Raw genomic sequence first — 256505 nt, forward strand, 5'->3', positions numbered from 1 at the left:
CCCTGCCCTCAGTCTCCAGGATGTAGTATGGTGGTCAACTACTGCTTGTTCTTTCTTCCAGTCAATAAAAGCCCATATCTCGCCTCATGTCTCAGGGAGTTATTGATGGTGCATCAATAACGTAAGTTCTCTCTTTTACATTCTGTGCCCCAGCTAATGAAAGTGATTATCTCACTTGCTGTCTTCACCACCTAGCCTACCTGTGCTGTCACTTTCAGGGGTACTTTGACACTGAAAATTCCCTAGGGCCCTACCATTCATTATGTACTGTATGTCCCAGTATTATTAGTCTCCCAATAGTGTGTCACCACATACTTATCAGGATCAAATTCCACCTTCCACAGCTCTGTCCATCTTACAAGTCGTCAATATTCTCCTCACTCTCAACAGCTCTATTGAGTTTAATGTCAACTGCAACCATCTTCCACATTTTTAGTTTGTATATCAGACACAAAGTGTTTTCTTTGGTAACACCATTGGTCCCAGGCTTCCACTCACAAAAACAACCAACACCAACATCCTCTGCATTAGGCTTTCAAGCCAAATTTGGATTCACTTTGGATTCCCTTGATCTCGTTGGCTCCAACTGTGGGAATTTTGACAAAGTCATCAACTACACTGCCCATACTGATACATTTTGGTAATCTCTTTGGAATGTTCAATTAAATTGGTCAGACTGGTTCACTCCCTAACAAAACCAGCTCTGATTAATTGTTGTCTTTTCAACTGCAGGTTAATTCAGTAGCTCAGAATTTTCTTTCAATAACTTCCTAGCACTGATGTTAGACTTCAAAGGTTCAGTTTAACGTCAAAGAAATGTACACAATATACATCCTGAAATGCTTTTTCTTCGCAAAGCATCCATGAAAACAGAGAAATGCTCCAAAGAATGAACGACAGTTAAACGTGAGAACCCCAAAGTCCTCCCCCAGCTCCCCCCTCCCGCACAGAAGTGGCGGTGAGCAACGATCCGCCCTCCCCCCCCACTGGCAAAACAAAAAGCACTACTGAGCACAAGTGTGAGCTAAGCGATAGCAAAGACACAGACCTTGCAGTTACCCCAAAGACTATCGCAACTTCCATTGGGAGCTGGGTTTTTTGGTGTTTAAAATCATTCCCTGTAATCTTTATTTCTGTAAAACCAGCCCTTGTACAAATGAGAGCTTCTGTGAACTGCAGTTCACAGATCGATTAATTTGTGATTCCATTAGAGGGGCTTTGGGCAGCCTACCTCCATAGGTGTGAAATCTCATGCATGAGGCTCATGTGCTCTTCCTGCCATAATTCCCCTCCATACCCCCCTTCTCTGTTTTTCTTGATTTCTCTCCCATGAAGGGGTCATTAACAGCTCTAATCCAGTTTCCATAGGATAGCATAAAGATGTAATCTCCCCTGTCTGCTCAGCAAGTGGCAGTGTCTATGACAAGTGTGAATTGCACTTTAAGGTCTCAAAGAGAGTAAATCACAATAATTTGAGTAATGACGTCTCTTTTTCAATATTTTTTGGTGACTTCTAATTTGTCATTAAGGCAAAAGTAGCATACCAAAAATAGGCCTAACCCGATTTCTAGGCAAATCTGCTATTGTTTTTGGAGAACAGCTATTCAAAGTTTCAACAATGAATATGAGAGGAAGGGGGAAGAGAAGTGCATAAACATATGGTGATGTTACAGAGCCTGAACATCTCAGCGTCTTCTTTACCCAAAGTAAGTACATGCAATGCATCTTTCAGCTCTTTAAAGTTCAAAGTGCATACACATCACCATTTACAACCCTGAGATACATTTTCTTGCGGGAATTCACAGTAAATACAAGAAACACAACAGAATTAATGAAAAACTGCACCCAACAAAACAGACAAATAACAAATGTGCAAAAGAAAACAATTACTAAAAATGAAAGTAATAAATAAATAATCAATAAATATCAAGAACATGGGATAAAGAGTCCTTGAAAGTGACTCCATAGGTTGTGGGAACAGTTCAGTGATCGCTGATCAGACAGCTTTGTAGTTCACTATTTTATTAGATTGGCTAGGAAAACTTTCCAGCAGGGAAATACATCTTTCAAGGAGGTGATTCTTTAAACTGCTCCATTCCTTCTCTGGGATCAGTTCCATCACCAGCTGGTAAATATCACACACACACAATCACAATACAACAATGGTAAATAAAGATTGAATAGACTTAAAGTAGACTTAATGATGTAATTTGTTTTTTTTAAACTTTACTTCCTTTGATCACTTGAAAAGTGGTTAAAGGACTGAGCAAAAAATTTAAAAAAGATGTATTTAGGCAATATCATCACATATACCAAGATGGAGTGAAAAACTTGTGTGTGAAAAAAAATAGTAAGAAAGTGTTCATGGGTTCAACATCCATTCAGAAATCAGATGGCGGAGAAGAAGCCGTCCCAGGAACATTAAGTGTGTGCCTTCAGGCTCCTATGCCACCTTCCTGGTAGTGGCAATGAGAAGAGGGCATGCATGTCCTGGGTGATTGGGTTCCTTAATGATGGATGCCACCTTTTTCAGGCGTTTCACCTTGAAAACGTCCTGGATGCTGGGGAGGCTGATGCTCTTGATGAGCTGACTGTATTTACAACTTCCTGTAGCTTATTTCAATCCTGTGTAGTACTCCTCCCCCCCCCTCCCCACCCCCAGTACCAGGCAGTGATGCAGCCAGTTAGAATGCTCTCCATGGTACATCTGGAGAACTTTTCAAGTTTCTTTGATGAAAGCATTGTAAGGCAATCCAAGGTAAAACAACAGCAGAGTGCAGACTAAAGTGCAACAGAGGAAGTGCAGTGCAGTAAGGTTAAAACGTTACAAGGTAGATTGTGAGATGAAGAGTCCATTTTATTGTACCAGAAAACCACTTTATAACAGTGGGATAGAAGTTGTCCTCGAATGTGGTGGTACATGCTTACAGGCTTATGTAAATTACGCCTGATAGGAGAGAATGTTTGCGGTAGATTGGGTCTTTGATTGTGCTGGTTGCTGTACTAAGGCAGCAAGAAGTGAACAGAGAGTCCATGGAGGGAACTTAATGTATGTTTGCTAGGAACTTCTTATGATGTCACCAGGAAAATAACATATTTCTTAAAATTTAGGAGAGAAAAAGAGACTAATGTCAAGGTGATGTTTTCACATACTCATTCAGTAAATCCTTTCCAGGTGGAATAATTCAGATTTGTTGATTTCATTTTCTTGGGTCAGTGGTATCGATTGCTCCAGAAATAGTTCTGACATCTTTTAGTTTGGGAGTTGATTTACATTGTAGTACATCTACTTATATGATAGTGTGATCTAGGGATCGAATCTTATCTATAAGTGTCTTTCACACTCTTTGTGCTTTGTGTTTGTGAGCTTCACAGTGATTTGCCCTGCTAATATGATATACCAAGACCGAGATGTCAGGCTGCTCCGGGGATTTGGAGCTAAGGGCTCAGTGTGTCTCGGAATGCTGTGCTCACTTCTGCTGGTTGCATGATTTGTGTTTTTTTCTCTTTCTCTGCCAATTAGGTGTTGGTCTTAATTTTTTGTTGATTGCATTATTTAAGGTTTCTCACTTTATGGCTGTAAGCAGACAAATCCCAAGGTTGTACAATTTGTACATTCTTTGATAATAAATGTACTTGAATCTTGAATCGTATCTTCAATTTTTGTAAACACAAAAGGAACATAAGTCACAGCACAATTCTGCTTCAGTTCTCAGTTACCTGTGATCAGTACCATGTAGTACAATCAGTGCAACAATTCTTTGGATAGTAATCATCTTTAATGGTTTCTTATTTTACTAAAAAACCTATAATTTAAATATCCTTCTGCATTTCCAATATTCACCTCAATGTTTCCTCTTTAAAAATCCCAAATACACTTCAAAACACCTCCCTGAGAAATTGCTTCATGCCATTTTGTTCACATTAAAGCAGCATTGTGCATCGTCCTGATACTACTTGCCAAAGTAGCTTAGAGTGTGAGAACTTCAACTGAGAACTTAGCCATGCAGCGTTGCTGGGCTTCCCTGTGTAACACTGTGCTGAAGATGGCATTCTTACTTGCAAAACTGCATTCCCTGTTGATCTGTCACAAATTCTCACACTTCTCACCCTGTAGAATATCTGGTTCTGTCTCTGAAAAGATATACAGAGCAGTGAGAATATGCCAGCACAGCACATTGGTGAGAAAGTGGCCAAAACAATCATTATAGATGGGTTAAATCTATAAGATTAATGATGAGACTGTGCTGGCATTTAGGCTTTCGTCATCTCAGGATATACCATAATGCAAGCTACACGGTTCCAGCTGCAGGGGAGTCTTGTTACTGGGTGAATGGATGTCACACTTGTAGGGTATGGAAATGGCAAGTCTTCCCAGTGGGTCAGAAATGCCTGGACAGACAGGTGAAAATGATTTTCCTTATAAGGCACGTGCTTTAAATAAGAGGGCAACAGAGATCACCACGGCTTTATTCAAAGTTCAAAGCAAATTTATTATCAAGGTATGTCTATGTCAGCAAATATTACCCTGAGATTCATCTACTTAGACCATAAGATATAGGAGCAGAATTAGGCCATTTGGCCCATCGAGTCTGCTCCTCAGGTTTTCACAGTAGAACAAAGAAGTAGAGTAAAATCAATGAAAAACATTGAAACTCCCTCCTATATTTGGGTGGTCCAGCCCCAAAGCTGCTAAGAAAGGCTCTCGAAGGACATGAGATTCAGAACGTGGAAGCCTGTATATAGGCAAATTTCCCTGTGGTTTAGGAAAAGTATATCAATCTTTTCTCGTTATTATGGAGTCTGGATAACTTCTCTACTGGCAGTGATGAATGCACAAATCTGAAATGTGATAGGCTGTCATTTACTAAAACACTTTATCTTCAAGGTGTATTCATCATCAGCTTAAGAATGAGCGTACATCCTGCATCTGAAGAGGTGGTTTGAAATTACATGCAGCACATAGCATACCCAGTCTTACAAAATCATTTCAAGAGGCAAAGCTCACCACTTGGATAGAGTCCATTCATTCCGTGGGTGGTTGTTTCAAAATCTCACCTGAACAACATTGTTTTCATAACTAAAAGTAATATATTGAAAGACTTTTCCACTCAATGTATATCCTTAATATTAGTGATAAGATTCACGAACAGTGGATGTTATATCCTTCGTAAAGTCAAATTACAATTGAAGATGATTTTATGATATGAAATAATGCAGAGGAGTAGATCCAGATTAAGAAATATTGACTTATTCTAGATCCTTAGATGTGAAAGGGAACTTGGAGTTAGGTGAGCAGGCAGAAGAAATAAGGCAAGTTTAGTTTAACATTAGGACTATGTTTAGAAAGGCACTTCACAAAAGTTATATCAAACAACACACACAGAGATGTTAGGGCAAGAAATTGACCAGGAAGCCATTTGGGCTTATGAACTTTTGACATCACACAATATCTGATGTTTTATTAAAGTGATACTGGAGAATTTCCTGCAATTGGTCCTGTGATAGCTATGATCAGATTTTGCCAGAAGAATTGGCTAATGGCTAAAGGTATTACATGCTGCAATGATTGTGGGCTCTGTTAATAGTCCTGTGATGGCACTGAAGACTTGTGCCCTTGAGCAAGCTGTTCCAGTAGCACTACAATATTGACATGTAGTCAACAATGTGGAAAATATCCTGAGATCAAGAGACAGGTCGTATCCAGCCCAGCTAATTACTCCATTCTCCATCATCGGCAAAGTGGTGGAAGGAGTAACTAATATTGCTGATAATTGTTTCTGCTTGGCAACAACCCGCTTACAGAAGCTCTACCTGCGTTCTGCCCAATATGCTCAGCTCTTGATCTCATGACAACCTTCACCCAAACATGTCAGAAGATCTGAACTCCAGAAGAAAATTAAGAGTAACTGCCCTTGATGTCAAGGCAAGACCCTGTCTAAACTAGAGTCAACGGAATCAAGGAAAAACCCTCTATTTGTTGAAATCATATCCATCGCAAAGGATGATGATTGAGCTGGTGGAGTTCAAACATCTCAACCATAAAGTATACAGTATCTCTGCAGGAATTCCTGGAGGAAATGTCCTAGGTCCAAATATCATCAGCTGCTTTACCAACCAGCTTCCTTCAATCATAAAGAATTCCTGGAGGAAATGTCCTAGGTCCAAATATCATCAGCTGCTTTACCAACCAGCTTCCTTCAATCATAAAGAATTCCTGAAGGAAATGTTCTAGGTCCAAATATCATCAGCTGCTTTATCAACCAGCTTCCTTCAATCATAAAGAATTCCTGGAGGAAATGTTCTAGGTCCAAATATCATCAGCTGCTTTATCAACCAGCTTCCTTCAATCATAAAGAATTCCTGGAGGAAATGTTCTAGGTCCAAATATCATCAGCTGCTTTACCAACCAGCTTCCTTCAATCATAAAGAATTCCTGAAGGAAATGTTCTAGGTCCAAATATCATCAGCTGCTTTACCAACCAGCTTCCTTCAATCATAAAGAATTCCTGGAGGAAATGTTCTAGGTCCAAATATCATCAGCTGCTTTACCAACCAGCTTCCTTCAATCATAAAGAATTCCTGGAGGAAATGTTCTAGGTCCAAATATCATCAGCTGCTTTACCAACCAGCTTCCTTCAATCATAAAGAATTCCTGGAGGAAATGTTCTAGGTCCAAATATCATCAGCTGCTTTACCAACCAGCTTCCTTCAATCATAAAGAATTCCTGGAGGAAATGTCCTAGGTCCAAATATCATCAGCTGCTTTACCAACCAGCTTCCTTCAATCATAAAGAATTCCTGGAGGAAATGTCCTAGGTCCAAATATCATCAGCTGCTTTATCAACCAGCTTCCTTCAATCATAAAGAATTCCTGAAGGAAATGTTCTAGGTCCAAATATCATCAGCTGCTTTATCAACCAGCTTCCTTCAATCATAAAGAATTCCTGGAGGAAATGTTCTAGGTCCAAATATCATCAGCTGCTTTATCAACCAGCTTCCTTCAATCATAAAGAATTCCTGAAGGAAATGTTCTAGGTCCAAATATCATCAGCTGCTTTACCAACCAGCTTCCTTCAATCATAAAGAATTCCTGGAGGAAATGTTCTAGGTCCAAATATCATCAGCTGCTTTACCAACCAGCTTCCTTCAATCATAAAGAATTCCTGGAGGAAATGTTCTAGGTCCAAATATCATCAGCTGCTTTACCAACCAGCTTCCTTCAATCATAAAGAATTCCTGGAGGAAATGTTCTAGGTCCAAATATCATCAGCTGCTTTACCAACCAGCTTCCTTCAATCATAAAGAATTCCTGGAGGAAATGTTCTAGGTCCAAATATCATCAGCTGCTTTACCAACCAGCTTCCTTCAATCATAAAGAATTCCTGGAGGAAATGTTCTAGGTCCAAATATCATCAGCTGCTTTACCAACCAGCTTCCTTCAATCATAAAGAATTCCTGGAGGAAATGTCCTAGGTCCAAATATCATCAGCTGCTTTACCAACCAGCTTCCTTCAATCATAAAGAATTCCTGGAGGAAATGTTCTAGGTCCAAATATCATCAGCTGCTTTACCAACCAGCTTCCTTCAATCATAAAGAATTCCTGGAGGAAATGTTCTAGGTCCAAATATCATCAGCTGCTTTACCAACCAGCTTCCTTCAATCATAAAGAATTCCTGGAGGAAATGTTCTAGGTCCAAATATCATCAGCTGCTTTACCAACCAGCTTCCTTCAATCATAAAGAATTCCTGGAGGAAATGTTCTAGGTCCAAATATCATCAGCTGCTTTACCAACCAGCTTCCTTCAATCATAAAGAATTCCTGGAGGAAATGTTCTAGGTCCAAATATCATCAGCTGCTTTACCAACCAGCTTCCTTCAATCATAAAGAATTCCTGGAGGAAATGTTCTAGGTCCAAATATCATCAGCTGCTTTACCAACCAGCTTCCTTCAATCATAAAGAATTCCTGAAGGAAATGTTCTAGGTCCAAATATCATCAGCTGCTTTACCAACCAGCTTCCTTCAATCATAAAGAATTCCTGGAGGAAATGTTCTAGGTCCAAATATCATCAGCTGCTTTATCAACCAGCTTCCTTCAATCATAAAGAATTCCTGGAGGAAATGTCCTAGGTCCAAATATCATCAGCTGCTTTACCAACCAGCTTCCTTCAATCATAAAGAATTCCTGGAGGAAATGTTCTAGGTCCAAATATCATCAGCTGCTTTATCAACCAGCTTCCTTCAATCATAAAGAATTCCTGGAGGAAATGTTCTAGGTCCAAATATCATCAGCTGCTTTACCAACCAGCTTCCTTCAATCATAAAGAATTCCTGGAGGAAATGTTCTAGGTCCAAATATCATCAGCTGCTTTACCAACCAGCTTCCTTCAATCATAAAGAATTCCTGGAGGAAATGTTCTAGGTCCAAATATCATCAGCTGCTTTACCAACCAGCTTCCTTCAATCATAAAGAATTCCTGGAGGAAATGTTCTAGGTCCAAATATCATCAGCTGCTTTACCAACCAGCTTCCTTCAATCATAAAGAATTCCTGGAGGAAATGTTCTAGGTCCAAATATCATCAGCTGCTTTACCAACCAGCTTCCTTCAATCATAAAGAATTCCTGGAGGAAATGTTCTAGGTCCAAATATCATCAGCTGCTTTACCAACCAGCTTCCTTCAATCATAAAGAATTCCTGGAGGAAATGTTCTAGGTCCAAATATCATCAGCTGCTTTACCAACCAGCTTCCTTCAATCATAAAGAATTCCTGGAGGAAAAGTTCTAGGTCCAAATATCATCAGCTGCTTTACCAACCAGCTTCCTTCAATCATAAAGAATTCCTGGAGGAAATGTTCTAGGTCCAAATATCATCAGCTGCTTTACCAACCAGCTTCCTTCAATCATAAAGAATTCCTGAAGGAAATGTTCTAGGTCCAAATATCATCAGCTGCTTTACCAACCAGCTTCCTTCAATCATAAAGAATTCCTGAAGGAAATGTTCTAGGTCCAAATATCATCAGCTGCTTTATCAACCAGCTTCCTTCAATCATAAAGAATTCCTGGAGGAAATGTCCTAGGTCCAAATATCATCAGCTGCTTTACCAACCAGCTTCCTTCAATCATAAAGAATTCCTGAAGGAAATGTTCTAGGTCCAAATATCATCAGCTGCTTTATCAACCAGCTTCCTTCAATCATAAAGAATTCCTGGAGGAAATGTTCTAGGTCCAAATATCATCAGCTGCTTTACCAACCAGCTTCCGTCAGAAGCAGGTGTGCGTGCTGATGATTACATTATGTTCAGCACCATCAAAGTCAAACGTAAAAGTTGAATTTCTTGTCAGATGGACATGTACACGTGTGCACAAGTGCAATTAAAAACTCAACTGCAGCAGCATCACAGGGACATAGCATCAATACATTTGCAAGAAAAACATAAATTATACACAAATTTACAAAAAAGAACGCAATTAGAACAAAATAAATCAACCTTCTTGAGGGCAATTAGGGATGGGCAATTAAATTTGTTGGCTCAGCTTGGGATAACCACATCCCTTTAATGAATAATAAAAAATATCTGTGAAGCATTTTCTAGCTCTGAAATGATAATTAAAGATGCTATAAATATTCAGTAGGTAAGGCAGCATTGGTAGACAGAGAATATGAGTTAATATTTCAGATAGATGAACTTTCTTTATAACAAGGAAAGGTATGTTGTAAGTTGCAGAGGTGGGGGAAGGGTGAAGCAAACAATGGGAAAATCAATGAAAAAATGGAGACAGAGAGATTGAATGACACAAATGGTGGGGGTGATGCATGAGAGGGTGGTGAAGGCATATTATCTGTGTGGAGGCAACGTAACTTGCAGGAGTTGAATGAAGACAGGAGCATTTTTTTTGTAATACCTTAAATGCTTGAATATCTGGTTTCTGATTGATGAGTTCAAGACAGAGTCTTATCAGAGCGCTGCACAGCTTGACCATGAGTTCCTTTCACCAATCAAGAGAACACCCTATTCATACCTCTTTCATTCCTATTCTCCACATTAGGACATAATGTTGTAATTTATAAATCTCTTCAGATCATTAAAGTTCAATGTTCAACTGCTTATTCACAAAATTTCAACATCCACTTTTCTGATGGAAAAAACAGTCAGTTTGAAACTTCAATCTACAAAAATGCAAATAATATTCTGAATAGAATGTCAATGAAGATAAAATGAGACAACTTAATTCCCAACGGTTACCATAGTAATTCAGTCTGCAGCACATCTGCTGCATTTTCATTGTAAAGCATATTTTATCATTAATCGACATACACAGATATGATGGTATTAATACTCGTGCTTGTTTAAGAAGTACTTCCTTTTTATTCAAACAGACATGTACTGTTGTGTTCAGTATAAATTATTTTATACTGGACATCTTCAGGGAGCGGTGTCTCAGAAAGGCAGTGTCCATTATTAAGGACCTCCAGCACCCACGGCATGTCCTTTTCTCACTGTTACCATCAGGTAGGAGGTACAGAAGCCTGAAGGCACACACTCAGCGATTCAGGAACAGCTTCTTCCCCTCTGTCATCTGATTTCTAAATGGACATTGAACCCTTGGACACTACCTCACTTTTTAAAATATACAGTATTTCTATTTTTTGAATGTTTTAAAAAATCTGCTCAACGTACGTATACTGTAACAGATTTACTTATTTATTATTGTTTTTTCACTTTTATATTATGTATTGCATTGAAGTGCTGCTAAGTATATAAATTTCATGACTCATGCTGGTGATAATAAACCTGATTCTGATTTATATTTCAAAATGAAATCTAACCGATATTACTCGCAAAAAGATTGATTTATAGATATGGCATAGGATGGGCCCTCCTTGCAACCCCTGATTCAACCCTAACCTAATCAACAATGACTGATGAACCTACAATCCTCTATACCTTTGGACTGTGGGGGTGGGAAGGGGGAATCAGAGCACCCAGAGAAATTCCACGTATTCCACAGGGAGGACGTACAGAGGACATTGGGATTGGACTCTGAACTCCGATGCCCCGAGCTGTAATAGCATTGTGCTACCCACTACACTACCATGGTGCCCAGAGTTATTATACTGCATAGTCACAGTTGTAGTACAGTACAAGTATTATAAAAAAAACAGCTAGATGCTGGAACAGCAGGACTGTAACTTGACACCAGTGCACTACTTCATTCATTGCTTCAACTACACGCTCCTGTTGAATTACCTGAAACTTTGAATCCGCTGTACACTAAACATCTACTTCAGACCATAAGTCCATATGACAGAGGAGCAGAATTAGGCCATTCAGCTCATTGAGCATACTCCGACATTCAGTCACGGTTGATTTCTTTCCCCTTTTAACCCCATTCTCCTGCCCTTTCTTCATAACCTTTGACAAACATGCTAAACATAACCTATCAACCTCTGCTTTAAATATATCCAATGACTTGGATACCACAGCTGTCTGTGGCAATGAATTCTACAAGCACACCACCCTCTGGCTAAAGAAAATCTTTCTCATCTCTGTTCTAAAGGGGAGTGTTTCATTCTGAGGCTATGCCCTCTAGTCCTAGACTCTCCCAATATTGACAACATCCTCTCCATGTTCTCTCTATTTAGGCCTTTCAATATTTGGTTGGCTTCAAGGAGAACCCCTGTCATTCTTCTAAACTGCAGTGAGTACAGGCCCTGAGCCATCAAACACCCCTCACATGTTAACCCTTTCATTCCCATGATCATTCTCACTTCCCTCACCAATGCCTCATCCCTCAAACCCTCAAACCCTCATCTTTTCTTAGATGTGGGGCCCAAAATGGCTCACAATATCCCAGATGGGGTATGAGCAATGCCTCATAAAGCCTTAGCATTCCATCCTTGTTTTTCTATTCTAGCCCTCTCAAAATGAATGCTAACACTGCATTCGCCTTCCATGGCACCAACTCAACCTGGAAATTAACCTTTAAGTATCCTGCACTAGGACACCCAAATCCCTTTCCCATCAGATTTCTGAATTTGCCCCCCATTTAGAAAATAGTCTATGCCTTATTCCTTCTAGCAAATATAATTAAAAAAATTTAAAAAGCTAAAAAATTTAGTAAGTGAAATGCATCTTGACTGGCTGTATCACTGCCTGGTATAGGGACTGTACTTCCTTCAATCATAGGACTCTGCAGAGAGTGGAACGGACAGCCCAGCGCATCTGTAATTGTGAACTTCCCACTATTCAGGACATTTACAAATCCAGGTGTGTAAAAAGGACCTGAAGGATCATAGGCCACCTGAGTCACCCCAGCCACAAACTGTTCCAGCTGCTACCATCTAGGAAACAGTACCACAGCATAAAAGCCAGGACCAACAAACTCCAGGACAGCTTCTTCCACCAGGCCATCAGACTGATTAACTCATGCTGACTCAACTATATTTCTATGTTATATTGACTGTCCTGTTGTACATAATATTTATTCTGAGCTACTATAAACTTCACATTGCACATTTAGATGGAGGTGTAACGTAAAGATTTTTACTCCCCGTGTATATGAAGGATGTAAGTAATAAAGTCAATTCAATTCACTGATTCTCCTTTGTCTGTTATTTTCTCAAAGTCCTGTACTGTATATATTTAATAATCATTTTGAGTTTTCCTGGGAAAAATTTCCAAGGAATTTCAAGACTTTGAGAAAAGAAATTCATCCCTAGGCCAATCTTCCAAAAGTGTGGGCTCCCGTATTCTGAAACTCTGCCTGCAGTTCCAGATTTTCCTGTTGAAGAATTATCCTAATAACATCTACTCTTCTAAGTTATTTTATATACTTAAATGCTTCAGTAAAATCACTACTTATTTTCATGTCATAGAAGTATAAACTCAACTTACACAAACTTGACTCTTAAGCCAAGCCATTTCACCTCAGGAATTACTCTAGAGAACCTTGTTACTGTCTCCATTCTTCTTTAAAAATGAGACACAAACTGCAAGAAATAGTTCAAATGTGTCTTCACCAAAGACCAGAAATGAGAAGAAATCCTTTCTTTCTATGTCTTTAAATTTTATATAGTATTTGAAAAATACTACATGTGTATATTGTGTTGATTCAGGAATATTCATAAAATTGTTTATGAAGTTAAATCTATTGAACATATCACTAAAGCTTGAACTTACAAAATGTAAAAACGTGCCAAGGTGCTTCTTAAATAAGATTAGGAAGGACATTAATAAGGATAATTAAAAGTTTGTTCAAAAAGATATTTTGAGGAAGTTTTCAGTTATATTACGTAAAACTTCAGTGGATTAAGGTTATATTTATTTTCCTGATTGATTTGTTTTCTATAGGCCTATGTGCATATTATCAGAAGAATGTAAATTGCAGAAGGCTTTATACTGAATTGCACTCACAAGTTCTAAATAGGTTTATGTTATGAATCTTGGATTTTATGGTTTGAAAATTTATTTTAAAAAAGATGCAGTTTTGAAGTTTATAATATCAGCAGCACATTGCAAAATGAAAGAATGGATACAAGTTGTACCTCTTCATTTAAGTCCATGAAGCTGACAATCACATTACCTTTCAGTTTTGCTTTTGTTTGTTGGTCTGTTTTGTTTTGTTTGTTTGTTGGTACAGGAGATTCAAAAATAAGAAAGATATATTCCCTATAAATAAATCTCAATTTTCCTAATTAGACAAACAAGATGGTGCCACTGACCAGTGCAACTAATGGCAACATCCTGCCGACAGTTCAAGAAACTACTTTTCTTCTTCTTCTTTTAAATGTACTCCAGTTACTAATCTGTGTGTGATTGGAGCCTGTATTTTTGGACTGACTGAGTGATCTGGCACTCATGCTGTCACCAAGGGAACTTGGCATGGTTGAGAACACAAAGGGTGTCCTAATGGCAGAACATAAAACCATGATCGGCTCTATCTCCCACCGATCTCACTGATTAAATCATCGAGCAAGTTTGCAATCAATGAGGAAGAGGGTGGAAGGCTCTGTTTCTGCGTTTGACCACTTTCTCTCTCACTCTCACTCACTAGCTCCGGGGACGGTGCGGGAGTCTTGGGTCTTGGGCAAAGTTTGATCGGTTTGGTTTGTGGATTAGACTTGTTTTTAGAGGATTCTGTAGTTCATGTTATGATCTGTTTTTGATTTCTGTTGCTCATTTTTTTTATCACTGTTTTCCATGGTTTTGATTGGGGTGGCCTGTCTCTGCAGCTGCAGTCAACGAACGACACAGCGCTAAATTGAACTGAACTGAATGAAAGTGACCATTCCTCAACCTTTTCAAGGTCTCTATGGTTTGATGTTCATTACTCGCTTGATTTTTGCCTTTTGTGTAATTTGTTCTTTTTTTGCATGTTGGGTGTTTGATGTTTTCTTTAAATAGGTTCCTTTGTGTTTCTTTTCTTCATGGCTGTCTGCGGGGAGACAAATCTCAGGGTTGCATGCTGCATACATACTTTGATAATAAATGTACTTTGACTTTGACTTTAGATGAGGCATTTGTACTGGTTAAAGATAGCATGGTCCATATAGTTTAACATAAGTTGCCAGATAGGTCATTGCACAAGATGAGGGCTGATGGAGGTCAGGGTCATGCATCAGCAGAGGAGGATGATGACAGGCAGAAAGCAAACTGTGAATAATGTAATGCCTCTGGGATCAATGTTGAGGTCTCGATTATTAATGGCTTTGAAGACGAGACTGAATGTAATGTATTCAGGTTTGCTTGTGATACAAACTGAATGCACAAGGAACAAATAAAATTAGCATGCAGATACAGCAAGTAATGAAGAAGGCAAATAAAACTTTGGCCTTTATTGTAAAGGGAACAATGAGCAAGATTATAAAGATGTCTTGTAGCAACTTGACTGGGCTTTAGTGAGACCATTTATGCAGCCTAAGTGGTGTTACTTGGAGTACAGTACTGTGTGCTGTTCTGCTTGTCATGCTGTTAAGAAAGATGTCTTTAAGTTGGAAAAGGTGCAGGAAAGACTTACAGGGATGTTATTGGGACAAGAGCTTGGAGTTCTTAGGAGAGAATGGACAGGCTGGGATTGTTTTCCCTGAAGCATAGCAGGCTGAGGGGCAATTTGATAGGAGATTATATAATTGTGAAAGGCATGAATGGGTAGATTGTAAAAGTTTTTCTGGATTAGAGGAGTCAAAATTAGGCAGCACAGGTTTAAAGTGAAAGGAGAGAGATTGAAAGGGGACCTGAGGAACAGGTTTACCCTATGCTGAGGGTGGTGGATGTATGGAATAGGAGGCAGAGGCAAAGTAAATCAAGGTACCACATATCACCATATAATCCATATAGTCATACATTACAATCCATGAAACACTACAGACATTGACACACAACCAATGTACAAAAGACAGAGATTGTAAATAAAAAATAAATAAGTAAATCAACAGATACTGAGAATTTGAGTTGCAGAGTCCTTGAAAGTGTGGCCATAGATTGCAGTGTTGAGGTGACTGAAGATATCCACACTGATTCTGGAGCCTGACGGTTAAGGGTAATAACTGTTACTGGACCTGGTGATGTGGGATTTAAGGCTCCTGTACCTCCTTGACCTCCTCAGCAGCAGTGAGAAGAGAGCATGACCTGGGTTGTGGGGGTCCTTGATGGATGCTGCTTTCTTTTGGTAGCGCTCCTTGTAGGCATACTCAGCAGTGGGGAGGGATTTCCTGTGATGGACTGGGCTGTTTCTCTTACTTTTGGTAGGCTTTTCTGTTCATAGGTATTGGTGCTTCAAAGTTCAAAGTACATTTAATATCAAAGTATGTATACCATACAACCTTGAGAGTCAACTCCTTACAAGCAGCCACAAAATGAAGAAATCCACATACCAGACCATGATGTAGCCACTCAGGGTGCTCTTTGTTGTGCATCTGTAGAAGTTGTCAAAATTTTGGATGACATGCCAAATCTGGGCAAACAAAGATGATGTTGTGTCTTCTGTGTGATGTCATTTATGTGCTGGTCCCAGAATAGATCCTTTGATATGATAATGCCAAGGAACTTAAAGTTACTGACTCTCTCCAGATCCAGTCTCATAAAGCCGACTGGCTGATGGACCTCTGAGACCTTTCTCCTGTAGTCAATAATCAGCTCTTCAGTTTTTGAGTGAGAGGTCGTTGCTGTGGCATCATTCAGCCAGATTTTCAATCTCCCTCCTATATGCCAGTTCATCGCCAACTTTGATTTGGCCAACAGCTGTGTGTCATCAGCAAACTTAAATATGGCATTGGAGCTGTATTTAGCCACACAGCCATAAGTATAAAGTGAGGAGAGCAGAGGGCTAAGCACACAGCCTCGTGGTGCACCTGAGGAGACCATGGAGGTGATTGTAGAGGAGATGTTGTTGCCAATCCATACTGACTGGGGTCTGCAAGTGAGAAAATCAAGGATTCAATTGCACAGGGAGGTATTGAGGCCAAGGTCTTGGAGCTTATTGATCAGTTTTGAGGGCATGTCAGCGTTGAATCCTGAGCTGTAGTCAATGAAGAGCATCCAGATGTATGCATCTTCTTTGTCCAGGTGTTCCAAAGCTAAATGAAGAGACATCTAGTTGACCTGTCAGGTTGGTAGGTTGATATACTTCAAGACCAACCACTCAAAGCACTTCATTTTAGTGGATGTAAGTGCTACTGGACAATAATCATTGAAGCAGGTCACCACATTCTTCTTGGACTCTGATTTGATTGAAGTCTGCTTGAAGCAGGTGGGTTTCTCAAACTTTTGAAGTGAGAGGTTAAAGATGTCAATAAACCTTCCGTCCAATTGATTAGCACGTCTTCAATCCTTAGCCAGGCACACGGTCTTGGCCAGATGCTTTTTGTGGATTCTGTCTTGTTGGTCTCAGAGTCTGAAATCGCAGTGTCATTGGAGGCCATGAGAGTTCATGAAGGTGCATCCATATTTTGTTGATCAAAAGACATTAAACCCATCTAGGAGTGAAACCTTTGTTGTCACATGTCATTTGGTTTTACTTTGTAGGATGTAATAGCATGCAAGCCCTTCCACAGCTGTTGAGCATCCTTCTGTGATTCAAGTTTGGTCTGGAATGCCACCTCGCATGTGAGATGGCTTTCTGGACGTCATACCTGGATTTCCTGTACTCTCCAGGGTTTCCAGCCCTGAGCACCACCGATCTAGCTCTCCACAGATTGCAGATCTTTTGTTTCATCCAGGGCCTCTGGCTGGGGAAGACTCTGGATGATTTTGTGGGGGCACACTCGTCTATGACTATTTTGATACAGTCCATGACAACTGAAGCATATTCATTCAGGTCCTCTGAGGGGTCCTTGAACATGGCCCAATCCACTGACTCGAGGCAATTTTGACACCACTCCTCAGCCTCCCATGACCACTACTTTTTTGTTCTTACTGCTGCTGTCTTGCTCTTCAGCCTCTGCCTGTACGTAGGCAGGAAGAATACAGCCAGGTGATCAGATTTCCTGAGGTGGGCAGTGGTTGAGTGTGTTGACTCTTTTGGTACTACAGGTGATGTTGTGATGGTGACTGGGCAGAGATGTCTTCAAGCTAGGCTAATCAACATCCCTGGATGTTAACGGCACGAGAGCAGGCTGCTTCTTCTTCCTTAATCCTGGCACATGTTTGCTTAATATTTTTATAATGCTTGGGCAGGAGTATAACAAGGAAAGGTCTAGAGCAGGGGTCAGCAACCTTTACCACTGAAAGAACCACTTGGACCAGTTTCCCACAGAAAAGAAAACACTGGGAGCCGCAAAACCCGTTTGACATTTAAAATGAAATAACACTGCATACAACGTTTTGTTTTGCCTTTATGCTATGTATAAACAAACTATAATGTGTTGCATTTATGAAATTGATGAACTCCTGCAGAGAAAACGAAATTACATTTCTGCATGCAACAAAACATTTTGAACTCCGAAAAAAAGACGTTGGGTTGAAGGTTACTTTTAAGTAAAATACTCAACGTCTATTTGAGTCCTTCTTGTATTTATGAAAAACGCCAAACTTAAATTTGCCGCCAGCAGCAAACCAAAAATAACGTCAGCCAGCTGTCAACCTGAAAAATAAAAGGACTATTTCACTGAACAATGAAAACATATGAATATACGTAAAATAATAGGCAATTAAAATATTTATCATACTTGTTCAGGTTGACTCACACCTGACAATGCAGTCGTATTCAGTAGGGATGGATCGATGCTTAGGGGAGTGACCGGGAAGGATAATGTGTTTTTTTCCTCTCTGAACTCACAGAAGCGTTTCCCAAATGATGTTTGCATTGCGATGATTGCAGAATGTAAATACTCCGAATTTATCATGTCGTGACCTTGTTTGAACTCTCTCAAATTGGGGAAGTGAGACAATGTGCCTTTCTGTAAATCTCTGGCAAGCAACGTCAACTTGCGCTCGAATGCCAAAACATCCTCCAACATGTGCAGGGCTGTACGTCCTTACCCCTGAAGAGCTGTGTTCAGCGTGTTCAGGTGCGCTGTCATGTCTACCATGAAGTGTAGCTTTTCCAGCCACTCTGGCTGTTCCAGCTCAGGAAAGGTGAGCCCTTTGCTGCCCAGGAAAGTTTTCACTTCTTCCAGACACGCAACAAAGCATTTTAGCACCTCCTCTCTGGACAGCCAGCGATAAAAACACGTTGTAGCGGTGTGCTACACACAGTCAGTAAACTGCAGTCAAAGATAGCTTTATTCGAACTAAACAGCCTTGCTTTTAAGCCTCCCTCAACCCGCCCCCCATGGGCGCGGATGCTGCAAAAGACACGTACTCACAAACCCCCGTAGGCTATCTCCCTTAGCCTGAACGCTGGCTAATTGTGAGCCGGTTCGGATGTGTCAGGAAATGGGTCGCCACAACGTCTTATTTAGATTGTACAAGATCACCATAATCTTCAAATTTAGATTTACATTTCAAAAACTAACAAACTAACATAAAATACATTTTAATTAAATACTGACCATGTAGCGGTGTGCTACACGCAGCGCTAAAATTACGACACGGAGTCGGTAACTGCAGTCGAAGGAAAAAACTTTATTCGAAATCTTCAGCCTCACTTTTAAGCCTCCCTCAACCTGCCCCCAATGGCGCAGAGGCTCCAAAGCTCTGTGCTCGCAAACCCCCGTAGGCTATCTAATTGTGAGTCGGTTCGGATGTGCCAGGAAAAGGGTCGCCACAACCAATTATTTCCCAAAGCAACAGGGAGCCGCAGCACAGACGTAAAAGAGCCACATGTGGCTCCGGAGCTGCGGGTTGCCGACCCCCGGTCTAGAGGGATATGGGGCAAGTGGAATTAGTGTAGTTACGCAGTTTGGTTAGCATGGATAAGTTGAGCTGACACACCAGATTACTTGCTATATAACTCTTTAAGAGTTGACTCTCCACTTGAAGTACTGCACCTCATTCTGGAAGGCTATACTTGCACGAGAGGTGCAGAAAAGGTTTACCTGTTTGAGTCAAGAGGATTGTTCTGTGAGGAAAGTTTCTGTAGAATGACCTATATATGGCAGTTTAGATGATTGATAAGTGATTTTATTTAAATATATAACATTCTGAGAGGGCTCAATAGGGAAGATGTCATGAAAATGTTTTCTCAATATGTGGAAATCTATAACCAGAGGGTATGGGTTCAGAATGGGGATCCACTACAAAAGATAGAGACGGGAGGGGATACACACAAAATGCTGGAGGATCTCAGTAGGTCAGGCCCCATCTGTGGAGAGGAATAAACAGTTGATGGTTTGGGCCAATATTCTTAAAGGAGGAAGAAAGAATTGACAAGGAGGAATTTGTTTATCCTGAAGGTTGTGAACTTTTAGAATTCTTTATCCCAGAGAACTGTGGAAATGGAGTTATTAACATGTTCAAGGATGTTAACAGAGGAATTAAGGTTACAGGATTTGGCAGGAAAATGTGGTTTTGCCTGAAGATCAGAATAGCCCTGCTAGATTTTATTGATGGATTGGGACAGGGTCAAAGGGCAATATGGTCTGCTTCTGCTCCTATTTCTGATCTGTGTTTTTTTAACCTGATAGAAATGACGCAAGAATATTGGAGTTGCTGGGTAATTATGACAATCAATCTCCATGCACTGACTAAACAAAACAGAGCAAATACAAGACAAGAAACCATTCTGCTGATGGAAAACAGGAGAACCATGGGTCCAGATCATCTGATCTTCCGAAGCATCATCCTCATGTTTCAAATGTTGCATATGCTGCATTCCAAAATATTATGTTCCAAATCATATTCATGATGGAATGCCCTTCTCTGCATCACTCATTTCATGTCAATGAATAAAAGCAGGTTTATGAGAGAAGAAATGGAGATACAATATCTACTTAGAGTATATAAAAGAGCGATCAAATCGACTAAAAAGAGAATAGCATGCTATTCATACCAGAAATGCAAAGATCAATCAACAATGACTCAAATTGAAAAGGAAATTGAAAACTGAGTGTACTATAGGCATCTTCCCTCAATACAAATAGAGATCTTCTCCTTGAACAAGTTTTATGTTGTCTCTTTGTTTCATGGCTGTTTGTGGAAAGATGAATTTCAGGATTGTATACTGCACACATAGTTTGCTAATAAATGTACTTTGACTTTGACACTGAAGAACAGTGGAAGGTGCAGCAATAACAGAAGTGTTCTCTTGGGTGACTTCACTCAAGTTGGAGGTGACATCGGATGTACGACAGCTCTGGCAGGGTTTGCATGACATTCAATCCAACAAAGCGAAACATGAATGGCAGTGATGCTTCACCACCAGATGATCTCGATGCCTTCTATGGCTACTTTGAAAAGGCAAATAAAACTACAGTTGTGAAGATCCTTGCTGCACCCGATGACTCTGTGATCTTTGTCTTGGAGGCCGATGTTAGGCAGTCTTTAAAGAGGGTGAACTCTTGCAAGCCAGCAGGCCCCGATGGAGTATGTGGTAAGGCTCTGAAAACCTGTGCCAACCAACTGGCGGGAATATCCAAGGACATTTTCAACCTCTCACTGCTATGGTCACAAGTGCCCACCTGCTTCAAAAAGGTAGCAATTATGCCAGTACCTAAGAAGAGTAGTGTGAGCTCTCCTAATAACTATCATCCATTAGCACTCACATTTACAGTGATGAAATACTTTGAGAGGTTGGTCATGGCTAGAATGAACTCCTGCCTCAGCAAGGACCTGGACCCATTGTAATTTGCATATCACCACAATAGGTCAACGACAGATGCAATCTCAATGGTTCTTCACACAGCTTTAGACCACCTGGACAATACAAACACCTACGTCAGGGTGCTGTTCATTGACTATAGCTCAGCATTTAATACCATCATTCCCACAATCCTGATTGCTAAGTTACAGAATCTGGGCCTCTGTACCTCCCTCTGCAATTGGATCCTTGACTTCCTAACTGGAAGACCACGATCTGTGTGGATTGGTGATAATATCTCTTCCTCATTGATGATCAACACTGATGCAGCTCAGGGGTGTGCGCTTAGCCCACTACTCTACTCTCTATATACTCATGACTGTGTGGCTAGGCACAGCTCAAATACCATCTATAAATTTGCTGATGATACAACCATTGTTGGCAGAATCTCAGATAGAGATGAGAGGCCATACAGGAGCTAGTTGAGTGATGTCACAGTAACAACCTTGCACTCAAAGTCAGTGAGACAAAAGAGCTGATTGTGGACTTCAGGGAGGGTAAGACAAGGAACACATACCAATCCTCATAGAGGGATCAGAAGTGGAGAGAGTAAGCAGCTACAAGTTCCTGGGTGTCTAGATCTCTGAAGATCTAACCTGGTCCCAACATATTGATGCAGCTATATAGAAGGCAAGACAGTGGCTATATTTCATTAGGAGTTTGAGGAGATTTGGTTTGTCAATTAAAACACTCAAACTTCTCTAGATGTACCACGAAGAGCATTCTGACAGGCTGTATCACTGTCTGATAAGGGGGCAGGGTGGGGGGAGGGGGCTACTGCACAGGACCGAAAGAAGCTACAGAAAGTCATAAAATTAGTCAGCTCCATCTTGGGTACCCATCTGTGTAGTATCCAAGACATCTTCAAGGAGCAGTGCTTTAGGAAGGCGGTGTCCATCATTAAGGACCCTCACCACACAGGACATGCCCTCTTCACACTGTTACTGTCAGGAAGGAGGTACAGAAGCCTGAAGACACACACTCAGTGATTCACGAACAGCTTCTTCCCCTCTGACATCTGATTTCTAAATGAACCCATGAACACTATCTCACTTTTTTATATACTGTATATTATTTCTGTTTTACACTAATTTTATTCTATTCAATACAATACACATTTATATAACTTACTGAAATTTATTTATATATTTATCCTTCTATATTATGTATTGTATTGAACTGCTGCGGCTAAGTTAACAAAGTTCACGACACATGCCGGTGATAATAAACCTGATTCTGAACTTCCCTAATATTGATGGTGGGAGAGTTGCTTGGCCTCAGTTGTTTCACTGACCAGGCCCTCAAGTTGAGGTGTTGCCTGTTACAACCAGGTGAGGAAGCACCAGACGCAGATCAAAGGTACAGTAAGTGTTCTGGAATCCATGCTGGGTTGGGGCTAGCCCCTCCCGTTGGTGCTGCTCTCCAGTGTTCGCTCCATGGAAGACAAGCTGGATTGCCTTCGGAGTGAAACAAGGTGGATTGTGTTCACCTACAGCTGACCAGCATGAGATGAGGAATTGCTACATACTTGTTCTTGCAAAAACATGGTTCAAGGACAACATCCCATGCACCATCTCTCTTCAAGCCATGCCACTCAGAGATCTGTAGTAATATTAGTGTTGTGACTGAATGTGCTATTGTAACTATATGCTGAATGCTGTGTCTGACTGCCTGTTTTGTCTTTTGCATCTGAGCCCCAGAGGAATGCTGTTTCATTTAAATGCATACTTGTGTACGGTTGAATGACAATTCAACTTAAACTTGACTTTGGTTGACAAATAATTTGGAAATATCTTGTCAAGAGGAAGAAAGAAGCTTACTTAAGGTTTTGGAAGCAAGGATCAGATAAAGTGGTAGAAAATTACAAGGTAGCCAAGAAGGCACTTAAAAAGTAGCTTAGGAGAGCTAGAAAGGGGCCTGAGAAGTCATGATTGCAGTCAACCAAATTGAAGGCACCCTAATGATAAAAACTTCAAGACCAGAAACATGTGCAGGTTATGTAGTTTGTGACGCCAGTAGATTAGCTGTTAAAAGCAATTATAAGATTGACAGGTTGCTATAAACATAAATCTAGTGAATTAGGAGCAGGAAAGGCCACCTGGCTCTTTGAACCTACTCCACCATTTGATTGCTAATTGTAACCTTAATTGCACATCACTTCCTACCCCTGGTAATGTTTCACCCTCTTGCTTGTCACAAAACTTCCACTGTGTTTTGATGAATAGAATTCAAGGATTCAAAACCCTTTGAGAAAAGAAAAAAATCCCCATACCCTTTTAAAATATAGTTTAAAATATTATTTTTGGACCTATTCTTCTTTATCTTAAACTAAATGGGAAGTTCAATGGCACTACTGTTGCTTTGTCGTTCAATACTACACAGTGACTAATTCAAACTAATTCATTGCACAATACTTGGTCCAGTGCAGTCTTCCCTCTGCTCAATTCCACAATCTGCTATTCTGAAAAATTATCACAAAAAAAACTCCTTGAACTCCTCACCTAAATAACCTTTGCTCATTTGATTTTTGCAGTCTATGAGCAGTGTAAGATTCCCCATGATAATTGTTATGTCCTTCTGACAAGCTCCCATTATTTGTCTTTTCAGACTCTGTTAGACTACATTATTTCTTACTTGGACCCTTCGCTCCCAGTCGAGCATAGGCCATCAATGACCTTCTGTCTCTCTTGTCCTCTGAAGTTGATGGTATGGTTGGAGCTTATCAACACTTCTACAATCCATTTCATCCACCGTACAGGGGAGCTTCATCAGGCCCTGTTGGCCAGCCTTGCCTGTTTCCAGTTCTGACGATGGGGATGTAGAGTTGGATGTTGAGAGGCTGCTATACTGGGTAATTTCTTTAAAAAGTCCAATACACCAGTTGCACAAAAAATTTCTTGTCATTATTATTTCTTACCTGCATATACACTGCTCATACATCCTGGTTTCCTAAACTTAAGTCATCCCTTTCTGTTGTACTAAGACCATCATTCATTAACAGAGCTACTTCCGCACCCTCTTTTACCTTCCTCAATGTCACATACATTTCAGTGTTCTCACACTTACTTATGGCCTTTAGTTTATCAGACCTATGCTGTCTCTCAGTGCCCACCCGTCTGTCCCATTCCTCTACCTGGAGTCACAGACTGGTAGAGTTATACAGCACTTTGGCCCTAGTCATCCATACTTACCAAGTTCACGACCTGAGCTAATCCCAGTTGTTTATGTTTGTAACTTCAAAACGTTGAACTAATTTTAAGGAAGACATGGGAACCTGAAATCTGGGTCTAACATTGTCTTTACTTGTAGCGAGGCATGCCTGTATCACACGGTAGCATGATAACGTATGCAATTAATGAATTATTTAAAGAAACAAGAATGCTTAATCAAAAAATACATATATACAAGATTACTCAAATATTATTGAAATCTTAAAAAACACGACACCATTTGCCTGCATTTAGCCCATATTTTTCTAAAGCGTTCCTATCCATGTACCTAAATGTATTTTTAAAGTTACCATTGTACCCACCTCCAACATTTCCTCTGGCAGGTTACTCTACATTCCCACACTATCTGTTTAAAAAATGTGCCTCTCATTTTCCCCCTACCACCTTAAATCTACACCTCCAGATTTGGATTACCTACCCAGCAAAATAGACATAGACAATAGACATCTTTTCTGCACATTCCATTTAGCTTCCTATAGCCGAGCCAGGCAACAGAACTGCACACAATACACTGGTTCTGGCAACATGGCTATGTGCATGACCATTCCAGGTCCCACCCAAGGTGTGATTGTTTGTCCTTTACCTCTTTTTACAATGGGAAGACACTGCTAGTTATCAAGAACATCAAGTGCTGTAATTCTACCCCACTTGCGAGTTGCTCAATAGCAGAGGAGCTGGTCCTGGTGCGTTGTTGCCAGCTGTCAGAGTCAGAGACAGAGGTGATGTGCAGACTAACTGTGTGAGTGTTTGTCTTGAACGTCTTTCTTGTGATTGTGAAACCCTGTTGGACATTGGTAATATAGAATACTACAAATCCGATTTGCTGCAGGGTCAAGTGTTGTAGCTGCCCGGGGAGAGGTGCCATACGCGGTGTGGGAGAGAGCAATGTCTCTGCAGGGTTGCTGGAATGCATGTTGGGTGGGGGCTGGCCTCTCCCTTAGGTGCTGCCCTCTGGTGTTCTCTTGGGGGAAGGCAATGCATTTGCTTGCGGCTGGATGAGCTTTTGAGGATCGGACTGCTGTGGGCTTGTCATCCATCACCATCAGTCTATACATAATGATAGTCGGTGACTTCGGCTATACTGTATTTTTTTGTGAGAATGTATGTTTACTGCTATCTTATATGTGCTACGTGTGCCTTGTGTTATGTTTGACTATTGGTACTATGTTTTGCACCTTGGACATGGAGGAATGCTGCTTCGTTTGGCTGTATCCATGGGTATTCATGTATGGTTGAATGACCATTAAACTTGAACTTGAACAATGTCTTCAACCACCATCTTCACCAATTTGTCTATTTGTTTCTTATCTCCCATTAGCCTATTTTCTCTCATACACCCAGCAAGTCCCCTGAACTCTTTGAGTCTGTACCTACAATTATGGACAATTTACCCACCAACATGTCCTGAATGGCATAGTAGTGCAGCTACTACAGAGATCAAGTGACTAAGGTTCAATCCTGACCTCTGATCTCTGGTATTGTCTGTGAAGAGTCCACGCATTCTCCCAGTGACAAAGAGGGATTTCTCCAGCTGTTCCAGTCTTTCCCCATATGCCAAAGAGATGCACGTTGGGAGGTTAAATGTCCTATGAACTCTCGAACTATTGAAACCTGCCTTTCGTTTGAAGGTGGGTAGAGTAGGTTGCAGGAAGGAATGATGGAGGAATCGGTTGTTCTATGAGCCAATACAGGCTCATGGAGAATGAGCTGGAAGGCCTCCTTCTCTATTATATGGACACATGGAAAACCAGAACATCCAGGAGGTACCAAAAGGGTAACACATACAAGACAGACAGCTCTTGAGGTCAGGATCAAATCCGTGTGGTTAGTGCTGCACCACAGTGCTAGTCATGTCATGTTCCTATGCTCACAATCAGATGATACTTCTTTATTTCTATATGCACAATTTGTTTTAATTGTTGCCCGTATTCAGTATTATTTTTGTAACCTCTCGCCATATCTGCCATGTTGAATTCTCTATGTTTCCTGCTACAGTCTACTTTTCACTTCCTCTGTTTCTTTCTAGCCTTGTATTTCCTCTTTAATCGATCACATCTTTTCCATTTTTTTCTTGTCTCCTCTATTTAGTCCATTATCCTTATTAATTATTTTTTATTTTTTTAAATTGATTTTTAATGCATTTTTTACAACACTACAAAAAAAACCCCGAATGAAATAGGAAATTAATACAGTGCAAGATAAACATACAATGGTAATATAATACAAAATATAATAATTGAAAAAGCACCCAAATTGTTGTGTGAAGTTAGTATCCACCCCCACCTCCATAAGAAAAAAAATCCAGACCAACCAGAGCAAAATGTAAGAAATATAAATCAGAACATTCAAACCCCCAAAACTGTAAATACAATTAAAAACAGAAGATAATAATGCCTACTACCAAAAAAAAGCTGAAAGCAAGGGACTGAAAAAGAAACTTAATCAAAAGGAAAGTTATGAAAATACTCAATAAAAGGTCCCCAGACCTTATGAAACTTTATGTCCGAATTAAGAATTGAGTAATGAATTTTTTCAAGATCTAAACAGGACATAATATCGTTAAGCCATTGAGCGTGTGTGGGTGGGGCAACATCTCTCTGTCTAAGAAGAATTAGACATCTAACCAGGAGAGAAGCAAAAGATAATATTCGACGTTTAGTCAAACTCAAACGTATATCTGTCTCAGCCAAGAAACCAAAAAGAGTAATTAAAGGGTTAGGTTCTAAGTGGCGATTCAGAATACAGGATAAAGTTAAGAAAACATCCCTCCAAAATTTCTCTAGACTAGGACAGGTCCAGTACATATGAATGAGAGAAGCCTTGCCACTTTTGCATTCATCACAAAGAGGAGTAATATTAGGATAAAATCGAGATAATTTAGATTTGGACATATGAGCCCTATGAACAATCTTAAACTGTAAAAGACAGTGGCGAGCAGAAAGAGAAATTAATTCTTTAGTTATTCAGCTGACTCGAACTTTGGATGCAGTGTGGCCATCTCAACAGTACCACTTCCAGTCACAGATTCCAGTGCCTCCTGATCCAGAATACACCTAATTTCTTGTTTAGAGATACAGTGACAGTCCCTTCCAGCACAACAATCCCACGTCACCCAATTATACCCACGTGACCAATTAACCTACTAACTCTGTATGTTTTTGGAATGTGGCTGCAATCTGAGTACCTGGGGAAAACTCAAATGGACATGTGGAGAATGTACAGGCAATGGCGGAAATGAACATAGCTCTCTGGGGCTGCCATAGCATTTAGATTAAATGCTATGCTAACGTGCCCTGTTCTGTCACTGCAGTCTTTGAGCTGGGCATTAATTTGTCTAATCTTACTTATCCTATGCTAATTTATGCTTCAGTTAATAATTCAGAGATGATTACCTCTGAGGTTGATTATACATAGAGAAATACTTCTCTGAGATTTGTCTTTCAATCCAGGATCAACCACCACCAATACTAATAATCCATTAATCTTAATTTTTACGAGGGGTGATTGATAAGTTTGTGGCCTAAGGTAGAAGGAGTCAATTTTTAGAAAACCTAGCATATTTATTTTTCAACATAGTCCCCTCCTACATTTACAAACTTAGTCCAGCGGTCGTGGAGCATACGATCCTTTCTTTGTAGAAGTCGGCATCTTGGACCTCCAGAAAGTGGTCCACAGCAGGGGTGATTGATAAGTTCGTGGCCTAAGGTAGAAGGAGATAAGTTATTAACTTCAAACTTTCTGCATAATCACTCAAAGAGTTGAACTGCATGTGTACGTAACAAGCGCTGTATAACTCATCTCCTTCTACCTTAGGCCACGATAAGTTCTTCTAGTGGCTCAGTCAATGTAATCCTCACCCTCTGTGAGAAAAAAAGGTGCCCAATGAAATCTTTTCCCTCTGACCCTAAATATGTCCCCTAATTTTGAATTGCCATGCTTTGGGGCAAGACTGTTACAATCCACCTCATTAATTCCTCTCATAATGTTAAACATTTCTATAAGGCTGTCCCTCATTCTCGCACACTCCAAGGGATAAAGACCCCAGCCTAGCCAACCTCTCCCTATAACTCAGGCTGTCTTGTCCTGGCAACATCCTCATAAATATTTTCTTCACTCTTTCCAGTTTAGCCATGCTTTTCCTGTAAAAAGTGACCAAAACTGTACACAGAACTGTACACGGTGCAGCTTCACCAACCTACAACTGCAATATAATGTCTCCTATACTCAATGCCCTCATGGATAATGGTTAGAATGCTAAACCCCGTTTTCGCCACCTTGTCCACCTACTTTCAACAAACAATGCACTTGTACTCCCAAGTCCTTCGGTTCCAATACCCTCCCCGGTGCCCAACCATTCATATTATACATCCTACACTAGCTTGACTTTCCAAACTTACACTTAACTATATTGAAATCCATTTGCAACATTTTGGCCCTGAATGATCAACACTGCCCAGTAATCTGATAACTTTCTTCACTAGCACCACTTCCTAATTTTATGTCATCTGCAAATTTATTGATTAAGCTTTGTGCATTCACACCCAAATTATTGATATAAGTAACGCATAACAAAAATCCTAACATTGACCCTTGTGGCATACCATCAGCCTCCATTTCAAGAAATAACTTTCAATCACCACCCTGCGCTTCTATAATGAGAGGATTACGGACAGACCTTTTTACTCAAAATGTTGTCAGTCCACAGCTCTACAATGATCAGGATGAGCAGGTATGTTAATCAGGAAGATAAAGTAAAACAAAATGTCTCGATTCATAGGGTCCTTATTAAGGCCTTGAAGCATGCGAGGCAAGATAATGTGAAATGACAAGGTCACTGGGTGAGACTGGTTCAGCTGACAATGTAAAATTCATTAAGAAGTAATTAGCTTTAGAATTGTAGTTGACTGGAAAGCGTAGATTAGAAAAGAAGCACATAAGTATGAATAGTCAACGAGCCTGTTGGAGTTCTCCTCGGACTGGAATTGTGATCGGTGCCAAGGATCTCTGAGATTCTTCAGACTAGTCATTGTAAATCGGAGTCCCTAATGGGCATGAACATTGATTTTCATCAGTCATTCTACAGTGTGTGTGTGTGTGTGTGTGTGTGTGTGTGTGTGTGTGTGTGTGTGTGTGTGTGTGTGTGTGTGTGTGTGTGTGTGTGTGTGTGTGTGTGTGTCTCTATATATATATATATATAAATAACCTCTTGCTATACTTTCAAAAAATGCTCTGTAGTAACCTTGAAGTGCACTTTCTCCCTCATTGATGTGAATTCTCAAAGCCTACTTATTTTCCATTGCAGTTTCCTACTTGTAAGCCAATGTGGAATCCAGCTAAAAACCTCTGCCTGGATTCCATGGGACCTAATCTTCCAGACCAGCCTACTATGTGGGACCTAGTTGCAGGCCTCGCTAAAGTCAAATTAACAACATCCATTGCCTTACCCTCACCTGCCATTTTGGTTTCTTCAAAAAACATTTAAAAGGTTCATCAAGCATGACCTCCCATCCCACAAAACCATGCTGACACCTAATCAGACTCTGTCTATCCAAATGCTGGTACATCCTGCCCCTCAGAGTTCCCTCCAATAACTTCCCCAGCATCAGTGTCAGGCTGACCATCCTGTAGTTCCCTTCAGTTAGCTTGTCCTTGCTACACTTCATAAACAATGGGATAACATTAGCCACCTTCCAGTCTTTGGGAACATTATCAGTGCTTTACAAATATCTCCACAAAGGCCTCTGCAGTTTCCTCTATAGCCGTCTACAAAGTCCAACTCCACCCTGGACAGTCCCAAGCCTAGCTGCAAAAAAGGAGGGTTTGGTATGGGGCTAGCAACCCATCCTTTTAAAAATACAGTGCTACAGAAATGGCAATGGAAGCTCCTAAGGTCTCATCCCTGGGAGGAGAAGAATCTTTGTCCGAATGTGAAAGACTGGCCCAGGACAGAGGGCTCCAGCGAGCTGCTATTGGCCTATGCCCCAGTAGGAGTGCTCCCACAAAGTCCAAGATGCACATAACAGGCCATGGGAATTTATTCACTTTAGAACTGCAAATGCCTCCTCCCATTAGGACCACATGTGTTTTTTCTTTCACGGAATCTCGGTGAATCCCTTTTATTCCAGATGCAGTGATTCACATTGACAGGTTCACAATACACCACCAAGATTGGACTGCTGAGTCTTCCAAAGCCAAACGTAGGAGGGGTTCACTTCATGATCAATTCCTCACACTGTAAAAATGTGGCAGTGCTGTCCCACTTCTGTTCACCAGATCTGGAAACCTTCCAATCAAGTGTCATCCATTTTACCTGCCAGGGGAGATTTCTGCAATCATCTTGGTAGCAGTGTACATTCCATCTCAGGCCAATGTCAAACAAGCTTTAGATGAACTGTGCGATGTGATCAACAGGCACCAAACAGCACACCCTGATGCCTTCCCCAGCATTCTGGGGGATTTCAACCAGGCCAGCTTGAAAAAGTCCCTAAGCAATTATTAGCAACAAATCACTTATAGTACCAGAGGAAGCAGCTCACTGGACCACTGCAGCAAGAGTGCCTACTGTGCTATTCCATGTCTGCACTTTGGAAGGTCTGATCTCCTGGCTGTGTCTCTGAGTATAGGCAGAGACTGAAAATGGCAGCACTAGTAGTGAGGACCAAGAAGGTAAGGAGAAGGGGTGCTCACAGGACTGCTTTGATTTGATGGACAGGACTGTATTCAGTGATTCATCTCCGAGTCTGAATGAGTATGCTATAGTTGTTACCTACCTCAATAAAACCTGTGTGGATGAGTGTGTGCCTATGAAAACTTACAGTACATTCCCTAACCAAAAGCTGTGGATGAACCAGGATGTTCATAGTCTGCTGAGGGCTAGATCTGTGGCATTTAATTCCATACAACAAAACCAGGTCTTGCAGAGGGCTATTTCAAGACCCAAGAAACAATTCCAGGAGAGGCTGGAGGCAACATCAGATGCATGTCAACTTTGGTAGGATTTGCAGGCCATTACTTCCTACAAAGCAAAACCCAACATCATGAATAGTTGTGATATTTCACTGCAAGACAAGCTTAATGCCTTATATGCTCAGTTTGAAAGGAGAATAAAATCATAGCTGTGAGGATCCTTGCTACATCTGGTGACCCTGTGAAGAAACATTTTGAGAGATTGGTCATGGCTAGAATCAACTCCTGTCTTAGCAAGGACCTGGACTCACTAACATTTGCCTATTGCCATAATAGGCGGATGTGATTTCAATGGTTCTTCATGTGTCCTTGGATCACATGGACAATATAAATCAGAATGCTGTTCATTGTCTATAGCTCTGCGTTTAACACTATCATTCCTACAGTGCTGATCAAAAAGCTATAGAACCTGGGCCTCTGTATCTCCCTCTGCAATTAGATCCTTGATATCCTAACTGGAAGACCTCGATCTGTGTGGATTGGTGATAATATTTCCAACTCACAGACAATTAACACTGGTGCACCTCAAGGATGTGTGCTTAGTCCACTGCTTTATGCTCTCTACACCACTGACTGTTGTGGCTGGGCATAGCTCAAATGCAATCTATACATTTGCTGATGGTACAACCATTGTTGGCCGAATCTCAGATGGTGATGAAAGGGTGTACAGGAGCAAGATATATCAACTAGTGGAGTGCTGTTGCGATAACAACCTTGCACTCAGTGTCAGTAAGCCGAAAGAGCTGATTGTGGAGTTCAGAAAGGGTAAGACAAGGGAACACGAACCAATCCTCATAGATGGATCAGAAGTGGAGAGAGTGAGCAGTTTCAAGTCCTTGTGTTTCAAGATCTCTGAGGACTAATCTGATCGCAACATATTGATTCAGCTATAAAGAAGACAAGATAGTGACTATGTTTCATTAGGAGTTTGAGGACATTTGGTTTGTCACCTAAGACACCTGAAAACTTTTACAGATGTACTGTGGAGAGCGTTCTGATTGGCAGCATCATCACTTGGAATACGGCAGGGGAGGGCGGGCGCTACTGAGCAAGATTGAAATAAGTTGGAGAAATTAGTAAAATTAGTCAATTCCATCATGGGCACTAACCTCTGTAGTATCCAAGACATCTTCAAGGAGCGATGCCTCAGAAAAGTGGTATCCATCATCAAGGACCCCCACCATCCAGGACATGCCCTTTTCTCACTGTTACCATCAGGTAGGAGGTACAGAAGCCTGAAGGTACACACTCAGTGATTCAGGAACAGCTTCTTCCCCTCTGCTCTCTGATCTCTGAATGGACATTGAATTCTACCTCGCTACTTCTTAAAAAAATTTTTTTTGAACTATTTATCTTAATTTCTTTCTTTTACATCAGTCACTGAAAGTAAGCATGCAGGTACAGCAGGCAGTGAAGGAAGCTAATGGCATGTTGGCCTTCATAACAAGGGGAGTTGAGTATAGGAGCAAAGAGGTCCTTCTACAGTTGTACAGGGCCCTGGTGAAACCCCACCTGGAGTATTGTGTGCAGTTTTGGTCTCCAAAAAAAAGGAAAAGACATTCTTGCTATTGAGGGAGTGCAGCGTAGGTTCACGAGGTTAATTCCTAGAATGGCGGTACTGTCATATGTTGAAAGATTGGAGCGACTGGGCTTGTATACACTGGAATTTAGAAGGATGAGAGGGGATCTGATTGAAACATATAAGATTATTAAGGGATTGGACATGCTAGAGGCAGGAAACATGTTCCTGATGTTGGGGGAGTCCAGAACCAGAGGCCACAGTTTAAGAATAAGGGGTAGGCCATTTAGAATGGAGTTCAGGAAAATCTTTCACCCAGAGAGTTGTGGATCTATGGAATGCTCTGCCTCAGAAGGCAGTGGAGGCCAATTCTCTGGATGCTTTCAAGAAAGAGTTAGATAGGGCTCTTAAAGACAGCAGAGTCAAGGGATATGTGGAGAAGGCAGGTACTGGGTACTGATTGTGGATGATCAGCCATGATCACATTGAATGGCAGTGCTGGCTCGAAGGGCTGAATGGCCTACTCCTGCACCTATTGTCTATTGTCTATTCATTTAACTATTTAATATATATATATATGTACTTACTGTAATTCATTCATGTACCGCTGCTGCAAAGTTAACACATTTCACAACCTATGCCGGTGATATTATGGTTCTGATTCCATACCAAGGTTTATCAGGAGCGCTAAGCTTTGTTAATGATCCCTCCCATCTGTCCAGCAATCCCTGTGACCCCCTATCATCAGGCAGGAAACAGAGTCATAGAAGAATACAGCACAGAAACATGCCCTTCAGCCCATATGGTCCATGCCGAACCATTTAAATTGCCTATTCCCATCGAACTGCACCCGGACCAGAGCCCTCCATACCCCTGCCATCCAAACTTCTCTTAAACATTGAAATCGAGCTCATGTACACCAGTTGTGTTGACAGCTGATTCCACTCTTTTTTGACCCTCTGAGTGAAGAAATTCACCTCACTTTCTCCTTAAACTTTTCACCGTTCACTCTTAACCCATGACTAGTTGTAGTCCCACTCAATCTCAGTGGAAAAAGCCTGTTTGCATTTACCCTATCTATACTTTTCATAATTTTGTATACCTCTATCAAATCTCTCCCTTCTACATTCCAAGGAATGAAGTGCTAACCTATTTTTTTTTATCTTTCCTTATACCTCAGGTCCTCCAGTCCTGGCAACATCCTCATAAATTTTCATCTGCAAATTTGCTGATCCAGTGAATGAAATCAAATTATCATTCAGGTTATTGATATCGATAACAAATGGCAACAAACAGAACACCGATATCTGTAGTACTCCAGTAGTCACAGGCCTCCAGAGAGAGATGTAACCATCTACTACCACTCTCTGGCTTCTCCCACAAAGCCAATGTCTGATACAATTTCCTACCTCATCTTGAATGCCGAGCGACTGAACCTTGTTGACCAGCCTCCCACATGGAACCTGGTCAAATGCCTGGCTGAAGTCAATGTAGACAACATCCACTGCACTGCCTTACCTTCAACTTTCCTGGTAACTTCCTCAAAGAAGATAGGCTAGACAGGACCGACCATGAACAAAACCATGTTGACTATCCCCACCCAGTTCTTGATTATCTAATAACTCATACATCCGGTCCCTCAGAATACCTTCCAATAATTTTTCCACTACTGTTGTCAGGCTCACTAGCCTTCAATTTCCTGGTACATTTTTACAGCCTTTCTTAAGCAGTGGAACAACATCAGCTGTCCTCCAATCCTACATTACCTCACCTGTCACTAAGAATGCTAGGGCCGCTGCAATCAGTGGCGTATCTAAGGTATGGCAGGTATGGCATGTGCCCTGGGCACCACTGAGCAGTTTCTATTAAAGTCAGACAAGCCATCCTCGGATAGTGAAAAAAGAATTTTCTTCAGATGTATGATCTGTCTTTGATTATCATGGGTGAGAAGCACTGGGATGCCCTTATTTCAGAGCATTGTGTAAAAAGACCATGAAACGTTTCTTTACGAAGAAGGAAAGTGGAGCTGAAGGACGGAAGAAACGAAAGTTGGAGACGGAGGAAGCCAAGAAGTCGAGCAAGTTCTTCATGCCCTTCTTTGAAAAGCCCAAAACAAGTAGCTCCACAGGTTCCATGGAGTCGCCTGCATCTGCTACCAGTTTGTTCGAATCCCAAGGTGGATCAAGTACAAATGTGTCACAAGCCAAGGAGGAAGTCAGGTCAGATAAATCCGAGTATGACGAGATTAAGCGTGAGGCTGCCACAGAGAACGTGGACATGACAGGAGGGGAAGACGATGGTGGTAATGTTGAGTTTATTGATGAGATTTTACCTGGCGAGATTGAACCTGACGACACTGAACCTAGTGAACTGGATGGTGTCAAGGAGCCTCGAACTGTCAAACCAGAAGTGATTGAACAGCATGACATTGGACTTCTGAAGTTCGACAAGGATACTGGAAAAGCAATTCTGCCTGACACGTTGAGAACAGAAATAATAAAGCTGGGTTCGAAGTATTTCCAGAATAGTGAGGGGCCTTTCCTACCAACAAATAACCATTCAATGAACAAAACTTTGACAGGAATGACATTATGATCATTAGAGGCAAATTGTTCCCTTTCTCACTCTCTAACAGAAGGTCAAGTATCACACACTCTCTTGTTGGGACTGATATGTATTGATGAAGGAAACTTTCCTGAACAGATTTGACAAACTTTCTCCCATCTAGTCCTTTTGCGGTCTGAGAGTCCCAATCAATATGTGGAAAGTTAAAATCACCTACTATTACAACCTTATGTTTTTTGCAACAGTCTGCGATCTATTTGTTCTTCTAAATCCTGTTGACTGTTGGGTGATCAGTAATATAGCCCTATTAACGTGGTCATGTCTTCCTTATTTCTCAGTTCCACCCATGAAGTCTCGCTAGATGAATTCTCCAGTCTGTACTAATGAATCTCTGCTGTGACATTTTCCTTGACTAGTAATACCACCCCTCCTCTTTAATCCCTTCCCTCTCTGTCGCACCACCAACTGGAATACTAAGCTACCAGTCCTGCTTCTCCTGCAACCAAATCTCACTAATGGATACAATATCATAATTCCATGTGTTGATCCATGCCCTGAGCCAATCTGTCTTTCCTACAATACTTGTTACATTGAAATATACACAGCTCAGACATTAGTTGTATCATGCTCAACCTTTTGATTCTTGGCTTTGACTGGGGTCTTAAGATCTGTCTCCCCAATTTCTCCACTGTCTGTTCTGGCAGTCTGCTTCCCATCTCCCTGCAAGTCTAGTTTAAGACCCCAGCCCGTGCAGCATTAGCGAATTTTCCTGCTAGGATATTAGTCCCTTTCTAGTTCAGGTGCTGATGCACCATCAATAACTCACACTGAGACGTAGGCGAGATATCGGCTTTTATTGACTGGAAGAAGGAACCAGGAGTGAGTGTCTATCATACAAGGTCCTGGAGACTGAGGCCGATCTTCAGGCCGCAGGTCTCCTTTATACAGGAGCCTGTGGGAGGAGCCACAGGAGCAGTCAGCAGGGGCGTGTCCCGACAGGCACATAGTTCACCACAGGTGCAAACAGTCCCTTCTGTACAGGTCCCACCTTCCCGAGAAGAGAACCTAATGATCCAAAATTCTGATGCCCTCCCTCTTACACCAACTCCTTAGCCAGGTGTTAAACAGTGTAGTTTTCCTGGTTCTGGCCTCACTAATACTTGATACAGGTAGCAATCCTAAGATCACAACCCTGGAGGTCTTGCCATTTAAATTAGCACCCAACTACTTGAACGCCCTTTGCAGAATCTCGTTATTGGCATCAACATGGACCACGATTTCTGGCCATTTAAGACTGCTGAGGACTCGATCCAAGATGTCCCAAGCCTGGGCACCTGATAGGGAAAATCCCATCCAGGAATCTCTTCCTCATCCACAGAACCTCCTTTCTGTTCCCCTAACTAATGAATCCCCTATCACCACAGCTCACCTCTTCTCCCCACTTCCCTTCTAAGTCACGGAGCTAGTTTCAGTGCCAGTGATTTTCCTCCACTAGGTCATCCCAGCCACCCCCACCCCCAACCAACAGTATTCAAAGTATACTTGTTGCTGAGAGGGATGGCCACAGGACTACTCTGCACTGGCAGTTTGATACGTTTCCCCTTCCTGTCTGTCTCCTGTGTCCTGCACCTGGGTTATGACTACCTCTCCATATGTCCTATCGATCACCCTTCAGCCTCCTGAATGAGGCTTGCAGGTGAAGTCGTCAAGGACACAGGAGATCTCCCTGCCATTCCACATCCTGCAGGAGCAGCATTCAGCTATCCTGTTTGGCATAGCTACTGTTCTAACTGTGCAAATATAAAGAAGGAAACAATAAATAAACTGGAAAAAATAACTGCAGCTTTTTCACCTTCTCTCACTCAAGCCTCTCCTCGCTGAACTCAGAAAGCACAAAAGCCTCAGATGACCACTCCAATACTACTCACTCCAACAATACAATCTCCACACATATGATGCACCAGTAGTGTTATGCTGTTTACTTTTTAACTTGTGTCATAAATGCACCTTATTAGTTGTTAATTTGATTGTGATAGTATTACTGACCTGTTACATTTGAGTTATATGTGCAGTGCACCTTGGTCTGGAGGAACGTTGTTTCAGTTGGCAGTGTACATCTGTGTGTCTGAATGAGAATAAACCTCAACCTGAACTTGAACATCCCCCAAAACATCTCCACGTTCCTTACCTCCTGAGCAACCATGACTTGCTCCTCAGTAATCACCCAAGGAGGAATATTCATTGAAAACCCATTCATGAGGTAACAAAAGAAATTGATGAGGGTAGGGCAGTGGATGTGGTCTATATGGACTTTAGCAAAGCATTTGACAAGGTTCCTCATGAGAGACTCATCCAGAAAGTCATGAGGCATGCGATAAGTGGAACCTTGGCTGTTTGGATTAAAAAATTGGCTTACAGGAAGAAAGCAGAGGGTAGTTGTGGAAGGAAAGTATTTTGCCTGGAGGTCGGTGACTAGTGGAGTGCTGCAGGGATCTGTCCTGGGACCCCTGCTATTTGTGATGTTTATAAATGACCTGGATGTAGAGGCAGAAGGATGGGTGAATAAGTTTGCGGATGACATGAAGATTGGAGGAGTTGTGGATGGAGCTGTAGGTTGTTGAAGGTTACAAGAGGATATAGACAGGCTGCAGAGTTGGGCAGAAAAATGGCAGATGGAGTTCAATCCGGACAAGTGTGAGGTGATGCATTTTGGAAGGACAAAGCAGAAGGCTGAGTACAGGATTAATGGTCAGTTACTTAAGAGTTTGGATGAATAAGGGGACCTTGGGGTTCAAATCCATACATCCCTCAAGGTCGCTGCGCAGGTTGATAGGGTAGTTAAGAAGGCCTATGGGACGCTAGGCTTCATTAACAGGGGGTTTAAGTTCAAGAGTAGAGAGGTCATGTTGCAACTCTACAAATCTCTGGTGAGACTGCACTTAGAGTATTGTGTTCAATTCTGGTCACCTCATTATAGGAAGGATATGGAAGCTATGGAGAGGGTGCAGAGGAGATTTACCAGGATGTTGCCTTGTTTGGAGAACAAGTCATGTGAAGCAAGGTTAGCAGAGCTGGGACTTTTCTCTTTGGAGCGTAGAAGAATGGGAGGGGACTTGGTAGAGGTCTACAAGATTATGAGAGACATAGATAGGGTGGGTAGTCAGTACCTGTTTCCCAGGATACCAATAGAAAACACCAGAGGGCATATGTACAAAATTAAGGGAGGGAAGTTTAGGGGAGACATCAGGGGTAAGTTTTTTACACAGAGGGTTGTGAGTGCCTGGAATGAATTGCCAGGGATGGTGGTGGAGGCTAAAACATTAGGAGTATTTAAGAGCCTCTTGGAGAGGCACATGGATGAAAGAAAAATAGAGGGTTATGGAGTAGTGTGGGTTTAGTACTTTTTTTTAAGGATTATATGGGTCGGCACAACATGGAGGGCTGAAGAGTCTGTACTGTGCTGTAGTGTTCTATGGTTCTATCTTCCGTGGCTTAAGACATAGGTGGTCCTGCTTATCACTAAGGGGCCTATCCGCTCTCTAGCCACCTTTCACTTTTAATATAGCTAAAGAACCTCTTGAGATTTCCATTAACTTCACCTGTCAGGTCCCTGTATCTGTCTTTCTGAATTTCCCCTTAAGAGTATGACTATTTTTATAGTCATCCAGTAGTTCACTTGCCCCCAACCTCCTAAACCTAATGTATGTTTCCTTCTTTTTCTCACCAGACTCTCAATATCTCTTGTCAGCCAGGACTCGCTATACTTGTCAGGTCACCCTGCACTCTAACATGCTGCCAGCACAATTGCTGTTATATTTTTAAAAGCCATTCATTTGAATTTGTTGCTTCTTTTTCAAACAGTCTCACTCAATCAACCTCTGCTAGATGCTGCCTAATTCCCCCAAAATTAGCCCAGGTCCAGTTTAGGACCCTAACCTGTGGGGCCGTCTTCTCCTTTTCCACACCACCTTAAAACAAATGGAGTTACGATTACTAGAGCTGAAGTTCTCCCTGGCTGCCACTTCATTTCCTTGTCCTACTTCACTCCCTGAGAGATGGTCCACTATTACATCTGCCCGAGTAGAGAGAGAGAGAGAGAGAGAGAGAGAGAGAGAGATCTATCTCTCTCTCTCTCTCTCTCTCTCTCTCTCTCTCTCTCTCTCTCTCTCTCTCTCTCTCTCTCTCTCTCTCTCTCTCTCTCTCTCTCTCTCTCTCTCTCTCTCTCTCTCTCTCTCTCTCTCTCTCTCTCTCTCTCTCTCTCTCTCTCTCTCTCTCTATATATATATATATATATATATATATATATATATATATATTGACTAAGGTAATTTTCCAGGGTGCAGCTCACAAATTCCACTCCATTCAAGCCCTTAACACTCTCTGTGGTCTAATCAATACCAGGGAAATTAAAGTCTCCTATTAACACACTTCTATTATTCTTACAACTATGAGCAGTTTCTCTACATTCTATCCCTGCTCCCCAAGCTCCTGGTGACTACTGGGGGTCGAGAATACAACCGCGGTAGAGAGACCCTTCTTGTTTCTAAATTACACCAATATGGCCACACCGTATGATTGTCCAAGAATGTTGTGTCTAGGTAACTGAAGGGTTAACATATGAGCAAACACGAGGAAATCTGCAGATGCTGGAAATTCAAACAACAACACACACAAAATGCTTGCAGAACACAGCAGGCTAGGTTAACATATGAAGTGTGTTTGATGGCTAGGGGACTGTGCTCATTGGAGTTTAGAAGAATGAAGAGGGATCTCATTGAAACCTGTCAAATATTGAATGGCCTAGATTGAGTGGATGTGGGGAGGATGTTTCCTGTCATGGAAGAATGTAGACCAGAGAACACAGCCTCAGTACAGAGGGACATTCATTTAGAACAGAGATGAGGAGGAATTTCTTTTACCAGAGGGTAGTGAATCTGTGGAATTCATTACCACAGACAGCTATGGAGGTCAAGTCATTGGGTATATTTAAAACAAAGGTTTACAGGTTCTTGATTATTCAAGGTAATAAAGGTTACGGGGAGAAGGCAGGAGAATGGAATTGAGAGGGGTAATAATTCAGCCATAATGGAATGGTGGAGCAGACTTGATGGGCCAAATGGCCTGATTCTGTTCCTAAGTCTTATGGTCTTACTGTTGTCAAATCCTCCTTTATGAAACCGCTTGTAGCTCCTCTTGCTTGCCCGTACCTCTTTCATGCCTGTAGCATCTGTTTTCCTGGAATATCGAGCTGCCCGTCCTCCCCTTCTCCAACCATGTTTCTGTTATGGCTACAATATCTATTCCTCAGAGCTAATCCTTGCTCTGAGTCCATTTGCCTTGCGTGTTTAAACCTCGTCCATTGAAATAAATGCAGTTTGACTTAGTTTTCTTTTCCCTTCCTTTACAATGCCCGTGACTACTCTGATGATTAAACTTGCTCTCACAGACTGCTGATTTATCCAATGACTTGCTCCTGTCCAGTGTCCCACTATCCTCTCATGTAGCATGAGCAAGGACATTGCTCCCCCTCTGGTTCAAGTGCGACCCAGCCCTCTCTTAGCCCAAGAGCAATCCCAATGGTCAAAGAACATGAATCCCTCCCCCTTGCACTAGATCCTCTTCACAAATCCATCTGGCCCATCCTTCCATTTCTGATCTCGCTAGCACTTGGTGTTATGAAAAATCTGGAGATAACTTTCCTCAAGATCCTACCACTAACCTGAATCTCATTCTGCAAGACCTCATCCCTTGTTCTATCTGTGATGTTTTTACCAATGTGTACTATACAATGGCCTCAGGCTGTTCACAATACCCCCCCACTCCCACAGAGATTTTTCAGGGACCTATCACTACTGCCCTGTCAAACTACACCCTCTGCCTGAGCCTCGGAGCCAAAGACTGGATTACTGCTTTGAGCTCCTGAAAGAACAGACCACTCAACAGTATCCTAGGGGGGACATGGCCACAGGGGAACCCTGCTTACTCCCCTGATTGTCCCCCAATGATTACCCATCTATTTGAAACCTGAGCCCTGCGTGTGAACCTCATTCACTTGTCTGGCTGGTCCTGAGTACCTCCAGCTCCAGCTCTTTGATCTGGGTTGACAGGAGTTGGGTGAACCTGCCACAGATGTAATCATCAGGAGATCCCGCCTTTTCACAGTTTGCAGGAGGGGCATTCCACTGCCCTAACTATCATCCCATCTACACTGAAATAAATACTAAGGATACTAAAAATAAAACCTTACCGATTCTTACCCGTGTCCTTTCACCAAGGCCTCAACTTCTCATTTTCACAATTTCGGCCGCAAAGGACACTCCGCTCAACCTTACCTTCCTTTAACTGGATAAAGTGCCTTCTAATTAACCAATCAAAGTTCCTACTCTTGCTCTGAGCACCTGGACCTCTTGGACCAAAGCCTCCCCACTCCTACATTGGCCCACAATCACAAGCACCATTTCTCAGCTCTTTTGAATTCAGCTGCTCTAGCTCTTGCTCCAAGTCCAGAGTCCCAAAGAGCGAAAAGACAAGCACTGACGAGATGACTAAATCCTCCCTCAACTAGTATTTTTCTATCCAGTTCTTATCAACTATCCTGAACCCTTGGCTTCCTGTCACTTGTTCTTTGCTACAGAAACTCCCCTCATTAAGCTGTCCTCTACCATCACTACATCCCCATTGCACCTACCATTTGAAAGCCTTCCTGTGTTACGCTCTTTAAGCTCTTCTACCCTGCCGTTTCCACTCTCATCTAAAACAGCTAATGGAACTCAAGCCCACTCGGCAGGTCCTCTTACATGCTTGCAGTCACATTCTGAAATCCCAAGTTTGTAAATTAAATGACATGGCAGCTACCTGGTACAAAGCAACCAGGTAATTTTCCCTTCCTAAGCAACACACACAAAATGCTGGAGGAACTCAGCAGGTCAGGCATCCATGGAAATTAATAAATACCAGTAGTCGATGTTTTGGGCCACGGCCCTTCTTCAGGATTGGAAAGGAACAGGTAAGATGCTAGAATAAAATGTTGGGGAGAGGGTAAAGAGGCTTGCTGGAAGGTGATAGGTAAAGCCAAATGAGTGGGTAAGGTCAAGGGCTAGAGAGGAAGGAGGAGAGTGAACCACGGGAGAAAGAGGAGGGGACACAAGGGAAAGTGAAAGGCAAATGAGAAGAGGTAGAAGTTAGAGTGGGGAATTGGGGGGGGGGGTGGAATTGTTTACTTGTAGGAGAAGCCAATGTTTATGCCATTGGGTTGGTCCCTACCCATACGGAATATAAGGGTTGCTCCTCTGCCCTGAAAGTTGTCTCATCTTTGTCCGTGGCCTCCTCCTGTGCCAACACATTAGAATGGGAATGGGAATCAGGATCAGGATGTTTGGCCGCTGGGAAGTCCTGCTTCTGGCAGATGGTGTGGAGGTGCTCGTGGAAGCAGTCCCCAGTTTATGACAGGTCTCCCCAGTGCAGCATGCTGGCCGGTGATGTAGTGGCAGAGAAAGACTGGGGATCATTACCAGGGAAGGCTTGGAATGTGGACTGTTCTATGTAGTTAGACTTAGCTGGGTCCATGTGGGTGCCCACGGCTACACCTTGAATCTGGAGAAGGTGGGAGGTGCTGAAGGACACATTTTTGAGGGTGAGGACCAGTTCTGCCAGACAGAGGAGTGTGGTGGTGGAGGGGAACTGACTGAGAAAAAAGTGAAGAGCAGAGGCCTTTTTGATGGAGGTGTATAGGGACTGGACATCCGTGGTGAAGTTGAGGTGGTCAGGGCCGGGGAATGAAAGTTACTGAGGAGATTGAAGGCATGAGAGATGTCATGGATGTAGGTGGGAAGAGACTGGACCAAGGGGAATGGAACGGAATCAAGACATGAGGACACGATTTCGGTGGGGCAGGAGCAGGCAGAAACAATGGGCCTACCCAGGTTTGGGGTTCTTGGGTTAGAGGTGGAAGCAAGCAGTGTGGGGTAACGGAGCAATGAGCCTGGTGGCAGTTGTTGACAGTTCTTCAGAGTGGATGGGATCAAACTTTCCCCTTCCTGATGTTTGTCCTGGTTCACAACGGCATCTGGTTGTACCATATTCCACAGCTGTGACACATTGCCTGTTCAACCATCCTTAATGTGAATTAATTATTCGTTTAATTAGTTTGGTCAATTCATTTGTTTTTCTCTTTTTTATTATATTAGTAGCTATATTGTACAGTTATAAATCCTGGGAATAGAATTGACTTCAACCAGTTATGAAACAGCCAGTTTCTCTCCCCGACTTCCAGTGCCAAACTTAAACTCTCTGAGCGTCTGCTGTGATGTTTTGTAAGGAAGGAAGTCATACTATTTAAGGAAGTGTGTTTGGATACTAGCTAACTTGGCACCACATAAATCAGTTAATTTCTATTTAATAAAGTGATTGCAAACCTAAAGATACACTTCTATCCATGCCCATACTAAAGATTTCAAAGCTAGAAGGAAATAAGCAATAAGCAATTATGTTGTGAATTCGAGACTTGGTGAGGACATGTAACTTGGAAATATTCCTGGTGTTGACAGACAGATGAGTGAGCAAGTTAATTGATGAGTAAGCCAAAATCTTTAAATAGTCCAGATCATTTGAAGATGTGAGGAGGATTTCCAATGCAGTGGAAATGGCACTAAATTATGTAAAAGTGTTCTATTCTGCTCAAGCAGCTAATATGAGAGTACTGCACAATGTAGGAGGGACATCGGTTGTGTGCCTTCTTCACTGGGACCCAGTTATGTGAGAGCCACGGGCAGTTACCTGGGAAAGCTACAGATCATAAGTGCGGGAGGCTTGGCTACCAATGCTCGGAAGATTAAGCAATCTCAATTTTTCAATTTAAAACAGCATATTGTTGTAATACATACTGTACAAGTCTGCAAAGCCAGGAGGATACAGCAAACACTGAGAGTTACAAGCCAGGAAGGTGCCCTGAAAACCGTGGAAATAAATGAAGGCCTGGAAATGAATATCCTTAAAGCATTCATTTATTTATTGTTGAGATGAAGTGCAGAACCAGCCCTTCAAGCCACGCTGCCCAGCAATCCCCAGATTTAACCCTAGCCTAATTACGGAACAGTTTACAATCAGTTTACAATAACCTACCACCCAATATGCCTTTGGACTGTGGGGGAAAACCGGAGCACTTGAAAGAAACAAATTGAGAACGTACAAATTTCTTACAGGCAGAGGTGGTAATTGAACACAAATTCAATAGGTTCAAAGATACATCTAATGTCAGAGAAATGTATACAATATACATCCTGAAATTCTTTTTCTTCAAAAACAGAGGAGTGTCCCAAAGAATGAATGACAGTTAAATATAGAACCCTAAAGCCCCCCCAGCTCTCCCCTCACACGCACAAGCAGTAGCGAAGCAACGACCTCCCTCCCCACCCTCAATGCCCTCCCTCCCCACCATCAACGCCCTCCATCAAGCACTCAAGCATGCAGCAAAGCATCAACAAAGGAACAGACTTTCAGTACCCTAAAGACTACTCATTCGACATACCAAGACCCAGTACGTCATCTGCACTGTAAAATGCTGTGATAACCAAAACGTTAACATGACACCACAGATGGCGATAAGGGAACAAGCCAGAACCTCCACCAAAACAGGCAGGATTTCCCAGTGGCCACCCATTTTAACCCCACTTCCCATTCCGATATGTCCATCCATGGCCACCTCCACTGCTGGGAAAAGGCCACACTCAGGTTGGAGGAACAACATCTTATATTCCATTTGGGTAGCCTCCAACCTGAAGACATGAATATCAATTTCTCAAACTTAGAGTAATGCCTCTACACCCCCACCCCTTCACCATTTCCCATCCCTTTGTCCCTTTCTCATGTTATCTCCCTGCTTGCATATTGCCTCCCTCTGGTGCTTCTCCCCCCCCTTTTCTTTCTTCCATGGCCTTCTGTCTCTATCACTAATCAACTTCCCAGCCCTTTATTTAATCCCTCCCCCTCCAGGTCTTACCAATCACGCAGTGTTTCTCTCTCCCCTCCACACCCCCCACCTTTTAAATCTACTCATCAGCATTTTTCCTCCAGCCCTGCTGAATGGTTTCAGTCCGAAACATCAACTGTACTTTTTTCCATAGCTGCTGCCTGGCCTGCTGAGTTCCTCCAGCATTTTGTGTGTACTGCTCCTATGCATAATGGTCTTATGCCAACCACCATGTGTTTAATAAAACCTCAGTTGCCCTTTACAAGGGTTTTCTCTCACCTTAAACCAATATCATCTTGTTTTTGAAGCAGTTACCAGAGCAAAACGATTTTGACTATCTGTCCTGTCCATGCTGTTTGTGAACTAATATACTCCTAACAGGTCACTACTCAGCCTATTTTGCTCCAGGGAAAACAAGCTGAGTCTGTCCAATCTCTCCACTTAATTAAAGCCCTCCACTGTTGACAACAACCTCTTCTGCACTCTCTCCAGTGCAATCACATCTTTCCTATAGTGTGGTAACCAGAAATGCAAAAAATATACTCTACGTTAGCCCTACCAATGTTTTGTAAAGTTGTTGATAAAGAAACATCTGGCAAGTGGGAGGCTTTTAAATGTGCGATAGGGGTAATCTTGGGCCAACATGTTCCTGTTAGAATGAAGGACAAGGCTGGCAGGATAAGGGATTCCAGTGTCACGAAGGTGAAGCAACTCTGAGGGGCCAAAGGGTACAAAGTCGCCCCCTCCTTTTTGAGAATCACAAGATCGCTATTATTTCGGGTCTGAGACCCAGGAAATGAGAGAGATACATCCAGAATACACAAAGTTTGGAATGTGTCCTGACATCAGTGGAACGGAACCACTGATAACTGCTATTGTCTCTTGGAGACGGAATTGTGTATTGAGTACTGTACTATTCATTGAAGCCCTCAGGGGACAACCAGAGTGGGCTGGTTGAGGGATTGCATCATCCCAACCTGATTGACATCTGAGACCCCGTGAGTAAGGATAAAAGAGGGGTCTGGGGGAACACCCTTTTAGACGCACCAGGAGAAACACTAGAAATCCCGTGACAGCGTTTTATAGCGAAAGCTGGTGTGCGTCCTCCCTTGCCTGGGGTGGCAGGCTCACCATGGAAGAACGGTTTAGCTAAAGGAATGGCCATGGCAACGAGACACCTGACGGATCAAAATCATAAAGGAAGGTTGGAAAAACCCGTAGCGGTAAATGTTCCCATTATCTCTCTCTCTCTCTCTCTCTCTCTCTCTCTCCAACAAAGTGTAACAAAGCGACAACCAAAAGATGGCAGCTTGTGGAACTGCAGTGAACTTTATATTTCCATTGGACAATACATTATCCCCTAGACAATGATAGAGCTTATTTCCATACCCGCACTTTTAGATTTAGTATTGACGCCGTATATTATCTGTATATTTGCATTGATATTATTTTTGTGTATTTTTACTAATAAATACTGTTAAAAATAGTATCATCAGACTTCAACAGACATCTCTATTTTTGCTGTTAAGTCACCCAGTTACAGGGTTTGTAACACCAGTTTAATGAGGTTCTGGTTGATGAGCTTTTCCTTCTCCTGATCTTTATTAAGGACAGGTAAACGTAGGTCACGAGGAAATATGCAGATGCTGGAAATTCAAGCAACACACACAAAATGCCAGTGGAACACAGCAGGCCAGGCAGCACAGTGCTTCTCCTTATAGATGCTGCCTGGTCTGCTGTGTTCCACCAGCATTTTGTGTGTGTTGTAGAAGACATGTGTTAGGTTTACACAGTTAGGATCAAGTGAATTCCTTTAGAAGCATAAGAGGAGTAGAAGTATACTTAAGACAGAAATCAGGAGGGCCAAAAAAGGATATAAGATAACTTTGGCAGATAAGGTAAAGGAGAATCTTAAGAGAGTCTATAAGTATAACTAGAGCAGAAGTGATGCAATGTTGAGAAGGCACTTGTGAGACCACACTTGGAGCATTGTGTGCAGTTTTGGGCTCCTTATTTTAGAAAGGATATACTGACATTGGAGAGGGTTCAGAGAAGTTTCACGAGAATGATTCCAGGAATGAAAGGGTTACTATACGAGGACCGTCTGGCAGCTCCTGGGCTGTATTCCCTGGAGTTCAGGAGAATGAGGGGGGATCTCATAGAAACATTCCAAATGTTAAAAGGCCTGATTAGATATGGCAAAGTTAATTCCCATGATAGGGGATTCTAGGACAAGAGGGCGTGACTTCAGGATTGATGGATGTCCATTTAGAAAAGAGATGCAGAGAAATTACTTTAGTCAGAGGATGGTAAATCTGTGGAATTCGTTGCCACAAGCAGCAGTAGAGGCCAAGTCATTGGGTGTATTTAAGGCAGAGAAAGATATGTTCTTGATTAGCCAGGGCATCAAAGAGGTGAAAGCAGGGGAGTGGGGATTACTGGAAGAATTGGATCAGCCCATGATTGAATGGTGGAACAGATTCGATGGGCCAAATGGCCTACTTCTGCTCCTATATCTCACGGTCTCACTGTTTTAAAAGGGTAACCAGGTAGAGAACAAGGGCCATTAAAGACCAATTTAGTCATCTGTATATGTAAACACAGTTAATGGACACAGCCTTGAATGAATATTTCTCGTCTGTATTTAGGCCATGAAAATTAAGGAATTCAAGGAAAAGTGATGTCTTGAAACATATGCTCAGTGTAGAAGAAAAGATGCTTGTATTCTTAAATGTTTCCTAGGACATTGAGAGAAGGCAGAGAAGCATTTGCCGTGGCCCTGGCAGAGACATTTATATCTGGAGAGCCCTGGAAGACTGGGAAGGGCTGAAAGAACAAGTCAGAGAACTACAGCCTGGTAAGCTGAATATTAGGTTTGGGAAAGCTTCTGAAAGTGATTCTGTTGGGCAGGATATACAGTACCTTAATTTGGAGAAGCAAGGACTAATGAGCGATTGTCAGTGTGGCCTTGTACATGGGAAAAAGTGTTGTACAAATTTGATTTTGTTTTTTTTTGACGAGGTGAGCAAGAGAGTTGATATGGGTGGGCAGAAGATGTTGTTGACATGGACTTGAACAAGACCCTGCATGGTAGTTTAGTACAGTGGGTTACATCACAGGCTGAGCTAGCCAACTGGATACAATATTGGCCTGATGGATTTAGTGGTTATAGCAGAGGGTTAATTTTTCAGATTGGAGACTTCTGACTAATGGTGTACCACAGGAATTAGTCCTGTTCTTTCGCCTATACAGTATTAAAAATTTGGATAAGAATGTAGTTTGTGTGGTGAGTAAATTTGCGGGTGGACAGTGTTAATAGGCCACCTATGATTACCACGGGGTCTAAATCAACGGGGGAAGTGGGCCAAGGCACGACAGGTGGAATATAACTCAACAAGTGTGAGGTGTTGAATGTGGGTAAGTTAAACCAGGGCAGAAGTTACACAGTAAAGCAGGGCTCTGGAGATTGTCGGGGAATAGAAAGAGCAAGCAACTCCATTGTGTCAACACATGTGGACAGGGTGGCAAAGAAGGCACTTAGTAGACTTGTCTTCATCTGTCAGTGCTCTGAGTGCAGAAGTTGGGACAACATATCTGTATAAGACATAGATGAGTATTGTGCATAGTTCTGGTTATGTTGCTATAGAAAAGATGTTTCAAGCTGGCATGGGTGCAGTATAGATTTACAAAGATGTCATTGGGGCTGGTTAGCTTGAATCAAATGAAAAGACTGGATAGGCTGGGTCTTTTTTCTTCAGAGTGTAGGAAACTGATGGGTGACCTTATGTGGATTATCACAGTATTTATCCCAGAGAATGGGGAGTCAAATATAAGAGAACACAGATATGAGGTGAGAGACAAAAAAACTAAAAGGAGACTTGAGGGACAAGTTTCCCACATTTGTGAAATGAACTGTCAGAGGAATTTGTAGGTGCAGGTAGAATTATAATTTTCAAAAGACTTTGGAGAGGTACATGGTACAAGATTTAGAGGGATAAGGGGCAAACATACAGGACACCTCTGTAGCTCAGGTAGGCATGGATAAATTGGTCCCTATTCTGTGCTGTACAACAGAATGACACTGACCCCCCCTCCGAGTTGGTCCCTATTCTGTGCTGTTCAGCAGAATGACACTGACCCCCCCTCCGAGTTGGTCCCTATTCTGTGTTATACAACAGAATGACTCTGACCCCCCCCTGAGTTGGTCCCTATTCTGTGCTGTTCAGCAGATTGACATTGACCCACCCCCCACCGAGTTGGTCCCTATTCTGTGTTGGACAACAGAATGACACTGACCCCCCCTCCGAGTTGGTCCCTATTCTGTGCTGTTCAGCAGAATGACACTGACCCCCCCTCCGAGTTGGTCCCTATTCTGTGCTGTTCAGCAGAATGACACTGACCCCCCCTCCGAGTTGGTCCCTATTCTGTGTTATACAACAGAATGACTCTGACCCCCCCCTGAGTTGGTCCCTATTCTGTGCTGTTCAGCAGATTGACATTGACCCACCCCCCACCGAGTTGGTCCCTATTCTGTGCTACACAACAGAATGACTCTGACCTGCACCCCGCACGGGCTGGTCCCTATTTTGTGTTGGACAACAGAATGACTATAACCCACTCCCCCCACCCCCGAGTTGGTCCCTATTCTGTGCTGTACAACAGAATGTCTCTGATCCACACCCCCCACGAGCTGGTCCCTATTCTGTGCTGTACAACAGAATGACACTGAACACCCTCCCCACCAAGTTGGTCCCTATTTTGTGCTGATCAACAGAATGACTCTGACAGCCCCCCCCAAGTTGGTCCCTATTCTGTACTATACAACGGCATGACTCTGACCCTCCCTGAGTTGGTCCCTATTCTGTGCTGTTCAGCAGATTGACATTGACCCACCCCCCACCGAGTTGGTCCCTATTCTGTGCTACACAACAGAATGACTCTGACACCCCCCCCCCCCCGAGTTGGTTCCTTTTCTATGCTGTACAACAGAATGAATCTGACCCAACTCCACCACCCCCCCCCCGCAGCTTGTCCCTATTTTCTGCTGTACAACAGAATGACTCTGAAACCCCCCCACCGAGTTGGTCCCTATACTGTGCTGTTCAACAGAATGACACTGACCCATCCCCACGAGCTGGTCCCCATTTAGTGTTGGACAACAGAATGACTATAACTTACTCCCCCCCCCCCCAAGTTGGTCCCTATTCTGTGCTGTACAACAGAATGTCTCTGACCCACACCCCCCACGAGCTGGTCCCTATTCTGTGTTGGACAACAGAATGAGTCTAACCCACCCCCCCCCACCTCCGAGTTGGTCCCTATTCTGTGCTATACAACAGAATGAATCTGACCCAACCCCCCCAGAGTTGGTCCCTATTCTGTGCTATACAACAGCATGACTCTGACCCCCCCCCCCCCCGAGTTGGTCCCTATTCTGTGCTGTTCAACAGAATGACTCTGACCCCCCCCCCCCCGAGTCGGTCCCTATTCTGTACTATACAACAGAATGACTCTGACAGCCCCCCCCAAGTTGGTCCCTATTCTGTACTATACAACAGAATGACTCTGACCTGCACCCCGCACGAGCTGGTCCCTATTCTGTGTTGGACAACAGAATGACAATAATCCATCCCCCAACCCCCGAGTTGGTCCCTATTCTGTGCTGTACAACAGAATTAATCTGACCCAACCCCCCACCCCCAGAGTTGGTCCCTATTCTGTGCTATACAACAGCATGACTCTGACCCCCCCCAAGTTGGTCCCTATTCTGTGCTGTTCAACAGAATGACTCTGAGCCCCCCCCCCCCCCCCGAGTTGGTCCCTATTCTGTGCTATACAACAGAATGACTCTGAGCACCCCCCCCCTCCCCGAATTGGTCCCTATTCTGTGCTGTTCAACAGAATGACTCTGACCCCACCCCCGAGTCGGTCCCTATTCTGTACTATACAACAGAATGACTCTGACAGCCCCCCCCCAAGTTGGTCCCTATTCTGTACTATACAACAGAATGTCTCTGACCCACACCCCCCACGAGCTGGTCCCTATTCTGTGCTGTTCAACAGAATGACACTGAACACCCTCCCCACCAAGTTGGTCCCTATTTTGTGCTGATCAACAGAATGACTCTGACAGCCCCCCCCCAAGTTGGTCCCTATTCTGTGCTATACAACAGAATGACTCTGACCTGCACCCCGCACGAGTTGGTCCCTATTCTGTGTTGGACAACCGAATGACAATAATCCACCCCCCAACCCCTGAGTTGGTCCCTATTCTGTACTATATAACAGAATGACTCTGACCCACTCCCCCGAGTTGGTCCCTATTCTGTACTATACAACAGAATGACTCTGACCCACTCCCCCGAGTTGGTCCCTATTCTGTACTATACAACAGAATGACTCTGACCTGCACCCCGCACGAGCTGGTCCCTATTTTGTGTTGGACAACAGAATGACTATAACCCACTCCCCCCACCCCAGAGTTGGTCCCTATTCTGTGCTGTACAACAGAATGTCTCTGACCCACACCCCCCACGAGCTGGTCCCTATTCTGTGCTGTTCAACAGAATGACACTGAACACCCTCCCCACCAAGTTGGTCCCTATTTTGTGCTGATCAACAGAATGACTCTGACAGCCCCCCCCCCAAGTTGGTCCCTATTCTGTGCTATACAACAGAATGACTCTGACCTGCACCCCGCACGAGTTGGTCCCTATTCTGTGTTGGACAACCGAATGACAATAATCCACCCCCCAACCCCTGAGTTGGTCCCTATTCTGTACTATATAACAGAATGACTCTGACCCACTCCCCCGAGTTGGTCCCTATTCTGTACTATACAACAGAATGACTCTGACCCACTCCCCCGAGTTGGTCCCTATTCTGTACTATACAACAGAATGACTCTGACCTGCACCCCGCACGAGCTGGTCCCTATTTTGTGTTGGACAACAGAATGACTATAACCCACTCCCCCCACCCCAGAGTTGGTCCCTATTCTGTGCTGTACAACAGAATGTCTCTGACCCACACCCCCCACGAGCTGGTCCCTATTCTGTGCTGTTCAACAGAATGACACTGAACACCCTCCCCACCAAGTTGGTCCCTATTTTGTGCTGATCAACAGAATGACTCTGACAGCCCCCCCCCCAAGTTGGTCCCTATTCTGTGCTATACAACAGAATGACTCTGACCTGCACCCCGCACGAGTTGGTCCCTATTCTGTGTTGGACAACCGAATGACAATAATCCACCCCCCAACCCCTGAGTTGGTCCCTATTCTGTACTATATAACAGAATGACTCTGACCCACTCCCCCGAGTTGGTCCCTATTCTGTACTATACAACAGAATGACTCTGACCCACTCCCCCGAGTTGGTCCCTATTCTGTACTATACAACAGAATGACTCTGACCTGCACCCCGCACGAGCTGGTCCCTATTTTGTGTTGGACAACAGAATGACTATAACCCACTTCCCCCACCCCAGAGTTGGTCCCTATTCTGTGCTGTACAACAGAATGTCTCTGACCCACACCCCCCACGAGCTGGTCCCTATTCTGTGCTGTTCAACAGAATGACACTGAACACCCTCCCCACCAAGTTGGTCCCTATTTTGTGCTGATCAACAGAATGACTCTGACAGCCCCCCCCCAAGTTGGTCCCTATTCTGTGCTATACAACAGAATGACTCTGACCTGCACCCCGCACGAGTTGGTCCCTATTCTGTGTTGGACAACCGAATGACAATAATCCACCCCCCAACCCCTGAGTTGGTCCCTATTCTGTACTATATAACAGAATGACTCTGACCGACTCCCCCGAGTTGGTCCCTATTCTGTACTATACAACAGAATGACTCTGACCCACTCCCCCGAGTTGGTCCCTATTCTGTACTATACAACAGAATGACTCTGACCCCCCCCCCCCCCCCGAGTTGGTCCCTATTCTGTGCTGTACAACAGAATGAATCTGACCCAACCCCCTCAAGAGTTGGTCCCTATTTTGTGTTATACAACAGCATGACTCTGACCCCCCCCTCCGAGTTGGTCCCTATTTTGTGTTGGACAACAGAATGACTATAACCCACTCCCCCCACCCCCGAGTTGGTCCCTATTCTGTGCTGTACAACAGAATGTCTCTGACCCACACCCCCCACGAGCTGGTCCCTATTCTGTGCTGTACAACAGAATGACACTGAACACCCTCCCCACCAAGTTGGTCCCTATTTTGTGCTGATCAACAGAATGACTCTGACAGCCCCCCCCCAAGTTGGTCCCTATTCTGTACTATACAACGGCATGACTCTGACCCTCCCTGAGTTGGTCCCTATTCTGTGCTGTTCAGCAGATTGACATTGACCCACCCCCCACCGAGTTGGTCCCTATTCTGTGCTACACAACAGAATGACTCTGACACCCCCCCCCCCCCCGAGTTGGTTCCTTTTCTATGCTGTACAACAGAATGAATCTGACCCAACTCCACCCCCCCCCCCCCGCAGCTTGTCCCTATTTTCTGCTGTACAACAGAATGACTCTGAAACCCCCCCACCGAGTTGGTCCCTATACTGTGCTGTTCAACAGAATGACACTGACCCATCCCCACGAGCTGGTCCCCATTTAGTGTTGGACAACAGAATGACTATAACTTACTCCCCCCCCCCCCAAGTTGGTCCCTATTCTGTGCTGTACAACAGAATGTCTCTGACCCACACCCCCCACGAGCTGGTCCCTATTCTGTGTTGGACAACAGAATGAGTCTAACCCACCCCCCCCCCACCTCCGAGTTGGTCCCTATTCTGTGCTGTTCAACAGAATGACTCTGACCCCCCCCCCCCCGAGTCGGTCCCTATTCTGTACTATACAACAGAATGACTCTGACAGCCCCCCCCAAGTTGGTCCCTATTCTGTACTATACAACAGAATGACTCTGACCTGCACCCCGCACGAGCTGGTCCCTATTCTGTGTTGGACAACAGAATGACAATAATCCATCCCCCAACCCCCGAGTTGGTCCCTATTCTGTGCTGTACAACAGAATTAATCTGACCCAACCCCCCCCCCCCAGAGTTGGTCCCTATTCTGTGCTATACAACAGCATGACTCTGACCCCCCCCAAGTTGGTCCCTATTCTGTGCTGTTCAACAGAATGACTCTGAGCCCCCCCCCCCCCGAGTTGGTCCCTATTCTGTGCTATACAACAGAATGACTCTGAGCACCCCCCCCCCCGAATTGGTCCCTATTCTGTGCTGTTCAACAGAATGACTCTGACCCCACCCCCGAGTCGGTCCCTATTCTGTACTATACAACAGAATGACTCTGAGCACCCCCCCAAGTTGGTCCCTATTCTGTACTATACAACAGAATGACTCTGACCTGCACCCCGCACGAGCTGGTCCCTATTTTGTGTTGGACAACAGAATGACTATAACCCACTCCCCCCACCCCAGAGTTGGTCCCTATTCTGTGCTGTACAACAGAATGTCTCTGACCCACACCCCCCACGAGCTGGTCCCTATTCTGTGCTGTTCAACAGAATGACACTGAACACCCTCCCCACCAAGTTGGTCCCTATTTTGTGCTGATCAACAGAATGACTCTGACAGCCCCCCCCCAAGTTGGTCCCTATTCTGTGCTATACAACAGAATGACTCTGACCTGCACCCCGCACGAGTTGGTCCCTATTCTGTGTTGGACAACCGAATGACAATAATCCACCCCCCAACCCCTGAGTTGGTCCCTATTCTGTACTATATAGCAGAATGACTCTGACCCACTCCCCCGAGTTGGTCCCTATTCTGTACTATACAACAGAATGACTCTGACCCACTCCCCCGAGTTGGTCCCTATTCTGTACTATACAACAGAATAACTCTGACCCCCCCCTGAGTTGGTCCCTATTCTGTGCTGTTCAGCAGATTGACATTGACCCACCCCCCACCGAGTTGGTCCCTATTCTGTGCTACACAACAGAATGACTCTGACACCCCCCCCCCCCCCCCGAGTTGGTTCCTTTTCTATGCTGTACAACAGAATGAATCTGACCCAACTCCACCCCCCACCCCCCGCAGCTTGTCCCTATTTTCTGCTGTACAACAGAATGACTCTGAAACCCCCCCACGAGCTGGTCCCTATTCTGTGTTGGACAACAGAATGAGTCTAACCCACTCCCCCCCACGAGTTGGTCCCTATTCTGTGCTATACAACAGAATGACTCTGACCTGCACCCCGCACGAGCTGGTCCCTATTCTGTGTTGGACAACAGAATGATAATAATCCACCCCCAACCCCCGGGTTGGTCCATATTCTGTACTATACAACAGAATGAATCTGACCCAACCCCCCCAGAGTTGGTCCCTATTCTGTGCTGTTCAACAGAATGACACTGAACACCCTCCCCACCAAGTTGGTCCCTATTCTGTGCTGTACAACAGAATGTCTCTGATCCAACCCCCCCCAGAGTTGGTCCCTATTCTGTGCTGTACAACAGAATGAATCTGACCCAACCCCCCCCAGAGTTGGTCCCTATTTTGTGTTATACAACAGAATGACTCTGACCCCCCCCGAGTTGGTCCCTATTCTGTGTTATACAACAGAATGACTCTGACCCCCCCCCCCCGAGTTGGTCCCTATTCTGTGCTGTACAACAGAATGAATCTGACCCAACCCCCTCAAGAGTTGGTCCCTATTTTGTGTTATACAACAGCATGACTCTGACCCCCCCCTCCGAGTTGGTCCCTATTTTGTGTTGGACAACAGAATGACTATAACCCACTCCCCCCACCCCCGAGTTGGTCCCTATTCTGTGCTGTACAACAGAATGTCTCTGACCCACACCCCCCACGAGCTGGTCCCTATTCTGTGCTGTACAACAGAATGACACTGAACACCCTCCCCACCAAGTTGGTCCCTATTTTGTGCTGATCAACAGAATGACTCTGACAGCCCCCCCCCAAGTTGGTCCCTATTCTGTGCTATACAACAGAATGACTCTGACCTGCACCCCGCACGAGTTGGTCCCTATTCTGTGTTGGACAACAGAATGACAATAATCCACCCCCCAACCCCCGAGTTGGTCCCTATTCTGTACTATACAACAGAATGACTCTGACCCACTCCCCCGAGTTGGTCCCTGTTCTGTGCTGTTCAACAGAATGACACTGACCCACCCCCCACTGAGTTGGTCTCTATTCTGTGTAGGACAACAGAATGACTCTAACCCACTCCCCCCCCCCACCTCCGAGTTGGGTCCCTATTCTATGCTATACAACAGAATGACTCTGACCCGCACCCCCCACGAGCTGGTCTCTATTCTGTGTTGGACAACAGAATGAGTCTAACCCACCTCACTACCCCCAAGTTGGTCCCTATTCTGTGCTGTACAACAGAATGACTCTGACCCCCCCCAACCCCACCCCACTAATATAAACCAATTCTGTTTATGTATTTTAGTGATTTAGTGACTGTTCCTCAAATTCGCCCTGTCTGTTGGAAAGCCTCTGTTTAATAACGGCAAGGTGATCACCCCTCTCTTTTACCTAAACTCCATCCTCATTTAAGGATTCTTGCAGTATATTCTCTACATACGGCTGTGATACTCTCAGTACAATGCTCTTTCCTCCCTTGCATTCCCATCCATCACACCTGAACTTTTATATCCTGGAACATTAACCTGCTGGTCCTGGCGTCACTGTTCTGTTTCTATAATTAAAATAAATTCAGATTTCACTGCTGATCCCACATCATAATTCCATGCGTTGATCAGAGAAATCAAACTTGATTTGCAGTGACTGTTGCTGGAAACTGACAATCCAGTATTGGACTAGTAAATGGCACATTTGGAGTACACCTATTTTGATTGAACTCAGCGAGTGTGCTGGAAGAAGATGGGCAATAATGAGATTGGCTTCTTTCCCCCCAGAAGCTCATGACTTGGCAAAGTGAAATGGAGGAAGGAGACAGACACCCTAGTGAAGTTGAGGTACAAAGTGAAATGGAGGAAGGAGACAGACACCCTAGTGAAGTTGAGGTACAAAGTGAAATGGAGGAAGGAGACAGACACTCTAGTGAAGTCAAGGAACAAAGTGAAATGGAGGAAGGAGACAGACAACCTAGTGAAGTCAAGGAACAAAGTGAAATGGAGGAAGGAGACAGACACCCTAGTGAAGTCAAGGAACAAAGTGAAATGGAGGAAGGAGACAGACACTCTAGTGAAGTTGAGGTACAAAGTGAAATGGAGGAAGGAGACAGACACCCTAGTGAAGTCAAGGAACAAAGTGAAATGGAGGAAGGAGACAGACACCCACGTGAAGTCGAGGTACAAAGTGAAATGGAGGAAGGAGACAGACACCCTAGTGAAGTCAAGGAACAAAGTGAAATGGAGGAAGGAGACAGACACCCTAGTGAAGTCAAGGAACAAAGTGAAATGGAGGAAGGAGACAGACACCCTAGTGAAGTTGAGGTACAAAGTGAAATGGAGGAAGGAGACAGACACCTAGTGAAGTCAAGGAACAAAGTGAAATGGAGGAAGGAGACAGACACCCTAGTGAAGTCAAGGAACAAAGTGAAATGGAGGAAGGAGACAGACAACCTAGTGAAGTCAAGGAACAAAGTGAAATGGAGGAAGGAGACAGACACCCTAGTGAAGTCAAGGAACAAAGTGAAATGGAGGAAGGAGACAGACACTCTAATGAAGTTGAGGTACAAAGTGAAATGGAGGAAGGAGACAGACACCCTAGTGAAGTCAAGGAACAAAGTGAAATGGAGGAAGGAGACAGACACCCACGTGAAGTCGAGGTACAAAGTGAAATGGAGGAAGGAGACAGACACCCTAGTGAAGTCAAGGAACAAAGTGAAATGGAGGAAGGAGACAGACACCCTAGTGAAGTTGAGGTACAAAGTGAAATGGAGGAAGGAGACAGACACCTAGTGAAGTCAAGGAACAAAGTGAAATGGAGGAAGGAGACAGACACCCTAGTGAAGTCAAGGAACAAAGTGAAATGGAGGAAGGAGACAGACACCCTAGTGAAGTCAAGGAACAAAGTGAAATGGAGGAAGGAGACAGACACCCTAGTGAAGTTGAGGTACAAAGTGAAATGGAGGAAGGAGACAGACACCTAGTGAAGTCAAGGAACAAAGTGAAATGGAGGAAGGAGACAGACACCCTAGTGAAGTCAAGGAACAAAGTGAAATGGAGGAAGGAGACAGGCACCCTAGTGAAGTCAAGGAACAAAGTGAAATGGAGGAAGGAGACAGACACCCTCGTGAAGTCGAGGTACAAAGTGAAATGGGGGAAGGAGACAGACACCCTAGTGAAGTTGAGGAACAAAGTGAAATGGAGGAAGGAGACAGGCACCATAGTGAAGTCAAGGAACAAAGTGAAATGGAGGAAGGAGACAGACACCCTAGTGAAGTCAAGGAACAAAGTGAAATGGAGGAAGGAGACAGACACCCTAGTGAAGTCAAGGAACAAAGTGAAATGGAGGAAGGAGACAGGCACCATAGTGAAGTCGAGGTACAAAGTGAAATGGAGGAAGGAGACAGGCACCATAGTGAAGTCGAGGTACAAAGTGAAATGGAGGAAGGAGACAGGCACCATAGTGAAGTCAAGGAACAAAGTGAAATTACAAATGCAGAGGAGAATCAGAAACCAGATCACAAGATAACACCAGGAGAGAGGTGTGACCCCCACAAGAAAGTTCAAAAGTACTTCATGAGCAGGCAAAGTAGACAATAGGCCAACATCAGAGAACCAGGAGAAAAGAACAAAATAAAAGTCATAGGAATCATCCTTCTGAAGCACAAAGAAAGAATAATCCTGATGTATAAAATAATATATTACAATGTGAACAAGGAGCCAGTTGTTAATGGACCACTGCAATAATTTCCCAAAATACGTGAGGAAATGGTTTCCCAATGCTTGTTCGAAATCAGAATGATGGAAAAGATTCAGGGATTTAAAGAAAATATTGAGAACATAGTGGAATAAAACAGCTGCAGTTGCAACAGTGCTAACTGAGCCAGGCAGGAATTCTCACAGCGTATACATCACAACCACAGTGCAGTCAAGGAAACCACTCAAACTGAGTGATTGCTGAAAACCAGAATGTACATCTACAAAGAAGCTGTGAAGAGAATCAGCCAAAGTACAAGAGAATTCAATGATACAAATACAACTTCAAGTACAGAGCTAAACGTCACAACCCAGAAACTGGACAAAGAGTGGAGGTCCCTCAGCAAGGGCCCTGCCAGGATGGCTGTAGGACTGAAGAGGATAGACATAAGTGTTGGAGCAAGATCACGAAGAGTTCCAAGTATAGCAAGGGGCAAGGCGGGGTGGAGTTGAGAGGCAGAATGAAAGAGTTGACATGGAAGGTCCTAGGAAGCATCCAGAGAAGATGAACAGGAGATGCCAGACATTCACACAGTGGCCATTTTATTCAGTATCTCCTCTCCCCCCACCTTTTAAACCTCAGCTTTATTTTCTCCAGTCCTGCCGAAGGGTTTTGGCCCGAAACATCGACTGTACCTTTTTTTTCCATAGATGCTGCTTGGCCTGCAGAGTTCCTCCAGCATTTTGTATGTGTTGCTCTGAGTATATGTCATGGTCTTCTGCTGCTGTAGCCCATTCACTTTAAGGTTTGATGTGTTGTGCATTCAGAGATGCTCTTTTGTACACCACTGTTGTAATGTGTGGTTATATGAGTTACTGTTGCCTTCCCATCAGCTTGAACCAGTCTGGCCATTCTCCTCTGACCGCTCTCATTAACAAGGCTTTTTCACCTGCAGAACTGCTGCTCACAGGATGTGTTTTGTTTTTGTTTTGCTCCATTCACTATAAACTTTGGACTGTTGTGCGTGAAAATTCCAGGAGACCTGCAGTTTCTGAGATACTTTAATCAGCCCATCTGGCACCAATAACCATTCCACGGTCAAAGTCACTTAGATCACATCTCTTCCCCATTTTGACCAGCAACTGAACCTCTCGACCATGTTCATATGCCTGCTTTCATGCAATGATTTGCTGCCACATGATTGGCTGATTAGATATTTGCATTAACAAGTAGGTGTACCTAATAAAGTGGACACTGAATGTATTGGAACTGTTGAGAAGGTCTCTGAGGATTAAGGTATCTGTGATACAGATTTGTTACAGTATTTATATGGTATGTATGCCAAAATTTCTGAATATATTGAGATTTATGTGTTTGTGACTGACATGTTCATTTACTAGTGTGCAGAGGTTCTTGAAGCAAATGTCGTACAGATTTTTTTTTCTTTTTAAAGGGAAAAGCAGTGTGGTACATCAGTAATTGCTTGTACATTATTTGTTATGTCCAACTGGTTTTTAAGCTTGGTGGGGTCATTATTATCTCAGGAAGCTATGTCGGATGGTTAACTGTCACAATGCTTTAGATTCAGTTTAAAATCTCTGTCACAATAAAGATATATATTTCCTTCATGTTCGTAGTCATTGTGAGTTATGTAACTATCTACAGTATAATTCAATAACCCAAATAACATTACAGCAAGAAACCTTCTCATTCATTATTCAAAGAAAATTAGGTGGCGTGTAAAACAGGCTGCTGACTCATTATCAGTTCTTTTCACTGTTGCAAAAGACCAATTTCACCCCCAAATAATTAGATAGCAACATAATTCCCATGCCATCCTGTGATATGCCTGAAAGTTTTGTGAATCCACACAAAGAAAATATTAGGAGCTGAAATGCTGATCGCACATTTCTCTTGTCCTGGCAGCCGAAAGGGTCACTTGCTGATGCAGAACCGTGAACCACAGCATAGACATACACCTTTCCCTCTAGAGATGCCGCTGGAAGAGTAGTTTCAGTGTTCTCATTTTGTTCCAGATTTCAGCATATGTAGTCTCTTTTGCCTTGTTACTTACTTACTGCCTGTTATGCCGCTGTGAAGGCCCTCCATCTCTCTCTATCCTTGGCCATCTTCTCTACGGTGCCCCAGGTGTGCTTCAGGGTCCTCATCTCTCCCTCTGCGGTACAGCACCAAGCTGTCTTCAGTCTCCCGTGTTTCCTTTGCCCTTCAGGGGTCCAATGAAGTGCTCTCTTGATGAGAGTTGGTCTGGCTTCTCATCTTTAGGACAAGGAAAATATCCACAGCTAACTTTGAACCTGTTAGGTTTCTTGTAATTTTGAAGTTCAAAGTAAAATTTATTATTGGAGTACATACACCTCACCACATACAACCCTGAGATTCTTTTTTTGTAGGAATACTGAGCAAGTCTATAAAACAGTAACTGTAAACATCAGGAACTGTTAACTGTAAACAAACTTTGCAAATCCAGATATAAATAAACAGCAATAAATAACAAGAATGAAATAACAATATAACAGGAAGAGTTAAAGCGACACTTCAAATGAGTGTAGCTATCCCCTGTTGTTCAAGAGCTTGATGTTTGAGGGGTAGTAACTGTTCTTGAACCTGGTGGTGTGAGTCCTGAGGCACCCGTACCTTCTACCCAATGTAAAGACAGCATTCTATACGTTAAATTTAATTTCAGCAACTAATATAAAATTTCCCATTTTCTGAACCCATGCAGATTTAGTTTCATGATGTGATCAGTTGAAAATGGATGAATTGATCAAAATCTGCCCATTTTAAGCTTGTGCTAGCATTAAAAGAAATGATTTGATAAGTTTTAAAAAATAATTTCAGGTAGATGATGCACATGAGATGGCATAATGCCATTATGATCTGCAACAGCAGGAAAAAAATCAAATAGCTCCCAGATAACAACAATGAAAGATAGTTACCTGTAAAGCTTTCAGATGATTATTGGTCTACAATTCCTCCTGGATAGTACTCCTCCAATTCCAGACCCAAGTGCACCCCAATTTCTTTCACCTATTTAGGCACTAACGTCTGGAATTCCCTCCTTAAATCTTGTCTTTCTACCTGTGCCCCTTCAAGTCTACATCATAAAATCTACCTCGGCAGCAACATATTTGGTTATCTTTTCTTTTATCTGCTCAGATGGCGGAGCTGGGCTGACAACGGTCCAGTGGAGCACAAAGGTACGATGTGTAGTCTAAACTTGCAAAATCAGTGCAATTTGTCATTGCTATCAATAGCATCAATAAAAATAGTTGCTACGGAAACAGGGTCAATCGCAATGGCATTAACAACTAAATTAATGAAATAGCGCACGTTACGGGCAGGCATAATGAGCATAGCGACGGGCAAAATTTCACGTAACGACAATCTGGGTGATTTCACTCGATCACTGCGGATTATTTAAATAGGGATCTGTGTTTCAGGTTGCATGTTCTTTGTAAAGTACACGGCTTTAAATATTCGGTGCAGTTCGATACTGAGTGCCAGGAATGTCCGAAAGGCAGAGATTTCATGATACTGAAACACTTTCAATAAATCGCATACTGTCAGTGTGTTTTCACCTGGGCTTTCAACGCAGGATGGTCGTTACCTGTAAAATAAATCACTTTGGACATTGGGAGCAGAATTGCGAATAAAAGTTGGATGTGGGAAGTGCCGGGTGGAGGACGAGGAGCATTGTGGGAGGTTGTGTTTGCAGGATGCGCCGCCTCTCCTGCCTGCCTGCGAGGGTGGCGGACGGGCACCCCCTGCATCGCATAGGGACAATGGAGCGGCGCTAGGATGGACAGGCATCGCGCTCGTTCCTGAGTGGGACGGGCAGCCACGGCGCGCGCTCCACACTGGAATGGTGCAGGGCGCCGTGTTAGCTTTGCGCACTCGGCAACAGGCGGAGACAATGGAGATACAGCAAATGTGAGTGAGTGTGTCGCCTGCAGCGTGGGCTCGGCCACCAGGAAGGGAAAGCCAGTGCTGGAACAACAGGTGGCTCCTCCAGCCGGGGGAGACCCCGGTTAGGGAGATACGCGTGGTCTTGGCTTTTCAACAGAGAGGAATCTCGAGAGAGCCGCAGGCTGGTTGACTAGTAGAATGGCAATGCAATTGCCCCAAGATTTTAGGATTTAATGTATAAAGTATACGTAGAAGGCGAAGAGAGGTAAAATTAAGCTTAGAACGAAGGGTCGAATTCCAAAGGAAATTTTATTTTCTATTTGTTTAGGGACACTTTTCTCCATGGATGTACAACAGCCGTTGCTATGGTGAATATTTTGTTGCACGTGCATAGTTCTGTTTGTTGAACAATATTTAAGGGTTATATGCTAAAATTGATTCAAATTTGGGATGCAGGGTTACGAACTACGCTTTTTTTCACCAGGTTCATGAGTGAAATTGAATATTGACGTTGAAAAGGGGCACACCTTTTTTTGGGAGAAGATTATTTTTATACTGTGACTGCATTGTGTTTTGTTTTGCAGTGTTGATTTTTGGCATTTGCGAATATTATAACTTAATGCAGCTAGACTCTGAATTTGTGTGGTTTGTTATTCAGTCTTTTTGAGTAAGAAACACGTGTTTTACCTGAACATTGAGGAATTAATGGAAGTAATTTCAGTTATGATAAAACAGGAGGAATGTTGGCATAATTATCTCTGTTGTTTGATTCTATCCCCCCACCCCACCGTACATTTTATACTTTACATAATATAAATCGTTTTGCAGCCTGCCGATCTGCTTTCCCTCCTTTTCCTCTCTCTCTCTGAGTTCTCATTTGATTTATCCCAAACTTGTGATTTTTTGTGATATAGTTTAAATGGAAGAGAGCAACAAATAGAATTCTGAGAATGTAATTTCTAAACTTTTGTACCTCGGGTATCTTATGATCTGAAACAATTGTCCATAGCTTACAAGGAGGCCAGCTTTTTGGACTTTTAAGGAATGATTTTTTTTAATTGGTTGTAATTTGTGCAAATCAAGATCAATCTCATTATCTTGTGTTTTTTTTTTAAATAGCTGAATATGAAAATTACTTCTGTCCCAAATTTAAGGAGAATTTTTCAGGATATGAATCTATTTGTTTGCCCACAAAGCTTGGCCTTTATTTTTTTTGTAGAGTGGGTGTAAAATTCTATTGCGTTCTTCTCTTGCATCTTGTTTGTTAGTTAGTCACTTTAATACAAATACTACCTAACTCACCACTTTTGTAAGACTGAATAACTAAAACATGTAAGATGAGTATCAAATGTGTAAAAATTGTTTTGTCAGGAACCACTCCCTTGTAATTAATTGGGAACATCTTTTTAATTTATAGATGTGACTGTTGATGTTGCAATTGAAGGGATTTTGGCAAGTTGTTAATTTGCTATGAATTGTTTTTGGACATTGGGATCCAGTTGCAAAACTAAAATGCCTTTATATCAATGTGACCTACAAGTGACTTGAAGCAAGATTATGTTAAAAGCATCACAGCTCCATAGGTTCAGATTATTCTGCCTATGTACTGGATGCAATAGAAATGCAGTGTTGTGTCAGACACGCTTTGTGTCCATTTCGTTTGATGGTTTTCAAAGTATTCATCTAATTTAATTTCTTCTATTATAATCTGACTTGTGTTTTGCAATGTAGTCTATGCCATGAATAAATATGCTCATGACTGTAATAGCAAGATGGCAGGAAGAACTTGGTATCTTAGCTGGGCATCATGCTGAGGCTTAAACCAGTAATTTACTAGCAGACAAATATACATTTCATTTTAATATGTTGTACTTAATGTCACCATTTGTATGCAGAAGAGCAAACTGCAGAAGGACAGTATCTGTTTCAGAGCAAACTTGATGGGCTAATTCTACTCTTGTGTCTTGTGGATATCTACTGAATTCATATTGGTTGGTTAGACATTCATAACTACGTGGCCTTGCAGATAAAGACCTCTGAAAGAAGGGCAATTATTTTTCTGCTCTAAAAGCAAGCTTAAAATCTTCATTGGTGTTCAGTTATAAATTTTGACCATGATTCATCCCATATTAATTCTAAGAATATATTAAAAAAAGGTGGTACAGTGAAATAACTAGAAAAGTGCCAAGAGCCTGACCACGGCACTGTCTGTATGGAGTTTGCACAATCTCCATATGACTTTGGGTTTTCTCCTGGTCACTCTGGTTTCCCCTTGGATCATGAAAAGTGAAATTTGATACTCTGAGACTGGCTTCTATGACGTGTGCCTGGCTTGTAAGTCACAGCGTGATGGAGCAAAACGTCACAGAAATAGACCTTTGCCCAGCTAGTCCATGCTGACCACAGTGCACAGTGACAAAAGCACCTCTCAATTTCCTGCATTTGGCCCATGTCCTCCCCTCCATGTACCGATCCAAGTGTTTCTTAAATGATACTATTATACCTGCCTCTGGAAGCTCACTTCATTTACCTACTGCCCCTTGGGTCATTTCTAAATTTCTCTCCTCTCCTCTTAAACATCTGCCCCAAGTTTTGGTTGTAGGGGAAAGACTTGGCATCCAACTTACTTATGTGTCTCATAATGTGAAATATTTCCATTAGGACACCCCTCGTTCTTGTACATTCCAAGGAAGAAAGAGCTAGCTTGGCCAACCTTGCCCCATGCCTCAGGCCCAGTAATACTGGCAACATCTTTGTAAATCTTTTCTGCACTTTACAGTTTAACCTATAACAGGGTAACCAAAACTGAAGCATAATGACTCCACTCCAATACTCATTGTTCTGTCAGATGAAGGCCAGCACGTTAATGCCTTTATCGTCACCCAGTCTACCTGTGGTGCTCCTTTCAACTAACTCTGCACCTGTACTCCAAGGTTTCTCTGTTCCATTATGTTCCCTGGAGCCCTACTATCTATGGTACGAGTCCTAAGCTGATTTGACTTTGCAGGTAGAGTGGTGGACTGTATGGAAGTTGATGAGAATATCAGATGGAATGAGTGTAAATGACTAGTTGATCCTCAGTGGGCTGAAAGGCTCGTTTTTGTAATCTCTCTGATGTGACTTGCTGTTTTTTTTATTTGCTGTTCTCTGTGAGCCATCATTCTGATGTCATGGTTTAATCTCATCTATGTGTTAGTATTTTCAACTCCCAATAACAAAGGAACATAAATTGGCGATGATATTTTTATCTGTTCTCTTTTTTGGGGGGGGGGGGGGCTTGGGGATTTGTCATGAAACTTCCCACACTTATGCTTGGAGGCATTTGTATTCAAACGTCACTAGTTAACAGAGATCTTGCAACTGATTCAGAATGTACTAGCGTCAGACCCACTTCTTAACTTGGATAATGGAGAAACAGGTACTCCAGTCCAACTTGTCTATGTTGACTATGATGTATATCTAAGCATTTGTCCACGTTTGGCCCATATTCCTTTTAAACCTTTCCAGTCTATGTATTTGTCCAAATGTTATCTAATTCTTGTTACTGTAGTTCCCTCAACCACTTCCTCTGGCAGATAGTTCCATATATGTCATGTCAAGTCACTTTTTATTGTCATTTCGACCATAACTGCTGGTACAGTACACAGTAAAAACTAGACAACATTTTCCAGGACCATGGTGCTACATGACACAATACAAAAACTACACTGAACTATGTAAAAACAACACAGAAAAATCTACACGAGACTGCAGACCTACCCAGGACTGGATAAAGTGCACAAAACAGTGCAGGCATTACAATAAATAATAAACAAGACAATAGGCACAGTAGAGGGCAGTAAGTTGGTGTCAGTCCAGACTCTGGGTATTGAGGAGTCTGATAGGTTGGGGGAAGGAACTGTTACATGGTCTGGTTGTGAGACCCCGAATGCTTCGGTGCCTTTTCCCAGACAGCAGGAGGGAGAAGAGTTTGTATGAGGGGTGTGTAGGGTCCTTCATAATGCTGTTTGCTTTGTGGATGCAACGTGTAGTGAAAATGTACATACTGGCGGGAAGAGAGACCCCGATGATCTTCTCAGCTGACCTCACTATCCGCTGCAGGGTCTTGCAATCTGAGATGGTACAATTTCCAAACCAGGCAGTGATGCAGCTGCTCAGGATGCTCTCAATACAACCTCTGTAGAATGTGGTGAGGATGGGGGTTGGGAGATGGACCCACTGTATGTACCACTTTTACAGTGAAAGTTTTGGGTGCTGTTTAAAATCTTTTACTTTGAACATTCAATACACTAAGACCTTCACCAATTGTCAATCTTCTTGGCTTGGAATGTTGATCATGGTTTAATTTGGATCAGAATTTATGTGGAAATAGGCCAGTTCAATTAAATTTTAATGTGATTGACAGTGCTCATTCATACTGCTGAGATTAAACCATGCCACCAGAACAATAGCTTGCACAGAACAGCAGAAAGAAAGTGCGATGGTAGTATTGAGAATGTACATGTCGATAAGAACAGAAGTCAAATTGTGGACCATGTCCTCTGTTTTTTTTCCTTCCTTTCATTGACATGTCATCATATACCTTCAAAAGAGGTTTGGCATCGGAGATGCAAGAATGACATGCACTTCAGCACAGACATCAGAGGACTTTCTTACTTTTGCTAACTATGAGCTGATAATTGAGAGCTAGGAAAGGGACTTTAAAAACAGGACTTGCTTTGTGTTTGTCAACTTGTTATTACTTCCAGTGTCACACGGTTACAAGCATAGTAGTAGGAAGATAATGCAAAGGAAAGTGTAATTGGAGGTAACAGGATCAGAACAAATACAGATGATGGAAATCCAGAACAAAATCAGAAAATGGAGGAAACATTTGGCAGGTCAGGTGCATCTGTTGGAAGAGAAGCAGACTAAACGTGTTGGATCAAGGTCCAGAATTGGGAAAGTTGGCTTTAGTTTGCCAAGGTGGCAAGAGGACTAGATAGGACAAAATGAATATTCGTGATATTCGTGATGGGTGAAGCTAGGTCAATGGAAAAAGTTAAATGGTGAAATGATTTTTGGTGATGCTTATAGTAGAAACATGGATACTCTGTTGTGAGCAACATGTAGTGCAGAGAAAGCTCTACGAATCAGGAACAGTTTCTTTTCTCTGTCATCAATTTCTCATTAGTCCATTCTTCATTCTTCCTTTTTATTTGCACTATTTGTTCATTTTACAATGTATAATTTTATAGCTATGCTCTGAACTGCTGCCACCAGATGACAAATTTCACTTTATATAAGACAGTGATAAACCTGATCTACCTGCCCCCATTAGGCCACTTTTAGCCTGGGAATTTGTCCTATCATTAGATATGATAGTGACTTTGATCATGATTTTGATCATGATAATGATCTTCATTAAAAAGAAAAGCACATCAAAGGTAGAAAAAAAGGCAAACATCAAAATGGAGAGAAAATTTGCAAGAAAATAGATTATATGTCTGTTGGTTGACCAAAGTTAGAATCTGAATATAGGGATGGTTGGTATATAGGATGGTCATTGGGCAGTGTGGTAGTGTACTGGTTAGCAGACTATTTTACAGTACATGCAACCTGGATTTAATTCCTCCTGCTATCTGTAAGGTTGTACACTCTTCCCGTGACTGTGTGGGTCTCCTATGGGTGCCTTGGATTCTGCCCACAGTCCAAAGTGATCAGTGTAAATTGTCCGGTGATTAGGTTAGGATTAAATCGGATGACTGCTGGGTGGCGCTGCTCAATGGACCTTTATCATGCTGTACAGTGTCTCGATAAATGTGAAAAGGAGTCGTCTGTGTGTCGTTAAGGAATAACATTGGCAGAATTGGCACGTTTGATTTGAGCCAAGGAACGAGAGGGCTGGAATTGTTGGCAGGTGTTATTTAAAGTTGAGCAAAGTATGAAGCAGGACAGAGTGCAACATATTTACAAAAAAAAGTTCCATTTAGTGTACAAACATGAAACAGCAAAAATAATCCATCCAAGATTGACAGGAGCAATTGAAGGTAAACTAATTCCAGAAAACATGGCTTACAAAAAATTGTAGTAGGCCTGATGTTCTCGAACATTGTAAAACATTGGAAAGGCAGAACCACAGATGAACAAAGAGCAAGAGAGTAAACTGGCAGAAATGGTAGCTGAGTTTTTCCTATAGTTGTGCAAATGTCGGGGTGGATAAAGCATGTGGGTCCCTTACAGGGTGAGATAAGGAATTTATAGTGAGAAATAAAGAAATGACAAAAGGATGAAACAACCAAAAGAAGGCAGGATTCATTATCGCCACCCAGGACATGCTCTCCTCTCACTGCTGTCTTCAGGAAGATGGTACAGGTGCCTCGGGGTTCACACCACCAAGTTCAGGAACAATTGTTTTCCCTCAGCCTTAAGCTCTTAAACCAAAGCTCTTAAACTTCGCTCAACTCCACCTGCCCATCATTGAAATGTTTCCACAACCTTGGGACTCACTTTCAAGGACTCTTCATATCATGTTCTTGATATTTATTGCTCATTTATTTTATTATTATTACCTGTTCCTTTTTGTATTTGCACAGTATGTTGTCTGTTGCATACTGGTTGAACACCCAAGTTGGTGCAGCCTTTCATTTATTCTGTCATGGGCAGTTCTCTATTATGTATTTATTGAGTACGCACACAAGAAAATGAATCTCAGGGTTGTATATGGTTTTTTCCATATATATGTGTGTGTGTGTGTGTGCCCCCCTCTCCCCCCCTCTCCCCCCCTCTCCCCCCCTCTCCCCCCCTCTCCCCCCCTCTCCCCCCCTCTCCCCCCCCTCCCCCCCCTCCCCCCCCTCCCCCCCCCTCCCCCCCCCTCTCCCCCCCCTCTCCCCCCCCTCTCCCCCCCTCTCCCCCCCTCTCCCCCCCTCTCCCCCCCTCTCCCCCCCACATATATAATGAATTTGCTTTGTGTCCCCTTGAGGCTTCTGAGAGGCACCAGAGAACCATGTGAATAAAGAACTGAAAAGAAAATGTATTACCGAGTTGTAGGGATAAATAGCCGATTAAATCCAAGGAGCTGATGCTCAGACCCTGGGGTTTTGAAAGGGGTGGTAATAGAAATTATGGATGCTCCACTTATCATTGTACAAATTTGTACATATTCTGGAATTGCTGCCGTGGATTTAGGGGTAGCGTGGGACAGTCCACTATTTACTTGGAAAGAGGGGAATAATTGGAAGCAAACAACCTTCTGGCATTAATCATTGGAAAACTGAGGAAACCTAGAATTACTAACGGAATACCCTGAAAAGAAGAATAGGAATGAACGAGGTCAGCATAGATTTGGAGAAGGGCTGACTAGTAGGTAACATCAGAAAGTTTTCCACAAAAGCATCACATAAAGTTTCCCATCAGGATTAGAACACATGGAATTGAATATATAAACTGAAGTGGATTAAAAATTTCCTTATTGTAAAGGAAACAGTGAAAATAAATGGATTGTTTTCAGGTTAGCAGGTTGCGACTAAATGGGGACTGCAGGGGCTCAGCTGTTCATAATCCATAAATTTGATTTGGCTGGGGGGGGGGGTGACTAAATTTCATGTTTTCAAGTTTGTTAGTGTTACAATACTAGGTAGAGTTGTGATTAGGGAGCTGCGTTTGAAGAGTCTCCAAGGGGGATACAAATGTGTGAGTGGGTAAGATCATAATATAGAGGAAAGGGGAGATGCCAGTTTGCATAAAGTAGACTAGCAGTGATCTTTTAACTGGTGAGAGATTTGGTAGTGTTGATGTTCCAGAGTATCTGGAGGCCCTTGTACACAAATCATTGATGATCAATATGTACGTAAAGAAGTGTTTAGAATTGCATGAAAAGATTTAAGAGCAAAGGTGTCTCATGTCAGATGCATTGGCCTTGGTTAGACCATATATTGTGTAATCTTGTGATAGAGGGAATGCAGTGAAGAATCATTAGACTAGTTTCTATCATGGTTGGTTTCTATGTATAGAGAGAGTGAATATACTGGAGTTGTATTCTTTACAACTTAAAAGAATTCTCATTTAAAGTGAGCTTGGCAGGATGGATATTGGGCTGACTGAAACCTGGCTTTTGGGGTTTTGGTTTTGCAGCAAGACTGGCCATTTTGGACAGCTGAGAAGGGATATTTCTTAATGCAATGATTGGTGAAATCTCGATCCCAAATGGCCCTGGAGGAAAATGTAGAAAATGGTGTTGAGTTTGAATTATGGTGATCTATTCTTGCATTATGCTCTCATGCAAAGGGAGTAAGCTGAAATGTGAGTTCTGTTTCTTCGTTGATGTCTCCTAAGGTGCTGAGTATTTCTAGCACTTTATTTTCAGTTTTTGAAATATTTTCCTTCTCAATGATCAAATTCTATCAAATGTAATGTAAGTATAATTTATCTGAGATGTGATTCATTGTCTGCAGCCTCTGTCTTTATTTTATACTTTAAAAAAAAAGTGAGGAAAAGTTAAGCACATCTTGCAAGAGATGTAGGAAGCAATGTGTCTGATGTAATCTTCATTGTAACTCCAAATATTGCTTTGATTCTTTACTTTGCAAACTGACTTATTTTTTTCCCCCACTTTGGCAAGTACAAAAGGTCTTGGATTAGCAATCATTTTGTTGTTCATCTGTGCTGTTAGAGTAGAATTAATAAACTACAAGGGTAATAAGACCCTGATGGGAACTGTATACAGACCTTGGAACAGTAGTTGGGGTGTGGCCTAGAAATTACATAGAAAAGGCATGTAAAAAGGGTGATGTTACGATGGGCATGGGGATTTCAATATGCAGAGAGATTGGGGAAAATCAGTTCAGTGCTGGATCCCAAGAGGGAATTTGTAGAATACCTATGATATTCTACAATATCATAAAGTAGTTTTTAAAGTAGCTTGTGGTTGAGCCCACTAAGGAAAAGGCAATTCTGGATTGGGTGTTAATCGGCTAATTATCCCTACAACTCGGTAATACATTTTCTTTTCAGTTCTTTATTCACATGGTTCTCTGGTGCCTCTCAGAAGCCTCAAGGAGACACAAAGCAAATTCATTATATATGTGGGGAAGAGGGGGGGGGAGAGAGTGTGTGTATACATACATATATGGTATATATATCATATACATATGGGGGGTGTGTGTGTGTGCTTCACACACACACACACACACACACACACACACGAAAAAAAACCATATACAACCCTGAGATTCATTTTCTTGTGTGCGTACTCAATAAGTACATAATAGAGAACTGCCCATGACAGAATAAATGAAAGGCTGCACCAGATTTTATCAGTGACCTTAAGGTAAGGGAACCCTTAGGAGACAGTGATCATAATATGATCCAATTCACTGTGCATTTTGAGAGGAACAGTTAAAGAGAGAGGTTTCATTATTACAGTAGAGTAAAGGGAATTACAAAGGCATGAGCAGGAAGCTGGCTGAAGTTGATTTGCAAGGAGGTACCAGAAGGGATGATGGCAGAACAGCGATGGCCGGAGCAACTGTGGCTGACAAAGGAGGATAAAAACAGTGTAAACACAAAATTTAGAGGGAAGATTGATGATTGGGAAGATTTTAAAAACCAACAACTAAAAAAAGCCATAAGGAGAGAAAAGATGAAATATGAAGGTAAGCTAAATATAAAAGAGGATATAAAAAGTTTCTCCAGATGTATAAAGAGAATCAGATTTAGTAGCACTGACATGTCATGAAATTTCTTGTTTTGCAGCAACCATACATTGCAATACATCATAGAAGTACAAATTACAATAAATATATATTAAATTAAGTAGTGCAAAAGTAGATTGGCTGACTGGCAGGAGCAAAAGAGTGGGAATTAACAGGGATTTTTCACGTTGGCTGCCAGTGACTAGTGGTGTTCTGCAGGGTTTGGTGTTGGGATTGCTTTTTTTTAAACGTATGCCAATCATGGATGACTCTCAGCCCGAAACATCAACAGTGCTTCTCCCTATAGATGCTGCCTGGCCTGCTGCGTTCCACCAGCATTTTGTGTTTGTTGCTTGGATGACAGAGTGATGACTTTATGGCCAAGTTTTCTGATGATAAAACAATAGGTGGAGGGGCAGGTAGCATTGAGGAAGCAGAGTCTCACAATGGCTTGGACAGATTTTTGAGAATGGGCTATGAAGTGGCAGATGGAATGTAGTGTGGGGAAGTGTATGGTCATGCGCCTTGGTAAAAGGAATAAAGGCACAAACTACTTCCTGAAAATAGAGAAAACTCAAAATCTGAGGTCCAAAGGGATTTGGAGTCCTCGTGCTGGATTCTCTAAAGGTTAACTTCTGGTTTAAGATGGTACTGCTGGGGACGAATGACAATTTACTAGTGGTTAACAAAAAAAAAACTACTTTATTAATAATGCTTTTTTCTGTATAGAAAAAATTTAAACGATCGCAGCAAACAATGAAGAAGCGAACACAGGCGAGGTTGAGTCGAGAGTTGAAGTGTGCGGGTACAAGGTGAAGTTGGAGTGAGTTTGAGGTTTATTCGAGATGGAGTCAGGGTGAGTGGAGTGGAGGAGATTTTAACGGGGAGTGAGATTTGATTGATCTAAGCGTTGAGCTGATTTGGAAAGGTTGGAATTTGGTGGCAGGCCCCTGGCCCAGGCCTAGGCACACAGTGCTTCGTTGTGACAGGGCCTGGTTCTTGGAGTGAGGAACAACCTGATGTTTGGCCGATTTAAACACCGGGCCAGATGGATTGAAAATGCAAGATGTTAGGACCAGAAGTGAAGGTTGGGCAGTTCTGCTCGCTACTCTGTGACGTTTACTCCACTCCAGGTTGTGTTGAGGCTGTGGGCCTAGACTGGGCTTTGCGTCTCTGGGCTCCACAAAGTTTTATTTGGCTGAGGCTGTGGGCCTGCTCTGGATGCTCTGGGCTTTAAGTTTGAACATTCACTTTCATTCTGAATTTGCTTACTTTTATTGTTTGCACAATTTGTTTTTCTTCTCTTTGCACATTGTGTGTTTGCTCATCTTTTCTTTAATGGGTTGTTCTGGGTTTCTTGTTTTGTTGTCATCTGCCTGTAAGAGATGAATCTTGAGGTTTTATAATGTATACATTGATAGGGCTGCCGAGAGGGCTCTGGGATAAAAGGGAGGCACTGCCCAGCAGAGCGGTCGTTGAAGGAGTAAGAGGCAGAGTAATAGGGCTTTATCTCATTGGGATTTCAGTAAGAACGGGCCTAGGTGAGGTAAGGAGGTAAGTTACTTCCATACCTCTTTTTTTTAAAAAAAACTCTAACTTAAGGATAGTGGGTATAACTGCAAGGCCAGTTTTCTGCTCTGGGTGTCAGATGTGGGATATCCGGGAGACATCCAGCCTCCCTGATGGCCACATCTTCACAAGCTGCAGATCCTTAGAGACTGAGTTAGGGAACTGGAGCTGCAGCTCGATGACCTTCGGCTTGTTAGGGAAAGTGAGGCAGTGATGGACAGGAGCTACAGGCAGGTAGTCACCCCGGGGCCACAGGAGACTGTTAGGAGAGGGAAGGGAGGGCGTCAGGTAGTGGGGAGCACCCCTCTGGCTGTCCCCCTTAACAATAAGTACTCCATTTTCATTACCTTTTGGGGGGGGGGGGAAACTACCTACCTGGGGGAAGCAACAGTGGTTGTGCCTCTGGCACTGAGTCCAGCCCTGTGGCTCAGAAGGATGAGGAATGGAAGAGGATGGCAGCAGAAATAGGGACTCTAAAGTTAGGGGGACAGACAGGCGATTCTGTGGATGCAGGAAAGAAACGTGGATTGTAGTTTGCCTCACAGTTGCCAGGGTCCATGATGTTTCTGAACACGTCCACAATATCCTGAAATGGGAGGGTGAGCAGCCAGAGGTTGTGGAGTACATATTGGTACTAACGACATAGGTTGAAAGGGGGAGGAGGTCCTGAAAGCAGAATACAGGGAGTTAGGAATGCAGCTGAGAAGCAGGACCTCAAGGGTAGTAATCTTGGGATTGCTGCCTGTGCCACGCGACAGTGAGTGTAGGAATAGAATAAGGTGGAGGATAAATGCATAGCTGAAGGATTGGGGCAGGGATTCAGATTTCTGGATCATTGGGACCTCTTCTGGGGCAGGTGTGACCTGTACAAAAAGGACGAGTTGAACTTGAATCGGTGGGGGGTCAAAATCCTACTTGGGGGGGGGGGGTTTGTGGAGAGTTTAAACTAGATTTGCAGGTGGGTGGGAACCGAAGTGAAGAGGCAGAGGATGGGGTGTTTGGTGCACAAGTAGTGTAGTGTAGGGAGTTTGTGAGGAAGGATAGGCAGATGATAGAGCAAAGATGCACTCAGACTGATGGTTTGAGATGTGTCTATTTTAATGCAAGGAGTATCATAAACAAGGTGGATGAATTTGGAGACTTGGATGTCTCGGGCAGGAATGGCTGCTGAGTGTGCCAGGCTTTAGATGTGTAAAGGGGGTTTCTTTTTTTTTCTTTGTTACTGTTGGGAAAGGGTTTCCTTTTGTTAACTAGCAGGAATGCTAATTTACTGATAACGAGAATGGTATTCCTTTGTAAACCAAATGGGGATTAATGTTCTTTCTTCTGAGTCTGTAAGCTTTTGTTGACGGGCTTTTGGGCAGATCGGCGCGAGGGGGTCGAGAGAGAGGACGCAATGCTCTAAGCTGGGCGAGGATCGGACCCCAAAGGGGGGTCCGAGGCCGGGAGGTTCTCCAAGGAGGGGGGATGAAGCTAGATGTGCTTGGTTGACCACTCGGAGGGTCCTGAGCTGTTTGGAGAGTCGAGGAGTTCGGAGGGTCCTGAGCTGCGAGTCGAGGAGTTCGGAGGGGATCGAATGGTGGCCAGAAGACTTCAGTAATTGAGCTCCAACGGCTGTGCACGAAGTGGTTTGGACTTTGATAAGTTTGGCGCCTTTTCTTTAATTTTCTCTTCATATATACTGTATTGTTATTAATCACTTAGTTATAGTAACCTTTATAAATTGTACTCATTTAATCGCTTATGGTGTACTGTCTGTTTTTGGGCGAGGCGGGGGACATCACACAGCATCCACACCAGCTGATTACCCAGTTTGGCGGGGCTGAAGGCTGCTCCCCCTAGACAAGAACGAGCTGAGCGAGCCTGAGGCAACCCAGGGAGTTACAGATGTTTCAAAAATATGGGAGTGTGGCCATAGCTGCAGAAAAGGAGGAAGTCACGGAAAGATTATCTACTGAGTCAGTCTGGGTTGAAGTCAGAAACACGAAGGGGGCAATAACTCTACTGGGTGATTTTTTTTATAGACCACCCAATAGTAATAGGGTTATCGAGGAGCAGGTAGGGAGGCAGATTCTGGAAGGTGCAGTAATAATAGGGTTGTTGTGATAGGAGATTTTAACTTTCCTAATATTGATTGGTGCAAAGGGCTTAGATGGGATGGTTTGTTAGATGTGTTCAGGAAGGTTTCCTGATGCAATATGTAGATAAGCCAACTAGAGAAGAAGCTGTACTTGATCTGGTACAGTTGGCCCTCCATAACCGCGGATTCCGTATGCGCGGATTCAACCAACCGCGGATTGGGAAAACCTGGAATTTCTCTCTCCAGCACTCGCTTGAGCATGTACAGACTACTTTTTCTTGTCATTATTCCCTAAACAATAGTCTAACAATTATTTACATAGCATTTACATTGTATTGGGTATTCTAAATCATCTCTAGATTACTTACAAATACCAGGCAGTCCCCAGGTTATGAATGAGTTCTGTTCCTGAGTCCATCTTTAAGTCGGATTTGAAGTCAGAATGGGTACATCCAGTATTATTTAGCGTCATTTAGTCAAATATTTGTCTTTGTATATAGTATATATTTTACCTTTCAATGCAAATAAAATGCTTAAGAACTGTATGTATTTCAATAATTGCTTAGTAATAATTGTAGCTTTCGTTGGGGCAGGGCCTTTCACATGCTCCATTAAAATTGTTCTGATCGTTGACTGAATGTAGCCTGATGCTTTTCCAATAACTGATGGCATTTCACCTCTTTCTGATCTCTTTATTACTTGCACTTTATTTTCAATCGTGATCATGATTATTTTCTTGAACAGAAACATTGCGGATTCAGAGCTGAGCCAGGTCCCAATGTCCACCGCACTGACATGTTAAATAAGGGACTTGAGCATCCGCGATTTTTTTGGTATCCGTGGGGTGGGGGGGGGGGTGGGATCCTAGAACCAATCGCCCGCGGATAAGGAGGGCTGACTGTATTGGGAAATGAACCTGGTCAGGTGTCAGATCTCTCGGTGGGAGAGCATTTTGGAGATAGAGATCACAACTCTTATCTCCTTTACCATAGCACTAGAGAGGGATAGGAGTAGACAATTTGGGAAAACAATTAATTGGAGTAGGGGGAAATATAATGCTATTAAGCAGGAACTTGGGAGCATAAATTGGGAGCAGATGATCTCGGGGAAATGCACAGCAGAAATGTGGCAAATGTTTGGGGAGTATTTGCATGGAGTTCTGAATAGACATGCTCCATTGAGGCAGGGGAAGGATGGTAGTGTAAAAGAACTGTGGTGTACAAAGGACGTGGAAAATCTAGTTACAAATGGCTTATGAAAGGTTAAAGAAACTAGGTTCTGATAAGAGTTCTAGAAAATTACAAGGTTGCTAGGAAGGAGCTCAAGAATGAAATAGGAGAGCTAGAAGGGACCATGAGAAGGCCTTGGCAAGCAGGATTAAGGAAAACCCCAAGACTTTCTACAAGTATGTGAAGAGCAAGGGGATAAGCCATGTGAGAATAGGACCAATCAAGTGTGACAGTGCAAACATGTGCATGGAGTTGGAGGAGGTCGTGGACGTACTTTACTATACTAATGAATACTTTGCTTCTGTATTCACTATGGAAAAGGACCTTGGCAATTGTGGGGATGACTTGCAGCGGACTGAAAAGCTTGAGAATCTAGACATTAAGGAAGAGGATGTGCTGGAACTTTTGAAAAGCATTAAGTTAGATTAGTTACTGGGACTAGACAGTATATACCCCAGGCTACCATAGGAAGCAAGTGAGGAGATTGCTGAGCCTGCAAGGATGATCTTGCATCATCAATGGGGATGGGAGAAGTACCGGAGGATTGGAGGGTTGCAAATGTTGTTCCCTTGTTCAAGAAAGGGAGTAGAGATAACCCAGGAAATTGTAAACCAGTGAGTCTTACTTCAGTGTGGGCAAGTTATTGAAGATTCTGAGAGGTTGGATTTATGAGCATTTGGAGAGACATAATCAGATTGGGGACAGTCAGCATGGCTTTGTCAAGGGCAAGGTTGTGCCTTACGAGCCTGATTGAATTCTTTAAGGATGTAGCAAAACAGATTGAAGGTAGAGCAGTGGATGTAGTGTATATGGATTTCAGCAAGGCATTTGATAAGGTACCCCATGCAAGGCTCCTTCAGAATGTTAGGAGGCATGGGATCCAAGGAAACCTTGCTTTGTGGATCCAGAATTGGCTTGCCTACAGAAGGTAAAGGGTAGTTGTGGTTGGTTCTGCATGGAGATTGGTGACCAGTGGTGTTCTGCAAGGATCTGTTCTGGGACCCCTCTCTTTGTGATTTTATTTTTAAAAATATATATAAATAACCTGGATGAGGAAGTAGATGGGTGGGTTAGTAAGTTTGCTGATGACACTAAAGTTGGGGTTATTGTGGATAGTCTGGAGGGTTGTCGGAGGTTACAGCGTGGCATCGATAGGATGAAGAACTGGACTGGAAAGTGGTAGATACAATTCAACCCAGATAAGTTTCAGGTAGTTCATTTTGGCAGATCAAACTTAAAGACAGTGCATATAGTATTAATGGTAAGCCTCTTGGCAGTGTGGAGGATCAGCAAGATCTTGGAGTCCGTGTCCATAGGGCACTCAAAGCTGCTGTGCAGGTTGACAGTTTTGTTAAGAAGGTGTATGGTGTGTTGGCATTCATCAACCGTGGGATTGAGTTCAAGAGCTGTGAGGTAATGTTACGGCTATATAAGACCTTAGACCCCACTTGGAGTACTGTGTTCAGTTCTGGTCACCTCACTACAGGAAAGATGTGGATACTATAGAGAGAGTGCAGAGGAGATTTACAAGAATGTTACCTGGATTGGGGAGCATGCCTTATGAGAATAGGTTGAGTGAACTTGGCCTTTTCTCTTGGAGCGACGGAGGATGAGAGGTGACCTGATAGAGGTATGTAAGGTGATGAGAGGCATTGGTTGTGTGGATAGCCAGAAGCTTTTTCCCAGAGCTGAATTGGTTAACATGAGGGGGCATAGTTTTAAGGTGCTTGGAAATGGGTACTGAGGGGATATCAGGGGTAAGTTTTTTCACAGAGTGGTGAATGTGTGGAATACACTTCCAGTGGTAGAGGTGGATTCTTAGGTAGGGAGATGGAGCTTAGGAAAATGGAGGGTTCTGTGCTAGGGAGATTCTAGGCAGTTTCTAGAGTAGGTTACATGGTCGGTACATCATTGTGGGCCGAAGGGCCTGTGATGTGCTGTATTCTAATGAGTGTACTTTGAGTCGATGGTAAGGTAGGCAAATGCCATGTTAGCATGCATTTTGAGAGGACTAGAATAATGCAAGGATGTAACGCTGAAGCTTTATAAGGCATTGGTCAGACCACGTTTGGAATGCTGTGAGCAGTTTTGGGCCCCTTTATCAATTGGAGAGGGTCCAGAGGAAGTTCACGATAATGATTCTGGGAATGAAAGGGGCATTACATACAAGGAGCATTTGATGGCAGAGGCTCAGAATAGAGGGATGTCCATGAGAAAAGAGGTGAAGGGGAATTTCTTTTGCTGGAGGGTAGTAAATCTGTGGAACTCATTCCCACAGGTGGCTGTGGAAGCAAAGTTATTGGGAATATTTAAGACTGTGGTTGGTAGATTCTTGATTAGTCAGGGCATCAAAGGTTCTGGGGAGAGGGCAGGAAGATGAATTTGAGAAGGGTAATAAATCAGCTCCGATGGAAAGGCAAAGGTGATTTGATGGGCCGAATGGCCTAAATTGCTCCCATGTCTTCTGATCTTGATTTGCATGTTTTACTCGATGTGCTCTAGTGTGGACAGGACACCTTGTGATGCTTGTAAAATATGTAAGTGCATTCATTTCCAAACTGAATATTTGGATTAGCCATTTCTAACATGATATTATGATAGTTAATATTTTAAACTTGCTTCACTTCTCGCACAGATAAATCCCAATGTAGATGTGAGATAAAATAGTTATGGTACTTTGAAAGTACCCCAGGAAGTAGAATTGCAAATACAGTGGGTTCTGGTTAATCGGGACACATTGGTATCAGTCCATTTTGGCTCAATAAACAGCTGCCCCAGTTAGCCAGTTTCAGGGAAATAGTTTAAAAAAAGACAAACTCTGTCTAATTGAGTAAGAGATTGTGTATTTAAATGAAATGCAGATCAAATGAGAACACTACCAATACTACTACAGTACTAGAAAATGATATTAATTCCTGATAGTTACCAATGGAGGAATTCTTTCAGTGTATGCTGCCTTTTCATTGATTGTAACTGAACAAAATCAGTGCAGACACATAGTAGTGCGGAAAGTGGACTGCCTTCAGTGCCTTCCTGCATGAAGTGGTGTCTTAATCTAAGAAGAAGCTTCCTCTGCTCTGTTCTCATGATGAACGGTGTTGGGCAGGTGGCTTTTAATTTGATCCAGTAGAGCAATTTATTTGGCAAATGTCAAAACTTCTCATAGCATCTTGGCACGGCTCTGAGATGTTTTACAGTCAACGAGAAAACAGTGCTTTTTGAATTGGCGTCCGTCTGTTGAAATGGATAACCTAACAAGCCGAGGATACTGCCACTATTTTAAAACTGTTTGCTCTAAGCACTGTGTAGTGTCTAATGGCTGCACAAGAGCACGTGTCTGGTGCTGGTTAGAATATTTGGAAACAACCAGCCCAGTTAAGTGTCATAGTGTCCCAAATAAATGAAGAAATCCCGGATATTTTTTCCTATTAGTTTTTTTTTCCTTAAGAGTTGTCCCAAATAAGTGGCTGCCCTGATTAAACTGATTAATAGGAATTCACTGTATTCAGTCTCAATACAGTGCAGATGGAACTATTTGCAAAGCAGGTGTCTATATTCTCTGAAAACTGCTCAAATTTTGTAGAGAGTGAAACAAGTTCGTTTCAACTGGATGCCACCTTGACCTGAAGTGGAAAGAAGTTCAGACTGTAACAGTTTAGGCAGTACGGAAATGGGGGTAGGGAGCAATAACAGAGGTGTGGGGGTCAGGATTGATTAATAGAGGATATATAAATAGTGTTAATGGAACAAGCGATGAAACCAAAGATGGGGGTAACAGAATTATTGTCAACACAGCTACTGCAACGTCTTCCACCACATACAGACACAAATCAAAATGATAGGTTGCTTGTAAAGTGTATGAGAGTGTCTCAGAGTTGAGCTTAGTGTTGAGTCTGGAAAGATGTAGAGGTTTTTTTATTTGTACCCCAATATCAGGGTTTATTATTATTATTATTTCTCAATGGCATAAAGAAGTTTGGGAACATCTGCTCTATGTAGAAAGATAGGAACAGATATATAGTGATCTTGCTGAAGCTTTGCAATGCTTCCTTGCGCTGGGTTGGAATGGGATGGAATTAATGGCAAGCATTTGGAAGTTTGGGGTTACGCTTGTGGCCTGAGTGTGAATGTTCAGTAAGTGCACCAGCTTTCGGTAAAGATCACTGTTGCTGTCACCATGGACATTGCCTTGATGGATATCTGCGACAGAAATGTTCTTGATACTGAAATAAAGCCTTGTCAAAGGGGAGAGTTTTATGGTGCATTTTCGTGTAGAGCAAGCTGCATCCTCACATTCAGCTTCCGTTTAAGTTATAACCTGATGACCAAATGGCCCATTCTGTGATTCTATTATCATCAACACCAGAGCATCTTCCAACCAGAGTACAGGCCTGATTAGACCCTTCTTCACCAGCCATGTCCCCAAAGTGATCTCTTCGATTCCAACGATGCACACTCCAGTGAGTGGTTATCTGCCAATCAGAATTTATAAACTAGTGTTCAAGGTCTTGTGCAAGGACCCCAGTTGTGTTGCTTTCAGGTGTTCTTTGTCTGGAAATGTTATTGCTTCAAGTTGAATCATTGTAGAATCCACAAGAAGATGCTGAGATCTCATGCACATCTTCAAAGGCTTTTTACTGAAGGCTGTATGGGCATGGAAATATCTTCTTGTCTGCCTATAATACTGTCATTTTCCAAGTTGAACTTGAGACTGGCAGGCTTAATCTACAGCCTTTCAGAGAACACACACAAAATGCTGGTGGAACACAGCAGGCCAGGCAGCATCTACAGGAAGAAGCACTGTCGAAGTTTCGGGCCGAGAGTTTCAGGACTAACCGAAAGGAAAGATAGTAAGAGATTTGAAAGTAGTGGGGGGAGGGGGAAATGCAAAATGATAGGAGAAGACTGGAGGGGGTGGGATGAAGCTAAGAGCTGGAAAAGTGATTGGCGAAAGTGATACAGAGCTGGAGAAGGGAAAGGATCATGGGACAGGAGGCCTTGGGAGAAAGAAAGGGAGAGGGGGGAGCACCAGAGGGAGATGGAGAACAGACAGGGTGATGGGCAGAGAGAGAAAAAAACAAACAACTAAATATGTCAGGGATGGGGTAAGAAGGGGAGGAGGGGCTTTAACAGAAATTAGAGAAGTCAGTGTTCATGCCATCAGGTTGGAGGCTACCCAGCCGATGTATAAGGTGTTGTTCCTCCAACCTGAGTGTGGATTCATCTTGACAGTAGAGGAGGCCATGGATAGACATGTCAGAATGGGAATGGGACGTGGAATTAAAATATGTGGCCATTGGGAGATCCTGCTTTCTCTAGCGGACCGAGTGTAGGTGTTCAGCGAAACAGTCTCCCAGTCTGCGACGGGTCTCACCAATATATAAAAGGCCGCACTGGGAGCACCGGACGCAGTATACCACACCAGCCGATTCACAGGTGAAGTGTCGCCTCAGCTGGAAGGACTGTCTGGGGCCCTGAATGGTGGTGAGGGAGGAAGTGTAAGGGCTGGTGTAGCACTTGTTCCGCTTACAAGGATAAGTGCCGGGAGGGAGGTTGGTGGGAAAGGATGGGGGGGACGAGTGGACAAGGGAATAGCGTAGGGAGCGATTCCCTGTGGAAAGCAGAAAGAGGGGGGAGGGAAAGATGTGCTTGGTAGTGGGATCCCGTTGGAGGTGGCGGAAGTTACAGAGAATTATACGTTGGACCTGGAGGCTGGTGGGGTGGTAGGTGAGGACAAGGGGAACCCTATCCCGAGTGGGGTGGCGGATGGATGGGGTGAGGGCAGATGTGGGGGAAATGGGAGAGATGTGTTTGAGAGCAGAGTTGATGGTGGAAGAAGGGAAGTCCCTTTGTTTAAAAAAGGAAGACATCTCCTTTGTCCTGGAATGAAAAGCCTCATCCTGAGAGCAGATGCGGCAGAGACGGAGGAATTGTGAGAAAGGGATAGCATTTTTGCAAGAGACAGGGTGGGAAGGGGAATAGTCCAGGTAGCTGTGAGAGTCTGTAGGCTTAAAGTAGATATCAGTAGATAAGCCATCTCCAGAGATGGAGACAGAAAGATCAAGAAAGGGGAGGGAGGTGTCAGAAATGGACCAGGTAAATTTGAGGGCAGGTGAAAGTTGGAGGCAAAGTTAATGAAGTCAACAAGCTCAGCATGCGTGCAGGAGGCAGCGCCAATGCAGTCGTCGATGTAGCGAAGGAAAAGATGGGGACGGATACCCATATGGATACCTGGATACCTGGGTGGGGGATGGAGATATATAGGGACTGAGCGTCCATGTGAAAATAAGGCGGTGGGGGTCAGGGAACTTAAAATCATTGAAAAAATTCAAAGCGTGAGAAGTGTCACGAACATAGGTGGGAAGAGATTGAACAAGGGGGGGATAAGACAGTGTCAAGGTATGCAGAAATGAGTTCGGTGGGGCAGGAGCAAGCTGAGACAATAGGTTTACCTGGACAGGCAAGTTTGTGGACCTTGGGTATGAGGTAGAAACGGGAAGTGCGGGGTGTGGGAACTATGAGTTTGGTGGCAGTGGATGGGAGATCCCCAGAGCTGATAAGGTTGGTGATGGTATAGGAGACAGTGGCCTAGTGCTCCTTAGTGGGGTCATGATCAAGGGATAAATAAGAGGAGGTATCAGAGAGTTGTCGCTGTGTCTCGGCCAGGTAGAGGTCAGTACGCCAGACTACAACAGCTACTATCAGCAGGTTTTATAGTGAGGTTGGGATTGGTGAAGAGGGAGCGGAGAGCAGAGCGTTTGGAAGGAGTGAGGTTGGAATTGGAACAGGGTGTGGTGAAGTCAAGATGGTTGATATCCCGTCGGCAATTAGCAATAAAGAGATCCAGAGCAGGCAGAAGACCAGAGCAGGGTGTCCATGAAGAGGAGGAGGGTTGAAGACAGGAGAAGGGGTCATCGGTGGGGGTAGGAGAGTCCTTGCCAAAGAAGTAAGCTCGGAGACGGAGCCGGCGTACGCAGAACTCACTGAGGTGTGGGTGAAGGGGGACAAAGCTGAGGACCTTAATGAGGACTGAGCGCTCTGCCTCAGAGAGCTGAAGGTTGGAGGGAATGGTAAAGACCCGGCACGGATGAGAGATGGGATCAGAGGGGGGAGGGAGGCTGGTAGTGTCAGTGAAGAGGGGAGGGTTGGGGTGAGAGGAAGATGGAGCCTCTGAGGGCCGAAGAGCTGATGATGGGATCTGAGGGAGAGGGGATTACAGAGTGGTGGTGGGGGAAGGGGAGACGGGAGTCACAATTGCAGCATGTGAAGACCTGGCCTGGAGTTCAAGGCTGGAGTTCCAGTCAGTGATTGTGCAATTGCTTTTAAGCTGTCCATGGTCTTTGGAACCCGTGTTGATGCTGCTGGAGTCTGGATTTTCAAAATGCTCTGGGTCGCTGGGGCAGCCGAGATCGACAGCCGGGGCGAATCCATGGCCATTGGAGCACGCGGTGTTGGCGCTGGAGTCTGGATTTTCAAAATGCCCTGGGTCGCTGGGGCAGCCGAGATCGACAGCCGGGGCGAATCCATGGCCATTGGAGCACGCGGTGTTGGCGCTGGAGTCTGGGTTTTCAAAATGCTCTGGGTCGCTGGGGCAGCCGAGATCGACAGCCGGGGCGAATCCATGGCCATTGGAGCACGCGGTGTTGGCGCTGGAGTCTGGATTTTCAAAATGCCCTGGGTCGCTGGGGCAGCCGAGATCGACAGCCGGGGCGAATCCATGGCCATTGGAGCACGCGGTGTTGGCGCTGGAGTCTGGGTTTTCAAAATGCTCTGGGTCGCTGGGGCAGCCGAGATCGACAGCCGGGGCGAATCCATGGCCATTGGAGCACGCGGTGTTGGCGCTGGAGTCTGGGTTTTCAAAATGCTCTGGGTCGCTGGGGCAGCCGAGATCGACAGCCGGGGCGAATCCATGGCCATTGGAGCACGCGGTGTTGGCGCTGGAGTCTGGGTTTTCAAAATGCTCTGGGTCGCTGGGGCAGCCGAGATCGACAGCCGGGGCGAATCCATGGCCATTGGAGCACGCGGTGTTGGCGCTGGAGTCTGGGTTTTCAATATGCCCTGGGTCGCTGGGGCAGCCGAGATCGACAGCCGGGGCGAATCCATGGCCATTGGAGCACGCGGTGTTGGCGCTGGAGTCTGGGTTTTCAAAATGCTCTGGGTCGCTGGGGCAGCCGAGATCGACAGCCGGGGCGAATCCATGGCCATTGGAGCACGCGGTGTTGGCGCTGGAGTCTGGATTTTCAAAATGCCCTGGGTCGCTGGGGCAGCCGAGATCGACAGCCGGGGCGAATCCATGGCCATTGGAGCACGCGGTGTTGGCGCTGGAGTCTGGGTTTTCAAAATGCTCTGGGTCGCTGGGGCAGCCGAGATCGACAGCCGGGGCGAATCCATGGCCATTGGAGCACGCGGTGTTGGCGCTGGAGTCTGGGTTTTCAAAATGCTCTGGGTCGCTGGGGCAGCCGAGATCGACAGCCGGGGCGAATCCATGGCCATTGGAGCACGCGGTGTTGGCGCTGGAGTCTGGGTTTTCAAAATGCTCTGGGTCGCTGGGGCAGCCGAGATCGACAGCCGGGGCGAATCCATGGCCATTGGAGCACGCGGTGTTGGCGCTGGAGTCTGGGTTTTCAATATGCCCTGGGTCGCTGGGGCAGCCGAGATCGACAGCCGGGGCGAATCCATGGCCATTGGAGCACGCGGTGTTGGCGCTGGAGTCTGGGTTTTCAAAATGCTCTGGGTCGCTGGGGCAGCCGAGATCGACAGCCGGGGCGAATCCATGGCCATTGGAGCACGCGGTGTTGGCGCTGGAGTCTGGGTTTTCAATATGCCCTGGGTTGCTGGGGCAGCCGAGATCGACAGCCGGGGCGAATCCATGGCCATTGGAGCACGCGGTGTTGGCGCTGGAGTCTGGGTTTTCAAAATGCTCTGGGTCGCTGGGGCAGCCGAGATCGACAGCCGGGGCGAATCCATGGCCATTGGAGCACGCGGTGTTGGCGCTGGAGTCTGGGTTTTCAATATGCCCTGGGTCGCTGGGGCAGCCGAGATCGACAGCCGGGGCGAATCCATGGCCATTGGAGCACGCGGTGTTGGCGCTGGAGTCTGGGTTTTCAATATGCCCTGGGTTGCTGGGGCAGCCGAGATCGACAGCCGGGGCGAATCCATGGCCATTGGAGCACGCGGTGTTGGCGCTGGAGTCTGGGTTTTCAAAATGCTCTGGGTCGCTGGGGCAGCCGAGATCGACAGCCGGGGCGAATCCATGGCCATTGGAGCACGCGGTGTTGGCGCTGGAGTCTGGGTTTTCAATATGCCCTGGGTCGCTGGGGCAGCCGAGATCGACAGCCGGGGCGAATCCATGGCCATTGGAGCACGCGGTGTTGGCGCTGGAGTCTGGGTTTTCAAAATGCTCTGGGTCGCTGGGGCAGCCGAGATCGACAGCCGGGGCGAATCCATGGCCATTGGAGCACGCGGTGTTGGCGCTGGAGTCTGGGTTTTCAATATGCCCTGGGTCGCTGGGGCAGCCGAGATCGACAGCCGGGGCGAATCCATGGCCATTGGAGCACGCGGTGTTGGCGCTGGAGTCTGGGTTTTCAATATGCCTTGGGTCACTGGGGCAGCCGAGATCGACGGCCGAGGCCAATCCATCGCTGTTGGAACACGCAGTGATGGTGCTGGAGTCTTCTCACGCTTTGACGTCCAGTCCCTATATACCTCCATCCCCCACCCGGACGGTCTCAAAGCTCTTGGCTTCTTTTTGGATTCCAGACCTAATCAATTCCCCTCTACCATCACTCTCCTCCATCTAGCGGAATTAGTTCTTGCTCTCAATAATTTCTCGTTTGACTCCTCCCACTTCCTCCAAACCAAGGGTGTCGCCATGGGCACCTGCATGGGTCTGAGGAACAGTCCATGTTCCAAGTCTATACGGGTATCCGCCCCCCCCCCTTTTTCCTTCGCTGCATCGACTTCATTAACTTTGCCTCCAACTTTCACCTTGCCCTCAAATTTACCCGGTCCATTTATGACACCTCACTCCCCTTTCTTGATCTTTCTGTCTCCCATCCCATGATCCTTTCCCTTTTCCAGCTCTGTATCACTTTTGTCAATCACCTTTCCAGCTCTTAGCTTCACCCCACCCACTCTCCTATCATTCCTATCACTCTCCTATCTTCTCCCATCATTTTGCAATTTTGCAATTCCCCCTCCCCCCAATAGTATTTCTCCTTTCAGTTAGTCCTGATGAAGGGTCTCGGCCCGAAACGTTGACAGTGCTTCTTCCTATAGATGCTGCCTGGCCTGCTGTGTTCCACCAGTATTTTGTGTGTGTTGTTTGAATTTCCAGCATCTGCAGATTTCCTCGTGTTTACCTTTCAGAGATCTCCTTGAGGCTACTGAGAATTACCCACAGTGCCAATGCGTGCACAGATCTCAGTAGTTCCTGCAAATTTTCAGACTGTTGCGCTATCACCTGCATTTGGACCATCAGTCACTGATAAGCCATTGCTGACATGCTCTGACTTGGTGAACAATGTGGAGTTTTCAAATCATCTGCATTAACACTGCCAATGATTTTGGTTACAAATGCGAATCTTCATTGTATGTATGAGTTTTATAAATGGAGTGTTTTGAAGACTTTTTACTCTGGCCTTGGGGTTTGAATGACAATAAACTGTCCCAATTTCCCTTATACATTGTACTTGATATTTGAAGCTGAAAACCATAAAGACAATTGGTGAATATACTGATTTGTTTTTTTGTTTTTGTCAATGTTCACAGAGGATATTGATTGTTAAAAGGAAGGGGAAAACGCAGATGCCAAGACTCAGCAGGTTTGGTGGATAAACCTTGATGTTTAGAACAAAGATTGAGGAAACTTGGGTAGAGAAGAGGGAATCAGGAGGGGAATATGTGGATCAAAGAATTTCTCTGGGACCAGATAACATAATAGGTTCAGAGGTTCGTTTATTATCAAAGCATGTATTCATATACAACTGTGAAATTTGTCTTCTCCAGACAGCCACGAAACAAAGAAAGAACATGAAAGTCATTCAGAGAGAAACATCAAACCCACCCCCCCAACACAAACAACACACCAATCATCAAACCTACCCCCGCACACAAACAACACGCCAATCATCAAACCTACCCCCGCACACAAACAACACGCCAATCATCAAACCTACCCCCGCACACAAACAACACGCCAATCATCAAACCTACCCCCGCACACAAACAACACGCCAATCATCAAACCTACCCCCGCACACAAACAACACGCCAATCATCAAACCTACCCACGCACACAAACAACACGCCAATCATCAAACCTACCCACGCACACAAACAACACGCCAATCATCAAACCTACCCACGCACACAAACAACACGCCAATCATCAAACCTACCCCCGCACACAAACAACACGCCAATCATCAAACCTACCCCCGCACACAAACAACACGCCAATCATCAAACCTACCCCTGCACACAAACAACACGCCAATCATCAAACCTACCCCCGCACACAAACAACACGCCAATCATCAAACCTACCCCCGCACACAAACAAACAACACGCCAAGCATCAAACCTACCCCCGCACACAAACAAACAACACGCCAAGCATCAAACCTACCCCCGCACACAAACAAACAACACGCCAAGCATCAAACCTACCCCCGCACACAAACAAACAACACGCCAAGCATCAAACCTACCCCGCACACAAACAAACAACACGCCAAGCATCAAACCTACCCCCGCACACAAACAAACAACACGCCAAGCATCAAACCTACCCCCGCACACAAACAAACAACACGCCAAGCATCAAACCTACCCCCGCACACAAACAACACGCCAATCATCAAACCTACCCCCGCACACAAACAACACGCCAATCATCAAACCTACCCCCGCACACAAACAACACGCCAATCATCAAACCTACCCCCGCACACAAACAACACGCCAATCATCAAACCTACCCCTGCACACAAACAACACGCCAATCATCAAACCTACCCCCGCACACAAACAACACGCCAATCATCAAACCTACCCCCGCACACAAACAAACAACACGCCAAGCATCAAACCTACCCCCGCACACAAACAAACAACACGCCAAGCATCAAACCTACCCCCGCACACAAACAAACAACACGCCAAGCATCAAACCTACCCCCGCACACAAACAAACAACACGCCAAGCATCAAACCTACCCCCGCACACAAACAAACAACACGCCAAGCATCAAACCTACCCCCGCACACAAACAAACAACACGCCAAGCATCAAACCTACCCCCGCACACAAACAAACAACACGCCAAGCATCAAACCTACCCCCGCACACAAACAAACAACACGCCAAGCATCAAACCTACCCCCGCACACAAACAAACAACACGCCAAGCATCAAACCTACCCCCGCACTCAAACAAACAACACGCCAAGCATCAAACCTACCCCCGCACTCAAACAAACAACACGCCAAGCATCAAACCTACCCCCGCACTCAAACAAACAACACGCCAAGCATCAAACCTACCCCCGCACTCAAACAAACAACACGCCAAGCATCAAACCTACCCCCGCACTCAAACAAACAACACGCCAAGCATCAAACCTACCCCCGCACTCAAACAAACAACACGCCAAGCATCAAACCTACCCCCGCACTCAAACAAACAACACGCCAAGCATCAAACCTACCCCCGCACTCAAACAAACAACACGCCAAGCATCAAACCCACCCCCCGCACTCAAACAAACAACACGCCAAGCATCAAACCCACCCCCCGCACTCAAACAAACAACACGCCAAGCATCAAACCTACCCCCGCACTCAAACAAACAACACGCCAAGCATCAAACCTACCCCCGCACTCAAACAAACAACACGCCAAGCATCAAACCCACCCCCCGCACTCAAACAAACAACACGCCAAGCATCAAACCCACCCCCCGCACTCAAACAAACAACACGCCAAGCATCAAACCCACCCCCCGCACACAAACAAACAACACGCCAAGCATCAAACCCACCCCCCGCACACAAACAAACAACACGCCAATCATCAAACCTACCCCCGCACACAAACAACACGCCAATCATCAAACCTACCCCTGCACACAAACAACACGCCAATCATCAAACCTACCCCCGCACACAAACAACACGCCAATCATCAAACCTACCCCCGCACACAAACAAACAACACGCCAAGCATCAAACCTACCCCCGCACACAAACAAACAACACGCCAAGCATCAAACCTACCCCCGCACACAAACAAACAACACGCCAAGCATCAAACCTACCCCCGCACACAAACAAACAACACGCCAAGCATCAAACCTACCCCCGCACACAAACAAACAACACGCCAAGCATCAAACCTACCCCCGCACACAAACAAACAACACGCCAAGCATCAAACCTACCCCCGCACACAAACAAACAACACGCCAAGCATCAAACCTACCCCCGCACACAAACAAACAACACGCCAAGCATCAAACCTACCCCCGCACACAAACAAACAACACGCCAAGCATCAAACCTACCCCCGCACTCAAACAAACAACACGCCAAGCATCAAACCTACCCCCGCACTCAAACAAACAACACGCCAAGCATCAAACCTACCCCCGCACTCAAACAACACGCCAAGCATCAAACCTACCCCCGCACTCAAACAAACAACACGCCAAGCATCAAACCTACCCCCGCACTCAAACAAACAACACGCCAAGCATCAAACCTACCCCCGCACTCAAACAAACAACACGCCAAGCATCAAACCTACCCCCGCACTCAAACAAACAACACGCCAAGCATCAAACCTACCCCCGCACTCAAACAAACAACACGCCAAGCATCAAACCCACCCCCCGCACTCAAACAAACAACACGCCAAGCATCAAACCCACCCCCCGCACTCAAACAAACAACACGCCAAGCATCAAACCTACCCCCGCACTCAAACAAACAACACGCCAAGCATCAAACCTACCCCCGCACTCAAACAAACAACACGCCAAGCATCAAACCCACCCCCCGCACTCAAACAAACAACACGCCAAGCATCAAACCCACCCCCCGCACTCAAACAAACAACACGCCAAGCATCAAACCCACCCCCCGCACACAAACAAACAACACGCCAAGCATCAAACCCACCCCCCGCACACAAACAAACAACACGCCAATCATCAAACCTACCCCCGCACACAAACAACACGCCAATCATCAAACCTACCCCCGCACACAAACAACACGCCAATCATCAAACCTACCCACGCACACAAACAACACGCCAATCATCAAACCTACCCACGCACACAAACAACACGCCAATCATCAAACCTACCCCCGCACACAAACAACACGCCAATCATCAAACCTACCCCCGCACACAAACAACACGCCAATCATCAAACCTACCCCCGCACACAAACAACACGCCAATCATCAAACCTACCCCTGCACACAAACAACACGCCAATCATCAAACCTACCCCCGCACACAAACAACACGCCAATCATCAAACCTACCCCCGCACACAAACAAACAACACGCCAAGCATCAAACCTACCCCCGCACACAAACAAACAACACGCCAAGCATCAAACCTACCCCCGCACACAAACAAACAACACGCCAAGCATCAAACCTACCCCCGCACACAAACAAACAACACGCCAAGCATCAAACCTACCCCCGCACACAAACAAACAACACGCCAAGCATCAAACCTACCCCCGCACACAAACAAACAACACGCCAAGCATCAAACCTACCCCCGCACACAAACAAACAACACGCCAAGCATCAAACCTACCCCCGCACACAAACAAACAACACGCCAAGCATCAAACCTACCCCCGCACACAAACAAACAACACGCCAAGCATCAAACCTACCCCCGCACACAAACAAACAACACGCCAAGCATCAAACCTACCCCCGCACACAAACAACACGCCAATCATCAAACCTACCCCCGCACACAAACAACACGCCAATCATCAAACCTACCCCCGCACACAAACAACACGCCAATCATCAAACCTACCCCCGCACACAAACAACACGCCAATCATCAAACCTACCCCTGCACACAAACAACACGCCAATCATCAAACCTACCCCCGCACACAAACAACACGCCAATCATCAAACCTACCCCCGCACACAAACAAACAACACGTCAAGCATCAAACCTACCCCCGCACACAAACAACACGCCAAGCATCAAACCTACCCCCGCACACAAACAAACAACACGCCAAGCATCAAACCTACCCCCGCACTCAAACAAACAACACGCCAAGCATCAAACCTACCCCCGCACTCAAACAAACAACACGCCAAGCATCAAACCTACCCCCGCACTCAAACAAACAACACGCCAAGCATCAAACCTACCCCCGCACTCAAACAAACAACACGCCAAGCATCAAACCTACCCCCGCACTCAAACAAACAACACGCCAAGCATCAAACCTACCCCCGCACTCAAACAAACAACACGCCAAGCATCAAACCCACCCCCCGCACTCAAACAAACAACACGCCAAGCATCAAACCCACCCCCCGCACTCAAACAAACAACACGCCAAGCATCAAACCTACCCCCGCACTCAAACAAACAACACGCCAAGCATCAAACCTACCCCCGCACTCAAACAAACAACACGCCAAGCATCAAACCCACCCCCCGCACTCAAACAAACAACACGCCAAGCATCAAACCCACCCCCCGCACTCAAACAAACAACACGCCAAGCATCAAACCCACCCCCCGCACACAAACAAACAACACGCCAAGCATCAAACCCACCCCCCGCACACAAACAAACAACACGCCAAGCATCAAACCCACCCCCCGCACACAAACAAACAACACGCCAAGCATCAAACCCACCCCCCGCACACAAACAAACAACACGCCAAGCATCAAACCCACCCCCCGCACACAAACAAACAACACGCCAAGCATCAAACTCCTCGCACAAAAAATTAACAGACCACACCAGAACATCAACCCACAAACACCCTCTCCTTGAACAACGAAATGGTAAGGAATGGGCTATTTAAAAACACAGAATATAAAAGTCAAAATTGTGAAAAGGCCCACAGTCTAATCCATAAAACACTGAGCCACGATACCAATCTCTGATATCACAGATATTCATTGAAAGAGCGGGATACTACAGGAGGCAGAGAGGCCTACCGCTATTCTGAGAAGTGGCGAAATGGAGTTGAATATCAGCTCATACTCCCTCTCGAAGTCTCTTCACCGAGTATGAGCTCGCTTCTCAGAACAGCATAGCATTGGATCACTGAAATGATCTCCAGACTGTAAATCGCAGGCTTAAACAGTCCCAGAAACACATCTAAGGTGAAAAGCAGATGTAAAAGAAGTGAAAACAACATTCTTTGTGAACGTTGTGCTATCTTGACTGGAATAGGGCAGTGAAGATCAGAGTAAGCTTCTGTGTAATGTGTTGCTGATGGTGAGGCAGTGGGACATTCCTAACTGGCCAGTTTATACAAAAAGGAAAAATGCGGGCCGTAATCAAGCTGAGTAGAAATGATCGGTTCTGTTGAAGATAGAATGAGTTTAAGCTCTAGAATAGCACGTAGAATCCTGTAAACTGGAAGATGAAGTCCCTCATGCCATTTACTGTCTCAATTTAACTCCCTAACCTACAGAAACTGTTATCGCTTAATCCAAGTCAAAGGTGCTTGCATTGTTTGCCTGCCTTTTGTCAGGAATGTGGGAACCTTTGTTCAGTCCAACTCCCAACCCACTTCCTCACCTGTTCCTAATTTCCACTTGGCTTTCATCTTCACACTTCCTTTCACTTCCCTTTTGTGATTGCCATCTCGGAGTGTTGGGGTGGGGGAGGGGTGGTAGGATAGCTACCAACATCATAGAAATCCAAGGCTTCCTACAACTTTCTTATGATACTTCATCTCGTCCTGCCCACGACCTCATTCCATTCCATTATCCTGAACTCTGGTTTCTTCCTAGTATAGCAAACAGAATGCTTGATGGCATCTAATCTGTTTCCTGTGTATCTGCTCTCAACCCTTCTATGGGCAGAAAAAAAGAACTACGCTTTAATAATTACATTAGCAGGTACATTGTCATTTTTAAAAACAAATGCAGGGTGTAGTATTGCACTTTCAGACAAAGGACAGTGCAGACAAAGAAAATACAAAGACCAGGAGATTGAGAGTTCATCTTTTAGCATGTGAGAGTCTATTAACAGCAGGATTGAACCTGGTATGTGCTGTCGGGCATTTATCTTCTGTGCAGTGGGAGGTGGAAGGGGTCCTTAAAGTTATTGACTGCTCCCCTGATGTGGCAGGAAGTGTAGATGGTCAGTGGAGGGGAAACCAGTCTGCATGATGGATGCAAACATGAGGAAATCTGCAGATGCTGGAAATTCAAGCAACACACACAAAATGCTGGTGGAACACAGCAGGCCAGGCAGCATCTATAGGAAGGAATCCACCAGCATTTTGTGAGAGTTGCATGATGGACAACTGAATGACACTCAGAACTTTTTGCAATTTCTTGCAGCCTTGGGCCTAGCAGTTACTCTCATTTTACTGAGATACAGTGTGGAATAGGCCCTTCTGGCCCTTTGAGCCTCACTGTCCAGCAACGTCTGATTTAACTTTAGCCTAATCATGGAACAGTTTAGAATGAAGGAGGGAACCGGAGCTGGAGGAAACCCATACGTTCCACAGGGAGGTCATATGGACACCTTACAGATGATGTCAGAATTGAACTCCGAACTCCGATGGCTTGAGCGGTAACCATTTTGTGTCATTGTGGTGTCCCATACCAAGTCATGATGCATTCAGATAGGGTGTTTGCTGTGGTGTATATATAAAAACTGGTAGGGGTCATTGGGAATGTGTTGAATTTCTTTGGCCTTCAAAGACAAAATTGTGTTTGTTGTCATCTGCACCAGTATATCTGAACAGATGCAATGGAAATACTTCCTTGTAGCAGCACCACAGGCACGTAACATCAGATGTGTAGCATCCACAAAAAAACCCTACATTATATCATCTTCAAGGGAAAAAAACATAATTTAAACAAAAAAAAGAGGCAATTTTAATGTAAAGTGATCGAAGTAGTCATAATGTGGCTCGGTTGTCATAGTGATTAGGGTTGTGCTGGTTGCACAAGAACCAAAATGGCTGAGGGGAATAGCTGTTCCTGAAGCTGATTGTGTGGGACTTGAAACTTCTGTACTTCCTACCCAGTGGTAGTGGTGAGCAGGTGGTGGGGATCTTGAGGCAGCACCTTTTGCAGATAATACTGATAGTGGGGATGTATGTGCCAGTGATGTATTGGGCAATTCCCTTGTGTTTCTGTACCAGACAATGATGTAATCAGAAAATAGAAGAGCTAATGTGCTCTTTTGGCTGTGGTGTCCATGTGGCTGGGCCAAGGCAGATTGTGATGATATTGAAGTTATTTACCTTCTGCACTTTGGCTCCATTGATGCAGGCATGGTGTCTATTCTGCCTGCTTTCCGAAATGAATGACCAGCTCCTTTGCTGGGTTTACAACTTCCAAAGCAGAGTTGGGGAAAGGACTAATGTAACACAAAAGGCTACATGGAGATGGGTTACGACAGATCGAAAGGAGCTCAAGCACTGATGGTTAACAAGACATTTTAAAGAAAACTGCAAAAGAGGCACAAGCATGATAATGGAAAATGACCAAAGAACAGATCACCTGAGTTGGCAAACTGTCCTTTCCAGAAAGTTGCAGAAGGTGAGATGTTGGTCTTTACTGTTGGCCTGACTGTGGCAGCATAGGTGTCAAAGAGAGGACAGCAGTGGGATTGAGAATTCACGTGGCATAAATTCAGGATCACCTGACAGATAGTGTTGAATCACTCCAAAGTAGAGGAGGCCACATTTTGAATGCACTAGACTAGGTTAGACAACGTACAAGTGAATTATATTGATGCTTCTGTAATGATTGAATTGGTACCTCGATGGTTGATTTTCCTTGAGTTGTGTGGGAAGTTACCTTTTTAATGGGGAAATGGTGTGTGGCGAAGGGAAAGCTGACCAGGGAGTTAAAAGTGAAGAATGCAGAGAGGAGACAGGAAGATGTGACTGATGGGATTGGATTTGAGCTGACAAAAAATGAAGCTGGTGGGGTGGAAGCTGAGTGCCAGGAGAGCTCCATCTTTCTAACAGCAAATATGTTGCAACTGGGGAAAATGTGGTTGAGACCGCCACTGTGGCAGACAGTGTGTCACATTCCAGGAATCTTTTCTGTTGCCTGACTGGCAGTGTTTTCAGCTAATTTTTCCTGGTTTCAATCATCACCAACACCCTATTCCTCACCTTCCCTCATACCTCCCTTTATGCTTGTGGCCTCTCTGCATTCAGTCCTACTTACAGGGTCACAATCTTAAACATTGATAATAGGTTTGCTTCCGCAGATGCAGCTTGACTTTGAGTTCTTCTGTCACTTTGTCTTTTGATCTAGAACTTGGGATTGGCTTTTTAAAACGGATTTGTGTTGGTGTTAAGATGTAAATCCTGGAGAAGGGTATTGTGAAGTAGTAAGAATAGTCTCACCACGAGCCCACCCCAAAAAAAGTTAACTTGCAGGAAGGCAAATGCAATGTTAGGATTCATTTTGAGAGGACTAGAATATGAAAGCAAGGATTTATTGCTGAGGCTTTATAAGGCATTGTTTAGACTGCACTTCAAAGTTCAAAGTAAATTTATTAACAAAGTACACACAGTTGCAAGAAAAGGTTAATGAACCCTTTGTAATTATCTGGTTTTCTGTACTAATTACTCAAAATGTGTTCTGATCTTCATCTCAGTCACAATAATAGACAGACATAATCTGCCTAAACTAATAACACAAACAATTGTACTTTCATGTCTTTATTGAACACATTATTGAATCATCCGCAGTCCAGGCTAGAAAAAGTAAATGAACCCTTGTATTTAGTAACTGATAGAGCATCCTTTAGCAGCAATAATCTCCACTAAACATTTCCTATAGCTGCAGAGCAGACTTGCACAATGGTGAGGAGGAATTTTAGACCATTCCTCCAAATAAAACTGTTCCAGTTCATCAGTATTTCTGGGATACCTTGTATGAACAGCCCTCTTCAGGTCATGCCACAGCATCTCAATTGGGTTAAGGTCTGGACCATAAGACATAGGAGCAGAATTAGGCCATTTGGCCCATCAAGTCTGCTTCACCATTCAATCATGGCTGATCCTTTTCTCCCCCTCTCCTCAGCCCCACTCCCTAGCCTTCTGCTTGAAACCTTTGATGTCATGTCCGATCGAGAATATATCAAGCTCTGCCTTAAATACACCCAATGACCTGGACTCCACAGCTGCCTGTGGTAATAAATTCTATAAATTCACCACCTTCTGCATCTGTTTTAAATGGACACTCCTCTGACCTGAGGAAGTGCCCACTTGTCCTAGACTCCCTCACCATGAGAAACATCCTTTCCACATCTACTCTGTCTAGGCCTTTCAACATCTGAAAGGTTTCAATGAGATTCCCCCTCATCCTTATGAATTCCAGTGAGTATAGACCCAAAGCAATCAAACGTTCCTCATATGATCACCCTTTTATTCCTGCAATCAATCTTGTGAACCTCCTCTGGACCCTCTCCATTGCCAGTTTGTCTTTTCTTGGATGAGGAGCCCAAAACTGTTCATAATAGTCAAGGTGAGACCTCACCAGTGCCTTATATATAAAAATTTAATGCTAACATTGCATTTGCCTTCCTCACCGCTGACTCAATCTGCAAGTTAACCTTCAGGGTGTTCTGCACAAGGTCTCTCAAGTCCCTTTGCATCTCAGATTTTTGGATTTTCTCCCTGTTTAGAAAATAGTCTGCCCATTTATTTCTATTCCCAAAGTGGACTCTAACTTGGTTATTCCAAAACACAAATATCTTTTTAAGCCATCTGTTGTTGATCAACTCTTGTGTTTCAGATCATTGTCTTGTTGCATTATCCAACTTCCATTAAGCTTCAGGTGAAATTCTACTGTAAAGTGTCAATGATTGCAGGCTGTCCAGCCCCTAAGGCAGCCCTTAACCATGATGCTCCTTCCACCATGCTTCAGTTAGGATGAAGATTTGGTGGTGTGCAGTGCCCTTTTCTCTTCAAACATAGTGGTGTGCATTTCTGCCAAAAAGTTCAACTTTGGTTTCACCTGTCCACAACATTGTCCCAGAAGCACTGTGGAACATTGAGGTGGTCAGTGCAAACTTGAGATGAGCAGCAATGTTTTTTGTTGAGAGCAGTGGTTTCGTCTGTGGTGTCCTTTCATAAATACCATTCTTGTTCAGTGTTTTTTTTTGTAGTGGACGCATGTTAGCAAATTCTAGAGATTCCTGCAGGTCTTTTTGCAGTTACCCTTGTGTTTTTCACTTCTTTCAGCATTCATTGATTGGAACATCGGACTCCAAATAGCTTTTGTAGAAGGCATTACCCCAGAGGTTCACATACTTTTATTTGAATCTAGACTGTGATTATTTAAATTGTGTGCTTAGTATTGACAAGAAGGCTGCCAATTGTTTCTGTGTTATTAGTTTAGGCAGATGGCATTTGTCTATGATTGTGACTTGGATGAAGATCAATTCACATTTTCTGACTAATTAATGCAGAAAACCGGGCAACTGAAGATGGTTCAAAAAAATTGTTCTTGCAACTGTATATGCCCCCCTATAGAGCCCTGACACTGATCAACAGAAAAAGACGCTTTCGTGTCAAAAAGTGAAAATAGATTTCTACAAAGTGATCTAAATTAATTACAGTACAAATATAAAGCAGAAAATAATTGCCTAAGTATTCCCCCCCCCCTTTAATATGACTCACCAAATCATCACTGGTGCAGCCAATTGGTTTTAGAAGTCACATCATTATTTAAATGGAGATCACCTGTGTGCAGTCAAGGTGTTTCAGTTGATTGGAGTAAAAATACACCTGTGTCTGGAAGGTCCCACTGCTGGTGAGTCAGGATCCTGGTAAAAACTACACCATGGAGACAAAAGAACACGCCAAGCAACTCCAAGGAAAAAGTTATTGAAAACCACAAATCAGGAGATGAATGCAAGAAAATTTTCAACTAACTGAAAATCCCTTGGAGTACAGATAAGTCAATCATCAAGAAATGGCAAGAATATGGCACAGCTGTAAATCTGCCTGGAGCAGGCCGTCCTCAAGGACTGAGTGACTGTGCAAGAAGTGGACTTGTGGGGGAGGCCACCAAGAACCCATGACAACTCTGGAGGAGTTCTAAGCATCAGAGAGACTACACATATAACAACTGTTCCTTGGGTGCTTCACCAGTCGCAGCTTTATGGGAGAGGGTCTTTATGAAAGAGAAAGACACTGTTGAAATAAATTTCACATGAAATCTCAGCTGGAGTTTGCCAGAAGGCATGTCTCTGAAGTCAGCTGGAAGAAGGTTCAATGGCCTTTTGAGCTTTTTGGCCACCAAACTAAACACTGTGCTTGGTGTACCCCAACACCCCACATCATCAAAAACTCACCGTCCCTACTGTGAAGCACGGTGGTGGCTGCATCACACTGTGGGGATGCTTCACTGCAGCAGACCCTGGAAGGCTTGTGAAGATAGAGGGTAAAATGAAAGCAGCAACTTAGAAGATTTGTTTTCCAGCAAGACAATGACCCCAAGCATAACGCCAAAGCTACACAAGAGTGGCTTAAAAACAACAAAGCTAATGTACTACAGCAATCTCAACTCAACTGAGAATTTGTGGCTGGAATTGAAAAGGGCTGTTCACTCATGATCCCCATGCAGTCTGACAGAGCTTGAGCAGTTTTGTAAAGAAGAATGGGGAAAAATTACAGTGTTCAGATGTGCAAAGTTGATGCTATCCACACAGACTCAAGTCTATAAATGCTGCCAAATGTCCATCTACTAAATGGGGTGAATACTTGTGCAATCAGTTATTTTGTGTTGTATATTTGTAATTAATTTAGATCACTTTGTAGAGATGAGTTTTCACTTTGACACGAGTATTTTTCTGTTGATCGGTGTCAAAAAAAGCCAAATTTAATCCACTGTGGTTTAATGCTGTTAAAACTTGAAAACTTCCAAGGAGGGTAAATATTTTTTATAGGCTCTGTACATGTATATAATTGTATAATGTATTTAGAAATGAGACAACATTTCTTCAAACCAGGGTGTAAAACACTTAACACATAGCACACAATAACTTATGAAGGTAAGGATAAAATCTAAAGATGAATCATACATAAAGAACGAACTAAAGTGCATAAATTAAATACTGTAAGGTACGGAACAGTTTCACCTGTGACTCTTCAAATACCATGTGTCAGGGAGTTCAGAAGCCTAATGGCCTGGGGGAAGAAACTGTTTCTCATCCTGATTCTTCTTGTCTTTATGCATCAGAGTCTCTTAGCTGATTGTGGAAAGTCAAAGAGGATGCTGGATGGGTGGGATCCTTAATACTACCAAGGGCTCTGCGTGCGTGATACTGCTGATAAATGTCCCTGATGGGTGGTAGGGAGACCCCTGTGGTCCTTTCAGTTTTCCCACAGTCCTCTGTAGGGATTTCAGGTCCAATGCTTGACTGTTTCCATACCAGATGGAGATGCAACCTGTCAGGACACTCTCAATGTTGCTCCTGTAAAACACAGTTAAGATGGGGGTGTGGGGAGCCTTGCTTGCCTCAATCTTCTTAGGAAGTGGAGGTGCTGCTGTGCTGCCTAGTTCAGGGAGGTGATATTGAGGGACCAGGTGAAGTCATCTGTGACGTGAGCATCCAGGAACTAGGTGCACTAAACTCTCCCTATGGAGGAGCCATGATGGTTCATCTGCACCTTCCTTAAGTCCACGGTGGTTTCTTTGGTCTTCTCCATGTTGCTCTCACGTTGGCCTCACCCTGACATGATAGGGTCATTGGGGGTTTTTGAAAGTGCTTCTGTCTTCTGTTGGTCAAAGCTAGCATTAGAAGGCACTGAACTCACCTGGGGGCGAAGCCTTGTTCTCACCTATGTTGCTTGGTTTCACTTTGTAGGAGGTGATAGCGTTCCAGCCCTGCCACAGTTGTCAAGCGTCCTTCAGTGGTTAAAGTTTGGTCCAGAATTGCCACTTCACACATGAGATGGCTCCCCAGAGATGGTGCCTGGACCCCCTTGTACTTTACTTGATCACAGATCTCATGGTTCAGGGCATCTGGATTATTTTGTGGGGACACACTCGTCTATGACTTTTGATACAGTCCATGATGATCATGGTGTATTCTTTCTGATCCTCTGAGTTCCAGTCCACCAGCTCAAGGGAATCCCGTGGCCTCCTGCGACCACCTCTTTGTTGTTCTTATCTCAGGAGTCGTGCTCTTTCGCCTCTTTCTGTCTGTAGTCTGGGTATGGGATGGTAGGCATTTTTTATTGTAGAATATCGATGGTTGAATGTTTTGGGACCCCTGGTGCTGCAGATTATATGCTGTTGATAATTGGGTAGGGATTTCTTCAAACAAGCCAGAATGGGCTCTGTGATTTGAAATCCATTGGGCTGGACTGTTTCTTGTTTGGTAATGGCAGCATTCAATATCTTGAGTGCTGAGTAGCATTGGCTTTTGGTGGTACATAAACAGTGGTCAGATTCATGCTGGAGGACTCTTGGTAAGTAGAATGGTTGGCTGCTAATCATTAGATGTTCCAGGTTGTGGGAACAAGAATATGACAAAGCAGCCACGTCCAAGCATCACAAAGAGTTTATCATGATCCCCATTTTTTTTTGCCTTCCCCGAATCAGCAGTTCAGTCTACTCTGTGTATCGAGAAGCATTCTAGTCTTGCTGATCTCTTTGGACATGCCAGATACAGCTATTTCTCTCTGAAACACAGAGCAGAATAATTCCTCATTTCCCTTCCATGTAGTAATCTTGTCTTGCTCTCTAGCGACTGTATATTTACCAGGAAGATGCTGGGTAGAAGGAATTTATTCCTCTGTCTTAGCCTGGCTTGGAGTTCTCATCAGCTCTCTCTCTTCCAGCCTTGGTGATGTACCTTCATCCACTTAAAGGTACATGCTTGCTTGCTTGAGAGTTAAATGCACTGATTCCATCAGAAGACTAGGAAATTGCTCATTCGTTAAGTCTGTTCAAAATTGCGTTGTTTACAGGCTGCAGATTGTGGTGAGAATAATTCAAAGGAGGACATTTAGAAGTTCTGTAAGCAGTCCACAACACTTTGCTGGCACCATTTTGCCACAAATGTGAGCAGTTTCTGGCCCCTTATTTAAGAAAAGATGTGCTGGGATTGGAGAGGGTCCAGAGGAGGTTCATGAGAATGTTTCCGCAAATGCAAGGGTTAACAGCTGAGTTTTTGTCTCTGGGTTGGTACTCACTGGAGTTTGGAAGAATCGTGGGGGGTGGTGGTGGCAGTATCGTGGTGGAGGGAATCACGTTGAAATTTTGAAAGGCCAAGTTGGTGTAGGTGTGAAGATAATTCTGATGGTAGGAAGACTAGTACCAAAGGGCACAGGCTCTGAATAGAGGGGCATCCATTTAGAACGGGTGAGGAGGAATTTCTTCAGCTAGAGGGTGGTGAATCTGTAGAGTTCATTGCCACAGATGGCAGTGGAAGGCAAGTTATTGGATATATGTATATTAGTAGGTTCTTGATTAGTCAGGGCGTCAAATGTTATGGGGAGAAAGCAGGAGAGTGGGGTTGAGAGGGATAATAAATCAGCCATGATGGAATGGCAGCAGATTTGATGGACAGAATGGCTTAATTTTTCTCCCCTGTCTTATGAACTTGTGAGGGGTAGAGATGAATAGAGTGAATGGGCGAACAGTGGCAAAAGGTGCCAAATGAAAAATTAGAGCGTGGAAAAGTGAGGGATGGAAGAGTGTGTTCAGGGGGGCATTGATATCTCAGATGAAAATCATGCAGCAGACAGTTAAACACAGATGAGAGGCCTTAATTACAAGAAGATTTGAGTATAAGAATAAAGATATCTTGCTACAATTGTTTTGGGCCGGATTGTTGTGTGGAGATTTGTTGACGGAGGAGGATGAGCTAACATTGGGGAAATGCAATGAACAGTCACCAAGTTGATTCTGGTGTTTCTTATAAGAAAGCAGATTGTGCTTAAACATTTTAGTGTTTAGCAGAATGGAAGGTGATTTTATTAAAACATACTCAATTCTTATAGGGCTTAATAAGACCATAGACACAGGAGTGGAATTAGGCCATTTGGCTCATTGAGTCCGCTCAACCGTGGCTGATTTGTTACCTCTCTCGACTCCATTCTCCTGCCTTCTCCCCATAACCTTTGACACCTTTACTAAACAAAAACCTATCAACATCTGTTTTAACTTTCAAGATGATCACAACCTTGTTGTAGGGTTTGAAGGCTTGTGTGCCTCATTGACCTGGAGAGCTACGCTGGCTGGTATGCTTTGGCTTTTGGTAGGGTTGCCTATGCCAAACAGGCCTAAGGGTAGAGGGCAGACTTAAGAGAGGTCCACCGGTCCTCTAGGTTCAGGGGTTCAGCTCAGGGTTAACAACTCCGATTGGTAAAACAAAATTATTACAGAAACAGCAATGAAGAATCCTTCTACATTAGATATATACCTGAATCTCCACCTGGGACTTGCATGACTGACAGTAGCGAAAGCCAATCCACTGACACGATGAACACCACTGGAGATGGAGGACCTTTATTGCTGCCCTAAACATCAGTGGTATAATGGGCAGTAAGTAACTCTGCTTTAAATATACTCAGTGTCTTGGCCTCCAGAGCGTTCCACAGATTCACTACCACCTGGCTTAAGAAATTCCTCGTCGTCTCTCTTCTAAGTGGATGTGCCTCTATTCTGAAGCTGTGCCTCTGGTCCAAGAGTCCCCCACTATAGGAAACATGCTCTCCATATCTAGGCCTTTCAGTATTCTATAGTTTTATAGGTTTGTCCAATAACATAAATGCTGAGTTGATTTCCTGTGGTTACTGAGTCTAGAACCCAAAATAAGAACATAACATGGTTGCGAAGTTTCCTCATCCAAGGGACAATGAATTTTTTGGAACTCGCTACCCAAGAGGACAGTTGAGATTTTAGCTGTTGAGTACACTGAAAATTGTGTGAAAATTTTAGACCATAGTTGATCGAGGCAGAAGGAGACAATGTAGGAAAGAGGCAGTGAGTTGTAAGTTCTTACTGAATGCTGGAGCAGGCATAAGAAGCAGAATGTGCTGTTCCTTATTTTTCTTTGTTCTTCTGCTTCTCCATGAGGAAGGTAATTTCTGGGAAAGTTGTAATTAGTTATATTGGCAGTGCTGTCGTTCTGGGAGATGGTTGGTTGCAGGTGATGTATGATCTTGGGTGGGAGAGAAATGGGAAATATTTTAATGATGGATAATGTACTTTTCCCAAGGTATGTGTTTTGAAGACTTATTATCTTTCATTTCCTCTACTCCCTGGACAATGAAATTGAAATGTAAAATGAATGTAATTTTGTTTTTAGTTGAGAAAAATCTAAACTGGGAGTACCACACCTAATGAGATTGATATCCACACAACTAAATCTAATTAATTTGATTTTGAGATGAAATCAATTTTCTTCTTGCCAGGTAAAATGACAGGTTATATTTGTATAGTTTTAACGTAGTAAAGATCTCCCAGAGTGATTCACATTACTGTTAGAAGGCAAAATACAATGGTCAGAGTTTTGACTTCAAAGAGCAAACCTGGAGGCCAAGAGGTGTGGTCCCCAGGCAGCTTGGATATGACCACCACTGGTGAGTAAAAAAAAAATTAGAGGTATGTAAGAGGTTGGAACAACACGAGTTGAGCTGAATGATGCAATTTTGCTTTTTTTGAACTTTTGGGTACCATTCCATATGTTGGGTAGTTATGGTGCAGCCTCAATGTATGCATTTCTTCATGCATTCAAACTTTTTTAGGATTTCTTTCCTAAAATAGCTCTTTGTAATTGCACAGGACAACATAGGCATAGAATGGCTGTCATTTGAAGGTGCATATGGTGATCAATTTTAGAGTAATCACATTTAAGCTCAAGCTTACTGAACAGTCATGCTTCATTCGTGAACAGATAGTTAATCCTAAATCTTGCTTACAGGTGCACAAAACTATGCCAACATAAACGCCATGACCCAAAGGATGATGTTTCTGAGAAACAGGGTCCAGTTACTGTGAATCCTCGTCACCTGAAAAAAGCTTTTAAAGTTATGAATGAACTGAGAAGGTATGAACTGAATTAATCTTCTCCATGGGTAGCTTGTCTCTCGATATCCATTGTGGTGTCAGTTGCTGAACCGAATTGCAAAGACTAAAAAAGCAAATTGCATTTCTATAGTCAAGCAATCTGCTGCCAGGTTTACTGTTTCGTACAGTCTTGCAGTCATGGAAATATCTATTTTTACTTGTTCCTTCCCTTCTTTGTCTTATAGTGGTATCTACTCTGATTCACTGGAGGCCTGGAGCTCAGTGAGGAATTAGGACAATTAGCTCTTTGTGTGCTGCTTAGTAGTGACAAATGTAATATGAGCAGTTGGCTAGTTTATAAGAAATACAAAATCCCAAGTATTTTATTTAATTCAACAGTAATGATTTTAAACAGATTATTCTTTTGACCCCTTCGTTATTAAAAGACATTTACACATCAAAATTAAACACAGTTTGATTCAAACTTCCTCCTTCTTTTCTTCAGCTGACCACATAACGTTATTATTCAGTTTCCTTCTCCTTTGTGCTCATCTAGATTTCATCCAAAAGCAAATATACATTCACCTTATAGTACCAACTTCTATGATGTAACCATTCCATGGAGATACTCGTTTCTTCGCAATTACTTTTTGGATTTATTTGCAATAATCTAATACTAATGGTACTTAGTTCTGCTGTTAGCAGTGTGAAAATCTCTTCCTGTTTGCTACACTATTAAATCGTTCTGTAATCTCAGGACTAGTATTAGCTGGCATCCTCCAATATTTTCCCCTTTGAATGAGCAGATTGGAGCTCTTTTTGCTCTCATTTGATAGGTGTAGCTCCTCAGTTTTGTTGTCATGCTCATGAATTCTATTTATCCATAAGAAGTTTTCAGACATCCATCTTGTGGGAGAAAAGGTTCTGTTTTATTGCCTACAGAGTAGGTGCATTGAGCAGTAGTTTTTCCCTCTGCAGAATCTGTTACTCATGTCAGTATTTGGGGTTCTATTTTATATTCTGCACATTATTAAATGAAGGCCAGATTTTTCTCCAGGGAATTCACTTGTGTGTGGGTAAAGGAACTATCTCAATGGAAATGAAGTTCAAAGCAAAGGTTAACTGCACCGTGTGCATGTTTTTGAGTGGGAGAGAAATCAAGAATATCTTGGTGACTCATTGAAATCTATTTTGACAATGATGTGAGATATTTTAAGTGTTCAGACTCCTATTTTTGCCTCAAAACTTATGGAAAATTGGAATTATAATCTAATAAATGAAAGTTTTTTTAAAATTCTTGTTTCTAAGTAGAATCTCAAAGTTCAGTCAACTGAATGTCATGGAAGTGTGCCAGACAATGTTCCAGATGTTATACAGTAGCATTTTTTCTGGTTATAGCACTGACACTTCATGTATTTTGAAATTGTTTTTTTTTAATATGCCCTGAAATGTAAATTTCCCTAATGTTTGTGAAGTGTTGTGTAAAATATGAGAATGCTGGAAATGCACAGCAGGTCAAGCAGCATTGGAGAAGAGAGCAACGGAACTAGTTTTGAGTGCTTGGCAAAATACAGCTAGATAATACTTACCAAGTCACGTCTTTGTATGTAGAAAATAGGAATAGATGGATATCTCTCCATGCAATTTTGTATATCATTTCTCTCGAAAATTGTCGGAGAAAAATTATTGCCCTGTCCCCTTTTAATATTCTGGAATTGGAAAGGATTTAATACTGTCAGAACAGTTGATGTAGAGTGAAAAGCTTGTCCTGCACACTGTGCAAACAGATGAATTCATTACACAGTTCACTGATGTTTAAAACATAAACCGAAAGCAGAATAAAGTGAAATAGTTGCAGAGAAAGTGCAATGCGGGTAGACAGTAAAGTACTATTTCATAACAAGAGCTCAGGAGTCCATCCTATCTTACAATAGTAGGATAGGAGCTGTCCTTGACCTTAGTGGGAAATGCTTTCAGGCTTTGTATCATCTGTTCAATGGAGGGGGGGAGGGTGGGAGAAGAGAGTATGTCTGTGGGCCATTTTACTGAGGTAGTGAGAAGTGTAGACAGAGTCCGTAGAGGGGAGGCTGGTTTCTGTGATGTGCTGAGCACAACCCTGCGGTTTCCTCTGGCCACAGGCAAAGTCGTAGCCATTCCAAGCCAAGATGCATCTGTATAAGATGCTTTCGTTGGTGTATCAATAAAATTCACTAAGAGTCAGACGTGCCAGATTTCTTTTTACTACCTGAGGAAGTAGAGGCTTTGGTGGGCTTTCATGGCCGTGACATCTGTGGTTGGACCAGGCAGGCTATTGGTGATGTTCACTGCTTGGAACTTGGAGCTCCAGTTCCTCTCAACCTCAGCGCCATTGATGTAGATAGGGGCTCTGCTACAGTTCCTGAAGTCAATCACCAATTCTTTTGATTTGCTGACATTGAGGGAAAGATCATTGATATGACACCATGTCACTAAGCTCTCTATTTCCTTTCTGTATGCTGACTCATCATTATGTGAGATATGGCCCACTATGTCAGTATCATCTTCAAACCTGTAGATGGGGTTAGAGGAGAATCTAACCTTGAATTCACAATTTGTGCAGGGAGTGGAGAGGGGCAGCAAAACCTCTGCCATGAGTACTCTGAACTGGTCTTTACAATAATCATGGTGGAAGTGTTGCTGCCCATCCTTCGTGATTGCAGTGGTTTGGTCAGGAAGTCGAGGATACGGTTGCAGAGGGAGGTGTTGACTCCCTGGTCTTGAGTCTGGTGATGAATTTGCTTGGAATTATAGTATTGAAGGTGGAGCTGTAGTCAATAAGCAATCATCTAACATAGATGTCTTTACTGTCCAGATGCTCCAGAGATGAGTGTAAGGCCAAGGAGATGGCATCCGCTGTAGACCTGTTTCGGCGGTAGGTGAATTGGAGTGAACTGATATATCTTTGGCATAACTTTCCCTTCAGAAATATTCTGATTGTGATAATCAATTTCTGTGTTTTTTAGCTTAATTTCTAGACCAAACTCTGAAAGCCCCAAATGTGGGTTTTTCCGTACTTGTTGTAAATTTGTATCCAGGAAGTTGCAGGATGGAGTTGATTATAGCGCTGTGTTTAATGTTGAACATTTTCTTCAATTAATCTCCACTGTGCTCTCTTACAGTCAGAATCTTTTGTGTGATGTAACACTTGTAGCTGAAGATACCGAGATCCCGGCTCACAGAGTCGTTCTGGCAGCCTGCAGTCCATACTTCCATGCAATGTTTACAGGTATTGTAGCACCAGCTAGTGGTGTGTGTTTTGCATGTGATTTGATATGGTCAGTGGCACCTAGTGTTGTTGGTTTCCTCCAGCATATGCCTTTGCACAATTGGTCTTTTAATTTTTCCTCTCGTGGGTTGGGGGGGAGAATGGTCATGCCAGAGTGAATTTAGGTATTTCCCAAATAGCGGAAACGTTTGCGATTGGATCAAGCTCTGCTACAGCTTTGATGGCATTGGCTCAGAAGCAGCAAAAATTGTCTATTATTTGATCTTGTCTTTGATACCCTCCATGATGATCAACTTGTAGGTGCTTTTTGGCTTTCTTCATTCCCTTGCCCAGGGTGCCAACCACGAACGAATATTAGCCTGTTCAAACTTATTGATTTGTAATGTAGAATACAACAAAGTGTAACAAGAGTGACGGTAAGGCCATTAATTTGATTTCAAATATTTTGCTTCTATAACTGCTTGTTGAGAGGTTCTCTTGGCAAGATTTAAATTGCTGAGGATGAGAGCAGAAATGAATGGCTGTTCAGTGCAGTCTGCCTGTGTTTGACTAGTCTCCTTGCTGCCGGCGGAAGGTGCTCAAGTCTTGGGGCCCCAGGTTCGGTTGCCTTGGCAGCTTGTGGTGTTGGACTCTCCGTCAGATGTTGTTTGATATTTCTTATCTTTGGCACTGAACAGGCTTTACCTGATTGATGACTTTGAGGATGTAACAAAGCACTTTGAAGGTAGAGCAGTGGATGTAGTGTATATGGATTTTAGCAAGGCATTTAATAAGGTTCCCCATGCAAGGCTCCTTCAGAAAGAAAGGAGGCATGGGATCCTTGCTTTGTGGATCCAGTATTGGCTTGGCCACAGAAGGCAAAGGGCAGTTGTTATTCTGCATGGAGGTTGGTGACCAGTGGTGTTCCACAGGGATCTGTTCTGGGATCCCTCCTCTTTCAGATTTTTATAAGTGAGGGAGTCGAAAGGTGGATTAGTAAGTTTGCTGATGACACAGAGGTTGGGGGTATTGTGGATAGTGTGGAGGGCTGTCAGAGGTTACAGTGGGACATCGATAGGATGCAGAACTGGGCTGAGAAGTGGCAGATGGAGTTCAACCCAGATAAGTGTGAAGTGGTTCATTTTGGTAGGTCAAATCTGAAGACGGAATATAATATTATTGTTAAGACCCTTGTCAGTGTGGAGGATCAGTGAGATCTTGGGGTCTGTGTCCATGGGATACTCATAGCTGCTGTGCAGGTTGACAGTGTTGTTAAGAAGGCGTATGGTGTGTTGGCCTTCATCAACCATGGGTTGAGTTCAAGAGCTATACAAGACCTTAGTTAGACCCCACTTACAGTACTATGTTCTGTTCTGGTCACCTCATTACAGGAAGGATGTTGATACTATAGAGTGAGTGCAGAGGAGATTTAAAGGATGTTACCTGGATTGGGGAGCATGCCTTATGAGAATAGGTTGAGTGAACTTGGCCTTTTCTCCTTGGAGTGACGGAGGATGAGAGGTAACTTGATCGAGGTGTATAAGATGATAAGAGATATTGATTGTGTGGATAGCCAGAGGGTTTTTCCCAGGGCTGAAATGGCTAACATGAGGGGGCATACTTTTAAGGTGCTTGGACTGAGGGGATGTCAGGGGAAGTTTTTCACACAGAGAGGCGGGTGCGTAGAATGCACTACCAGCGAAGGTGATAAAGGCGGATACAATAGGTTCCTTTAAGGGACTCTTCAATAGGTACATGGTGCTTAGAAAAAGAAAGGCCTATGTAGGAGGGAAATTCTAGGCAGTTACTAGAGTAGGTTACACGGTTGGCACAGCATTGTGGGCTGAAGGGCCTGTAATGTGCTGTAGATTTCTATGTTTCTATTTGCGCGCTTTGATCGAGGCGCTTTAGAGTGTAACTGAAACTACAGCTTTGGCCTGCAGACATTGATGCAGTGCTGAACCTTTTGAATTAGTGGCTGTGACCACAGCCATTGGCTGTAGGACTGCCTTTACTCGCCTCAGTGGCTTATGGCTTTTGGGGACTCTGGTATGAAGTTTGATGTTCTTTGTGTTTGTTCACTTTTTGTTATTTGTGCAATTTGTTCTTTTTTTTGCACGCATAATGGTCTTGTGTAGGGTTTTTCTTTAAATGGGTTCTATGTGTTTCTTTGGGTGCTTGCAAGAAAGCAAATCTCAAATTTGTACACTATACATTAGTAATAAATGATACTTTGAATTGCATTGTAATGTTTTTCATTGTGAATACTGTTTCAGACATTTGAGTAGCATTCTTAAGTTGTCAACTCTCAAAGATCTGTGTCCAGTTGACTGAATTAGTAGCGGTGTAGACACAATGCTGTTACTCTGGAAAATCACTCCACTTTTTAAGGATTTGTTTCGAAACATGGTGAAAGAAAAACATTCACCTTTAGGTTTCCATTCGGTCTGTCAAATGGAAGAAAAATGATTTGCTGTTTGGGAGGCTTCTATCCGTGCACAATTTTGATGCAAGTTGCATGAGTCCAAAAAGGCGTGGTTGGAAATGAAAGTTTGCACCAACGAAGCACATTACTGGAGCTGCAGCATGCTGGAGGGACTCAGCATTTGTAGGAGGGTTGGGGTTGTTGATGTTTTCAGTCGAAACGCCGCATCTGGACTGAGATTGGAGAGAAGAAATAGCCAGTTTGAAGAGAGAGGGAGTGGTGAATTCTGAGGCAGTAGGTGTTTGGTGAAGGATGGTGGGCAGTTTGAGCCAGGTAGGGGACGGAGAGGGGGAGGGTGGTGAAGAGCAGAAATACAAGAGCTATCTGGATTTACATACATACACACACCTAACTACATCTATTTTGTCTGCCTGTATCAGTCTTCCACCTGCCTCAGTCTGTAAGATGAACTAGAGGCCTTATTTTTGTGTGAGGGTGATCATAGTGTTACTAAACTCCAGTGATTGAGTTGGAACAAGGACAGGATGGTTGGAGGGAAGTAGCTGTTCTTGTTGTCGTGAGCAGAGTGAAGAGACCGGGAAATTGGAGAGATAAATGGCAGTAACAGGCCCTTCTGGCTAGTTGAGCCCATGCCATCTAATTACACCATGTGACTAATTACCCTACTAGCCTGTACATTTTTGGAATGTCGGGGCAGAACCATACAAACTCCTTACAGATAGCGGTGGGAAATTGAGGCAGCTGTGGATTTGTGCCTTCTGGAGGCATTTTGCAATTGATTGAAGTATTACTGGACGGTGATCACTGAGGCAGTTGAATTTCTCCGCACATTTGACCTGAGAAGCAACATTGGAACAACCCGTCTAGTGTAAGGTGAGATTTCTTGTGTGAATGTAATGTTTGATTGTTCAGGACAGAAAAGAAGCTATTTCTCCACTCGGGACAAAGAAAAATTGAAAGGTGAGCTGCTTTGGGTGACCTTTGCATGTTTGGTGCTGTTGTAGAAGTGAAGAGACCCAGAAGGAAGTAATGGGGAAAATATCCCTGCAGTATTTGCTGTATTTACTTGGAATGATAATACATTGATTTCATAGTAATTTTTCCCTGAGTAAATGTGGTTGAATATATGCATTTTATTTTGTGGAAATTGTTTTAAAATTATTTATGGGTTTAGATGCTGAAGCCTAGTAATAAATCTGCTGGCATTATTTTGTTCACAATGTTGCTGATTCTCAGTTTTCCCATTTAGCTAACTTATTTATTTTTATGTCGTAGTTAGTTCTGCAGTTTTGGTTTTTTTTTCCAACTGAATTTTTATTGTAGAAGTCATTGTTAGTTTAGTGCTGTCAATTATTACGAATGTAAGACCATAAGACATATGAGTAGAATTGGGACACTGGGGCCATTGAGCCTGTTCCACCATTTGATCATGGCTAATTTACTTTTCCTCTCAACCCATTCCCCTACATTCTCCCAGCAACCTTTGATGCTCTGACTTCAATCGTCACTTTAAGTATACCCTGCTTGCACTCCTCAGCTGCCTGTGGCAATAAATTCCACAGGTTCACCACTCTCTGATGGAAGAAATTTCTCTTCATCTCTGTCCTAGGCTGAGTGCTTCCTCCTTCCCCCACCCCCAATATAGTTGCTTTGTACTTGTGACTGTGAGGCTAAGTCCAACTCTACTGCCATATGTCAGTTTGCTGGCAAGACCACAGTGGTGACAAATTGGTGTATAAGAGGGAGACTGAAAAATCTGATTGAATGGTACCGCCTCTTCCTTAATGTCAGCAAGACCAGAGATCTGCTGTTTCACTACAGTAGGAAGAAGCTAGAGGCCCATGAGCTAATTCAGAGGTGGGAGGGGGTCAGTGGTTTTAAATTCCTTGGCATTGTATCAGAAGGTGTGTCCTGAGACCAGCATGTAAAAGTCTTTCCAAAGAAAGCACAGCAGCGCCTCTACTTTGTTAAATTTTGTGCAGATTTAACATGTTGACAAACATTGACAAACTTCTATAGATACTGAATTGTGATTACTGTGACTGGTTACATGGTGACCTGGTACAGAAACACCAAAGCCAAAGAATGCAAAAGCCAATGAAAAGTAGTGGGCTCAGCCCAGTCCATCACAGGCAAAACCTCTCCTCCACTGAGCACCGTCACAGGAGAGGTGCACCCACAATCCAGACAGTGCTGTCTTCTTGCTATTACCATTGGGAATGAGGTGCTAGAGCTTTTGGTCTCACACCAGCAGGTTCAGGAATAGTTGCTGTCTTCAACCAGTGTGGATAACTTCACTGCCCTCAACACTGAACTGACCACTGGTGCTGCTGAATTACAGCGACTACTTGCTGGAAGTAAGATTGCTATGTTAATCACACTTTTTCTCAGATGTGGTCACTGCAATCAATAGCCTGTAACTTCCCATTCGTAATTGAGCTCCTGAACCGTCTGTGCGACCTGGCATCTTTTGCGGTGTGAACTGAAGTGCCACAGGTGCAGGATGGTAGCAGCATGGCGAGTATGGGCCGAATCGAGGCGGCTGGGAAGTTCTGTTTAGTTTTAAATTGATTCTATTGTATTTCTTTGTTCTACTGTGAATGTCCACAAGAAAATGAATCTCGGGGTCATATGATAACATGTATGTACTTTTTTGAAGAAAAAGATCAGGATCAGGTTTAATATCACCGGCACATGTCAAGAAAAGTGTTGTTATGTGGCAGCAGTACAATGCAGTAGATCATGGGTGGGCAACCTGTGGCCCACGGGGTTTTCTAGCATGCATTATTCATTAATTTGAGGCAAAACATAACTAGATGTATTTAAATGGATAATTCCATATTTCAATTTTTTAATGGCATTTATCTGGACATTCATCAGCACATGATCCGGCCCACAGAGGCAAAAAGGTTGTTGACCCCTGCAATAGATGCTCTGCAATGACCCCATCATGGGGGTCCTTGATGAATACTTTTTTTTGAGGCATCATTCCTTGATATCTTGGATACTGGAGAGGCTTATTTTGATCTGGTGTATGCCCCTTTCCTCCCCCTTACCAGATGGTGATGCAGCCAGTTAGAATGCTCTCCACGGTACATCTGTAGAAATCTGTGAACACAAAGTGCACTGCAGATGCTGTGGTCAAATCAAGATGTACAAAAATGCTGGATGGAATCAGCAGGTTGGGCAGCATCCGTTGAAAGAAGCAGTGACCTGCTGAGTTCATCGAGCTTTTTTGTATGTGTAGAGATCTGTGAGTGTCTTTGGTGACATGTCAAATCTCTTTAAACTCTAATGAATGTATCTGCTGTCATGCCTTCTTTGTACAAAAGTTGGGATATTTTCCAAAATGCAATAAAAAACAAAAATCTGTGATATGTTAATTTCACGTGAACCTTTATTTAAAGTACAAGGAAAAGATTTCCAATAGTTTTACTGACCAACTTAATTGTATTTTGTAAATATATACAAATTTAGAATTTGATGGCTGCAACACATTCAACAAAAGTTGGAACAGAGTTAAAATAAGATTGAAAAGTGCACAGAATATTCAAGTAACACCGGTTTGGAAGACTGCGCATTAAGCAGGCTAATTGGTAGCAGGTGAGGTATCATGACTGGGTATAAAAGTAGCGTCCATCAAAGGCGCAGTCTTTGCAAGCAAGGATGGGTCGTGGCTCACCCTTTTGTGCCAAAATTCATGAGAGAATTGTTAGTCAGTTCAAAAGGAACATTTCCCAACGCAAGATTACAGAGAATTTAGATCTTTCAACATCTGCAGTACATAATATTGTGAAAAGATTCAGAGAATTCAGAGACATCTCAGTGCGTAAAGGGCAAGGTCGGAAACCACTGTTGAATGTGCGTGATCTTCGAGCCCTCAGGTGGCACTGCCTAAGAAACTGTCATGCTAATGTGACAATTATAGCCACCTGGGCTCGGGAGTACTTTGGAAAACCATTGTTGCTTCACACAGTCTGTCGCTGCATCCAGAAATGCAACTTGAAACTGTATTACGCAAGGAGGAAGCCATACATCAACTCTATGCAGAAACGCTGGAGAGTTTTCTGGGCCCGAACTCATCTCAGATGGACCGAAAGACTGTGGAACCGTGTGCTGTGGTCAGATGAGTCCACATTACAGCTAGACTTCGGAAAAAACGGGCATTGAGTTCTCCGTGCCAAAGATGAAAACGACCATCCTGATTGTTAACAGCGAAAGATGCAAAGGCCAGCATCTGTGATGGTATGGGGGTGCATCAGTGCCCACAGCATGGCTGATTTGCACGTATGTGAAGGTACCATTGACTCTGAGGTGTATATTACGATTTCAGAGAGACAAATGTTGCCATCAAGGCAACGTCTCTTCCTAGGACGTCCATGCTTATTTCAGCAGGACAATGCCAGACCACATTCTGCATGGGCTACAACAGCGTGGCTTTGTTTGACTGGCCTGCTGCCAGTCCAGATCTATCTGCTATTGAAAATGTATGGCACATCATGAAGAGGAGAATCAGACAACAGAGACCACGGACTGTTGAGTATATCAAGTAAGAATGGACAAAATTTCCAATTGCAAATCTTCTACAATTAGTATCCTCAGTTCCAAAACGATTAAAAAGTGTTACTAAAAGGAATGGTGATGTAACACAATGGTAAACATGCCTCTGTCCCAACTTTTGTTGAGTGTGTTGCAGCCATCAAATTCTAAATTTGTGTATATTTACAAAATACAATTAAGTTGGTTAGTAAAACTATTGACTTATTTGTACTTCTGTCAGTTAAATAAAGGTTCACGTGAATTAACATATCACAGATTTTTGTTTTTATTGAATTTTGGAAAATATCCCAACTTTTCTGGAAATGGGGTTTGTAATTGCATTGGTATGTTGGGCCCAGGATAAAAAGAAGGTAATAAATTAACTTTGCATGTGTTTCTATTCTGAGGCTGTGCTCTCTGGTCCTAGACACTCCCATTATTGAAAACATTCTCTCTAAGTCGCCTCCTTCCAGGTCTTATGGACCTGCCGAAGGGTCTCGGCCTAAAACATTGACTGTACTTTTTTCCCATAGATACTGCCTGGCCTGCTGAGTTCCTCCAGTATTTTGTGTGTGTGTGTGTTGCTTGGATTTCCAGCATCTGCAGATTTTCTCTTGTTTGTTCTTTCAGTATTTGGTAGGTTTCAATGACATATTCTTTTATTTTTCAAATCTCCAGTGAATACAGGTTCAGAGGCATTGAATGCTCCTCATAAATTAACTCTTCCATTCCCAGGATCATTGTGAATCTCCTCTGGACCCTGTCCAACACCATTGCATCCTTTCTGAGATAAGCTGCCCAAAGCTGTTCATAATATTCCAAATGTGGTCTGACCAATGCCTTATATAAAGCCTCAGCATAACATCCTTGCTTTTATATTCTAGTCCTCTTGAAATGAATGCTAGCATTACATCTGCCTTTCTTGCCACCGACTTAACCAGTAAGTTAACTGTTAGAAAATCCTGCACTAGGTCTCCCAATTCCCTTTACAGTTTTGATTTCAGAATTCGCTTCCAGTTGAGAAAATAATCTGCCTTTATCTCTCCTACCCAAGTGCATGAATGTACACCATATTCCCCTCCCTTAATCCATCCAAGTCCTTCTGCAAGACTCCCTGCTTCTTCAACACTACCTGCCCCTCCACCTTTCTTTGCATCATCTGCAAACTTGGCCACAAAGCAATCAATTCTGTCATCCAGATCATTAACATATAACATGAGAGGTAGCCGATGAAACACTGACCCCTACAGTTATTATTAATAATATAGGAGTTTAGAATTGGGCAGTTAAGGTGTTGGATGTAGAATGACAAATGGATGAAAATAATGCAAACATATGTAAAACATGCTTATCTTCAATCACTATTTTTGTGTATGTATTTTAAAATCTTGGCAAGTGGACTGGTAACTGATCAGATGACTCTTTCTGATGGTTTCCCTAGCAATCATTCCAACACAGAGACCAAAAATTTTTAAGAAGTCCATCACCCTAGTTATATGCGTTTTAAAAAATTCCATTTTGTGTCATTTCTCTATGATTTAATACTTAAAATCCTTTCTTTTAACTGTCTTTTTCTAGGTTTCAGTATACATGCCTTGGGTGGGATAGAAGGGGGGAAGAAAGAGAAGTATTTTTTTTGTTATACTTGAACCTGGCTTCATCATTACATAGTGTTTTTAAGGATCTGGTTTTGGCTCAACTCCACTCTATGCCTAAACCCCTAGCCTCTTGCCTCTCCTAGAGGCTTAAAAATCATTGCCTTGGATGTGTTCAATGATTTAGCCCCCACAACTCTGAGCAGAGAATTTTAAAGGGGCATGATTCTCTTACATTTTTCCTTACTACTTAAATGGGTGATATTTTTTCCCTCGCTGTCATTAAGCCCCTTTGTAATTTGCATTTACCTTTCTAATTCCAAGACCTCTGTACTAACTCTTTCATGTAAGGAATACCTAGATTCCTCTACAGCAACATTCTGTAATCTCCCTCTCTTCATCAATGTGTTGTTTTACACCGAGCTTGGTAATTAGCTTGTAGATGCTTCATCACCAGTCAATGTGACATCCTCAGTGTGCAGTTGTTGGTGTTTCTCTCTGGGAGTGCTTGTGTTTATACAGGCCCCCTTTCGCTTGCCTTGGTCCTGATTGATTACACATTCATTTGACCTTTGAGTTCTATTGGTTTGTTTCTTTGGCTCCTAGGGGTTCATCGATGACGTCTATTTTGTTATGTTTGTTTATGGAGTTGTAGAAGTGAACCATGCGTAGAACAATTCGTGTTTGCCGGCGTCAGAACCTCCATGCTGTACCCAGATCATTGATGTTGTTACACTATTTCACTAAAGTGGATAACCTTACATACCCCTCTGCCAAGTTTTTGCCCTCATCCATGCATGTTACCATTGCATCCTGCTCCCATGTTTCTTCCTTGTCTGCTTTACATGTCCTCAGTTAAGTTGGCTGTAGTGTACTCAGTCTTTTAAAAATCAAAAATAATTACAGGTGTTGGACATCTGAAGTGAAAACAGTATGTTAGAAACATTCAGTTGGTCAGGCAGCAGTAGCAAAGTAAATGTATGTCACCGTATACAACCCTGAGTTTTGTTTTCTTGTTGGCATGCACAGTAAATACAAAGAAACAATAGAATCGATGAAAGACTGCACACTACAAGGTGGACAAACGAACAATGTGCAAAAGAGAACAAACTGCAAATACAGCATTAATAATAAATAAACAATAGATATTGAACAAGAGATGAAGAGTCCTTGAAAGTGAGTCCATAGTTCGTGTTATCAGTTCAGTATTGGACTGTGTGAAGTTATCCCCTCTGGTTCATGAATCTGAGGTTGAGGGGTAATAACTGTTCCCAAACGTCCTCCCTGATGGCAACAGTGAGATGAGAGTATGGCCTGGGTGGTGGGGATCCCAGATGATGGGTGCTGCTTTCCTGCAGCAATGCTCTACAGATGGTAGATTTGCTCAGTGGCGGGCAGGGCTTTCCCTGTGATGGACTAGGTGATGTCTATTATTATTATTATAATGACTTTTCCGTTCAAGGACATTGGTGTTTCCATACTAGGCTGTAGTGCATTCTCCACCACATGTCTATAGAATTTTGTCAAAGTTTTAGAATTCTAGGAGGGCAGAGGCATGGCTGTGTTTCTTTGAAACTGCACCTGCTCTCTACGGATTCTCTGAGATGAAGACACTGAAGAATTTAAAACTGCTAACCCTCTTTACCTCTGATCCTCTGAGGACTGGCTCATCGATCACCTGCTTCATCCTCCTGCAGTCAAAATATTCATAGTTTTGAAAAGGTACTTTTATGTTTCTTGTTGGTTTACTCTGGAAATCTGTTTGCTGTTATTTTTTTTTCCCTCAGCGATACTTTCCTGGTTTACAAACTTTTTTCCCCCTCTGAGTTTTTAAGCTGTTTTACAGTATAACAACAGTTAGGGGTTTGTAGATTTCTCTCTATGGGGTCTTCCGTTGCTTGCTGTCGGCCTCCATCCAGATTTCTTCTCACCATTGCTAACATTCTTTGTTAATAAATTTAACCCTATCTATCTGTCCTTACTGCAAATCCTTCCAATATTGTTAGTGCTCTGTAACATTGAGTTGCTCGATTTACTTTTATTTGTGCCATTAATGAATGAATGTTGTGCGCATTCAGAGAGGGTCTGTAATAATTACCCTGTTACTATATTTGTTTGTCTCTGATTCTATTTGTAGCTGTGCTTGTAAGCTTGTAGATGGTAAGTTAGAACTGGTGATTAATGTCAGTGTAATGTGCTAGTTAGGTTGCTTATCCACCCATTTTATCTCCTCTTATCTGTAGATGCTACAAGTACTTTGTACCTGCTGGACAAATGTGAGGGCCAAGATGCCTTTACTTTTACCCTGTGGATCCTCATAGTAACAAAATAATTACAGCTGCTTGCGACTGCTATAGAGTTCTAACACTGGCATAAAGCCAGCGAGTTTAGACCATTTGGCTCATTGAGTCTGCTCTGCCATTTCATCATGGCTGATCCGATTGTCCTCTCAGCCCCAACCTCCTGCCTTCTCCCCAAGGCCCTGACCAATCAACCTTTGCCTTAAATATACATAAAGACATGGCTGGTCATGGCAAAGAATTCCACAGAGTCACCACTCTTTGGCTAAAGAAATTCCTCCTCATCTTCATTCTAAAAGAACACTCCTCTATTCTGAGGCTGTGTCCTCTGGTCTAGGATTCTCCCACCATAGAAACATACTTTCCACATCCACTCTATCAAAGCCTTTCACCATTCGATAGGTTTCAATGAGGCCACCCCTCATTCTTCTGAATTCCAGTGATTACAGGCCCAGAGCCATCAGATGCACTTCACATGACAACCCGTTCAAACCTGGAATTATTTTTGTGAACCTCCTTTGAACCCTCTCCAGTTTCAGCACATCCTTTCTGAGATAAGGGACCCAAACCTGCTTGAAATACTCTCTAAAGAGTATTTAGAGAGTGAGACCTCACCAGTCCTTTATAAAGTTTCAAATACATTTTTGGTTTTATATTCTAGTCCTCTTGAAATGAGTCCTAACATTGCATTTGCATTCCTCACCACAGACTCAACCTGCAAATAAATCTTTAGGGAATTCTGCACAGGACCCCTTTCAACCCTTTAATTTCTCCTACCAAAGTGCATGACTGTACACTTCCTGACACTATTCCATCTGCCATTTCTTTGCCCATTCTCCTAATCTAAATCCTTCTGTAGCCTCGCTACTTCCTCAAAACTGACTGCCCTTCCACCTATCTTTGTATCATCTGTAAACTTTGCAATAAAGCCATCAATTCCATCATCCAAATCATTGATTATATAATGTAAAAAACATAGGTCCCAACACAGACCCCGTGGAACACCACTACTCATTGGCAGCCAACCAGAAAAGCTTCCATTTATTCCCACTCTTTGCCTCCTGCCAATCAGCCACTGCTTTATCCATGCTAGAATTTTTCCTGTAATAACATTGGGTTGTAGCTTATTAAGCTGCCTCATGTATGGCACCTTGTCAAAGGCCTTCTGAAAATCCAAGGACGCAACATCCACCAATTCTCCTTTGTCTATCCTGTTTATTTCTTCAAAGAATTCCAATAGATTTGTCAGACAAGATTTTCTCCTTGAGGAAACTGTGCTGACTATGGCCTATTTTTATCTTGTGCTTCCAAATACCCTGAGACCTCATCCTTAATAATCAACTCCAATATCTTCCCAACCACTGAGTCAAGCATTTCCTTTCTTCTGTCTCTCTCCCTTCTTGAAGAGTGGAGTGATATTTGAAGTTTTCCAGTCTTCCAGAACCATTCCAGAATCTAGTGATTCTTGAAAGATCATTAATAATATCTCCATGATCTCCTCAGCCACCTCTTTCAGAACTCTGGGTTGTATCTGGTCCAGGTGACTTGCCTACATTCAGACCTTTCAGCTTCCCAAGAACCTTCTCTCTAGTTAGGGTAACTTCACATACTTCACAACTCCTTCCACCATACTGCTTGTAAGTTCCACAATGAAGACTGATGCAAAATGCTTATTCAGTTTGCCCACTACTTTGTTGTCCACCATTACTACTCTCCAGTATTGTTTTCCAGCGGTTTGATATCTACTCTCACCTTTTTTTATACCTCGTGTATCTGAAGAAACTTTTGGAGTCCTCTGTACTATTATTGGCTAGCTTATATTTGTATTCCGCCTTTACCTTCTTAATGACTTTTATTTGCCTTCTGTTGGCTTTTAAAAGCTTCCCAATCTGCTAGCTTCCCACTAATTTTTGTTCTATTACATGCCATCTTTGTCTTCTCTTATTAGCCATGGTTTACATAGAAACATAGAAAACCTACAGCACAATACAGGCCCTTCGGCCCACAAAGCTGTGCCAAACATATCCTTACCCTAGAACTACCTAGGCTTACTCATAGCCCTCTATTTTTCTAAGCTCCATGTATCCATCCAGGAATCTCTTAGAAGACTCAATTGTTTCCGCCTCCACTGCTGCCGCTGACAGCCCATTCCATGCACTCACCACTCTCTGCATAAACACTTACCCCTGACATCTCCTCTGTACCTACTTCCAAGCACCTTAAAACTATGCACTCTCTTGCTAGCCATTTCAGCTCTGGGGAAAAAGCCTCTGACTATCCACACAATCAATGCCTCTCATCATCTTGTACACCTCTATCAGGTCACCTCTCATCCTCCGTCGCCCCAAGGAGAAAAGGCCGAGTTCACTCAACCTATTCTCATAAGGCATGCCCCCTAATCCAGGCAACATCCTTGTAAATCTCCTCTGCACCTTTTCTATGGTTTCCACGTCCTTTCTGTAGTGAGGCAACCAGAGCTGAGCACAATACTCCAAGTGGGGTCTGACCAGGGTCCCCTCTAGCTGCAACATTACCTCTCGGCTCTTAAACTTAATCCTACAATTGATGAAGGCCAATGCACCGTATGCCTTCTTAACCACAGAGTCCATCTGCGCAGCAGCTTTGAGTGTCCTATGAACTCGGACCCCAAGATTTCTCTGATCCTCCACACTGCCAAGAATCTTACCATTAATGTTGTATTCTGCCATCATATTTGACCTACCAAAATGAACCACCTCACACTTATCTGGGTTTGAACTCCACCGGCCACTTCTTAGCCCAGTTCTGCATCCTATCAATGTCCCGCTGTAACCTCTTGACAGCCCTCCACACTATCCACAACACCTCCAACCTTTGTGTCATCAGCAACTTACTAACCCATCCCTCCACTTCCTCATCCAGGTCATTTATAAAAATCACAAAGATTAGGGGTCCCAGAACAGATCCCTGAGGCACACCACTGGGCACCGGCCTCCATGCAGAATATGACCCGTCTACAACCACTCTTTGCCTTCTGTGGGCAAGGCAGTTCTGGATCCACAAAGCAATGTCTCCTTGGATCCCATGCCTCCTCACTTTCTCAATAAGCCTTGCATGGGGTACCTTATCAAATGACTTGCTAAAATCCATATACATTACATCTTAATTCAATCAGGTTCGTAAGGCATGACCTACCTTTGACAAAGCCATGCTGACTAATCCTAATCAAATTATGCCTCTCCAAGTGCTCATAAATCCTGCCTCTCAGGATCTTCTCCATCAACTTACCAACCACTGAAGTAAGTCTCACTGGTTTGTAATTTCCTGGGGTATCCGTACTCCCTTTCTTGAATAAAGGAACAACATATGCAAACCTCCAATCCTCCGGAACCTCTCCTGTCCTCATTGATGATGCAATAATCATTGCCAGAAGCTCAGCAATCTCCTCCCAGGCTTCCCACAGTAGCCTAGGGTACATGTCATCTGGTCCTGGTGATGTATCCAATTTTATGCTTTCCAAAAGTTCCAGCACATCCTTTTCCTTAATATCTACTTGCTCAAGCTTTTCAATCTGCTGCAAGTCATCCCTACAATCACCAAGATCCTTTTCTGTAGTGAATACTGAAGCCAAGTATTCATTACCTCTGCCATCTCCTCCAGTTCCATACACACTTTTCCACTGTCACACTTGGTTGGTCCTATTCTCTCACGTCTTATCCTCTTGGTCTTCACATACTTATAGAATGCTTTAGGATTTTCCTTAATTCTGTCCGCCAAGGCCTTCTCATGGCCCCTTCTGGTATTTCATTCTTAAGCTCCTTCCTGCTAGCCTTGTAATCTTATAGATCTCTATCACTACGTAGTTTTTGAACCTTTCGTAAGCTCTTTGTTTCTTCTTAACTGGATTTACAACAGCTCTTGTACACCACGGTACCTGTACCCTACCATCCCTTCTCTGTCTCACTGGAACATTTCTACGGAGAACCCCACGCAAATATCTACTGAACATTTGCCACATTCCTTCCCTACCTTTCCCTGAGAATATCTGTTCCCAATTTATACTTCCAAGTTCCTTCCTGATAGCCTCATATTTCCTCTTACTCTAATTAATCGTTTCCCTAGCTTGTCTGTTCCTATCCCTCTCCAATGTTATGCTAAAGGAGATAGAATTATGATCACTATCTCCAAAATGCTCTCTCACTGAGAGACCTGACCAGGTTCATTTCCCAATACCAGATCAAGTACAGCCTCTCCTCTTGTAGGCTTATCTACATATTGTGTCAAGAAACCTTCCTGAACACATCTAACAAACTCCACCCCATCTAAATCCCTCTGTCCAGGAAGTTGCCAATCAATATTTGGGAAATTAAAATCTCCCACTGCAACAATCCTGTTATTATTACTCCTTTCCAGAATCTGTCTCCCTATCTGCTCCTCGATTATCCCTGTTACTATTGGGTGGTCTATTATATATATATATAAAAAAAAACACCCAGTAGAGTTATTGATCCCTTCCTATTCCTAACTTCCAGTCATAGAGACTCCGTAGACAATCCCTCCATGGTGTCCACTTTTTCTGCAGCCGTGACACTATCTCTGATCAACAGTGCCACACCCCCACCTCTTTTGCCTCTCTCCCTGTCCTTTCTGAAACATCTAAAACCTGGCACTTGAAGTAGCCCTTCCTGTCCCTGAGCCATCGAAGTCTCTGTAATGGCCACAACATCATGGGTCCAAGTGCTGATCCACACGTTAAGCTCATCTGCTTTATTCATGATAGTCTTCTCATTAAAATAGACACACCTCAAACCCTCGGTCTGAGTGCTTCCTTTCTCTATCACCTGCCCATCCTCCCTTTTGCACTGTCTCCAAGCTTTCTCTATTTGTGAGCCAACGTCCCTTTCCTCCGTTACTTCAGTTTGGCTCCCACCTTTTAGAATACTCCTTGCATACTTCTTCCTCTTTGGGATCTTGTGCCTCCCAAATTGCTTCCAGAAATTCCAGCCATTGCTGCTCTGCCGTCATCCCTGCCAGTGTTCTTCTCCAATCATTTCTAGCCAACTCTCTCTCATGCCTTTGTAATTCCTTTTACTCCACTGTAATACTGGTACATCTGACTTTAGCTTCTCCTTCTCAAATTTCAGGGTGATTCCAATCATATTATGATCAGTCTCTTCTGGGTGACCTTTTACCTTAAGCTCTCTAATCAATTCTGATTTATTGCACAACTCCCAGTTTAATATACCTGATTATCCAGTAGGCTCAACCACGAGCTGCTCTAAAAGCTGTCTCGTAGGCACTCTAGAAATTTACCCTCCTGGAATCCAATGCCAACCTGTTTTGCCCAATCTACCAACCTATTGAAGTCCCTCATGACTATTGTAATGGCCCTTTTGCCATGCGTTTTCTATCACCCATTGTAATTTGTAGTTCTCATCCTTACTAATGCTTGGGGGTTTGTATACAACTCCCATCAGGGTCTTTTCACCCTTGCAGCTGTCCAAGCTCTATCCACAATGATTCAACACCTTCCAACCCTATGTCACCTGTTTCTAATGATTTGATTTCAGTTGTTTATAAACAGAACATTGCTGCCCCCTCTGCCTTCCTGCTTGTCCTTTTGATACAATGTGTATCCTTGGACATTAAGCACTCAACTCTAATATTCTTTCAGCCATGATTCAGTGATGCCTGCAACATCATACCTGCTAATCTGTAACTGTGCTGCAAGTTCATCTACCTTATTCCATATACTCATTCAAATACAACATCTTACAGTCCAGTATTCACTCTTTTTGATTTTGTCCACATTTTTCATTGCAACTCATCCTGTTGACGGCAACTTTGCCCTCTCCTCACTACACATTGCCTCTGTTTGTAAACAAGCCCCATCTCCAATGATTATTCCAAAATTCAAATCCTTTATTGGATCCTTTATTAAAAATGAGCAAACATACAATCTTGAAGCCAAAGACTATCCAGTGGTCAGTAAAGGATATGATGTTCGCCAGTCCCAACTCACAAGCTGCCACACAAAATGTGTGAGAATATGTAGCTTGATCCCTTAACATCTAGTGCACTCCCACTAACGTGACTAGTTACCATAGTAAATGTGCAACATGGAGTACAAAGCAAATAGAGAATGGATATGTGACTCCTGCACACCTCTCGCCCTCTATCCACTAATCATTAGCATTATAATACTTAATAGGCATGACTGCCTCCTGCAACAAAGTGTCTGGGTAACTTTTCCCCTCCCTGATTCATTAGTGTCCAACTTCAAGTAGAAGTTCCTCATGCTTGAATGCTACTTCACATTGGGCTGGGTATGGACTATGGCAATCTCCAACAACTGCCACTTTTCGGTTGTAACACTCCTTGCCATATCTATAGTTGTCAATTAACTTTTCCAGTGGTTGTTAATATTTTCATAATTTTGCCTCGTGAATGTAGGTTTAAAGTGCAAATAGTGCTCGCAGGGGATCATCGTTCAGAGTGAGAGTTTTATGAATGGAGGAAATTGCAATGCTCAGTAGCCAGTTGTTTTCCTTTCTTTCTATGATCTCTCATTCTTGGTTGCTGCTTCAGGCACAGCTGAGGTACTTCCCAGGGTACTAAAGACACACTCGGGAAACTGAAACTGGGCATGCCGAATCATCTTTCGAGTGGTGGAGAAAGAGGGTGTTGTTATATTACTGATGCGTTTCCCCAGGAGGGTAAAGAAACCTCACATAACCCTCACCAGTTTTTATTGCTGCCCCATAGACTGGTGTGACAACAGTTCGCCCATGAGTACAAGAAACTGCAGGGGGTCATGGGTGAAGTTCCGCACATCACAGTAACCATTATTTTCTACTTTTATTTGGGGCAAAAAGGCCCTGTGTTGTATTTTAAAGAATTCTCATGAAGGCAGCATCTGTCATTACAGACCCTTACCATGTGGCATATGCCCTCTTCATATTGCTACATTCAGAGAGGAGGTATAAGAGCTTAAAGACCCACAATCAGCCTTTTTGGAATGGCTTCTTCTTCTCTGTCATCACATTTCTAAATGATCCGTGAATGCTATCTTGTTATTTGCCTTTTGCACCACTAGTTTTGTAATGATTTTTGAGTTGCATTGTACTGCACCCACAAAACAACAAATTTTGCCACATATATCAATGATAATAAACCTGATTTTGATTCTATACTGGGAAACCAATGAGAGAACAGTCTATTTTAGGCTCTGGATTGTGCAATAAGGATGTTTATTAATGATATTGTAAAGAGTAATCAGAACATGATAAGATTTTAACACTGGCCATTTTCCTGTATTGCATTGTCATGTTGCTGGATTCATGATTCCTCTCAAAACCAGAAATCTATCAGTCACGACTGAAACTTTGTCTTCTCTTCCCCTTTAGGGTAGAAAATTATCAAAATCATTAACCTCTGAAGAAATTTATCTTCAGTTTAGTCCTAAATGGTCTACACCTTATTTTGGCGAAGAAAAGGATGACAGTATGAAAGGCATGTTAGCTACTACACAATTGAAAGGGTATAGTAATGTCGACATTTAAAGATATAATGAACTATTTGCAGCAATTGTTCATAACTTCAAGGCACAAATATGTAAAGGGGGAGTGGTTGAACTGTCAATTATGGGAAAAATTAATAAATATTAATTCACTTGGAAAACAATGACTGAGACGAGGCAATATGGATTTGTGGAAAAGAAAGCATCTTTGAGTAACATTGGTGTTTTGTGAGTGTATGGTAAAGCTGGTGATGAGGAACCTAGTGTTAGTGATTCATTTGGATTTTTGGAAGTTTCAGGAGGTCATTGAACATGAGTTTGAATGGACAGCATTGGGGAACTGTACTAGTCTGGGTTGATTGGTCAATATGGATAGAAAATGAAAGATACAAGATCTAAGTATCAACACCTCTTCAGGTTGGCAAGTTGTGGGATGTTAGAGGATCACAGCTTGGCCCCTACCTATTTACTGATTATATAAAAGGTTGCATGTCAGGACCAAATGTTGCATTTTCCATTTTAATGATGCAAAAGAAACAGGAGTGCAAGTAATGCAAAGAGGCTTTCATGAGGCTATAGACAAATGGGCAGTATTTAGAGTACAATCTTGTCAAGTGGCTTTCATCTCAGAGGAATTACAAATGTGGAGAATTTCCTATGAGTTTGGAAATGTTGTTGTCCAGTGCACTTGGGTGTTCATGTGCACAAGTTGTTTAATTAGGAATTTGATTTGAAGATTCATTGTTTCAGAATTTTTCAAGATGCTTTAATAGAGTCTTGGTGAGATTGCAGCTGGACTTTTAGTTGCAGTATTTCTCTCTAAAGGAGCATATCCATTCCAGAGAAAGAGTAGTGATGATTCACCGGACTAGTTCCTTGGATAGTAGATGGTCATATTTATTTATACTTTAAAAAAATGAAAGGAGGTTCCATTGAAGCATTGAAGCAGATGCTGGAAATCCAAAGCAACACACAAAATACTGGAGGAAGTCAGCAGGCCACGTAAGGTAGCATCTATGGAAAAGTGTAAACAATTGACATTTTTGGCTGAGATCCTTCATCAGGACTGGAAAGGAAAGAAGTCAGGGTAAGAAGCTGGGGGCAGGTGGAAGAAGAAGCACTAGGTGGCAGGTGATAGGTGAAACTGGGGGAGGGGGAGAAGTAAAGAGCAAGGAAGTTGATTGGTGAAGAAGATAAAGGGCCTGGAGAAGGAATGAAGGCCATGGAAGAAAGGGAAGGGGAAGGAGCACTAGAGCAAGGTGATGGGCAGGTAAGAGAAGGTATGAGAGAGGAATGGGGAATGGTGAAAGAGATGGGGTGGCAATTTCTGCAAATTGGAGAAATTGCTGTTCATGCCATCAGGTTGGAGTTATCCCTGACGGAATATCTGGTGTTGTTCCACCAATTCGAATGTGGCATATACAGGGTGGATGTTTTCCCAGGCTGAGCTCAGGCTTAGGAAACAATTTTAAAATGAGGTGTAGATCACTCAGAACTAGAGTGAGGAGCTGCTGATCTCTGTAATTCTCTGTTCAAATTGTGTGAAAAGACCAAATCAGAATCAGGTTTATTATCACCAGCATGTCTTGTGAAATTTGTTAACTTAGCAGCAGTACAATGCAATAGATGATACATTGGGTGAGCTTCATCTGAATCCTGGTGTCTTTAAGTATTCCGGCGAATTGAATAGTTACTGTTGTGGATTCTGCTTTAAATAATGTGAGAGGAGGTTCAGGTGAAGGCATATTTATAAAGGATAAGATGATGGTACAGGTTAGCACAATGGGCACGAATAGCCAGAACATGACAGGTGTGTTCAAATATGTGAGTATAGCTGGTGGTTAAAAGGCAAAATTACATGTTCTTGCTTGGAATGCTCTTAAGCATTCATTCATCAGATGATGCACAATTGGTATGGTTAACCATTGTTGAGATGATTAAAAATTAATATCAAGGCCCAACTGTTCAGTGGTGTTTGAAATTCAGAAGATAGGCAATCAGGGAAGCAGGTAGGTAGAAGGTTCTATACTACATAAAGGCATGATCAGTGTAATAAAGGATGGGATTGGTTGGTGGACGTAGACTCTGTTCTATAGTACATAACGGCATGGTCAATGTCCTGTGTGTAAAGTATGATATTAGTACAAGATTCAGCAATGGTCATTAGCTTCCATTCTGCATCTTAAAACTCTCTTGATTTCTAAATTTTTCTTATTGTGATGAAAGTGTATTAACCTAAAATAGTAACTCTTCTTTTCCACAGATGACACCTGATCTAAAAATATTTGCTTTTTATGTATATATTCAAGATTCTTTTCACCATTTTGCTTCTTATCACATCTTGGTGACTTGGTAGACAGGATTCAAAATTGGTTAGGCCATAGAAAGCAGAGGGTAGTGGTAGAGAAATGAAGGTCTGTGACCTGTGCTGGTCTGTAGAGATCAGTGCTGGGGCCACTAGATCAGTTGATGTAGTTGGTTAACAAATGTTCTAAATGGTGGAGTTGTGGATGGTTTAGAAGTTTGTCAAAGGATCAATTGGAGATGGAGGTAGAGAAATGGCATATGATGTTAAATCTGGATAAGTGTGATTGTTGCACTTTAGGAGGTCAACTGTATGGAGAAAGTATACAGTAAATGGTAGGACCCTTGGGAGAACTGGTATAGGGGAATCTGATGGCACATCTATTGTGCCATTAAAGTGGCAACGCAGGGTGTTGAGTATAAAAGTTGACAGGTTGTATAAAACTTTGGTTAGACTACATTTGGGGTATTATGTGCAGTACAATAATGATAGGGAGGAGTGTGAAAAATTTCAAACTTGGCTTAGGTGAAGTTGATGAATTGCCCTCACAAATAGAAACATCTATCTCATTCTCCATGAGGAGAGCAGAGTGAACAGTTTCTCAGCCACAGGTTGAAGCCGATGTGATGTATTGAATTTCCCCACAATTGTTGTACCCTAACCAACAGTCAGAAATTTAGATTTATTTTTAACCTTTCTAATTTAGTTGAGGAGCCAATAGATTAATTAACTCAGCACAAACCAGACATTTCTCTTTCTGAATGTTGCAGCAGCTTACTGAATAAATATTGTGAAACATTAATACACCATCATACTCCTACACCTTCATCCTGCAATTCTATCCCCCAAACCACCCCCAGGCTGGAAGCAAATGGAAGTAAATTATTTTATGTAGGATAGATACAAGTGCTGTAATTGCAGTCCTTTTGCTAGAGGAAGGAGAAAAATATAACTGCAGGAGGACGCCTTGGAAAGATGTAATGTATTTTTCTAGTTAATCTAATCTGAATGGTCCATGTACCATCGCCGAGAACGAGGTGAGAGTGTGGCCAGAGGACGCTTCAATCCCAGTCTTACAGACAACCTCAACCACTGCAATTTGCCTACCACCAAAATAGGTGGATGTCATCTCCCTGGCCATCCACTCATCTGTGGAGCATCTGCATAGTAAAGACGCGTATGTCCGACTCTTGTTTATTGGCTCACGTTCTGCCTTTAACACTTTAATTCAAAGCAAACACCTCACCAATCTCTGGACCCTGGGAGTCATCGACAGCTGGATCATCGACTTTCTGACCAGCAGACCGCAATCAGTAAGAGTAGGCAGGAACACCTTGGCCACAATTATTCTGAACACTGGTTCTCCAAAAGTTTTTGTTTCCTCAGCCCTCTCCTCTACTCCCTGTGCACTCATGACTGTGTGACCAGGTTCTGTTTTAACTCCAGGTGATGCCACTGTCATAAATAATGATGAGTCGGAGTACAGGAAGCAGATGGAGAACGTGGTGTCATAGCAACAATGTCACAAAACAAAGAGCTGGTCATTTACTTCAGAAGTGAGGGGGGCAGTGTACACACTTGTATCTCCATCAATGCTGTTGAGTATTTCAGCCTGCCCTCTTCCATCCCCTCTGACATCATGGCCAAGGAAACTCGCCAACACCTCTACTTCCTTGGGAAGCGAAGGAAATTCAGCATGTACCCATTGACTCTACAATTTTTATTAATGCACCATGCTGTCTGGATGCATAGTGGCTTGGTGTGGCAACTGTTATGCTTGTGAATACAGGAATTTGTTGACACTTGTGGGCACAGCTCAGCACGTCACAGGAGCCAGTCTCTCCGTCTATACTTATCACTGCCTCAGTAGTACAGCCAGCGTATTCAAAGACCCCATTGCCTCGGACATTCTCTCTCCTCTCCCATTGGGCATGAGATACAAAAGCCCAAGAACATGTGCTATCAGGTTCGTGGGTAGTTTCTATTCCACAGTTATCAGACTCAAATATGCTAAGATGGACTGCAGGCCTCACAATCTACCTTGTTAGATCTTGTACTTTATCATTTACCTGCACTACACTTTTTTAGTTAGCCTTTACACTTTACTCTGCATTATTATTGTTTTACTTTATTCTAGCTTAGTATACTGTGTAATGATTTGATCTGTATAAAGTATCAGCAAGACAGCTCTTCACTGTATTGGTACAGTGACTATACCAATAGAGACTAGACTTGAGAAGGGGCAGTGTTGGATCTTCTGTTAGGGACTGAAATAGGTCAGGTGACAGAGGTACATGTTGGGGAGCACTTCGGGTCCAGTGCTCACAATGCCATTAGTTTCAATATAATTATGGAGAAGGATAGGACTGGACCCAGGGTTGAGATTTTTGATTGGAGAAAGGCTGACCTTGAGGATATGTGAAAGGATTTGGAAGGAGTGGATTGGGACAATTTGTTTTATGGGAAGGATGTAATAGAGAAATGGAGATCATTTAAAGGTGAAATTTTGAGGGTACAGAATCTTTATGTTCCTGTTAGGTTGAAAGGAAAGGTTAAAAGTTTGGGAGAGCCATGGTTTTCAAGGGATATTGGAAACTTGGTTAGGAAAAAGAGAGAGAGATCTACAATAAATATAGGCAGAATGGAATAAATGAGGTGCTCTAGGAATATAAAGAATGTAAAAAGAATCTTAGGAAAGAAATTAGAAAAGATAAAAGAAGATATGAGGCTGCTTTGGTGAAAATAAATGCAAAGGGTTTCTCCAGTTATATTACTAGCAAAAGGATAGTGAGGTATAAAACTAGTCCCTTAGAGAATCAGAGTGGACAACTATGTGCGGAGCCAAAAGAGTTGGGGGAGATTTTGAAAAATTTCTTTTCTTCGGTATTCACGAAGGAGAAGGATATTGAATTGTGTAAGGTAAGGGAAACAAGTAGGGTAGTTATGGAAATTATGATTAATGAAGAGGAAGTACTGGCACTTTTAAAGAATATAAAAGTGGATAAGTTTCTGGATCCTAACAGAATGTTCCCTAGAACCTGAGCGAAGTTAGTACAGAAATAGCAGGAGCTCTGACAGAAATAGTTCAAGTGTCATTAGAAATGGGGATGGGTCCGGAAAATTGGTGTATTGCTCAAGTAGTTCCATTGTTTAAAAAAGTTCTAAGAGTTGACGTCAGTGGTGGTTGAATTAATGGAAAGTATTCTTAAAGATGGTATATATAATTACCTGGATATACAGGGTCTGATTAGGAACAGTCAACATGGATTTGTGTGTGGAAGGTCATGTTTGACAAATCTTATTGAATTTTTTGAAGAGGTTACAAGGTAAGTTGACGAGGGTAAAGCAGTGGATGTTGTCTATATGGACTTCAGTAAGGCCTTTGACAAGGTTCCGCATGGAAGGTTAGTTAGGAAGGTTCAATCATTAGGTATTAATATTGAAGTAGTAAAATGGATTCAACAGTGGCTGGATGGGAGATGCCAGAGAGTGGCGGTGGATAACCGTTTGTCAGGTTGGAGGCGGGTGTCATATACGTTAATGATCTGAATGATGAGGTGGTAAATTGGATTAGTAAGTATGCAGATGATACTAAGGTAGGTGGCGTTGTGGATAAAACTTGCAGAGAGATTTAGGCCAGTTAGAAGAGTGGGCTGAACGATGGCAGATGGAATTTAATGGTGATAAGTGTGAGGTGCTACATTTTGGTAGGACTAATCAAAATAGGACATACGTGGTAAATGGTAGGGCATTGAAGAATGCAGTAGAACAGAGTGATCTAGGAACAATGGTGCATAGTTCCCTGAAGGTAGAATCTCATGTGGATAGGGTGGTGAAGAAAACTTTTGGTATGCTGGCCTTTATAAACCAGAGCATTGAGTATAGGAGTTGGGATGTAGTGTTAAAATTGTACAAGGCATTGGTAAGGCCGAATGTGGAGTATTATGTACAGTTCTGGTCACCAAATTATAGGAAAGATGTCAACAAAATAGGGAGAGTACAGAGATGATTTACTAGAATGGTACCTGGGTTTCAGCACCTAAGTTACAGAAAAATGTTGAACAAGTTAGGTCTTTATTTTTTGGAGCATTGAAAGTAGAGGGGGGACTTGATAGAGGTATTTAAAATTATGAGGGGGATAGATAGAGTTGACGTGGATAGGCTTTTTCCATTGAGAGTAGGGGAGATTCAAACAAGAGGATATGAGTTGAGAGTTAGGGGGCAAAAGTTTAGGGATAACACGAGGGGGAATTTCTTTACGCAGAGAGTGTTAGCTGTGTGGAACGAGCTTCCAGTAGAAGTGGTAGAGGCAGGTTTGGTATTGTCATTTAAAGAAAAATTGGATAGGTATATGGACAGGAAAGGAATGGAGGGTTATGGGCTGAGTGCGGGCCAGTGGGACTGGGTGAGAGTAAGCGTTCGGCACGGACTAGAAGGGCCGAGATGGCCTGTTTCCGTGCTGTAATTGTTATATGGTTATATGTCACAATAATAAACCAATACCATGTCCTGAGAAATGTTTATAATACAGATAAATTTAATTGAAATGTGATCTACAAATGTACAATGAAAGCAAAGGTGTTTAGATGGGAAGATGAAATCATGATACATTTTTATTTTTCAGGTGAGATGAGTGAGAGCAAGGCAAAGAGAGTACGCATTAAGGAAGTGGATAAATGGACGTTGAACATCCTTATTGACTATGTCTACACAGCTGAAATTCAGGTTACAGAAGAGAATGTTCAGGTACATTGAATAGATCATGCTGTTTGAAATCAAAGGATAGTAATTGCACAAGAGTAGACTTGCATCTTTTAAAGGCTTCTGAAATGGATACTGTTTAATGATAGTAAGGCCTTTGTATTTGCATTGAACAGTATGATGCAGGAACAGGCCCCGGACTCTCAAATCTGTGCCAACTGTGCCAATCAACTGGCAGGAGTGTTCAAGTCTGATGCCAGTTTAATCCCTTCTGCCTGCACTTGGGCTATATCCTTCCCTTCCCAATGCCTCTGTATTTGCTTTGACCACCTTCCCTGGAAGCTATCCAAACACTAACCAGTCTGTGTACAGAACTTAAAAGAAATCTTTACCTTACAAATCTCCTTTCAAACTTTTTCACTTTAAATGTGTATCGTCTTGTAGAGCCAGAACAATGTTCAGGAATTCTAATCAGTCGATGAATAATCCAAAATCTTGTATGCATGCATGTATTTGCAATTATACATGTCTGTTAGTTTGGGTGTGTGCACACAGCTATGAGATAAAACTTAAACAAGTGATGAAATCTACTGTAGATTAACTACTGACTTGGGTGTAGGCTCCAAAATTCAAATTAACTGTGCTGAAGTGGGGATATTTTGTATCCTCAGTAGCTTAGTGCTAAAGTATGTGTATAAACCCCAGGTTTATGCTAAATTAGTTTATTTCAGTCAGGGCAACGATTGGACAGTGAGTTCGGTTGCTTCCATATCAGAGTAACGTTTCCCATGACAAATGCTGTTTCATTGGTTGTGAACTATTCAGCTGTGATTTCCCCCCCCCCCCCCCACCACCCCCAAGGCAGACAGCTCTGAGGCAGCAACAATAGGCTTCAGCAGCTTGGTTGAGGAGTCAATTTCCAGAATAGTGATGTTGAATAGAAATTGCTGACCCACCCAGCAGATGTCTCGCAGTGTTGTTTCAACCACATGGCAATTTTAATAGAAATCACTCTGTGTGCATGTTCCCACTAATGTTATACACTTAATCTACAGCATTAGCATTCAAACACACAAGTAATAAGGCACTTATGTAGACCGAGCAGTGACTCTCATTGCTGCTTCTCCTAGCCAGTTTACCAACAAGGACAAAAAAATATTTGCAATGAGCACTCAGGTACAATGAGACCATGGATTATCAGATAGTTTTGTGTATTTTTATTTACTACACTGTTTATCAGTTAGATCCAGATTGGTTAACCAGCTGAGGAGTTCAAGGCTGATGACCAAGCAATCAATTACTGTAACACAGAAATATTGATGACTGCTTTAGAGAGTGACACATTTTACCAGCCATAAGACCATAACGTATAGAAACAGATTTAGGATCTTCAGCCCTTTGAATCTGCTCCACCATTCTGTCAGAGCCATTTTCTTTCAACTCCATTCTGCCTTCTCCCCGCAATCCTTCACCACCTCACCAATCAAGAATCAACCAATCTCTGCCTTATGTCCTTCTGTACACCCAGTGATTTGTCCTCCAGAGACCTTTGTGGCAATGAATTCCACAGATTCGCCACCCTCTGGCTGAGGAAATCCCTTTTCATATTGGTTTATTTAAAAAAAAAGGCATTACTTTATTCTGATGATGTGCTTTTGGATCCTACACTCTCCTACTGTCGGAAGCATGCTCTCCCCATCCACGCTGCCTTTCAGTGTTGGGTAGGTTTCAATAACTTTGCTCACTTCCTCCCTCCCCCTCTACTGCCATCCTTCTGAAGTCCATTGAGTACAGGTTTGGAGTCGTAAAACCACTTCACATGCCTTTCATTCCTGAGGTCATCCTTGTGAACCTTGTCTGGATCTTCTCCAGTGCCAAACTTGCTCTCCGTATTCCTAATGTGGTGGGGGGGGGGGGGACCAGTACTTTATAAATCCTCAGCAGGTTCTTCCCATTTCTCTGCAATTCTCGAACAGAATTCAAGAAAAAAATTAGTTTACACATGACCATTAAATTGCCATGCCCCTTGTTCCTGCTGAGCTACATAGTAAGGTCATGGTTGAACATTTTCTTGCCTGATTATTATACTTTGTGATTCAGTTATACCCAGCCCTGAGTGTCTATCCAATTTCCCTCACATTTCAGGCAGCTGCTTTAGTCAGTGCCTTAGCTTGTGGTCCTTTTTTTAAAAACCACTTTGTTATAAATCAACGTTCAAATTCATGATTAATGAGGATTAAAAGTGTGAATCCTCAGCTTTTGTGGCTTGTAGGGGGCCATGATGTTTGGGTTGTCATGATATTGTTGCCTTTTTCGCGTGCCTTGTATGATTTAATCTTGTATGAATGTTGCAGATTCAATAGACTGACAAAAAATTGTCCCTTCACTGCAGAGTTGAAAATGGGGGAGGGGTGTGTGGCCTCTCAATCCCATCTGTTAAAGAAGGGGACTGCAATAATATATTTGCCAGTTCTGAGCAGGGTCACATCAATGACATATGGCAGCCAGGGCCGTTTTGGAGGCTGTCAGTCCTTAGTTTCTGAAGAAAGCCCACAGTTCCGTACCGCTGTACAAGCTGTATCAGTGCCTGCTGCCTAGGTCACTGCATGACACTTGGTATCCCCAAGAAGACTCTTGAGTCCCCAAGACTCGTGGGCCCACCAGGTTAGTGTCAATAACAGGATTTGTTACTGAGGGGGAGATGTCACCATGTCAACCCAAGTAAGTTTATCAGCAATGTTGTTAAATCTGGTCATTGGCAAATCATCTTTCAAATGGGCATTGAGGTGGTAAACTGTAACATAACATCCAATGATCGGCTCCAAATGTCCTTCCGTAACTCCACTGCTCATAATGGATGCCCCATAACTGTATGGGACTGCTGGTTCCATCGGGGCAACCAGACGGCAGGTCCATTAGCCACAGCCCAGGAATCAGTATAAAAATGAGTTGCTTCAGTTTCGTGTATAATGACAGTGTGCACTGCTACAAGCTCTGCATATTGACTTCACCCATCGCACTTGCTTCCTTCTTCAGAACTTGTTAGGTAAGTGGTTTAAAGGCAGAGGCCTTCCAACGACAATGACCATTCTTCCATACCACAGAACCGTTGGTAAATCAGGCGTGCTGCTGCTGAGCAGGAGTCAGAAGATCACAGGGAACACCCCACACACCAGGCGAGACTTCGACTGGAGTAGCTTCAGGTGTGGGTGACAGAGAAGACTCGGCAACCAGTTCATGTATTTTACTAATTCTGTCCGGTACCTTTATGTTTGTTCACAAATATACCACTTCCACTTGACATTCGAACTCTGTTGTGTACGCTCTGCCTTCTGGGTGAGTATGTCAGAGAGTCCCCATCCCATAATGGGAAGGTCATGGTGGGGAGAGACGAGAGAATCCCCCGAGTGTGTTTCAGTCTCTACAAAAGCTCAGAATCGGGCAAAAATCTTTTTCTCAAACCGTGGAGGCAGATGGGGAATGTGTCAGTGCCAGTATCCTGAAAGGCAGTAAAGCTTTGGACAGCTTGTTTTGTCAGAGGGGTTCAATGTCCAGGATCTTATTTCAGACCTTATTGGTAATTATTCTCTCACCCTTAGTCCATTGTAATTCCAGAAAATGAACAGTCGTAGGTGGGCTCTGTAGTTCATTGGGGTTAGTCTCCTATCCCTTGATTGAATGTGATCTATCGAACATTGATTGCTTCGGAATCTCTTCCAAGGATTACCGTAAGCACGGTGAGCTACTTCAGCGCTGTGGGGTAGGACACATTCACGCAAACCCCGTGCCAGCACACTATGCCAAATATAGGACTATGGACAGATCCCTGTGGAATCTGTAACATTCTACTGACGGCTGTTCCATGTGAAAGAAAACTGATTTCAGACTGCTCAGCAATATGGGTGGAGAAGAGATTCAGCCATCACGAAACAGCACATCCGGATGCCTTCCCTGTTGTTACAACCAGGCCAGCTTGAAGAAGTCACTGAACAACTACCACCAACATCACCTGTGGAACCAAGAAGAGCCATCACACTTGCCCACTGTTATACCACCATCAGAATGCTTACTGTGCCATCCCATACCCACACCGTGGCAAGTCCAATCACCTGGCTGTACTTCTACTCCCAGCACAAAGGCCGAGGCCAAAGGCTACAGCTCCAAGGAGGTAATCTCAAGGTGGAGGAGCATCAGGATGGCTTTGAGTCAATGGACTAGGCAATGTTTAGGTTTTCATCTTTAAACTCGATGAATGTGCCGCAATTGTCACTGTCTAACCCTTATGCGAGTGTGTGCTTTCGAGAACATGCTAGACATGCCCAAACCAAAAGCTGTGGATGAACCAGGAGAGTCATGGTCTGCTGAGGGCTAGATCTGTGGCATACAAGATCAGTGATCCAGAACTATACAAGAAGTCCAGATATGGCCTTTGGAAGCCTATTTTATGAAAGATAAAGCAATTCTGATTGAAGTTGGAGATGCAATCAGCTCTGATAGGGTTAACAGGTCATTACTTTCTACAAAGCAAAACCTAATATTGTGAATGGCAGTGAGTTTTCATTTCCAGATGAGTTCAGTGCCTTTTATGCACACTTTAATAGGGAGAACAAAATCACACCTGTGCAAATCCCTGAATCAATCCCTGTGATCTCTATTTCAAAGATCAGCATCAGAACATCTTTCAAGAGAGTGAAGACCCCGCAAGGTGTCAGATCCTGATGGTGCACCTGGTAGGGCACTGGAAACATCTGCCAATCAACTGGCGGGAGTGTTCAAGAACATCTTCAGTCCCTCACTACTGCAGTCGGAGCACCTACCTGCTTCAAAATGGCAGCAATCGCACTAATGCCCAAGAAGAGCAGGGTGAGCTGCATCAAGACTATCACCTGCATCTACTGTGATGGAGTGCTTTGAGAGGTTAGTCATGGCCAGATTCAACTTTTACCTAAGCAAGGAACTGGGCCCACTGCAATTTGCCTATTGCCATATTAGGACTACAGCATATGCAATCCCACTGGCTTTCTGCTTGGCCTTGGATCACCTGGGCAATAGCAATACCTGTGTCAGGCTGATGTTTATTGACTACAGCTTAGCGTTCAATGCAATCATACCCTCAATTCTAATCAGCAAGCTCCAAAACCTGGGCCTCTGTCCCTGGATGCTTGACTTCCTCACTGGGAGACCACAATCAGTGCAGATTGGAAATGACATCTCCTTATTGATAGTCAACCCTGGCACTCCTCAAGGGATACATGCTCTCTCCATCCATGACTGTGTGGCTAGGCACTGCTTAAATACTATCTATAAATTTGCCGATGGCACATCTGAAATTCTACTATCAATAGATGGTGACGAAGGTGTACAGGAGCGAGATAGATCAGCTGGTTGAGTGTGTCACAACAACCTTGCACTCAATGTCAGTGAAACCAAGAAATTTACAGTGGACTTCAGGAAAAGGAAGCAGAGGGAATACCAGTTCTCATTAAAGGATCAGAAGTGGAAAGGGTGAGCAGTTTCAAGTTCCTGTGTGTCAACATCTCTGCCGATCTATCCTGTGCCCAACATATTGATGCAATTGCAAAGAAAGCCTATAAGAGACTTGGTAGGTCACCAAAGACTCCTTAAATTTCTACAGATGAACCATGGAAAGCATTCTAGTTGGTTGCATCACAGTCTGGTTATGGGAAGCCAATGTATGGATTCGGAAAAAGCTGCAGAAAGTTGTAAGCTCGGCCAGCTCCATCATGGACACTAACCTTCCCAGCGTCGAAGATGGCTTCAAAAGGCAGCATCCATCATTAAGGACATTCTTCTCTTTGTGTCCATCAGGAAGGAGGTACAGGAGCTTCAGGATATACACTCAATATTTCAGGAACAGCTGCTTCCCCTCCAACATCAAATTTCTGACTGGACGTTGAGCTTATGAACACTGCCACATTTTTTTCTTTTTTTTTTGCACTGATTTAATTTTTAAAATATATTATTGTAAGTTAGTTTTTCTTATGTGTTTCAATGTATTACTGCTGCAAAACAACATATTTCACAACATAAGCCGGTGGTATTATACCTGATTCTGGTTCAGGCGAGGCAGGAAGGCTGATTTGTCAGTGTTTTGCTCATTACATGTTGCTGACCCAGTCTACTAGTTACATCCTTCAGGATTGGCCAGCTTGCTCTGAGGTGGTTGTCACCAAGCAACCTGGAGTGAAGGGCTTTGATGTCTGCCATTCATAATAGATTCTATGTTGTTACAGCCTTCAGTGATCCTCCAAATATTGTTAAATATGGTGGAGCATTGATTCCTTGGGTAGTGGGGAAACCATTGGCTGATATTTGCAGTGATTTCCTTGCCCATGTTTGACTTGATGCTGAGAGACTTGCATGGGGTCAGAGTCATAGATTTAAACCTACGGATTCTAATGGACTCAACTTATGAATTCAAATTTGAGGGTTATAAGGACTACTCCCTCCTGCCTGTATACCCCTTTGTCAGTGGGTCTGTTCTGCTGGTGGAAAAATGCATACCCAGAGATTGTGATGGAGAAGACTGGCACATTACTGGCTGGGTATGATTTAGAACAGAGCTAGACCTGTACTAATTTGTGGGATTGTTACCAATTTATACCACAGATACTAGACATTTTTGAGGTTGATATTTTACAATATCAACTTGGCTAGATTTAATTTTGCCTTTTCTAAAATTGGTGCCTAGTTCTCTGGTAGCTAGCTTCTTGAGTACAATTGTATTGTTACTACCATTTTGAAGGGCAATTAAACATATGGCGACTTCTGCCATGTTTAGAAAGGAAATTTGATGGGGAGCAAATGCTGTCCTATCCAGCAATACCCAGATCTCAGGATACCAAAAACAGAAGCAAAATTGTGACTAGATGCCAAATGGCTGCCACAGCAGAGCCCTGTTGTTCTGGGGTAAGCAAGCAAACCCACACTGGCATGTCTGCTTTTCTGCTATCATTTCTGTTGGGATTGGTGCCCTTGTTCATTTTAATTATTTCTGAGTTTTTAAAGTAGTTTTAAATAATTATATAACACTTTTAACAGATTTAGAAATAATCAGTCCTCTTGATTGAAGACAAAGCTGTACACGCTGGGTTTGTCTTATAGGCTTCTGCCACACTCTGCCCAAGGTCTGGCTGGCTTGAGTCCTTGCTGTTCCTCAATAACAGTGCTGAAGGCGTGGGGCTTAGTAAGTGTGAGTGGGAGGAGATCATGGACAATGAGTCTGGAGTGCAGGCTGAGACTGAATTGATTCAGCCTGTGTTTGTTTTTATAAAGCATTTTCTTGTGAAACTAGCTTTGAATGTCAAGCCATATTTTCAGTTTCTTATTTCTAATTGTAAGTGCGTAACCGGAGTGTTGTTTTTTTTGGCTATGTGGTTTCAGTCAATGGTTTAATTGTGGGTTGTACTTTTATACATGAGTGTTTTGTGTGCGCTGTGTAAAGTGGCCCTTTTATGACAAGATAAGTGGCTGATTGTTTGGCAGAGAGCAGAGGACTCTGAAGAACCTGACTGATGCTTCTCTCTCAGCCACCATGGCCAGGACATTGATTAGCCTATTTATATTGTAGAATCCTTCTACTCAAAATATTGCTACTGCCCTTGAATCAATCATTGAATTTCAATGTAAACAGTTTTTACAAGCTCTTGGAGAAGCAGTCTTATTAAGCATGGTCAGCAAGGTTTTTTACTTGCCTCATTAGCCTGATGGAGTTTGTCAAGGAAGTATCTAAAAATCGATGAAGGTAGAGTGGTGGCTTTTTGTAAGGCAAGAATGGTTCCCCATGTTAGGCTCATTCAGAAGGTCATGTGGAATGGGAACCATGGAAACTGCTGTGTGGATTCAGAATTGACTTGTTCACATTAGGTAGTAGATCGAGCATATTCTGCCTGGAGGTCAGTGACAAGTGGTGTTCTGAGTCTCCTATTCTTTCTGATCTTCATAAGTGATTTAGATAAGGAAATAGAAAGGTAGTTAGTATGTTTGTGTATGACACTAAGGTTGGTGGTGTCGGCAGTTGTGCAGAAGGTTGGCCTAGGTGACAATGGGGCACAGGATGCGGAGCTCGGTTGAGAAGTAGAAAATGGAGTTCAGTCCGGAAAAGTGTGGAGTGTTACCTCTTGGAAGATGGATCATGAAGGCAGAGTGCAAGGTTAGTGGCAGGATTCTTAGTAGCATTTCCGAACAGAGGGAGCTTGGAGTTCGAGTCTCAAAGTTGCTGCACAGGTTGAAAAGGATGGTTAGGAAGGCGTGTGGTGTGTGTTGGCCTTCATTAGTCAAGGGACTGAGTTCAATTGCAGCAAGGTAATATTCCAGCTCTGTAAAACCTTGGTTCAACCACACTTGATCAGTTCTGGTTGCCCCATTGTTGGAAGGATGTGGAAGCTATAGAGGGGTGCAGAAGAGATTTATCAGGATGCTGCCTGGATTAGAGAGCATGTCTATGAGGAAAGGTTAAGTGACTAGAGTTTTTCAATCACCAACACAGGAAAATGAGAAGCAACTTGATAGGGGTGTGTAAGATGACAAGAATCATCGATGAAGTGGACAGCCAGCATCTTTTTCTCAATGCCAGGGGTGATTGGAGAAGCTGATACGACAGGGACATTTAAAGACCCTGAGATAGGCACATTGATGAGAGAAAAATGGAGTGTTATGGGCTATATAGATGGGAAGAATTAAATTGATCATGGAGTAGGTTTATATAGCAGCAGAAGTGTGATCACTCGAGTCCAGTTTGATGTTCTCCTAAGGGGTCCTCTGGTGACTGTAGAGGCCGCTCTGGCATCCACATATTCTGGTGCTGTGTGGACAGGAGTAAGTGGTGCCTGTGGTTAATGGTTCGGTCTTTTGGTCATTCAGTCTCTCCTTTCACTGCAGCTGCTTGTTCTCTGTGGCCCAGTGGAGATCACTGTCATGTACCACAGCTCCCTCTTCAACAGATTTTCTCCAAGTGCATCTACTGAATACAATGCCTTCCTGATTTTTCGATGTAACGATGAATTTCTTCAGGCTGATTGTGATGTAATTGCAACATCTCCTTTCCTCCCAGTCGAAGGAAAATCGATGAGCTCCTGGTGGGTAAAGGTTCTGTTTGGGGAGACTTAGTGAGGTGTCCGGCTGATATGATCCAGTGGAGCTGGTCTTGCTTTATTGTAATGGAAATGCTGTTCATGTTGGCTTCTTCTAGTATGCTGGTGTTAGTGTGTCCATCCATCAGATAATCCTCAAAATCTCTCGTAAACTCTTTGGTGCTATTGTTCCAGAGCTTTCAGATGTCTTCTGTAGGTGGTCCATGATTCAGCTCCATTTAGTAATGTAGGAAGGACGACTGGTCTATAAACCAAAAGATCTCTTTAGACCTTGTGGGGTGAATGAAATTGCTGGAGAGAGTTACTGGGTAGATTCAGAGCAGCTTCTTTATTTGATAAAGCAAAGCATCATACAGAGATGCTTTCGGTGGAAAGGTTTGCTGGCCCAACATGGGGATCAATATTTATGTGCTAAACATACAGGACAATTCCATATTTACAAAGTATATACAATGCTTTCTTTTGAAATGACATACAAACTTCACACGTTCTGATTTGCATCCACCCCACAGACGTGGGGATTCACAGCTTTTTAGGAAATGCATTGTTCCAAATTAAATCCATGATGCATTTTCACGGAACAGACGACTGGCAGCCAAAGCCATTTGCTAAATGTAAATGACCGAAGCCCAAAAATCATTCTAACAGACCTGTAGGTCACAGTCACCAAAGACCCTTTTCTGAAATATTGCTTAGGCTCCACTAGCACTACTTAGGCGATGGTTGATTTCTGAGTTGATGTCTGCTTTTGAGGAGAGAATGTTGCCAAGATGGGGAAAGTGGTCTACATTTTCAAGGTGATATCAACGTGTATGGAGGGCTGGATAAATGGCTTGTTGGCTGGGTGCAAATATAAGACCTGTGGCTTTTTTATATTTGAAACGACCCAGGGCCCTATATGTCTCATCAAAGACATTCAGGATACATTGAGGGTCTCTTTCAGAGTGTGATGTGATGATGCTCCATGATAGTGGTGTTGTTGACCTTGGTCTAGGCCTTGAGGGGAGGGAACAACACTGGGATGGAACCAGTGATCAACACGACCAAGGGCGGCATCCTCCAGGCGGTTCACAAAACTACTTCTTTTACATCTAGTTCTGCACTTGTTGGAGCCTATGATCTACGTTTTGACAGTGTGTTTTCGGGTCGTTTGAGCAGTCTAGCACATTGCCGTTTCTGAGGGTGTTTGGTGAGGTTTTGAGCAAAGTGTGTAGGCTGGGGGAGATGAGACACAAGCCCATGATCGACTCCATTTCTCACTGACCTCGCTGACTGAAGTGTCAAGGAACATTAAAATGTGAGTGGAGAAGGTGAGCAGGTGTGCAGGCCATCTACCAGCCTCTTGCTGCTGCCGGAAGGTGTCTGCATGTTATGGTTTCTCTGTCCCTCTTGCTGCTTCTGGAGGGAAGGCCCCTCTATTCGAATGGTCTCTCTCTCCATCTTGCTCAATGTTGCTGGAGTCCTGGGTCTTGGGCAAGGTTTAACTGACATGGGTTTGTGGATTGGACTCCATAGTTCATGGTATGATGTGTTTCTGTTTTCTGGTCTCCCCTTTTTGTGTGTTGTTGTTTTGGGTGTTTTTGATTGGGCTGCCTGCAGATAATGAATGTCACAGCTTGTTGATTGAATTGAAGCGAACTGAACTGAATTCGGCTGGAATCTTTCAATTTTGTTTAATATTCTGGTTTTTTTTGCTGTTTGCACAATTTGTTTTTTTTGAACATGGGTAGGGGGTCCCAAGTCAAGTCACTTTTTATTGTCATTTCGACCATAACTGCTGGTACAGTACACAGTAAAAACTAGATGTTTTTCAGGACCATGGTGTTACATGACACAGTAGAAAAACTACACTGAGCTATGTAAAAACAACACAGAAAAAAAATACTAGACTACAGACCTACCCAGGACTGCATAAAGTGCATATAACAGTTCAGGCATTACAATAAATAATAAACAAGACAATAGGCACAGTAGAGGGCAGTAAGTTGGTGTCAGTCCAGACTCTGGGTATTAAGGAGTCTGATCGCTTGGGGGAAGAAACTGTTGCATAGTCTGGTCATGAGAGCCCGAATGCTTCGGTGCCTTTTCCCAGATGGCAGGAGGGAGAAGAGATTGTATGAGGGGTGTGTGGGGTCCTTCATAATGCTGTTTCCTTTGCGGATGCAATATGTAGTGTAATCGTCTGTAATGGCGGGAAGAAAGACCCCGATGATCCCTTCAGCTGACCTCAATATCCGCTGCAGGGTCTTGCGATCTGAGATGGTGCAATTTCTGAACCAGGCAGTGATGCAGCTGCTCAGGATGCTCTCAATACAACCCCTGTCGAATGTGATGAGGATGGGGGGTGGGGGGGTGGTGGGAGATGGGCTTCCCTCAGCCTTCACAGAAAGTAGAGATGCTGCTGGGCTTTTTTTGCTATGGAGCTGGTGTTGAGGGACCAGGTGAGATTCTCCGCCTATTGATACTTTGCTTTGAAAGGGTTCCATGGTTTTCTTTGTATCATGGCTGCCTGTAGGAAGATGAATCTCAGAATTGTAAACAACATACATACTTCGATAATAAATGTACCTTGAATACTTGAGCTGTTCACTTTGCCTCTATATTGACTTGCAACGTAGTTAGTTGTGGGCAATGCTTTTTTTTGATGTTGTATAGCTGGGAGTGAAGATTGATGTAATGGTTTCCCATTTTTGATGCTTGGGTAAATGGTAGTGAAGCAAAATATTCTGATTTTTTTTTTGTAGGTTTTCATTGCATCAAATGAGTGGGTGAGAGTGTGTAATGCAGACAATTCATACTTTGTCAATTGTCAGTGAATTTGAGATTACGACAGCAGTACTTTTGGATGTGTGGTTGTGTCTTGTGGGCAAAGAGGAAATGAAAGCCGGGGGGTGGGGGGGGGGAAATAACATCTTTCCTTTTAGAGAGGTTGAGGTGTCAGGATGCATAGCAATGAGAGCTCTTGTGTGGATTTGTACCGTATACAAAAGTTTTCTTTTCAATCTGTAGTTGTTTTGACATTCAGCACAAAGGATTTATTCTTCTGGCAGCACAGCACATTCTGTAAATCTGTACTGCAGTGCCCTGGATGTTCTGTGAAGTTGCTGATTGAAGCCAGTGTTGAAGAAAGCATTTGAGCCTTCCTGATAGTTTGAAATCACAAAAGGTTGTGAATGGCCATGTGGAAAAAACATCCTGGTGGTTTTGTTTTCTTTCCACAAGTGTTCTGTGATCTGCATTTTCTGGTTTTCTTTTAGCAGCTGTTGGAAGAGTTGTAATTTTAAAATTTAATTTCCTTATGAACCAAGTTAGAGTTTCAACGTGGTTGAGGTATCCATGCAGTGTAGTAAATTGCTTCATTGTTTTAACCATCTGAATATAATTCCAGTACAGTGTATTAAAGTGGCTAATTAGCAGTCAGTTAATCCAAATCTTTGATATTGTTGAGATCCAGTGCGGTGTAGGCCTTCCCAGCAGTCCGAGGTAGCTGAGAGAACCTCAGGAGAAAGCTTTTCAATCTAGCCGCAACTGCTCTCAGGATGTGGTTTTTCATTCTAGAACGAAAGAGAAGTCCTCCTTTTACAAAGAAAGGCGCTTCCCTTCCTCCAACTTCTGTCTCTTTCACCAGTCAACTTCCCAGCTCTTTACTTCATCCCTTGCTATCCAGGTTTCTCCTATCACCCAGTGTTTCTCTCTCCCCTTCACCCCCCCCCCCCACCTTGTAAATCTACTCCTCAGCGTTTTTTCTCCAGTCCTGCCAAAGGTTTCAGCCCGAAACGTTGACTGCACTTTTTTCCATAGATGCTGCTTGGCCTGCTGAGTTCCTCCAGTATTCAGTGTGTGTGCCACAAACAGCAAATGTAATTGGGCGAATGTAATGAAAAAGGATTTGTGTTTTACAAATTTATGAAGAGTTTATTTGAGGTTGTTATGAGCAGTATGGACAATGGAAACTCTGTAGATGTAATTTCTAAAAGCCAGGAAATTTATAATGCCACAGAAGGTAAGGGCTTATGGAGTAAGGATTGCAGTGGTTTATGTGTGTGAATTAAAGTCTAGAGATTCAGGAGTCACTGTCAAATTGGCATGCTTTGACAAGTGGTGCATTGTGGTTTGCGGCAAGACTTATTACTTTTATAGTGTTTTAATTGACCAAATGTGAGGTGTAAAGTTCTCTGATGCAAAGGTTAAGGGGTGACCATAATGTGTAAAAGAACATAGACAGGGGGAACATCACGTGATGACGTAGGATCAAGACGCTGGAACCCAGCCCTCCCGTAAAAAAGTTAATAAATTAATGTTTAAGTGAAGAAAAGTTAATCAATACTTTTTTAAGGTTACTTATAAACTGCTCGGGATTGTTTTAAGCTATGCCTCATAAACAGAGGACGAAGAAAACTACCACCGCGAAGACCGCTCAAGTTGGAACAGAATCAAGGCCTACTTCTACCGAAGAACCGCGGACTCAGGTACAACACACCACCGGTGAAACAGAACAAGAGACTGCGGCAGCATCGGCCATTTCTAAAGGAAAAGATCAACGAGAATTGCGCAAGCGTAAAGGAACGAGCATGCGCAAACGAGAGCAACCAGAACTACAAAACCCAGCAGCGACTGAAACCGACAGTGAAAGTGAATCTGAGAGAGAGCTGGACTCTCTGGAAAAATCAGACGAAGATGGAGATCAAAGTTCCTCTGAAAATACAAAAAAGACATTGAGGCAAATAATGTATAAATTAAATGCATTAAAAGAAATTAAAAGTAACCAAAAAGTAATTAAAGAAAAAATAATAAATATGGAAGCTATGTTTGATAAAATGACAAAGAAACAGGAAAAAATGGAAAAGAAAATTACAGATTTGGAAGTCAAAATGGAAGAAATGGATGGAAGAATGAAGAATATGGAAGATGATAATGATGCCTGGACATCAGAAAGAAAACAACTCGTGGGAAAAATTGATAAGTTTGAAAATTTTAGTAGACGCAACAATATTAAAATTGTTGGACTTAAAGAAGATACGGAAGGAGAAGACCCAATAAATTTTTTTCAAAAATGGATTCCTGAAAAATTGGAAATGGGAGAAGAAACTTTAATTGAGATTGAAAGGGTGCACAGAGCCTTAAGGCCAAGATCTCAAGATGATCAAAATCCGCGATCAATTTTGATAAGATGTTTAAGATACCAGGATAAAGAAAAGATTTTGAGGGCGGCTGCCCAAGGTGCCAAAAGAAGAAAGGGTCCATTGATGATAGCAGAGAAACCAGTTCTTTTTTTATCCTGATATAAGTTATAACCTTTTGAAGAGAAAGAAAGAATTTAATCCAGCTAAAAAAGTCTTATGGGAAAAAGGTTATAAGTTTTTAATGCGTCACCAGCAACACTGATAATTTTTTTGGAGGAGGGAAAAAGGTTTTTTCCCGATTATCGTGATGCGGAGGTGTTCGCACAAAAACTTCCATCTATTCGCTAATTAAACATAGAGACTTCTAAAGGTAATGGTTAAAGACGAAGACAGAGATAGCGAATGGAACTGATGGACATTTAAAGATGATATAAGGGAGAAAAGTAAAATTTTGGAAATATTAATTGAGAATAGTATGTTTTTTCTTTTTTTATATATATACTTTTTATGTTGCGGGGGGGCTGGGGACCTTTGAATCGGTTACTACGGGATTCACGTGTGTAATCATGGCGATTGCCATGACCCGTACAATAGAGGGGGGTAATGTTGTGTTTTTTTTCTTTCACAACATTAGTAGGGGGGTATTTTGTTGTTTTCTTTATTTTCTATTTTTCTTCTATTCTTTTGCCTGGATGATTGGTGGGGACACACATAGCAACATGGAGACTTCTAAAAAGATTTCCCAAGATACCATGAAAGTTGAAAGATTAGGTATTATTATAGATTGGAGTAACATAATTAAAAATAATGACTAATTTATTGAATTTTTAAAGTTTTAATGTTAATGGGCTTAATGGACCAATAAAAAGAAAAAGAATTTTAACATATATTAAAAAAAATGAAAATAGATATAGCTTTCTTACAAGAAACTCATTTAACGGATATAGAACATCAGAAATTGAAAAGAGGCTGGGTTGGAAATGTTATTGCAGCTTCATTTAACTCAAAGGCAAGAAGAGTTGCAATTTTGGTTAATAAAAATTTACCAATTAAAATACAAAATGTATTGATTCGGCAGGAAGATATTTAATTATACATTGTCAAATTTTTTCAGAATTATGGACTCTTATGAATATTTATGCACCAAATGAAAATGATGTAAAATTTATACAGGAGGTCTTTCTGAATTTGGCTAACGCACATGATAAAATATTAATAGGTGGAGATTTTAATTTTTGTTTAGATCCAGTTTTAGATAGATCAACAAAGGCTATTACAAAATCAAAAGTAGCAAAATTAACTATCATTGATGAAAGACTTAAATTTGATTGATAATATGGAGAAGAATCAATCCAAAAGAAAGGGATTATTCATTTTATTCAAATAGACATAAAACATACTCAAGGATAGATTTTTTCCTATTATCAACAAATACTCAAGATAGAGTGAAAAATGTGGAATATAAAGCAAGAATATTGTCTGATCACTCTCCTTTAATAATGACAATGATAATGATAGATAAAGAGGAATCAATTTATAGATGGAGATTTAATTCAATTCTACTAAAACGTCAAGATTTTTGTGATTTTATGAAAAAGCAGATTCAGTTCTTTTTAGACACAAATTTACATTCAGTTGATGATAAATTTATATTGTGGGAAGCAATGAAAGCATATTTGAGAGGCCAGATAATAAGTTATACTTCTAAAATTAAGAAGGAATATATGATAGAAATAGATCAATTGGAAAAAGAGATTATAAAATGAGAAAAAGAATCTCAAAGAAATATGACAGAAGAAAAACGAAGACAACTTATTAATAAGAAGTTAAAATATAATACACTGCAGACATATTGAACAGAAAAAGCAATTATGAGAACTAAACAGAGATATTATGAACTAGGGCAGGGGTCAGCAACCTTTACCACTGAAGGAGCCACTTGGACCCGTTTCCCACAGAAAAGAAAACAGTGGGAGCCGCAAAACCCGTTTGACATTTAAAATGAAATAACACTGCATACAACGTTTTGTTTTGCCTTTATGCTATGTATAAACAAACTATAATGTGTTGCATTTATGAAATTGATGAACTCCTGCAGAGAAAATGAAATTACATTTCTGCATGCAACAAAAACATTTTGAACTCCGAAAAAAAGACGTTGGGTTGAAGGTTACTTTTAAGTAAAATACTCAACGTCTATTTGAGTCCTTCTTGTATTTATGAAAAACGCCAGATTTAAATTTGCCGCCAGCAGCAAACCAAAAATAACGTCAGCCAGCTGTCAACCTGAAAAATAAAAGGACTATTTCACTGAACAATGAAAACATGAATATACGTAAAATAATAGGCAATTAAAATATTTATCATACTTGTTCAGGTTGACTCACACCTGACAATGCAGTCGTATTCAGTAGGGATGGATCGATGCTTAGGGGAGTGACCGGGAAGGATAATGTGTTTTTTTCCTCTCTGAACTCACAGAAGCGTTTCCCAAATGATGTTTGCATTGCGATGATTGCAGAATGTAAATACTCCGAATTTATCATGTCGTGACCTTGTTTGAACTCTCTCAAATTGGGGAAGTGAGACAATGTGCCTTTCTGTAAATCTCTGGCAAGCAATGTCAACTTGCGCTCGAATGCCAAAACATCCTCCAACATGTGCAGGGCTGTACATCCTTACCCCTGAAGAGCTGTGTTCAGCGTGTTCAGGTGCGCTGTCATGTCTACCATGAAGTGTAGCTTTTCCAGCCACTCTGGCTGTTCCAGCTCAGGAAAGGTGAGCCCTTTGCTGCCCAGGAAAGTTTTCACTTCTTCCAGACACGCAACAAAGTGTTTCAGCACCTTCCCTCTGGACAGCCAGCGATAAAAACACGTTGTAGCGGTGTGCTACACGCAGTCAGTAAACTGCAGTCAAAGATAGCTTTATTCGAACTAAATAGCCTTGCTTTTAAGCCTCCCTCAACCCGCCCCCCATGGGCGCGGATGCTGCAAAAGACACGTACTCACAAACCCCCGTAGGCTATCTCCCTTAGCCTGAACGCTGGCTAATTGTGAGCCGGTTCGGATGTGTCAGGAAATGGGTCACCACAGCGTCTTATTTAGATTGTACAAGATCACCATAATCTTCAAATTTAGATTTACATTTCAAAAACTAACAAACTAACATAAAATACATTTTAATTAAATACTGACCATGTAGCGGTGTGCTACACGCAGTGCTAAAATTACGACACGGAGTCGGTAACTGCAGTCGAAGGAAAAAACTTTATTCGAAATCTTCAGCCTCACTTTTAAGCCTCCCTCAACCTGCCCCCCATGGCGCAGAGGCTCCAAAGCTCTGTGCTCGCAAACCCCCGTAGGCTATCTAATTGTGAGTCGGTTCGGATGTGCCAGGAAAAGGGTCGCCACAACCAATTATTTCCCAAAGCAACAGGGAGCCGCAGCACAGACGTAAAAGAGCCACATGTGGCTCCGGAGCCGCGGGTTGTCGACCCCCGAACTAGGTGAAATATCACAAAGTTCTTGCATGGCAGTTAAAAACAGATCAGATTTCTAAAACAATAAATGCAATTCGAACAAAAGTGAATGAAATTACTTATAAGCCTCTAGAAATTAATGAGGCTTTTAAGAATTTTTATTCTGAGTTGTATAAATCAGAATCAAAGAATGATGACGTTAAGAGAAGAATTTTTATCACAAATAACTCTTCCAAAATTAAATACAGAAGAACAGAAGGGATTAGGTATGCCTTTTACATTGAAGGAAGTTGAAGAAGCTCTGGGATCACTTCAAAGTAATAAATCTCCAGGAGAAGATGGTTTTCCGCCTGAATTTTATAAAAAGTTTAAAGATTTATTAATTCCTCCTTTTATGGAGTTAATACATTAAGCGGAAAGAACGCATAAACTTCCAGAATCTTTTTCAACAGCTATTTTAATAGTATTGCCAAAAAAAGATAGAGACCTTTTAAAACCGGCATCATATAGACCTATTTCTTTATTAAACACAGATTATAAAATAATAGCAAAAATCTTATCTAATAGATTATCTAAATGCCTACCAAAATTAGTGCATATGGATCAAACAGGATTTATCAAAAATAGACAATCGGCAGATAATGTAACCCGGTTATTTAGTATAATCCATTTAGCGCAAAAGAGGGAGGAAACGAGTGTGGCAGTTGCCTTAGATGCAGAAAAAGCATTTGATAGATTGGAATGGGAGTTTTTATTTAAGGTATTGGAAAAATATGGATTAGGAACATCATTTATAAAATGGATTAAAACCTTAAATTCTAATCCCAAAGCTAAAGTAGTGACAAATGGTCAAATTTCAACATCATTTCAGTTAACAAGATCAACTAGGCAAGGTTGCCCATTATTATCTGCTTTGTTTGTGTTGGCAATAGAGCCACTAGCTGAATTAATTAGAATGGACCTAGATATTAAGGGTTTCAGAGTTAATCAGGAAGAATACAAGATTAACTTATTTGCTGATGATGTTCTACTTTATTTAACAGATCCATTACATTCACTACGCAAATGATCTTATAGATTAGAAGAAAATGGGAAAATATCGGGTTATAAAATAAGTTGGGATAAAAGTGAAATTTTACCTCTTACTAAAGGAGATTACAATCAATGTCGATTAATAACTCAATTTAGATGGCCAACAAATGTTATAAAATATTTAGGTATAAGAGTTGATAATGACATAAAAAACTTATACAAATTAAATTATTCACCACTTTGAAAAAAATTCAGGAAGATCTTGATAAATTACCAATAACATTAGTAGGTAGAGTAAATACTATAAAAATGAATATATTCCCTAGACTACAATAATTATTTCAATCATTACCAATACAATTACCCCAGAAGTTTTTTCACGAGTTAAACAAATATGTGAGGAAATTTCTCTGGAAAGGTAAGATGTCAAGAATATCGTTGGAAAAATTGACATGGAAATTTGATCTAGGAGGATTACAACTTCCAAATTTTAAGAATTATTATAAAGCAAATCAACTTAGATTTATTGCATCTTTTTTCGCGAAAGATAAACCGGCATGGATTAGAATAGAATTAGATAAAATAGGAGAAAACGTACCAGAAGATTTTATATACAAATGGGAATCTAAATGGATACGGGAAAAGAAAGAATCTCCTATATTAAAACATTTGATTGACTTATGGAATAAGATAAATGTTGATGATGAGACAAAAAAATCTTTATTAGCAAAGAGATCTTTAATTCAAAATAGACTTATTCCTTTCACAATGGACAATCAACTTTTATATAATTGGTTTCAAAAAGGCATTAGATATATAGGAGATTGTTTTGAAGGAGGTATATTAATGTCATATGATCAATTAAAGAATAAATATAAAGTATCAAATAACACTTTATTTTGTTACTTTCAATTAAGGGCTTATTTAAGAGAAAAATTAGGTCAAACAATGTTATTGCCGAAATCTAATGGAATAGAAATTTTAATTCAAAAAGGAAATATTAAATAATTTATATCTTGTATGTATAATTTGATTCAAAAACAGGCAATTAAACAAGGAGTCCATAAGTCAAGACAAAAATGGGAAAGTGATTTGAATATTAAAATTGGTCAAGACTATGTCTTGATAGTATGACAAATACAATAAATGTTCGGTTAAGATTAGTGCAGTATAATTTTCTACATCAATTATATATTACACCACAAAAAATAAATAAATTAAATCCAAATTTATCGGATCAGTGTTTCCGATGTAACCAGGAAATTGGTACTTTTTTACATTCTACATGTCTTGCTCTAAAATTCAACCTTTTTGGACAAATTTAAGACTTTTACTGGAACAAATTACAGGAACACAATTTCCTCATAATCCAATTATTACTCTTACTAGGTGATATTGAAGGGATAAAACCGAAACTCAAACTAAATAAATATCAGAAAGAATTCATAAAAATTGCACTGGCAGTAGCCAAAAAAGCTATTGCAGTTACTTGGAAATCGGATACATATTTAAGTATAGACTCTTGGAAGAAAGAAATCTATGGCTGTATTCCATTAGAAAAAATTACTTATAATTTAAGAGATAAATATGAAACATTTCTGAAAATTTGGAGCTCTGAAGATGAAACAATTGGTTATTTGGGGAAAGAAATAAATATATATATTAAAGTTATTACGAACTCCATGGAGCATGTGGAGATCTTCCAACAACCAGGCACTCTTTTTTTTCTCTTTCTTTCTCTTTTTTTCTATAGGGCAGTTAGGGGGGAGGGGGGAAGGGTTATATACTTTTTTTCATACTTTACTTTGTATCTACTTAAAAATGCAATAAAAAAAAGCTTTCAGAAAAAAAAAAGACAGGACTAAATATATAGATGCTCTGAAGATGAAACAGTTGGATATTTGGGGAAATAAATAAATATATATACTAAAGTTATTACGAATTCCATGGAGCATGTGGAGATCTTCCAACAACCAGGCACTCTTTCTTTCTTTCTCTTTTTTTTTCTATAGGGCAGTTAGGGGGGAGGGGTTAAGGGGAGGGGGGAAGGGTTATATACATTTTTTTTCATACTTTGTAACTACTTAAAAATGCAATAAAAATAAGTTTTCAAAAAAAAAGAACATAGGTTGGAGAATTGATGAAATCTGGCAAATATAATTTAATATGGGTTTTGAGAGGTTATAAAGTTCTGTAGAAAAAAAATGCAGAACAAAATGCATGTGGTATGAAACCTTAAGTGTATTTTGTCCTTGTACAAGAAATGCAGTAGTGCAGATGCATTACGTAATGGAGGCTTTGACTTCTATTGTACAGAGTTGATGGAAAAGGAGAAGGAGGTCTTGGTTCAGCTGTATGTGAAATTGGCGAAGCTACCTGGAGAGCCGCAAACATTTTGGTTTTCCTTGTTTTATAGATGGTCTGGTATGGGTTTGTTAGATTGATTCCTCGCGTACAGGAATTGCCTTATGAGGAAAGGTTGAGCAGAATGATTCTGTACTCTGTGGAGTTCAGTTGATCTAATTGAAAGGTGGGACACTGGAGAACTTGACATGGTAGATGTGGGGGGAGGAGAGGTGAATATTGAAGTGCAATTTAAATTGCTTAATATTAAGATAAATATCAATTTCTTTGATTGTTGTTCTTTGCACTTCTCTAACTTAGACAGGTTTGGATGCTGGAATATAAAGGAACTTTCTGAGAACAAAGTTATAGGGATCAAAGAGGAAACTGAAGTCGCAGCTCAAATTGCCGTTGTTAAGTAGCACAGATGTTTAAAGAAGTCCTCTCCTTTGGGCCGTTCCTGCTTCGTTTCTTCTCTATCATTCTGTGACCTGACTCGATGTTTGCACATGGTGGAGATGTTAGTGTTCTGTCATTGCATGCAACCAACCGCTGTAAAACAATTATCATCAAATTTAATGATGCCTTCAAGTTTAGATCAGAAGGAATAAAGTGTTGTAAGATCACAGCTGTAGGCTACAGCAAATATGAGATATTAACATGGCTGAAAACTCCATAGTTCTTTATTTGATCTGCACAATCAACAGCTCATGAAAGAGCTGTGAGTGCTGGACATGTGGAAGAAAAACATCTGAGGTGCCACGGTAGTGTAGTGGTTAACAGAATGCTTTCCAGTGCCAGTGACACGGGTTCAAATCCCACTGCTGCCTGCCAGGATTCTGTACATTCTCCCCATGACTGCGTGGGTTTCCTCCGCGTGCTCTGGTTTCCTCCCACAGTCCAAAGACATACCAGTTGGCAGGTTAATTGGTCATTGTAAATTGTCCTGTGATTAGACGAGGATTAAATTGGGGGAGAGGGTTGGGTTGCTGGGTGGTGTGTCTCAAAGGGCTGGGAAGTTTCTATTCTGTGCTGCATTTCAATCAATCAATAAATAAATAAATAAATAACAGCATGCTAGAAATGATTATCAGGCCAGACACACCTTTGTGGAAATATAATCTGTAAATTACTAATGAAAACCTGAAACATAACTTTGTATTTCAGTCCATTGTCACAATTTGTGTAAGTATTTCTCACTGTCTGGTTCATTAGTGCCTTTCACTAACTGAACCATTTGTTTATGACTCTTGAAACTAAATGCTAATGTAAAAACTCAGTTTCATGGGGAAAAATGGGGCAATTTACTGGAGATGAAGTGTGACAGGGCTGAAGATTGAATCAAGGGGGCAGAAGAGGACTATTGGAAGTTGTATTTTGGAAGAAAAATGTTTTTCTGCAATTTCTCTTCCCCTTTTCTCCATCTGCTGAAAGCAGGATTTTCTCTGGAGAAAATTTCTAGCTTGGCTTGAGTGATTTGTCAGCAGTTTCAATGGAAGATATTGCTAGATCAATCAGAAGAGGAAAAATAGTGTGGATTCTAAGATTTACCCGATGAAATTATCTACAGTGACACATTTGTGTGAAATTTGGATTTAATTTTAAACTGTGAGAAGTTTGTTTCCTGCAGTGTTTTGGTTAAAAAGAAATATTTGGCCAGTCAAGACTTGGAAATGTGGCAACATGGCATGACTATTCTCGCATTTGGGACACAAGGGCCCACTTTGCTTTGTTTCTCACCCCTGGACTGCAGTTCTGGTATTAATGTATTGTAATTTTCTGGCCTGGCCATGATTAGTCAGCAACACAGGCTGTGAATTGCACTTATGACCTCGTGATTTGTAATGCTTGCTGCCTTGTAACGGGGAGCTACTGTGAAACACCACTTGATGAACTGTTCAGTACCTCTTGCTATGTCATTGATGTCTTTCTGGGTACTCAGTTCGACCTGCAAACTCTTTATTGAGGGGAGTCATTGCTTCTGCCTCTGTGTGCTTGCGATGCATGGGCCCTTGAATCTTGAAGCGTTTTGAGTGCTTTTTCTCCACTTTAAGCATTGATGAGCTAAAGATTTTGGTGGAGATCCTTTTTTCCCTCTTAAGACTGCCTGGTAATCGCTAGCTTTTATTGAATTAGAATAGTGTGCCTATTTCTAGAGTTTGACATCAGTCATGCTAATAAAATGCCATGCCCAAAGGAATCAACTTAATGTAATTAGGACCTCATTAGTGAGAATATTGGCCTCTCCCAGGCCGGTATTTCCACTATTTGAAGGAAATTAATATTCCTATATGAAGGTTTTTGCCTTTTCTTTCAAGTGCCTTCAGGTACTCCAGGTCTTGGAAGAAGATGAATGAAATGTTTACTGCAGCCATGAGGATTGTGTTGTCTCTGTCTTCAAGCATCCTTTTCCTCAATGAGCAGTGACCACACTGGTGTATTAACCAGGCTTCAGCCAAGAGGTGGCTCCTGAGATATGTTTTGTATTCCTGGAACTTGGCATGGACTTCTATGGAACTTGGCATGGGATGGTTGCTGGAGGACCTCTGTCTTGTAGATGTTGAGTCCATCATAAATGTTTCAGTGTCTGAGTCAATGATGGAAGGAGGTACGGAGGACTGGGAGAGTGTGAAATTCTGAAGTGCTGCTATCCCATAGCTTGTGTATAGAAACAATCGGATGATTAATGATTGCACATTGAGTGGACTTGGCAGATTTCAAACAAAATATAGTTAATTTCAAGATGATCTCTGCACTTCCCTAAGATATAAATCCATGAAAGAAAGTCATTCAGTATTCATCTTAACTGTGTTTATTGTCTATTTTTAGCACTCTCTGTATGATTCCCCCCTGTCAAAACCTACAGTTATTTAAATGTATCTTGTGACATGTAACGGCAGATTGAGGTGTATTACTGTCCTTTACAGGTGTTGCTTCCAGCTGCAGGGCTGCTGCAGTTACAAGATGTTAGAAAGAGCTGCTGTGATTTTCTGGAGTCCCAGCTTCATCCAACTAATTGTTTAGGAATTCGAGCTTTTGCGGATATGCATGCCTGCACAGAACTCCTGAACCAAGCCAACACATACGCAGGCAAGTGCTGACCAAAAAAGATTAATTTCATGTTAAGCACAGTACATGACCAGTAATTAAACTTGTGATATGTAAGAACCTTCTATGCTTTTCTACATATCAGAGAATGCAAGGACTGTGTGAAGAAGCAAAGTTTAGTTATCAGTTCAACTGTAATCATAAATTGAAAATTCAATAAAATAACCTGTTGTCTTTTCTATTATATGTTCCCCAATCAGACTGATTAATTCACGCCAATATAGTTGAATATTGACTGTCCTGTTGTACATGCAAATTACTGTAAATTGCAACATTGCATATTTAGATGGAGAGGTAATGTAAAGATTTTTACTCAGGTATGCGAAGGATGTAAGTAATAAAGTCATTTCAATTCAATTCTTTCTCCTGATTCTGCATGTTCGATTTCTGGTTACTGTCACTTGAAATCAAACATGTAACTTTAGTAGTCACTCAGTGACCCACTGCAAGAAGCTCTGAGGGCGCGCTGTCTTTATTGGTTGTTCTGCTGGAAGACCTAATGGTAAATCTATCTTCCTTCTGTGGATTTATTTTAAACTGTCCCAATCAATTTATGGATCTTTTATAGGATCCATAGTATCTTTTTTTTTATTTGTAAAGGAATAATCTCTGAATTGCAAATAATTGCTAATCAAATTTCTTGGTTTAACATGAATCTCTGTTCCCTAGACTGGTGGCAGGGGAGAGAGATTTCAACTGGCAATGCGTTATAAGAAATTGCCTAGCAACAGGATTATTTTATCTTTGAGAGAATAAAGTACAATTATGAGTCTGTGGTAAATGGAAACTTAAGTGGTGTGTTGCTCTGATTTGATTTCAGGACTGCAAATGAGGGCGAGTTGTTTTATTTGGAATAATAGTTTTGAAAGGTTATAGTTTATTATAAATAGGAATAACTGCAAATGGGTTTAATTATTTTTGCAGTAGTGTATCACTACAGCTCATCTCTTCCATCATGCATAAATGTTGTTTATTGTAGATGTATCTTTTCAACCACCAATCTCCTTAACCACCTCCTACCCTTATCACCTTGGCAACAGTAGACATTGCAGGAAAAGCTTGTGCTTGGTGCAGTTTTCCATTTGTCAGCTAGATGCATTAGATGCATTTCTAAATTAGTTCATGATAAATTATTACTCCTCCGATTTCTGAATGTGTTAGTTTATTTACTATGCTACCATCTCACAATTATCATCTCTATTTTGCACGACTGCTTGCCTTGTTAGCCAGTGCTGTTTTTAGTTTCATATTATTCTCTGGCTAATCTTAGTCCAGATATCTTTCAATTTTTTTTATATACAGTCTTCCTTGTTAGATCATTCAATTTATTTGTGTTGACGTCCAAAAAGAAAAGCCAAGTGTTTGTAATACACCGAACATACACATGGAAACGATTTAGTGAGGCAAGAATTTCTGTATCTGAAAGGAATCTGTAATTTATCACCATGCTTAAACAAAATCCTGGTTTATTGAGGAGTAGATGAAATGTTCTAAAATAATTTGATATTGAAAAAAGATCTAATGCTTTTTGATTCTATTTCAATATTTTGCATTCTGAACATGCAAAATATTAATGTTGTCATAAGGGAGTAGGTCATGCAAGTATTAATTATTCAGTAAACCAAAGTGAGTGAATGGTTTCATATAAAGTTGCCAGGCTGCTGATGTGATCATTGGCAAAATGTGTCATGCTAGTGTCTGTTGCAGATAGTTCTTTGCAGTAAGAGTTGGTGCATTTTGGTATAGACAGAGCTTTGCCCTGCATGTAATTGTTCTGCAAAATGACTTGGAGATGTTAAAATTCATATGCTGAATAAAAGCATTAAATTTATGCTTTGGGAAGGAGTAGGAAATGAATAATTGAAAGATGTGGTTAATTGACAGATTCTCCCTTCCCGTTTATGAGATCACAAATATTTATATCAATCTACATTTTGTTAGGGTTACATAATTTGGTTATCAAAGCTTTTTAAAATGTGTGCCTAAAAATGTGTACTAGTAGGCCGTTGCTAGTGGAGGTACAAAAGAGGAGAATTAATCTACTTCTGTTTGAGGTTGCGGAGTGGAGATTGATCCAGCAATGTTTCTTGGGAGTGGAGGGGGAAGATTGGAATTGAAAGTTGGTACAAAAGTGAAGACAAAAGGTTTCATGCACTGGAATCTTCAACAAAGACCAGAACTCTAGAAAACAGCCTCTTTGAAGTAAGCTGACATTTCAGACTGAGACGCTACATCAAGAAGAGAACAGATTGTCATTATGGGGAGTGGGATGGTCAGTAATAAAGGGTGTGGGGGTGGGAAAGGTGAACAGAGAGATGAAAACTAGTTGGCTGGGTGAATGTGTGTGAGAAGATGACACCATTGGTGTGCATTACCTGAAATGGGAAAATTGGATGTAGATTGGGCTGTAAATTACAGGCACTGAATAGACATGTTATTCTTCCAATTTGCATTTGGTTCTTCAGCAATGGAGGTATGAGTATGTTGACAGCTGGAGGGAATTACTCTATTTGACAGCTATGAACACGGATAGGAGAAATTGGGGCTGTGGGGTTTCAACGGAGGGATTAATCTTGAGGTTAGGAATGGATTTCAAACCAAGGGCGGTGAGGGCGTTGTAATGTGAGCAGTCACTTGAGAGATACTGAAGCTAGTAAGTACAGAATGTTTGAAAAAGGATTTAATGTTTTCCTGGTGTATACGAAAATAAACACTTCTTGGGCTTCTAGCCGGGCACAAGTATTGGTTATAACTGACATTTCAGTGACAAACTCTGCCATCTTCCCAGAGGTGATACCTGGGCATGTCTCGTCTGGTGGTATTAATACCCCTGTGGTTCATCCCTCCTGATTGGTTAGTCCTCAGTCAGTCAGGTTTCCGCACTCCCACCTTGCTTACAATCAAATTCCTTGATGCCAGTTTCCGAACAACCTAACAACAAACGGAACCTGTTGCTACTGCCTGTCTTCCCTATATTTCCACTGTTTCTGGGAAGGATCACCAGGATCCTGAAGAGATACTGGATTAATACCATCCACAAACTCATAAGGAAGCTCTGGTCACAGCTTCTAAGGGTCAAAGATGACCTGGGTGTCGGGTTGGCTGGCATTCACAGGATTCCTTGCGAATGTTGAATTGGCCAGATGGGTGACACGGTGGCAATTGGCACCAAGGAGCACAGGAGCTGTATCCACGCGTTACCCAAAGAAAGTGGCAGTAGCAGATGACTGCAATCACAGTGGCCATCGGATTGACTTTGGCACAAAACTGCTGTGCTGCGCCAATGTCTTTTGGGACTACTTGGTAAAGGAAGCCATTAAAATAAAACCAGAGGAAAAGAATTTTAACAAAGACAAAGGTCTTACTCTAAGTAAGAATTAGAATTCGATTGTAAGCAAAGTGGGAGAGTGGAAACCTGATTGGATGAGGACTAACCAATCAGGAGGGATGACTACCAGACCAGACATGCCCAGGTATCATCCCTGAAGAAGACCGCAGAGTTTGTCATTGAAATGTCCCTTTTAATCGATATCGATACCTGGCTGAAAGCCCAAGAAGATATTATTTGTCAGAAATATCTATTCAACAAAGTGAGACACTTTTAGAGGAAAAAAGCCCAATATTACATGACATTTTATATGCTAAAGATTAAAGGTAACAGTAGGACGACTACAGTTACGATGTTTCCTTTGAAAGACTCATTTTTCACACACCACCTTCGTTTCCCACACTAGACACCCAAATGAATGTTAATCAGGATTGCCTGGTATTCAATCAACTCCAGTCACAGCTCCAAGAAAGCTTTTGTTCAGGACTGCATTTTAAATTTAATCTACAATCCATGTTCAGAATGGCTGCTGTTGAATTTAATATCTGTTATATATCCTAACAAGGGCATGCAGAAGGGTTTTAGGGGTTGGTGCAGTTTGGATTTGCCAACAATTTTGGCTGGTTCAGAAAGCTGTACCTATGAGGGAAGATCGGATATTAGAGTAAATATCTTTGGAGGACAAGAAGTTGAAAGAAGATTTAATTGAAGTATATAAAATTATAGTAAGGCTGGATTTTCCTTAGTTGGATTTAAAAAAAACCCAAAGTAGTTGCTGAAAGCCAATTGTAGAAATAGGATTGCACAATAATGTTTCCATCTGGAGAATACTGAGGACCTGGACGCAGAAACCCTTTGTGTATTTGAAGAACTCCGACCCCTAGGGCTACTGGGTTGGTGTTGGAATCTGGGATTAAGTTGAGTGACACACAAAATGCTGGAGGAACTCAGGCAGCCAGGCACAATTTACGGAAAAGAGTAAACAGCAGTTGATGTTTCGGGCCGAGACCCTTCATCAGGACTGTTTACTTCTTTCCATGGATGCTGCCTGGTTGACTGAGTTCCTCTAAAATGTTGTGTGCATTACTTTGATTTCTAGCATTTGCAGATTTTCTCTTGTCTGTGATTATGCTGAGTAGGTCTTTTTCAATTGGTGGGCTCAATAGCCTCCTTGTGAATCATACATTTCTGATATTTCTTAAAGATGTCAGACTTTGCAGTGAATGTGCAAGTTAAACTTGTGATAAGCAGAATTACAATTCTTGACTCCATTCTATCCCTTTTGGTTCAGACCCTTCCCAACTATATCCGCAACACTCTTGGTGCTCCCAGTCTCCTCATTAACTTTCAATTCCCTGGCCCTGACCACCTCATTTCTGCCATGGATGTCCAGCCTTCTATACCTCATCAAGGTCTTAAAGCTCTCTGCTTCTTTCTTAATATAAGAACCAATGAGTTCCCCTCCACCACTACCTGCTCCATCCAGCAGAACTGGTCCTCCCTCTCAACAATTTCTCTTTTGGCACCTCCCACTACCTTCAGACTCGAGGGGTAGCCATAGGCACCCGCATGGCCCCAGCTAAGCCTGCCATTTCGCTGGCTACTTAGAACTGTCCATGTTCCAAGCCTTCCCTGGTAATGATCCCCAGTCTTCCTGTGCTACATTGATGACTGCGTTGGTGCTGCTTTGTGCACTCTAGCTCATCAATTTTATCCACTTTGTTTCCAACTTGCACCCTGTCTTTAAATTTACTTCGTCCATTTCTGACACCTCTCTCTCATCTTGGTCCCTCTGCCTCCACCTCTGGAGACAAACTGCCAACCAATATCTTATATAAACCTACTGATTCCCAAGGCTCTCTTGACTGTACCTCTTCCTACCCTGTCTACTACTAAAATGTTTCTTTTCTCAGTTCCTCCGTCTCTGCTGCATCTGTTCCTAGGATGAGGCTTTTCTTTCCAGGGCATCAAAGAACGGGGTTTCTCTCCATCCACCATCGTGCTGCACTTGTCTGTATTTGTGCTCACCCCATCTTCTCACCACCTTAACAGCGATAGAATTCCTTTTGTCCTTCCCTACCACCTCATGAGCCTCCACATCCTGCACAGCTTCCACCATCTCCAAAGGAACTCTTGCACATCTTTACCTCCCTCCACTCTCCGTTTTTCCCAGGGATCACTCCCTCTGTGATTCCTTTGTCCATCTGTCCCTCCCCACTAATCTCCCCCCCCCGGCCTGTATCCCTGCAAGTGGCCCAAATGCTAAAGCTGCGCATTCCCCTCCTCCATTCAGAGCCCCAAACAGTCCTTTCAGGTGAGGCAACACTTTCATCCATGGATCTACTGAGTCATCTGTTGTGTCCGGTGCTCCCAATGTAGCCTCCTCTACACAGGTGAGACCTGTCCCATTACTGGGGGCCACTACACCGAACACCGCTGCTCCACTTGCCAAAAGTGGAACTTATCAGTGGCCCAACGTTTTAATTCCCATTCCTGTTCCTGTTCCAACATGTCCATCCAGGGCTGCCTCTTGTGCCGCACTGAGGCCATCTTCAGGGTGGAGGGAGCAACACCCTACATTCCAGAGGCAAACTGTCGACTGACATCTTTTATAAATCTACGGATTCCCACAGTTAAGTGACTATACCTCTTTCCACCCTATCTCTGTAACAATGCTCTTCCTTTTTCTCTATTCCTTCATTTATGCTGCAGCTTTTCACAAGATGTGATTCTTTACAGAACAGGTTTTCCCTTCCTCCACCATTGATGCTGCTCTCACCCGCATCTCCTCCATTTCCCAGACGTCTGCAGTCTCCCCATCTTCCCACCACCTTAACCTACCACCCCATGAGCTGCCACACCCAACACGTCATTCCCTGCGACTTCCGCTGCCTCCAGAGGTCTCTTACCTCTTCTCACCTCCCCCCTCTAGTCCACTCTCCTCTCCAGCCCCTTATCTTTCCAACCCACTGGGCTTCACCCATCGAGCTATCCTCCTTCCCACCCCTCTACTTTTTATCCTGGTGTCTTCCTCCTTCCTTTCCAGTCCTGAGAAAGGGTCTCTGCCTGAAATGTCAAATGCTTGTTCATTTCTGTGGACGCTGCCTGACCTGAGCTCCTCCAGCATTCTGTGTTTGTTGCTCTGGATTTATGATTACGGTTCTTTGCCATCTGCAGTAAGAAATGTTGCACGTGGATTTACAGGCATTGCTCGTTCAGTTTAGTGATGCCTAAAGCAGTTACCTTACTAGATTACTTGTCACCTGGATCAGTTTTTGTTAGTGTATGTTCCCGTGGGTGAAGATTAACACTTCAAGTGTTACTTAATTGAACAAGCATTTAACAAAGTCACTGGCTCCACATGGTTATCACAAGACTACATCAGAAATTGCTTAGCACATTTTGAACACAAATGCTGAACTTGATGCTGTTTTGCCAGCATTTTAACCAGCATAGAGTTATGGAAAGATAGCAGGCCCTTTCTCTTCTGAAGTCCATGCCAACCATCAAAACCCATTGACACTAATCCTGAATTAATGCCTCTTTAGTCTACCCACTTTCTCATCAGCATCCCCAGATCCTACCATTTGCCTACTGTTACGTACCCCGTAACTGGGTCACTTACCAGCAAAGATAGAGAGGTCCGTTGAAGTCTGATGGTACTATTTTTAACAGTATTTATTGATAAAAATACACAAAAATAATATCAATGCATACATACAGATAATATACGTTGTCAATACTAAATCTAAAAGCGCGGGTATAATAATAATCGATAAGGAATAGCTCTATCGTTGTCTAGGGGATAATGTATTGTCCGATGGAAATATAAAAGTCACTTTAGTTCATTCAAGCTGCAGCTTTTTGGTTGGAGAGAAAGACGGGTTAAAACTTGCCCATTCCTTTTATGATGTCAATCCTTCGAGAGTCGTGCGGAGTTGATTTCCCTGTTGTTAGCTAAAAACCGTTCTTCCGTGGTAAAGACCCACTGATTCTGGGGCAAATGGAAACGGATGCATGTGACCTTCCCACCGGCTTTCACTATTACGGGATCGCTAGCATTTCTTCTGGTGCGTCTGAAGGGGCTGTTCCCACAGACCCTCTTTTATCCTGACTCTCAGGGTCTCAGATGTCAATCAGGTTAGGATGGTGCAATCCCTCCACCAACCCCGCCCTTCGGTTCATTGCCTGGGGGGGCTTCGATGCATAGTACAGTATTCAATACACAATTCCATCTCCAAGAGACAATAGCCATTATCAATGGCTCCGCCTTTCGGAGGCCAGGACACATTCCAAACTCTTTGTGGATTCTGCATGTCTTTCTCTCATTTCCTGGGTCTCCTGACTCGAATCAATAGCGATCCTGCGATTCTCAAAAAGGAAGGGGCCACGGACGTAACACTACAAACTAGGGGAAATTTGTGGAGACCAATTTATCTGCTAACCCTCTGATCTTTAGGATGCGGAAGGAAGCTGGAGCAGTCAAGAGAAATTCATGTGGTTAAGGAGAGTGTGCAAATTCTGCACAGCTGCGGATGAACACAGCTCTGCAGTTGTGAGGCAGTGGCTTTGCCACTGTGCTATCCTAGAGAATCATTTCCCCTCTGGAAGAAGGATTGATACTCAGAGGGCAAGATCAAGATGGTGTAGCATTCAGCGACTGGAGCACAATTTTATTGACGGACGACATTGTTGCATTGGGCAAGAATGAAACTCTAAGCATCTGCTTCTTAATGAATAATACCACAAATCAGATAATTAAGAAGTGGTGGTGTAGTGGTTAGCGCAGCGTTTGACAATACTGGTGACCCGGGTTCAGTCCCTGCCATTGTCTGTCAGGAGCTTGTGTGTTCTGTGTGGGTTTCCTCTGGGTGCTCTGGTTTTCTCCAAAGACACACCAATTTGGTAGGTTAATTGTTCATTGTAAATTGTCCCATGATTAGGCTAGGACTAAATCGGGGGCTGCTGGGTGGTGTGGCTTGAAAGGCCTATTCTGTGCTGTATCCAATACATAAATAAAATCACATTAAATGTCATACTTAAAGAAGGGTGCAAGTGTTGTCATTCCTGCAGTGGTCTTCAATGTAAAGCAGATGGTTTGTTGGATTTGACCCCTTGGTGAGCTTTCATTCTTGCTAAGTTTATCTGTGACCTCGTGTGACCCTGCTCCTCCCACATCGCATGTACTACTGGTGCTCTTGTGAATGTATATTTTCCATGTGGACTTGAACTCTTACTGTACATGCCATAAACCCGCCCCAGTCTCTGCTGCCTGTCTTTGGAACACATCAGGTTCCCTTTTTGTTGTCATTTGATGCTGCTAGCCTACATTGGATCCCAAATAAAAACAATGCATTTTGAAATTCTCACCTTTTTTCAGATCATTTTACTGCTGTTCCTTCAGCATCGTTGAAACATCTGGCAGTGCTATAACCCTTAGAGGTGCTGGTATTCCAAGTTGGATCTTGACTATGAGTAAATTTCCACTTTAATTGCAAAGGAGCTACAGTAAGATCTGACTCCTACATTAAAAGCAGTCACCTTTATCTGCCTTTAAATTGCCTTTGACTAAGGTTTGGATCATCAATTCTAATATGCCCTTATGTTTCATATTTTTTTTTTGTTGACTAATGCTTTTTGGAAATGCTTTGGATATTTTTGGTATATTAATATTGATTTAAAAATGGAAATCATTGTCATTTATTTGCATCTTCTTGCCACTGAATTGCCTGAAGACCCATTGCTCGGTTGAATTCCCCACCACCTCACCCTCCTCCCTCCCCTCTGTGTGATTGAGGTGAACAAAACAACTGCTATCAAAATGCTATAATGAACAAAGTATATTTGAGTACTCCCCCCCCACCCCGGGAAATCTGATGTATTAGAGCTGGCTGAACGAAGGAAGTACCGTGTCAAGTTGTACTCCATCTTGGAGTGTGGTAGTAAAAGTTCAAAGCTGTGTGTAATTACAGATCTTATTAAAATTGAGGTTTCAAGGACTTAATGCATTACTTTCATTTCCTGGCACAAACCTTTTTTTTAAATGAATGTAATTAGGAAAAGGTAGTATGTACACATTCTTTGAAACAGCTTTGAAATGTTCTTAAACATCCTTTAGCATGCTATTTCTCAATCTCAGTTAAAGCAGAGAGCAAGGACAAGTGCTTGACACACACTTGTCACACACACACACACACTTGTCACACACACACACACACACACACACACACACACACACACACACACACACACACACACACACACACACACACACACACACACACACACACACCCACACCTCTCTCACACACACACACCCACACCTCTCTCACACACACACACACACACCTCTCTCACACACACACACCTCTCACACTTGTCTGAGGAGTCCTTACAAGTATTTGGTTCCGTCGAGATAATCACAGTTTAAAGAAGGTCTTACTTTTCTGAAACTAAAGTACCATGGAGAATAACCTTTTTATCTTTTTCCTTTGTTTTTCTTTGAACAGAGCAGCACTTCTCGGAGGTTGTGCTAGGAGAGGAATTCCTCAACCTTGGTATAGATCAAGTATGCGGTTTGATAGCCAGTGATATGCTCACAATCTCTTCAGAAGAAAAGGTAAAATGGAAAGAAATGGGAACCGGAAGTGTTCAAAACCAAGTGCTTGTCTTTAATGGTTGAATGGTGGGAATCCATTCAGTTTTAGTTTATTCAAATAGGTAGTTATTTGAGATTGACAGAAACTCTGGTCTATTTATTTGTCATATTGATTATTGGAAAAATACAGCATAATCTGACAATGCCAAACCAGCTCTTTATTAATATTTATTAGCATTCATTGAATAGGATTGATATGTTTTGATTGGTTTCATGGGCAATGTATCATTTTTTAAAAATCAAAATCAACGTAGTCAAGGCTGGATGAATTAAACAATTGATGCATCGATCTTTTAGCAAATAGCAATGCACTTTTGTGATGTTGTACCTTTCTACTTCCCCAGTTCTTGGGGTATTCAATTATAGCCGGTTAACTTGATCCCTTTTTTAAAAAGCCTAAAGAGGGAACTTCTGGTTTAAGACAGTGCTGGTGACCCTCAGCAACTTCTAGCTGAGCAAAACAAGGATAGCAACTAAATAATTTGTTAACCACACTTTTTCTGGAAAACTATCATCACAAGTAATAGTCTATAACTCTCCTTTGGACTTGGAGTCAATTTGATGTGGCAGAATTGAGGCAAGGTGGGTTTGCAGCCCTGTTGCCTAGAGTGTGGAAGAGAGTAAAAGGTAGGGCACAAGCCAAATTGAAGCCTTGTGGTCCAATCCCAGAGTGCATCGACATGACTGAACACAATGTTCAGATGGAGATTTACAGGTCGAATCAAGGCAGCGAAGTCTGACGTATACAAGTGTCAGAAACTGTTGTTTGGGTGGAGATTTGGGCACCAAGCCAGATTGGAAATGTCAGCGGGTTGAGTCCTGTGGTGAGGTAAGGTACGGACTGGTTCAGGTCACTGCTCGAAGCAAAAGAACCTGATGTTTGGATGGAGAGTTAAGCACTGGGCCAGATTGAAAAGGTCAGGGTGCCGGTGCCTGAGGCGAGATACTGTACTAGGCAGGTTCAGTCACTGCTCCATATCGTTTACTTGGCTCTGCATTGAACTATGGAGATCTCTTCAGCTTAGATTTGCTATTTGCTTGTGGCTGTTTTCTTTTCATTGCACATTGGGTGTTATGACAATTTTTATATACATGTCATGGAACAGTGATCCTTGTTCCTCGTAGTGTGCTCTCTGGGCCCAGTCTCACATCTTCCTGGGATTTGTTGGAGCCACTCTCCCAGTGCAGGTGTCACAGCTCCAAGTGCTCCTACCACCACCAGCATTACTCTGGCATTAACCTTCCATATCCTTTCTATCTGCTCTTTCAAGCTCTGGTATTTCTCCAGCTTCTTGTATTCTTTCTTCCTGAAGTTGCTGTCATTTGCGATTGCCACATCTATTACTGTTTTCTTCTGCTCCCTGTCCAGAATTACTACGACTGGGTTGGTTGCCCAGTACCTGATTATCAGTCTGTATTTGGAAGTCCTTCTGTTATTTTCCACTACCTTCTCAGGTGTTTCCCATTTGGACTTGGGAGTGTCCAATCCATACTCAGCACAGATGTTCCCGTACACAATTCCTGCAACTTGGTAGTCCTGTTCAGTGTATGTTGTCCCTGCCTGCATCTCGCCCCCTGCTACTATGTGCTGGATGGTTTCAGCAGATTCCTTTCACACTCTGCATCTTGGGTCTTGTCTGGTGTGATAGACACCTGCTTCTGTTGCTTGTGCTCAGTGCCTGTTCTTGTGCAGCCATGAGCAGTGCATGTATGCTATGCCTCAGCCCTGCTATTTCCAGCCATTGATAGGACTGATTTATGTAAGCCACCTCTGCTATCTGGCAGTTGTACATCTCATGCGGAGGCTTGTCCTCTGGCTCTGCTTCTTCACTTCTATTTCCATGTCCCCTGCCTGCTGTCTGTCCATCTTCCTGACACACTAATGGATATTTCTAATTTATTCCAGGACTGTGGCTTTGACACTTCCAACTACCTGTCCTCCTTTATTCCGCGGGTGTACAGTTACTCCAAGTAGGACTTTGGATGGAATCCTCTATGTATTGTTTGTAGCTTCCGGGTCTTGATGTTAGTGGCTTCCAGTTAATTCCTTGGCCAGCACACTGTAGCGGCTGGGTATCTGATGACTGGTAGGGAGAAAGTGTTGGTGGTTCTGATCTTGTTCTCATTCAGCTGGCTTTCTAGGACCTGTCTCACTCTTTGGGGGTATTTGGATGTTGTAGCCTTCCTTGTGTCCTCATCGAGGCTTCCATTGGCCTGCAGGGTCCCCAGGTATTTGTTGCTGTCCTGTACATCTGATGTGTGACCTTCAGGCAACTCAACTCTTTCAGTCTTGATGAGTTTACCTCTTTTCACAACCATCTGGCTACACTTTTTCAGTCCAAATGACACCCCGAAATCTTTCTTGTCAAATGGATTAGTGAATCAATGTCTCTTTTATTTCTGGCATACAGCTTGATGTCATCCATGTGTAGGAGGTGGCTGATGGTCATTTCACTCCTGAACCTGTACCCATACCCACTCTCTGAGATGATCTGGCTGAGAGGGGTTAAACCTTTGCAGAACAGCAGTAGGATAGTGCATCACCTGGTGTGTTCCACATCTGATGGTCACCTGTGCTGTTGGCTTTGAGCTAACTTCTAGCATTGTCCTCCAGTGATCCATTGAGTTCTCGATGAAGGTCCTTAGTGTCTTGTTGACCTTGTAGAGAGAGAGGCATTCCAGGATCCACATGTGTGGCATTGAGCCATATGCTTTTGGGTAGTCGATCCAGACTGTGTTAGGTTGGTTCACTTGGTCTCGGAGTCTCACGTGACTGCTTTGTCTAGCAGTAGTTGGTGCTTGGAGCCTCTGGTTCCATTACCAAACTCACTCTGAGCAGGGCTCAGGAATTTACACACATGTTCCTTCAGCTTGGTGGCAATGATGCCTGATAGGAGTTTCCAGGTTGTTGACAGGCAGGTTATGGGCCGGGAGTTTGATGGTGTTTCTCCTTTGTAAAGATCCTTCACTATGAATGCTGTCCTTCCTTGAGCTAAGTTACATAGGGTGGGAGCCTGCTTCAAGCAGCTGGTTCATTTCAGCTGCCAGCCGTGTATGTAATGCAGTTACTTTCTTCAGCCAGTAGGTGTGGACCAGGTCAGGCCCTGGTGATGACCAGTTCCTCATACTGTCTCCCCATTGCTGGACGTCCACTGCTGTGATGGTGACTGGTTCTTCATCTGGGAGGTTTGCTTGTAGGTCTCTCAGCCATTGGGTTAGGTGATGTTTCTTTCTCCCATAAACTCTTCCCATACTCCCATGATGCTGTTTTGCTTGGTTCAGGTACTGGCATGTTGCTGCTCTGGAACTGTGTGAGTACTTTTCCTAGTTCCTTGGAGAAGAGAGCATTTATTACAGGTTTTCTTTTGGGTGGGGGGGGGGGCTTGGTTCTTTTGTGGCTCCCAGTTCGGAGACGAATCTCAGGGCTGTATAATGAATACAAACGATCTATTCTCTGCTTGTTTGTAACTAATTAATTTGTTTTTTGAGATTCCCTTTGCATGTGTTTCTCACTTTACTGTCTATATAAATATCATAATAACCATCATCATTATGTGCCGTGTCGTATGACGTAGGTGATCATGGATTTCTGTCTGTCATTAATCTGAGAGCCTTTGAGGAAGACCTCCTTCATGCTCTTGTTATTTTTTTTTCTCTATCCACAACCAGGATGGTTCTTGGCAAATTTTTCTACAGAAATGGTTTGCCTTTGCCGCCTTCTGAGCAGTGTTTTTACAAGCTGGGTGACCCCAGCCATTATCAATACCCTTCAGAGATCATCTGCCTGGTGTCTTTGGTTGCATCACCAGGATTTGTGATGTGCACCAGCTGCTCCTATGACCATCCACCACTTGCTCCCATCGCTTCACATAACCATGATCAGAAGTCTAGGCATGTGCTACACCTTGCCCAAGGGTGACCCACAGGCTTGCAAAGGAAAGGATGGCTTCCATCTCCACCCCACTGCCCAATGTGGACATAGAAAAACATTTAAATTAACGTCTGTTGCAGTTACAAATATGTTAAATTCTCTTTCATTTAACTTGTGCATACTGAAGCTTTAAGTAGAAGTGAACAAAGGGAGAATAGAAAGAGGGGCAATAATGATGAAATTGATACTTGTCAGAGCTGTTAATGTTTATTCCAGAGATACCACAGCAATCAAGGCTGAAAAAATTAAGCTGTAAAGTTTCTTGCAGAGGTGGACAAAAATATAAGTTACAGATATGAACGGTGTGTGTCCAGTCAGTTTGCAGTAACTTTTGTGATAATGAGAAGAGTCCAATTACACACCTCTTCCTCTTCTACTACCAGCATTCTGATTGCTGCCTCCAAGAAAATTTAATCTGGGTGTTTCAGGGCTCTGTTGTAATTCATTTCAAAATTATTACCTAATGTAAAATGCTTTTGATGCTCAGCTATACAGTTTTGATTTCCAATACAAGCCTATTGAATGTCCTTTGATTATGTCACATAAACATTTTTGTATTTTCCTCTGTGACTTTGTAAATCATTTACATAGTTGGTTCACTGTCAACACGTTTATAATCTTATATCAGATTTACTAAATGGTTCACATTCTTGATTCATTCTACAAATCTTAATTTCAATAACTTTTGAATGCTCCTATTTTTGGAAGGCTAGCATCTGATGTTGCAGAACATTTAGCTTTGGTCAATGTGGAATGCAGTGAATAGTAGTTGTGAAAAAGGGTAATCTTGTTCTTTTCATGGGAGGTAAATGTCTTAAAAACAGTGAGATGCACCTGTGGTCAACTGGGAAATGGTCACACTTGGAACTACATATCTTCAATATCAGAAATCAACACACAAGTAGGATAATATTTCCCCTCCCAAAAATTATTAGAAGGCTATTAACTGCTTTTATGTTCTAACTTTGGCAGCCTAATAATGCTCTCCCCACCCTTTCCCACATTCCCCTGTGCATGTACACAGTACTTTAGTTTATCCTTGCATTGGCTTTCAATTTTGTGCTGTTGTGACTGGGCAAGAAGAATGCTACTTGCTGTTGGTGAAAGTGGTAGGCTGCAGGTAGAACCGAGTGGTCCCACAATGCCCCATTATTCTGCCACATTTATTTCAGAATGGTAGTGTGAAATCAGAGGAGAGCCCATTCTCGAGAATAGTAGAGTCTTGCATATGAGCACAAGAGTTGAATCTTAAGTATGTGCTGGTGGTAAAAACAACCTAATCTGCTTTAGCCAAATCTGCATGTTTACGAATGCTAGTGTCCAGCAACTTTGTTGGACTCTGTAATATACAGAGAGCAATGAATGCCAAAAAAAAAGCCAAAACAGATTGAGATATAACTCTTCTGAATGTAGACATCACTGTAAGTCAGAGTGGAGATCGGGCCAAAAGCAGAGTAGGGTTTTCCATTTACCATTTTAATTATCTGCAGATACTTCAGAGACAGCTTTGCACAGGAACGGTATCCTCAGCCTACCATGTCCGTTGGTGATCATTGTACTTATTCTGCTTTTTTAGATTTGGATTGTAGTAATTTGTATGTTTGCAATTAAACTGTTTTTATAAATTCTTCTCAAATACCTCAGCAGTACCTTCCAGGTTCCACCAGACTTGGGGCAGGAAGGCGGGGAAAAAATTTCCTCAAAACCACCTATTCCTCACTTATGCTTGTACCCTCTTGTTTTAGATGCCTCCACTGCCTATAAAACATATTCATCCCCCCCCCCCCCTTGGAAGTTATCATGTTTTATTGTTTTATAACATTGAGTCACAGTGGTCTTAGTTTTGCTTTTTTGACACTGATAAGCAGAAAAAGAATCTACAAAGTGATCTAAATTAATTACAAATATAAAACACAAAATAATTGATTGCAAAGGTATTCACACTCCCCCACCCCACCCCCCTCTTTAATGTGACACACCAAATTGACACTGGTGCATAAAATTGGTTTTAGAAGTCACGTAGTTAGTTAAGTTGAGAGCTGTTTTGGAGACCTGTGTTGCAGTCTAGGTGTTTCAGTTGATTGGAGTAAAAATGCACCTGTGTCTGGAAGGTCCCACTGCTGGTGAGTCAGGATCCTGGTAAAAACTACACCATGGAGACAAAACAACACTCCAAGCAATTCCACAAAAAGATTGTTGAAAAGCATAATTCAGGAAATGAATACAAGAACATTTCCAAGTCACTGAATATCCCATGGAGTACAGTTAAGTCAATCATCAAGAAATGGAAAGAATATGGCACAGCCGTAAATCTGCTGAGAGCAGAAAGTGACCATGAAAAGAGGGGACTAGTGAGGGATGTCACCAAAGGAGCTGTGACAACTCTGGAGGAGTTACAAGTGGCTGAGTTGGGAGAGACTGCGCATACAACAACTTTTGCCTGGGTGCTTTACCAGTCACAGCTTTATGGGAGAGTGGCAAAGAGAAAGCCACTGTTGAAAAAAACTCACATGAAATCTCAGCTAGTGTTTGCCAGAAGGCATGTGGGAGACTCAGAAGTCAGCTGGAAGAAGTTTCTATGGTCTGTTGAAACCAAAATTGAGCTTTTTGGCCATCAGACTAAATGCTGTATTTGGCATAAGTCAAATACCACACACCATCCCTATCGTGAAGCATGGTGGTGACTGCATCACACTGTAGGGATGCTTCACTGCAGCAGGCCCTGGAGGGCTTGTGAAGGTAGAGGGTAAAATAAATGCAGCACAACACAAGGAAATCCTGGAAGAAAACCTGATGCAGTCTGCAAGAGAGCTGCAACTTAGAAGATTTGTTTTCCAGCAAAACAATGACCCCAAGCATAACGCCAAAGCTACACAGGATTGGCTTAAAAAGAACGAAGCTGATGTATTAGAGTGATCTCAACTTAATTGAGAATTTGTGGCTGGAATTGAAAAGGGTTGTTTACGCATGATCCCCATGCAGTCTGACAGAGTTTGAGCAGTTTTATAAAGAAGAATGGAGAAAAATTGTAGGGTCTAGATGTGCAATCTAGAGACCTATCCAGACAGACGCAAGGCTGTAATTGCTGCCAAGAATGCATCTACTAAATACCGACTTGAAGGGGGTGAATACTTATGCAATCAGTTATTTTGGGTTTTATATTTGTCATTAATTTGGATCACTTTGTAGAGATCTATTTTCACTTTCTCATGGAAGAGACTTTTTCTGTTGATTCATGTCAAAAAAGCCAAACTAAATCCACTTTGACTCAATGTTGTAAAACTATAAAACATGAAAACTTCTGGGGGGCATGTGGTGAATACTTTTTATAGGCACTGTAGGTCAAGAGAAAGATTTGCATTATCTGTCCTATATAATCCCCTCATCATTTTATGTACCTCTGTTTTCCCTGGAGCTGAGGAAAATGTGGGACAATTTGATAAAGCCCATTTATCCAGTCTTTCCTCAAAACTGAAATTCATCAATCCTGGCAACATCCTGGTGAATCCCCATGGCATAGAGAACTGCATATAGGAGGGAGATTGAAAACCTGGCTGAATGGTGTTATAACAACAACCTCTTACTCAATGCCAGTAAGTTCAAAGTGCTGATGATAGATTTCAGAAGTTAACGCGAGGTCCATGAACCAGTCCTTGTCAGAGGTGAAGAGGGTCATCAACCTTAAATTCCTAGGCATTATTATTTCAGAGGACCTGTCCTGTGCCCAGCACATAAGTCATAGCAACGCCTCTACTTTTTGTAGAGTCTGCGGAGTTCGGCATGACATCCGAAACCTTGTCAAACCATTATAGATGTACAGTTGACTGCCTGCATCACAGCCTGTATGGAAACACCAGTGTCCTCAAATGGTACAAAAATTAGTGTATACGACCCAGTCCATCATGAGTAAAGCCCTTCCAAACATCAAGCGCATCTACATAAAACAGCTGTCACAAGAAAGCAACATACAACATCAGAGACCGCTACACTCACAACATGCTTTCTTCTCACTGCTGCCATCAGAAAGAAGGTACAAGAGCCTCAGGGTTCATCCCACCAGGTTCAGGAACATCAACTACCCCTCAGGATCTTGAACCAAAAGGAATAAACTCAACTTCACTTGTCCCATCACTGAAATGTTCCCACAACCAATAGATTTACTTTCAAGGACTCTTCATTTCATGTTCCTGATATTTATTGCTTATATTATTATATTATATTATTATTTATTTATATATTATTTATTGCTTATATTTATTACTATTTCTTTTTGTGTTTGCACAGTTTGTTGTCTTCTCTGCACTGGCTAAATGGCCTAGTTGGGTGGTCTTTCATTGATTCTGTTAAGGTCATTATTCTATAGATTGAGTGAGTTTGCCCACAAGAAAATGAATCCCTGGGTTATATATGGTGACATACCGTTGCAAGAAGAAGTTTGTGAACATTTGCTATTACCTAATTTTTTGTATTAATTAAGCATAAAATGTGGTCTGATCATCCAACTCAGAATAATAGACAAACACAATCTGCATAAACTAATAACACGCAGACAGTTGTACTTCTCATTGTTATTGAGTACACCATTTAAACACAAACAAGAGAAAATCTACAGATGCTGGAAATCCAAACAATGCACACAAAATACTAGAGTAACTCAGCAGGCCAGGCAGCATCTATGGAAAAGAGTACAGTTGACATTTTGGGCTGAGACCCTTTGGCAGGACTGGAGAAAAAAGATGAGTAGATTTAAAAGGTGGGGGTAGGGAGAGAAATACAAAGTGATAGGTAAAACTGGGAAGGGGAGGGATGATCTAAAGAGCTGGAAGTTGATTGGTCAAAGTGATACAGGGCTGGAGAAGGGGGAGTTTGATATGAGAAGACAGAAAGCTGTAGAAGAAAGAAAAGGGGGAGGAGCACCAGAGGGAGGTAATGGGCAAGCAAGGAGAGGGGGGAAAAGGGGATGGGGGCCATTACTGGAAGTTTGAGAAATCGATGTTCATGCCATCAAGTTGGAGGCTACCTAGATGAATACAAAGTGTTGCTCCTGCAACCTGAGTGTGGCCTCATCACACAGTAGAAGAGACAATGGATAGATGTATCAAATGGAAAGTGGGATTAAAATGGGTGGCCACTGGGACATCCTGCTTCTTCTCACAGACGGAGTGTAGGTGCTTGGCAAAATGCTCTCCCAATATACAGGATCTCGTTGGGTCTCACCGATATACAGGAGGCCACTCTGGGAGCACCAGACACAGTATGTGACTACAACAGATCACAGGTGAAGTGTTGCCTCACCTGGAAGGGACTGTTCAGGGTCCTGAATGGTGGTGAAGGAGGAGGTATTGGGGCAGGTGTAGCACTTGTTTCGTTTGCAAGGATAAGTGCAGGAGGGAGATCAGTGGGGAGAGACGAATAGACAAGGGAGTTGTGTGGGGAGCGATCCCTGCGAAAGCAGGAAGTAGGTGGAGGGAAAGATGTGTTTGGTAATGGGATCCCATTGAAAATGGTGGAAATTCCTGACAAATTATGTGCAGGAGGTTGGTAGGGTGGCAGGTGAGGGCAAGAGGAACCCTATCCCTGGTAGGGTAGTGGGAGGATGGGGTAAGAGCAGACGTTCGTAACGGGTTAAAAGAACCAGCAGAAATGGAACACACCTGGAGACTGGTATTTCAGTTACAAAAACTATTTTATTAGTATCTACCAATAATAGTAAACTTAAAACCAGATAAATCAAGGATTAACAGTGTTAGGCATATATAGGTGTGAGTATATATTTCCCAAACTCATTCAAGCTTAGGTGGTAAATGATACAGTCTTACAATGGTATGTGAGAAAGTTCAGTTCAATGCACGAGGTTGCTGTTGTTGGTAAGAGAGAGAGAGAGAGAGAGAGAGATTTGTAATCCAAAGGTGTATATTGTGAGAAGGCAATTACATTGATATTCCACAGATTCCAAGACAGCAATACAAAATAACAATGCAATAGGTTTTATCTCCGAAGTCGTTCCACTCCACACTCGAAGTTTCACCGACAGTGATCTTCAACGAATATCCTTCCTACACAAGTGGTACCACACCCGAGTTCAGCGACGGGACAGCTCAAAGTGGCGGCCACAGGATACTCAAATAGAATCCACGTATGGATTATCACCAACAGTAGCTTATCACAAAGAGGTCTATCTTCAACGGAACCACCACCCAGGCAAGGGTCGACACACCGGTAAATTCCACAAGGTTACCCCAATCACACACAACATGATAGCCACTTATTCAGTTCCACGACATACAAAATAACTCCAACAGTGATTTGCCACAGGGGTGCCAGGGTGAACTACCACACCCAGACAAAGGGTAAACACACACATGGCATTCACAAAGGTTTCCCCCTCACCAGAGAACCCACTCCTAAGTGACAATCATAGTTTTGTAGCCGAATGGAAACAAACTCACCCTAACGGGCTACTTCGAGAGAGAGTCCAAACAGTGAATTCTTTGTCACTAGGTTTCTTCTGTTCCAAACCTTCCTCTCCTCTCTTCTCTTCCTGCAAACTTGTTCTAGTTGCAGAACTTGTGAGAGTCATTTATCAATACTCTGCATCGATCTTAACTCACCCCTTTGGGCTACTGAAAGTTTAAACCAGCGACCGACTCACTGGTGTCTTCCATTGACTGAAACCATCTTGACTCGAACTGTGTGTCTGTTGGAGGATCATCTGACCTTGCTTATTCAAAACAAGCTGCCACTGGTATAAACAATCGCTGCTCACCATAGCAAACCAACAATTCTACAGTCAGCAGAAATCGAACAGTGCAAAAGTCAGTCTCAATTATCTCGGTTTTTTAAAGTGACAGTCCACAGAAACTATGAACCCCAGGGGCACATAACAAATGGAAGAGATGTGGTTGAGGTTTGATGGTGGAGGACAGGAAGCCCTTCCTTTGAAAAAAAAGAGGACATCTTTGTTCTAGAATGGAAAGTCTCATCTTGAGAGCAGATGCGGCGGAGACAGAGGAATTGAGAGAAGGGGATGGTGTTTTTACAAGTAGCAGGGTGGGAAGAACTATAGTCCAGGTAGCTGTGAGAGTCTGTGGGTTCATAATAGACATCAGTAGATGAACCGTCTCCAGAGATAGAGACAATGAGATTGAGAAAGTGGAGTGAGTGGTCAGAAATGGACCAGGTAAATTTGAGGGCAGGGTGGAAGTTGGAGGCAAAGTTGATGAAGTTCACAAGCTCAACATGGGTGCAGAAAGCAGCATCAATGCAGTCATTGATGTTGCATAGGGAAAGTTGGGGAGTGACACCAGTGTAGGCTTGGCATATAGACTATTCCATGTAGCCGACAGACAGACAACCATAGCTAGCACCCATGTGTGTGCCCATGGCTACACCTTTTGCTGAAGGAAGTGGGATGGACCAAAGGAGAAATAAAGTGTGTAGACAAGTTCTACTAGGTGGAGGAAAGTGGTGGTGATGGGGAACTGGTTGGGTCTGGTGTCCAGAAAGAAACCGAGAGCTTTGAGGCCTTCCTGGTGGGGGTGGAGGTGGATAGGGACTGGACATCCAAAGCGAAAATAAGATGCTTAGGCCAGGGAACCTGAAATCCATTGAAAAGATCCAGAGCTTGTGAAGTGTCATGGATTTTGGTAGGAAGGGGCTGAGCTAGTGGGGGATAAAAGAGTCGGCGTATGTAGATATGAGTTATGTGGGACAGGAACAAGTGGAACAATTAGGGTCATTATAGAGCCTAATGGCTGAGGGTAAGAATGACCTCATATAGCGTTCTTTGGAGCAGTGTATATTGTCTTAGTCTGTTACTAAAAGTGCTTCTCTGTTCAGCCAAGGTGGCACATGGAGAGTGAGAAACATGGTCCAGAATTGCCAGGAGTTTATGTAGAGTCCTTTGTTCTACCACAGCCTCCAGTGTGTCCTGTTTGTTTCCTATAACAGAGCTAACCTTTCTAATCGGTTTATTGAGGCTGTTGGGATCACCAGTGTTGATTCCAGTGCACCAGCACACCACCACATAGAAGATTGTTCTGACGACAACAGACTGGTAAAACATTAAAAGAGAGGCCTGCATAGTCCAAGGGATCTCAGTCTCCTCAGGAAATAGAGGCGACATTGACCCTTTTTGTACATGCTATCTGTGTTGATGTTTCACTGAAGTCTATCATCCAGCACCCCCAGGTACTTGTAGGTCTTCACCATCAATAGCAACAGGGAGCAATGCAGGCTTGGTCATCCTAAAGTCCATCACCATCTCCTTTGTCCAATGGAGCAAGCTGAATCATCTGCAGCTCAGCATCAGTAAGACAAAGTCCTCCACCAGGGCCCTGTATTCATCCTCCTATCCTCCCTTTATACACCCAACTATTGCTGAGTCATCAGAGAATTTCTGCAGATGATGTGACTCGAAGGTTGTATCTAAAGTCCGAGGTATACAGGGTAAACAGGAAGGGAACCAATACAGTGTCCTGTGGTAGTGCAGTGCTGCTTATGGCCAAGATTGATATACAGCTCTGAAGCCACACAAACTGTGGTCTGCCAGTCATGTAGTCCATTATCCAGGATACAATGGCAGTGCCAGCCTGCATTGAACAGAGCTTTTTCCCCATCAGTGAGGGCTGCATGGTATTGAAGGCACTTGAAAAATCAAAAAAACATGATCCTCACAGTGCTGTCCTGCTTATCCAAATGGGAGTAGGCTCTGTTCAGCAGGTAGATGACAGCATCATTGACTCCAATGTGCTCCTGGTAGGCAAACTGCAGGGGATTGAGGGCTGATCTGACCAGGGCTCTGATGAGCGAGAACCAGCCTCTCTAGGGTCTTCATGGTGTGTGAGGTCAAGGCCACTAGATGGTAGTCATTCAAGAGTTTCAGTTGGTCCTTCTTGGAAACTGGTACCACACTTGATGTTTTCCACAGTTGGGACCCTTTCCAGGCTGAGACGCAGATTGAAAATGCGCTGGACAACTCCACGCAGCTGCTTGGCACACCTTGCCAGGACCTTGGGGTTCACACTATCCAATCCTTTGCCATCTATGAGTTTCCCCAGAGCCCTTCTCATCTGCTCAGTAGTGAAGATGAGTCCATGAAGACTGGGGAGCTGGTGGAAGGTGGGGACTGGGGGAGGTGAAGATTGAGACGATAGCAGTTGGTAAGTGGAGGTGTGGATGGTAGGTTCAGGGCAAGGAAGGGATGTAGACAGTGGTAGCCTGTGTTGTTCATTCAGATGTTGAATTGGAGGGGGAGGAGAGGAGGCGTTGTTACTGAGGGAGAATTGGGTGCCTCTGCACGTGGACTGGTGGTGCTGATGTGCTCCATGCCTCAATCAAAGCTACTTTCAGAGGACCTTGAAAGAAGTATAGAGGTGCATGAAGCTGTAAAAGACGACAAAAGCATTTTTAAAAACCCAAGTATTCATCAGTCGCAGGAAGAGAAATTGGCTACAGATAGAGGAAATTCAATACTTTTGCTAGTTTTCGAGGAGTGGGCATCCTGAAAAGATCACTTCAAGAGCACAACGTGCAATGCTGAAGGAGGTGAAAAAGAACCCAAGGGTAACAGCAAAAGACCTGCAGAAATCTCTAGAACCTGCTGAAGTGTCTATTCATGTGTCCACTACAAGAAAAACATAGAACAAGAAAAGTGTTCATGGAAGGATACCATGGATGAAACCACTGCTCTCCAAAAAAAAAACATTGCTGTGTGTCTCATTTGCACAAGACCAGCTGGATGTTCTACAACACTTCTGGGACTTTGTTTTCTGGACAGATGAGACAAAAATTGAACTTTTTTTTTTGGCAGAAATACATACAGCTATGTTTGGAGGAGAAAGGGCACTGCACACCAACATCAAAACCTCATTCCAACTGTGAAGCACGGTTGAAGGAACATCATGGTTTGGGGCTGCTTTGCTGCCTCAGGGCCTGGTAAGCTTATAATCATTGAGGGAACAATGAATTCAAAATGTTTTACAGGAGAATGTCAGGATAGTGGTTCGTCACCTGGAGCTAAATAGAAGTTGGAATATTCAACGAGAAACAAGAGTAAATTAACAACAGATAGTTTAAAAAAAGAAGAAAATTCATGTTTTGGAATGGCCAAGTCAGTCTGGACCTTAACTTAATTGAGATACTTTAGCATGACCTGAAGAGAGCTTTTGGTGCAAGTTATCTCAGAAATATTGATGAAATGAAACTGCTTGTATGGAGGAATGGTCTAAAATTTCTCCTCGCCATTGTGTAAGTCTGATCAGTGACTACAGGAAATGTTTAGCAGAGGTTAATGTTGTTAAAGGAGGTTCTGCCAATTACTTAATACTGTACAAGGGTTCACATACTTTTTCAAGACTGGACTGTGAATGATTCAACATGGTGTTCAATAAGGACGTGATATGTATAACTGTTTGCATGTTATTAGTTTAGGCTGATTGTGTTTGTCTATTATTGTGAATTAGATGACGATCAGACCACATTTTATGAGTAAGTAATGCAGTAAGCAATGTCCAACCAATGTTTGTAAAGTTGGAGTGTGAGATTTCTGCTCGTGTTTTGGCTTCATTGCCATTCTGTTCACCTGTGCTGCTACTTTGGATTTGTACCCAAGTTCGTGTTGTTCAGCAAAACTCTCCACTTTCTCTGTCTATGTCCTACAGTTTATTATGCGTGCCCTACTCTTGTTTGATCTTCCCAATGCTTCACTAGTCAGAATTAAATTTCATCTTCCTTTGCTCTGCCCAACATTTCAGCTGATCCCTGTCAAGGTCCTGGCAATCTCCTCCCTTTCTTCTATAGTTACCCATGATGCATCTCACCAGACCCTGGGCATTTATTTATTCAACAAGACATTTGATACCGGATCTTTAATACTAAGAATAACATCACCCCTTTCTGAACTTGCCATTTATTATGTCTTTCTCCTTTGAGAATATAGATAAAAACATTAATTGATCACTATGTTTGCAGAGTGCACAAAAATTAGAGCTCTGGATAATGCGGAAGGTTGTCAAATGATGTAGCAGGATATATATCAGTTAGACATTTGACAGAATTAAATATGGACAAATGTGAGTTGTTGCATTTTGGGAGGTTAGAGGTAGAAAAAAGTTTGAAATGAATTGCCGAACCCTGTTGTATAGAAGGATTCTGGGACACTAGTCCATAGTGTCCTAGAAGTAGCAACACAAGTAGGATGGGAAAGAGGCATTCAATATGTCCTGAAGAAGGGTCTCGACCTGAAACGTCGACTGTATTTGTTTCCATAGATGCTGCCTGACCTGCTGAGTTTTGTGTGTGCTGAATTCAATTTGCTTGCCTTCATTGTTTAGGACATTGAGTATCAAAGTTGGTAGGTTATGTTGCAGTTGTATAAAACTTTAGTTAGGCCACGATTGGAGTATTGTATTTGGTTCTGGTAGTTAGACTACTACAGAGTTTCCCAACTGTTTTGATGCCATGAACATTAGCATTAAGCAAGGGGTCTGTGGACCTCGGGTTGGGAACCACTACACTACAGGAAGGATATGGAGGCTTTAGACAGGGAGTAGAATAGCTTAATCAGGATTATTGGACATACTTGGAATGTTTTTGTTGAAGAGTCGGTGGCTGATGGGCAACCTGATATGTGCATAAAATTATGAGAAGTGTAAATGGGGTAGGAAGTCTTTTTCCCAGGATGGAATTATGAAATACTGGAGAACATAGGTTTATGGTGGGAAAGGGGAAAGGATGCGCAAGCAGATCTTTTTAACACAGTGGTAGGTGCCCAGGATGATGGTGGAACTAGATACAAAGCAACACTTAAGAGGCATCAGCAAGAAAGGAATAGAAGTTCAAGACAGCTACTTCCTTTCAAATATTTTGTTCCATTTCAGAGCAGCTTGTGGTTGAGCCCACTAGGGGAAAGGCAGTTCTGGATTGGGAGTTGCATAATGAATCAGATTTTATCAGTGAGCTTAAGGTAAAGGATCCCTTAGGAGACAGTGATCAAATTCACCCTGCAGTTTGAGGAAGAATATGAGGTCAGATGCATTTCAGCATTTCAGTGGAGTTAAGGCAATTTCAGAGACATGAGAGAGAGTGAACAAAGTTATTTGGAAGGGGACACTGGCAGCGATGAGGTCAAAATGGTGATAGTTGGAGTTTCTGGTGGCAGTTTGGAAGGCGCGAGATAGATGCGTCCCAAAGATGAAGTATTCTAAAGGGAGGATGATGCAACCATGGCTGACAATGGAAGTCAGCACAAAAGCAAAAGAGAGGGGATATAACATAGCAATAATTAGTGGGGAGATTATTGGTAAACTTTTAAAAAAAGAAAGAAAATAAAAAAAGCCATAAGGAGATAAAAGATGAAAAATGAAGGTAAGCTAGCCAATAATATAAGAGGATACCAAAAGTTTATTAAAATATATAAAGAGTAAAAGAAAGGCGAGAGTGAATATCAGACTAATGGAGAGGTAGTAATGGCGGAGAAAGAAATTATGGACAAACGTAAGTAGTTTGCATCAGTCTTCACTGTATGCCAGAAATTTGTCGGGGGCAGAAGTGAGCGAGTTGCTATTCCTAAGGAGAATGTGCTTGAGAAGCTGATAGGTCTGAAACTACTGTAGATAAGTCACCTGGACCAAAGGGACTACATCCCAGGATTCTGAAAGCGGTAGCCGAAGAGATTTGCAGGCATTAGTAATGATCATGTAAGAATCACTACTTTTCGGGAATGGTTCTGATAGAATAGAGCAATGCTTAGCCTACTGCTCTACTCTCTCTATATCCATGACTGTGTGGCTAGGCATAGCCAAATACCATCTATAAATTTGCTGACTATACAACCATTGTTAGTAGAATCTCAGATGGTGACGAGAGAGCGTACAGGAACGAGATATGCCAACGAGTGGAGTGGTGTCACAGCAACAACAACCTGGCACTCAATGTCAGTAAGATGAAAGAGCTGTTTGTAGACTTCAGGAAGGGTAAGAGAAAGAGACACATAACAATCCTCATAGAAGGATCAGAATTGGAGAGAGTGAGCAGTTTCAAGATCCTGGGTGTCAAGATTTGAAGATCTAACCTGGTCCCAATATATCAGTGCAATTATAAAGAGGGCAAGACAGCGGCTACACTTCATTAAGAGTTTGAAGAGATTTGGTATGTCAACAAAAACACTCAAAAATCTCTATAGATGTACCACTGAGAGCATTCTGACAGGCTGCATCACTGTCTGGTATGGGGGGAGGGGGCTACTGCACAGGACCAAAAGAAGCTGCAGAGGGTTGTAAATTTAGTTGGCTCCATCTTGGGTACCAGCTTACAAAGTATCTAGGACATCTTCAGAGAGCAGTGTCTCAGAAAGGCAGCATCCATTATTAAGGACCTCCAGCACCCAGGGCATGCCCTTTTCTCACTGCTACCATCACGGAGGAGGTACAGAAGCCTGAAGGCACACACTCAGCGATTCAGGAACAGCTTCTTCCCCTCTGCCATTTGATTCTGAAATCCTTGGACACTACCTCACTTTTTAAATACATATTATTTCTGTATATTGTACAATTTTTAATCTATTCAACGTGCATATGCTGCAATTGATTTACTTATTTATTATTATTTTTTTTTCTATATTATGTATTGCATTGAACTGCTGCTAATTTCATGACTGATTCTGACTGGAAAATTGCAAATATTACTCTACTCTTTAAGGGGGGCAGATGAAAGGAAATTATAGGCCGTTTGCCTGACTTCAGTGATTGGTAAAATGTGTGAGTCCATTGTTTAGGAAGAGGGTTTGGTGTTCATGGAGGCACATCATAAAATAGTCCAAAATCTGCATTATTTCCTTGAAGGGAAATCTTGCCTCAATCCTTTGGAATTTTTATCAGGCAGGATAGACAAAGGACAGTCAGTGTATGTTGTTTACTTGGATTTTCAGAAAATCCCTGACAAGGTGTCGCACATGAGGCTGCTTAACAAGATAAGAGCCCGTGGTATTACAGGAAGGATACCAGCATGGATAGAAGATTGGCTGCCTGCAAGAGGCAAAGAGTGGGAATGAATGGTCCTTTTCTGGTTGGACTCTGGTGACTAGTGTTGTACGGCAGGGGTTTGTGTTGGGTCTGAGATTTTCTCCCCCAGGTTATATGTCAATGATTTGGATGATGAAATTTAATGGCTTTATGGCCAAGACTTTGGATTTAAAAAAAATAGGTGGAAACGCAGGTAGCCTTGAGGAAGCAGAGAGTCTGTGGAAGTACTTAGACTGGTTAAGAGAATGGGTAAAACAGTGACATTTGAAATATAGTGCAGGGAAATGTTGGTAGCAAAAAACCATAAACTATTTCTAAGCCATAAACCATAAACTATTGCTAAACGAGGAGAAAATTCGAAAGTCAGAGGTGCAAAGGGATTTGGGAGTCCTTGTGCAGGGTTCCCTAAAGGTTAAATTGCAAGTTAATTTGGTTGTAATGAAGGCATTCATTTTGAGAAGACATGAATATATGAGCAACAGTGTCATGTTGGGGCAGTGTTCAGATCACACTTTGAAGTATTGTGTGCAGTTTTAGGCCCCTTATCCTGGAAAGGAATTGCTGGTATTGGAAAGGGTCCAGAGGAGATTAAGACCATAAGATATAGGGGAAGAATTAGGCCATTTGACCAGTTGAGTCTGCTTCGCCATTTCATCATGGCTGACACGTTTTTCCTCTCAGCCCCAATCTCCTGCTTCCCCCTCGTATCCCTTCGTGCCCTGACCAATCAAGAATCTATCAACCTCTGCCTTAAAGATACATAAAGACTTGGCCTCCACAATGGATTCCACAGATTTACCAATCTCTGGCTAAAGACTGAGAAGAATGACTCTGGGGAAAGAAAGGTTTATGAATTGGGAGCATTTGATGGCTCTGGGCCTGTACTCACTGGAGTTTAGAAGAATGAGGGAGGAACTTGTGGAAACCTATTGAATGATGAAATAGAGTGGATGTGGAGAAGATGTTTAGGACAGAGGTGAGTCTAGGACCAGAGGGGACAGCCTCAGAATAGAGGGATGTCCATTTAACATATAACATATAACAATCACAGCACGGAAACAGGCCATCTCGGCCCTCCTAGTCCGTGCCGAACTCTTAATCTCACCTAGTCCAAACCTACGCGCACTCAGCCCATAACCCTCCACTCATTTCCTGTCTATATACCTATCCAATTTTACCTTAAATGACACAACTGAACTGGCCTCTACTACTTCTACAGGAAGCTCATTCCACACAGCTATCACCCTCTGAGTAAAGAAATAACCCCTCGTATTTCCCTTAAACTTCTGCCCCCTAACTCCCAAATCATGTCCTCTCGTTTGAATCTCCTCTACTCTCAATGGAAACAGCCTATTCACGTCAACTCTATCTATCCCTCTCAAAATTTTAAATACCTCGATCAAATCCCCCCTCAATCTTCTACGCTCCAATGAATAGAGACCTAACTTGTTCAACCTTTCTCTGTAACTTAAGTGCTGAAACCCAGGTAACATCCTAGTAAATCGTCTCTGCACTCTCTAATTTATTGATATCTTTCCTATAATTCGGTGACCAGAACTGCACACAATATTCCAAATTTGGCCTTACCAATGCCTTGTACAATTTTAACATTACATCCCAACTTCTGTACTCAATGCTTTGATTTATAAAGGCCAGCGTTCCAAAAGCCTTCTTCACCACCCTATCTACATGAGACTCCACCTTCAGGGAACTATGCACTGTTATTCCTAGATCTCTCTGTTCCTCTGCATTCCTCAATGCCCTACCATTTACCCTGTATATTCTATTTGGATTATTCCTGCCAAAATGTAGAACCTCACACTTCTCAGCATTAAACTCCATCTGCCAATGTTCAGCCCGTTCTTCTAACCGGCATAAATCTCCCTGCAAGCTTTGAAAACCCACCTCATTATCCACAACACCTTCTACCTTAGTATCATCGGCATACTTACTAATCCAATTTACCACCCCATAATCCAGACCATTTATGTATATTACAAACAACATTGGGCCCAAAACAGATCCCTGAGGCACCCCGCTAGTCACTGGCCTCCATCCCGATAAACAATTATCCACCACTACTCTCTGGCATCTCCCATCTAGCCACTGTTGAATCCATTTTATTACTCCAGCATTAATACCTAACGACTGAACCTTCTTAACTAATCTTCCATGTGGAACTTTGTCAAAGGCTTTGCTGAAGTCCATATAGACTACATCCACTGCCTTACCCTCGTCAACATTCCTTGTAACTTCTTCAAAAAATACAATAAGGTTTGTCGAACATGACCTTCCACGCACAAATCCATGCTGGCTACTCCTAATCAGATCCTGTCTATCCAGATAATTATTAATACTATCTCTAAGAATACTTTCCATTAATTTACCCACCACTGATGTCAAACTGACAGGTCTATAATTGCTAGGCTTACTTCTAGAACCCTTTTTAAACAATGGAACAATAGAACAGAGATGAAGAAGAATTTCTTTAGCCAGAGAGTAGTGAATCTGTGAAATTCTTTGCCAGAGGCAGCTGTGGAAGCCAAGCCATTTGGTGTGTCTAATATGCAAGTTGATAGGATCATTAATCCGGGAGTCAAAAAGTTATGGAGAGGAGGCAGGGCAATGCAGTTGTGAGGGATAATAAATCAGCCATGATGGAATAGCAGAGCAGACTGTGGGCTGAATGGCCTAAATGTGCTCCTATGTCTTATGGTTTTATTTTACCAACACAATGAACACTGACAACTGCACTAAGCGGGCTTTTTGAAAATTCTACTTGTGTTCTCATGTAAAAAAAAGTTGTTTATGTTTAATGTGTTTTTCCTGTAATTGCTGCTTTGATGATGCTCTGTCTATGTGATGCTGCTGCAAATAAGTTTTTCATTGCACCTGTGTATGCTTTTAATTGACAACATACTTTGATATAAGGCATGTGTACTCAGATGGGATTATTGAGATTGGTATCAGTATTCTCATGGTACAAATTTTGTGGGCCATAGGGCTTTTTTCTGTATTTGATCTTCTATGCTAGATCCTTGCCTACATCCCTTGTTTCACACATAGCTTGGTTCTTTGTCTCCTCAGGGCATCTTCTCTTTCCCTGGTAGTCCACCTGTTTCTAATGCTTTGGGACCTCCTTAATCTTGTCTGCCAGTGATATTTCATGGCCCCTACGTTGCTACTTATTTTGTTCTTAAGTACTTTGCTACAGTCTATACACCATAGGGGTGTCGCAGTGTTTCTGCATACATCTGCTGTATTTTTCTTCGTTAAATTTTCAATATATTTGTCATCCACGGTGCCCTAGTTGTAAAACATTTTGGAATACTTAAGGTTATTCATGGCGACATACAAATACAACCCTTTTTCTCCAACATGGTACCGTATGACCACGGTCAGCTGAGAAGATCATTGGGGTCTCTCTTCCCACCATCACAGATATTTACGCTACACGCTGCATCTGCAAAGGAAACAGCATTATGAAGGACCCCATACAATCTCTTCTCCCTCCTGCTGTCTGGGAAAAGGCTCCGAAGCATTCGGGCTCTCACGGCCGGACTATGTAACAGTTTCTTCCCCCGAGCTATCAGACTCCTCAATACCCGAAGCCTGGACTGACATCTTGCCCTACTGTCCTGTTTATTATTTATTGTAATGCCTGCACTGTTTTTGTGCGCTTTATGTAGTCCTATGTAGGTCTGTAGTCTAGTGTAGCTTTCTCTGTGTTGTTTTTTTTTAAGTACTTCAGTCTAGTTTTTGTACTGTGTCATGTAACACTATGGTCCTGAAAAACATTGTCCATTTCTACTGTACCAGCAGTTATGGTCGAAATGACAATAAAAGTGACTTGACTTGTATACAGGGGGTTTGGTTAAGTTTCTAGTCAGTGGCGACACTGCACATGTTAACTGGAGATGTGATCGTGGTTTATGCAGTCTGCACAATGCATTGTAGTAATTCATCTAAGTTATTTCAGCAGCAGCAAATAGGACCTTTAGAGTAGAGCCTTAGCAGTGTTCTGATGATGTTTGTCTTCCGGTTGCATATTTTTCTGATGTTCTGTCGTTCTTCATGAGCAATTACTGTAGAACTTATTGCCTCTCTTTGTTGTGCAGCAGCATCATGTGAGGAATTGTAGAGATTCGCGGTGAATAGCCCACCAGCTTTGCAGTGTAAAATGGTGTGCACTGGGTGGGAAGATTTAATGATTTGTTTTATGCACCAAGATGCTTCTCTTTATGTCATTTGCTCTTGTATAGTATTTGGTATTTGCTCTTTTTATAAAGTACTGCAACAGCACTCTGCGGTAATTTTCCTGGTTCCAACTGGCTCTTTATAAAATGTGTGTTTTTAGTTAAATTGTCATATGATGCTGTGGAAGGGAGTAGTGGTGAGCAGAAACCACATACTCACCCCTTATTTTTGGTTAATGTCCATTCGAAATTACAAGTTGTTTTTAATGTAGAAGACTCCATTGACTTTTGTTGTTAAAAGAGTGAAATTGGGTAGAATTGTAATCCTATTTCTATCTATGTTGTAAAATCTGCTGTGTGCCAGATGATCTATCCCTTTCATAGCCTCTGGGGCAGATATGTAAACTGTGCAAAACTTGGCTAAGAAACCTAATGATAGTGTCTCGTTTCCCTTACATCCATAAAAGAAACTGTTTCTGCAAATTGCCACTGACAGCTAAGCAACGGGATCATACTAGGATATAAAACAATCTTTCTCTTTTTGGAGAAGCAGCGTTTAAGACTCTTGGTGCCTATTTTTGAACAAGACAGCTATATTTGACTACGTGGGAGGGAACGGAAGAAGAAAAGTGGGATTAAGTTCTTGAAGAAATGGAAAAATTGGGCTTTGATAGCTTTCATTGTCAACAAACAGTGTAAGGGGCACAAACTTTCTTTTCCTTGGGTAGAAAGAAAGACATGCCTTTTGTGTAAGTTTTCAGAAGTCCATCACACCCAGAGGGCCATTGTTCGAACGTGGGCAATGGTACTGGTATCTGCAAGTAGCAAGCTCCCGCAAAATGATAATAATAACTGATTTTTTGAAATGTTGATTGAGGTAAAAATTTTGGATCGGATACTGGAATAACGCCTGTTTTCCACAATTGTGCTATAGTAGAAAATGGATCTGTGGAGAACATAGGTTGGTAGTATTGGAAAAAAAAATTGAGAGTGAACATGTATTTAAGTAAAATTGAGACATGCAGGTGCAGCTGACCCTAAAGAAATCTTGGTGAAATGTATATGAAGCAAAGGATGAGGTTAGAATGGAAATAATCTGTACATCAAATCATGCGATTTACTTTGGGAAAATGGATGAAGTGATGGAAAAATGCAGAGTCAGGGCTGGAAAGATATGGATGGGGAGGGTTTGGGATGAAAGATAAGAGACAAAAATAATGCAATGGTCAAACTGACTGTACTAGGCTAATTGGAAATGGCAGAGGACAATGAGCAAGAGCTTAAAAACAAAATTCCCAACTATCATGCAAAGAGGAAAAAATGTGAAAATAAAGCTTTAGATAACATTTGAGAGACTTGCCAGCTAGATTTTGCTTCCTGCAACTGCATCGTTCTCAGCTACATTTCATATAAACACAACATCGCAAATGTTGCCACAGATGTTCAGGCAAAAACCATGACACCAGAAGTAAACCCAGGATATGCTTATCGTATATATAGACCCAACTAAATTTATACATATTCTGGCTCATTGTTAATGTAATAAGATATTTAAAACTTGATTGAGATTTAACGTGATGTATTATCATTTGAGGGATCCTGAAATAGACCATTGTGAAGGCAAAGTGTTAATTGCAATACCTTTTAAAAATAATGTGTGAGTCATGATTTTTCTCTGTTCGAATCTGGCTGGTCTTTCAAATACATCACCAGTTTAGTGGGGTTAGGGAGACTGAAGATAGAGGACATTGGGAATTAGCCATCAAAATAATCTAAGGTATGAAAACTGAAAATGTATTAGTTTAAAAGGAATTGAAAATATTACAGTAAAACTTTGACTATATTGCTTTTTTTTAAAAAAATGTACCCTTTGCTATTTTGTGTTGAGAAATGTTATCACAGAGATAGATGGAATCTATGGTGGACTTGAACAACATGCTTTTGGGGTAGGATTTGTTGAAAAACCCATTCCGTTTTCATTGGCTAACTAAACCACACTGAATGTACTCATGAAAAGCTCTACAGCTATGGCTACGATTTAAGTCTGTAATAAAAATTACCATTTTCAACACCAATGAAATCAGAACAGAAAATGTTAGAATTACTCAGCCGGTCTTGCAGCACCTGCATTTTAGAACATTTCCCAATTCTGATGGAAGTCGTTGAAGTGAAAGTTAACTCTACTTTTCCCTGTGAGGTTGCTACTGACATGAATATTTCTAAAAATTTCTGTTAATTCAGGCATCTGACTCTTGGATCTAATAGGGATAACACCGTCTTGCATCTTAAAATAGCAGGGAACAATAAATGTAACAAAAAATGTGCTTCATGAATTGTTCCATTCTTACTTGGAGTAATCACCTTTAAATAATTATAAGTTAGATGGAAATATCTGATCATCAGCTCTTTAAAAATGTCCTTAGTTTGGAATACATGGAATGGGAGCTCTGAAATATTCTGAGATTTGCTATCTTTGAATTTCGGTAATATTAATAACACTGGTTTCTTCACAAACATCAATTTGCCAATTAACTGGAGAGGCAATTATATACATATGTTGTGATTAAACAAAACATATTGGCCAGTTTACTAGAGGCCAAGCCTGCAGAATGATATAGCAGTGTATTTTTGTGGGCAGACTAGTCTGATCATTCTGCTTGTGATTCAAAATGGCAGTAACGTACAGGTAGCTCAAGTATTGAAGGCAGATTTGCTAGTTGCATAATGATGATTGTCAAGTTGTCATTGCTTTAGCAATTCTGCTAAATTGCTTGAAAGTGGAACAGGGATTGTCATGTGTGCTATTTTTGTAGCATAAATGAGTCTTGAGCTGAAACAGAAAGGTCAGCACATGGGGTTAAATATTCTACAACAACTTAGCATAGGTAAGGTTCATGAGGTAATTTGCCATTGCATTGCAAACACGATTTTGTGAAGTGCGGTGTAGGTTGGTTGTCCTGTAGAGCAGCTAATTAGTAATTTGTTGTAGGCTGAAGTTGCTATAGTAACACAGTGGCTGACGGAATATGAATATTGTGTAGTTTGCTTACCCATTCCACTTTTAAAGGTTGAATCTATTTATCACTTTAGCAGTCGAAAGAAGATAACTGATTACAACACAGATTTATTGATTTACTCAGTTCCTGAAGTTATACTTTCAAAGCATTAGTAAATCAACTATTGGTTCAATCTTGTATAACTGGCAAAAGAATCTTTGCTCTTGGAATTGGTTGATGTATGTACAATTCTCCCCAGCTACAACATTCTCCCTGTTACTTGATACAGTGTTGATTGTAGTGGAGTGAGACATAAACAGCCAGCCAGTTCCCCTCCAGCACCACCCTCCTCAGTATTTTAGAACTGGTCCTTACCCTCAACAATTTTACCTTTGCTTCTTCCCACTTCCCCCAAACTCAAGGTGTAGCCGTGGGCACCTGCACAGACCCCAGCTATGTTGCCTGCCCCTTCATTGAAACAGCCTTCGCTGGTAATGTTTTCCAAATCTTCCTTTGGTATATTGACTGCAATGGTGCTGCTTCATGCACCCATGCTGAGCTTGTCGATTTCATCAACTCTACCTCCAGCTTCCACCCTGCCCTTAAATTCACTTGGGCCATCTCTGACATCTCCCTCCACTTTCTTGATCTCTGTCTCCATTTCTGGAGTCAAGCGGTCAGCTGACATCTTCTATAAATCTATCAATTCCTATGGTTATCTTGATGTTACCTCCTTCCAACCACATCTCATGTTAAAGTGCTATTCCCTTTTCTCTGTCTCCACAGGATGAGGCTTTCTTTTCCAGGACATCAGTGATGTCTTCGTCCCCCAAAAGAATAGGGTTTCCATTTATCCACCAGTGATGGTGCCCTCACCTGCATCCCTTCCATTTCTCAAACATCCATGCTCTCCCCATCTTCCTGCCACTGATAGTTTCTCTTGCCACCTTATGAACATCTGCATCCAACACATCATCCTCTGCAGCTTCTGCCATCTCCAAAGGGATTCAACCACCAAACACATCTTGCCTCCCCACCTCTGTCTGCTTTCCCTTAAGATTGGTCCCTTCATGATTCCCCTTGTCCATTTGTCCCACCCTGCAAATCTCCCACCCAGCACTTAATCCTGAAAATGGCCAAAGTGCTACAACTGCCCAATCAGGGCATTCAGGGCTGCAAGGTTATTCTAGGTGAGGCAACAGTTCACCTGTGAATCAGCTCAGGTTGTCTATTGTGTCTTGTGCATTTGATGAGGCCTCCTCTACGTTAGTGAAACCTGTCCTGCATTGGGGGACTGCTTCATTGAACACCTCTGCGTCATCCACCAAAAGTGGAACTTTCTGGTGGCCAAACATTTTAATTCCCATTTCCATTCTGAAATGTCGGTCCACAGTCTCCTCTTGTGCCAGGATATGGCCACTCTCAGGATGGAGGAGCAACATCTTGCATTCTGTCTGGGTAGCCTTCATTTCTTCTTCTGGTTTAAAATAAATCCTTCCTCTTCCCCTCCTCTTCTATTCTCCATTCTGGCCTATTATCTCCTCCCCTTGGTGCCCTCCTCCTTCCCTTTCTCAATGGTCCACTCTCCATTCCTATCAGATTTCTTCCTCTCCAGCCCTTTACCTTTCCTACTCACCTGGCTTCACCAATCACCTTTGAACTATCCACCTTATCCTCCTCCACCTTTTTATTTTGGCGTCTTCCCCCCTTCCTTCCCAGTCCTGAGGAAGGGTCCTGGAATGTCAACTGTTTCTCATTTCCGTGAATGCTACCTGATCTGCCTTGTTCTTCCAGCATTTTGTGTGTGATGCACATGATATCATTTGTGTGTTTAATGTTAACGTTGGTAAACATTTGAATAAATTTCAAAATCCTTTTTGATTTTTAAACAGCAGTATATGTAAATTATGGAAATTTGCTTGTAATTTGATACACAAATCAAGTGCTTTTAGCACTCCATCTTGTGTACATGTAGATCTTGACAGTTTTTCACAATAATTTTAAACTGGTACGCTGATGTAATTCTTGTCTGCCAAGATCTAAACAGAATATTCTGACGTTTCTGGCATATTACAATTTTTGTATTGATGGTGCATAATGTCCTAATAAATAATTGGACATGCATTAACTTTGTGTTTGTCCATGTAATGGTCTAATACATTCGATATTAGCACCATAAAAAACCAATAAAGTTTGCTTTAGTCTATTTTGCCAAAGTTGAGGCATACTTATGTCCAATGAGTGAGTGACAGTCTTCGTGCAATCAGAGATAAATCTAATGATTTCGGATCTAAAGAAAAATCAGGTATGAATCAAACATCCACCAGAACACGTCTTTCAATGATATCTTTGACATTTTTACCATCTGACTTAAATTTCTTTTGGTTTTCTTAGTATATACTTGTTGCAAATCTTTGAATTCACTCAGTGATCATTTATAGTGCACTGTTGTAGAAAATGAGGAAGGTTTCATTACCTGTGAGTCTTGCTTTGTTCCTGAATGCCCCGAGACACTTGCCTAGTTTTGGACCCTGCATTCACAGAAACGACACTCCAGGTCTGCTCTGACAAACACCTCCTAATTTCCAACATAAATTTTAATAAAATGCATGTACTGTTCAAGAAATATAGAGGCATAAGCCAACAGCAGAAAGACCTTAGTTAGCATGATGGTATTGGATTATAAAATGGCTGCTGTGATAAGGAAACTTGTATGTCTTGGAGGCATTCTTTGAACTAAAACCAACTGCTGCTGCAATGTGGAGAGAGCCGATTTGGCAGATAATTGTGCTCCCCTATCTTTGGAATGCTTAATATTAATGAGTTTCCAAAATGGAAAATATTCCATATTTTATTTAAAAGAATAACTCTCTGTGCCTCCCACATGCATTAACAAAAGCAGATTTGCCACATCCTACCAACTACAGAACATTACCATTTTTACAATTCTCCCTGACCTGCCACTAATTATAAGCCAGAATGGCCCTTTAGTCTAAGCAATTGATTTACTACATTTTAATTGTGTTAAAATTGTATTATAATGTTAACGGTCCCATGTACATTAGGTTGCAGTCTTTGCTGGGCTCCCAGAACAATGTTGTATGTGAAACACCATCTTTTCAGTTTCAATGCAAGCTGCTGCATTCATCCATTGCAAGCACTTGGCCTAGCACCCGTGCCCTCGGTAACCAGTATTTAAAGGGATATACATAGATGTATGTTATAAGAAGTATTGATTCAGCTACAGTGCCAATGCAACAACTCTATGTGTTGATAGAAGAGATCTCCTGAGAGTTAGAGAGATTTTCCCCAGGATTGTGATGAACAATACCACAGAAGCCATGGTTCTTTGACTTACTGTGGGGAAGAGTTGGTTGTGGGAGGTGATACTGGCTGGTACTGGACCAGCACTGCAGCCAGATGTTACCAGTGAGGTCTCTGATCAGTAATACTATGAGGACACCTGGAGTGAGCAGCCAGCACGCTGGCAGATCTCTCTGGCTGCTTGCTCAGCTTCTGTGGAGACTATATGTATATAATAATAATAATAATTAATAATCAACAAATTAGAACGTGGCTGAGATTGGTATCAGCTGCCTGGTATAACTTGAGACCAGAAAGCTAATAAAGATATTTTCCGCCAAAGGCAAATCAATTCAGTGTGACAAACAATACTTGAAGTGCCAGATGTGGACACAGAATGCATTTTTATCAGTGGCCTTGAAATGATACACTCTTGTGATAGTGGGGGTTAGCAAAATATAGATGTTCTCTGGGTAAATATCGATGTTTCCTAGCATTGTCAAATGAGAAGCAATTAAGCAGAGTGGAGTAGTACTGTCTAAAATTCTGAAGAATAAAAGAAGATATCATTGAAGTGCACAAAAATTTTAAGGAGATTGACAGAGCAGATGTGAAATTGATATTTCCCGCAGCTGGTTTGTCTAGGACCAGTATCAGCTGTTCAGAGCGAAGACATGAAGGCATTTCTTCATCCAGGTAAATTCTTTCCTCACTGTCGACCTGGTGGGGTGGCAAGAAGCACGTGATAGTTATTTTATGTTACTAAATCAATGCGACATAAAATGTTTTCTTCAAATTGCATATACAGTCTGGAAACCCACTATAGGAAGGATGTCGAGGCTTTGGAAAGGGTGCAGAAGAGGTTTACCAGGATGCTGCCTGGTTTAGAAGGCATGTGCTGTCATGAGAGGCTGAACAAACTTGGATTGTTTTCTCTGGAGTGGCAGAGGCTGAGGGCAGATCTGATAGAGGTTTATAAGATTGAGAGGCATAGATAGAGTAGACAGTAGAATATCTGTTTCCCAAGGTAGAAATGTCCAATGGCATGCATTGAAGCTTTGAGGGGGGATGTGAAGGGTAAGTTTTTTTTAAGAGTAGTGGATGCCTGGAATGCACTGCCTAGGGTGGTGGTCGAGGCAAATACATTAGAGGCTCTTGAGAGAAGTTTAGAATGGCACATGGATATGAGGAAGATGGAGGGATATGGACGTTTGCATAAGTAGGAGGGATTCGTTATTTGGGTTTTTTGATTTACTTTTTAGCTGGTTCAACACAACGTTGAGGGTGGAAGGGCCTGTTCCTGTGCTAAGTAGAGGATGAGTTGGGCAATAACAGTTCTGGAGTTTTGAAAGGTTGAATTGTAATACTGATGTTGTTAATTCAATCAGGTTTTTGAAGCTGTCATTGCCTGGGTAAAACATGATAAAGAGCCTCGACAGGAGCACATGGCACGACTGATGGAACACGTCCGGCTGCCCCTTCTTACCCGTGAATACCTGGTGCAGGTAATGTTGCAGAATTAAAGTTAAGCTGTATTGTAAACCTAGAGTGACTGTGGAATTAGTTTTTTAAACTGATCATAATGCTGCAAAATGCTGTTGACTATTGCCTGCTGATTTTTGTCATTGAAGCACAAAAAGTATCTAACCCTTGTATAAAATCACCAGGTATTGAACCATGCTGTTAACTCATGTGCAGCTAAATTGCTCAGTTAATCCTACAAACATTGTAGGACATGTCTAAATTAGGAGAGCTATTGCACAGACTAGTCAAGCAAGAGGATTTCACATTAATGCTAACAGCAGACTCCTCCACCCTAATCACTGATACCCTACACATAGACAACTGATTGTCAAAGTGTACCAGTGCAGTATGTAGAGGTGGGAGTGTATAACCCTGGAAGTCCTCAAACTGACGATCGTGGTATCTGATCAAACACCCTCCTGATCACCATTAGTGTCTATCTTTATCAGCTGATGAATTGGTGCTTTTCCATGTTGATCGAGACCTGGAAGAAGCACAAAGTAGTGGGAATGGAAGATGCATTCTGGATGGCAGCTTCATCCTTTGTTGCTGAGTGGATGTAGCTCCCATGACTGTCAAAAGGCCTGATTCTCTCAGTGCAAGAGATATGAACCTACTTGACATTTTCCTTCCCACTCTTCGAGGTACAACTTCTGTGACTACATTGCTACTAACTACTGACTACACAATCCTCTTTCATTTTGAAACACACGTGATTTCATTTCCACTCCCTGTGGTACTACCATGTTAAGTACAACAGCCTAAGCAGGAAAAATGGATTTGGAAAGTCTGAAAACTTGTGGACCATCAGCAGCAACAAAAATCTATTTTACCACAGTCTGTATTATCGTGGCTCGGCGTTTCTTTCACCCTACCGTTACTATCAGGCTGGGACACCAGTCCATACTTTGTTGCAGGGTATAGGAGAAGCAGCAGGCATAGAGTAAATGGAATGAATTGACAATGTTGCAACACCAGACTACATATGTATTGATAGCAAAAACAGCCAGCTGACAGAGAAGCAATTCCTGAACCAACTGAACAAATCAACACAAGCTCTGCAGTCCTGCTATGTTGCATCTTGATGAGCATCAAACAGCTGAAGACCACCCCGTCTTCCATCTTCAAAAGGGATCTTGCCACCAAACATATCTTCATCTTCCCCTCCTCCATCCACTTCCCGTAGGATTGCTTCCTCTGTGATTCCCTTGTCCATTCATCCCTCCCCACTAATCTGCGTCCCTGCACTTATCCCTGTTAGTGGCCCATTCACTTCTTCCCTCTCCTCTGTTCAGGGCCCCAAGCAGTCCTTCCAGGTGAGACAACACTTCATCTGTGGATCAGTTGGGTTCCTCCGCTATGTCAGATGTAATCTCCTCTACTTTGGTGAGACCCATCATAAACTGGGGGACTGCTTCATCAAGCACCTCCGCTACATCTGTCAAAATAGGAACTTCCTGCTGCGCAAGCATTTTAACCTCAATTCCTATTCCCATTCCGACATGTTGGTCCATGGCCTCCTCTTGTGCCATGGTGAGCCGCCCTCAGGGTGGAAACGCAACACCTTGTATTCTGTCTGGGTAGTTCCCAACCTGATGGCATGAATATTGATTTCTCCCTCTGGCAAAAAAAAATCCCTCCCTCTACCCTCTTCTTCGATTCCCCACTAGCCACTTACCTCTTCTCACCTGCCTGGGTCCCCCTTCTCCTTCCCTTTCTCCTATGGTCCACTCTCCTCTCCCATCAGATTTCTTCCTCATCAGCACTTGGCTACACCCATCACCTTCTGGCTATCCTCCTCCCTCCTCCCTCAAGCATTTTGTTTTGGCACCTTGCCTTTCCAGTCCTGAAGAAGGCTCTCGGTCTGAAATGTTGACTGTTCATTCGTTACCACAGGTGCTGCCTGACCTGCTGAGTTCCTCCAGCATTTTGTGTGTGTGTAGCTAAAGAGAAAGGAGGGTGTTTCTGGAACATTCCATCCTCAGCAGTGGCGGGGCTTAGTGTACAGTTGCTGAAGGCGAGGTGGAAATATTTGCTACTGCAGTCAGATGATCAGTGGGGGATTTTGTGTGGAGTTGCAAGTTAGATTGAGATTGCTTAAGGGGAGGGATTGCCTGTAATGGGATAATCATTTGTGGGTGGAAGATGGTTTGCTGATTTGGGGCTTGACGGGTGGAGTGAGTTAGATGGAAGCCACTGCTTGGTGAGGTTGGTACTGTGACTGGGTCTTTGGTTTGAGATGAGGACCTGGTGTCATGATGTTTAGCCATCAGGATCCATGAATGACGATTTGGGGGGGCGCGTAGTGGGGAAGAGGGGGAATGTTGGGCTCTGGACTAGCTTCATTTAACAACTGGAAGTGTAGGTAAGTAATGACATCATGTGAGCCTACTTGTTCAGAAAGGCCTCCTTTATGTTGTGCAATTGCAGAAAAAGACACCATTAAGACATAGTTGGGCTGTGCATTACTGGTCATGGTGGTGCTGTGGAACCTCATGGGTGAATTTTTCATTGCAATCCATGGGGAATAACATCATTGTAAAGATATATCATCAGTGCAAATTGGAAAGTCCTGGCTTCAAATGGGCAACACCTGGGAACAAGAAAAACAGTATTTACAATCTGGGTAAAATGAACTGATGATTCTGTAGTTCAACAAGAATTGTAGAAGAGAATGCCAGGTCTGTGTAACTTTTGGATGAGGGTCACCAAATGTGATTATAAACATAAGAGCAGGTAACTGAATTGGTTTTGCTTTTATTTGACTGGTGTGTTTTGATATGCCTTTTAATAGTTTTTTTTAAGTTTTAAAGTTTAGTTAAATTGATCTGAAATGATTTTGAAAGTCATTAAATCAATTTTAAAATTATTTCAAAAGACAATGGCTCAGAAAGATGACGTTCATCGTGAAGGACCTCCATCACCCAGGGCATTTCCTCTTCACATTGCTACCATCAAAGAGCCTGAAGTCCCACACTTGGTTTCCAGAACAGCTTTTCCCCTCTGCCATCAGATTTCTGAATGGACAATGAATCCATGAACATTACCTCAGTATATTTTTCCCTCTCTTTTTGCACTACATATTTAATTTAATTTTCTTTATTTTACATGTTGCTTATTGTATCTTATACAGTGGCATGCAGAAGTTGGCACCCCAGTCAAAATTTCTGTTACTGTGAATAGTTAAGTGAGTAGAAGATGAACTGATCTCCAGAAGTCATAAAGTTAACGATGAAGCATTCTTTTCAACATTTTAAGCAAGATTAATGCATTATTTTTGTTTTGTACAATTTTAGGGTGAAAAAGGGAAAGGAGCACCATGCAAAAGTTTGGGCACCCCAAGAGATTTGAGCTCTCAGATAATTTTTACCAAGGTCTCAGACCTTAATTAGCTTGTTCACAGTCATCATTAGGAAAGGCCAGGTGATGCAACTTCCAAAACTTTATAAATATCCTGACTCCTCAAACCTTGTCCCAACAATCAGCAGCCATTAGCTCCTTTAAGCAGCTGCTGAGCACTCTGAAAATTAAAATAAGTGATACCTACAATGCAGGAGAAGGCTATAAGAAGATAGCAAAGTGTTTTCAGGTAGCCATTTCCTCAGTTTGTAATGTAATTAAGAAATCGCAGTTAACAGGAACAGTGGAGGTCAAGTTGAGGTCTGGAAGACCAAGAAAACTTTCCAAGAGAACAGCTTGTAGGATTGCTAGAAAGGAAATCAAAAACCCCCTTTGACTGCAAAAAAACCTTCAGGAAGATTTAGCAGACTCTGGAGTGGTGGTGCACTGTTCTACTGTGCAGTGACACCTGCACAAATATGACCTTCATGGAAGAGTCATCAGAAGAAAACCTTTCCTGCGTCCTCACCACAAAATTCAACATCAGAAGTTTGCAAAAGAACATTTAAACAAGCCTGATGCAGTTTGGAAACAAGTCCTGTGGACTGATGAAGTTAAATTAGAACTTTGTGGCCACAATGAGCAAAGGTATATCTGGAGAAAAAAGGGTGCAGAATTTCATGAAATGAACACCTCTCCAACTGTTAAACACGGGGTTGGATTGAGTGGCACGGGGAACATTTCACTGGTAGAGGGAAGAATTAATTCAATTGAATACCAGCAAATTCTGGAAGCAAACATCACACTGTCTGTAAAAAAAAAAGCTGAAGATGAAAAGAGGATGGCTTCTACAACAGGATAATGATCCTAAACACACCTCAAAATCCACAATGGACTACCTCAAGAGGCGCAAGCTGAGGTTTTGCTAAGGCCCTCACAGTCCCCAGACCTAAGCATCATCGGAAATATGTGGATAGACCTTAAAAGAGCAGTACATGCAAGAATGCCCAAGAATCTCACAGAGCTAGAAGCCTTTTGCAAGGAAGAATGGGCAAAAATCCCCCCAACAGGAAATGAAAGACTTAGCTGGCTACAGAAAGCATTTACAAGCTGTGATACTTGACAAAGGGGGTGTTACTAAGTACTGACCATGTAGGATGCCCAAACTTCTACCTTGGGCCCTTTTCCTTTTTTGTTATTTTGAAATGTAAAAGATGGAAATAAAAAAGTAACTTTGCTTAAAATATTAAAGAAATGTGTCACTAACTTTATGCCTTTTAGAAATCAGGTCATCTTTTACTTGCTTAGCTATTCACAGCAACAGAAATTTTGACCAGGGGTGCCCAAACCTTTGCATGCCACTGTAGTTGTTATTGAGTATTACAGTGTACTGCTGCAGCAAAGTAACAGATTTCACAGCATATGCTAGTGATATTCGAACTGATTCTGATTCTGAAGTCCTTTGTTATTAGGATTTACTATCAGAAGATTAGCTGCAGCTCACAGCTTGCTCCTCAAAGTCATTTGGCTCTGAGTCTGCAAAAACACAGCCCAAGCACAATCTAGCGAATGAAATTAAACTATTGTAACTGCTATGTCATCTTTCAGACCATGAAGGTATAGGGGAAATAAGAACAAAAACTCTGGGGGTTTAGTAGTAGAACTATAGGGTTCTAATTCTCTAAGGCTAGAATGATGAATTTGATTAGATTTAATTTTGTTTATTGTCATAGTTATTGGGAAAGAAGAAATGAAAATTTGTCAAATTTAAAAAAAAATATTGCTGTTAAGCGTTTGATGGTCTTATTTAACAGAGAGTAGAAGAGGAGGCCCTGGTCAAAAATAACAACGCTTGCAAAGATTATCTGATTGAAGCTATGAAGTATCACTTGCTTCCTGTTGACCAACGTGCATTAATGAAAACGACCAGAACACGATTAAGAACACCAGCCAGTGTTCCCAAGGTAAAAAGAACCTACAGGCAGTCACACACATCAGATATTGCCACATCCACACTATTCTGACCAGATTTCGTAACATCTTTGCTTCGAAGTCCCTTTTTAGCCATAAGTGTGTCAGACAAATACCATCTTTTTTTAAGAGTATGATATGTAGGAATTATGTAGGAGTGAATCAAATACTGTAAATTGCCCAATTGGGTAAATTGATAACTGCTTGCATCTTCTATTACAGAAAGCATGTAAATTTTTGTGACAAAATCAGGCAGGATATTAAGGCAAGTTTCATTAATAACCATTTAGACTGCATATCAAAATACTGTAAGATACTGTGTTTTCCTCTTTCTAACAATTGACTGGGAGTATTTTTTTCCCTCTTTGTTTCCCTCCTTTGGCTTTTGAATAATTGCATGATTTCAGTTGAGAGAAGTGCACATATGCACAGTTATCTGGGCATATTGTTTTCCTTACAAATGTAATATAACACTGTTAATTATTTCTGCTCCAGCTGGGGAAGTAAAGCAGAACTGTAAATGGATATGCTTCCAATTTCAGGTGCTGGTGGTGGTTGGTGGTCAGGCACCAAAAGCTATTCGTAGTGTGGAATGTTATGATTTTGCAGAGGAACGTTGGTATCAAGTTGCTGAACTTCCTTCTCGAAGATGCAGAGCAGGTAAACATAAATTAATTAATCTATAGCTATGCATCATCTGATTTCCAGATATGAATTGTATAAAATGATGCCCCAAGCAGTGATTGACCTCTGGCAAAGTTATATTTCCCATTCCCAATATCATCGTGTATGGCATGATGTTAGAGATGTCTAACATCATCTTGAGGCATTGTTCACAAAGTGTCAAATAAATCCAAGTAGCAGAAATGGGAGAAGTTGCCACTGGCATCTGGAGAACTAATTAATTATTTGGCTTCTTTGCTGAAAAATTATGTAGCAAGATTTGAATAACAATAGAAAGAAATGTTTGTATATGTACATCTTACCATTTTAAATATTCCAAAATGATTTGTATATAGATATTAATGGTACAGTGGATTACAGTTAATTGGAGCACATCGAGAACAGTTCATTTCGGCCCATTTCAGTGGTCGACCCAATTACCTGGTTTCATAGAAATAGTTAAAAAGATGTAATAAGACAATCTACCATTTATCTGAGTAACAAATTATGTATTTAAATGAAATACAGAACAAATTTGAACGCTACCAATACTACTACAGTACTATAAACTCTCAAAAAATTCTGGAGGAACTCCACAGGCCAAGCAGCATCTATGGAAAAAGGGTATGGCTGATGCTTTGGGCTGGTGTTTTGTGTGTGTTACTTGGATTTCCAGCATCTGCAGATTTTCTCTTGTTCGTGACAGTACTGTAAAACTGTGCATTACTTTCTAATAGTTATTGATTGAGGAGTTAATCTTGTGAATGCATTCTTTTGATTCTAAATGAACAAAATCAGCACAGCCACCTAGTGTAGATAATGGACTGCCTTCATACAATGCTGTTGACAATTGCATTTCTAAATCTTCATTTTCAGTGTAACAGTTAAGATGGTGGTCTATACCTTCAAATTCTTTGTTCCCAACTTGTTGAAGTAGTGAAATTGTTCAATCTTCATTACAGGACATTTCTGGCATCTCTAAGCCTGAGTATTTGAAACTGTAGTGAGCAAATCAGTTCTGAATTGTTGTACTGCTTAGTTCTTGCCAACTATCAGTGACAAAAATCACTGCTTTTTGAACACAAGTACATGCAACTGATGCTATTTAAAAACTACTCAAGTACAGTGTAGTGTTACGTACCCCATAACTGGGTGTCTTACCAGCAAAGATAGAAGTGTCCGTTCGAGTCTGGTGATGCTATTTTCAACAGTGTTTATTAGTAAAAATATACAAATCAATATCAATGCAAATATACAGATAATACACGATAGCAATACTAAACCTACAAGTGCAGGTATAATAATAATCAATAATAAAACAAGCTCTATCGTTGTCTAGGGGATAATGAATTGTCAGATGGAAATATAAAGTCCAGTTCATGCAGGCTGCAGTAGTTGTCGGTCGATGTGTTGCAATTGTTGGAGAGAGACAAGAGAAAGAGAGCGCGCAAACAGTAACTGCTATGGTCTTTGCCAACCTTCCTTTACGATTTTGATTCGTCGATGTGTCGTCGTTGTGGCCATTCAAGTGTGACCCCTCCGTCCTTTAGCTAGACCGTTCTTCCGTGGTGGACTTGTCACCCAGGCAAGGGTGGACACACACAAGCTCCCACTGGTCTCGCTATAAACACTGTGAGTTAAAATTTACCGACCCTTCGTTCGGTCTCCGATGTCCCACCCTGTCTCGTGGGTTTCTGCTGCTCACTAGCATTTCTCCTGGTGCGTCTGAGGGGTGTTACCCCAGACCTCACTTTTATCCCCACTCACGGGGTCTCAGGTGTCAATCAGGTTGGGATGATGTAACCCATCAAACCAGCCCACTCGGGTTGTCCCCTGAGGGGTTTCAATGAATAGAACAGTACCAAGTAAACAATCCTTCTCCAAAAGACAATAGCAGTAAATCTCCTCTTTTGTCACTAGGAGACGATCCACCCTGGGTACCTCTTAGCTGTGTCTCTCTCTCATTAACTTTCATGAGCTGTTATCAATAACAACTGCCCTGGCAGATTTCCTTTGTCTCTCTTACTTCCTTGATAACAGCATCGAAATAGTAGCGATTTGCGATTCTCCAAAAGTGGGGGGGCATGGGCGACTCTGCACCCTTCTGTCCATCAGAGTTGTTCATCCTTCGTAACGGCAGTGTCTACAGCCACACAATGCATGCATTTGACGCGAGTTAGAAACTGTTTGGCTACGGTCTTCTGCCCTAATTAAGCAACATAGTGTCCAAATTAATGAAGGGAATTCTGGCTATTTTCTCAATTAGTTTGTGTTCTTTAAGAGTTGTCCCAAATAAACATCAAACCCGATTAACCGATAGGCAAATTAACCAGAAACCACTGTATTTCAAATCTTATTGAGAGTGTCTCTGTTATTGTAATATTTCATCTGTAATTAACTTAAGTAGCAGTGTATATGTATTTTGGATTGAGTGGCACTGAGAACTGTACTCTCAAAACCAGCTTATAAGGCATTTTGTAGTGAGGTCTTGTTTATATTGAATTATGACATAGCTGTGCAGGGAGTACCTGTTACTGGATGCTGGAAATTGGAATATACACCAAACAGTATAAGAATAAAATTAATAGCACGGTTCACAAATCTCCTAACTTGTGTCATTGAATTGTTTAAATAACCAAAATAAATTTAAGCTATTCAAATTGGGGAAAGCCCAGTCAAGTACAGTAATTGAAATTATGGAAAGAGAAGTTGTGAGCCTGTTCACTGCTGTACATAACATGCATATTGTTAGTCCTGACAAAGGGTCTCGGCCCGAAACGTCAACAGCGCTTCTCCCTATAGATGCTGCCTGGCCTGCTGTGTTCCACCAGCATTTTGTGTGTGTTGCTTGAATTTCCAGCATCTGCAGATTTCCTCATGTTCGTACATGCATATTGTATTTGTTCTCACCTGTTACCAGTTGTAACAAAGATAAATAGCTAAATGTGCACTAATGTAGCTTCATTATTACCATTCAATTTATCTTTGAAATAGCTGTTCATGTTAATTGAATAAAGAAAAAGAATTTGATTTATGCAGTGCATTTCACTGTAATGTGTCCCTATAATCAGACTATAATGTCCCAGACTACTTTACAGGTATAATATTACAGGGCTTTGCTGAGGCCAGGGTACAATTGACAATATTGGCTAATTTATTTAAGGATGTACTTGCTTTGGAGAAGACAAAACAAAAGGTCACACAGCATCAGAAGTTAGGGTTGACTCTTGGTGATTGGTGATGTGAGGCAGTGTTTCGTCTAGCTGAGCCACTATGCTGGTTTTGACCAAGTTATAACCTAATCTTGTCGGTCTTACCTGAGTAATGGCATCTTTAGACTCAGAAGGCTTATAAGCTCAAGGTATTATTCAACAGTCCTGTACTTGACTCAGAAGGCTACAAGCTCATTGTAATGGAGTACTGTACTGTTACCTGTGCTGTCCAGCTTCCTCTAACTCCTTTCAAAGCATACTGAAGATTCCATTGCACTCGTTTGAGGAGGAGCAGGGGCTTTAAGCCAATATTTCTCTAAAGTGTCCACAAATCATTGGATTTGCCACATTATGCAGTGATACACTTTAGAAGCTCCTTTCAACCTTGTGTAAAACCACTGTATTTTGGTTAGAAAGCACAAGGCACTGACACAGTAATGGAGTATTAGGTGAATGTAACAGGCTAAGAGCCTTAGTGACTTTTTTTTTCCCTTAAGGATATATGATAGAATAACTTGGCTTTAAATTATCTATATTGATGTAGTAGGGAACAGGGTGTATCTCCTGATTATTATTGTAGTACATTAGAGCAGAGGATAATTTGTGAACAGCAGAGCTTAGAATATGCAATTCAATGTGAACAATGCCATGTTATATTTTTAGGGGAGACGGTCAACAACCCAAGAGTCGGATGCACAGGGCACCTCAGTAATACTGCAAGGGAAAACCAGAACAGACCTGTTGGTAGACATGTAGGGTAATGTAGTTGGTGAATATGTACATAATCACAACCACCGACTTTGAGTTGGGGTTTCACTTTAAGAGGTGACGATGTAATTATGTAAAAGACTGTGACTGTTCAGGTTTTGGAGTTCAATAAACATGCTGTTATAGATTTTCTCAAGCATAAAATTCCTTACACCATTTTACAGACATCTCCAGCAGAACAGGAGCACCTTTCAGATCCTGGGCCCAGAAACTTGGCATGAACTGGTCAAACCTTCAAAGGAAAAGAGCAGCAAGGAAATGGATTGAAACAGTAGGAAGCTTTGTCCCAAATGGCCCAAAGCGAAGCCCAAATATCTAGGCCAAAAAATAAAACCTAGAAGTGGCCAAAACTGGACCTAATAATCGGGCCTAAAAATGCTGTTGGATCTATAAAATTAGGGTGGTTTTCCTTTAATCTTGAGGGCCCATGATTAAGCTGGGATTAAATCAGGAGTTGCTTAGCGACGTGGATCAAAGGGCCACATGGGCCTATTCTATGCTGTACCTCAGTCAATCAATCAATTTAAAAGTGACATGGTGTGGGTCATTATATCACTGGAACTACAGTTCAGTGAACAGACCTGGGACCAGATCTTGAAGAAATCTCTCCTTTTAGATTTCAGCTCAAAATTCGTACTGATTCAAATCCAAATTAATAAAAGGAAGCATCATGATGTATGTTACCTTACAAGGGTCATGAATGAGCAGAATGAAGAAGGAAATGGGACAACTTGAAAACAACTTAAGCACAAAAATAGAAATCAATATTGAAAGAAAAAATTTAGGTTTCTGGTGACATCATCGTTGAGAATGGCAACTTAAGTCACTAGCTCCTCTGGAAAAACGCGTATTAAGCCCCATTAACCCGTCAAATATAATATTTTTTGAAAAATATTTGAACTGAAAAGGGGCAAGAATGGGGAAAAAGAATGCAAATAAAAAAAAGCGACAATGCGGAGCCTGCGGCCGAGAGGTGTGCAGCGAGCGGCTCTCCTACCTGACCACGTGCAAGCGAAGCGGCGAATATGTTCGAAATCCTGAAAGAAATAATGGAGGTCCAGAAAAATATAAACAGCAGCTCCATGATATTAAGGCAGAGCTCACCAGCGTTAATCAAAAAATAGCGGTGGCAGACTCTCTCTTTGAGAAGGTGGAAGATCACGTTCAAAAGGTGGAACGGATACTGAGCAAGACAATAAAAATCATACATCACCAAGACGGTAAACTGCTTGATCTGGAGAGAAGATCATGGTGGAAAAATATAAGAATCTACAAAGTTCCAGAAGGAGCGGAAGGCCTGACTGTGACGAAGTTTGTCGCAAAGTTACTGTGGGACGCGCTGGATCTTCCCCCAGCTGTGAAGCTGGAAGTCGAAAGAGCGCACTGTGCGTTAGTCCCAAAACCTACCCAGGATAGAAAGTCATGATCAATTATAATAAAATTCCTTCGATACAGCACCAAGGCAGAGATTCTACGAAGGGCCTGGGGTAAGAAAAGAGTGTTTTTAGAGGATAAATTAATATATTTCGACCAAGGTTAACCCCCTCCCCCCGCGGTCCTCCAGAAACGCAAAGAATACTCCGAAGTAAAGCAAGTACTAAAGCAAAATAAGATTAGATTTCAAACTCCGTACACTGCTAAACTTTGAGTGTTTTATGATAATGGGAAGCAGTTGTACCAGACAGTGGAAGAGGCAATTACAGACACGAAGGCCAGAGAGTTGTCCGTCAGCATGACCAAAATGAAAGAAAGCCTGGCTGAGGAATTGTCTCGCTCGGCTTGGGAAATAGTGCGAGAATTGAGAAGGCAGGAGATGGGAGGAGGCCGAGAGAAACATATCAGGAAGAGACCGGGAGTTTCCCAAAGACTGTCCTCACTCCTTTCAGAAGAGCCATAAGGTTTGGCTAACTTTAAAAATGCTGAGAAGCTAAACAGAAGCAAAACTACATGGTGATATACTTATCTCGAGAAATACTTATTATAATGTGGATTTTATATTACTTAGTTGTTATTCTTTATTCGCTCACTTACTCCTTTTTCCCCACCAAAATGAGAATATGTTTATGTGTGTGCATGTATATATATTTGTGTGTGTGTGTATATATATATATATAGGAGTACACAGGGGAATCTCTTCTGTGTAATGGATTTGTTCACTGACTTTTATGAATACTGCAATGGGGGCTCGCAACTCACAAGTAGGAGGGGTTATCCCCCACAGCTAGACATTTCCTTTAGCTCAACACGGGGTCATTTACTAGAGACCTCAGCCTTGGAATCACATGTTTGTTGCCATTTTTGTTATTATTTGAGTTTTTTGGTTCTTATTTGTTCAGGGAGTAGATCGATTAAGTTTTATTCTAATTTCAATGATAAATTGACAGATAAATACAGATGGCTAAGGACAAGGTAAAATTCATTTCTTTTAATGTAAATGGGCTATTAAATCCAATCAAACGTAAGAGAATTTTATCCAAAATGAAAAAAGAACAAGCCCATGTCGTATATTTACAGGAAACTCATTTAAGTGATAATGAGCATAAAAAACTAAAGAGAATGGGCTTCACTAATCTGTTTTTCTCCTCATATAAATCAGGGCATAGGAGAGGAATTGCTATTCTTATCTCAAGTAAGCTAAATTTTGAAAAAATATTCGAAATGGGAGATAAAGAGGGCAGATATATTCTGGTAAGGGGGAATATAGATGGCAATTGAGTTACTCTATTGAATATATATGCACCCCCAGGAAGTGATATTGGTTTCTTTCAGAAAGTTACTGATATTATGGTAACGGAAACAGAAGGTCTCCTGATATGTGGGGGAGACTTAAATTTACAATAACAACCAAACTTAGACTCTTCCAATAGAAAAACCCATGAAACAGAATCTTTACATAAGAAAGTTAATACACTTTTTGAGGATGTTGGTTTAATTGATATATGGAGGGACCTTTTCCCTGACACAAGGGATTACACTCATTATTCTGCTCCCCATTCTGTATATACAAGAATAGACTATTTCATAACATTTGGAAAAGACAAAGACAAAATAAACACCTGTGGAATTGGGACAATAGATGTAAGTGACCATGCACCTATATATTTATCTGTTGATTTTGACCTACACCCAAAGAATACTATTTGGAAACTAAATTCAAGTCTACTCAATCATCCGTACTTTAAGGAACAAATTTAAAAAGTAATTGGTCTCTACTTAGAATTTAATGATAATGGAGAGGTTTCACCTCCCATTTTATGAGATACTCTGAAGGTGGTCTTAAGAGAGAAAATTATAGCGATATCTTCACATAAGAAAAAAATAAGGAATAAAACATTAGAGGAATTGCAAAATAGACTGAAGGAACTAGAGAAAAAACACAAATTGAATTTGGCACAGGATACATTAGGGGAAATTAAAAGAATTAGGAATGAAATAAATAATTTGGCTACGCAAGAAATCAGGAAAAACTTAGTTTCTGAAACAGAGACATTATGAAAGTGGATCGAAATCTGTGAAAATACTGGCGTGGAAACTGAAAAATAAGATAGCAGAAAATACAATTCATAGAATTAGGGACCCAAGAACAAAAATGATAAAAAAGTAAGCTAAGTGAATTTCAAGAAGCTTTTGAAGTGTTTTACAAAACACTATATTCCAAGGTTCCAGGGGGAAGCATAACCCAAGTTGACACCTTCTTGGATTCTCTAGAGTTACCCACTTTAAGCGAAGAACAAAATAGAAGGATGACTGCTGACATAACTGAAGTTGAATTAAAAGCTGCAATTATTGGGCTTAAATTAAGCAAGTCACCAGGATCAGATGGGTATATGGCAGAGTGGTACAAAGAATTTAAAAATGAGTTAATTCCTGTTTTACTTCCTACATTGAACTGGGCTCTAAAAAAGGCACAAAGGCCACCCAGTTGGAAGGAAGGGATAATCTCAGCTATACCGAAAAAAGGCAAGGATAAAATGGAATGCGGGTCATTTAGACCAATATCTGTTCTTAATGTAGATTATAGGTTATTTACCTCCATCATGGCCAAACGATTAGAGGAGTTTCTACCCATACTGATACGTAATGATCAGACAGGTTTTATACGATAACGCCAGACTCAAGACAATATACGAAGGACACTTCACATTATGGATCATATACAAAAAAAAATCAAAGCAATAATGATAAGTGTAAGTGCTGAAAAAGCATTTGATTTGGTTAATTGGAATTTTCTTTACAGAGTTTTACATAGTTTCGGTTTCCAAGACAATTATTAAAACTATACAGACACTGTATGACAATCCTACTGCTAGGATTAAAATCAATGGATATTTATCAAATAGTCTTACCCTAGAAGGGGCACGAGACAGGGTTGTGCATGATCACCACTACTCTTCACGCTATATCTGGAACCATTAGCTCAATACATCAGACAGAATGAAGATATCAGGGGAATTACTATTAAAAGGACAGCGCGTAAATTGGCTTGTTACGCTGATGACATTTTGATCTATCTAGGGCAACCAACATTCTCTTTACCTAATTTGATGTAATCCTTTGAACAATATGGTCAATTATCAGGATGCAAGATCAACATAGATAAAACTCAATTACTTTCATATTACTATAGCCCACCAAGAGAAATTGAGAGTCGATACCCCTGGGCATGGCACAAAGAGTCTTTCAAATATTTGGGCATCATTATGCCAAAAGATTTGGCAAATTTATCAGAATGTAATTATCAGCCTTTATATAAAAAAATTAAGGAAGATTTGGCAAGATGGAACCTAATTCCTTTTTTCAGTCTCAGTTCAAGGATTGAGTCTATTAAAATGAATATACTGCCCAGACTGTTATATCTCTTTCAAACCCTACCAATAGAGATGAATCAAAATCAATTTAATGAATGGAACAAGATGCTATCAAGGTATATTTGGCGGGGTAAAAGGCCTAGAGTTCATCTCAAAACTTTGCAATTAGCAAAGGAAAAGGGGGGGATGGGGCTTGCCTTCTCTTAGAAATTATTATTTTGCAGCACAGTTGAGAGCTGTGATATGTTGGTGCAACCCATCATATGACGCTCAATGGAAAAACATTGAGGAGCGGGTACTTCCCATCCCCATACAAGCAATTTTGGCTGATAACAACCTGCAAAGGTACATAAATACTATTGATAACCCATGGGTGAAATTGACTCTTAAAATATGGAAAACCACTATAAAAGAATATAATCTAGAAGGAGATATTGCAATTCTTAAATGGTGTGCATGTGACTCGGATTTTACACCAAATAAATTGGTTGCTAGATTTAAGGACTGAACAGCTAAAGGAATAACAGTTCTTTGCAACATAATGAAAGAAGGAACACTGTTCAATTTTGAAATGCTTAAAAGAGAAACACTTATTAGAAAAACAAGACATTCGTCGGTATTTACAGATACGACAATATGTTAATAAGACGCTTAAAAATGTAACCAAGGCAAATACTTGCTTGATAGAGCTCTTTAGAAAAGAATATAATTCAGATAATGGTAGTAGAATCATTTCAAGCATGTATAAGAGGTTGTCAAATTTTAAAACAAAATGGGAGAAGGAAGGAGGGATGATTATATCTGAGGAAGAATGGACAACAATATGGAGATATCAATGGAAGTGTACCAATTCACAGAAATGGAGGGAGTTTGGATGGAAAAACTTGATAAGATATTTTATTACACACTCTCAGAAATCCCATTATGATAGTAACCTCCCTGTTTGCCGGAGAAATTGTGGAAATCAAAATGCAAATCATTATCATATTCTTTGGGACTGCCCTGTTATCAAAAACTATTGGAGGGCGATACACAATGCCCTACAAGACATCTTTAAATATGAAATACGCTTAGAGAGTAAGACCATATATTTTTGGATATATACCTCAAGAATGGTTGAAAAGAGATAAATATTTAATGAATATACTGTTGGTGGCTGGTAAAAAGACTCTATTACTAGGAAATGGTTATCACAGGAGAGCCCAACTGTAAATGCATGGATGGAAATTACAATGGACATTTACAAAATGGAGAAGATAACAGCATCTGTTAATCATAAGCTGGAACAATTTGATTCATACTGGGAAAAATAGTTTAACTACATAATGAATAGGCCTGATTTTATTCTTACAAATCAATGAATCTGTTGTTAAAAAAAAGATCACTCCCTACTTGTACATAGTTCTTTCCTTTTGCTTGTTTTTTCTTTCCACTCTTTTCTATAAGTGTATACCTCAGATAAATACTTTGTGGTTTGTTATATATATGATTATATGATGTACATGTATAATGTCTGAAATACATCTTATGGAAATGTTTGATGAACCAATAAAAAAGTAAATTACAAAAAAAAGAAAGAAAAAATTTAAAGAAGATCAAATTTTATAAATTTCTTAATTCATCCCTTGTAGGATTTAGTTTTCCTTTGTGAGCCATAACTTTCTCTATCAAGTTTAATTACCATTGCATTTTTCCTCAAGGATTTGAAGCTATTCGAAGTTGGTGGTGAACTGTATAATGGTGTCAAATAGTCAAGCAATTCTCAATGATTTGCTACTTGGATGCTATGTTGACTGTAAAATTAGCTGAGCGATTTAAATGTTGCATAAATTATACATCACTGCGAAAATGTAAAAGTTGATGTTTTGCTGGTAACTTTTTTTTTCAGATTTTTTTTTGAGTATGTGACATAGTCAATAGCTAATGCAATGAATGATTTCTGAGTATAGCTGACAATACTGAAAGAAATGGTTGCAAGATTAGAACTGGAGACAGTAAGATCTACCCTGCAGTATTCCTTTTAATGCACTGTCCTTGGATTTTGTGATAATCAGGCTACCTGTTCTCATCAAAGCCATTTAAATGCTCAACTCAAAATTGAGTTATTTCATAAACATACTGTGTTATTAACTACTGAAATAGAAAAACAAAATGTATGTAATTTTATATTCTGTTAACACAGGTTTACAAAATGAAATAACATCAAAGTTATTTAACATTTTCAATCTCCCCAGATTTATCATCTGAAACTACAAAGAGAGGCTTGAGGAGAGACAGTACAGAAATAAGCTCTTTGCACCTTGTGTTATATTGTGTCATAATATAACACAAGGTTTTCTCATCAATGCCAGTGTTGTTTGTACAGTATCTGTACGAAGAACAATTAAGTAAAATGTACAGTATGGAAGTTAAAGCTTTTCAAACAGCCGTTCATATACAACTACAGAATTAAAGAACTGCAGTTTTGTTTTGGTGACTTTATGATCAATGGCTTTCATCCTTATATATTTGCAGGTGTGATGTGTATGGGTGGGCTGGTGTATGCTGTTGGAGGTTTCAATGGCTCATTAAGAGTGAGAACAGTTGACTCATATGACCCGGTCAAAGACCAGTGGTTCAACAATGCCAACATGCAGGACAGACGCAGCACTCTGGGGGCTGCCGTACTGAATGGGATGCTATATGCAGTTGGAGGATTTGATGGGAGTACAGGTATGTCAAAATTGTGACACTAATCTTCCATGTTGCTGTGCAAGGTACAACGTATGGATGTGTTTTCAATCTTTGTAGCCTATCAAAGATAGGTCCCTAATCTGAGGAAAGATAGTCTTGCCATAGAGGGAGTACAGAGAAGGTTCACCAGATTGATTCCTGGGATGGCAGGACTTTCATATGAAGAAAGACTGGATCGACCAGGCTTATACTCACTGGAATTTAGAAGATTGGGGGGGGATCTTATTGAAACATATAAAATTCTAAAGGGATTGGACAGGCTAGATGCAGGAAGATTGTTTCCGATGTTGGGGGATGTCCGGAAGGAGGAGTCACAGTTTAAGGATAAAGGGGAAGTCTTTTAGGACCGAGATGAGAAAAAACTTCTTCACACAGAGAGTAATGAATCTGTGGAATTCTCTGCCACAGGAAACAGTTGAGGCCAGTTCATTGGCTTTATTTAAGAGGAAGTTAGATATGGCCCTTGTGGCTAAAGGGACCAGGGGGTATGGAGAGAAAGCAGGTACAGGGTTTTGAGTTGGATGATCAGCCATGATCATACTGAATGGTGGTGCAGGCTCAAAGGGCTGAATGGCCTACTGCACCTATTTTCCATGTTTCTATGTTTCTATCAATCTCCTGTCCTTTTATTAAACAAAGAGATTGCGAGTTATGGTCATTTTTGTTTGGAATATTTTAAATTATAAGCCTCTACTTAACATTATCTGCCCTAATTGAGGCGCGTTGTAGATTGGAGGTGAAAAAACACTGGATCTTGGTGAACCTTCTCAAGCTTTTAACTATTCCTAAAAAGGTATGAATGTGAATGACCATTGAAAGTTACCTGACCCAAGAATTGCAAGACAGTGCTTATTCATATACATTAAAGAAATGAGTTCAAACCATATAACAATTACAGCACGGAAACAGGCCATCTCGGCCCTTCTAGTCTGTGCTGAACACTTACTCTCACCTAGTCCCACCGACCTGTACTCAGCCCATAACCCTCCATTTCTTTCCTGTCCATATGCCTATCCAATTTTACTTTAAATGACAAAATCGAACCTGCCTCTACCACTTCTACTGGAAGCTCGTTCCACATAGCTACCACTCTCTGAGTAAAGAAATTCCCCCTCGTGTTACCCCTAAACTTTTACCCCTTAACTCTCAACTCATGTCCTCTTGTTTGCATCTCCCCTACTCTCAATGGAAAAAGCCTATCCGTGTCAACTCTGTCTATCCCTTTCATAATTTTAAATACCTCTATTCAGTCCCCCCTCAACCTTCTACGCTCCAAAGAATAAAGACGTAACTTGTTCAACCTTTCTCTGTAACTTAGGTGCTGAAACACAGGCAAAGGGGAATTTTTTAAAAAATGGAAAATGAGTATAAGTTGAGCATTTGGATTGGAATTAAAATATCATATTACAGGCCTAGCTCAGATTTGATGGCAGTCTGGATTTCTTTATTTTTGTTGCCCTCCTAATTTTATAGATGATTCATTGAACTCCATTCCACATTTTTCTATGTAATTATCATGAACTCATAACTTCTATATTGCTTGCCTGGGTTGCCTATTCAGATGTAGAATGGCTCTGCTGATTAATATTTTGTATTTATTATATTCAAGCAATGCATTCTGAAATTGGTAACCTGCTACATTTTGCAGGTTTATCGTCTGTGGAGGTGTACAATGCCAAAGCAAATGAGTGGTCCCACGTAGCTCCAATGAACACCAGAAGAAGCAGTGTTGGTGTAGGTGTTGTAGGAGGTAGGTGCTGCTGATCCTGTCTTGTGCAATAAATTGTACATGTCCTTTCATATTTTGACATTTAATGCATAATTATGATGAATAATACAGGACAGTGAGTTGATGGAATGATAAAAGCAAGGTGGTGGATTCACTGCAGGTCATTGGTATTGTTTTTTTATTGTCACACGTACTAAGATAAAGTGAAAAGTTTGTTTTGCATGCCGTTTGTACAGATCAAATCACAATACATTCAACTGGAATAGGGAGAGCTTGCAATCTTTATTTCAGATTTCAGGCATCTGCACTTTTTAAAATATTTTCGTTTATTAGTGAATTGATGGTTCTTACTCGGGGACCCAGTATATTGATTTTTTTCCCCCCAGAGATTATGGATTGTAGATGCCAGGCTGTCAGTTTTTTAAAAAAGTACTAAAGCTTGTAGCACAAACAAGAGAAAATCTGCAAATGCTGAAAATCCGAAGCACCATGCACAAAATGCTGGAGGAGGTCCTCAGAAGACCCGAAGAAGGGTCGCAGCCTGGAACATCGAATGTTTACTCTTTTCCATAGATGTTTTCTGGCCTGCTGAGTTCCTCTGGCATATTGTGTATGAAAGCTGATACCAGCTGGGTATTCTTTTGGTGCTTATAAGCATTTAATCTCAGGTATTTGGTCCTACACTAAATTGCCAACACTTAATAATAGCAACAAAAATCAATAGAGCAAAAGACAAATAATGAGGAATTTTGGACTTTACAGATGGCCAAAGGCAGAGGGAATGAAGCCGCTCTTAAAGTTGAGTGTGAGTTTTTGGGCTCCTGTATCTCCTCGACTGTGAAGTGGGCATGTTTGGAATGGTGAGGTTCCTTAATAATGGATGCTGCCTTCTTGATGCAGCACCTCTAGAAAATGTCCTCAGTGGTAGGGAGGGTTGTAACTGAGCCTCCCATCCCCTGCATTGCACAGGATTGTAAGACGAGGGGGTGATAAGCACAACACTCCTTTGAGAACATCTTCAAGAAACAGTGCCTCAAGAAGATGGTGTCCCTCACCATCCAAGGATATCCCCTTTTCACATTGGGGTGGAGTTGGAGGAGCATGAAGACCCACACCCACTCTGGTTTTAGGAACTTTTTTTTCCCTCTGAATAGTCCATGAATACAAAGTCATTATTTGTTACTATTTATCTGGTTTTGTAACTTGTAATAGATTTTGCCATGCGTTGTACTGCTGCCACAATAAAACAAATTTCATGACCTGTGTGAGTGATGATAAACCTGATTCTGATATGTGTCTCTGTTATGGACTGAGAGGGGGAAGGAGGCACGGAGAGGGGAATTGAGGTTGGGCATAGGGAAGGGAGTGAAAAGCACCAGAGAGACATTCTGTAATGATCAATAAACCAATTGTTTGGAATCAAGTGACCTTGCCTGGTGTCTCAGGGCTGGGCGTGTTTGTGGCCTCCCACCCCAGCATTCCTCTGCTACCACCTGTCCCACACTGATCCTGTGGCACACCCCCTCACCATTCCTGACATCGTTTGCTCCTATCAGATTTACGAACTTGCTCTCCGCACCACGTTGCAAATACAGTACTGTGTGTGAGTCTTGGGCACATGTAAATAATGTTTCCTAAAACCTATACACAGTGCTGTATGTCAGTGATAATAATTCTGATTCCAAATCACAGGAGTGTTGTTTAATTCACTTACCTGGTTAATGAGCTGCTTTGCAGGTACTTATCATGAATGTTATTCTATGATTGATAGCAGTGATGTTATTCTACAAGGTACTGGTGCTGCTGAAATGGGTGATAATCTGTATATTTTTTAAAAAAACATATTTATGATATATTTGGTTTCTTCAAAGAATGTATCCTTTAATGAAAGAGAAAGGCGTGCAGCCTCCCAGTTAATAGTATTGAATAGGTTTGTGAAATATTTGCCTTTTTGTTTTAAATGATGATGCTCCAAATATCTTTATTTTCCTTTTGGCTATCTGCTTCAACTGTCTTGTTGTTCATGATCAACAAAAGACAATTTAATTAAATGTAAGATCATAATTGGATGTAGAGATTTCTGTTTTCCTCTCCCTTCTTATTGTATTTATTATTGAAACTTATTGTACGTTGATAGTTTTTGATCTCTTAATCACTTGGCTGTGGAAGCATTTCAGCAGACCCACATCAAATGATTAATAGATTTCTACATGCCAGGACTTCAACAACAACTACACCTTAGTAGTTTTAAATCACGCCTTTAACACGGTAAAGTTTCCTAATGTGTTTCACAAGAGCTAAGTACGGTGCTGGCCCGTGAACAGAGACATTCAGGGAAGATGACCAAAACTTTGCCTCCGCATTTTGTTGAGAAACTTAATAGTTTCAGACCAGAGGTTGTGGTGGAATTCTAGATCTCAAGACCTCAGTGAAATACACGAGAGGAGTTTTAGGTGACACAAAAAATCTCAGTATTTGGGTTGGGGGGGGTGATTAAAAACATGGATAGAAATTGAATATTGGGGCCCTGTGCAGTAATTACTGCAATAACTGTCACCCACTGACTCAGCCTGAGTACTTCTTTAGATCCATCCTGATCTGGTAGCATAAACATGCTGAGCGTTTGAAAAAATGTCATGGATAGAACATCAGAAAGTGTTTCAATCTCTTTTGACAACGTGGATTGAATGATAATCATCTTAACGTTTGTCATTCTGGAGAGAGTAACAGGCAAATTTCTCTTTGAGGGACAGTTTATCAATGACTTTCAAGGCTGTGAATTCCAATGAGAAGGCAAAGATGAGTTAGTTGGATATCAGATGCTTGAGCATCTGCCTTCCTGTTGGGCTGCTGGGCTTAGCACAAATCCTGGGCTCTTGGATTTGCTTTGAATCCAGTCCTGTATGGGAGATATTCTTGATTGAAAAGGTACGTTAATATTTTTATTTCATTTTGCGGCATTTTTAATTAATTTCCAGTACTCAAAGGTATTTTCAAGTAATTTTTTCCTATAGTTTTATATATTTTAAATTATTTGAAAAAAGTTTGGTTGACTTCATTACAATATATCAAACCATCCAAAAGCAGTCAAAAAAACTCGGGATTCACGATCTAATGCCAAATTGCAGCTCAGAGGATGGATACAGAACTGAGACTTTGTGAAATGTAGCCTTGGGACAAAGGGAGGAGATGAGAGGCAATGCTAAATGCTGCACTATCCGGCTCTATACCTGATCTATGAGAATGAATATTATACAAAATCCAAGAATATTTTTCAGTCATAGCATTTCATGCATACCTACCTGTTTCAAGGATGTATTTAAAACAAGAAAGTGGAAATGTAGTCCTTTAATCAAGTTACTGAATTTTGTTGTTAGGTGTGCTGTATGCTGTCGGTGGCTATGATGGAGCATCACGACAATGTCTTAGCTCTGTGGAGGCCTACAACTCTGCCAAAAATGAATGGGCTTATATTGCAGAAATGAGCACACGTCGCAGTGGAGCAGGTGGGAAACTGGAAAATACAGAAGTACTTAGTTTTTGATATTTTAAGGAGGAAGAAATGCGGGACTGTGGGTGAAGAACAGCGCTTTGGAGAGGTTGCACAGAAAATGGGATGAAAAATTAATGTTCTCTTTTATTCTGAGCCCATTGAAGGCAGAAATGTATCCATTTATTGATGTTTAGTTTCTGTAGGTCTACAACATAGAAACATCTTCATGGTATCTGATTTTTCAGACATCTTTGAATATTAAAACTGAATCTGGTGCGTTAGACATTAAAGCTGAATCTAGTGCGTTAGACATTAAAGCTGAATCTGGTGCGTTAGACATTAAAGCTGAATCTGGTGTGTTAGACATTAAAGCTGAATCTGGTGCGTTAGACATTAAAGCTGAATGGTGCGTTAGACATTAAAGCTGATTCTGATGCGTTAGACATTAAAGCTGAATGGTGCGTTAGACATTAAAGCTGATTCTGATGCGTTAGACATTAAAGCTGAATCTGGTGCGTTAGACATTAAAGCTGATTCTGATGTGCTAGACATTAAAGCTGAATCTGGTGCATTCCCCGGCAGCACATTCCAGAGTAAATCTGCTTGCTGCAGATAGAAGTTTTTCCTTGTGTCACTTATTATTTTTGCCAGTCACTCATTGTTTGTAACTTGGTTCTTGATCCTTTTGTTAAAGGAAACCGATATTTTTCTTACTGTTTATACCTTAATTAGACCCCATGCAGTCTCCCCCTTCAAGGGGAGCAGTTCCAAATTCCCTGTTTTCCCTCATCCCTGAAATAATTTAGCGAAAATACTTTGGCATACTCAAAAATTTTGTACACTTCTCTAGTCTGGAGTCCAGAGCTAGACATCATAATGCTGTTATGACCAAACTAGTGTTTTTTAAAGTATCCTTTCTGAAGGGCATTGACCGAAAATGTCGACTGGTTATTCCCCTTTATGGAAGCTGCAAGACCCTGCCGAGTTCGTCCAAAGGTTTTATGTGTATTGCTTCTATAAAGATTCCTTCGGTTACATATTGTTGCAGTTTATTTATAAGGACAGGTCTTTGTTCTTTTAGCCACTTCCTTAAGCTGCCTTGCCACTTCCAGTGAATTAAACACATAACAAAAACCTCAGTGTCCTTGTACTCCTTTTACATATATAGTTGTATTGCAAGTTGTCCTCCCTTTCAAAGTACAGCATTTGGCATTTCTTTGTGTTAAATTTAATCTATCAGCTATTTTCCCATTCTGCCAGCTTGCCATTGAAGTCTTTTAATTCCGTCCTCCTCCTCCTCCTCCCCCTCAGATAATCAACACCTGAGGTTTTGCATTTGCTCCAGTTTCAGAAATTACAGACTGTACAGGCAAGTCTATGTCATTCATAGATACAGAAAAATAAAATGTTCCCATTTGAAACTGCAAAAGCTACAGATGTGAGAAGTTTGTGGGCAGGTGTGAGTAACAAATGACTCGGCACAGGCCAACCATATATCATTCTGTGTGAGTTACCATTATATCTTTGTCAACCGTGTTATTTCCTGTTAGTGGACAAGATGGAGCATGACAATGTATCAATCCATTGGACACAGAGAGAACCTCACTGTATGCTTCCATTAGTCTGGGAAAACCCTTTCATTGCTACTGTGTTCCTAGTAACAAATTTTATTGAAGCTCCTAAATCCTTTTTATTCCATGAGCAATTATATTGATGATATTATCATGGGACACTTCATCAATGTCATTTAGAATCCATGTATATCATTATTGTTGCTTTTCCCACATCAACCTCTGTTGCTTCATCAGAAGACCAATTTATTTTGATACAATATGTCTTTGACATCCTGACTTCTACAAATCAGTCTGTGTTTGTACATAAACTAATTTCACAGGATAACATTTTTTTCTAAAAATGTTGCTTCCACAAATTTTTGTTGTTTATGATAGACTGCTTGAAGCTGAACACAAATATAATTTCAGACTGCTTGTATCACTTAGGAATTTGGAGAAACAAGAAATTAACTTTTATTGAATATAATTTGTTTAAATGCTTAACAGTGTTGAAGCTTTGCAATAGTTCAACTAAGCTAAAAATGTTTTATTAATGATTTTCATTTGTACTCTGTGCCTGAGGCTTCTTACTTAAGTGTCCAGCATTGGTGGATTCCAGTTGCCCTGATACCATTTCTCCATGAATGCAATGTCCTGGTGAAACCTTTCACCATGCTTGTCAGTGACTGCGCTGAAGATTTGCAAGGAAGAAGACTAAATGGGAATGCAGAAAATGAATTTTTAATGACATGTTGCACTTCATGGTTTTGTATGCTTCAAGCATGTTGTCAACCAGCTGCACATAGTTTGGTGTTCTGTAGTTGCCAAGAAATTTTTCAACAACGTCCTTGAATGCCTTCCATGCGATATTCTCCAGTTCTACTAGAAGTTCCGTGAATTGGCTGAAATTGATGACCTGTTGGCTTTGTAGACCAACAAAGATGCTGTCTCTAATCTTGGCACCAGTTATTCTGAAAAACAGCTCAAGTCTCGAAATCCTTCAGGGATATTTTTGAGCCTGATGACAGCAGATTCCATCCTTGCAGTTTTGAAGCCATAAGATATAGGAGCAGAATGAGGCCATTTGGCCCATCGAGTCTGCTCCACCATTTCATCATGGCTGATCCAATTTTCCTGTCAGCCCCAATCTCCTGCCTTCTCCACGTATCCCTTCATGCCCTGACCAATCAAGAATCTTATCAACCTCTGCTTTAAATATACATAAAAGATTTGTCCTCCACAGCTGCCTGTGGCAAAGAATTCCGCAGTTTCACCACTCTCTGGCTAAAGAAATTCCTCCTCATCTTGATTCTAAAAGGTGCCCCTCTATTCTGAGATTGTGTCCTTTGGTCTTTGACTCTTTCACCATGGGAAACATCCTCTCCACATCCACTCTATAAATGCCTTTCACCATTTGATAGGCTTCACTGAGGTCACCCCTCATTCTTCTCACTTCCAGTGAATACAGGCCCAGAGCCATCAAACACTCTTTATATGACAAGCCATTCAATCCTGGAATTATTTTTGTGAACCTCCTTTGAACCCTCTCCAGTTTCAGCACATCCTTTCAAAGATAAGGGGCCCAAACTTGCTCACAATACTCCAAGTGAGGCCTCACCAGAGATTTATAAAGTTTCAGCAGTCCATCCTTGCTTTTATATTCTAGTCCTCTTGAAATGAATGTTAACATTGCATTTGCCTTCCTCACCACCAACTAGACCTGCAAATTAACCTTTAGGGAATCCTGCACAAGGACTCCCAAGTCCCCTTGCACCTCAGTTTTTTTTTGTATTTTCTCTCCATTTTGAAAATGTCAACATTTTCATTTCTTCTACTAAAGTGCATGACCAAACACTCCTGACACTGTATTTCATCTGCCATTGGAGCCAACGACATAGGTAGGAAAAGGAAGGAGGTCCTGAAAACAGATTACAGGGAGTTGGGAAGGAAGTTCAGAAGCAGGACTTCAAATGTAGTAATCTCAGGATTACTGCCTGTGCTACACGACAGTGAGTACAGGAATAGAGTGAAGTGGAGGATAAATGTGTGGCTGAGGGATTGGAGCGGGGGCAGGGATTCAGATTTTTGGATCATTGGGAGCTCTTTTGGGGCAGGCATAACCTGTAGAAGAAGAACGGGTTGCACTTGAATCCCAGGGGCCCAGTATCTTGGTGGGAAGGCTTGCTGAGACTGTTGGGGAGAGTTTAATCTAGAATTGCTGGAGGGTGGGAACCGAACTGAAGAGACGGAGGAAGGGGCTGTTGGCTCACAAATAGAAAAAGCTTGGAGACAGTGCGAGAGGGAGGATAGGCAGGGATGCGCTCAGACTGACGGTTTGAGATGTGTCTATTTTAGTGTAGGAGGCATTATGAACAAAGCCGATGAGCTTAGGGCGTGGATCAGTACTTGGAGTGATGATATTGTGGCTATTATAGAGTCTTGGATGGTGCAGGGGCAGGAGTGGTTACTTCGAGTGCCAGGCTCTAGATGTTTCAGAAAGGACAGGGAGGGAGACAAAAGAGGTGGGGGCATGGCACTGTTGATCAAAGATAGTGTCACGGCTGCAGAAAAGGAGGAAGTCATGGAGGGATTGTCTACGGAGTCTCTGTGGGTGGAGGTTAGGAACAGGAAGGGTCAATAACTCTACTGGGTGTTTTTTATAGACCACCCAATAGTAACAGGGATATCGAGGAGCAGATAGGGAAACAGATTCTGGAAAGGTGTAATAATAAGTGTTGTTGTGGTGGGAGATTTTAATTTCCCAAATATTGTTTGGCATCACCCTAGGATTAGATGGGGTGGAGTTTGTTAGGTGTATGCAGGAAGGTTTCTTGACACAATATGTAGATAAGCCTACAAGAGGAGAAGCTGTACTTCTGCCTCAGTAAGGATCTGGACCCATTGCAATTTGTCTATTGCCACAATAGGTCAACGACAGACACAATCTCAATGGCTCTCCACACAGCCTTAGACCACGTACACAACGCAAACACCTGTGTCAGGATGCTGTTCATCGACTACAGCTCAGCATTTAATACCATCATTCCCACAATCCTGATTGAGAAGTTGCAGAACCTGGGCCTCTGTACCTCCCTCTGCAATTGGATCCTCGACTTCCTAACTGGAAGACCACCGTCTGTGTGGATTGGTGATAACATATCCTCCTTGCTGACGATCAACACTGGCGTACCTCAGATGTGTGTGCATAGCCCACTGCTTACTTTCTGTATACCATGACTGTGTGGCTAGGCATAGCTCAAACACCATCTACAAATTTGCTGACAATACAGCCATTGTTGGTAGAATCTTAGGTGGTGACGAGAGGGCATACAGGAGTGAGATATGCCAACTAGTAGAATGGTGCCGCAGCAACAACCTGGCACTCAATGTCAGTAAGACAAAAGAGCTGATTGTGGACTTCAGGAAGGGTTAGACAAAGGAACACATACCAATCCTCATAGAGGGCTCAGAATTGGAGAGGGTGAGCAGCTTCAAGTTCCTCGGTGTCAAGATCTCTGAGGATCTAACCTGGTCTCAACATATTGATGTAGTCATAAAGAAGGCAAGACAATAGCTATACATTATTAGGAGTTTGAAGAGATTTGGCATGTCAAAAACTTCTATAGTTGTACCGTGGAGAGCATTCTGACAGGCTGTATCACTGTCTGGTATGGAGGGACTACTGCACAGGACCGAAAGAAGCTGCAGAAGGTTGTAAATCTAGTCAGCTCCCTCTTAGACACTAGCCTACAAAGTACCCAGGACATCTTTAGGGAGCGGTGTCTCAGAAAGGCAGCATCCATTATTAAGGACCTCTAGCACCCAGGGCATGCCCTTTTCTCACTGTTACCATCAGGTGGAAGGTACAGAAGCCTGAATGCACACATTCAGTGATTCAGGATCAGCTTCTTCCCCTCTGTCATCCGATTCCTAAATGGACATTGAAGTTTTGAACACTATCTCACTTTTTTAATATACAGTATTTCTGTTTTTGCACATTTTAAAAAATATTCGATATATGTAATTGATTTACTTATTTATTTATTATGTTTTATTTTTATTTATTATTATTATTCTCCTCTCTCTCTGCTAAATTATGTATTGCATTGAAATGCTGCTGCTAAGTTAACAAATTTCACGTCACGTGCTGGTGATAATAAACCTTTTTCTGATTTTTGAACTGGTATTGGGAAATGAACCTGGTCAGGTGTCAGGTGACAGGTCTTACAGTGGGAGAGCATTTTGGAGATAGTGATCACAGTTCTATTTCCTTTACCATAGAACTGGAGAGCGATAGGAACAGATACATTAGGAAAGCGTTTAATTGGAGTAAGGGGAAATATAAAGCTATCAGGCAGGAACTTGGAAGCATAAATTGGGAACAGATGTTCTCAGGGAAATGTACAGCAGAAATGTGGCAAATGTTCAGGGGATATTTGTGTGGCATTCTGTATGTTTCAATGAGACAGGGAAAGGATAGTGGGGTACAGGAACCGTTGTGTTCAAAGGCTGTTGTAAATCCAGTCAAGGAGAAAAGAAAAACTTACGAAATGTTCAAAAAACTAGGTAATGATAGAAATCTAGAAGATTATAAGGCTAGCAAGAAGCAGCTTTGAATTAAATTAGGAGAGCCAGAGGGCCCATGAGAAGGCCTTGACAGACAGGATTAAGGAAAACTCCAAGGCATTCTACAAGTATGTGAAGAGCAAAAGACATGAGAGAATAGAATCAATCAAGTGTGACACTGGCAAAGTGTGTATGGAACCGGAAAAGATTGAAGAGATACTTAATGAATACTTTGCTTCAGTATTCACTATGGAAAAGGATCTTGGTGATTGTAGGGATGACTTACAGCTGATTGAAAAGCTTGAGGATGTAGACATTAAGAAAGAGGATGTTCTGGAGCTTTTGGAAAGCATCAGGTTGGGTAAGTCTCTGGGACCAGATGAGATGTACCCCAGGCTGCTGTGGGAGGCGACAGAGGAGATTTCTGAGCCTCTGACAAGTATCTTTGCATCATCAATGGGGACGGGAGAGATTCTGGAGGATTGGAGGGTTGTAGATGTTGTTATCTTATTCAAGAAAGGGAGTAGAGATAGCCCAGGAAATTATAGACCAGTGAGTTTTACTTCAGTATTGGTGGTGTTGGAGAAGATCTTGAGAGGCAGGATTTATGATTAGGAATAGCTAGCATGGTTTGTCAAAGGCAAGTCGTGCCTTATGAGCCTGATTGAATTTTTTGAGGATGTGACTAAACACATTGATGAAGGAAGAGCAGTAGATGTAATGTATATGGATTTCAGCAAGGCATTTGATAAGGTACCCCATGCAAGGCTTATTGAGAAAGTAAGGAGGTATGGGATCCAAGGTGACCTTGCTTTCTGGATCCAGAATTGGCTTATTCACAGAGGGAAAAGAGTGGTTGTAGATGGGTCATATTTTGCATGGAGTTCAGTGACCAGTGGAGTGCCTCAGGGATCTGTCCTGGGACCCCTACTCTTTGTGATTTTTATAAATGACCTGGATGAGGAAGTGGAGGGATGGGTTAATAAATTTGCTGATGACACAAAGGTTGGAGGTGTTGTGGACAGTGTGGTGGGCTGTCAGAGATTATAGCGGGACGTTGATAGGATACAAAACTGGGCTGAGAAGTGGCAGATGGAGTTCAACCCAGATAAGTGGGAGGTGGTACATTTTGGTAGGTCAAAAATGATGACAGAATATAGTATTAATGGTAAGACTCCCAGCAGTGTGGAGGATCAAAGGGTTGATAAGACACTAAAAGCTGCTGCACAGGTTGACTCTGTGGTTAATAAGGCATACAGTGCATTGGCCTTCATCAACCGTGGGATTGAGTTTAAGAGCTGAGAGGTGATGTTACAGCTGTATAGAACTGTGGTCAGGCCCCACTTGGAATAGAATGCTCAGTTCTGGTCACCTCGCTACAGGAAGGATGTGGAAACTATAGAAAAGGTACAGAGGAGATTTGCAGGGATGTTGCCTGGATTGGGGAGCATGCCTTATGAGAATAGGTTGAGTGAACTTGGCCTTTTCTCCTTGGAGCGAAGGAAGATGAGAGGTGAACTGATAGAGGTGTACAAGATGATGAGAGGCATTGATCGTGTGGATAGTCAGAGGCTTTTTCCTGGGCTGAAATGGCTAACACGAGAGGGCACAGTTTTACGGTGCTTGGAAGTAAGTACAGAAGAGATGTCAGGGATAGGTTTTTTACGCAGAGAGTGGTGAGTGCGTGGAATGGGCTGCTGGCGATGGTAGTGAAGCAGGATATGATGGTTTTTTTTTAATAGACTCCTTGACAGGTACATGGAATTCAGAAAAATAGAGGGCTATATATAACCTTAGGTAATTTCTGAAGTAAGTACATTCAGCACAGCTTTGTGGGCTGAAGGTCCTGTATTGTACCATAGGTTTTCTATGTTTCTATTTCTTTGCTCATGCTCCTAATATTTCTTCGCTAGTTTCTCTACTTGCTGCCTGCCCCTCCCTATCTTCATATTGTCTGCAAACTTTCAAACAAAGCCATTGATAAAATCATCCAAATTATTGACACGTAACATAAAAAGAATCCGTCCTTGCACAGACCCCTGTGGAACACCACTAGTCACTGTCAGCCAGCCAGAAAAGGCTCCCTTCATTCCCACCCTTTGCCTCCTGCCAACCAGCCATTGCTTTATCCATGCTAGAATCTTTCTTGTAAAACCATGGGCTCTTGCTAAGCAGCTTTGTGTGGCAACTTATCAAAGGCCTTCTGAAAATCCAAGTACACAACAATTCGCCTTTGTCTATTCTGCTTGTTATTTCTTCAAAGAATTCCATCACATTCGTCAGGCAAGATTTTCCCTTGAGGAAACCATGCTGATTATGGCCTCATTTATCATCTGCCTCCAAATACCCTGAGACCTCGTCTTGCATAATCGACTCCAATATCTTGCCAAGCTCTGAGGTCAGATTAACTGGCCTATAATTTCCTTTCTTCTGCCTCTCTCCTTTCTTGAAGTGTGGAGTGATAATTTGCAATTTTCCAGTCTTCCGAAACCATTCCAGAATCTAGTGAAACGGTCTAGTGAAAGATCATTACTAATGTCTCCACAATCTCTTCACCCACCTCTTTCAGAATTCTGGGGTGTACACTATCTGGTCCAGGTGACTTATCTACCTTCAGACCTTTCAGTTTCTCTCTAGTTATGGTAACTTTCATGATTCTGTTTTTCCCTTTGACAAGCCTGTCTTTGTACAGGTAATTCAACTCAGATTGTCTTATCAGATGAGGCTCACTAGACATAAAAGGTACAAAATCTGTGTCAGTATCGTGTTGTTTCCCATTCCTGGCTCAAGCATCATGGGATCTTTGTGTGCCTCCTTTGGACTCCACGTCTCTGGTGGCCTCAGTACTGGAAGACTGTCGTCATTTGGCACAGATCTCATGGCTGAAAGGAGATTGGGATATTCAGTGGACTTCTTGTTTTTAAGCAGAGAAATCAGACACATTGGTCAGACAGAAAAAAGCAGTTTGTCACGTGATCTGTTTGCTCTCACCATATCATCGGGCATTGACTTCCGAGTAGCTCCGAGCCACCTCTGCGATTCACAGTGAAAGTTGCACAACAAATGTGAGGAGCCCAGGCTTTGTCTTGGTCACCAATTTTACACCCAAAGTAGAACTTGTAAGCTTTGTTACTAAGACAAGTCATGCTCTGTCTTTGAGATTTAAGTGTACACTTGACACAAACATAACAAAGTATATAACACTTTGCTATCACAGATACTCCAGAAAATACAATTACTTTATTACGAGCACACACAATATGCTATGTGTATAGAGCATGAACATGAACGTGATCGCAAACCGATATACGTGTAAACACAATGCATAGAGCGGTGTGCATGATGCTTTTATAGCCTTTCTAAAACCTGTCCTGTTGTGCAGTGTCCTCCTTGCCTAAGCATACCTGGCCAAGTTAGAAAACTTCAGCTTGCAGTGTGGGCAAATAACAAGTATTGGCAATTTCAAAAAATTGTCCATGATAGGGAAATTTCATGATCAGCAGCCTAAAATCTGTAAGGCACACCCAGAAGTATACAGGAAGTCAAATCTTTGTTCAGTGTTATTGTTTGAACTCTTCCATTGGCAAATTGGTAATACAGGTATGTGGCTAGAAGGGTTAAACCAGCACCCATATTTTTAATAATTATTATTTTATAATTGTAATATTTGCGAATTTACCCCTGAACATGCATGTGTTTGAAAGATTATGGCCAAGGCCATAGCAATTTTCCCTATATCCCTCAGTGACCTAGGATTTATCCTAGCTAGATTAGATGATTTTCTGATGTGCCCCTAACTTTTCTATTGCCTATCAATATTTAGCCCATCCAGTGATCCAAATCCATTATTCTTGGCTTAGACTCTAAGAACCACCTTCCTTTGTAAAGCCATGTTTCTATCTCTATCAGTAGATTTCATTTATGGTCTTTGATTGTCTCGTTGCAATTTATTTCGCATTTGCCTATCTATAGATTATTTTCGGATTCCCTTTTATGTTCACTGTGCACTTTTTTAAAGTTCTTTCATTGATTTTTTTATTTGATTTATTTTTCTTTATTTCTCTGAACTTTCTGGCAGTTGATACATGTAATTTTGTTAGACTCTGTTTTACTTGTTTATAGGACATGCAAATAGTTCTGGCTTTATTTTTCCTATCCTCCTTCCTCATAGAAATGTGCCCAGATTGTAGCTGAGGTCATAAATGTCCCCAGTTTTTCAGTTATAGTTTTGCCTGATCCGAGTTTGGTCTCTCCAATGTGGAGGTCACATTTCATGCACCACATACATATCTTTTAATCACCTGGAAATTGTGCCCCTGGATAAGTCCAACAAAACAGTGTAAGTTTGAGACATTATTTTACCGTTAATATTAACTAAGGTTTTATCTCTTCATAAATGCTATTTGATGAGCAGAATATTTCAGGTATTTTGTTTTGGGTTTCTTGCCATTGCTGTGTTCTGTATTTTACGGTTAAAGTGCTTTTATTAACTTCTCTCTTGTTCTCATTAATCTACTTTACATACCTCCAGACCTAGGTTAACAAGTACTCAAACTGCTCTTTCAGGACACAACAGTGGCATTTCTGTCACCTGTTACAGATATTTGCTGTGATTTCTTGATATTCCTCTTCTCTGTGACTTTAACTTTTCCATTTTTGATGAAAGGTCTTTAAGATTTTGATTTTTTTTCTCTGCGCTAGTGCTGCCTGGCCTGGCCTACTCCTTTTATTTCAGATTTCCAGTATCTCTAGTTGTTTTTAGCTTTTCAAGCTGATTGAATGTTGTTTTCTGTAGTGTGATTGTCTTGCATATTTGTAATATTTAAAGAATGTTATTCAGAAAAAGGATGCCAAATTTATTACTGTGACCAAATATGCATTTTGTCATTTGTGTTGAAAACCAGCTTTAAATGCAGTAATGGTGGCAGAAGGATTCTCAGGAGTATTCTTGCTTCCCATCATTTACATTCTTCCCTAATCCTTTAAGTTGTCTGGAAAGCTTGTTTTATGGCAGTTGTTGTGAGTGTTAAAATGTAATACTTGGCTAATGGAAACAATATTTTAAGGAATTCAAAGATTATTGGATCTTCTATGGTTTTCTGCAGGTGTGGGAGTTTTAAATGGTTTACTCTATGCTGTTGGAGGTCACGATGGCCCACTGGTGAGGAAAAGTGTGGAAATGTATGATGTCTCTACAAATACCTGGAAGCAGGTTGCCGACATGAATGTGTGCAGAAGAAATGCAGGTAGGAATGGTTAAATGAGAGATTGTAGGGTTTTGTGTATGAGGGGCAGGAATAATCTAAGCTATTTCTTTCTCTCCGTTGCAGGTGTTTGTGCTGTAAATGGTCTATTGTATGTAGCTGGTGGAGATGATGGTTCATGTAACCTTGCATCTGTGGAATATTACAACCCTGCATTAGATAAATGGATACTTCTACCACAATGTATGAGCACTGGAAGAAGTTATGCGGGTAAAAATAATATTTGTTGGTTTTCTTCTTAGAGAATTTGGAGAAGTTTGCTGAAACATCTTTGGTGTTTTTCTGTTGTCTTGAGGTGTCAAGGTACAGTGCAAGACTTGTCTTGTTTACTGTTCAAACAGTTCAATTCACCACAACAGTGTGAGGTGGGTACAAGGTACAGCAATAACAGAATGCAGAATAAAGTGTTGAATGGAGAGAACATGCAGTTCAGGTAGAGAGTTAGGTGCAAGGTCATAGCAAAGTAGTTTGTGTGGCCAAGGGCCCATTTTATTTAATTAGGGAACCAGAAGCTCAGAACAGTCCCCTGCCCGGAGGAGAGGGAGGAGAGAAATGTCTGGGGTGGGTTGATTTTTCATTATGCTGGATGCTTCGTTGAGGCAGCAAGAACTGTAAACAGTTCATTGAGGGTAGGTTGATTTTTTGTGATCTGCTGACTCCTCTCTGTGCAACTGAATCAGGCCAGGCTCTCCTCTCAGTACTACAATGCATGTTTTCCTAAATGCATCAATGGTGTTGAGTTTGAGAGCTTCAGGTTCCTAGGTGTAGCCTGTCCGGGTCCAGCTCGGTCTGCAGAAAGTGGTGGATACAGTCCTGTCCATCACAGGCAAAGCCCTCCCCACCATTGTGCCCATTTACAAAAAGCACTGCTGCAAGAATGGAGCATCCGTCTTCAAGAACCCTTGTCATCCAGACCGTGTGTGCTTCTTGCTGCTGCCACTGGGAAGAAGGCACAGGAGCCATAGATCCAACACCACCAGGTTCAGGAATAGTTGTTAGCCTTCAACAATCAGGTTCGTAAATAATTTCACTCACCTGCAGGCTCACTTTTAACAAACTTTTGCCACTCATATTTGTACTACTATTATATTTGCTGTCATTTGCACATCATATTTGCAAGACAAAGATTTACTTGCGAATTCTCCCCACTATACATAACTGCCCAAAGAAGAAATGGATTTCTCTTTAACCTGGGTAGAGTCTCACTTGTGGTTCAGGGATATGGATGATGTATTTATGAAATCCTCTGCTTTCCTCCAACGAATGGCACCATACGTAACCAACCTTTTCTTTCTTTTTAGGTGTTACTGTAATTGACAAACCTTTATGACTAAAGTGTCCTGGAAATGGTGAACGCTGGATTCTTCATTGAAATGGTACTTACTGAAGTAGCTCAACTTTTTAGCACTTCTTTGCTAATGATTACATTAGAAGCAAGCATTTAAAGCAATGTGGAAAAGGACAGACAACTGTGTCTTGTCAGCAAGAAAAGAAGATTATGCTGATTGCACTTGATAGAAGCACTACATGAAAAGGGACTACATTACAGCTATTAGTGAGTAGTGTTGGAATGGAGACTTGATGTATAGGATTTAACATTTTAAAAGCTGCTATAGAAACACTGATTTTTGCCAGGCAAGATGGATTTGAGCATTGTGTCAAAGAAACAAACACATTGTTATGGATACTACAGGTTGTGTCCTCACAAAGTTTGTGAAAAGGAAGCAGATTAGTGGTTACAATTGTGTTACGGCAAATAAGTTGCTTCCGTATGCCTGTCTATGGAAGCTGATATGTAAGGTGGCAACAGAAACATTTGTGTTCCAGTACCATAATTTTGTCTATGTATGCTGTTGGTGCAGCACTTCAAAACTTGATTAAATAATTTATTTTTTATTTGGTACTGAGAAACTACCAGGTGACAGTTAGTAGTATTTGTAGGTAATGAGAGTTTAACACCAAGTTATTATATGGAGAAAAACAAAGACTGTACCAAAACTTTTGAATGCATTTTGAATTTTAAAGGAAAATTTTGAATGTATAATTTGTTCTTTGTTTTATTAAATCATGTCCACATTTTAATGCATTTCTACATTTCTGTAACTCTTGATTTACTTAGTGGTTCTTGGCATGAAGAATAGTGTTGCAAGTTTATATTATTAAATTTCTGTGTATTTTCCCTGAACTGCATGTAGTATTGCCAATGTGCAGTATATTTACAATTTGCTGCTGTTTAATTTTGTGTAACACTTGCCAGTTTTGATTCGTATTTGCATAAGTATGACAAGGAATATGAAGACTGATGAATATATTTGTTTGGGGAGGAAAACCATTCCTGCATCACACTACAATTGTTTAAATAAAACTTTCTATTGTGTTTGATTGAAAGTTTTATCTCTTTGTTCTAAAGGTCAAGTCAGATAGATATGTTTATAATTTTGAAGGTATAAGGATTAGTACCTGTTTTAAAAAAAGAGGAGATGGATTTGATACAAGCTTGACAGCCATTGCTGTAACATTCTGTTGAACATAGAACATGGAAATCTACAGCACATTACAGGCCCTTTGGCCCACACTGTTGTGCCAACCATGTAACCTACTCTAGAAACTGTCTAGAATCACTCTACCTTCATAGCCCTCTATTTTTCCATGTACCTTTCTATGAATCTCTTAAAAGACCATTGCTGGCCGTGCATTCCACACGATGCACCAACCACTCTCAATGTGGAAAAACTTAGCCACACTCTGTACACTACCTACTTACAAGCACCTTAAAACTATGCCCCCTCGTGTTAGCCATTTCAGCCCTGGGAAAAAACCTCTGGCTATCCACATGGTCAATGCCTCTCATTATCTTGTACACCTCTATCAGGTCACCTCTCATCCTCCGTCACTCCAAGGAGAAAAGGCTGAGTTCACTCAACCTATTCTCATAAGACATGCTCCCCAATCCAAGCAACATCCTTGTAAATCTCCTCTGCACCCTTTCTATGGCTTCCACATCCTTCTTGTAGTGAGGTGACCTAAACTGAACACAGTACTCCAAGTGGGGTCTAACTAAAGTCTAAACTAATTGCTGTGACGTTACCTCACGGCTCTTGAACTCAATCCCACAGTTGATGAAGGCCAACACACCATACATCTTCTTAACCACACAGTCCAACTGTTAGCAGCTTTGAGTGTCCTATGGACACAGACTCCAAATTCTCTCTGATCCTCCACACTGCCAAGAGTTTTTTTTTTGTATTTTTTTTATTGAAGTTCATCATCAAACAAACATTTCCATAAGATGTATTTCAGATATTGTACACATATATATCATATAGTCATATATGCCACCAATCTCCACATAATATATGTCTGAGGTATAAACTTATAGAAAGGAGAGGAAAGAAAGAAGAAGCTAAAGGAGAAAACTATGGACAAGTAGGGAGTGATCTTTTTTTTAACATATTCATTGATTTGTGAGAATAAAATCAAGGCCTATGAGGTGTTATGTAGTTAAACCATTTTTCCCAGTATGAATCAAATTGTTCCAACTTATGATTAACAGATGCTGTTATCTTCTCCATTTTGTAAATGTCCAATGTAATTTCCATCCATGCATTTAAGGTTGGGCTCTCCTGTGATAACCATTTCATCGGAAGAGTCTTTTTACCAGCCACCAGCTGTATATTCATTAAATATTTATCTCTCTTCAACCATTCTTGAGGTATATACCCAAAATATATGGTCTTACTCTCTAAGGGTATTTCACATTTAAAGATGTCTTGTAGGGCATTGTGTATCCCACTCCAATAGTCTTTGATAATGGGGCATTCCCAGAAAATATGATAATGGTTTGCATTTTGATTTCCACAATTTCTCCAGCAAACAGGGAGGTTACTATCATAATGGGATTTCTGAGAAGGTGTAATAAAATATCTTATCAAGTTTTTCCACCGGAACTCCCTCCATTTCTGTGAATTGGTACACTTCCATTGATATCTCCATATTATTGTCCATTCTTCATCAGATATAATTATCCCTCCTTCCTTCTCCCATTTTGTTTTAATGTACGAAGTTGAATGTGTTTTAAGATTTGACAACCCCTTATACATGCTTGAAATGATTCTACTACCGTTATCTGAATTATATGCTTTTCTAAATAGCTCTATCAAACATCTACTTACTGTCCTATTAATATATTGTCGCATCTGTAAATACCGATAAAAGTCTTGTTTTTCTAATAAGTGTTGCTCTTTAAACATTTCAAAACTGAACAGTTCCTTCTTTCATTGTATTGCAAAGAACTATTATTCCTTTAGCTGTCCAGTCCTTAAATCAAGCATCCAATTTATTCAGTGTAAAATCCGAGTCATATGCACACCATTTAAGAATTGCAATATCTCCTTTTATATTATAAAATATCTCCTATTATATTCTTTTATAATAGTTTTTCTTATCTTAAGAGTCCATTTCACCCACGGATTATCAATAGAATTTATGAACCTTTGTAGGTTGTTATTAGCCAAAATTGCCTGTATGGGGATGGGAAGTATTCCCTCCTCAATGTTTTTCCATTGAGTGTCATATGATGGGTTGCACCAACATTTCATAGCTCTTAACTGTGCTGCAAAATAATAATCTCTAAGAGAAGGTAGGCCCCATCCCCCCATTCTCCTTGGCTAAATGCAAAGTTTTCAGATGAACTCTAGGCCTTTTACCTTGATGTATATGTGTGTGTGTGTATGTATATATATGATAGATAACATTTTGCTCCATTCATTGAATTGATTTTGATTAATCTCTATTGGTAGGGTCTGAAAGAGGTTACATAGTCTGGGCAGTATATTCATTTTAATAGATTCAATCCTTGAACTGAGACTAAAAAAGGGAATTTTGGAGAAGGAAGTCGGATCAGAACGGGAGTGTGGTGGGAGCCATTTTGATTTTTTTCTTCTTCTCATCGGAGTTAAGAGTCGGGACTGCGCAGGCATGTGATGTCAGGCAGTGAAGCGTGGAAGATTTAAAAAGGACACAGTCTCATACAGCGGGCAGCGGAGTGAGCCAGGAGCAGAGTGTAGACTTAAGGGCTTGGGCTCAGCGGGGTTAGGTGGAAGCGGGCGAGGCGAGGTAGGTTTAAGTTTCAGTTTTTTCCTGTTATTTGAGGAAAGGGGAAGTATGAGTGTGAGGGCAGCTTGTTGTTCTCGGTGTCGGATGTGGGAGGTCCTGGAGCCTCCTAGCCTCCTGGACGTCCACATCTGTGCCAGGTGCACCAGGCTGCAGCTCCTAAGGGACTGTTAGGGAAATGGAGCTGCAGCTCGATGACCTTCATCTGGTCGGGGAGAGTGAGGAGTTGATAGAGAGGAGTTACAGGCAGGTGGTCACACCAGGACCACGGGAGGCAGACAGGTGGGTCGTGGTTAGGTGGGGGAAAGGGAAGAGTCAGGTACTAGAGAGTACCCCAGTGGCTGTACCCCTTGACAATAAGTACTCCTGTTTGAGTACTGTTGGGGGGGACAGCCTACCTGGAGGAAGCAACAGTGGCCGTGCCTCCGGCACAGAGTCCGGCCCTGTAGCTCAGAAGGGTAGGGAAAGGAAGAGGAAGTCAGTAGTACTGTAATAGGGGACTCAATAGTTAGGGGGTCAGACAGGCGATTCTGTGGACGCAGTCAGGAGACCCGGATGGTAGTTTGCCTCCCTGGTTCCAGGGTCCGGGATGTTTCTGATTGCGTCCATGATATCCTGAAGTGGGAGGGTGAGGAGCCAGAGGTCGTGGTACATATAGGTACCAATGACATAGGTAGGAAAAGGGACGAGGTCCTGAAAGGAGAATATAGGGAGTTAGGAAGGCAGTTGAGAAGAAGGACCGCAAAGGTAGTAATCTCGGGAATACTGCTTGTGCCATGCGACAGTGAGAGTAGGAATGGAATGAGGTGGAGGATAAATGCGTGGCTGAAGGATTGGAGCAAGGGGTAGGAATTCAAGTTTCTGGATCATTGGAACCTCTTTTGGGGCAGGTGTGACCTGTACAAAAAGGACAGGTTACACTTGAATCCTAGGGGGACCAATATCCTGGTGGGAAGGTTTAATAGAGCTGTTAGGGAGGGTTTAAACTAATTTGGCGGGGGGGGGGGGAACCGAATGATGGAGTGGAAGAGAGGGAAAACAGGAATAGATCTAAGGTAGTGAGCAGTAAGGATGTCAGGAAGGACAGACAGGTGATGGAGCAAATTGCAGCCATTGGGATGAGTTGCAGTGCAATCAATGCAAAAAGTACCAAATACTGGACTTTGTTATACTTAAATGCACGCAGCATAAGGAATAAAGTGGATGATCTTGTAGTACAGTTACAGATTGGCAGGTATGATATTGCAGCCATCACTGAGACGTGGCTAAATGATGCATGTCTCTGGGAGCTTAACGTCCAAGGATACACAGTGTATCGGAAGGATAGGCAGGTAGGTAGAGGGGGTGGCGTTGCTTTAGTAGTAAGAAATGATATTAAATCATTAGAAAGAGTTGACATAGGATTGGAAGGTACAGAATCTTTATGGGTTGAGCTAAGAAATCGCAGGGGTAAAAGGACCCTGGCGGCAGTTATCTACAGGCCTCCAAACAGCTGCAGTGATGAAGACCACAAATTACAACAGGAAATAGAAAAGGCTTGCCAGAAGGGCAGTGTTATGATAATTTAGGGGATTTTAACACGTGAGTTGATTGGGAAAATCAGGTTGGCACTGGATCTCAAGAGTATGTAGAATGTCTACGAGATGACTTTTTAGAACAGCTTGTTGTTGAGCCCACTAGGGGATCGGCTGTACTGGGTTGGGTATTGTGTAATGAACCAGAGGTGATTAGAAAGATGGAAGTGAAGGAACCCTTAGGAGGCAGTGAATACAACATGATTTAGTTCACTGTGAAATTTGAGAAAGAGAAGCCGAAATCCGATGTGTCAGTATTTCAGTGGAGTAAAGGAAATTACAGTGGCATGACAGAGGAACTGGCCAAGGTTGACTGGAAAGGGACACTAGCGGGAAGCACAGCAGAGCAGCAGTGGCTGGAGTTTATGCGAGAAGTGAGGAAGGAGCAAGACAGATATATTCCATGGACGAAAAAATTTTGGAATGGAAAAAGGATGCTCCTGTGGCTGACGAGAAGTCAAAGTCAAAGTAAAAGCAAAGTAGAGGGCATACAAGGAAGCAAAAATTAGTGGGAAGACAGAGGATTGGGAAGTTTTTAAAAGCTTACAGAAGGAAACTAAGAAGGTCATTAAGAGGGAAAAGATGAACTATGAAAGGAAGCTAGCAAATAATATCAAAGAGGATGCTAAAAGCTTTTTCAAGTATATAAAGAGTAAAAGACAGTTGAGAGTAGATACAGGACTAATAGAAAATGATGCTGGAGAAATTGTAATGGGAGATGAGGAGATGGCAGAGTAACTGAACGAGTATTTTGCATCAGTCTTCACTGAGGAAGACGAGCAATATACAGGACATTCAAGGGTGTCAGGGAAGAGAAATATACGAGGTCACAATTAAGACAGAGAAAGTACTCGGGAAGCTGAATAGTCTAAGGGTAGATAAATCTCCTGGACCAGATGGAATGCACCCTCGTGTTCTGAAGGAAGTAGCAGTGGAGATTGCAGAGGCATTAGCAATGATCTTTCAAAAGTCGATAGATTCTGGCCTGGTTCTGGAGGACTGGAAGATTGCAAATGTCACTCTGCTATTTAAGAAGGAGGCAAGGAAGCAAAAGGGAAATTATAGACCTGTTAGCTTGACATCGGTGGTTGGGAAGTTGTTGGAGTTGATTGTCAAGGATGAGGTTACAGAGTACCTGGAGGCATATGACAAGATAGGCAGAACTCAGCATGGTTTCCTTAAAGGAAAATCCTGCCTGACAAACCTAATGCAATTTTTTGAGGAAATTACAAGTAGCTAGACAAGGGAGATGCAGTGGATGTTGTGTATTTGGATTTTCAGAAGGCCTTTGACAAAGTGCCGCACATGAGGCTGCTAAACAAGATAAGAGCCTATGGAATTACTGGAAAGTTGCATATGTGGATAGAATGTTGGCTGACTGGCAAGAAACAGAGTGGGAATAAAGGGGTCCGTGTTGGGGCCGTTTCTTTTTATGTTGTATATCAATGATTTGGATTATGGAATAGATGGCTTTGTGGCTAAGTTTGCTGATGATACAAAGATAGGTGGAGGGGCCGGTAGTGCTGAGGAAACAGAGTCTGCAGAGAGACTTGGATAGATTGGGGGAATGGGCAAAGAAATGGCAAATGAATTACAATGTTGGAAAGTGTATGGTCATGCACTTTAGTAGAAGAAATAAATGAGCAGACTATTATTTAAGTGGGGAGAGAATTCAAAGTTCTGAGATGCAATGGGACTTGGGAGTCCTCGTGCAGGATACCCTTAAGGTTAACCTCCAGGTTGAGTCGATGGTGAAGAAGGCAAATGCAATGTTGGCATTCATTTCTAGAGGAATAGAGTATAGGAGCAGGATGTGATGTTGAGGCTCTATAAGGCACTGGTAAGACCTCACTTGGAATACTGTGTGCAGTTTTGGGCTCCTTATTTCAGAAAGGATGTGCTGACATTGGAGAGGGTTCAGAGAAGATTCACTAGAATGATTCCAGGAATGAGAGGGTTAACATATGAGGAATGTTTGTTGCTCTTGGACTTCTGCTCCTTTGTCTTATGGAATTAGGTTCCATTTTGTTATATCTTCCTTAATTTTTTTATATATAGGCTGATAATTGCATTCTGATAACTTTGCCAAATATTTTGGCATAATGATACCCAAATATTTGAAAGACTCTGTTTGCCATAATGCCCAGGGATGTCTATTTTTAATTTCTCTTGGTGGGCTATAGTAATTGGGTTTTATCTATGTTGATCTTGTATCCTGATAATTGACCATATTGTTCAAAGGATTGCATCAATTTAAGTAAAGAGTATGTTGGTTGCACTATCAAAATGCCATCCATGTAACAGGCCGATTAATGCTCTGTCCCCTTAATAGTAATTCCCCTGATATCTTAATTTTGTCTGATGAATTGAGCTAATGGTTCCAGATAGAATGCGAAGAGTAGCAGTGACTATGCACAACCCTGTCCTGTGCCCCTATCCATTGATTTTAATCCTAGCAGTGGGGTTGTCATATAGTGCTTGTACAGTTTTACTAATTGTGTCATGGAAACCAAATCTATGTAAAACTCTGTAAAGAAAATTCCAATTAACCGAATCAAATGCCTTTCAGCGTGCACACTTACCACTATTGCTTTGATTTTATTTTTTTGTATATGATCCATAATGTGAAGTGTCCTTTGTATATTGTCTTGTGTTTGACATTGTTGTATAAAATCTGTCTGATCGTTATGTATCAGTATGGGTACAAACTCCTCTAATCGTTAGGCCTTGATGGAGGTAAATAATCTATAATCTACATTAAGAACTATTGGTCTATATTGGTCTAAATGACCCACATTCCATTTTATCCTTGCCGCCTTTCGGTATAGCTGAGATTATCACTTCCTTCCAACTGGGTGGCATCTGTGCCTTTTGTAGAGCCCAGTTTAGTGTGGGAGTAAGACAGGAATTAACTCATTTTTAAATTCTTTGTACCATTCTGCCGTATACCCATCTGATCCTGGTGACTTGCTTATTTTAAGCCTACTAATTGCAGTTTTTAGTTCAACTTCAGTTATGTCAGCAGTCATCGTTCTATTTTGATCTTTGCTTAAATTGGGTAACTCTAGAAAATTCAGAAAGGTGTCAATTTGGGTTATGCTTCCCCCTGGAACTTTGGAATGTACAGTTTTGTAAAACACTTCAAAAGCTTCTTGAATTTCACTTAGCTTATTTTTTTTAAATCATTTTTGTTCTTGGATCCCTAATTCTATGAATTGTATTTTCTGCTATTTTTTTTCCAGTTTCCACGCCAGTATTTTCATAGACTTAGATCCATTTTAATAATGTCTGTGTTTCAGAAACATTAAATTTTTCCTGATTTCTTGCATAGCCAAACTATTAATTTCATTCTTAATTTTTAAAATTTCCTCTAATGTATCCTGTGCCAAATTCAATTTGTGTTTTTTTGCTAGTTCCTTCAGCCGATTTTGTAATTCCTGTTTTATTCCTTATATGAAGATATCGCTATAACTTTCCCTCTTAAAACAGCCTTCAGAGTATCCCGTAGAATGGGAGGTGAAACCTCTCCATTATCATTAAATTCTATGTAAAGACCAATTTCTTTCTTAATTTGTTTCTTAAAGTATGGATCATTGAGTAGACTTGAATTTAGTTTCCAAATAGTATTCTTTGGTTGTAGGTCAAAATCAACAGATAAATATATAGGTGTATGGTCACTTACATCTATTGTCCCAATTCCACAGGTGTTTATTTTGTCTTTGTCTTTTCCAAATGTTATGAAATAGTCTATTCTTGTATATACATAATAGGGAGCAGAATAATAAGTGTAATCCCTTATGTCAGGGAAAAGGTCCCTCCATATATCAATTAAACCAACATCCTCAAAAAGTGTATTAACTTTCTTATGTAAAGATTTTGTTTCATAGATTTTTCTATTTGAAGAGTCTAACTTTGGTTGTAATTGTAAATTTAAATCTCCCCCACATACCAGGAGACCTTCTGTTTCCGTTACCATAATATTAGTAATTTTCTGAAAGAAACCAAATCACTTCCTTGGGGTGCATATATATTCAATAGAGTAACTGAATTGCCATCTATATTCCCCCTTACCAGAATATATCTGCCCTCTTTATCTCCCATTTTGAATACTTTTTCAAAATGTAGCTTGTTTGAGATAAGAATAGCAACTCCTCTCCTATGTCCTGATTTATATGAGGAGAAAAACAAATTAGTGAAGCCCATTCTGTTTAGTTTTCCATGCTCATTATCACTTAAGTGAGTTTCCTGTAAATATACTACATGGGCTTGTTCTTTTTTCATTTTGGATAAAATTCTCTTACGTTTGATTGGATTTAATAGCCTATTTACATTAAAAGAAATGAATTTTACCTTGTCCTTAGCCATCTGTATTTATCTGTCAATTTATCATTGAAATTAGAATAAAACTTAATCAATCTACTCCCTGAACAAATAAGAACCAAAAAACTCAAATAATAACAAAAATGGCAACAAACATGTGATTCCAAGGCTGAGGTCTCTAGTAAATGACTCTCTGTTGAGCTAGAGGAAATGTCTAGCTGTGGGGGATAACCCCTCCTACTTGAGTTGAGAGCCCGCATTGCAGTACCCATAAAAGTAAGTAAACAAATCTATATCCATTACACAGAAAAAACGTCCCTGTGTATTCCTCCCATATATATATTCTCATTTAGGTGGGGAAAAGGAGTGAATGAATGAATAAAAAAGAATAATTGATTAATATAAAATCCACATTATAATAAGTATTTCTCGAGGTAGGTATATCACCGTGTACTTTTGCTTCCGTTTAGCTTCTCAACACTTTAAAAGTTAGCCAAACCTTATGGCTCTTCTGGAGGGGGTGAGGACTGTCTTCGGAAAATTCAGTATCTTCCTGATATATTTCTCTTGCCCTCCTCCCATCCCCTGCTTTCTCGATTCTCTTGCTATTTCCGAAGCAGAGTGGGATAACTACTCAGCCAGGCTTTCCCTCAGTTTGATCCCGCTGACGGGCAACCCTCTGGCCTTTATGTCTGCAGTTGCCTCTTCCACTGTCTGATACAGTTGGATCCCATCGTCATAAAACACCTGCAGTTTAGCAGGGTACAGAGTTTGAAATCTAATCTTTCCTGGCTTTAATATTTGCTTTACTTCAGAGTATTGCTTACGTCTCTGCAGGACCGCTGGGGGGTAATCTTGATGGAAATATATTAATTTCCTGTCCAAAAATACCCTCTTCTTACCCCAGGCCCTTCGTAGAATCTCCACCTTGGTATTATATCAAAGGAATCTAATCACTATTGAGTGTGGCTTCCTTCTCTGTCTCTGGTAGGCCGCGGGGCGAGTGCAGGATGCGCCCTTTCAATCTCAAGTTCCATAGTCAAGGAAAGCTCCAGCACGTCCTGCAGCAACTTTCGTACAAACTCCGTCATGGACAAATCCTCCGCTCCTTGTATATCCTGATATTTTTCTGCTGTGATCTTCCCTCCAGGTCAATCAGTTTACTTTCTTGTTGGTTTAATATTTTTATTGTCTTACTTAGTATCTGTACCATGTTTTGCATGCCATCTTCCACCTTCTCAATTTTTGTCTCTGCCACCGATATTTTTTGATTGACGTTGGCGAGCTCTGACTTGATATCATTTAGTTGCTGTTTTATATCTTTTTGGAACTCCCGTATCTCTTCCAGAATTTTTATCATATTTGCCACTTCACCTGAACGAGGCCCAACATCAGCCTCACTACCCCACGTTCAGGTAGGAGAGCCACTCACTGACCCCCCTCTCAGTCACAGGCTCCGCAATGATGCTTTTTTATCTCCATTCTTTTTCCCCATTCTTGCCTCCTTTATCAATTCAGATATTTTCAAAAGATCTTATATTTGATGGATTAAACAGGGCAAAATATGCGTTTTTCCAGAGGAGCTATTGACTTAAGCTGCCATTCTGGACCATGACCTCCCCAGAAACCTGCCAAGAGTCTTACCATTAATGCTATATTCTGTTTTCAAATTTGACCTATCAAAATGAACCACTTCACACTTATCTGGGTTGAGCTCCTTCTGCCACTTCTCAGCTTAGTTCTGCGTCTTATCGATGTTTTGCTATATTCTCTGACAACCCTCCAGACTATCCACAACACCCCCAACCTTTGTGTCACAGGAAACTTCTACTTCCTCATCCAGGTCATTTATAAAAATGACAAAAAGGAGGGATCCCAGAACAGATCCCTGCAGAACACCACTGGTCATCGACCTCCACGAACCCTCTAAAACCACCCTTTGCCTTCTGTGGGAAAGCCAAAACTGGATCCAGAAAACAAGGTCTCCTTGGATCCCATGCCTAAATACTTTCTGAATGAGCCATGCATGGGATTTTATAAAATGGTTTTATAAGGTTTTATCAAATGCCTTACTGAAATCCATATACACTACATACAGTGCTCTACCTTCATCAATATGTTGTTACATTCTCAAAGAATTCATTCAGGCTCATAAGGCATGACCTGCCCTTGACAAAGCCTTGCTGACTACCCCTAATCAGATTATGTCTCTCCAAATGCTCATAAATCCTGCCTTTTGGGATCTTCAACACCAATTTGCCCACCACTGAAGTAAGACTCACTGGTCTATTAATTTCCTGGGTTATCTCTACTTCCTTTCTTGAACAAGGGAACAACATTTGCAATGCTCCAATCTTCTGGTACTTCTCCTGTCCCTATTGATCATCGTTCAGCAGTCTCCTCCCTCACTTCCCACAGTAGCCTGGGGTATATCCTATCCAGTCCCGGTGACTTATCTAACTTAATGCTTTTCATAAGCTCCAGCAAATCCTCTTTCTTAATGTCTATATGCTCAAGCATTTCAGTCCGCTGTAAGCCATCCCCACAATTGCCAAGGTCCTTTTTCCTGGTGAATACTGAAGCAAAGTATTCATTAATTACCTCTGCTACTTCCTCCAACTCCATGACCATGTTTCCACTATCACACTTGATTGGTCCTATTCTCATATGGCTTATCCTCTTGCTCTTCACATACTTAAAGTCTTGGGGTTTTCCTTAATCCTGCTCACCAAGGCCTTCTCATGGCCCCTTCTAGCTCTCCTCATTTCATTCTTCAGCTCTTTCCTGGCAAACTTGTAATTTTCTCGAACTCTATCAGTATCTAGTTTCTTTAACCTTTCATAAGCATTTCTTAACTAGATTTTCTGCATCCTTTGTACATCATGGCTCTTTTACCCTATCATCCTTTCCCTGCCTCAATGGAACATGCCTGTGCAGAACACCATGCAAATGTTCCCTGACCATTTGTCATATTTCTGCCGTGCATTTCCCTGAGAATATCTTCTCCCAATTTATGTTCCCAAGTTCTGGCCTAATACAATCACATCCCCCCCCCCCCCAACCCCAATTAAATGTTTTCCTAAGTTGTCTGCTCCTATCCCTCTCCAGCGCTATGGTAAAGGAGACATCACTACCTCCAGAATGCTCTCCCACCAAGAGATCTGACACCTGACCTGGTTCATTTCCCAATACCAGATCAAGTACAGCGTCTTCTCTAGTTGGCTTATCTACATTTGTGCCAGGAAACCTTCCTGAACACATCTAACAAACTTCACCCCATTGAAACCCCTTGCTCTAAGGAGATGCCTGTCAATATTAGGAAAGTTTAAAATCTCCCATCGCAACCTTATTATCATTGCACTGTCCCAGAATCTGCTCTTTTGAGGTCTCTGGTCCTATTGGGGTGGTCTATAAAAAACACCCATAGAGTTATTGTCCCTTCGTGTTTCTGACTTCCACCACACTGACTCGGTAGACAATCCCTCCATGACTTACCCATTTTCTGCAGCCGTGACACTATCCCTGATTAGCAATGCTATTCCCCATCTCTTTTTGCCTCCCTCTCTGTTCTTTGTTGAACATCTAAAGCCTGGCACACTGAGCAGCCATTCCTGCCTGAGACATCTAAATCTCTGTAATGGCCACAATGTCATATTCCACATATTGATCCACACTCCAAGTTCACCTGCTTTGTTTATGATACTCCTTGCATTAAAATAGACACATCTCAAACCATCAGGCTGAGTGCATCTTTGCTCTATCATCTGCCTATCCTTCCTCACCAACTCCCTACACTACACTACTTGTGCACCAAACACCCCATCCTCTGCCTCTTCACTTCGGTTCCCACCCACCTGCAAATCTAGTTTAAACTCTCCCCAATAATAGTAGCAAACTTCTCCGCCAGGATATTGGTCCCCCTTGGATTCAAGTGCAACAGGTCACATCTGCCCCAGAAGAGGTCCCAATGATCTGATTCCCTGCCCTTTGCTCCAATCCTTCAGCCATGCATTTATCCTCCACCTCATTCTATTCCTATACTCACTGTCGCATGGCACAGACAGCAATCCCGACATTACTACCTTTGAGGTCCTGCTTCTCAGCCTTCTTAACACCCTCTATGTTATATAGAATACATGGTATAGTCTAACCAATTACTGTATACAGTCCCCTTTTGTATGACCTCACAAAGGGCAACATCTTACGCTTGTCTGGATTTCATAACTTGTCATTTTCCTAAATTTCGGGCATAAATGTTGGTTTTATAGAAAACATTCATACGATTACATGTTTTACTGCTTAATATGGGATAGTTCAGATGCAGGTTTTCGATTATTCAGTCTTTCATGGCATTAATAATAGGATATCTGCTAAGAAACATTTTCCCTTTTACCTAACCTTATGCTTATCCAAAATGATTAATTTTACATCTGTACAAACTGAATGTTGTGCTGTTGTAATTGTGAACAAAGTGACCAGAGAGACACTGAAGCTAGTGGATATAGAAGTGCTTATTCTACGGGCATCATATTTGAGACACTTTTGGAAGAAGCCTGCTCAATGCAATATTACATGACCTTTTTTATGCTAAGGATCAAAGGTAACAGCAGGATACTTCTATAGTTACAATATATCTACAATGCTTCCTTTGAATTGCATATAGCTCTCAAACACCTCCCACACTCCAGACACCCAAAATGAATGTTAATCCCCACTGACCCTCGGGCGTATTCCTGCAGATGCAGGAATCTGAGGTCTCAGTGGAGTGTTTCTTTGTTTGCGATTGACCTCAACCTCCAGCTTGAGGAAGACAATTGTTCTGAGCTGCATTTTAGATTCAGTCCACAATCCACTTTCAGGTTTGAGGATTGGCTGCTGTTAAAATTAGTATTTGCTATATACCATAACCCCAGAATACACCCTAAGAGTGCTTAAACTGAGATCTTAACAAACTCAATGAATTATCTTTACTTGAAGGAAAACTGTTATCAGCAACCTTTCTGCTTGTTGTTCAATTCTTTATACAAAATGAAGTTAATTTTAACAGTTTTTCCCATGACAGACTTTAAATTAAACAAGAGATTGAACTACACTGAAACAGGAATTTGTTTTTTTAATTGAATTCAGATGATTTGTGATTGTAAATTAGTGGATCCCTAAAATGATACAAGCCAGTGGAAGAGCCCATTCAGCTCACCAGACCTGTGTTTGTTTTGTGCTAGGGATAGCCCTTTGGTTCCATGTCTCTTGCTCCTGACAGTGTATAGTTTGTTTTGTCCAATATTTACATAATTCTCATGATTAGCATAACTTCACAGGTTGAATATGTCTTTGAGTTCACAGCAACTTGCTGGATTTCAACTTTGTCCTCTATATATCACCCCACCAGCTGGTCCTGTTAATTACTTTATTAAAGCACTTCTTAAGTCTGAGCATCTTATCAGCTTTTACTTGATCCTTGTCTAACTATAAATGAATGCACCTGCTTTGCTGAAATGCTCAAGGAATGGGAGTAGTCGCATGCCTTATAATGGAGTCGGTGTCAGTTGAAGATGCACTGGTACTTTGTGTACCCTGAACCGTCTTCAGAAAATAAAACAGAAAAGTGAAAGCTGAACTCTACTGGAGGAAAAAAGGGAATTTTTAATAACTGCCCAGCATGGAAGTCAAAGGAGTGGAAAACTGAGACCAGGAGAAACAGACATGGAAAATGGAAGAGTGCTCAGGTAATTTATTAGCAATGTTGGGGAATTTAATTATCGGTAAAAGGTAATTTTGTATTGTGTTCTTGAGGAAGTAACTGATAATTTGGGGTTTGCATTTTATAACTCTTCCAAACCCATTTCTTTGTGTCTAATATCATCTGTACTTTAAACCTTTAAACCTTGGGGAACAGGAATGTGACAGACAGTATGGAAAACATTAAAGAAAAATATTCTGGATTTATCTGGCAAGATATTAAACTGTTGACTTGAAAGATGGTCCTTCAATATAGTTCTGAAGAAGGGTCTTGGCCCAAAACATTGGCTATTTGCTCATTTCCATAGATGCTGCCTGACCTGCTGAGTTCCTCCAGCATTTTGTGTGCGTTGCTCTGGATTTCCAGCATCTGCAGAATTTCTTGCATTTATGATTTGCTGCAAAATGGTTACTGTATGGAATGCAATGTTCAATTTGTTGCCAAGAGGGCAGACTGGGCTTTGATTTAAGGGAAGTTTCTGGGACATTAAGAGTAGTAGAGCTTTAATTTTATGGTCTGACAGCAGTGGGGATGTGGGGAGGGGGGATAAGAAAGCATTAAGAGTGAGAATCGGTGCTGCAGTATTATCAGGAGTGGAGGAGACTCGTATAAACTGTAAACATGCAATAACAATGTTGAGGCCTTGTTATAGTGCAGGGGAGGGGATGGTGGTGGTGAATGATGATGGGTGAAACTATAGCTGAGTAGCTAAAGTGAGGAAGAAAGTTGCTGGATTTGGTGGTACTTCAGGCATTATGCCGTAAGCATCTAAATGACCAGTATTAATTGTTTTTATATTTTGGGGGAAAGAGGTGCTGAGCAATGGAAAATACTGTAATGAGTTCAGAGAACATTTAGCAGTAAAGTTGCTCCTTTTTATAGCACTGACTGACGTGTTTAGGGAATGGGATGTGTAAACAGAAACTGCAGGAAATACTCGGCAAGTCAGTCTGTATCTGTGTGGGAAGAGAAACTTTTAACCTTTTCAGGTTGGTGATCCTTCATCAGGGGTAGTTTTGGAGTGTGCAGTCCTACAAATGTGAGAAGATAAAGACTGTTCACAGCAGGTAGGTGCCTGCTGAAGGAGGCCTAAGGCATTTTAAGTCCGTGTAAAGCACTGTATCCTCCAACTTGCTTTCCCCCTTGAATTCCTTAAATATAATGTACCCAATTAGATTCATGCCCCTCTTAGCCAGTTATGCTTGTTTGAACTCTCCAATCGCCAGTCATATTTCTATCTTGCCATAACTCTGATCAAAACCACCAATGCCATCTCTACCGTAAGTACAAAATAATCTATCCCTCCCCCTCCTTTGTCTTTGACATGATAGCATATAAAACCCTTCCACCATTTTCAACACACATGCCTACTTGCATTCTTCCTTATCCAGAGAATTGTATGCAGTGACTTCCTCTGCTTGCAGATTTCTCTCTGGCATTTCTACCGACATACGACTGTTTCCTTCCTTTTCCTCCTTTACTTGCTAGCCTTTGGCGGCATTGTCCATGTACATCATCAACTTCTGCTTCAATTTCGTCCACATGTTTGTAGGTGATAGCAGTGCAATGGGCCGGAGTACAGGAAGGAGACAGAGAGATTAGTAACGTGTCATTCCACCAGAATTTTGCTGATTGACTTCAGGAGGGTGGTGTGTTGTGGTGCTCCTGCTTGCATCAACAGAGCTGATAGAGATTTAACAGCTTCATGTCCCTAGAAATGAACCGGTTCAAGATGGCACTGGTGAAGCACAATGACTACTTGCTGGTGGTAAATAAACAAAACTAAAGATTAATGTATTAATTGCACTTTCTCTTGGATGTGATCACTGCCTGTAACTTCCCCTTTGGAGTTGAGCTGCTGAACCACCTGTAGAACCGGGCATTTTTGCAGTGTGAACGGAAGTTTCAAAGGCGCGAGATGATTGCAGCATGCATGTATCGAGGCGATGGAGCGCGAGCCCAAGAACGGGGAATAAGCCAATGTTTGGCCGTTGCTGGGAGGACTTGGAGGCAATTTAGTGCAGCAGAATGGAGGTGAGGCACGAGCCTGAGAGAGAGGAATGATCCAAGGTTTGGACGATTTAAGTGCCAGGCCAAATTGGAAAGGTCAGCTGCAGGCTAAATCAAGGCAGTGGAGCCCAGGCCTGAGAGTGTATCAGTGGCAGGGCTTAGGTCCAAGAGCGAGGAATGACCCTAGGTTTGGATGATTTAAGTGCCAGGCCAAATTGGACAAGCCAGGGTGTTGGGGTTGGAAGCAAGGGACAGGCGGGTTCAGCTCGGTGCTCTGCGAGGTTTTCCCATCTCTGCACTGAACTGAGGCTGAGGCCTGCAACTAAACTAAGGCTGTTGCTCTTGGATCGGCTACAGTGATGACTGGCTTCGTGGCTGTGGGCTCACTTTTGTGAACTTCAGTTCTGAATGTTATTTTCATACTTTTATTGTTTACACAGTTTATTTTCTACGCATTGGGCATTTGGTGCCCTTTTTTAAATGGGCTCTCTTGGGTTCCTTTGGCGTCTGCCTGAAAGTAGACGATGCTCAGGGCTGGATATAGTATACATAATGAATGTATTTTGAACTTTGTAGCCTGCTTTTTCTTTGTCCAGCCATGTAGACACCACAGCCAGGAAAGTTCACCAATGCCCTTACGTCCTCAGGAGGCTGAAAAAATTTGGCATGTCCTCTTTGATTTTTGGCTATTTTAAATGACGTATTCTATCCAATATGCTTCATATGACAACTGCCCTGTCCATGGCTGCAAGAAACTGAAGAGGGTAGTGGGCAGAATTCAGCACATCACATCATTGAAACCCCCCACGGACTCTGTCGGCAGTTCTCACTGCCTTGGCAAATCAACCGGCATAATCCATGACACCCCCCCCCCCCCCACCCCTGAGACATTCTCTCTTCGCCCATCAGGTAGACAACTAAAATACTGAAAGGATCAAGGAAGGCTACTGTCCTGTTCATATAAGACTATTGAACAGTTGCCTAGTACATTAAGATGGATTCTTGACCTCATAATTTATCTTATGACTTTGAAACTTATTGACTTCCTGCACTACAATTATTCAGTAACTGCCATTTTAGTCTGCATTCTGTTATTAGTTTATCTTGTACTACCTCAGTGCACTGATATAATGAATTGCTCTGTACGTACGATAAGCAAGACACGTTTTTGCTCTGCCTCGGTATGTGTGACATTAATAAAGCAATTTATCAAAGTAAACTGATATTTCATTTTTCTGGTGCCTTAGTCATTACATCCATTTTATATTTTGTGTAAAACTCTTTATGCAACCTTGGTTTGATGGTCTCCATCCAAAGTTTAGAATGTGGATATGCAACCCAACAGTGGGGGGGGGGGGGGGGGGGGGGGAGAAACCAGTACTCCTTGCAAAATTAAGGGACAGGCAATAAAGACATGAGGGAAGGAAAGTCTGGGGGCTTTATTACATGGGAGTAGCATTTGTTTCTCTTCTGTTTGAACAAATGAGAAACAAGAAGACAGATGAAGCAACTGAAGAAGATTCTTGAAGAGATCAATGAAGCTGGGTGGAGACTAATGTATCATTTCTTATTTATAGGATCTAAGACAAATTTGAACTCGGGCAAATGTTGCTATAAAAATACAAAGCATATGGTCCATTCTATGAAAAGTGCTCACATACCAAATCTGAGTTCGGAGTGGTTTAGAAATATTGGTGCTTACCAGATCTAGAAGGAAAACTCTTTCTGCAACCTTAGCTTGATTGTCTCTACCTGAAACTTTCTGGATATAACACTTACAGGTCAAGTATCACGGTACTAAACTTTGAACAATTTGTTGCTTTTGAGAAAAGCCCAAGTTTTATCACGAGTTATTCATTCATTTGTAATGAGTTACCGTTTCATTTGGAATTGGGTTATTCACGTTTGCTTTCTCCTTTTTCACAACAGCTGTTTGAATGAGGCTGCTGGCAGAAAGATATTCTTCATGTAATATTTGGCAGTGGCATGTAATCAGAGTTCATAATTGTGCAGAATTTACCTGTATTTTGAATACCATATCATGCCAAAGTCAATTTTTCTAACTATATACACTCATCAGAATGTTAACGGAGTTCAAGGCAATATCATAAAGAAGGTTATGTAAACAAATCTTGAGTCCCCTGGAATATGACAGGCTGTGAGATAATCTCACTGAGAATATTTTTTAAAGATTTAAAAAGCTTTAACGGGGTGGTGGAAGAAATCTTCATCTGTTGCCAGAATGTCCAGAACATGGGACATAATTTTGAAATCATTGCCAGACCATTCAAGGCACAGTAGCATAATGGTTACTCAACACTACAGTGCTAGCGTTAACTGCCACTGTCTGCAGTTTTGGTTTCCTCACACATTCTAAAGCTTAGGATTAGTGAGCTGTGGGCATGCTGTGTTGGTACATGAAGCATGATAACACTTGCTGGCTGTCTAGCACAATCCTTGCTGATTTGATGCAACACCATGACACATTTCACTACGTTTTGATATACATGTGACAAGAAAGCTCTTGTTAGTTTAATTGGGAGTCTTTACAAATACAAGGCAGCTTGCATAAAGTAGTAGGAATATAAAACCTTTTCCACAAAAGCTAAGGATGGTAGTTCAATTAATTGAACCACAGACATTGGAAATCCAAAATTTTAAAACAGAAAATACTGGAGATACTCAGCAGGTTGTGCAACATTTGTAAAGAAAGAAAACTAGAATTAATGCTTTGATTGAATAAACCTTCAGCAGAGTTAGAAAAGTGAAAAACAGTATGTTTTCAAGTTGACAAAGGGGAGAAGGGTAGAATGAGCAAGAGGAATGTATGTGATATCATGGAGACCAAGACCATCCAAGTTGAATGACCTTGCCAAATTAATAGATGAATGAAGACATTTAGAGGGAAAAAATAAAAATGGGCTGGAATTGTGAGATATGGTTTAGAGCAGTTGTTGAAAGTCTAAATACAGGCAAAAAAGTTAACTGTTGAGGCAGTGTCAATGGAAGGAGGAATATTAAATTAATATAATATGGATTACCTTGCATCAGTATTTGCTAGTTCTAACACAAGGTGTCAGTAATTAATATAGCCACCACACCAAATATTCCGTTCAATATTCAGATCCAAATCTATGGCATCCATCAAATTTCACTAGTGTATTTGTGCCCTTAGTTGAACTGTTCCTTTTTCATACTGAATATAGTCAAGTACAGAGCCTCTAGTTGTGTTTGTTTGTTATTGATGAGCTTCTCTCCCCAGTTGCTCTTGGTACTTTATCACTGTCTGTTTAACATTTCTGTTGTTAATATCTTTCTCTCTAGCCTTGTCACCTAATGCACCTTTGCATTTTTGATTGTTTGGCCACATTATTTAGATTTAAATTCTCTCTACATTCCCAGTCATTTAGTTATAGTTCATTCGATGCTACCACTCCCACTTTGCTCATTACTGGAGCCTGTGCCCCAAAATCAAACCCATTTCTATTCTTTGATGGAAGGCCTTTGCCCTAAAACGTTACTGCCTTCTCTTTCCATGTTTACTGGTCCGGCCTGAACAGAGGATTTCCAGTGTTCTCTATTTCAGATTCCCAGCACCTGCAGATATTTTTTATTCATACTTCTCCTGTGAATGTTTTTGAGCTAGGTGTTCATTTCTCTAGCATAATGTACTCTGTCGGTTGGTACACAGTTCAGGTAAGAATCTACAAATGTTACTACTTGAAGTTTGGTTTATTTAAGTTTGGATTTTACCCCTTCAGACTGTCTATGCAGAACCTCCCCCTTTTGCCCTCCCTTTCTTACTGAGACCTATGGCTGACTGGCCCTTCCAAACCCACTGAAAGTTCTTCTCCACCCCAAAACAGGTGTCTGTAACCTGGCACAAGGTAAGCAACACAATCTTCTGCACTTTGTTATTTGCCCCAGAGAGGTGTCAATCCTCCTTGTATTGCCTTTGCTATGACAACTGCATTCTTGTTTAACTAGAATAGCTTCTTGTATCCCTCATCAGCTGAACCTCACACCCAGCAAAATTGCAAAAGCTGAGCCTTTTTTTGTTCTTTTTAGCTGCTTCATCTCCAGTCATTCTCTCTTGTCCCTCTGCAAATCAGAAGACCTATTTAAAAAAAGAATATGTTAACTTAAGGGCAAGTATGAGGACTTGAAAGAAGAGGTAGGTAGAATGTACTGGCAAATTAGGCTAAAGTTGAGATGCAGTGACAGGCATTTAACTACACCTTTCTGAATAAAAGGCATTGGTGCATTCAAATGAAGAAGTAAAGTTCTTGGGGGAGGATCCATTGTTGCAATTAACTACAAAAAGAAGTTAATGAGAGACTTAAAAGTAAAAACACAAGAATATGGTGAAGATGGAGGGATATGGGTAAGAGTGTAGATAAGCGGAATTATATTTTTTGTTTTTTTTCTGATTTACTTTTAGCTTGGTTTGGCACAACATTGTGGGCTGAAGGGCCTGTTCCTGTGCTGTACTCTTCTGTGTTTAAAGCATACAATTGGATAAAGAACTGGCAAAGCAGAAGAGGGCAAAGAATATGAAAAAAATTCATAAAAGTTGAGGGAAAAATTTGAGGATGACAGAATGCTTAAGAAATAAGCAAACAGTAAGGATTGTTGTAGATATTAAAAGAAACATTGAGTGTGGGATCTGGCTTGATAGTAAATGAAGAATGTTGTAATGGGTATAAAGACAGTCTGTGTTTACATAACATCACTAGTAAATCTGAAAGGAAATGTGAAATAATGGGAAAGGGACATGGGGTAAGTGAGTGGACAAAGTTCTGGCAATTACGAG

At 41.9% G+C, this 256505-nt stretch overlaps 1 protein-coding gene and 1 long non-coding RNA gene across 7 annotated transcripts; one reads left to right on the forward strand and one right to left on the reverse strand.

The window, feature by feature from the left end:
* Nucleotides 1–28040: 28040 nt before the first annotated feature.
* On the reverse strand, nucleotides 28041–62443 carry LOC132390798 (uncharacterized). Its single transcript, XR_009511012.1, has 3 exons — nucleotides 62277–62443; nucleotides 61394–61596; nucleotides 28041–28172 (listed from the first exon to the last, which is right to left on the reverse strand). It is a non-coding gene; the product is annotated as an uncharacterized LOC132390798 (long non-coding RNA).
* A 639-nt stretch (nucleotides 62444–63082) lies between these two features.
* Nucleotides 63083–235311, forward strand: klhl2 (kelch-like family member 2). 6 transcript variants are annotated; one of them, XM_059964854.1, is made up of 16 exons: nucleotides 63083–63270; nucleotides 105970–106095; nucleotides 108907–108966; nucleotides 109214–109320; nucleotides 134607–134728; nucleotides 158700–158862; nucleotides 168718–168827; nucleotides 198702–198818; nucleotides 203991–204140; nucleotides 204690–204807; nucleotides 216113–216310; nucleotides 217980–218081; nucleotides 221438–221566; nucleotides 232778–232918; nucleotides 233003–233146; nucleotides 234238–235311. In XM_059964854.1, exons 1-16 carry the CDS (start codon nucleotides 63203–63205, stop codon nucleotides 234264–234266), a joined length of 1884 nt encoding a protein of 627 aa, XP_059820837.1. In that variant the 5' UTR covers nucleotides 63083–63202; the 3' UTR covers nucleotides 234267–235311. The 6 variants fall into 6 exon arrangements, with proteins under 6 accessions (XP_059820837.1, XP_059820839.1, XP_059820840.1 ...); XM_059964855.1 differs by lacking the exon at nucleotides 63083–63270 and adding an exon at nucleotides 63526–63614; XM_059964856.1 differs by lacking the exon at nucleotides 108907–108966.
* Nucleotides 235312–256505: the final 21194 nt, after the last annotated feature.

The sequence above is a fragment of the Hypanus sabinus genome, chromosome 3 (assembly GCF_030144855.1).
Source record: "Hypanus sabinus isolate sHypSab1 chromosome 3, sHypSab1.hap1, whole genome shotgun sequence".
NCBI lineage: Eukaryota > Metazoa > Chordata > Chondrichthyes > Myliobatiformes > Dasyatidae > Hypanus > Hypanus sabinus.

Excerpts from the sequence above, each read along its gene's own strand:
- klhl2 (XM_059964854.1), top strand. The coding sequence starts at position 63,203 with ATGGTGCAGGGCGCCGTGTTAGCTTTGCGCACTCGGCAACAGGCGGAG. Across the intron at positions 63,271-105,969 it reads ACAATGGAGATACAGCAAAT|GTGCACAAAACTATGCCAAC; the intron begins GTGAGTGAGTGT and ends TCTTGCTTACAG. Across the intron at positions 158,863-168,717 it reads CCAAGCCAACACATACGCAG|AGCAGCACTTCTCGGAGGTT; the intron begins GCAAGTGCTGAC and ends TTCTTTGAACAG.